This window comes from Manis javanica, chromosome 10 (assembly GCF_040802235.1).
Source record: "Manis javanica isolate MJ-LG chromosome 10, MJ_LKY, whole genome shotgun sequence".
Classification (NCBI taxonomy): Eukaryota; Metazoa; Chordata; class Mammalia; order Pholidota; family Manidae; genus Manis; species Manis javanica.
In genome coordinates, this window is record NC_133165.1 from 100,998,633 (window position 1) to 101,206,853 (window position 208,221).

Below are 208,221 nucleotides of genomic sequence, written 5' to 3' on the forward strand. Positions count from 1 at the left end.
CAAATAAGATTAAATAAACAAAAAGGCATGGGTCAAAGCCTCACTGTCTGTTGAACAATCATGGAACAATGCTCTTTTGTTTTTCTATTTCCATTTACTGCATTGATTCTTTTGACTCAATCTTCTTGAATATTCCCTATTTAATTGTTTAAAAGACCAAACTTTTTGAGGTATAATTTATCCACCATAACATTGACCTACTTTAGGTCAACAATGATCTCAGTAAATTTATAGAGTGATTCAACCATCACTCCAATCCAGAATTAGTATGTAGAATATTTCTATTATTCTGGAGGTTCTCTTGCACCTTTTTGCAGTTAATCTTTACTCCCAGCTTTGGCCCTAAGCAACCACAGATCTGCTTTCTGTTTCTCTAAGTGTGTTTTTTTCGAGACATTTCTAGAGAATGGAATGGCATCATGCAATATCTATGATACTTAGTCTCTTATGTCTGTCTTCTGTCACATAAAATGATGTTTTTGACATTCATCCATGTTGTGGCATGTATCACAGTTCATTCCTTTGCATTGTTGAGTAGTATTCCACTATATGTCTACCACATTTGGTTTACCCATTTACTGGTTGATGGACGTTTGAATGGTTTCCAGTTTGGAGCTATTGTGTATAATGCTGCTGTGAGCAATCACATACATGTCTTCAACTGAACCTGTTTTAATTTCTCTTGGGTAAATATGGAGGAAGGGAATTGCTGAGCTATATGGTAAACTTAGTTAACTTTTTAAGAAACTGCCAAACCACTTTCCAAAGTGGATGTACTATTTTGTCCCCACCAGCAATGCAGGAGTGTTCCAGTTTCTTCTTCTCTGCTCCAGCACTTGGCACTGTCTGTCATTTTAATTATGTTCACTCAGTGTATTTTTGATTTGCATTTCCTTGCATTGCTCTGATGATTACTGATGTAAGAATCTTTTCAGATCCTTATTAACCATTTGTATATTGTCTTTGGTGAAATTTCTACTCAAACCCTTTGCCCATTTTTAAATTGGGTTCCCCCTTTAACCTTTGGCAACCTAATGTCTACCCTTACCCCTATTAAAACTACCCTCTGAAATAATGAAATACTAACAAATTCAATAGTATTTTATTATGTCTTTTTGACCCTCTGCAATATTGGATAGTATCTTCATCTTCAATAGAGTTCCTTCTGAAAATGTTGTCTTCTTTTGCTGTTCAGGACAAGACAGAACACTTTCCTTGAATACTTTTCCTTCTTTTCAAAGATCTATGATAACTCCTTTTTGGTTTCTAGTCCTCCTCCTTCCATCTGTAAGTTGTCCAGTCTACACAGACTACACCTCTGCCTTTTGCTTTTCTCCATCTATATTTTATTCCGTGGCAAATTATACCTTTAAGGAACGGTCTAAAAGAAAATCAGATATTTAATGATGTCTTCAAGGAAATGGTGTTATCAGAATCTGGTGAGAGCTGGAGCTGTGGAAAGCGAGACAGCCCAGCAGGATCACAACGGCGCGCTGGAAATGCACCACTGTGAGAAGGGACGCAGCTAGGCAGTGAGGGCACTGGGAAAGAAATATGCTTCTCCCCTCTGATCTCTTATTTGTACCTCCCGTTGGTTGAAGCCAGAGGCTTGGAGAGGCTCAGTAAAGCCACCTATGAGGTCAGCAAAGGTACAGGAATCTTGAGCAAATGGAAAACAACCAGCATAATGTCCTACCATTCCTTCACATTCAATGTCTACAACAGATCTCATTATCTTAGTGCCCACATCATCTCCTTGTATTAACTCTGTGCCTCTGTCGATGGTACTGTTACTCTCCCAGTCACCCAGGCTGGAACCTCAGACCACTCCAGCCCTCAGCCAGTGGTCTTTTCTGCTCAGAAATTCTCTGTCCCTTATTTGATTTTAACCATCTCATACGGTTGAACCAGATGACTCATTTAGAGATCCCCTATAAATGAGTCAGTCAATGGTCTTATAGTATTCAACACTGCATCATGATTTTATTGAAATTCTCATGTATGTATTTATCTGTAGTACAAGATTATATTTTTAGGATGGTCTGTTCCTCATACCTCCTCAAATCCTCTTTGTGCCCATCAGTTTTCTTTTAGGCTAGAGACTCAGTAAATGTTTGTAAAATGATGCAAAATGAGCCTAAAACTGGCCTAAATCCTTTGTCCGAATTACAAATTTTGACAATAGTCAACACATTTCGCAACTAAGTGGCAGCATCCACAATGATAATGACCCAGCCCCCACGGCACATCGCTGAGGCTTCACTGATCACAGTAACAAGAGTTCAAGAACAGACCTGTTCGTCAAACTATTCTTACTGGTGAAAAATTACCAGTGAATTATTTCCTGTGCAAATAACTTCTAATAAATATGGTTAAGAACCAAAATGTCTGTCTGCTTAGCAGATATTATTTTCATGCATTTAAAAAATGAATTTTAATACTGTTTTTGTTTTTAACCAAAGTTTAGTTTAGTTTTCTCATTATGAAAATATTATATTCTTAGTACAGAACAGGTCAAAGGAAACAAAACCTATGACTCATCCTGCTGTTGTCTTTTTCACCATAAATATTTTCCCCTGCTTTCTTCTTTAGCAAATTGACTTTAAATTTTATTGTTCCAAAAATAATTCACACTCGTAAAAATAAAAACAATGTAAGTGCGTAAAGTGACAACTTGAAGACTTCCTTCCCTCCAAGGCCCTTCGGCCATTCCCAAGGGGTAACCATTGTTAACAACGTGATGCGTATTCTTGTGGACAATTTTCTTTTCAGATTAGTTTTTTTTTTTTAAGTTTAAGCATGTTTTATTAAAAGTATAATGCAAATAATATTCTCTCAGCCCCCCCATCCCACCCCCTCTAAATGAAACTGCAGAGAAATAATCACTGTTACCGGTTGAATATGGATTCTGTTTCTCAACACTTAGTCATTTGGAAGTGTGTGAGGACATTTTTGGTTGTTACAGTGACTGGGGTGCTCTGCGGTCCTTCAGGGCACCGTGGTCAGCTGTTGATGACTCTGGAGTGGCCGGAAGGGACCCACGTGAGGGAACATTGTTCCTCCTGAAACGCCACTAGCACCCCCCTGAGAAGCCCTGTGAGCTCTCCCCCATGTGGACCGTAAACGCGCACACACACAACACACAACACACAGACCCCCATGCGGACCGTAAACGCACACACACACAACACACAGAGCCGTTTTTCCATTCCAACAGAAAAGTTGCAAGAATTATACAGTAAAACACAATCTGCAAATCTACCACCTAGAATCTATTATTAACATCCAGCCTTATTTGCTTTTTCACATGTCTATTCCAATACGTGCCAGTATCTATGTACCAGTCATCAATCCATCTCTTTTTTTTTATTTCAAAGTTAGTGGTAAAGATCAGTACATATTCTCCCTACATGCTTCACTCCTAAATTGCCTTTTAAAAATCATCTTACACATACTGATTTACAGCTTGCTCTATAAGTACATCATTGTTCATTCAACAAGTCAGTACTTTTTATGGAGGGTGTACTATGTGCGAGGCCCTGGAGTTGTATTGATGAGAAAACAAATTCAGTTCCTGAATCAGGGGGCTTCTTGCTCTCATAGAGCTTTTGAAACTCCTTCCATAGCAGTAGTAATAATAATAATTAGTAGTAGTATAACAATATTATCACAATAATTATAACATTGCAACAAAAAAAATTATCATTATTATAACAGTATTTGTTGTGTGACTACTATATACTTGACGTGGCCCTAAGTATTTTAAATACCTTAACTAATTTAACCCTATAAAGTAAGAACAATTGTCATCTTTATTTTGCAGATGACACTGAGCCACAGAGAAATTAAGAAACTTGCCCAAGATCACACAGCTCATAAGTGACACAGCTAGGAGGCCACATGTAGAATTAGCAATTCATTGGTCCCCTGTGAATGTACAACGTGTCCTGGTGCTGGTGGACACAGGAGCTGAGTGTTCTCTGATTCATGGCAACCCTGAGCATTTTCCCGGGACCCCTGCTGTGATAGATGGCTATGGGGGTTAGGTAATTAAGAGTGAAGAAAGCCCAAATCCCATTGGGGATAGGGTGTTTACCTCCTCAAAGGAGTATACCGTGTACATTTCTCCCATCCCTGAATATATTTTAGGGGGTAGATATCCTGCAGGGCCTGTGGTTACAGGCCACTGCAGGTGAGTTCAGACTGAGGGTACGTATGGTAAAGGCAGTTCTGAGGGGACATGCTAAGCACCCACCTGCAGCTCTACCTGTACCTCAGTGAGTGACAAATACTAAACAGTATAAATTGCCTGGGGGGCACAAGGACATTGGAGAAACTCTACAGGAGTTGGAGAAGGTGAGCATCATAAAGTCCACTTATAATCCTTTTAATTCTCCAGTGTGGCCAGTGAAAAAGCCAGACGGCTCCTGGCATATGACCGTGGACTACAGGGAATTGAGTAATGTCACACCCCCTTTGCATGCTGCTGTCCCCTCTACAGCACCCCTTATGGACACACTAAGTCATGAACTAGGGACATATAATGTTGTGAACCTTGCTAGTTCTTTCTTCTCCAGTGACATAGCACAGGAAAATCAGAAACAGTTTGCCTTCATGTGGGAAGGCCAGCAGTGGACATTCACTGTCCTTCCACAGGGATGCCTACACAGTCCCACCATCTGTTGCAGACTTGTAGTCCAGGACTTGGCCACATGGAAGAAACCACAGTGTGGCTGTATCACTATATTGATCACATTATGCTCACATCTGATTCTCTTTGAGATTAAGAAGGGGCAGTTCCTAGACTGCTGCAATATCTACTGTGATATTGGATGGGCTGTGAAAAGCACCAACGTTCAGGGACCTGGTTTGTCTGTAAAATTCTTGGGGTTGTATGGTCGGGTTAAACTAAAGTTATTTCTGAAGCAGTCATAGACAAGGTCCAGGCTTTCCCTACCCCTACCACTGTGGCAGTATTACTAGGTTTTTTGGTCTTTTGGGCTACTGGAGTGTGTTTACACCACACTCGGCACAAATTCTGAAGCCCTTGTACTGGTTGGTATAAAAGGGCATCAGGTGTGACTGGGATGAGACACGTGGAGCTGCTTTTACTGCTGCTAAGTGAGCAGTCAAGGCCATACAGGCCTTGAGTGCAATGGACTTATGAAGGCCCTGTGAGCTAGTTCTTCATTGTTCATGTAATCGAAGATGGTTATGGATGGGGTCTTTGGCAGTGGTTTGAACAGACAGGCCCACATCTGGGTCCTTGAGACCTTCACGGGGCTCTTTGAACCTCTCCTTTCAGTCGTAGCCCATACTTCCTTCTGTGCTCTTATTGTTTCAACCTCCCCCAGATCTGCTAAAATGCGAGTAACCTCACTTATGGGCTTGCCCTATGTGGGGGACAAGAACAGTCACTATGGACACCCAAAGAGAGATGGGGGAGCTGTATGGAGCACCAGATTTCTCATTCCTACCATGAACAACTCCTCATTGGGGCCCTAGAGGTCCATATTATAGATGATATTTTTCATGCCCAGCTCCTGTAACACCTGCTGGAGCACTGCATACATTTTCCAGCTAGTGGGTAAGTATAATAAATCACCCTGATTAGGCCAAACTGCCCTGATGGCTGCTGCCAGCCAATTCAGAAGTGCCTGATTCCCTGAGATGTGATGGATATTTTGCAACTGCTAACGGAGAGAAGGGTGAGTCATCAGGGAAGCCAGTCCACTCATTTCAGAACCTGACATAACAATGTTTTCCACCCCCATATCCCAGAGACGCAAAAGCCATGTCGGCAGAGGTTCCAATGGCTTCTGCTGATACTGGACGCTCATGTCCACCAGCTCATCCTGGGTATACGGGTGGAGCATGGAGTGCTCCACAACCTGGGGAGGGGGCAGCTCCCCCTGAAGAACCCGCGGTTGTTGGATTTTTATTTTCTTAATTACAACCTGGCAGGCCTTTAATACAAGAGAGGCTGGTGCCTCTGGTGGTGGCCTTGGCAAGAGATCGATCCTCGGCTCTACCCCCTCACCCTCTCCTGACACCTCCTCTATCATCTCTGGAGCTGAAGGCACTGCTCTTTCCTCCCCTCCCCCATGGCCTTCTGAAATCCTCCTGGATTCTCCGGCTGCCTCCTCCCTTGCTGCTAATTTATCTTCCAGGAGCGGGACCTATCTTCTCAATAACTCTCTCTTTCTTAAGGGCATCCCATAGGTCATCACCCAGCAACTCCGGGCGATCCTGAAGTGTGTCTCTCTTCTGCTGAAATCTCTCTCTCTCCTTGATAACACTTTCTGCTATCTCAAGGAAGAGAGATCAGGCAGATACGGCCATTCAGGGCCTCTAAGCGTCTTCTACCTGATGGACGGCTAATTCTGCAGCTTTGGGTGTCTCTACTCTTCCTCAATTCTGGGGAAGGCCCCACCACTCTAGGAGGTGCCTTACCCTAGACCAACTCCCCACTAGGGGCTCCCCAATTGGAAGTCCCACATATAGGGGGTGCCTGAGTGAAGCCGCACCCTCTACCACTGCAGCCACTAGGGCCTCCCCACGATCCCTAGAGGGAGCCCACCCAAGGGTTGCACCCACGTACACAGATTTCAGATTCAGAGGTCCTGCTGACTACCACCAGATATAACTCTGGGGGGAAAATCCTGGAGCAAAATACCTTTGAAACTGAAATCAGTCAAAGGGAGAAATAAAGTGGGAGATACCCATTTATTTCTTATAAGCAGTTGCCCCATGTCTCTTTCTACCTGGCTGCAGAAGAAGAGAGAACTCCACTCAACCTCTGCAGCCCAGATAAACCCGTGCTCACTCATGTAATTACCTACTGATATGGAGATGGACTACTTCTTTCCACCCCTTGGAAACACCTATCGATATGCAGATGCACTAAAGCCAGGTGAGCGATTCTGGAAATATTGCAATTTTACCCACACCTAATCTCTTACTCTACATTACAGTGTACAATCTCCTTCCCCCTTAGTTTTCAAGACGTTTGGGTTCCATGGGAGAAGTCATGTGCCCTCTTGGCAGGAAGAGGGAGCCCTTATATCCATAAATGGATCTTTCTGTAGGCTTTGTGGACCTCGGGGGCTACTGCTAAATGTAGTATTGATATCCTGGGTATGCCTGCTGTTGGGGACCCTGGGAACATTTGCTACTGGAATGTGCAGTGTTAAGACTACTGGCCTGTACTCTTAGCTGGTCTGGGTCCCAGTGACCCGCAAATGCTGACTTCGTCCCACCTTTGGCCCCTTGGCCCCGTCTTAGACACTCAAGCATTGCCTCCCTCAGACATGTGGCAGAGGCTGCCAGGTCACTTCCTGTCCCCACACCCCCTCCCTCATGGTGACCCCTTGACAACCTTTGTTTACCATACTATTTCTGGTCCCCTTCCCATAACTTGCTCCTTCCTCTCCTCCCCTGGCCCAGAAACTCAAAACCCCCTTTCTGTGTTTAGCCTACAGTGTAAAAGCCCAAATTCTAGGTACCACTTTGGTTCCTCATTAGACAGTGCTCCCGTGGGTATGTGCAATGCACGCATTAATAAATGTATTTGTTTTTCTCTTGTTTGACTGTCTTTTGGAATCTAATTTATGAGGCCCCGGTCCAAGAACCAAAAACAGGTAGTGTAAGATAAATTCTAACTGAAATAAGCAGGCGACGAGAGCAACAAAGGGCCAGGCAGTTTATTTGAGCCCAATCCCAGGCGAGGTTCACCAGTCTGCGTATAAATACAGGCTGGAGAAATCGCAAGCAACTAGACAGGCGGGGAGTTTTTAAAGAAGGTAGGGGGAGGCAGAGCTTAGCTGTACAGCGGCACGAGGATTGGCTAGCCTAAGGCACATTTTTCAGGTTGGAAGCGGGCAGCAGCAGGGGACTTTGGCACATTAGCAGTGTCCGATGTGCTCGCCGCTCCCTCCGGTGCCTCCAACCTTACAGGTGGAGGAAAAAGATTTTTTTTCTACTTTACATTCCTTAATTTAAAGCTAATTCTTTTTGCTCCCTTTCTCTGTGGGAATAAACCTCTCCAAGCCTTAAAGGTAAGAGTATTTGTAACAGAAGGAAACATTACAGAGAGAAAACTTTGCAGAGAAGATTTTACTGCAGTATTCTACCAGTTACATCATCCTTTAACTAGAAAATGTTAGTGTTCTCCTGAGGTAGAGCGGGGACATGAGACAAGCATCATGATTAGTTTTTTCTGACTATGATGAAAAATGCGAAGATATGAATAGTATGGTAAGAATAGGAGGGATTCCGTCTTAAGGCTAAGATTCCATTTTAAAATGCAGGGAGTTACCTAACATACTTGTCAGTCCAGGGAAAGGAAATCTCGGGCAAAATACTTCTAAAAACCAAAATCAGTCAAAGGGAGAAATAAAGTTTAAAACCCATTTATTTCTCACGCACTGCAGTCTCAGGCCAGACCGTCTTTCTTCTCTGCTCCAGCAGCCACAACACCGCCTTCCCCCTCATCTCTCAGGTACAGATAAGCCCTCTGTTGCCCAGGTAATCACCCATTGATATGGAAATGAACTTCTCCACCCCTGAGGAAAGATGCAAATGCAATAAAGCCATATTTCTCTCCACCTCTGAATGCCTATTGATATGCAGATACACTAAAGCCAGGTGAGATATTCTGGACTTTACAATTTTACCCACAATAACTAGAAAATTTTAGTGTACTCCTGAGGTAGAGCAGAGAAATGAGACAAGCATCATGATTAATTTTCTCTATGATGAAAAGTGTGAAGATATGAATAGTATAGTAAGAATAGGAGGGATTCCGTCTTAGGCTAAGATTCCATTTTAAAATGCAGGGAGTTGCCTAACATACTTTATGGGAATTAGCCAAAAACTTGACATTATCTTAAGTCAGAGAGAGCAGTCCTAAAGTGTGTTTCTGTTAGGGGGTGGTTGTTTATTTTCCTTGGTTCTTGTCCCCGCTGCAACAAAGAATTGAAGGGCAGAGACACAGTAGTGAAGCAGAGTAAAAGTTTTATGTAAAAAAGTTACTTAAAGAAAAAGAGAGGTGCCCTGTGAAGGGCCCCCACCAGTAAGATGGCAAACTTCCGGCTTCTTTTCGGGAGGGGGGGGGTCCTCAGTTCCCGCCGGCGCCACCTGAAGCCCAATCATCTCTCTCCCCCTCCCAATCCCAGCACCTAGCCAACAGCCACCAGCCCTGTAGAAGTGACACCTCAATCAATTCATGCCCCTTCCTATATAACCCAGCACCTTTCCCTAATAAAGCGGAATTCTCCGGTGAATTGCTGCTATGTGTCGCTCCTTTCCTTTCATTGGTGCCGAAACCTGGGAGACGGGACACCCCAACTGGGCCCCATCTTCCCCCCAACACCAGCAGCAGCTTGCCCTCCTCTTTTTCCGGCACTGGCTCATCACACTTACCAGTCCTCTCTGGCCTTTAGGTAAGTTTTCCCCCCCGGGGTGGGCCACTCTCCCCCGAGCTATCGCAGTGCCATTGACCATGATCCTCTGGCAAGGCCCTGACACTCGGGGATGAGGAGGGAACTCTCCCCCCCTTAGGCCTTCACAGCTGCGGCGGACCCTCAGGCCCCTCCTCCGACAGCCATAAATCTCTGCCTCAGGCCTTCACAGCTGTGGCAGACCCTCAGGCCCCCCTCCAACAGCCAAAAACGAGGTGACTCCTTTGAGGATGTGAACGCTCCCTTTTCGCCCCCCTCCTCCTTCTGTTCCATCCGCCGAAATCTGTTCTGTCTGCCGAAAATTCCTAGCGCTAGGTACCTCGTGACTCCAGCACTCTGCCTTCTTAGGGAAGTCTGGGTGACGACCCACACTTCCTAAGAAATTCCGACTCGTATCTTATACGAGTTTCCACAGACCACCAAGGATCATGGGGGACGCCCTTGTCTCCTTGCGGTCTGCTTCCAGTCGGAGGATCTCCGTTCATCTTCCCCTGTTTGTCTCCTTCTCTGTCCTTTAGCCATGGGAGCCTCCTCATCCCTCCCTGAAAGTTCACCTCTTGAATGCCTGCTTAAGCATCTGGCTACCCTCTCCCTGACGCCTGATATAAAACTAAAACTTCTCCGTAAATATTGCTCCCAAGATTGGCCGACATACTCCCTAGACAATAACAACCAATGGCCCGCAGGGGGAACTCTTGATCCTAACATCACTCGCGATCTCTTTAACTACTGCCAGTGCCTGAAAAAATGGAAGGAGATTCCCTATATCGAAGCTTTCCACCTCATCGTCCCCCCGCCCCACCCAAGTTCTCCTAGCCTGCAAGCCATCTCCCTCCCCTCCCCATACTCCCAGTCCCTCTTCGATTACCTTTGACCCGGCCGATGAGCCTCCGCCATACAGGCTTCCCCCTTCAGCCCCTCCACCTCCTACAACCCCTCCACCCTCCACCGCCATGGCTGCCTCTTTCCCCGTGGAAGCCTCCTGTCCTCTCCCTTCCCCCTCTTCTCCTACAACAGCCCCTCCCCCTTCCTCTACCGCCGCCACCGCCCGCCCCTGCCTCCACCCCCGCAGAAGCCTCCCGTCCTCTCCCTTCCCCCTCCTCCCCTCCCTCCACCACCATCTCCTCCCCCACCTCCCCCCCCTCCTCCTCCGTCCCCCTCACCTCCCCCCCTCCCGCAGATCGAGCCTGAGCCTTTCAGCCCCCTCTAACTAAGTTCCAGGAGCCTCCTCCGTCTTTGCCCCCTCAGACTCGGTGCCAAGGGCCTCCCAAAATTATCGCGACTTTGCCCGCATCACCTGTTTCCCCCGCACAGACTGAGCCAGAACCCTTCAGTCTACCTCAGACCTGGTCCCGAGGGCCTCCCAAAATTATTGCCCCCCTCCGGGAGGTAGCAGGATCTGAAGGCATCGTGCACGTTCACATCCCTTTCTCCTTAGGAGATTTAGCCCAACTAGAGAAACGCCTAGGTTCCTTTTCCACTGATCCCACGACATACATCAGGGAGTTTCAATGGACCTTCCAGTCTTACAGCCTCACACATCATGACATTTTCATGCTCCTGGCCAATACTCTCCTCCCTGAAGAGCGTAGACGAGTTTGGGACTTCGCCCAAATGCAGGCTACGGAAACCCACAGGACTGACCCCACCTATCCCCCTGGCCCCATGGCTGTCCCCGAACAAGACCCACACTGGGATTATAACACCGCCATGGGTCTCCGCTCTCGAGGTATTTTTGCCTCCTGCTTAATAGCAGGTCTGAAAAAGGCAGCTCGTAAAGTAGTCAATTTTCAAAAGCTCCAAGACATAATTCAAAAGAGAGACGAAACCCCCTCCGAGTTCTTAGATAGACTCACTCAAGCCCTATTACAGTATACCAGCCTGGACCCAGAAACGCCTGATGGAAGACATGTCCTTATGACATACTTCCTAGCTCAAAGCTACCCCGACATTAAAGCTAAACTCAAAAAGTTAGAACAGGGCCCCGCTACCCCACAGACTGAGATCCTAACAGTAGCCTTTAAAGTCTTCCATAACCAGGAGGAGGAGAAAGAACGCCGTAAACAAAAGGCTGATCAGGCCAATTTCCAAATGTTGGCCCAGCTGATAAAACCACAACCTGGGCGCCCCTCTACAAACAAGCCCCCCCAGGAGCTTGTTTCAAGTGTGGAAAAGAGGGACATTGGTCAAGGGCGTGCCCCTCCCCCAGATATCCTATCACCCCATGCCCAAGATGCCACAAAAAGGGCCATTGGGGGTCTGATTGCCCAACCACCCGAAGGGGAGGCTGGACGAACAACCCCATCCTAAGCCTGCCATAGTGGGGCTGGCAGAAGATTGACGGGGCCCGGGAGCTTCTCGCGCAACCATTTCCACCACCAAACAGGAGCCCAGGGTTACTTTAACAGTAGATGGGCGCCCCATCTCCTTCCTCTTAGATACAGGAGCCACCTTCTCAGTCTTGCGAGAATACAGGGGCCCTACCATGCCAGCCATTACTCCTATAGTCGGGGTAAGAGGTAAACAGATTTTCCCATTAAACCCCCCCCCTTTTTATGCACAATCCAAGACAATCCCATACCTTTCTCCCACTCCTTCCTGGTTATGCCCCAGTGTCCCATCCCTTTACTAGGACGGGACATCCTTTCTCTCCTCCACGTTTCCATAACTATATCCACTCCTACAGCCCCCAGTACTCCCTTTCTGATGGCCCTCATAGCCGACGACCCCCCTCTACCCAATGAAAGCTCCGGTTCCACCCTCATACACCCTGTAAATCCCAAAGTTTGGGACATTACAAGCCCCTCTGTGGCCCTATGTCCCCCTGCCTCTATCAAATTATGTGACCCCTCTCAGTATATCTGTCAGGCCCAATATCCCCTAACCACTTCAGCACTCATAGGCCTCCAACCCATCACTCAAGATCTCTTAAACAAAAATTACCTCAGACCCACTCACTCCCCGTTTAATACCCCCATATTAGCTGTTAAAAAAAAACCAACGAATCTTTCCGCCTCATCCAAGACCTTCGCCTCATCAACATAGCCGTTGTCCCTATCCATCCCTTAGTTCCAAATCCATACAGCCTTTTATCACAGATCCCTGCCTCAGCATCCCACTTCTCAGTCCTAGATCTAAAGGACTCATTTTTCTATCCCTCTAGAGCCCTGCTCCCAAGATTTTTTCATCTTCACCTGGACGGACCCATACACAAGACATTCTGAATAACTCACTTGGACAGTTTTGCCACAAAGTTTCCAAGATAGTCCCCATATTTTTAGACAGGTCCTAGCTCAGGACCTCAAACAGTTTCATCATGATCACTCCAAGTCCACCTTATTACAATACATGGACAATCTTCTACTCTGCAGTCCCTTGTGGGAACAGTCTCAACTTGACACTGCCTCCCTACTTAACCTTCTAGCTTCCAGAGGTTACTGAGTATCCCCCGTCAAAGCTCAAATCTCTTCCCCTCCTGTCACTTACCTCAGATTCCTTCTAACTCAACAAAGAAAGTCCATTACCTTAGACAGAAAACGGCTCCTCGCTGACCTGCCCGTTCCCAAAACCAAGACAGAAATGCTTTCCTTTCTAGGCCTGGCTAGATATTTTAGAGCATAGATCCCTAACTTCTCCCTGTTGGCAAGACCCCTATACGACCTCAGAAAGGGCCCCCCTAAAGAACCATTATCCTCCTCACCCCGACACTCCTTCATTAAGCTCCGTCAAGCCCTTGTGGAAGCTCTAGCTCTCCATCTTCCTGATTTGTCGAAACCCTTCTCATTATACATTCATGAGAAGTCCAGTCACGCTCTAAGAGTCCTAGGCCAATATTATGGCCCATCCTTTGCCCCAGTAGCTTATCTCTCCAAGCAATTAGACCCCACAGTTCGGAGATGGGCCCCCTGCCTAGGAGTATTAGCAGCTAGACAGCTCTTGCAGAAAGAAGCTCATAAACTGACATTCAGGGTGCCCCTTCCCATTCTGTCCCCACATCACCTAAAAGATCTCTTAACCTACAAAAGTTTACAGACTCTCCCCGCCTCCAGACTCCTGACCTTACTGTCCTCTTTCCTCCAAAATCCCATTCACCCCCTTTGCCATCCATACCTGAATCATGACTTTTTCCTCCTTTACTGCTCTCTCTCTTTTTTTCCTCATTCCTATTGTCTTCCCCACCACCCCAGCCTCCTTTGTATGGCGATTCAAAGTCAGACAGACTTACACACAGCATCAAACAAAAGTTACTGCCCTCATTGCCACACCAGACTGCCCTCTGAAAGGCTGCTCTGAGCCTTTATACCTCCACTTTCCTCCCTCCACTGAAGTGTTCACTAGCAGCTACCCTTATTCTCCCTACCTCTGCTTCCTCTATGACCAAAAACAAGCCTATTGCAGGCAATGGCCAGACACCTACGGGGGATGTCCCTACTGGTCTTGCGCCATTCACTACATGGGTAACTTCCAGTACCCACAGTATTACTCCTCCAACCGTTTTATGAAATATCCCAACGGCTCATTCTCCTTATCAATCCCAGATCCCTGGGACTCTCGATGGGCTGCCAGAGTCACAGCCTCAGTTTACTATGGGGGGTCCTCAACCCCCCACGGTACCCTTCATATCTCTCAAAAGTATGTTCCCTCTCATTCCCAGACCTCTCAAGTTGCATCAGATAGCAGACATTCTGAAAAAGTCATTATCCAAACTCTTGACGGTGCCTCTTCATCTTCTTATCCCCGCCCCTCTTCCCATTTCTCCTACTCTTCATTACAGCTCATTCAGGACACCACCATCTTTCTCAACCACACCCTTAACACCGCCAATTGTTTCTTGTGCACATCACTACAGCGCCCACTGCTGGCCGCCGTGCCCCTTAATATTTCCAACTACTCATTCCATGCAGAAAGACAACCCCTCTGCCCCCTGGCAGACATACCCCTATGAGAACCAGAATACGCAGATAATCTCACCATCCACCACTGTGTAGGCCCGACTCCACCCCCCTCCAGCGCACTTCACTGCCTCCCAACTCCAGCACACCCTGCATTCTCGTCACCCTAATCCCACAGCTTACACTTTACAGCATGGCAGAATTCCTTGAGCTCCAACCTCCCTTGCCCTCACGCACAAAAAGGGCTGCTTTCCTTCCCATCATGGTCGGTATCTCTTTGATCACCTCAGCCATTGGGGCAGGGTTTTCGGGAGAAGCCTTGGGGTCACTCTCTATGGGCAGTTAGAGATCTCAACGCCAAACTTGAGGGAGCCCTGACATCCACTGCCGATTCCCTAGCCTCTCTCCAAAGACAGGTCACTTCGCTAGCTAAAGTCACCCTTCAAAACCGGCGGGCCTTAGATCTGTTTACAGCCGAGAAGGGCGGCACCTGCGTCTTCCTTCAAGAGGAGTGCTGCTATTACATCAACGAATCCGGCATTGTAGAAACTGAGATTACCAAACTCACCGACCTTGCCTCTAGCCTCCACTCTGCTTCCAATTCCAACCCATTCTCTTCAATACTAACAAATCCCTCCTTACCTGGCTCTGGCTCATTGCAGGCCCCATAATAATCATTCTTCTCGCCTGTCTCTTCTTACCCTGTATAATAAAGTTCATCAAATCCCAAGTCAGAAAAATCTCTAATCAAGCTTTCAACCAGCTTTTACTCAGGAACTACCAGCTTCTGGCCACAGAAGATCCCTCACTCTCACGTGACCTCCTCACCACACGCTGAGATGGACCCCTCTCTCCACTGGAAACTGTTCCTGGAAACAATGGCCGCAGACGCCTGGCTCCTGACACCCATATCCTCTTGGCGCCATTGGAATCAACAGGTCCTCGACCTATGGTTACAGGGAACCTTCATTGATTTCCAACCTGAAGAAGTCCACATCTACTCATCCTTACTGTGGGGAGTCCTATCAACCCTTTCCTCCCAATCCTCAAGCCCTCACTCCCTTCTCCACCCCTGTTCAGCAGGAAGCAGCCAGACAGAAAGCAACGTCCACAACCCCATAGAGGAGAAAGGGGAATGAAGGGCCCCCACCAGTAAGATGGCAAACTTCTGGCTTCTCTTTGGGGTCCTCAGTTCCCGCCGGCGCCACCTGAAGCCCAATCACCTCTCGCCCCCCCTCCCAATCCCAGCACCTAGCCAACAGCCACCAGCCCCGTAGAAGTGACACCTCAATCAATTCATGCCCCTTCCTATATAACCCAGCACCTTTCCCTAATAAAGTGGAATTCTCCGGTGAATTGCTGCTGTGTGTTGCTTCTTTCCTTTTACCCTGAAGGATCAGGAAAAAGTCTTAAGGCAAAAAGGTTAAGCACTTAGAAAGTGTGGGTGACCTCAGAGAGAGGAGCATCCCCGAAAGGTTGGTGGTTCCCCCTTTTAAGGATTTTTCAGGAATGTGACAAAGGGCTAGGGATGTGGACTTATTAAGCGGTCTCAAGATGTTTATCTTTGATGAGACATTGAGCTTCTTATCAGTCCTCCAGGTAGTTCTGCAAAATTAGTTTAACACAAGAAATTTACTGCTCTGATTCCCTTCCAGGATAACAGCTTCCTGGTCTGGGAGTATATCAATCAAAACTGCCTGCCCTGCCTACAAGGGGGGCTGAATTATTGTCTGTTTGCTATTAAAGAATCTTACTTCTTAACTTCTTGGGTTATAAATGCAATTTTAGCTTTAAGATGAAATCTTTCCTGTCTTTATTATGCTGTTTAGAACTGGGCCTTTTAGCAGGCTAAAGTAAATCTTAAAATGGCATGATCTAATTGACACAGTGAAGACATGGGCTGTGCTCAGATACTTTTCTTTATCTGGGGAACATTCAAACATTCCAAGCTAAGTTGCTCCTGGCCTTTTGAGCTTCAACTGATTAACTCATTAACTTTGAGTCTTTTCTGGGTTTTTAGTTTTAACTCATTAACTCTTTGAGTCCCTTGTAGTGGATGTGGGTAAAATTGTAATATTTCCAGAATCTCTCACCTGGCTTTAGTGCATCTGCGTATCAGTAAGTGTTTCCAAGGGATGGGAAGCAGTAGCCATCTCCATATCAGTAGGTAATGACCAGGGCCGGCAAGGGTTTGTCTTGACTGGAGAGGTTGGGTGGAGCTCTCCTCCCTTCTGCTGCAGTCTGGACAAGAGAGAGACAGGACAACTGCTTGTAAGAAATAAACGGATTTCTTAAACTTAATTTCTCCCTTTGACTGATATCAGTTTTAGAGGTATTTTGCCCTGGGAATTTCCCCCGGAGTTACAATGGGCTTTACTGTCCTTAATTCTCTCTCCACTCCCACTTATATCTATTTTCCTGCCTAACATTTCCACTGCTTGAGAGTAACCACTATTTTGGAGAAGAACACGATTAATAAATAGTTTGTGTTTAGTTTATCTTACAGAATGTCCAGAGGACTGACTGTGGGTAATGACCTAATGTCTCTCACTGGAGATAGACATAATGAGACCTCATGTCACGACTATGTTTCCCTGGCCCTTTGCCCCATTCTTGAAATTCTTAAAAGACACAAATCCTAGGCTTTAAGCACACCTTGTCTCTGAGGTTGCCAGTACTCCCCTTTCCTCAAGTATATACTTTGCCTTAAAGATTTCTTGGTGTTCAGCTTATCGTGTTTCATCCCTATGGTCTTCCAAACCTCTTGGGAGGTTAATAAGAGATCCGTTTCCCCAGTGGTGTCTGTTACTTCACTATTTCATTCAATTTTCTCGACTTAAGCACAAGTCTTCACTCTCTCTTCTACCTCAGACAAGTAAGGAAGGCCTACTAAGGTCTCTGATTTGGGCTTGCAAGTTCCCGCGCCTGGATGCCCCATATGGACCTTTAGCCGCACAATGGTGCTCTTCAGTAGCCTGCCTGAAAATCTTCTTTGCCTTTGGAGAAGTTCTCAGAACATAATCTCACTCCATCCAGTGCTCTGCGGCTCCCCCAAATCCTAGGGTGGCAGGGGCTCTGTTTCCATGCTGTGCAGATTCAAGCAGACACTGGACATCAGGTGACCCTGGCTTCGGGAGTCGGAAGGGATCTGCCCTGTGCCAAGCAAGAAATTTTCTTTTCCTCCCACTGTTCTTCCTTGCTCTCTACTGCCTGCGTGGCTGCTGCCATTTGCTACCACTCTTATTTTAAAGAATTCCTTCTTTACCTACACTTGTTGGACCTGTTTGTGAATTCTCTCTTGATCCGAGTCAAGAATCCTCCCGACCCAGACTGAGGTTTCACCTAGTGTGCAGGGCAAGACCTGCCCAGATGCAGCTTCCCGGCAACACTCCCACCTCACCTACACACCTTTTTTAGATTAATTATAAAAAATCAAAAAGTGATACATTTTTATATAACTGAGATATATTGTTTAAATTTTTTATCATAAAACATTAGAGGGCGGAGCCAAGATGGCGGCGGGAGTAGAGCAGTGGAAATCTCCTCCCAAAAACACATAGAGCTATGAAAATATAACAAAGAAAAATCTTCCTAAAATAGAGACCATAGGACACAGGACAACATCCAGACCACATCCACACCTGCAAGAACACAGTGCCTTGCGAAGGGGGTAAGATACAAGCCCCGGCCCGGCGGGACCCGAGCGCCCCTCCCCCCAGCTCCCGGCGGGTGGAAAGAAACCGGAGCGGCTTTTTTTTTTTGGCGAGTGCTTTTTGGAAGCCTTAAAGGGACAGGGACCCCGTTGCTAGGGAGGCAGGGTTGCGGGACTGGTGAGCAGGTGCCTGGGACTGGCACTTGAGGACGGAGGAAATCGCGTGTTTTTCCCCTTTTTTTTTCTCTTTTTGGCGAGTGCTTTTTGGAAGCCTTAAAGGGAAAGGGACCCCGGTGCTAGGGAGGCAGGGCGGTGGGACTGGTGAGCGGGTGCCTGGGACCGGCGCCTGAGGACAAAGAATATCGTGCATTTTTCCCTGCGGGACCAGTGGGCGGGTGCTTTTTGGAAGCCTTGAAGGGACAGGGACCCTGGTGCTAGGGAGGCAGGGCAGCAGGACCAGTGAGCGGGTGCCTGGGACCGGCGCCTGAGGACAAAAAAAAAATCACGTGTTTTTTCCTTATTTTTTTTTTTTTTCTGTTCCCTCTCTCATTGTTGCTGTTGTTGTTTTGGTTTGGAGAGTGCTTTTTGGAAGTCTTAAAGGGGCAGGACAGGTCACTTAGAGCAGAGGCAGGGAATCTGGGGATCTCTGGGCACTCTAACCCCCTGGGCAGCAGAGAGCACAGAGGCCCCTTACAGAGATAAATAGCCTCCCAGCCGCTCCCCCATCAACGGGGCTCCACCATTTTGGAGGAGCAGCCCCAGCCAGGACAAGCCCACAGCAACAGCAGAGATAAACCCCATAGCAACCCGGCAGGAAGCAGAAGCCCTGTCTGCACAGCTGCCCAGCACAAGCCACTAGAGGTCGCTATTCTCCCAGGTGAGGAAGGCCACAAACCAACAAGAAGGGAAGCTCTTCCAGCGGTCACTTGTACCAGCTCTGCACACTATCTCTATCACCATGAAAAGACAAAACTACAGGCAGACAAAGATCACAGAGACAACACCTGAGAAGAAGACAGACCTAACCAGTCCTCCTGAAAAAGAATTCAAAATAAAAATCATGAACATGCTGACAGAGATGCAGAGAAAAATGCAAGAGCAATGGGATGAGATGCAGAGAAAAATGCAAGAGCAGTGGGATGAAGTCCGGAGGGAGATCACAGATGTCAGGAAGGAGATCACAGAAGTGAAACAATCCCTGGAAGGATTTATAAGCAGAATGGATAAGATGCAAGAGGCCATTGAAGGAATAGAAGCCAGAGAACAGGAACGTATAGAAGCTGACATAGAGAGAGATAAAAGAATCTCCAGGAATGAAACAACACTAAGAGAACTATGTGACCAAGCCAAAAGGAATAATATTCGTATTATAGGGATACCAGAAGAAGAAGAAAGAGGAAAAGGGATAGAAAGTGTCTTTGAAGAAATAATTGCTGAAAACTTCCCCAAACTGGGGGAGGAAATAATCGAACAGACCATGGAATTACACAGAACCCCCAACAGAAAGGATCCAAGGAGGACAACACCAAGACACATAATAATTAAAATGGCAAGGATCAAGGACAAGGAAAGAGTTTTAAAGGCAGCTAGAGAGAAAAAGGTCACCTATAAAGGAAAACCCATCAGGCTAACATCAGACTTCTCGACAGAAACCCTACAGGCCAGAAGAGAATGGCATGATATACTTAATGCAATGAAACAGAAGGGCCTTGAACCAAGGATACTGTATCCAGCACGACTATCATTTAAATATGATGGCGGGATTAAACAATTCCCAGACAAGAAAAAGCTGAGGGAATTTGCTTCCCACAAACCACCTCTACAGGGCATCCTACAGGGACTGCTCTAGATGGGAGCACCCCTAAAAAGAGCACAGAACAAAACACACAACATATGAAGAATGGAGGAGGAGGAATAAGAAGGGAGAGAAGAAAAGAATCTCCAGACAGTGTATATAACAGCTCAATAAGCGAGCTAAGTTAGGCAGTAAGATACTAAAGAAGCTAACCTTGAACCTTTGGTAACCACGAATCTAAAGCCTGCAATGGCAATAAGTACATATCTCTCAATAGTCACCCTAAATGTAAATGGACTTAATGCACCAATCAAAAGACACAGAGTAATAGAATGGATAAAAAAGCAAGACCCATCTGTATGCTGCTTACATGAAACTCACCTTAAACCCAAAGATAAGCATAGACTAAAAGTCAAGGGATGGAAAAACATATTTCAGGCAAACAACAGTGAGAAGAAAGCAGGGGTTGCAGGACTAATATCAGACAAAATAGACTTCAAAACAAAGAAAGTAACAAGAGATAAAGAAGGACACTACATAATGATAAAGGGCTCAGTCCAACAAGAGGATATAACCATTCTAAATATATATGCACCCAATACAGGAGCACCAGCATATGTGAAGCAAATACTAACAGAACTAAAGAGGGGAATAGACTGCAATGCATTCATTTTAGGAGACTTCAACACACTACTCACCCTGAAGGATAGATCCACCGGGCAGAAAATAAGTAAAGACACACAGGCACTGAACAACACACTAGAACAGATGGACCTAATAGACATCTATAGAACTCTACATCCAAAAGCAACAGGATATACATTCTTCTCAAGTGCACATGGAACATTCTCCAGAATAGACCACATACTAGATCACAAAAAGAGCCTCAGTAAACTCCAAAATATTGAAATTCTACCAACCAATTTTTCAGACCACAAAGATATAAAAGTAGAAATAAATTCTACAAAGAAAACAAAAAGGCTCACAAACACATGGAGGCTTAACAACATGCTATTAAATAATCAATGGATCAATGAACAAATCAAAATAGAGATCAAGGAATATGTAGAAACAAATGACAACAACAACACTAAGCCCCAACTTCTGTGGGACGCAGCGAAAGCAGTCTTAAGAGGAAAGTATATAGCAATCCAGGCACACTTGAAGAAGGGAGAACAATCTCAAATGAATAGTCTAACATCACAATTATCAAAACTGGGAAAAGAAGAACAAATGAGGCCTAAAGTTAGCAGAAGGAGGGACATAATAAAGATCAGAGAAGAAATAAATAAAATTGAGAAGAATAAAACAATAGCAAAAATCAACAAAACCAAGAGCTGGTTCTTTGAGAAAATAAACAAAATAGATAAGCCTCTAGGCCAACTTATTAAGAGAAAAAGACAATCAACACAAATCAACATAATCAGAAATGAGAATGGAAAAATCACGACAGACTCCACAGAAATACAAAGAATTATTAAAGACTACTATGAAAACCTATATGCCAACAAGCTGGAAAACCTAGAAGAAATGGACAACTTCCTAGAAAAATACAACCTCCCAAGACTGACCAAGGAAGAAACACAAAAGTTAAATAAACCAATTACGAGCAAAGAAATTGAAACGGTAGTCAAAAAACTACCCAAGAACAAAACCCCGGGGCTGGACGGATTTACCTCGGAATTTTATCAGACACACAGAGAAGACATAATACCCATTCTCCTTAAAGTGTTCCACAAAATAGAAGAAGAGGGAATACTCCCAAACTCATTCTATGAAGCCAACATCACCCTAATACCAAAACCAGGCAAAGACCCCACCAAAAAAGAAAATTACAGACCAATATCCCTGATGAATGTAGATGCAAAAATACTCAATAAAATATTAGCAAACAGAATTCAACAGTATATCAAAAGGATCATACACCATGACCAAGTGGGATTCATCCCAGGGATGCAAGGATGGTATAACATTCGAAAATCCATCAACAGCATCCACCACATCAACAAAAAGAAAGACAAAAACCACATGATCATCTCCATAGATGCTGAAAAAGCATTTGACAAAATTCAACATCCATTCATGATAAAAACTCTCATCAAAATGGGAATAGAGGGCACGTACCTCAACATAATAAAGGCCATATATGATAAACCCACAGCCAGCATTATACTGAACAGCGAGAAGCTGAAAGCATTTCCTCTGAGATCGGGAACCAGACAGGGATGCCCACTCTCCCCACTGTTATTTAACATAGTACTGGAGGTCCTAGCCACGGCAATCTGACAAAACAAAGAAATACAAGGAATCCAGATTGGTAAAGAAGAAGTTAAACTGTCACTATTTGCAGATGATATGATACTGTACATAAAAAACCCTAAAGACTCCACTCCAAAACTACTAGAACTGATATCGGAATACAGCAAAGTTGCAGGATACAAAATTAACACACAGAAATCTGTAGCTTTCCTATACACTAACAATGAATCAATAGAAAGAGAAATCAGGAAAACAATTCCATTCACCATTGCATCAAAAAGAATAAAATACCTAGGAATAAACCTAACCAAAGAAGTGAAAGACTTATACTCTGAAAACTACAAGTCACTCTTAAGAGAAATTAAAGGGGACACTAATAAATGGAAACTCATCTCATGCTCATGGCTAGGAAGAATTAATATCGTCAAAATGGCCATCCTGCACAAAGCAATATACAGATTTGATGCTCTCAAATTACCAGCAACATTCTTCAATGAATTGGAACAAATAATTCAAAAATTCATATGGAAACACCAAAGACCCCGAATAGCCAAAGCAATCCTGAAAAAGAAGAATAAAGTAGGGGGGATCTCACTCCCCAACTTCAAGCTCTACTACAAAGCCATAGTAATCAAGACAATTTGGTACTGGCACAAGAACAGAGCCACAGACCAGTGGAACAGATTAGAGACTCCAGACATTAACCCAAATATATATGGTCAATTAATATTTGATAAAGGAGCCATGGACATACAATGGCAAAATGACAGTCTCTTCAACAGATGGTGCTGGCAAAACTGGACAGCTACATGTAGGAGAATGAAACTGGACCATTGTCTAACCACATATACAAAGGTAAACTCAAAATGGATCAAAGACCTAAATGTAAGTCATGAAACCATTAAACTCTTGGAAAAAAACATAGGCAAAAACCTCTTAGACATAAACATGAGTGACCTCTTCTTGAACATATCTCCCCGGGCAAGGAAAACAACAGCAAAAATGAGCAAGTGGGACTACATTAAGCTGAAAAGCTTCTGTACAACGAAGGACACCATCAATAGAACTAAAAGGAACCCTACAGTATGGGAGAATATATTTGAAAATGACACATCCGATAAAGGCTTGACGTCCAGAATATATAAAGAGCTCACACGCCTCAACAAACAAAAAACAAATAACCCAATTAAAAAATGGGCAGAGGAACTGAACAGACAGTTCTCTAAAAAAGAAATATAGATGGCCAAGAGACACATGAAAAGATGCTCCACATCGCTAATTATCAGAGAAATGCAAATTAAAACTACAATGAGGTATCACCTCACACCAGTAAGGATAGCTGCCATCCAAAAGACAAACAACAACAAATGTTGGCAAGGCTGTGGAGAAAGGGGAACCCTCCTACACTGCTGGTGGGAATGTAAACTAGTTCAAGCATTGTGGAAAGCAGTATGGAGATTCATCAAAATGCTCAAAACAGACCTACCATTTGACCCAGGAATTCCACTCCTAGGAATTTACCCTAAGAACGCAGCAGTCAAGTTTGAGAAAGACAGATGCACCCCTATGTTTATCGCAGCACTATTTACAATAGCCAAGAATTGGAAGCAACCTAAATGTCCATCGGTAGATGAATGGATAAAGAAGATGTGGTACATATACACAATGGAATACTACTCAGCCATAAGAAGTGGAAAAATCCAACCATTTGCAGCAGCATGGATGGAGCTGGAGAGTATTATGCTCAGTGAAATAAGCCAAGCGGAGAAAGAGAAATACCAAATGATTTCACTCATCTGAGGAGTATAGGAACAAAGGAAAAACTGAAGGAACAAAACAGCAGCGGAATTACAGAACCCAAAAATGGACTAACAGGTACCAAAGGGAAAGGAACTGGGGAGGATGGGTGGGCAGGGAGGGATAGGGGGGGGGGAAAAAAGGGGGGTATTAAGATTAACATGCATGGGGGGGGAGGGAGAAAGGGGAGGGTGGGCTGCACAACACAGAGAGGACAAGTAGTGACTCTACAACATTTTGCTAAGCTGATGGACAGTAACCGTAATGTGGTTGTTAGGGGGGACCTGATATAGGGGAGAGCATAGTTAACATAGTATTCTTCATGTACGTATAGATTAAAAATTAAAAAAAAAAAAAGAAAGAAAGAAAGAAAGAAAAGGGGGATTACTCCTTGATAAGATAAAACTATTGGTAAATCAAAGATCAACGCATGCTTTAAATATCCTTAATGTTGATCACTTAAAGGGTGTCAGATGATCAGCTATGGAGGTACTCTTTTCTGATAATATTCCTTTCTCTTAATAAAAAAAAAAAAAAAAAAAGCAGTTACTGTGTGCTGACCTCCAATGAGTTCTGCACAGTGGTATAGAGGGCATGTCAAAGTGTGGGCAAAGGGTCTGTTTGTTTCTATGCAGAAGATCAAGGCCTAGCTTGGATACCCAGAAAATGAACTAAGATACGATATGAGGAGGAGCTTCCGGCATCAGCACTCTCTGGAGGACTTGTGCCGGGGGATGATCATCAAAAAGCCTCCACAGGGATCCGGACGATGCTGCGGTTGTGGCTGCATCCAGCCCACCGTCTCCTGGACTTGCCATAGGAATGAGGAGGGAGATGTCTAGGCTGGCATGTGCATACAGTGAGACAACGAATTTGACCGGATCTGTACTGTTGGAACTCAATCAGGAGTTGGGAGGGGTGCAAGGTGTAGCACTCCAAAATCTTATGACTATAGACTATCTACGGTTAAAAGAACAAATGGGATGTAAACAGAGCCCAGAAATGGGCTGCTTTAATTTGTCTGATTTCTCTCAGACTGTTCAAGTACAGTTGGACAATATCCACCTTATCATAGACAAATTTTCACAAATGCCTAGGGTGCCTAAATGGTTTTCTTGGCTTCACTGGAGATGGCTGGTAATTATAGATTTGCTTTGTTTATGTCACCGTATTCCTATTATGTTAATATGTGTGTGCAAATTAGTTAGTAGTTTAAAACCTATACATGCTTAAGGTACTCTACAAGAAGATATGTCAAAGAAATAATCAATCCTCCCATGTTTCCTTCCATATGCTACATCTGTAGCTTTTCTTCTTTCTTCCTAATTACAACCCTTAAATAGAATTCGTGCCTCATATCGAATTTACCAAGTATCATAATTCCTCCAGGTGGTAAAGATACCTTGAGACAAGTGCTGGGCATAGAAGCCACAGGGCATAAATCTGCAAAGAAGTAAAAAGCTAACCTTTTCAAACAATATGGCTTCTCTCTCACTTACCAACTTTACATTTCCCTGTATGGCCCCGGAAGATGACTGGTTAGCCAGAGACGGGTAAGATTCCTCAAGGGAGGAACAACCTAAGACAGGCACAGTCGCAGGGGGGCCATCAGGTGAGAATTTGGGGATCAACAGAGGTGAGGCTCAGAACCTCCCCCCCCCTGCTTTGAGAGAAATCTTCTGCATCCGTGGATGTCTTGCTGCCCTTGTCTAGCCTGGATTAATACTTAGTCCATAGGCACACACCTGATCATCTGATCATCTACATTTGCCCTCTTACAGCACTAAACTATGTTTTCTACCTTTATCTTGCATCTACCTACCACTTCAGCATTTTATTAAAAATAAAAATAATAATAATAATAAAGGGAGAAATGTGGGATCAACATATAAATCAAGTACAAAAATCAAACGAATATTCATATTTGACCTGGTTGTTTATAGGTCATAATGCATGATCAAAACCGAAAGTTTCTGTGATGACTGCCCTTGTACTGTTCACCATGTAAGAATTTATTCACTATGTAAGAATTCGTTCACCATGTAAGAACTTGCTCGTTATGCTTCAGAAGATTGGAGACTGACGAGAATTAGACTTGAGATGGATTAATGATTGTACATTGAGCATTGACCCCCCTATACTGAATTTTATTGTTGTTAACAACCATTTGATCAATTAATATGAGAGATGCCCTCTCAAAAAAAAAAAAAACAAAAAAAACACATTAGACCTCAGTAATAGTGAGGATGATGCTGACAACAATGACAGAGTTAAGCAAAAACATAGATAACTGGACTTGGCAGGAATCAGAACACATACTTCTTCAGATTTTGGCCTGCTGATGAGAACTCAAGAGTCAATTTTAAAAATATTTTTCTTCTTTTAGTTCTTTAACCAAAATAATGTAGGGACAAAGGTCCTGGATAGCACAATGAGACCTAGATTATGATCATGATAGAGACTGCCACCACATGACCATGTGAGTTTGGACACGTGATTGCTTTGGTTTTAGTTTCCTTTTGAATAAATCCAAAGGACTAGAATAGATGGCCTTTGAGGAACTTCTCTATGGATCAATGATTTTTCCTGAAATACTCAGATGGTCCATTACCCATAAATGAGGCATTGAGTTGTTATTCACAGGTCACATGTTAACCCCTTACTGGGAATGGAACACATCACACTGCTTTATGCACCCTCCAGCCCTTTAAGAAGAGGCAAATAATTGCCTGGGTAACAAAAGTTACCCAGAAAGGAAAGAACTTCTGAATCACAGGCCCCACTCTACTGAAATTTTTCTTATAAAGATTGTCAGAGACTACTTTTTTCTTGTGCTTAATTTCACTGCAGCATTTACTCCCTTGCTACTCACCCACTTTAATGGTGTACTACCCCCTGTCCACTGATGCCCCCCAAGTCAGTTTACAACTACTTAGTAGATGTCCACACCTACAGCATCTAACACTATTCATTAAATGGTTGTATTATCTGAAATCAAACACATAATCCTCCATACTTCTTTGGTTTTCTGGCGCAATGAACAATTAATACAGAGCCTCCCTAGTAGGAAACCAACTCCACCTCATCTTCAATTGTCTTCTCTTATTCCACTCATTCAACTGGCCATCAAATCCCTTTTCTCCATCCACAATCCACTTGCCTTAGGTCAGGGCATCAGCATTTCTTAAAAGGACCTGCCTCTCTCTAATTTCCAGAGCTGTGTCTAGTCTATCCACCCAGGGCCTGCTGGAGTTCCCACCTGAGAAGATACATCTGGTAAAGACACCACCCTATTCACGAACTTCCAATTTCTCTTTGAAGGTTGCTTTCAGGTTATATCCAAGTTCACTGATGTAAGACCCTTCACCATGTGATCACCACGATCTGATCTCCCCAGCCTTATCTTCATGCGTTTCAGGCACACTGGACCACTCTTCATCCTCTAAGCAAACTAAGTTCATTTGAATGCTGCAACCTTAATTGCAGGCCCTGAGTGTTCTCTTTATGAGTCCTTAATCACAGAACATAACGTCTGACTAATTATACAACCTCGGTCAGTGTTTGTTGAAGAAATTAACCATGAATCTTGGATGCTGGTTCTTCAATAAGACATTAATTATGAATTAAGTAAGTAAAAGAATTATGAAAGATATGTCTCCTTTAAAAAAATTACTTTTTTTTTTTGGACAAGAAGAGGCAAATACTTGCCTGCTAACGTGACATTCTGTCAATAACATAGCCATTTTCAAATCTTGTCCAGTTCATGTCAGACTGTCAAAAAACAGCTGACAATGCCTTCCCCCCACCACTTTCTGAAATACCTGTATGTAGAAAAATACATTCACGAGCTCATTCTAAACATGACCATCATACCTCAGTTTTCCATAGATAACCACAACACATGAACCATTCCTTGTAAGAACATCCTGTGTAGGACTGTTGAAGTAAATAGAGATTTAAGATTCGCTAAACTGAGAGTCACATCATGTGAGTTCCTATATCTGTTTAGAGGTTAGTTTAGAAAGCATTTGTAAGGGGAAGGGAGAAAAAAACCCGACCTCTTAAAATTTACAAGAAATTCTCACTCTCATTGTCGTAATAGAAGTTTCCAAATTTCTCAAATGATCTGTTCTACGTCATCTCTGGTGGCATAAAAACATTTTCTGGAAAATATTATGAAACTGAAGAAGCTTCTGATGCCACTGCCAAAACCTACAATAATTTGTAGTGATCAGGTTATCCTCACAAACAGGTGCCACCACGAAGGGCTCGGCCTTCTCCCCCTTCAAGTAACAGATTTCTAAACCTTTGCTGTATCTCTCTGATTTCTGTTCTCAGCGATATGGGGCTAAAATATTAATGCCTGTTATGAGATGATAATATGCTGATAGTATGTACAATCATGTAAAGATCAGTTTCTCTTGGTAATAGTGTTGAACTGTATATGTTTTTTTCAATAAATTTTCATTAACTGTTTATTTTGTCCTAGCGCTTGGCACTGGAGACACAAATACAGGAGATTCAGCTCCTGTTTATGAAGAGTTTAGAGTCTAGTGGTCAGGCTGATGAGGTGACATTGTAAAACATATAAAAGAAGTAGCCTAGGGTACCTCGGATGCAGAGGAGTGGCACACAGGCCAGGGAGGTGTTAGGGAAGATTCTGAAGCCGGGCAGTGCTGAGGCGAATACATTCAGCAAGTACTTACTAAGCTGCCTATGTCAGACATGGCTCCGTCCCCCGGAACACAGCAGGGAAACAAGCAGAAGAAGGTTCTGCCCTTATGGAACTTATATTCAAGGAGAAAATACTGGAGGAAATTTGCCAGATGAACAATCTAAAAAGAAAATGAAGAATGTATCTTTTAAGGTTAATTATGTACAAAATGAGTATAGCTTGGGCATCAGGAATATCTGGCTCACTGTGTAATAATCTCTATCCTAGTCAAAACATGGTGAAATTTCCTGCCTTTGTGAACAGGGGAGTGACTGCTCTTCATGCCTGGGAACAGGGCCAGAATCCATTCACAGTTCAGGGATCCCTGCCATAACAAAGACACACACACACAGGGTGGGCCGTTCACTGGGTGACCAACACCCCTAGAGGCATCCCCATTTGACAATGTCCCTTTGACAAAAGCAGGAATAAAGGGAAGAGATATTATCTTGCCCCTAACCCCATATTTTAAGTTTCTTTCTGATCATAAAAAGGAAAGTAAAACTTATACACAATGGTTTCTGAAGAGGTGATGCATATTAGGATGTGTGCCCTTTTATCCCAGAGCAATGGCTACACACATTCATTCACATCAATTTACTTGACTGTTCCAGAAGGCTCTTGGAAGGAGAAGGATGGTGATGTGCCACTTGGGTAGAATGCCCCTTGTGGCTTGGCCATTCATTGAACAATATACTGTTTGGAATTAATTCTCAATGAATTAATTTGCAATAATTTTTATTCACTTTAGTTCTCCTGTATTTGTTTATTGTTCACAACAGTGTTTGTTAACATCTGCCTGACCCTCTCTGTGAATCTAGAAATACTAAGAATTGTCAACCCAGTTCAGATGAGCTGGAAAAGGTGGGATATCAAGTTAAGTAGATGTTCATATTAGTTAAGATAACATAAGCAGATAAATTCAGAAATCTCAAAGGTTTCAGTTTCTCGTTTATAAAAAGACCCAAATGAGTGTTTGTAAATGGCTAAGGGAAGGGTTTAGGTGCAGGGATCTAGGTGGACAGTTTCTACCCATAACATGTGGATTCCAAGATCACCATCAGCATGGCATCCAGCCAGCCGATGGGGGAAGGGAGAAAGTGAAGAAGGCACCCCCACTCTTCCATTGGCAAGATCTAGTCCTATGATCATGCCAGGAGACAATGAAGTCCCTGTGGGAGAAATCCCTTCCCAGCAAGAACTACACAATGGGAAAGGAGCAGGAATCTTTAATTCTAGGTGACCATCAAATCATTTCTGCCACAATGCCTGCTTTCTGTTTCTATAGTATAACTTAGAAAAGTAATATGGTTGTCCTAAGGTGACTAATGATGTGAGATTTCAAATATGAGATCTTAACATTGAGTCTGTGTGAATAAATTACTGCATCTCCTAAAAGTAAACTTATTTCAGAATAATTTTATATTTATAGAAAAGTTGCAAAAATGGCACAGAAATGGGGATACATTGATATATGACCCAGTTTCTCCTAATGTCATCTTACATAACCATGGTCCATCTGTCAAAACTAAGAAATTCATATGGGTAAATTATCATTAACTAAGAGACAGGCTTTATTCAAATTTCACCAGGTTTTCTACTAAGGTCCTTTTCCTATTACAGGATTCGATTCAATCTGGGATACATGTTGCATTTAGTCATCATGTCTCCATTGCTCCCTCTAGTCTGGGGCAATTTCTCAGATTTTCTTTGGTTTTCATGACCTTGACACTTTTGAAGGTACTAATCAGGGATTTAATAGAATGGCCCTCAATTTGGGTTTGTTTTGTTTTTTATGATTAAACTGTAGGCATGGATTTGGAGGAAAATACGACAGAGGTGAAGTACCTTCTTACCATAGTATGATAGCTTATTATATCAATATATGTGATATCAATTTACTGGTGTTGTTAACACTGATCATCTGGTTCAGGTGGTGTCCTGAAGATTTCTCCTTTGTAGAGATACTTTATTTCCCTCTCCATTCTCTATTCTTCAGAAGCAAGTTGCTATGCTCAGTCCACATTCAAGGAGAGGAGAACTACAACTTTTAGAATGGAGAAAGAATTGAGGTTTTTACAGCTGGTGAATAAAAGTATGTACAATAAGTAAAGAAATGGTGAGGGAAATAGAACTGCTGGTGCTATTTTTTTTAGATTGCTTTTGCAAGAAACACAACAATTTAATCCTAGTAAAAGAAATGGACCTGATGCAATGCTCCAGCTCCTGCTTCTAATAATGATGGACAAGGAAATCCAGATACCTGAAAAATCTGGGGACGTGTGAAGACATCTTAAAAGCGTCAAAGATTTAACCAAATTATGAGGAGTTATTCAGCCAAGATCTCCAGAAGTAGTCCAGGGCTATGGGGCAGATTTAAGGGTGGACATACTTAATATTAAGCCCTCAGAAATACCACAAGTCTGGCTTTAAGGTATCTAGGTGGGTAGAAAACCTTAAGCCCTAATAAATGATGCTTAATGAAGAATTCCTGGGGCCAGCAAGAAGTAAACAAAATACTCTCTGGAGAAAGACACTGTCACTCAAGACTTAAAATTATTTCTAGAAATAAAATTAGTCTAAAAATTATTTTTCATATTTTCAAATATTTGATGTAGGGTAACTGAATATGGTCCTTAATGTGAGAACTCTAGGGATACATATAAAAACACACTTTAAGAAGGGAATGAAAAGACTGCAGTTTGAGTTTGTGAAGTTATCCTGACCTGGTAGAAGAAATAAGCAATCATGCTAAGTAAATTTAGCATATGCAAATCCAGATTTATGAAAGGGATACATTATGGGATAATTTACAAGAGGATTCATTACAGTTTTTCAAAGATGGCCCATAAAATAACTGGGTACCTGGGATTTAGACATCACAAAGGGGATGTGATAAAGCAACAAGTACAAAAGTGTTAGGTGTGGCTACATGTAAGAGAAAACTCCCCAAATAATAGTGATGGGAGTTTATTTCTTTTCTCACATAAAAGAAGTCCAGAGCTAGATAACTCAGGGCTGCCTCAGAAGCTCCATGATGTCATCAGGGACCATGGCACCCATCGTTTTTGCTCCACTATTCTCATTTAGGGTTTCTGTCTTCAAGGTCAGTGACTACGTACTCCAAGAAGGCTGCTGGAGTCTAGCCATTCCATCATGTTGCAAGTCAGCTTCTCTTAAGCAGGCTTCTCACGTAACACTTATTACATACCATGGGTCAGAACCAAGTCACGTGGTCACCCCTAGTTGCAAGATAAGGTTGAAAAACCTAATCACTTTGTATAGAACAGAATGTGTCTGTAAATTGTAGATTTATTATTAAGGTGGAAGAAGAAATGGATGCTGCACTAGTGTGGGGGAAAATGGGACTTTCTGACCAGGATTCCCACCTGGCCTAAAGAGTGCCCACTGTATATACACGTCTGTTTGCACATCTGTGGGATGTTTACTAGGGACAGAGTAGCTAGCTGGTCAGTCACAGGATTGCAAGCTCAGGGCAGGGGTGGAGAGGAAACACCCAATTTCTCCTCTCCTTTGTTCCTGGTACATAACTGGCCAGGCATCTGCCAGTCACCAGGGACCTGTCCACAGAGTTGGTCCTGGACTGTGGGAGCAGGGGCGGGCTGCCCGCCAGGAGAATGGAGAGCCAGCCCTGGAGCCCTGGTGCTCCGGAAGAATTAAGCCCTAGAATGGGAGCAGGGAGCTTGGAGGGTGGGAAGAGAGGAGAGACTGAGGCCTTCTGCCTAGAGGATTAAGCATGTGCTGGGGAGCAGAACTTGCACCCGGCCTGGGGAGTGCATTCGAGCCAGCTGCATGTACCAAGGTGCCTGTGACCTCCATGAGAATAAATGTGGGAGCCCCCTTTACCCCCAATTGTTTGCTCTTGCCTTTCTTTGGTCTCACTGATATCATAATGGACTTGCCATGGGTGGGGAACCCCTTCCTCCCGGTGCTACAACTAGGTGACTTTGTGATCTCTATCACAATGAAATAAGGGATTGATAGCTTTCAAAGGAAATGTAAATTAAAATGTCAAGTAGTATTTTATAGCTACTATGTTAGATAACATTAGAAATAAAGTAATGGAGGTGATAAGTAATTAAACCAAAACACTTAGGTTATTGGAAGCAATGAAATTGATATAGTACTTTCAAATAATTTAGGCCTTTTGGCAGAGCAATCCCACTCATGGAAATTTACCTAAAAGAAAAAGAAATATAGAACAAACTGAAATGTTGGTAGAATGTTATTTAAGGTAGAGAAATATCTGGATAAACATGTTTTTGGCTACGGGGGCAGTGAAGTAAATTTTGTTAATTCAATGGACAAATATAGAGAAAAATGGTTAACTTAAAGATTATAGCAACACAGAGTAGATATTTGATACATAAAATAATAAAGCTACAAAATTGTAACTACAATTTGATTTTGAATATTCCTATGAGTCAGAACCAAAAGGAAATTAAAAGATCAAGAAAGTTGACTTGGTGGTAGGGAGGTAAGCATGTTTCTCTGTTGTTCATATTGTGTAATTTTTTCAAATTGCATAAATATATTCATGCATAAATACATACACAAAAATACAAAAATAAAAGATAACTACATATATTTTAAGGAGTTTCCTTATGTGATTCTGGAATTTGAGGAATTAGAAAAGACAGTTCCTTACAATGGTTAGGGTTGCAGGCTTTGGGCCAGATAGACCTGGATTCAAATTCTGCACCTCAGTTCACTGCAGGCTTTTGGGCCAGATAGACCTGGATTCAAATTCTGCACCTCAGTTCATTAGCTGCATAAACTTGAGCCTCAGTTTCTTCATCCATGAAAAGGGATGATACTTGAGCACTTGTGTGAGGATTATTTAGATCAGGAAGTACACTGTTTTTCAATAAATGGCAGCCACCAAGGAAGAGTGACTTCATCCTCAAAAGGATGATAGTCTATCTAGACCCTCTGAGTCAGTGTGACTTCCTTCTACAGAGAGAAAGTCAGGAATCAATTCAAGGGAAGATGCACAACTTGTATTATATATCCTAAAAGTACCCAGGATAGAGGAGGAAAAATATTTTTTTATCTTCTTTTCTAGGTTCTCAGCTGGGTCTCTGTAACAAAAGACAAGACTAACAAGAGATAATAAAACCAAAGTTTATTAACATGTATATCTCATGTATACATGTGAGAAACTCAGGGATGAGTAACTCAAAGGGTGGCTAGAGCTTGGGTTTATACAGTGTTGGAGAGAGAGAATTTTTCTCTACCCTTTAAGGTTCTTCTGGCTGGTCTAAAAATTAAACTGACATGGGACAGATTAACAGGATTAAAAACCAAAGTTTAATTACATACTGGCCCTTTCAGAGAGCTCGCGATGCTGACCCAGGGGTGGGTCCTGAGCTGCCAAAGCCACCTTCCTGCACTCCTGCTTGGGGACCTCCAATCTCATTGTTTCTTCGAGATTCGCTCTGGCTTATCTGCCCTTGGAACCCCCAAATCAAAAGTCCCATCTGGGCAGTACCTGGGCCTGGGCTTAGCAGTTTAACTGCAGCCACCCTCTTTCGGGGTACACACACCACAGGGGCCTGAGAGCCACACAGACATTTAGAGAAAATGCAGATGATAGTGATATTGAAGCAATGCATAAAGGCTCCCCACAAGATGACTTGCCTAAGGATGTTGCTTCACTCCCGTGAATTCATCTTTGATTCCAATGTGAACTCATAAGGCTGAGAACAAGCTGAACAGTGCTAACAGGCCTGAAAACTGTAGCAAGGAAAGTACTTTGCATTTAAAATTGAGATCTTCTTACATCTTCTTATAGCAGAGGCCAAATAACGCAAAAGTGCAAAGGTCCAGTCCAATGATGTTCAGTACAAAATTCCATAGCCCTAGGCTTTGGAAAGTCCCTTTTAATTTGTAACAGGATTTGACTAGTAATGTGAATTTTGCTTACTTTTCTTTAGTTAACTTAATGTTCCTTGAAGCTGGAAGAAAAAAGGTTAACAACATACACACGGGGATCCTGAACTAAGGAGAGGCAGATAGGGGTCTGGGAGTTCAAAGGAAAGGGGAAGCAATTCACAGGAATATATAAGAGTAAATGTTTGGTAAACAGTCCGTAAACAGTCTGGCAGTTTGAGTTTGTGTGTGTGTGTGTGTGTGTGTGTGACGGGGGCACTGTGTGTGTGTGTGTGTGTGTGTGTGTGTGTGTGTGTGTGTGTGTGTGTGTGTGACGGGGGCACTAAAGGAGTAAGATTTGTTTGCACATTCCTCTAGTGCCATCTCTGAGGATCTCCAGTAATGTATATCCTGCCTGTAGACAGAAAGAAGGAGGGTAGAGAGCTTTTTCTGCTTCTTAATTGCCTTCAGGTTGTTCAAAAACAATTCTTACATTAAACCGGCATATTTTGAAGTTACATATTCTGGTTTCCTCGGCTCGGGACTCCTGCATTTCTCACTGCGGTAAACTTTATTATTCCAAGGAGAGAGTATTATTAGACCTACGGTATAGAGAATCCTTCAGAAGGGAAAGCAGCACTGCTTCTTAAGGCTGCTTGACATCATATGTATACAAATACGGTTATCAAGTTATATTCGTATTTTAAATATATACATGCTTATTTTAAACAATAAAATACTATTACCATTAAAGTCAGACAACTTTTGCTATTACGTTTGTGTTAAAAATGATTAGCCAGTTAGGTTGCTGAAGGGAATTATTTAAACAAAGGAAAGGTAAGATTCGTGAATTCTATTGATATTATAATTCCTCTGCCTCAGGGAGTTTTAAAATCTGATAAAGTAGTAGTAGGGTAGGAAAAACGAAAAGGGATCGGGTAGGGAAAGAAGGAAAACCAGCAGTGGTTTTCGAACACAGAAACCTAAGTAGAGAAGTACAGTGGATGACAGTTTTTTATTTTTAAGATGCCTTAATTTTAAGGCTTCTTTTTTATTTAATATGGTCATTTCCCCCTACAGCTACATTGATTTTTTGAAAAATGAGTCTGTCCACGCTCCTACACTCTCCTCACTACAATAAAAACCAACAAAACACAAACCCCAGGATGATTAAGAGAGCTTCTTTGACATGGCCTCTTTGCCCACCTCTCCATTCTCTGCCTTCCGCATATTTTAGTGCTTTTCTAGTTACAGAAAAACATGCAATTTCACCCTCTAAACATTTTCTCCTCCTGTGTCCTTTGCCTGTAATGCTAGTCTCACCTTTCTTTGCCTGGCTAGCAATCATTTACTTCCGAAAATTCTTAATGTCCTCTGTCAGGATTCTTCCCTGGTTCTTCATCTGGGCACAGGTCCCTGCTTCCCAGCAATGTGCGTATCTTTTTTTTTTTTCCATCTTCTCCTGTCTATTTAATATTCCATATAATGGTATTTTATCTTGATGTCAGACCCCATAATATAATTTAATCTTTGCACTCTCTCTCCCAGCTGGGTGTGGCACCCCAAAAAGTGTTTATGTAGTTGAAAGAAATCCACCTTTGGTCCCTAATGACCCAAGGACCTCAGCAGCATACCTGGGGCTCAGCATCCTTTTACTGTACCTCAAAATCACCATGCTTAAAAGCGCGTCCAGAACACAACTCCCTTTTGCAGGTTTTGAAATGTATCAAGTCACCTTTATTCCTCTTAGGTCCTGGCTCCAAGCATGAGCTAACGCTGATCCGTGGAAGGAGAAAGAAATCTAATTTCTAGGAAACACTCCAAGTCCGCTCTGGTGGAAAAGAGGAACTGTGGGTAGCACGAGGGGCCGCCCAGGCTCCGTAAGGCTCAGTCCCGCCCCACCCCCGACACTTGTGGTGTCCAGGTGGACATCAGGCAGGTGGGCGCTACATCCGTGCCGCGCGGCCTGGCGAACGTCACCAAGCACCTGCGCCCGGCCTCCAGCAGCGGCCGCGCTGCGGGACGGCGTGGATGCCACCACCCTCTCCCCCGCGACGCGCGGGCGGCGGGGGGGACGCCCTCGGGGCTGGAGGCCGGGCAGCCCGGAAGCCCCGGGGGAAGGAGGGACGGGAGCGGTCGCTCTGTTTCCCGGAGTTGCGCAAGAGCCGGGCGGCCGGGGGACCGCCTGGGCGGGGTCCGCGCGTACCCCCGCGGAGTCCGAACCAAAAGCGAAAGGAGCCGGGCCGCCGCTGCCCCGCGACGCGTTCTCAGGAGGTCGCCACGCGCCTCCGAGCAGGCGGACCGCCGCTTGGTGACTTCACCGGCTTTGCAACGAGCCCGGGCGGCCTGCGCCCCCCCCCCCCCCACCGGGCCGCCGCCCTCCCGCCCGCTGCGCTTCCCACGCCTCGCCTCCCCGCGGGGCCCGGCCGGCCCGCCGTCGCGGGCCTCCGGTCCCGCCGCCCGCGGCAACGCGCCCGGGCCGCCGCCCCGCGGGCCGGCACGTGCGCGGCTCCCGCCCCCGCAGCCCGAGCGGCCCAGCCCGCCGCGCCCAGCGCCCTCCCGGCGGCGCGATGCTGCGCTTCCTGAGTGGCATGGCCTTCGTCCCCTTCCTGCTGGTGACCTGGTCGTCCGCCGCCTTCATCATCTCCTACGTGGTCGCCGTGCTCTCCGGGCACGTCAACCCCTTCCTCCCCTTCATCAGGTGAGGGCCGGGTGGGCGGCCGGGCGCAAGCACCTCGGGGCGCGCTGTGCCCGCACAGGCAAGGGTCCGGACGGCCGGCGGCGACTGGCGCCACGACCGAGGCAGGACGACCGAGGAGCAGGTGCCCGGGTTGAGTAGGGAGGCCGAGGTACGAGCTGAGCAATTCTGACATACTTACCTGGGCACTGAACAGAGTAGCATCAGGCGGGGTTTCAGTCTTGACAGTAAAACTTCCAGACGTGGTGTGGGACAATCTCCGGAAGACGCTTCTTTGGCGATATTGCAAGGATGGCTCCCGATGGATGCCATTTATTGAGTGTGGGGTAGGCAGATGTAAGTGTGTGCTAAAAAGCAGCTCACATATTTCATTTCTACGTACCAGCGTTCTCATGGAGTGTATATCTGGCTCATTTTTCTTGCAAGGAAACTAAACTTAAGCAGATGTTGACATTATCAATGTGACACTGATGCCACAGCCAGGAAAATCCATCCCATGCTAAAATGCATGCAACATGATGCTACTACCAGGTCTTTGGGAGTCCCGCTTAAGCCCTCCAGGTTGGAGCTGCCCAGAATTCTTCTTGGTACTCTGTCCTTAAGTCAGAGCCCTCACATTGTCAACAACTTGTGACATCTTGTGTTGTCACTTTGATGCTGGGGTTCTTGTTCACGGAGCCGAAGAATGAACTTTGCGAACAGTCAAGGTAGGAGGGCAAAGCAGAGGCTTTTATTTAGAGAGAAAGCGGAAAGACAGAGCTCCTGGCTTAACCCAGGAGGGGACAAGAGAGCCCAGGGGTGGTGCGTTGTCTAGGGGATTTATAGGCAGTTGAGAGACCAAGTGCTAGGGATGTACACCTCCTAAGTGGTCCCATATACCTTTGAAGAAACACTAAGTTTCTTATTAGTCTTCCTGGTTATTTACAAGAATTTTAATGCTCTGATTTCTCCCAGGATAGCAGTTTCCTGGTCTGGAAGCATATCACTCAAGGCTGCTTGCTTTGCCCCCAAGGTGGGCTGAGTTACTGTCTTACTTTTTAACTAATTGGGTTTCAAGATGGAATCCTTCCTGTTTTTTACTGTGCTGTTTTGGGCTTGCAGTAGTTTTGGGCTTCCTTGCTACATTGCTCAAGTTGCAACAAATCATTTGTTTAGGGCTGGAGGAAGAAAAGCAGCACTTGGGTAAAGTTAGAAAAATAAGCTGGGCCCCCTAGCAGGCCAAAGCAAATCTCACAATGGTTGTCTTGCTTTGTTTTTTTCCAGAGGCCCTCACCCTACTCTGTCTAACCCCATGGTCCCTGTCTCAACTATGCCATTTCATTTCTCTTGAGTTTTGGCCTCCACTTTTCATGAGGGTCACTTCGTCCAAGAGACATGTTCTGATGGTCTTCTAATGGTTTCCAGCTCCATGCCACCAGCCCATAGCAGTGGGCGTTCCTTAAACACTAGAGCAATTTGTTCTTATCCAAGTGGCATGACCCCTCTGGATCTGTAGTGGTTGGTGAGGGGATAATGAAGTAGGCGACACCCAAGGTTTGTTAGTGCTTTATGAGTTTTGGAATTGTAGAGATTGTAGGGCCTTTCTATCTCTTTCAGCCATTCTGCCTGGTGAGCAAAGTTCTGTTTTTGGGTGTTTGGGGCGGGGGTGGGTGGTAAGGAAGAGGAAAGGAAGGTGAGGCAAGAGGGGGCTAGAGTTGAAAGGTGCAAGGGTGAAAGCAATGTGGAAAATAGTGTGCAGATGCAAGTCTGCAGTTATGGCGGTTTTGTCAATGCAAGAGGTGTTCAGTGCATCCTGGAGGAGATTTTCCCATCAGTCCTGTGCCCCTGCAGAAACCTGGGCTTGTTGTCCCCTGGCTTATCTCTGTCCTGAGTGCCATTGTCTTGCTTCTCTGAAGCCTTACAGATGCTCTTAAGACGTGTGTAAAAAGGTAGAGCTTCTCTCCCTGCTTTCTGTGGAGAATATAGTTGTGCTTGTCCCAGATCTGAAGGTCAGGGACAGATATTTGATAACTTGTTGGCCAGGTTGCCCAGAGACAAGGTTTCAGTCTTTGTAGAGGTGTCTGATGTGGTTTTGATTAATATCACCCCAAGGTGAACTTGAAATGGAAGACATTCAGACATGGGGTTGACCTAACGGGACAAACCATTCGTGAGATGCTCAAATCACAGGAGTTCCAAGGGAAAAGATTTAAATTTAGTAAGGAAAGGAAGGCTTCAGGAAAAGTAGAATTACAGGGAGAAAGGTTTGAGATTGTCCCCTTGTTGTCAGCAGCTGTCCGCCTGTAAACAGTAAAGGTATTGCTTGCCCACATGGGCTGGGAGCTTTTAGATTGTCTTCTCTCTCCGCCCACCCGAGCAGCTGGAGCTCTGGGTCGCCTCTGCCCCTCCTAGAAAGCTAAGTCACTGAGGCAAAGGCGAGATGTAGACAGGAGCAAGACGTCAGGGTATGCTGGGAATAATGCCAGATTTATCCGTTTGACCCGGAAATGTTTGGCCCTATCTCCTGTAATTCATCTCTTCTTTTCAAAGCGTCCTCTTCTCCCTCCACTTCCCTCCAGCCACACTGATCTCCTTCCTGTATCTTGAACAGTTCTGGCATACTTCCTCCTCTGCCAGGATGCTCTTCCTCCGGCTATCACTAAGCTTCCTCCCTTACCTCCTTTGTGCAAATATTATCTGGGTGAGACCTGCTCGGATGACCCTACTGCTCCTGACCCTCCATAAATGGTCTTATCCACCATAGCATTTATCACTTTCTAACAAACTGTGATTTACTTATTTATTAGGTTATCTGTCTTACATCATTGGAATGTAAGAGCTGTGAAGGCTGTCAGTATTTGTTGAGTTAGTATTTTTTGGGCACTCATGATGGGTATTTTTATTTTTCCCCTTAGGGCAGTGCAGATCCCTTTAGAGGGAAGGCTTAATAAAGTCATTGGTTGGTCAGTAATAAGGGATTAGGATTATATAGGATGAGCCCCCTTTTACAGGATGACACTGTCTGACATTTTCAGAACAACGTTGAGCACTTAAATAAGAGCCACTGCATTTTAATTAAGAGCCAGAACCCTGGGGAACTTCTCCTAAGCCTGACATTCAAACTCAGCTTCCTTATCAGACATTTTCTTGTAACATTGTTATTCTTCAGTATCCTGAATAAATGGTAAATAGCTCTTAGTCATATGGAGAGAGGCTCAACTTAATGAACGGAATAAAAATTCAAGTTAAAACTCACTGATGTGATTTTTTCACCTACTGGGTCGGCAGAAACCCAAAATGTTTGATGACACACCCCTTGGTGAGACTTTGGAGACATGCATATTTCACATGTTGGGAATATGAATTTACTCAATCCCTATGGAGGGACTTTGGCATTAACTATCAAAATGGCAAAAAATGTATATACGAGGTTACTCATAACATAGCTTTTATTAACAAAAGGTTGAAAAAACAATACAAATTCCCATCAGTAAAGGACTGGCTAAGTAAATAGAGTTTATCCCAAGAACACCTCAAAAACAGCTCTCTCTATATAGAATACTCTTTTTAAATTAGTACACGGACGTGGAAAAATATCCAATACATTGTTACATAGAAAAGCAAGATGCAAAACTATGCTACTATTAAGGTAGAGGTGTAGGGGCTTTGCGGGGAACAGTATACATTTGTATTAGCTTGCCTAAAGAAACCAGTACAAGTGGTTTATCTGTCTGATGGAGGAGGTCATGGTCAGCAAAACTTTAGCGGATGGGGGAAAAAGGGTGGGGATAAGATTTTTCCTGCCATACTGCTTGTTACTGTTTCTTGTTATTTTTGAAATAATTGTAGATTTACATGCAGTTATAAAAAATATACAGAAAGATCCCGTGTATCATTTCGCCAGTTCCTTCCAAAGGAAACATTTTCCAAATTGGGGAAACCTTTTTGTATTTTTTAGCCAAATGGATGGGTTTCCTATCAGAAAATTTTTTATCCAAATGGATGGGTTTCCTATCAGAAAATTAAGTTAGAAATGTATGATTCAAAAGTCACTACATTTAACAAGCTGGACTAGCATAGTGCAATGCTTCTGTATTATGAAACCATTAATGCAAGGATATCAAAACCAAGGACAAGTAAAAGTCAATCTCAGAGAACTAGTTTATATTTTTACAAGGCCACACCCACATTTTTGAGCACCACCATCCTGCTTAATTTGTTGTTTCTAATGTTTCCTGTGACTAAATCCCTCAGCCTATCTTGAATCAACTTTATCAACTCCTGCCAGCTGATAAGTCATTCTCTTTTGTTTGTTCTTTGTCTCCTGCTTCCAGAATATTGTGTGGCCCTTTATTTTAAGATTTTGCCAGTTCTTTATTCTGGTTGTTATTTATTAACCTGATCTCACTTTTTGTGCAAATACTATTTTTTTTGGTCTTTGGCTTCTCCCATTATTCCTCTTCATGACCTCTAACCCTGGTGGAAGAAAACTGGGTCACCTAGAATTAAGCCACCAGAAAAAGTGCACCAAAATGGCATATATAGTAAAAAAAAGTAAGAGTTTGGGTTGTCAACTAAAAAAAACAAAACAAAACAAAGAAAACTCTCAAAATTAGGGACATTATTTTATCTTTCATTTAGTTAACAATCACAGCAAACTAGGTGCGAAATCTTGTAATAAGCAAAATTCATTATAATGAATTCTTACAATAAGATGAAATGAAAAGACAAACTTCTTATAATGTACAAGAATCTTAAAATGATTCAGGTGCTGATTTTTAAGGGGGGGGTTATCTTTTTTCCATTAGTTTTTTTTTCTTTTCCTGTTGAAGTATAGTGGATATACCATACAACATAGTGATTTCTCCTCCAATACAGTTTCATAACTGCATGATATAAAGCCCCAGGTTCCACGTTTGTCTGGTTCCAAAACGGAATGCAATGATGCAGGGTAGATGTGGTTTATATACCAGGGAGACACAGAGTGGACTTGTACTCATGTAACGGCCTTGGCCGACATCAACAGGTAGGCAAATGAATGTATATACATTTATGTTTGTGGTGTGTGTGTGTGTGTGTAGCCATAAAAAATTGTTGATGAGTTCCCATTAGCACCAACCTTTTGATGATGAACTGTATAGAATTTCAGGCAGTAGTTGACTCTTGCTTCCCTGCTCAACCATAACAATGGGGTCTGGGATAATAATACCAGATAAGGAAGCCTGTATCTATACAGTCATATACTCAGACATGAAGGTAATGGCTTGTCGGTCTGTACAGTGCAAAGATTATTTATTACCTCAAGTATCTAAACCACAGTGTCATAAAGACAAAAAGGCAGGCACGCCATTTGAAACCTTTAGGGAGGAAAGTATCATCCTTGAAATGATAATTTGCAGTTTAGTATTTTCTTCAAAAAAGCATTATCCAAATTAGCTAGTTCTAAGAAAAGCATAATAGGAAAATTAAAGATGCCAAACTTGCGCAGCTGGAGAATTGATTGAGGTGAGGGCTGCGGCGTTGTAGGTTCTGAGCCACCTGTAAATAGGTGATTTCTCCTCTGTTGCACTATGACTTTCCATTGTCATTTGATTACATAAAATTATTTTTTTCACTGAATTAAGTTAAATTGTGAATATTTTTCTTCTGTTAACCCAACTTTTAAAAAGGCCGAGTACTGCTTAAAAGTTTTGACTGATAAACAGCTGACAACTCTTAAATATAAGGGCTCAATTTCAATTTAAAAAAGTGCTGCATTTAACAGTCCTCTTTACCTGACAGTGATTGCATTTCAGTTCATCAAAAACACTGCCTGTCAAGGGCAACTTACTAATGGCTCCAGGTGAAGTAGCCGATGTGAACCTGACTGTAGACGTACGGTACTATAAGCTCACCTGGTAATATAGCACAGCAGAAAAGAGTTCCTAAGTTGCGTCCATTGAAATCAGACATCTCTGGATGCATGGCTTGGCTTGTCCACTTACCATCTAAGTGACCTTGGGCAAGGTATTTTTCTAAGACTCAGTTTCCTCATCTTTAAGTTGGCTGCAATAAGTACTTATAAAGTTATGAAGACCAAATAAGATGTGCCTGTCCAGTTGTAAATACTAGGGAAATGTTTTTTTCTTTTGTAATAATAGCACCTGTAGTCCAAGCAGCAATGCTCCTAGAGGCTTCCCTCAAAAAACTTCCTGAATCTGACCTCTCTCACCTCCTTTTTCACTACTACCCTGGTCTGAGCCACTGTCCTCTCTTGACAAACTACTGAAATAGCATCCTAAGGTCTCCCTGATCCACACTTGCTCCTCTACAGTCTTTTCACAACATCCTTTAAAAACATCAATCAACTTCATATCACTTTTCCACTCTCAGCCCTCTGTGAATTCCCATCATACTTAGAATAACACTTGGGGTCCTTAATGTGACCCCCCCACCCCCCCGGCCTCTTCATGACCTCCTCCCCGTGATGCGCCCTGAGTCCTTGCTCACTTCCCTCCAGCCACACCCACTTCCTTGCAGCAACTCTAACAAATTGTCATCTTAAGGCCTTTGACTTTGCTGTTCTTTCTGCTTGTAATTTTCCTGGCCCCAATATTCCATTTCCTTCAGATTGATTTTGGAGTACCCTTCCCAGATTACTGCTCAAGTAAGGATTACCATCTCAATTAAGACGGCTTCACCTATTTCTCTCTCTGTCCTCTTACCCAGCTTTCCTTTTCTTCATAACATTCTTCCCTCCTAGACTATTTTTCTTACGCCCCATAAGAATATAAATGCCATGAAGGAGGGGCTTTTTCTGTTTTATTTAGCTTGACATTCGCTATACCTACAAAAGTGCCCATTACATTGAAAGCAGTTGATAACTATGTTGAATCAATGAATCCTTTAGTTTTTTTGTTAGATACGAAGTTTCTTGAAGGTAGTGAATTACCTTTTCATCTTTGAATACCCATCACCTGGTATAGCTCCTGACACTTAGGTACTGAACAATTTTTAAAAAATTGGGTTGTAATAGTGAAAGAAGAGGGACTTGGGTAGAGGGCAAATTGCATGTGGGTCATGTGCAAAAAAGAGCAGATTGTTTACATTTATGAGTAGAAAATTCTTTTCAAGTTTAAAAATAGTGATATAACTAGATGGTGTCTCGCATTGTAAAATAATTGTCACCATGTGAAGCTGCCAAGAAGTTAGCCCTATAATTAAAAGTATCTAATAAAATGTAATGACTTCACTTCTTATTATCATACATATTCCTTTTAAATGATATATTTAAATACAGTGAAGACAGAGGAAGTAATGGTCTCCTTTTCCTGGTGCATTCAGTGAATTTTAGGGCAATGCAGTAGACCTCAGTGTGGGTAAGCAGGTAACTAAATTTGTCAGCATGTCAGCCCCCCCAGTAAACCATGACTCTAGGCTTTGGAGTAACGGAATCACGGGTATCCAATGGTTGAAAGAACAGCATTTGAAAAAGCTTACATTACCATGCATGTCTTCTTGGTATAGTTTTCATTCACAAGGAAGTGTCAAGTGATTTTTGCACTGGCTCAACATCATAAATTAGTTTGGAGGAGGCTAGACAAACAACTTGGAATTTTCCACAGTGAATTTAACTTGCAGAAATGCATATGTAGTAATACCTTAGAAACAACAGTGCACATATAATAGCCTCAATAGCTCCTGAGCCACATGGGAGGCAGTTCCTGTCTGTCTTGCAGTTTCCAGGAAGGGCCTCTTGCCTGGGAGGCAAGTGAGGAGGTGGATGGGCCTGCGGGGAGGGCCAGAACCGTATTGCTTAAGCTTTGTGGTGCAGAATCATGTGATGGGAGCTGGGTGGGGAGATAGCTGGTTTCACCTTTCACTCTTTCTCCAGTTTCCTGTATCAGGCGCCCAAGTACAGCTCTGCCCTCCAAATACTACTACCTCTGCTTCTGTAAAGTGAGATAATTTAGTTTGAGCTTAAAAAATAAAAAGAGGCTGCCCACAGGTTTTCTCGGTACCCCTTTGGTGTTCTGCTCATCTGGATTCCAACATCAGTCAGCTGATGCGATGCAACATTTAGTTACACTCTAACACATTAGCTCAGAGACTGAAAAGCCTAAAAGCTTAAGGTAAGAGAGCCTCGGACAAATCAGGAACTCTAGAGTTCAAGAGATCTCCGAAATAAAAGGGTTTACTGACCCAGTAATTCCGCTTCTAGGAATTTACCCGAAGAAAACAAAATCCCTGATTCAAAAAGATAAATGCACCCCTATGTTTATCACCACACTGTTTGCAGTAGCCAAGATACGGAAGCAACCTAAGTGTCATCAATAGATAAATGGATAAAGAAAAGGTGGTATATAAACACAATGGAGTACTATTCAGCCACAAAAAGAAAAGAAATCCTGCCATTTACAACAACATGGATGGAGCTAGAGGGTATTACGCTCGGTGAAATAAGTCAGGCAAAGAAAGACAAATACTATATGATTTCACTTCTTTGTGGAATATAAAAACAAAGCAAAACAGAAGGAGCAAAACATTAGACTCATAGACATAGAGAAGTGACTAGTGGTTATGGTTACCAAAAGGGAGGGGAGTGGGCAGGCAGGGGCTGGGAGGGGGAAGGGGAATGTTGAACCATTGTGATGTACAAATTGATAGTAAAAAATAATAATTAAAAGGGTTTACTGAGCCATCACGATGCTAGCCAGATAAAGGACTGAGTCCTGGGACCAGAAGTTTCTGCTTCACCAGCAGCAAGGCCAGTTTACAGAAGCAACATGTCCACTAGACTCAAGAAACAGCACATTTATGGAGGGGTCTTAGGAAAGAAAGTTCTTTAAATTCACTTTGGCCATAGAGAAGGTGGGATACAGGAAGAGTCTGGGGATAGGTGGTTAGTCCACAGAGAAGGCTTGTGGATTGACTGTTAATGGTCAAACTAATTTATAATTAAATTATAGCATTTAAGAAGCTATGAGGTCTTGCCTAGTTTACACCTGCCTGGTATCCAAGCCTGATGATCCTTTCCCATTACTGTTATGCTTCCTTCCCATTGTGTGTGGAGCCAGTGGGTGTGCGCTCCTGAACACTGCTTGTGTGCATTTCTCCCAAACTCCATGTGCATCTTGGTAGCTTCAGGTTTGACACATTGGGAGTATTTACACTATGGAAATTGGCCTATGCCACAAATCAGGTTCCCTCCAGAGCTGTAAATATTTACCAGCGCATCAGGGTTCGTTTTCCACCCCCACCCCAATCATTCCAATGGCTTTGTGCCTTGCCTGCTGTTCAAGCACACTGGGGGCAGGTAAGTCAGAAGTCAGACATCTGAAGTGTGTTAGAAACCACATTCAACTGAGTACACTTTAGAGATCTGATTGGTGTTATTCAAGGATTCATGAATTAGGCAGCATCCCATGTAGCAGATGGAAAGAAGCTCTGAGGAGCTGTGCATAATGAAAGATGTTAATACAAAGGAGGGAGTAAGAGCAGAGAGGTTGTACTAGGCAAAACTCATACTGGTTTTTGCAAGGTTACTTTTCCTATAGGGGATGGAAGGGATCCTACCAGAAAGATTACCCAACTAAAGCCAGTCAGGGATTCCTAATTGACTCGTTTAAGATACCATTCTGGGAAAGCTGTAAATAAGTCTAAGTTTGGTGACTCAGGCCTTAGCACAAGTAACTCCATTTTGGGCCTGTTTTGTTTTTAAGAACTAGACTATAGATCCTCAGCTGAATAGCTCTGTGACCTTGAACAAGTTATGTAAGCTTTCTAATGCCCAGTTTCCTTCTTAGTAAGGAGTTGAACTAAGTCCTAGGTCAGGTTGTGAGGATGAAATGAAATGTATGGTGAGCCCCTAACAGTGCCTGAAAATAGTAAATGCCCAGTAAGTATATCTGTGTATTTTTTTATGTAGCAGTATAACTCCTCTGGACCTGATTCCAGTGTGTGTGTGAGGGGGTCTTCCCATGCACAACACCAAGTAATTCCCGAACACCAGCATGGTGTTTGAGAACTCAACTCAGTTCTTAGGCTGTCTGCCCAGAGACAGCACCAGATTCCCCAGGTTAAGGACTCCGTCCTACAAGACTGCCCTACACCCCCACTCTAGATGCCATTTGCAAGCCCCAGGCAGTTCCCTGTGCTCCTGACCAACTGGCTACAGATGGGAGGTTCCAGTGAAACCCCCCTTAGGGTCAGTCACTTTGAAGAGGGGCTCACAGAACTCAGGAAAACACATTTATCATTTTAATAAAGGATACAAGTTAACAGCCAGAGTAAGAGTTACATAGGGCACGTTCCCAAATAAAGGAGCTTCTGTTCTTGTGGAGCTTGGGGCCTGGCTCAGAGGCACGTGGAAGCTTTCTGGTTCCCCAAGAAGCTCTCTCCAACAGCAGCAGGATGCAAGAGAGAGAGAGATGGTCCAGACTACTGGGATTTTGTGAGGGCTTCATTGCATGGTCATGATTGACTAAGTCACTAGCCATTGGCTGATCCAACCAAAGTCTCTCATTAACATGACAAGACACCCATTTCCCCTTTAAGGCTCAGAGGTGTTTTTAGGAATTGTGGATGAAGACCATATATACCTGGAAATACATATTTGGGAATGACCAAATGTTTGTATTTCTTATAACTCATCATATCACAGTCCACCCCTGGTCAGGGATTCCTCACAGCAAAATGATCATGCCTGTCACAGCACTTAATCTGGTATAGCATTCACACAACAGAGAAAACAATAGTACCAATGCAGATAGGCCTGACATTTGGAGAAGCCAGTGTGAGGTGGGGACAGATTTAAAGACAACTCATTTGTCTTTAAAGTCATTACAGACATTCTTATTTTGGTCCAGTTCATCAATATATCTATGAGCAGAGTTTCTCCTAGAGAGATACAACTCCAGTTTGCAGGCCGTCATTCAGCCTCGTCAGGTCCCAAATGCAGAGGTGGTCTTGGCAGACATAGCTTCACCCTTTTGGGTATCTGGTCTGCTTTTGCCAGGAGATACTATTATTCTCTTGCTCTGAGCTTCTCTAGAGGTATTAGTAAATGCTGGATTTCCCTCTGCATAGCCCACTTATTCATCCCTTTACCTTCTATATAATTTCTCCTCCTCTCCATTTGTCATTTAAATTTATCCAGACTTCTCCCCCTGTGGAAGGGACATTAGCTTCAGCTACTGTGCTGGTCCCTATTGCTGGCAGCAGTACCAGTCTAGCAGGTGCCTCCCCTCAGTCCACTCCCTCTCCTGTAAGGTAGGTTACACAGGTTCAGAACTACTGGGCTGTCCCTGCCACTAGGCGGCTCGGCTGCTCTCAACCTGGCCCAATGGGGGGAAGGCCCAGTCCACCCCACCAGGTCCTTAGGAAGTCTGCCATAAAGATTTATGGGTATGGTTTTTGCTTAGTAAGCTTCCCTGCTTTTGGCACCCGCAAATGCAGCCCTGGTCCCGGAACCACGTCATCTGGGAGGAAGAAGGAAAGTTGTGGTGACATGGGGGGGAAATGTATGGTCGCACCAGCATCCAACCCCACCCCTCTTCTCAGATCCCCCAGAAAGGCAGAGGAATCTATCCACTGGGGACCGTCCTTAGCCACCTCAGTGTTAAGTGTGAGCTTACACTCTTGAAGGTGTGTAAGCCAGCCCCTCATGCCTTCGCCCCACCCCATTTTAGGCAGCATATGTTTCAGCTGCCCATTCCAATTTCCTATTAAACCCTTGTTCTGAGGGTGATAAGCAACATGGTACGTCCATCTGATAGGATGTCTCCTGGCCCACTGGTGGACACCATGGGCTGTAAAGTGTGTCTTGGTCTGAAGAGATGTAACTTGGCGGTCCAAATTGGTACAGTATCTTCTGTTCCAATCTTTTAATGGTATTTTGAGCATTTGCATCTACCACTGGATATGCAAAGCCCAGTCTAAAGTGTGTATTTGTGTTAGGAACCATTTATAGCTCCCAGGGGCTACTGGCATTGGTCCATTGTAATCCACTTGCCAGCCTTGGGTGGGGCCGTCCCCCCAGGGACTTTGTCTCCTGTTGACAGACGGAACAGTTCTTGTTGGCATTGTGTGCCTCACAGGGTGCAAGGGGAATATGTCTGGCTTCCGCCCGTCTCTGCACTGCTGCAGCTCCCTCATGTCCCCTCACTTCACAGACCCAGGTGGTCACCTCAAGGGAATGCACCCACAGGTCCACTCAGTGGTTCCAATCACCTTCCCATCCTGGAAGGGGGTTCTTTTGATGGGCATTGACATCTCCTACTTTAACGTGCCCCTTAAATTCCCAGAGTGATTTCCATAGGTCTGTGCCCCACATGGGCATCCCTTTAATAGTCCAGTTCTCCACTGTGCATCTACCTGACCGTACAACCAGGCATTGGCTACAGCCCACAAGCCAGTAAAAATTCAAACGGGCCCTATCATTGTTCAATTTTTCCATTACTGCCAGGAAAACAGCATGCAGTTCAGCCCACTAGCGGATTTGTTCTTACCTTCCTCAACTGAAGTCTTGCCATCTGCTGGTCTTAATGCAGCAGTTTCCAAATAGGACATTGTCCATTCATCTTGGAATTGCCCTCTCCTCTGTAAACTAAGCAGCTCTTTGCTGTTCAGCTGAGAGCTGTTCCTAGAGCACAGCCCACACAGCAATCCGTCCTGACAGCTCATCAGGCTCCCTGGAGAAAACAAGGCTCACGGATACGGTGTGGGCCTCCGTGCATTCCCCTGGGCAGCCTGCTCCTGTCTGAACCATTTCCTTTTATTATGGAACTATTCTGGGCACTGCCTTCCTTATTAATTAAGATAGTTTATCTGACATCACTCAGGACATTATGGGTATCTCAGTTTTAGGATTATTTTATGTCCTTCAGTCATTGAGGCAGTCTCAATTAATGACCAATAACATGCTAATTAACTCTAATGATGTGTACCGGCAGCAGCTTCTGGGAATTTTCTGGCTCATAATCCCAACAGTCACTGCTGGGAGGTGCTCACAGGCTTTTGCTACAAGCTCCAGTCTGCATGGGTCCCGGGGGAGTGGGCGTCATAAGGGCCCAGAGGTGTCAAGAGTGCAACTGCCTTTTGTAATTCAGACATGGCCTGCTCTCGGTCAGGTCCCCACTCAAATATAGCCAGATGGGAGCTAGCAGTATTTCCAGGTTTGGAATGTGCATTCTCCAAAATCCAATAAACCAGCCAAATGCTGGGCTTCTTGTTTACTTCTGGTGACAGCAGTTTATTCTCAGTCACTTTTGGAATATCCCGGGTGGCTCCTGCCACGTCATTTCTAAGAATCTCACTGTTGGAGCAGCCCTGAGACCTTTGCTGGATTTATGTACCAGCCCCGGTTGGCCATGTGTGTCATTATCACGTTTAATATTTTGTTCCTGATAGTATCATAATGTCAATAATAGTGTATTATTACACTGGAGACCTGCATTAAGTCCAAATCCCTCCTGACAAGTTGTGGCAGTAAGCCGGTGAGTTCAGATAACCCTGTGGCACCACAGTAAAAGTAAACTGGGATCCTTCCCATGTGAAGGCAAACGGGTTGGCTCTTTTCAGAGATCAAGATGGAGAAGAAAGCATTTGAAAGGCCCATCACAGAGTACCAGCCCCGGTCAGCCTGCTGTGTTTTCTGTATGGTTGAGACCATGTCGGAAGTGCTGAGGCCATGGGAGGTGCAGCTTCATTTAAGCGTGATAGTCTGTCCGCCCTTTCCACAGGTCACACAGGCCTGTTGTACAGCAAATTCGTGGGCACCAGCACTCCAACTTGCAGCTCGTCACGCATTAAAGTGGTGATCTCTTTCTGTCCCCCACGCATTCTGTGTTGCCTCATGTTAGCCACCTGTGTGGGCTCGGGCCATTCTAGTGGTCCCCGTTTAGCATGTCCAGCTAAAACAGGCCCGAGGGCAGGCTTACATGCCTTCTGTTTTCAGCATAGGTAGGGGAAGCAATCCCCAGTCAGACATCATATCCATCCCAATAATACATTCAGGAAAAGGAGATGCAACCGCCTCACTCAAGATCTGCTCAAATACCCCAATTTTCATCCAAATTTTCACCTTAATCCCTTCAGCCATTGCATCTCCATATCCTCCCAATCTAACCTTAGCCGCTGATGAGACTTCACCGACAGGGTTTGGAATCACAGTGCGTTGGGCTATCTGGTACCAAGGAGTCCCAGGAAAGTTTCTCCTCATCCTCCTGGCCATTTTACCCATACATGTGCAAATAGCCTCAGGTCCCTGGCTGGGGGTGTGGCCAGAAGATGCTGGCCCTTCTGTCAGTCTTTAACTTAACGAACCTGCTTGACCACCCTCCACCCCTACCCCTCCAGGGGATTCCTGGTCAGGTTCCTCATTGTAATCTTGGCCTTCAGACTTTTTAAATTCCTCCAAACTGGGGTAAATAGAGTGGGCTTTTTTGGGCCTCTGTAATGTTGGGAGAGCAATAGGGGCTCCCCTTGGCCCACCCAATCGCCAGTAGGGTTGCATTAATACCTTTGTTTCAACTCTATCAACATCTGCTTTATTCATCCCATTTTTCAATAACCAACTGAAGATTTCCACTCTGTTGGGTCCAGTCCCTTGACTGTCCCCTTTGTCCCTCCCATGTAGGGAAGCTAACAAATCTGATGAAACGGTTGTTTGAGTTTGTAGCAGTTAAGTTACATGGGGGGCCCACGTAACAGGGGTCCCCTTCATCATAGCTTTCACCATATCTATGTGTAACAGCAATATTCAGTGGGTATGTCAGTCATCGTAGAGTCAATCCCACAGGACTAGAATATGAAGCGTATCAGCTGCTTCATCTGGGGTGTTCCAGCTGGTCTTTATAGGGGAGCTGGGTGGTCCTCCTTCTCAGGACAAACAGACCTCACAGTGACTTTTATCCAGACCACCAGGCTGACTGTTCCCTTGGGAATAACCTGGATCAGGAGTCTCTAGATCATGTTACAGCCACCTGTGATGATTGTTCAATAGTGAGCTGTGGGTGTGCATCAGCCCAGACATGCTCTTCTGCTCTGGAGCATTCCAAACCAGAGACGCAGCCCCCCAAACTGGTTACTCTCACAATCCACCTCAGAGTAAAGGTTCTTCAGGAAGCTGGTGATAACGGAGCCATGAAACGAGCCAGTTCCTTCGCTCTGTCTCCCCTGGTTCCAGTCATTTCCTGGTTTTTCACCTCCCCTACAGCACCGATCTTCTTGGTGCCCAGAGGTCTTAGAGGAACTCCCTGTTGCTCGGACATAATTTTTCCCTTTTTCGGTGGCTTTGAGGCTAATGGCCGAAGCTTAGGGTGACCCCCCAGCTTGGTTCAGCATCAAGCCCTGACCCAGCACTTTTTTCATTCTCATTTTGGCTGTTCCACATAACAACAACCAGGGTTAATAGCCTGCTTCTCATTACTTTGCATTTCCTTACATATCCAATGAGTCAACTTAGGAGCTGGGCCCACTGCCATTTCTAAATTCCACCGGTAACTTTTACCTTAGTTGCTGATTGCAGCGCAGCCCCCGTTTCATACCATGGGTGACCCAGCCAGGCATCAAAGGTTCCTCATCCCCTGCCTTTCATTCTTTGTCTTCAAACATCATGTATTTCTGTGAGCCTGGGCTCTTCTATCAAATCCCACTACTCTGACACCGATTTTTTTTTTTTTTAATACACAGCAGTACTGTAACTCCTCTCAGGTTCTTGGACCAGATTCCAGTGTGTGTGTGTGTGTGTGTGTGTGTGATTCCTGTGTGTGTGTGTGTGTGTGTGTGTGTGTGTGTGTGTGTGTGTGTGATTCCAGTGTGTGTGTGTGTGTGTGTGATTCCAGTGTGTGTGTTTGCAGTGTGTGTGTGTGTGTGTGTGTGTGTGATTCCAGTGTGTGTGTGTGTGTGTGTGTGTGATTCCAGTGTGTGTGTGTGTGTGTGTGATTCCAGTGTGTGTGTGTGTGTGATTCCAGTGTGTGTGCGTGTGTGTGAGTGATTCCAGTGTGTGTGTTTCCAGTGTGTGTGTGTGTGTGTGTGTGTGATTACAGTGTGTGTGTTTCCAGTGTGTGTGTGTGTGTGATTCCAGTGTGTGTGTGTGTGTGTGTGTGTGTGTGTGTGTGTGATTCCAGTGTGTGTGTGTGTGTGTGTGTGTGTGTGTGTGTGTGTGTGTGTACCAGCAGAATGTGCGGCAGAGGCCCTTAAGGGCGCCGTCCTACAAGACTGCACAGCCCCAACCTAACCCCTGCCCCCTTCCCCTTCCTCTCCCCACCCTCGTTCGAGACAGATCGCAAGCAAGCCCCAGGCTGTTTGCTGTGCTGACCAACTGGCTACAGATTGGAGGTCCCAGCGACTTCTCCTTAGGTTCGATTAATTTTGCTGGATCAGCTCACAGAACTCAGGAAAAAACATTTGTCAGTTTATAAAGGATACCATAAAGGATACAAGTTAACAGCCAGATGAAGAGGTACATGGGGCAAGATCCTAAATAAAGGAGCTTCTGTGCTCGTGGAGCTTGGGGCCTGGCTCAAGAGGCACGTGGAAGCTTTCTGATTCCCCAAGCAAAGTCGTTCTCTCCACAGAGGGGCGCAATGCAAGAGAGAGAGAATATGCTTTTCTTCTGGGGTTTTTGAGGCAATCATTGCACAGTCATGACTGGCCAAATCACTGGCCATTGACTGATTCAAATTCAGCCCCCAAAAGTCTCTCAATATAACCAGACACCCATTTCCCCTTTATGGCTCTGCAGTGTTTCAGGACCTGTGGATGAAGACCACATTTACCGAGAAATAGATGTCTTCGGTTATCTGAATGGTCAAATACGTATTTCTTGTAACTCATTAAATCATAGTATCTATTAGGGGAAAAAAAAAAGGTGTTTTTTTTTTTTTACCATTCTTATAGTCATTCATTCAGCAAATGCAAATCGTATAAGGCTATTTGTAAAGTGCTTTTCTTTTACCTGGTAGGGTTTTCCCTGTACAGATAAACAAGAATAAAATACCTCCCTGAAATTCTGAGCTTTCAGATGGCTTGATGCCTTCTGGACGGTGTGTTTGGGTCCCTGAGATACGTCCCAGCTTGTTATCAATGAACAGAAAGTCCCTGAGTCCGTCTTCTCACCTCCAGTTAGAGGACCCTGGTACTTCTTCCCCTAAATATCCTCCACGCTCCTCCATTTCTTTTCTCCACAAACAAGTGAACAGTCTTGCTGGCATGTGGCAGCTGACTCTCAGACCTGTGGTAACAAGTACTCACGTATGAGTCACCTGGTAGCTGCTTTGTTTAAACCCCGAGGCCGAGAGTAGACTCGGTCACCTTGTGACAATTAACCTGGCGACAGTGCTGGCCCAGGGTACGGGTGCTCTCTGCCTTCTCCCCAGCCCAGGTGCCTGTCCCCTCCGGCCACCCACTCAGTACCATGCCATGCTCAGGATGGCGTCCTGCGTGGCAGGCAGCCTTCTCTACTCAACATTCCTTTAGGGAGAAAAACGGTTATTTGTGGAAAATATGGTAATGTTCGATTCTAAACCCTTCTGATTCTTACAGGTTCAAGTGGCACTGAGATGGAAATAACTGGGAATAGAGGCATTTGTTGTAAGGGAGAATATTAACTTCTTTACACTCTTCAAATATTAGGTGTCCACAAAACTTACAGGCTCCTACTTTCTGTACACACAGGCTTCTTGTGGAATTCTTCAAACACTTTGAAGTGTATCTTTTCAACAGGATTAGTTAAATTTCAGAGCTGTTTCCAAACATGGAAACACTCAAGACAGTAGAGTTGTTTCATGGTGGGAGCACTTTTGCCATTATTTTTAAAGTGTTGCTGATGCAACAGTTTGAAAAAGTAAAAATGTAAACCTTGCCATTAATGAACAGGAAACAGAACATGTCAAACACTACTTTCCAGCTCATTAGTTAATTGATAGGCTGCACCTGAAAAGTTTTATAGAAACTCTTATTTGTTAAAATAATTTATCAAAATACCCTATTATTTCCAGAAGTGATAGGTATCAATAATGTTGCTCAGTTTTCTATCATTGTATTTTTCAGCAGTGGAAGTGCTTATGCATAAATCAAATTGTTAAAAAAAATTTAAATATGTTTATGTATTTTTAATATCCAAAGAGATTTTTCTGATGTGATTCTCCGTCATTTTTGCCATGAAAGAGTCACACTCAGTGCTTCACTGAGAATGAACACACATCAAGTTTCAGGTTCAGTCATTTGAAAAACAACACCATCCCCATTCACTGTAATTATTTTCTAGCTTTTTTCAATGGAAAAAAACCTAAATGTAATGTCTCATGGTAGAAAAATGAATTTTAGATTTTTTTCAGAGCCAAAATGAAAATACTTTAGAACAAAATGAGGCCAAATCTTTGGAATTCAAAGTGGCTGAACTTCCAAAGGAAACAATATAAAACCTGCCGATTCCATGCCTGCCCCGGAGTCTGGACTAAATTTCTTTAATAATTTGGTCTTTCCTTCTCTTTCTCAGTGACACAGGAACAACTCCTCCAGAGAGTGGTATTTTTGGATTTATGATAAACTTCTCTGCATTTCTTGGTAAGTCCACAGGAACTGTTATAAGTAAATGAAAAATTTACTGTCTCAAGGGAAGTGAACTGTATTGTTTACAGCTTGTGTATATTTTACTGTTTTTTTAAGACTTGTTTTTAGAACAGTTTTAAGGTCACAGCAAAACTGAGCAAGAGGTAGAGGTTTTTGCTATATGCCCTGTGTCCCCCAAGCCCCTCCCCCCATTACCGGCATCCCCCCGCCCCCCAGGGAGGCCAACTTCATTCCCACTCAGAGTCCACAGTTTCATTAGCGCTCACGCTTGGTCAGTACGAGTTTTTAAAAGTATAAACTTTGCAACTAGAATTTTGCTCTACTTTGAGCAACTAAAATGACCAGAAATTCAAGGTTACTTATGGCCTCATTACAGAACTGTTCTTCACTTCATCTGGCAATTTGCCACAGGGTTTTGAAATGGATTTTAAAATGTGATTTGATTTTAAAATTCTGATTTATATCCAATGCATTTGTATAAGCCAAAGACACCCAATATGCAGGGTAATGTTTCTCAGACTGTTATCTGGAAGCAACTTATATGAAAATCATCTCGGGTGCTGGTTAAAATGTGTGTTCTGGGGCCACGTACAGAATCAGAGCCTCTGGGAGTGCAGTCTACATTGTGAACAAGCACTCTAGGGGACTTGGATCACTGAGCTTCCCGACCACTGACAGACGTATCCTTTCACTTGGTAGAGGAAGGGGAAAGGTGAAGCAGGGAGCACTTTGTCTCCAACTCAGGTGTGACGCTTCAAATACATCTGAGATGCACTTGATAGGATACAAACCTCTCAGGAGCCAGTTAATGTCATGACTGAAAAACTCATTCTACTCTGGAGGGGGAGTGATGATCTGGGTGCATAGATCATAAATAAAGGGCCCACTCCTTCCGTGAATCCCTGCAATCCCCTATGAGCAATCAGACATTTGCCAGGGGCCTATCATGTAACCAGCACTTCTGTCCCTCTCTGCTGGTGCAGGGGGGAGGGGACAAGTGCTGGGAACCCTACTTAGTGGCTTGGTGTCTTTGGAATTAATTTGCCACCCTATTTGATAGAGAGAGAGTTTCACCCTATCGTGCATTTGTGGTCTTCTCCCAAGGTTTTGAAGGTGAGTGCGGGGAAGTAGAAATAGGAGTCAGTCTGTTCCAGTGCCTTTTATGCCATTCTTGCCTAGAACCCAGATTTAGAAGACAGAGATTATTTTGTCACTACCAAGTGGAAATAAATATGGCTTTTTGCTTCTAGGCAAGGCAGAATCTGACATGAATATCTTCATTTTAAATAGTTAATGATAAATGGTTAGCTTTTAGCTGGCTTTTTAAAATTCAGCAAACATATTGAAGCCATCACAGCATTTTTTTTTTGTTATCATTAATCAACAATTGCATGAAGAACATTATGTTTACTCGGCTCCCCCCTTCACCAAGTCCACCCCACACACCCCATTATAGTCACCGTCCATCAGCGTTATAAGATGCTGTAGAATCACTACTTGTCTTCACTGTGTCTTACAGCCTCCCCATGCCCACCCCCCTACATTATACATGCTAATCATAATGTCCCCTTTCTTTTTCCCCCACCCTTGTCCCTCCCTTTCCACCCATCCTCCCCAGTCCCTTTCCCTTTGGTAACTGTTAGTCCATTCTTGGGTTCTGTGATTCTGCTGCTGTTTTGTTCCTCCAGTTTTTCTTTGTGCTTATACTCCACATATGAGTGAAATCATTTGATACATGTCTTTCTCCACCTGGCTTATTTCACTGAACATAATACCCTCTAGCTCCATCCATGATGTTGCAAATGGTAGGATTTGTTTTCTTATGGCTGAATAATATTCCATTGTGTATATGTACCACATCTTCTTTATCCATTCATCTACTGATGGACATTTAGGTTGTTTCCATTTCTTGGCTAGTGTAAATAGTGCTGCAATAAACATAGGGGTGCATCTGTCTTTTTCAAACTGGGCTGCTGCATTCTTAGGGTAAATTCCTAGAAGTGGAATTCCTGGGTCAAATGGTATTTTGAGCTTTTTGAGGAACCTCCATACTGTTTTCCACAATGGTTGAACTAATTTACATTCCCACCAGCAGTGTAGGAGGGTTCCCCTTTCTCCACAACCTCACCGACATTTGTTGTTGTTTGTCTTTTGGATGGTGGCGATCCTTACTGGTGTGAGGTGATATCTCATTGTGGTTTTAATTTGAATTTCTCTGATGACAAGCGATGTGAAGCATCTTTTCATGTGCCTGTTGGCCATCTGAATTTCTTCTTTGGAGAACTGTCTGTTCAGATCCTGTGCCCATTTTTTAATTGGGTTATTTCCTTTTTGTTTGTTGAGGTACATGAGCTCTTTATATATTTTGGATGTCAACCCTTTATCAGATCTGTCGTTTATGAATATATTCTCCCATACTGTAGGGTACCTTTTTGTTCTATTGATGGTGTCCTTTGCTGTACAGAAGCTTTTCAGCTAATATAGTCCCACTTGTTCATTTTTGCTTTTGTTTCCCTTGCCTGGGGATATATGTTCATGAAGAAGTTGCTCATGTTTATGTCCAAGAGATTTTTGCCTATTGTGCATTTGTGGTCTCGTTCTATGGTTTTATGACTTACATTCAGGTCTTTGATCCATTTCAAATTTACTTTTGTGTGTGGGGTTAGACAGTGATCCAGTTTCATTCTCTTACATGTAGCTGTCCAGTTTTGCCAGCACTATCTGTTGAAGAGACTTTCATTTCCCCATTGTATGTCCATGGCTCCTTTATCGTATATTAATTGACCATATATGTTTGGGTTAATGTCTGGAGTCTCTTTTCTGTTCCACTGGTCTGTGGCTCTGTTCTTGTGCCAGTACCAAATTGCCTTGATTACTGTAGCTTTGTAGCAGAGGTTGAAGTTGGGGAGCAAGACCCCCCCACTTGATTCTTCCTTCTCAGGATTGCTTTGGCTTTTCAGGGTCTTTGGTGTTTCCATATGAATTTTTGAACTATTTGTTCCAGTTCGTTGAAGAATGTTGTTGGTAATTTGATAGGGATTGCATCAAATCTGTATATTGCTTTGCGCAGGATGGCCATTTTGACGATATTAATTCCTAGCTAAGAGCATGAGATGAGTTTCCATTTGCAAGTGTCTTCTTTAATTTCTCTTAAGAGTGTCTTATAGTTTTCAGCGTATAGGTCTTTCACTTCCTTGGTTAGGTTTATTCCTACACAGCATTTTAATATACAGAAATCTACTTTAACCCGATATCCATCACATGATACCCATCTCATGGATGTATTATAATTTATTTAATTAGTCCCTTGTTTTTAAACATGTAGGCTATGTCTGATTTTGCCATTTACAATACTAAAGTGAGTATCCTTTTAAACATATCTTTGCGTATCTATGAGTTTTTCTATAAGTTTACTGTGGTAAAGGGAATATAGGTCTAAAATTCTGATAGCTAACCATTTAGTCAATGTGCCTATGCTTAGTACTAGGAGCTCTATGGCAGCCAGACAAGGATCCTGCTCTCATGCAAATTACATTTTATTGCCAAATACTCTCCCAACAATAATGGCGTTTGGTTAATGGCCTAGGTCTTTGGAAAGACATATCTTTAGTGACTGTCTCACACTATTCCAAAAACCCATGGTAATTAAAGAACTAAACATGAAAAGCAAAAGTATAAGAGGATTAAATTATAGGAAAATATTTGAAAAGCCTTAGGATGGAAAAGTTTATCTAGCCTACCCAAAACCCAGAAGCTATGTAGGTAAGAACTGACAGATTTGAGTAGATAAAAAATTCAAATTTTGAAGTGATAAAAACATACAAAAAAACAAAGTGAAAGACAAACAACAGACCAGAAGAACATTTTTTATTTATAGCAGACAGGAGACTGATGGACATAATGTGTAAAAATCAACTACAAATTAACAATGAGTAGGCATACTCAAGAGGAAATAAATGATAAATGTGTACTTTTCAAAAGAAGAAATTCAGATGACTTGTGGACATACTGAGAGTGGCTCAATCTCATTGATGGTCAGAAATGCAAATAACTTGTGTCCATCTGTGTGCCCAACAAATATAAAACACAAGATTGCCATTTTTCATTCATTAGATTGGCAATAATTGGAAAGGCAAAGGCATAGAGAATCACCTTCAAACTGCTGTGGGAGTGTAAATGCTATGTATGGTCTTGGAGCAATTTGGAGATACTTTTTGGCATTTTAATTGTGTGTAGCTTTTGACCCAGTAATACTACCTCTAGGAATTCGTCTTTTAGAAACACCAAAAGTGTGCCAAAGACTTCCCTATACAAGGATGTTTGTTGAGTATTGTTTGGAACAGGAAAAACATAGAAACCATGGGAATCAATCATTAGGAAAATGATGAAATAAACGTGGTGTCTCACTCTATACCTTGACGGGGCTCCCAAGAATAATGAGGTGGTCCTGTTTGCACTGACAGCAAGACCTCTGTGGTACATTTTTAAGTGGAAAAAAAAACAAGTCACAGAACAATACATGCACGATAGCATTTCTGTAAAAAGGCTAACAGCCAAGATGGTGTGTGTATGTGCGCATGTGCTTGTGTATCCTTCACGCTGGGGAGAGAGTAAGATGGGGTGAGGATGGATAGGGGTGGAGTGGGGAGATATTGCAATACAATACAAGATTGTCCCTGTGTTTTTCATTCTAAAAAAGTCAAATAATAAAAATTTATCCAAGTGCCTTTCTTTTCCAGGTGCAGCCACGATGTACACAAGATATAAAGTCGTAGAGAAGCAAAACCAGACCAGCTGTGTCAGCACGCCAGTTTTTAACTTGGTGTCCTTAGTTCTTGGCTTGGTGGGATGTATCGGAATGGGCATTGTAGCCAATTTTCAGGTATGACCTGATGTTCTTTGAGTCACTGGGGTCCGCAGAGTCTATGTGTCTGGAGGAGAGAAGTGAGAAGGTAGGAAGCACGCCTGTGCCAGTGCAGCTGTCAAATCTTTGATGAGTCCATCAAAATGGGGAGAGTTTGCTTTTTAGAGACAAATCTTTACTGTTTGCAAGTCAGTTGTGCCTGGAGCTCAGGAGAGGTGGGGTGCGCGTTCACGCAGCTGTGAGAGTGTGAGAGCCGTGAATGGTGCTTGGGGCACTGCGTGGCCCCGTGTGCTCTTGGGGTGGTTTGATGCATTGAGGGAGCTGCAGTCATCACAGCTGAGGGGAGTGTGAGGGTCCAGGGGTTGCCTTTGAGGTCTTGGGGCAACGCGAAGAGCAAAGAAGGTGGCGGGAATCGTCATGGACGGTGCTCAAAAGAGGCCACTTTATTCTTCATAAAGCTGTACTTCTTATACTGCTGCAGTGGTAACTCATGGTTGCAAAAATATTGAAGACGCACATGCATGTGGCCTTCATGGCCAGGTGTCTGGCCTTCAAGGCCCTTAGCTAGCTCCTTACTCATGTGTTTTCAGGTTTCTCAAGGCCAGACATATCTGGGGTGAAGCAGCGGACAACTGTCCTCATAGAACAGTAGGGAAAGTGATGGTGGTGGGGGTCCTTCCCCACAGGGAGCCATCGCAGTGATTTCACTGAGTGAGAATGTCAGTGTGAATGAGCGTGTGTGCTGCTGACCCAGTCTACCGTTTGAACCTCAGACATTCGGCTCAAAGAGAGGCCTCCGATCTCTTCCTTTTGCAGATGAGGACATAGGTACTTGTAGGTGAAATCATTTGCTCAGAGCTACTCAGCTAATTAGCTGCAGACCTAAAACATGGCCCCACTGGAGCAAATTACCTTACATGCCAGTGGTGCGGAGGCTGTTCAATATATTCTTACTGTGTCAAGTGTTAGAAAAAACCCTGGTTGTTTTATTCCATTGGTGGATTCCCATTCATACCAAGGTCTCTTCCATGAAGGCCTGGGGCCTGGTGGCTATGGAGACAGTGTTTAATATTCTAGTAACAATTGTTCTATTTCAAATTCGTACTAATTATCACAGTGCTTGAAAGCCTCCTGGGATTCAAGGATGCCGAGAGATGCGGCGTAGCGGCCAGCAGCGTGTCCTTGGCAGCCACCGTGGCTGCCGTCGGTTGGTCATCGTGCGATAACACTGGCCCTGCTCTCTCCCTTGCTCTTGTTTCCAGGACAGCAGAAAGGCCGTTAGTTACTCCAGGAGGACTTTTGCTTCTGCCCAGGGGCATCCTGCTCCTTTCCCACCAGCAGTGGGTTGATCTTGTGTGGTGCCAGCCTTCACTGCTGGTGGCAGCCGAAGTGCGTGTGGGCGCACTGAAGCAGCAGCATAGGGTGCCGCCCCCGAGCTTGATCTGGGAGGCCAAAAACCCCGGCCCCACCTCTACCATCTGCTTTCCACCCCTTGGCTACTGTTTGCTGTGGCGTGAAGTCAGGCCCTGGTCAGGGTGTCCTCTGTCTGGCCCGCCCCACGTGGGCCTCGCTGAGTCGCCCTGTCTGTGCTGCGGCGCCCTGGGGGATGCCATCTGTCCATCGGGTCATGAGAGGGATCCAGATGAGGAGGAGCTCTGGAAAACGCAGGGCTGTGTTGTGAGGGGTGCAGAGGAAGGCGCCCTTCCTTAGATCACACGGACAACCTACAGGGCAGGGATACTCTCTCAAGTCAGGGCCAATGACTTTTCATTTTTGAACATTACAAAGCCATAGTTATTAATGTTCCCTTGTTAACACTGGGAGCCAGAAAGCTGACAGCCAGATTCAGAGCCTCTCTGGTGCAAGCGAATGGGCTTCGTGGGGGGCAGTTAGGGAGCTGAATTTGCCTCTGGCTCTGTTTTACTTCCCTACCCTGGTTGTCCCTATAGGGCAAAATAAGGCCATTCGTGGTTGTGACATTTGTCACATGGTAGAGACTCTTTATGATATTTCCTTACGTTTTATGATTGCATTTTTTTCAAAACATCTATTGGAAATTTTCTATGTGACAGACATTTATGAAAACATTCAATGCTTTAACTCATAATTCTAAAAAGGACCTTAGGAAATTGGTAGTAGTCTTTTCCTTATTAATTAATGGAGAAATGGAGGCTCAGAGAGGTTCATCCTTGCCCGAGATCACCTGAGTAACGAAAGGCAGAAGTGGCCTCTGAATCGGAGCAGTCTGTCCAAAACCTGTGGGCGGAGTTCACCCCAGTGCAGAATGAGGACATCTCTGTGAGAAAAGAGCATGTTCCCGATGCACAGTCTAGCATCGATGATGAAACAAAAATTAAAACGGGAAGGGGAGACCTGGACTGATCTAGTCATCTTAGAGTAAGGATAGGGGCTGTGCGGGGGGTCAGCAGCGCTGTACTGTCCTGTCGCTGCATTCTCCGAGTAACACAGCATCCTAAGGGGGACCACTGTCAGTTCTTAAACTGTAAAGGGTAGACTTGAGGAAGAAAACTTCGACGGTTGGATAACTGAACTTCTGGTTCTCTTTAGGGCTTCCCCAAAGAGAATTACATCTTTATAAAAACCAGAAATAGAAACCTTAACCTTCCTGAGGGCCAAGTGTTTGCCTTGTCTTTGTTCCCATAAATATATCTTTACAGCTTCCTTGTTTGATGTCCTGTAATTCATTTCAGCCCGCCAGGAGCAGGCCAGGGGGAGCTGTGCCCTTGAGGAGAAGCTGAGCTGTGCGGGTGGGAGAGCGTTGCCTGGTGGTTTTCTGAGGAGAACCCGCACTGCGGATAGCAATCCCCTGACCTGGAGGGCGGGGGCCTGCTTCCCAGTGGGAATTCACCAGCCTCTGAGTTTTTCCTTGGTAACTTTTTGGAAAAGGCAAGTTTTTCCAAGGTTCAGTTCTCTCAATATTCTAGTTTTATCTATTTTTACCACCTTTTAGTTAACAAGAGAGTTTCAAAAAAGATCCACAGGTGGTGCTAGGTTTTCATGTTCTCCTCCATCGAAAATTCATGTTGGATTCAAGAATCATCTCTCTTCTAAAAGACACCTTTGATGAGAGAGAATGTAGTCCACAGCGGAAAAGGCACTTTACACATACAGCTCCCGCGGCCTCAAGGGCGAGGTGGTCTGATAACGTCAGGGTTAACGTAGGGTCCGGTGAGGTTTGCGGAGTAAGATCCACAACACTATTTTGAACTGGCCAGGGTTGAAGAAACAGACTGCCTGAGAGTGTGAGTGAGAGGAAACAAAGTATGCAATTCAGGAGGCTGACTGACTTAGCATGAGAAGAATGTGGAGCGTGGAAGGCATCAGGATCCTCGGAAGATTATTTTTAAAAATGACTTATTAGCAGTAGATGCCTTGCCTTTTGCTTATTTTCCTTTGCTCAAATGTGCCTAACATTCAAGGGGTGAAAAAGGCTTATTTTTCTTAATTCTATTCTTATTTTGGTTCAATATTTTCCTCCACTTTTATTACAGTATGACTGACATATAACATTGTATTAGCCCAAGGTGTACAGCATAGTGATTTGATACATGTATATACTGTGAAATATTACAGTGAGTTAGTTAATACCCATCACGTCACATAGTTACACATTTTTTTGTGTGTGATGAGATGTTTAAGATTTAGCAACTTCCAAATATACAATACAGTATTGTTAACTATAGTCCTCATGCTGTACATTACATCCTCAGACCTTAAAACTGGAAGTTTTTACCTTTCGACCATCTTCCCCCATTTCCTGCACCCCCATGCCCCACCTCTGGTAACCACCAGTCTGTGAGTTTAGTTTTTTATTTAAAACCCCACATAAAAGTCAGATCATCCAGTGTTTGTCCTTCTCTGCCTCACTTACTCACTTAGCATAATGCCCTCAAGATCCACTCGTGCTAATGTAAATAGAGGAAAAATGTCCTCCTTTCTCTGTTCGCACATGGCGGTGCAGGAATGTTTTTGAGATAGTGACTTCATTTCCTTTGGATTACTATCATTTTTAATCATGGTAAAATACCTATAACATAAATTGACCATTTAACCACTTTTAAGTGTACAAATTTAGTGGTTATTTTCCTTTATTTTTCAAGTTCTTAAATGTGTACGTGTATTTTAAAATGCACAGAGTGTATTTTATTTTTCCTATGTAATGTCCCTTAAGTCTGTACACCCATGTTAGGTATCCCAGGAATAATAGAATCTGTACCTAATAAATGAGTAATTGATATAGCAGGTTGCAGAACATTAAGTTAATGCAGCCATATTGAATATAACACCAAAATCAAGGAGTGGATTTTTTCCTGTATTCTTAGGTTTGATACCAGGAAACAAAATTTCCTTAGAAAATAGGTAGTTTTTTTTTTTTTAATCTCCTTTTCCCATGTGGAGAAAAAAGATTCAATATCAGTTTATTCTTAAACAGTCTGAATGGAGAGCATTGGTTCTGGGGAAGCCTCGGTGGCCCAGGTCAAAGAAAAGTCCTGGAGAAAAGGGTGTGGGTAGTGAGTCGAGGGTTGCAGGGATCTGGGGCCCAAACCAGGCTGCCTGGGACACTTTCTTTTGCAGAGCTTGCATTTTCAAGTTCAAGGGCAGGCTTAGTCGCTCACTCTAAACATCACTGTAATACTGGAAGGTAGGTACCCACTGCACATTTGAAAGGAGCCTAGAGTGAGCAACTTGATCAGTCATGGAGCATGTTTGATCGGTCATGAGCATGTTTGGGCCTTTCTGCCCAGACTGGGTGAAGGGGCTGCCTTCTGGTTGAAATAGCTGGTTAGAGGACGGTGGGGGCTTGGAGCTCGATTTGAACCTGGTTTAGTATCACAAGGGCAGTGTTCTAATTTAGATTTGTGTGTTCATTTGGGGTGGCTTAGGAGGTACAATTAGAGGTTACTGGGGAGAAGGGAAGCTAAAAACCCTAAGCCATCCTTGGCACCTTAACGGGACAAATCGTGTACCTTGAAATGTAATATGTCATGTAATTTTCACTGTAAACCTGCAAGGCAGAAATTGTTATACCTGTTTTGCAGGTACAGAAATTGAGGTTTTAAACTAAGGTCATAGAGCCCAGGGGTGGAGTTGAGATTATCTTTAACCTAAGTTTGCCAGACTCCAAAGCCCGTCATATTCAACTCCCCTCCTCTAAGGTAGATGTCACACTGTCTGGGCCCACATGCTCAAGTTTGTTGTGGAGCAACCAAGTTCTTGGCATTTACTTCAGCCTCTGTATGGCTTTTCTCTGCAAGCAGTGCGTTTTCCAGGGAGTGGTGGGTGCATCTGTGACCACCGGTGGCTTTATGTAGCCCAGAGTGGGCGCGCGCTCAGGGATGGCTGAGGAGTAGCGGACCGTTTGTGACTTTCCCTCCAGGAGCTGGCTGTCCCGGTGGTCCACGATGGCGGCGCCCTACTGGCTTTCATCTGCGGTGTTGTGTACACGCTGCTGCAATCCATCATCTCTTACAAATCGTGTCCCCAGTGGAACTCTCTGTCCATGTGCCACGTACGGATGGCCATCTCTGCTGTGTCCTGTGCGGCCGTCATCCCCAGTATCCTTTCTGCGTCTGTTGGTGTCCTTGTAGACTTGACACTCCCCACCTTCCCCCAAAAAGCATGAAAAACGCAAGGGTTGGCAGCCATGTTTCCACATGCTTCAGCAGAACAACTGGGAGAAGTGCGTAAAGCATTAAGAAAATAATCTCAACATTGGTGAGATCAAAAGAATCTTTGGGGAAGAGAATGGTGTGACAAGAAGATGGAAAAATGTGGGAACACTTCAGTCTCTGTTTACTTTCCTTCCAACAGGGCTGGTTTCATGAGCCATGTGAAAATATTTATTTTTCTTTGTAGTGTTTGGTTAAAGACACCAAATATTGATATTGTACTTAAATTGATAGCCCTGTGGAGTTGCAAGAGGCCAGACTGTCCCCTCTCCTCACACATAGGTGATTAGATGGTTTGATATACTCGTTCGTATTAAGAGGTTTTAAAAAGCTATCATTATTTCTAAGTCAGTTAAAATACAATTAGCCTTTTCTTTTTATGATGGATTTCATTTTCAAAATTTCACTTCATTTTCTAATTCAACAGTGTGAAAGGAAAACATGAATATACCATGCTTGCTTATTCTGATTTGAAAGAGGAAACGAAAGCTTGTTCTTTCTTTGTCTCTCTCTCTCTCAAGAGGTATTTCACAAAGAAAACGAAAAGCTGTCATCTTTAAGGGGTGGAAAATTCCCCATCTTTCGAAATACCATCTGCAGTCGTATCAGAGAAAGCTGCAGTCATTAAAAAATGGTCATTATTGTCAGATGGTAGGAAAACGAGCTATTTTATTAGTGGCAATTTTCTTGTTCTGAGTTGTGGTATACAGTGGGCAGGTTTAAGTGCAAATACATTGTGTGCTTCTAAATATTAAGCTTTGCATTTCTCTTGTAGAAGCTACACAAAATGTTAAGTCTTAAGTATGGTTTTGGATTTGGTTTGGTTTGGTTTCCTCTTAGGGAAGGAAATTTTTAATTACAAACTGTCCAAGCCTAGAGGAACCGAATCCTGGTACTGAGAAATTTAGTAACAGAATATATGCCCTGGTTCCTAAGATAGTTTCTTCTCAATTTCCTGTGCTATTTATGGATTCTCTTCATGCTTTCTCTTCAATTATATGGCCTTAAAATTTTTAGCTTGTGTTACAAAATTTATAGAAGTATCTTTAGCGTTAAAGGCAATGTCTTTTGATACAGGAGATCTTTGTTTGTTCCCAACTTTGGAGATAGGTCTTTAGATATTAAAATCAGAGGAAGTTTTAGCAGAATAAGCAATTCAGGCCTTCGAGTTTCACATGCTAATAGTTCCCATTTCTGGGAGGTTCTTAGGAGTCATGCCCAGGGGTAGCATCCCCAGACCGAAACAGATCACGTCCTTGTATTAAATTAACTGCAATAAATTCATTCATGGGAAAAAGGTCTTCTGTCTTAAATGCTAGCATGGTATTGATATTTCCTTATAAAGACTTCAAAGCATCTTTAAAATGCCATTGTTTCTCCTCACTGTGAAAAGGCCTTATGTGACTTCTCGAAGAAACCGTAACACAGAGACAGGCAGGCCTCAGAAGAACCGTGCTTCAGACCGTTCCTCTGGCACCTGGCTCCGGAAGCTTTCAAAAACCTTCACAAAATCACTGACAGCATAAAGTCCAGGTTCCTTTACTTGACACATATGGTCTGAGACTGCCTATTTTTTTCTTTTACCTTGTTTTTTCATTTTCTTCCTGGACACGGCTGTTCCCTGTTCTCTGCTTTTGCCCTCGCTCTTCTCCCTGGCTGGATCACCACCCCCATCCTTGTCTTTCTAGAGCTGAGCTGTCCATTGAGGTGTGGCCATTGCCACGTGAGGCTGTTGGGGTTTGAAACATAGCTAGTCTGCATGGAGACAGATTTCAAAGACTTCATAATAATAATTTAAAAAATGTAAAATATTTCCTTAATAATCTTTTATATTATTATATGTTGAAATGATAGCATTTTTGACATATTGGGTTAAATAAGTGTATTGTTAAAATTAACTTCATTTGCTTCTTTGTAGTTTTTAACAACTATGGCCACTGTAGTAGAAAATTATACATTTATACATGTGCCTGGCATTAATCTGTGTGGGATGCGGCTGCTCTAAGAGCTCCTCAAACCTCATAGTTGAGATTAAGCTTGACTCCAGGAAGCCTTCCCTGACACCTCAAACCCCATTCTGCTCTGAATTAATAATTTTCCCTCTGAGTCATCACCGTGCCCTGACATGGTCCATTCCCTGGGCTGTGTCCCGACAAGGCTGTGATGTTTCTCAGAACTGCGACCAAGCCTGCTTGCCAGAGCTTTCTCTACCATCCTCCCCACTGAGCATGGTCCCTAGTGCCCAGGAGATGGGACTAAAGAACAAACAAATGGAAGAATTAAGAGGCTTTTACTATTAGAAACAGAAGAATGGTCAGAAGTATGACCAGAGAATCTTCTATGCTATCTCCTTTTATTGTGAGAAACCAAGGAGTGTTAAGCAATGCAAAGTACGGGGCAATGGGGATAAGACTCTGAATTCAGAGGCATTCTTAACTTGGCATTGACTCAACACGTTGAGTTCCTAATTCTTTGCAAAAGCATTTTAAAAGCATCTCATTTCTCCCTAGCTTTCTCTTTGTCATCTTCACCTTTGTGCAGACAGTTTTGTCCACAGAGGGCAGTAGCCTCTGTCCCTGCACTGTTACAGTGGCCTCTCGGGGCTTGTTATTCATCCCCAAGGGCAGGTGTGGGATGTATCTTTGATTCTTAAACTCTTTGGGCCCAGAAGGAAGAGCTTTGCTTATACCCAATTACTCAATGAAAATAGTCTTATATTTTAAAGATAGTAGTTTGAATCTCTGTAGTGTGTTTTTGTATATGAACCTTGATATTTTGTGATGCTCTGGTACGTTGAAATGTTAATTTTTTTCCCTCTAAAGCCTTGCTTTGAAAATAGCATTTTAACGAAAAAATATCTGTCTCGGACTGCCATGTCACCCATTTCGACCAAATTTAAATAGCAGGGTTGAGCAAAATGTACCCACAGATTAAAATTTTCCTATACATTAACTGAAAAAGTATAGCTGAAGAATGACTGTATTTCCATGTTGTCATGGAACTGCTGTCATTATCAAATGAAGGGTTGGAAATTATAGGAAGCTAATACAACTCGTTTGACTGTAGAAATGTTGGTATGAACATTTCAACACTGTGTAGTGTTTATATCATTAGAAAAATATCCTGATCATGACATTACAGGACCTGTTTTCTTAAGTTTCCTTAACAATATCCTCTTTTTTAGTGATTGCCTGTGCTTCACTAATTCCTATAACCAAGCTGGAGTGGAATCCAAAAGAAAAGGTAAAATTTGAATTCTTTTTTAATATGATTGTCGAACCTGGTTCCTGAAATTATTTTCAAGAATGCCTCATTCTTCTCTTAAACACTTCTACCATCTGTGCTTAAAAAAGGGGCCAGAGATTGAAGGGCAGGGGAATGATGTGACTGAAGGTGTATGGAGGTCAGAGGAAACACAGGATGTGAGAGAGGAGGGGACGAAGCCAGCCAGTGCACAGGGGAAGTTTGTTTCAGGATGGAGTGAGAAGTCAGGGTGGCCAGGGATATGTTTTCAGGGAGTAGTTTGTGCAAGGCCTTTAGAGGTGGGCAGAGAGACTCATACTTGGCGGAGGTGACCAGAAGGAGTCTTCGAAGGCTTTTGAACAGGGAAGTAAATTAAAAGAATATTATGGATGAATAGTGGAAGCAACACCTGAGGTGGACTGAAGAGAGAGTCCAGGGTTAGGATGGCAGGGAGAAGGCAGTTCTGCTAGTTTACATTTCAAATCAAGATTAGCCTAGGTTGGAAGGAATAGGGTGAGATTTTAATGGGCACGGCAAGTGACTAATGTGAAAATAAAAGGACCTGATGAATTGCAGCTGACTTCGAGTTTTCATCTTGGGTGAACCAAAGACTGAACAGAGCCAAGGTCCATGACAGGAATAAATGGTTGCGTGGGGGAAAGTGGCGAGTGTTAGAATCGTTGCATCTGAGGCTTTAGGAGAACCTCAAGGAGAAATGCCCAGTCTGGTGGGTGGGATTGAGAGCCATCAGACCACAGGTTAGAGTGACTGGGGATTTCCAGACCAAACCTCAGAACACCTGGAACTGAATGTCAGGAACGGAGATGGACTTAAACAGTGGTAGTCCATCTGGACGCCATGTGGGAGAATGGTGGCCCAGGAGAGAAGAGAACAGCAGGAGATTTTTGTTTTTGTTTTTGTTTTCAAAGGTTCAGGTGCAGTTACAGATGTTTTTTAAAAAGCAGTGTCAATTAGATGTTGGAGTTAGAAGCTAACTGTAGGAGGTAAAAGAAACGGTGAGGGGCTGGTTCATTCATTCAGCTCTCAGTCCAATGTGTGGAGGTGAGAACAGGAGAAATAAGATTGTGGCTTAGGTATAGCGGGCTCAGAGAAATGATTTCCCAGGACAGAGGATTCTGGCATGTGATGGAAGTCTGGAGGAGACGGGGAAGGCTGACGATCGTGAGGAAGAGAAGGATCCGGACAGAAGTTTAAAAAAAAGAAAAAAAGTGCTTCCTGAAAGTGAGACTTCCTCGCAGAGCCGCTGCAGGTGTACTTTGCTCTTCAACCACTGGGGGGAGACCTTCCACCACGAATCACAAATCAGCGGCTGAGAGGCATTCATCGAAGCACATCCAGGCAGTTAAAAATCTTTCATTTTCTATCTTAAAAAGGGGGAAAGTACCTGGTTTCCTATCTTCTCCACAAATTACCGTGCCACTCTTGTATTGCCTTCTGTTCCCAATATCAATGAATGCAAAGAAAAGCCTTTACTTAGTCCACTGGGTAGAATACTCATTCAGGTACTGCCGGCGAAGTCCTGTGGGTGCTTCAGAGCTTTCCCAGATCATCCCTGTGCAGTGACTTCCTTGGGAGAGAGGGTGAGAATTATAATGTCATTGCCTCATTTTAGGTAGCAAGCAGATGAGGGCTCTGTGCTCACACAGATGAATCTGGATTCCTGGTTCAGTGCATTCATTAATCTCATGCTGAAGAAATTCCTCCCCCCAAATTCTGCTTGTTTTTGTAAGCTGTCTTCACTGCGCAGGGATGATACGGGATGGGTGGAGCCCCTGATGCGGTCACCAAAAGGGGGCGGCCTCTGTTCTCGACCCCATCCTGTAAGCTGGCCAGGTTGCTCCCCGTGTGACCTGGATGAGAACACGGAGTGGAGTGGTATCTGTGATGGGCCTCAATTAAATCTGTGTGGATGAAAACCGGATCAAAGGAAACAGCTGTCACTGTACAATAAACAGATCTGCATTTGTTTATTCACACTGGGAACTATAGCAGAGCAGAAAGTGAAGTAGGAGAAAAAACCAGGTCACTATTTGAAAGCAGAGATGAACAGATGACAGTCCACAGACCTGATGTGGAATGGGGGCAAAAGTCAGACACAGACATGCCTTTTTTCCCTTGGACAGTATTTAAAAATGCTAGGATAGTTTCCAGCGTTTAAAAATCAGATGGTCATATTTTCCCATTTGGTGAAAATAGAATTGAGCTGATGACAAGTGGGCTCCCCATCTTCCCCTCTCGTTTTGCAACCTTCAGGTTCATTTGTTTTTAATATTCTGGCCTCCGCAGGTGCTGATTTCCAAACCCCTGATTAAAGTCATTCTCCTTTGACTCCCATTCTCATTCCTGCCTGCGAGGTGATCGTGTAGATGTCTCATTACCATTTCTTTGTAGCTATGTTTACCTTCCAATATTAAGCAGGACTGTTTTGAACTGACATCTTCTGTAGTAACAGAAACTTTACAGCCAGTGATGACAGTCCGCTAGTTTCCTCTAGACACCTGCGTTCATTCTTCAGCGTAACTGCATGAATGCTGAATAGATGCTGTTTAAGCTGTCTTTCAACTTTGCGATTCCCAGCAGTTGGGCAAGCAAGTCATGGACTGTACAGAAAGTTCTTTCTTCTCTAGAGTCAAATTTGCTTCCCAGCATCCTTATTCTACCTTCCAAGGCTGTATAGGCTAAGTCTTCAAGCCAGAGTATGTGAGGGCCTGCAAGAACCTTGGGGATAATTGCATCCATGTTCTCATCGGGCAGGTGCCTGGCTTACTGTATTGCCTCAAGGGGTTGATTTATGCTCACTGGACAGTTTTTTCCCCTGATCTGACCTGCTGTTATTATTTCAGTATATACACTAAAGTGTATCTATGTAGGCTAAATCCTGTTTCTTCATTATTGCTCTTAGGATTATGTATTTCATGTAGTGAGTGCAATCTGTGAATGGACAGTGGCCTTTGGTTTTATTTTCTACTTCCTAACATTCATCCAAGATTTTCAGGTGGGTATATATCAACTTAGGTGCAATAAATAGCTGACAATTAGGATTAGTAGAAATCCATAGGACATTTCTTGCATTAAAAAAGTAAGAGCACTGTTTCTTTTTACCTTTATGTGTTTGAAAAAATAAGTTAACTATTGTGCAACTTAGTTTATTCCCGAACACAGACATCTTTAGGAGCTTTCCCAGACAGTGACATGTTCGTGTGTCCTCTGCCATTTGATGCTTATAGTCATATATCCTGGTTATTTTCTTTCTAAAGCGGTCTCATTTACTGGTTATTGCCCAAATAATAGGAAATACATCTTCTTAGAAGATAAAAGTGTGTGTTGAAAAAACATTCCCAAGGCAGACAGAAGGTGGGCCCTCATCAGATGTGGCAACAGGGAAAATCTTACATTTTGAAACAAGTGAATTATTAGCTAAAAGGGTATATAGAAATCCAGGAACCGCTACAGGACCCAGATCAAGCTTTACACAAACCAGAGCAAGGTCATCTCTGAGGGGGTGGAAAGCTATTGAGAGTTTCATAGCTGGCATTGGAATTATCTACCTGCTTTTATATCTTTTTTCTTTTTTTAAATAGAGTGTCACCCTAAGGATATCCACAGAAATCAATGATGATATTTGAAGAAAGAAGAATTATATCTCACTCAGTGATAAGTTACAATTTTTAGAAGTGGTGCAGAAGACAGACAGGGTTTTACTGCTGCCCTGAGTGGAATGCACCTGCGGCATATCCAGGACTTGAATTTCGTTAAGAATTCCCAGTAGTTGTACTATTTCCAAAGGTATGGTTTCCTAGCGAATGCAAAGCACTTATGACTTTGTAGCAATATTTTTATAATTTTTTAAATAGATACTTTTTTATATTAACAAATTCATTTCAGAAAAGATAAGGTATTACAGAGGATGGAGAGCTCTTATTTTTGTACAGATTCTGTTGTTTTTTCTTGGTATGTGAGTGAGTTATGGAAATACACTAAAGGAGGAATTCACAAAACAAAATATCAGGGAATATTCATTTTTAAAATTCATTTTTAGCCAATGAACTAATTTTATATCATGAGAGCATTTATAGAATACAGTTTATAATGATCATAAAGATTTAGTTAATACATTAACACTAAGATACTGTGGTTTTTAGATGAACTAAGCAAAATGCTTCTATTGAAAAGCCTTAAAATCACTATGCACATTAACTCAAAGTGAACACAGAAGACCTCAGGTTTTAAAATCTGCCTCTCCATGGGCCTGCCTGCTCACAGAGCTGCAGCTTTTACTCTTGCTGCCAATTGGAAGTCCACGGTGGGTGTAATTCCAGGTGGGATGGGTGGATTCAGCAAGGCAGATTAGAAATCAAAAGCCTTATAATAACAGAATAAATGGAGGTGAGCAACTAACAGGAAAACCTCAATGGATTCCGGGTTATCATCTTTGCTAGATGTGCAAGGAGGGAAAGTATCTCAGGGAACATTTGTGGAAGGTCGGGTTATAAGGAGACCTTCAGTTAATACTAAACTTCTACAAAATTCCAACCTGTGAAAAGCATTAAAAATACCATTTATAAAACCACCCTTTGTTGCTGATATAACTTGATATATATAGTCTGACTCAGATGTGAGCTTCAGCTCACATCTCAGATTTATTTTATGCCCATAAGCATGCTGAAGAGAACACAGGGCCAAGAGAGCTGATGGGAGAGGGCACAGGGAACCGTTTTTTTCCTCCTTTTCTTGCCTGTGGCTGGATATTTGCACACTGTATGAAAAGGGAATCAGGACCTTTGTTATGACCCCACAGACACCCCCTTTTGAAAAGCAAGTCATTCCAGAGGAAAAAGTGGGCCTTGAAATGTTAAGGTGTAGGTTAGAAGAGTAAGACAAGGAAGTCTCCTTCACAGGTCCTCTGGACCCCAAACCTGCTTCTGGCCATGTGGGTCTAGACCTTGAGGGGATGTACCAAGGCCAGAGGAGCCTTGCGGGGAATCTGGGACTGGTGAGCATGTGCTGGCTCTGCAATAACTGTTTGTTGAGTGAGTGAGAAGCAGCTTTGGTCAGCCACTTATGCAGGCACAGACTGTGCTTGCCTTCTGTGTTCAGCAATTAGAAGCCTGTAACCACTTCTGGATCTGTTGTGCCTTGTCTGAACGCTGTGGATCCCCATTGTAACACTAAAAGACTGATGAAAGCTGTGTCAAGCATTCCTTGCTCTGCAGAGGGGCTGGGGTGCCGCATACCTGTACTGTGGAACCCATAATAGAATGAATCCGTGGTTGGGTCCCACTTTGAACAGACTTCTGTTATCAACACTTCACCTGATGCCCTGTCCTTCATTCCCACATCTCTCTGCAAGATTTGATTGGGAGCTCCTTGAGGTCAGAGTATGTGCCTTAATCTGTATCACTGTAACTCCAATATTTATCAGGGTGCCTTCTGGTACACAGTGGGTGCTTAATAAGTATTTATTGAGTGCATGAATGGGTGAGCAAAGGAAGGAATGACTAGGGATATTTGTAGTGCTGTATAAAGAGAGTTATTCTGGTTTAGTAGTTAAGTAATAAACAAATAGTGTGTATCACCCGGTAATGTTGACTGCTTTGCTTTTGTGTACTGTAAACATTTCAGTTGTTTGAGCCTCACCATCCTATGACAACTCTCTTCAACCTGGACAGTTACCAGAAATTGTTAACATGGGGCTAGACAAAATGGTACACCTGGCCTGGCAAACTGAGAGGGCCAGAAATCACTCCAGACAATCACATTCTGCTGAGTCCATGAAACCTCTAAAGCTGGTCTTAACCACATTTTGTAATTATTTCTAATTTCCATGAACTTGCATTTCCTTGGACCTCATGGCTGAAAGAGTAAAATAAAATGAAATATTTCTTTATTTTAGCAATTTGTGTGTCTGTTAAATTATAATATGTCAACTGGGTACTACTATGAAGTGTATTTATTGGGGAAATAATTCTAGCTTCACTTGGACTCTATAAAGGTGTAGTAGTTTGAGCCTTGTTTTCTTGACCGTAGAGCTTTGCACATGGGCACAGTGGCTCATCTTTGTAGAGATTCTTGAACATTAGTATCAGAAGCTTGCATCAGTCAAGACTCGTAGGTTTGAAGGCACCCAGAAATACAATTCAAATTTGCTGAATTGGAGGGGAAAGGGGCGTCTGTTGACTCAAATAAGAGAGAAGTCCAGGGCCATAGCTGGTTTGGGGAATGGCTGGATCCAGAATTACTACCAGGACTCCATCTATGCTCTCTTTCAGCTCTGCTTTTCTCCCTGTTGGTATGTTTCTGAGGCAGGCTTTTCCCTGGTGGGGGTGAGATGGCTTCTACAGGACCCAGGCCTACAAATTATCCAGTGAAAAGGCAGGAATTCTCAGTAGTTCAACAAAAGTCTGCAAGTTGAAACCCACCGCCTCTGACTGGCTGGTTTGGATCACATGGCCGGTCTGTGGCCCAGGGACGTGTGGCGCTCCAATTAATCAGACTCTGTCACATGTCCACCTCTGGAGCAGGGGAGGGTCAACATGGCCCAAACTACAGGGCTGATGGTGGGTGAAAGCTGTTTCCCAGAAGAAAGGGATGGGCACTGGATCTTGGACAGACACAAAGCAGCAGATTCCCCTCTGGAATTAAAGTTCCTCACACCTCTGAAGCCAGGAAAGCCAGCCTACCTTGTTTCAGAGTAAACCAAATTATACTTGCTGACAGTCTTTTCAGGTTAGAAAAAAGGAAATGTAAGCCCTTTAGGTACTAAACATGCCTCCAGGGAACTTCAAAGTTATGTTTATACCTTCTCAAGCTTGTATTCCTATCACCTCTGTGAGGCTGGCTCAGCCGTTAACTGTCATGCGTTTCAGATGAGGAAACTAAGGCAAAGAGAGGTTCAGTGACCTGCAAGAAGTTCACTACCAGATGGCAACACATGCCGTCTGCGATTCTAGTTTGTCTGACTTCTAATCAAGTGGGGGCGGGGGGGGGGTGTTTTTTTTTTTTTTTAAAAAAAACACTGACAAAGAATTCCACAGAAATTGCATTTCATAAATCAAATTAAGCGCATCAGTGCTGTGCTGTGTTTGGGTTTCCTAACATCCCTTACATGTGGCATTGTCCCATGTTCCCATTTTTTATTCAGTTGGAGACATCCTGGTCTGGTGTTGGGGCCTGGAATGAGCCAGGAGGAGTGGGAGGGAGATAAGTGGTATCCCATTGTCTCCCACTCCCTGATTCTGGCAGGCCAGTAAGCCCGGCTGTCTCCCCACACACATACTCTTGGTCTGGCTCTGAATGCCCCGCATTCTCAAGGCCAGAATGTCATGCGTCTGTGTCCTGTCTCTTGCACAAGAGAGCGACCACAGCCTCAAGCCCTGAAGGAGCAACTTTCGACTCTCCTTAATCACCCCCAGGAGACTCATCTTCTAAAACGAAGGGCAGCAGGATGCCAGACTCATATGGGGTGTGTGTGACTGTGACATCCAGAATTGATGCTTGAAAATGCTGAAGGACATACCAACCAAGTTTGCTTCGTGGTGGGAGCCAGGCTGCCACGAGATGCCTCGTAAGCCTGTGGCTTCGGCAGTCCCTCCACAATGCGCAGTGCTCTGTGCCCTACCATCCCCAAAGCCAGCCCACCTCAACTCCAGTTACGTGAGTGGCTAGAATCTCTTTTAAACTTCAGTAAACTTGAGTTGGATTTCTGATGCTTATCCCCATAAGAGCCCTGATACAAAGACCCGAGTTCTAGCACACAAATACGGTAAACTACTGTTACCTGGACTTACCGTGGTAGGGTGGGAAGATAATGTCTAGATAGGTGGGGACTCATCTCCCTCTCACAGCCCTTGCTCTCTGAACCATTCATTCTTATTTTAAACATTTCGAATCAGTTGCATATTCAGGTGATCAAAAAATCAAAACAGCATGAAAAAGTATTCCATGAAAAGCCTTTGTTTTGTACCTTTCTCTACCCACATTTACTCAATTCACCCCTCTTCTTGCTGATGTACACTTTTTATGTAAATTCAGGCAGAAACCCACTGATTTTCAAATGTTACCCTTTTGACTTCTGCCCTAAATGTAGCACACTGTACAAACAGTTCTGAGCCTGCCTTTTTTGACAAAGCAGTGTGTTTGCACATGTTTCCTCATTGACACATGGAGAGCTTCCTCACTGTTTTTAGTTTGTTCTCTTTACACCTGTATGGTATTCCACTGTCTGGCTGTGTCATTACTTATCCGTAACAAGCCCCCTCTTTGATGAACAATTGTGTGGCTTCCAAACTTTTGCAATTACAAGTGAATGCCCTTATACATACATCATCTCACACATGTGAGGACCTCTGTGGGAGAGAGTCCCATGGTGGGGAGGCTGGGACAAATGGGAACTGCATCTGTAATTTGACAAATAGTTGTCTTGCCTTTAGAACTTTTTCACTTGAGCATTTTTTGTTGGCAAATCTTTCCCACTGGTCACCCTTCTGAACTGAGGGTGCTGATTCTCACGTTCACTTTATCTTGGTGACTCATTCATTCATCAGCTGGCACCAATGTGGATTCACAAATGTGTGGGACAGAGGCCCACTAACCGTGTCACTATCCCACAGACACTCTCCCGCGTTCTGCCTTTGATGTGAACACCTAGGGCAGGGAGGGGACGCTGTCTGCTCCCCTCTCTGTGGGCAGCGGAGCCTCTTCTGCCTCATCCCCTCCGGCTCCTCCTCGCCTTTTCATGGTCAAGAGCGTCTTTGTCTCACCGGGTTTGTCATTGTGATCTTGCCTCTTCTAATCTCATCTCTTTTGTATCCACTTTCTCTAGTTGGTATCTCCTTGTAGGGCTGCGGCTTACACTTCCTTATCTTCTGAGAACATGCTGCTTTTATAGACATGAGTCATCAACCGCAGTGTTCCCTTTCCCCCTTCTGGAAAACTGAGGCATTACAGAGCAGCAGGCGAATCCAGACCTTTTGGCCCTCCCTGACCTCGTAGCTTGGTGGTCAGTATGAAATGACCCAGTGAAGGGGGACACAGCAACACAGAGGCCACAAAGAGAGAGAATGGAAAGTCCAGCTTTGAGAGACTTTAAAAAACTTACTTAGAAATAATAGGCTTTAATTTTGTTTAAATGTACCTTTTATGCCACTTAAGATAATTAATAAACTTAACTTTTTAGGGTAGTTTCGGTTCGCAGCAAAATTGAGGGGAAAGTACAGCATTCCTCAGCTTGCCCCCGTGCACATCCTCCCCCATACCCACACCCGCTACCAGAATGGTACTTGTATTAATAAACGGTTGATAAACCTAAGTCACCAAAGTTCATCATGTACATTAGGGTTCACTCCTGGTGGATACACTATGGGTTTGATGAATGTTAATGTATAATGGCTTGTATCCACCATCATAGTATCATACAGAAAAGTTTCACTGTCCTAAAAATCCTTTTGTCATTTTGAAAAGGAAAATTGTTTTAGAACTACCTAAGGAAAGGCAGCACAATTTTGTTCAGTACCAGGTATTAATGAACTTTTGCTCAAACACCACCGGTATTTCTTTGCCTGCTTGCATTATTACTAAGGTTCTGTTAACATTGATTGAGCATCTAACCAAATCAAAGACACTGAAAAGGGCATTTTCTCATAATTAGCCTCATTCAAGTAAATTAAGGTGCAGTGAGATTGTCACCAGGTACCCAGTGATGGGGCCAAGACCAAACCCAGGGCTGGGACTCCTACCAGCAACCTTTTGCACCAGAACAATGTGATCATCAACCATTACCATGTGAAAATGAATCTGTCGGCTTTTCTAGGGCCTTATAAGGTCCTGAGGAGTGAAATGCCTAAACTGGCAAGTTTAGACAAATGGGTGAAATGTCTCTGTGTTACTGCTTCAAAAATGGGGAGGGGGCAGGTGGTGGGAATCAGAGGTAGAAACACAATAGAGAGGGAGGGCTTGCATGGCACACCTGCTCTTCGGTGGGAGTTTGCAATTAGCCCTCCACCCATGCACGACCCCAGAGGAGGAACACAGAAATGGCCAAGGGGTTCATCGGGCAGTGAGCCTCGGGGTGGTGGGAGGAGGGGGCTTTCTATATGATTAATGTTCTGGCCACTGTGAGGTGTGCTTTCTTAGGACTGTCACCTTAGTATCTTTTGCTTCTAGTTGCTGTTGTAAGATGGATTTCATGTTGTCTTCTGTTTGGAAAGGAACTTCTGCTCTCTACTTCCCAAGGGAGAAGACATGGTGGAGCCCAGAGTAAAGACCGTTTAGGCTGTCCCAGGCTGGGTAAAAGAAGTCCTCAGTGGTCCCACTTGTCAGATGCATGGTATGGTGTTGGCATCAGACCTCAAGTGCCCAGTAAGATTTCTCTGAGCTTCCAGCAGCAGGAAGCAGTGAAGGCCTCAGGACTTAGGGTCCCTGGTTCCAGCTCTCTTGCTTATCAGGCTAATATTAGCACAAATGACAGGAATGGCCAGAAGACAGCTTTAACCTTCTCGAACAAACTTTTTGCTCAGAGTTGGCCCAGAGTAGCCAGTTCCAGGTACCACGCAAGACTTCTGATTTAAGGCGAAGAGTGATGTATTTAGAGTTGGCCAGTGATTTGACAGCTGCTAACATAACCTTTAACACGTGTATTAAAATGAATCCTGAGCTTAGTTCAGTCTGTCATTTCCTCTTAATACTTGAAAAGCCACAGTTTTGTTTGAAAGCTCCCTTAAAAAGCTCCAGCAGGTGAATTTATTCTCCAAGGGCTTGACCGCACTTGGAACCCTTAAGTAAGAGCCACCTTGAAACTGAAACCAGTAAAATCCCAGGTCTCTCTGGCCAAGAGAAGAAGCAAGGGTATGTTCTGAGGTTTATTAAGTAATTACCTAGTTGTTGACATGTAGGGGGAGGAAAAGATTTGACGCGTTGGCAAGTATGAATAGAGTTTAGTCAGGATATTGAGTCGTGTGGCTTGTAGAAGAGGCAGGACATTTTGGTGTTCCTTGACCTTTGTCTCAGGTCAAACCAGGGAATGTGTTCTTCTGACTCAATTAACTAGGCTTTGGGGTTGTATGTTATTATACTGACTGTCCAAACAACTATCTATTGTGATGCGGTTAATCCTGAAGGTAACTCCAAAGTCATTCGGTGTAGGGAATAGGTGCAACAGCGACTTAAAAGGAAGCAAATGGGAGTGAGTAACAAAATCAGAATTAACTGGCCATGTTGACTTCCCATCTGCAGTTGCTCTGAATGAAAGATTAGAACATTTTTCTAATAAACTGCTCTGAGACTAACTTCACCCAGAGCTTCAGGGAGGAAGGATGTTCTCAATTTGGAGATAGTTAGATCTGTATTCCCAAAACTTCAGCCATTTGTGTGTCTCCTCTGAAATTTTTGTTACGCTGTTAATTGCAATGTATTTAATACTAATAACTTGCTATTTAGCTTAACTATTTTTATTTTAAAGAGAAACTTCTCTTCCCACTGCTTCTCCTCCTAGCGGACCTAGCTTGCTGAATGATGTTTGTTACCATCCATCAGGTCACCCAGAGCAGAAACTTGAGTCACATCCCAGATTGCTCACTCCACTCCCCACCCCTACCTCATGCACAGGGTGAGCAGATAATTATCAGCCAAACCATGGTATTTGGCAGAATGAAAGGGACACTATGAATAATGGCACCCAGAGTAAACTGGGTCTGTCTGAGGCAAATGGGGATGCATGGTCAATTCATCTACGGTCTTGAATCCTCTACTTCCTCTCCATTCCCACCATCATCGTCTTAGTACCAGCCTTCACAATTATTTGCTTGGACTCCTCCAGTAGCTCACTATTGTTCCCTTGATTTCAGTCTTGATCCTTTCTAACACATCTTACACACTGCACATAAACATTTGATTTATCACCTTCTTACTTCAAATCTTACAGTGGCTCCCTGTCACTTCATAAGGATAAATTTCAAGTTCCTTAGTATGGTTTACGAAGCTCTTCACAGATCTGGTTCATTTTTAAACCTTCCAGCCTGTGAGCTCCTTTATTTATTCATTCAACTTTTATTGAGAGTTTCTGTGGGTTGATGCAATATTAGACTCTGGAATATAACAACAAAAAGATGGGTTTCTGCCCTTAAGGTGTTTACAGTGGAGTGGAAAAACAGCCAAGGAAACACCACAGCAAAATATGTTGTGGTGAAATCCTGCACTCTTTGATCTTGCAGCTCAAAGTGTGGTCTGGGGACCAGCAACAATGGGCGTCACCTGGAACCTTGGTAGGAATGCAGAATCTTGGGGCTCTGCCCCAGACTCACTAAGTCCAAATGTGCATTTTAACAAGATGCCTAGGTGATCAGAGTGCCCAATAGTCTGCAAATCCTGGGCTAAGGGACTAAGCTGGTTCTGACACTTGGCTCAGATCCCCAGGGACGGTCATGCCTTGCGGGAAGATGCAGAGGAGGAGACAGTTTTCTAAACGAAGGCAAAGTGGGAAAAGCTACACCCAGTGGGAGGGGTTCACCTGTGCTGGGGCTCAACAGGCAAGAAAGAACGTGCTGTTTGGTGGGAATTACAAGGTGTTCAGCATTTTGGGAGCATGGGCTGCAGGTGGGGGCCTCACTTAATTCAGAGATACCCTCATTCAGGGAAGAAAAATGTATCAATTTCAGCACTTCCATTTCTTCTTTGAGCCTATCGGATTTGGAATGAATACTTGGATTCATAGAGGCGGCAGTATAGAGGTTACCAGGGGCTGTAGGGAGAGGAGAGTGGAGAGTTATTTAATGGGTACAGAGTTTCTGTCAGGAACGAAGAAAAGATTCTGGAAGTGGATAGTGGTGGTGCTTGCATGACACTGCAAATATACTTAATGCTGCTGAATTTGTACACTTAATAATGGTGAAAGTGGCCATATTTGTGGCACTTTAGAGTCTGAATTTCAAGTTCCAGTTTTGCCATCTCCTTGCTGTGACATCCCGAGCAAGTCTGGTAACCTCTTGGAACCTTAGTGTCTTCATCTGTAAAATGTGAATAATGAGGGTACTGCCTTACGGTATGTGACTTGTCACGAGGATTCATTAGAGCAGTGGCTGTGAAGCCCCTGGGGTTTGCTGGGCTCTCTCAGGCCCATTAAAGCTTGAAAAGTATGCTCTTAGCACAATGCCCAGCACAGCCAGAGCTTGCACTGCAGCTATCATTACCCCTTCCACCTCTTTGACTGAAGCACTGATTTTCAACTCAGGCTGTACGTTAGAATCACCTGGAGAACTCTGTCTGTAAAGCACCATTGCCTGGAGCAATGAAATCCATTTCGAAAATGGAGTAGAAGCAGCGGTGCTCCGGGTGGTGTCCCAGGGTGCAGCCAAGGCTGAGAAACCGTACTGTGGCAGAGGTCCACAACCTTTAATGTATCAGAATCACCAGAGAGCTTGTTAAAACAGTTCCTGTGCCTCAGCCCCCGAGTTTCAAGTTTAGTAGATACAGATCAGCCCTCTCCTTCATCCCATCCTCTGTCTGATGTCTTTCCTTTTGTTTGCTGTCTGGTTGTTCTACCCATTTCCTAACCTCTTCCAGACCCACTGCCCTACAAACATTTGCCAACAGCTTTTTTCATGCCAGTGGTCTCAAAATTCTCCAACCTGTTCTGGTGTAGACACAATTCACCATGTCTCAAAATTCCCTTTCTTTGAATTCAGAGCCACTATTCTTGGTGTTTTCCATTTCTCTTTCCTTCTCCCTTCACACCTGGAAATAAGGACTCCCATGACCGTATTCTTGGGTCCCTAGATTTATCCCTTAAAAAGAGCACAGCTTTAGAAGTGAGACAAACATGAGTTTATATGTTGTAACTGGGCAATTCACTCAAACTCTGGGTCTCATTTTCCTCACTGATGAATCATGGGCGATGATAATAGTGCCTCCCCCTCCATAAATAATATACCTGACACTTAGCACCCAACTATTAGCAGTATAGTATTCCACATTTAAGAAGCTGGCAAAATCTTGACCTTGGAGAGAACTCCAGGAGTGCTGGGTCTAAAGCTGCAATGCAGAGGGCAAGGCCAGGAGTACCAAAAACGGTATGGAGGGATAAAGCCAGGATTTACCGAGAGACAAGAAAACGGTCCCAACCAAAGATTTTCCAGAGAGCCTGGGCAGACAGGGAGGTGACAGATGGGATCTGACAAAGAAACGGACCAAGAGAGTTCCTGTGACTACAGTAAAATGAGAGACTGGGCTGGTCCAGGTACGGGGAGGGTGTTACTAACGTGCTCAGATGGGCTATGGAATGGCCCCAAAGGGAACCTACAGGAGGATTTCAACCCCATCAGTATGCAATTTATTCCTTTTGGCAAGAAACAAAGTGATAAAGAACCTGTTACAGTTTGCACCATTTATTATTGTCATGTGCAAAACATGACCACGAGGTGTTACACAGAGCTTTTGCTATGAGATGAGGTCTCTGAGTGCTGTTTCCCGTCGATGATGTTATTCAGGACAATGGCTCACATGTTGAAATCTGAAACTCCTTGGGTGAAGAATCCCTCTGCAGGCTGTACCAGATGTTGCTTGTGTAGCTCCTTGAGCCCAGAAAGATGAGTTAATCCTTGAATTATTCTGAACTTGCATCAAACTCAGAGGACTTCATCCAACGGGCCGTGACAATTAAAAACAAGACTATCAGAAGAGCTGTGGGTGGTAGTCCTGTCTCTGAGAAAGGAACATGGCCCCCTGCCGCTGGCCGCATTCCCAATGGCCTCTGGACGCCGACAGCCGTGAACAGAGGGCCTCAGTGTGATGCTGTGAAAATCCTGCACTTAGAGCACATGTAGTCAAACAAAAACTTCCTCACCTACTAAAGACACTATAGACGTATCACCCTCTCCAAGATGCTTCCCCTGAATTTTCCAGGCCTCACTGACCCTGCTTACCATAGTCTACTCTCATATCCACAGCACCCAGCTTGCCACTGGATGACTCCAAACGCACAGCCTTCTTTCTCCAGTTACACGGTAACTTCCTAGCGGTTCTGTACCAAGGGCATTTTGTATTTCTCAGTATCTCTGAGTGCCTAGAACTCTCAGGAGGCCTCATGGTCATCTTTTCATCCCCTAAATCTAGCACATTGCCTGGCTCACAGCAGACAGTAAATGCATAGGTGCTTGTGAATGAATGGAATTACTGGCAGGTAGCTGGGTTGAGTTGGTGTGAAAAAATAAACATGGAAGGATGTAACAGTCACCTCTAGTTTTGTTTGCTCAGCAGCTCACCCTCTTTCAGAAATTTTCTCTCTCTGCTCCCCACCTTTGTGGTTCCCACAGGAGCTGCCGTGCTGTTTCATTACTCTCTGGAGTTTCCCTGACTTGTACTGCTTCAAAGAATCCCTCCCTGGGATTTTTCAACTTGGAACTAGAGAGAATGTTAAGGTCTCTTGCCAGGAGCCAAGCTTTATAGATGTACTGGTAAATTTGGGGGCTATCGGCTCCCATGTTTTTCACCGCAAAGAAGAAGCTGACCCCTAGCTAGAATGAAGAGTGAAACTAATGAAGAGAGTGAATGGAGGCAGAGACAAGAAGAATAAATGAGAACCCTAATGGTCTTTGAGTTTCTGGTTTCAGATGTTCCCATGTCCAGGGCACATTCCTGTCTGGGTGTCACAAACATCACAGACTATTATCCCTTATTAATAACTTCTTCTGCTTAAATGAGTTTGAGTTAGGTTTCTGCCACTTGGAACCACACAAGTTCTAACTAATACACAAGTGCCTACTTTGTGGTAGAGTCTCCATAAAAATGAATGGATGAATAAAATCTCAATTATGCCAAGTTATAAAGTTTTGCAAACAGGAACTTTTCACAACTTCCCATCCTTATTTGTGGTTTTAATAAATATCTCTTTGATATTCATCCCAGAGCTAGCACAGTTCTGAATATAGAGGAGGCACATGGCATAAATGGAAGCTGCAGTTTCTGGCTGGGTGATCCATTTTTCGTCTTCAATGACTTTTTATCTGGCGCGCATTTGTTGAGAATCTCAGATGCTTGGGGCTGCAGTGGAAGACATTAGTAAGGACTTTCTAAAGTGCACGTAAGAGTGATAGGCTCTGAACAGCAGCCATGGACTGAACATGAGAGGATGGTCTTCATGAGCAAGGCCAAAAGGAAAGAGACTTAAATAGCTCCATGGTAGACAAGGTGGTAGATAGAGGCTTACTGGTGCTCATATATTCTGAACTTTAAATCCAGGCACATGGCCCAGTGCACATGAAGGAACTTATTGGAACAAGGAACAGTTTATTTGATGTTGGGTGACCAGCTTAGTATCTCTGGTTACCATATTTGTAGAAGCTAATACTTAGCATCAAATCTTTCTCCAGAAATGACTCTTTTACCTAATCTGTCACACCTGGCATTTTGTTATTTCTAAGAATGGCAAGTACTTGGAATATAACCTCATAGTCACACTCCCCATTCCCACACACACAAAAAAATCACTAATCGATATTGGTGCTCTTTCCCTCCCACGCTGGCAAGAACCTCAGAATTCTTAACATAACGCTTGAGGCAGCTACCAAAGGCTCCCTGGGGTTGGTTGGCAAGGGATGTGAAACCCAGCTGCTATCTCAGATCCGTTCCCTTATGTTGTTATTTGAAGTTTCTGAGCATGCTCGTCTTCTTTCTACAACTGAGCTATTAAGTCCTTGAAGGCAGAGCTAATCCCCCAGCCTACGGTTTCCCTTCTGTGGGTTCAGTTACCCACAGTCAACTGCAGTCTGGAAGCAGAGGATTCCCCTTCTGACATAGGGTCAGAAGGTCAGTGGTAGCCTAACACCGCATCACAATGCCTTTATCATTCACCTCACTTCATCTCATCATGTAGGCATTTTATCTTCTCACACATCACAGGAAGGATGAGTACAATACAATATCTTGAGAGACCATATTCATGCAAATTTTATTACAGTGTATTATAATTGCTCTGTTCAGTTATTAGTCATTGTTAATCTCTTACAGTGCCTAATTGATAAATTTAACATTACCATATGTATGTATAGGAAAAAATACAGAGCATGTGTAGTTTGGTGCTCTGTGCAGTTCCAGGCATCCACGGGGGGTGTGGGAACATATTCCCCCATGGGTAATGGGGGACTATGGTAACAATAATAACAATACTCATAACAGTACTATCAATAAGAATAACTAATAAATGTAGTAGCAAATACTTATTGAATACCTCTGTGTGCCGGCACTGTAGTATCCATTTCACTTGTGTTTTCTAATTTAATCCTCAACATGATCCTGTGGAGAAGGTATTAGTATTATTCCCATGTTATAGATGGGGAGTCTAACTCTTATTTAGGTATTAATATGATTTGTTAAAAAATAAAAATTGTAAATAAAGATTTAGTGTGTGCATCATGATGATACTCATATATGGTGAAAGGATTACTACATTCATACTAATTAACAAATCTCCTTGCATAGTTGCCATTTTCTTGTGAGTGGTGAGAGCACTTGAAATCTACTCTCTTAGCAAATTTCCAGTGTTAACTACAGTCACTATGCTGTATGTCAGATCTCCATCCTACATAACTGCAGCTTTGCGCCCTGTGACCGGCATCTCCCCATTTTCTCCATCTCCCGCCCCCCACCCACTCCGGGAACCACCATTCTACTCTTTGCTTCTATGCATTCAGCTTTGTAAGGTTCCATGGATGGGTGAGATGCAGTTTTTTCTGGGTCTGGCTTATTCAGTAAGCAGCATGTCTTCCAGGTTCATCCAGGTTGTTGCAAACTCTCCTTTACAGAGGCTGAATACTATTCCATTGTGTATATTTACCACAATTTCCTCATTCATGCATCTGTTGATGGATATTTAGGTTGTTTCCATATTTTGAGTCTTAAAAGATGTTAAGTAACTTGTCCAAATCCACACAGCCAGAACGTGGCAGAACTACTATCTTGCCCTTCTTTGTATCGTTTAGTTAGCATGGGCTGTGTGCATAATAAGTGTTTGTTGGATATAGGCTTTGTATAAAATAATGAAGTTCCTCACAAGAGACTGCAAGTTTATTGAAAATGCCAGAAACAAATTCTCTGTAAAGAGTTGGAGTGTACTTGAAAGGGTCTACTTCACTTTCCCAATATCCTTGGCTGAAGGCAATGCCACTTCCCATGCCACACACAAACACACTTCATAGAAATGGAACCCTGGAGGTCCGCTAGGAGGGGGCACTCTGGTGAAGCAGCAGCTCTGGGAGCCCGGGAGCCTCCCTCACAGATCCTCAAGGCGGCTCCATTACCACCCAGTTACCAGCTCCTCCCTGAGACTCAGTTTCTAAATTTATAGAACGATTCATCTGGATGTGACTGGCACAACCCAAGTGTGTTCCCTGGAATACTGGCCCTACAAGAAATTCATATAAAAAGTGGTTCTACTGTCAACTGCTATGGGGAAAATCCATTTCCCCTTGGGAGACACACACTCCATATTAAAGGCTTTGAGAAGGCCAGCAGGAAAGAACCTGGTTATTTAACGTTTAATTTAATGTTGACTTAACCCAGCATTTCATAACCCTCTGCAGTTTCACATAATAACTGCTAATATCTCTCAGGGCTAATTCCCATGCTTAGGTAAAAAAGAAAAAAATGGCTAAATATTTTCTAAAGATCCTTCCTAATATTCTGTAAGTCTCTGAACTAACAATGTAACTTGACTATACACTTCCCCTCAGTGAGCTAACAGTGGAATCACAGTTTTGAATTGTTTAGGTCTCTTTGTTGGAAAAGTTTAGAGGTGTTAAGATGACTTGCCCACGTTTAGCGTGTCATGCTGCCCTGTGAGTTTCCAGAAATGGACAACAGAGGGCACTAGAGGACTGTGGTAATGGCCACCTTTCCAAAAAAAAAAAATCAGCAAGAAAGGGCAAACCCAAGATGTAGCCAGCAGAGCAATTCCTCTTCTAGCCGAATGGAAAGCTACTGCAAGAGCCGACTCCTCTCCCTCTGTTGGTCTTTCCCTCTCCTTTAGAGAAAAAATTGGGATTGAATTGGGATAGATAGCATTGTACACTGTACCTTTACTTTTATAGATAGAAAATCATATAAAGCAACTCTTTTCAATTGCTTTTCATTGGTCATGTTCACACTGCGGCAGGTACACTTGGCAGTGGGAGAACTTATTGGACTAAACATAGAGCCTATGAGTTGAAAAACAATTCTTTCTTTCGCTAATTTTGTCAGTTTAAAGTAAAAAAGTTGTACAGGACAAGAATGACCTTTATCAGATATAAGTTCTTTTTAATTTATTTTCTCTAAACTTTGGGTGTAAGACTTGCACAATAAGACTTTCTAATGACGTGGCAGGCTTGAGAGGCTGGCGGCGAAGGACTGTGCCTCACCCTTTCCCACTTCCCACCTCCGTTCCCGTGAGGCAGAAGTGGGCAGGCAGTCCTCCCTGTCCAGTCAGACACGAGAGACTGGAAGGACTGGTTCTGAGATGATGCTGCCATTTTCCCCAACACCCTCCCTCATTGTTCACTTCCCCTTTCCACCAAGCTGCACCTACATAGGGACCCCCAGTCAGGATGGAAACTTACAGAGACTTAAAGAGTGTCTTCTTCAAGAGAAAGTGTGAACAAGATTCAGAGGACACAGAAATCATTTTCCACTGATAGAAACTGTCTACATTCTGCCTCAGAGGAACTTTGAGCTTGAAGAGTCTTCAGCGTTCACCAGTTCTCGTCCTTTCATCATGCCTGTGAGGGTGCTGGAGTCCCCAGGCCATGCAGGGAAGGGTACCAGCATGGCCCATGCCTGATTTTTCTCACAGCTTTGCCCTTCCCAGGGCCTCATGCTGGACCCCAGGCAGCAAGGCACACAAGCAACAGCCACACTGATTCTGGACACTGTGTGGAGTATCTTGTTTTTGACAATCCCAATCTTGTTCCCCCATGAAGCAGTGGAGAAAACGACACGTGAGAAAGCCACTGGGCCAGCTAACAGACCAAAGTGGCTGCTGATTGCTGACCCATGTCTCGCACTCACCTCGTTTGGCCCTTCTGAGCGTGAGCTTGAAATATCACTCAGAATCAGGCCCCATTACCTCAAGAAGTAATGCTGGGAAGAGCTCAGAAGCTAGAGATTAAGCACTTTAAGCTCTTTGGAAAGTTTCTAGTGCCTTAGAATTCCAGGAAGTGCTGAATCATAGAGTCACAGAAGAGGAAAAGATTCATGAGAAAACAATGAATATTTATTGGACACCTCCCATATTATTGGATGTATTTTTTTTTCAAACTTACAGTGAGTCTCAGAGGTAGGTATACGGTGATCTTTTTATAGTGAGGGGAAAAAGAGGATCCGAGTACTTAAGTAAATGGGCTCAACTCACTGAACCAGCAAGCTGGGATTTGAACTCAGTTCCCTGCTTAGAACTGTTAAACCATTACCTTTTGTTCTCACCTCCTATTTTCTACCAGGATGATGCTCAATCTATACCCTCTATGCACAAGATTTTTTTCCTATACGTTCTTTAAATTTGCACAGGTACCAATATTCTACAACCACATTTGTGTCTGCCTTTCACATTTCTTAGAGTGAGCAAGCACTCTTCCTAGCATCTAAGTTAAATTCCTCCAAATGCAACAAGTGCCCCTGGCCCTGCCCTTAGGGAACATGGAAAATAGCTACAAGGTTTCAGGTAAGCAGCAGCTGCCCAGTCCTGGTTCCACACTCCTTCAGTCAAAAGAATTGCCAATCCAAACACATGCACGGAGCCTCACCCCTGCCCCTGAAATACACTCAGAATCAGGCCCCGTGACCTAGATTGCCATCAAAGATGTGTTGAGGCTTTTCTTCCACTCACATTCTTGAGCTGAGCCCTGATCAAGCTCCTTGTATATTCTAGGGCTCATATTTTATGTGATCAGATACAGGGCCTATTTGCACCTAAACTTTCAGGGACCAGAAAATAAAACTTCTTACATGGGGAATTGGGACACCCTTTTTGATTACTTATAAATAGAAAAATCTAGCCTGGGAGTCCTTTTGCAAAATTTATATGTCTAGGGCATGATAGAAAAATAGACATGATAGAAAAATATACAACCATTCACATTTAAGAGCAAGTGAAGGTTTGCAGAAAATGAACAGAATGTGAAGGTAAGAGACGTGGGTGTGAATCCTATCACATCCCCTTATAGCTGTGATATTTGGTACATTACTTAACCTCTCTACGCTTCCATTTTCTTCTCTGCAGAATGCAAGTAATCATATATATTCATGGGGTAGTTGAAAAGATTCCTTAAAAGTGCTCCATAAAAAACTTAAAGATATTATTAGCACCATTGCTATTGCTGTAACACCAGAAAAGTCTACCTTTGATCTGAGAAGAATAACTTTCAGTCTTGCTCCTTTTGGGCACAACTTTACTCTGGATGTTTAGTCTGTGCCAGGCTTTACATGTTTTAAGCTTTACATGTATCAGTTCATTCCTATCAGCAATCCTAGAAGGTAGATGCTGTCTTTAGCATCCTCATTTTATAACTGGGGCAAAAAAGTAAAGTAAATGTCCTGTCACTATGAGCTAATAAGTGATTGAACCTAGTAGTCTAATTTCAGAACCCATGCTCCTGAGCACTATTATCAGTTAGCACTCATTTTAGATATGAGTAGCAGAAACCCAAAACAACAGTGGCTTAAACCAGATAGAAGTTTCCTTCTTATGTAAAAGTCCAGACGTTGATAGTTCAAGTCTAGTCTAGAGGCTCGGCTCCACAAAGTGCGCAGGGATCCTTCTCTATTCCAGTACTGCTAAATGTAGTCTCATTTCCAACATTCAAAAGAGATTTGCATTCCAAGCAGCCGGATGGAGGAAATGACAGGATAGAAAAGGATAAAACACGTGCCATTTGTTTATTGTGGACTGCTCCTGGGCCATATGACATTTCTGCTTACATCCCGTTGATCATTGTAGCAAGGAGGCTGGGCAATGTAGTCATTATTCCTGATGGCTTCATGACCCATAAAAAATGGGAGGATTTAATTATTGAAAGAAGGGGCTAGGTGGATATATGGAAGAGGAGTGGGAGATGAAGCTGGAGAGATGGGCAGGGGCTGGGTGATGAGAACCTCCAAGACCCTACTTCCTTTATAAAATAACGACCTAAGACCTTAATACTCTTTGTGTTCATCTCTCATATCGTCAGGTACCAAGGGAAGGAAGGGCTTTCTCCTGAAAACCACCAGTATGCCATTGACTGGCCTTCTGAAGCTTCATCATAGGCACTCTAGGAATATGATGAAAGTGTCCACCTTTCTGGTAGACTTGAGGCTAGTTCCAGTCTGAGACTCATAGCTCATTAGGTTAAAATGGGGATTGGTGGCTTCTGAGTCATGTCTTCAGGGAGTCCAGAAAGAGGAGTAGAGTGGGAGGACACCAAGACAGACCCTGGGCTCTGAGTGGCCTTTGGCTGCCTTCTCTAAACCTCCAGAGAGGGCCTGGATGCCACACAGTGAAAAGCAACTTCATGATTTCCAAAATCATATTTGCTATTTCTCTTGGAACACACAATAAGCTATTTGCTATTTGCTGCCTTTTTACTCAGCTATTTGCTATTTGCTATTTCTCTTGGAACACACAGTAAAAGACGGTGGTTGGGGTTGCTCTGCTGCCTATTTTGCCAATGAGGAAAAGAAAGAATCCCCATGTTATATTCAGTTGAAATGAGAGGAGGTCTTAGAATTTGTCTTTATACAGGAGTGCCAGGTGATTCTTATAATTCAAGTAACTTTGAGAAACACTATGCTCAGGGTACTGAGTGATAGGGGATGGTCACATCTAGGGTGGCAGATGAATCAGGAGGCCATAAACTCCATGATGACTTTGATGTCTTTCATTATCACCGCTATATTTCTATCTGGCCCATTGTAGGTACTCAATAAATACCTAATGAAATAATGAATGAAGAAAAGGTTCGGTATCCTACTTCCTCTAGTACAATTGAATAATCCTAGAGTGACCTCACATTTTTGCATGGAACCCACAAGGTAGGAGATACGTAGTATTTAAAAAATCCATTGTAGAGAGAGAAACAGGTTAGTGACTTACCCAAGATTACAGACAGTAAGCACTAGAAACAGCATTCAAACTCGGGCTCTTAAATATCATACTTTCTTGTTTCTCTAGTAGAGAAAAACTATGTATTCCATGTCAGTATATTTACCATAGCTTGAATCATTCCCCATGAAAAAGTCTATTCCATAGATATTTAATATAAGTTAAACTAATACACAGATGTCAGCCCTGTCACTTGACACCAATGTTATAGAAAAGTTCCACTCTGCTTCACAGACTATTTGCTCATATTGAAGTGCCAAATTAGATTGGTGGAGAGGAACATATATTGACATTGAATGTTTACTTTACTCGTGAGCATACATCTGTTTTTGTTAATGGGGATGAGGGCAATCAGAGTGAGACCTCAGAAGCAGACGTTTTTGATGTGGAATTCTCTCCCAGTCTGAAGTTTCATCATCCCTCAGGCTTGAGAACAGGCTGTCAATTTAGACAGTGGCCTGTTGAATCCAGACGCTTCTGGACCCTTCTGTTCTTTCAAAAGAGGCATTATTTCTTCAGGACCTTCAGCTGAATTTGAATCTTAAGGAGATGTGGTGGACCTACATCAAAAGGACCCTAAGTAGACCTGGAAGAGTAAAACAGCTCTGTGGGGGCCCCATATAAAAACTCTTTTCCAGCAACAGATTCAAAGTACAAGAGCTGGCCCCTTTCCCGATCTGCTTTCTCAGCGCCCCCTGCTCCTCCACTCACTATTGTGCCCACTGTCCCGGCTCTAGCATGTGTGGGAGAGGAAAGATGCCCACACTGGGAATGGTTTCCATTCTCTTTCTTTCCTGACATTCCTTTATAGAAGACATAGCACTCAGACTGTACAGGCAAACGTTGCCTCACAACAGGTTTGGCTAAGCACCCTTTTTGTGTTTCCTTGAAAGTTCTTCATTTGCCTTAGATGCAGGCAAGCTGGGTCTGGTGCTGACTGACCACTATAACACGGGCAAGCTGGCGAATGGGTAGTCATTCAGTTTCATGAAGACTGCCTTTTTACTCAGCAACTTTTCCAGGAAGAAGAGTTAGAGACAGGACTATATGGTCCTTGGAGAAACTGACTGTTGACCCCAAGTGATGAGCACAGTTGTTGATTCGTTGACTGACTGAAGTGATATCTCTTCACAGTTGATGGAAGTGAAGATTTTTCAAAGAGCAGGGTATGAAAAAATAGTGGAGGTGGGAGTTGTGAATACAGACGGTCTTGGTAGTAAGTCTGTCTATGAAGTGGTGGTGTTCATAGTCTGACTCTATTTCTTTTCTAACCAATAAACTGTTGTGGGTTGTTTTTCTCAGCCAAGAAATACAGAGGAAATATGATGATTTATGGTTGCATACATCCATATATGATTTCTTAGATATTTGACATTTATATCATGCTTTTAACATTGACTTCCTGTGGTGCTAATAGTATGTAATATTGGGCAAGCATCACGTGGTTAAAGATCTGAGCAGGATGAGACCTGCATCCACTCCAATGCGTCTGAGGTAGATGGACCTGAATAAGGCATGTGTAAGTGTAAGAACTGGACATCACCTTCAAGGCTGTGGAAACTCAGATGGCCTTACCCCTTGAAGAAGTCTCCCTTACACCTAGCTTGGATGGATGAGGCACCAGCACAGAGCCTCCCAAACCTTACAATAACCATTCAGAGCTCTAGGTTCCTCATTATTTAAGAGTGGGAAAGGAAATGGGGAAAGATACCTGGTGTTGAACTTCCTGCCAATTTTGTCTGGTGGGGTATTCAGGTTGGATTTAGTGTTGTAGAAGAATTGTTAACCATTAACAATATTGAAAGAAAAAGTCAACCTCAATGTGTAACGAAATTAAAATTTAAAGGAGATTTTTTTCCCTCATTAGATTAGCAAAGATACTTTTAAAAGCTCACACTCAGTGATGGTGAGTGAAGGTACAGTGAAGTGGGTAGGCTTACATACTTTCATTAGACATAAACTAGTACAGTCCTTTGGCTCATAATTTGGTAATTGTTAAGAGGCTTAAATTTTGATCCAGTAATTCTTCCACCAATCTATTATAATGAAATAATAAAAAACTTGAATAAAAATTTATACACAAAGATGTTCATGGTCATGTTGTTTATAGTTGTAATAAATGTGATATAACACATTAGGTAACGGTGTGATTCTAACAATAAGAAAATGGTTAAATAAGTGATGGCACATCCATTAGATTTAATGTTGAAGTAGACATTGAGACTTTAAAAAAATATCACCAGTCTTTCCCTGATGAAATTAGATTAGACACATGTATAAGTCAACTCTTGCTGCATAACAAACCACAACACAATTTAGTGGCTTAAAAACTCACAGATTCTGTGGACTGGCTGGATGATTCTTCTGATCTTGGCTGGCTGGAGCTGAGTGGTTGAGAAGGGCCTCACATTCATCTGGGAAGGCAGGAAGAGCTGGGACAGCAGGGTCTCCCTCTCCATGTGGTCTGTCTCCCTCTAGGTCAATCTTGGGTTATTCTAAAAGCATTAAGAGAGAGGAAGCTCCAGTGCACAGCATGTTTTAAGCCTCTGTGTACATTCCATTTGCTAATGTGTCATTAGCCAAAGCAAGTCACAGGGCCAAGCTCAGAGTCAAGGGCTGGAGAAATAGACAGCCTTTTTATTGGATGATCTGCAAAATATTGGGGCCATTTAAAAAGAAATTATACTACAGGACTGGATTTGACTACTAAAATGTGAAAACTTTGGAGGCAGAAGCTTTAGGAGCCAATGAATGCTTCTTATAGTCTCCTTTCCTTCTTGTGCAATAGCCAGGTACATTTTTGAGATGGTAGTTGTGTCTACCTGCTCTGGGAGATTATGATGAGCAGAGCCTCCATGCCAACCTGTACTGGATGTGTGGCTTGAATAAGAAATAAATATTTTTGGCTTAAAGCCGTGCAAGAAAGTTGAGAATTTTTGTTATTGCTACAAAACCTAGCCTATCTGTAATAGCAAAGTTGTGTAGGAATTAAGGTGATATTTTAGAAGATTATTTATGTGGGAAAGGGTTTATTAAATAATTCTATGTAAGCCAGTAGCCTTTAAAGCTGGTATATACTTGTATATGTTAATAATCCTAAATTTGTCAGAAGAAGTAAACACACATATACTCTGGAAGGAAATATGTCAGAATGTTAATAGTGGGATTACAGGTCATTTTCATTTTCTTCCTTCCTTTCTATATTTCCCAAATTATCTGTAGTAAGTGTGTATTATCATGACAGGTTATACATATTTTTTTTTTCAATCACAGCCCATCCCCTACTGGTCCATTGTTAGGTGATTTACTGTGCCTCCTATGGAAGGATTTTATAACCTCACTTCATTGGATTTGGGCTTGGCCTTGTGACATGCTTTGGCCAATGAAATTCAAGTAAATATGGCATTTGCCGTATTGGAGCCGAATTGAAGCCTCATCTTGAATTCTGGCCAATTCTCCTCCTCTTTCCCAGGCATGACCCACATCAGGGCTACTCTTTCAGCCTGGGTCCTGAAATGAGAAGACAGAGCAGAGCCTGGGATATGAGATATTAGAAAACATATTGGTGTCTGCTCTGGTTCCTGGCACAGAGCTCCTGAAACCTTTGTAATTCCCTAAGTGATTGGAGCACTAGGAGCATCTTTTGTTCTAATATTTGATCTCTGACCTGGTTCCTGATACAGAGTTCTTGAATCCCTTGGAATTTCCTGAGTGATAGCAGTGTCTTTGTTCTAATTGACTCTTGGTTGAGGGGCTGGTCACCAGAGAGACCAAGCCATGATTAGAAGCTTGGGATTTTCAGACATTCTCCAAAGAGGGGAGAGGGGCTAGAAATGGAGTTAATGGTTGATCATGACTATGTGATGAAACATCCATAGAAATCTCAAAAGTATGGGGTTTGGGAAAGTTGGCGAACATATGGAGGTGGTAGGACAGTGGCAAGCCCAGAGAGGGTGTGGAAGTTCTTTGCCCCTTCTGCATACTGTGCCCTATGCATCTCTTCTGTCCGGATGTTCATCTGTATCCTTTGTCGTGTCCTTTCCTAATAGGCTGGTAAACAGTAAGGAAGCATTTCCTGAGTTCTGTGAGTTGCTCTATCACATTAACTATAGCGGACAAGAGGGTGGTGGGAACCTTTGATTTGCAGCTAATTGGTCAGAAGCCCAGGTAACCACCTGGACTTGCGATTAGCATCTGAAGTGGTGGTGGTTCGAGGGGCGTGGGGTAGTCTGTGGGACCAAGCCCTTAACCTGTGGGATCTGATGCTGTCTCCAGGTAGATAGTAACAGAACTGAGTTGAATTCAGGTTGCAGAGAATTGTGTGGGAAAACCCTCCTCAGATCTGGTGTCAGAAGTAGTGAGAATGGCAGTTGTGTGAGAGTAAAGGGGAGACACAGAAGGAAAGGTGAGTTTTTCTTAACAGGTCTTGGGGAAAACCACAGCCCACCTCAGCTTCCAAGTAGCATGATGAAGAAATAAACCATTGTTGTCAGTCCCTGAGCTGTGAGGGGTTTTGTTAACACAGCAAACCTCCCTAAGAAAATTCCTCTTTTACTTTAAAAAAACACACCTGAAAGTATGGCCACCAGTGACTTGTAAGTCCCCAAATTCTAAGTCCTGCCCGTGAAGGACACCACTTTCTTCTTTATCCCACACCTCTCTTTTCCTCCCTTTTTTCCCGTTACAAGGTGGATCCTACAAAATGAGGTTTTCCTGAAGCAGATGAGTTCACAGGTCTAAAGTCTGTCCTGGTCCTCTTCTAAAGGCCATGTCGCCATTTTCTGGGGATGTACCAAGGCTGTCACATCCTTGGACCTGAGGACAGGTAAAAACAGAGCTCATCTCTTTTTCAGTAAGAGAATCTTTAGCATTTAGAATATATTCAAGGAAAATCTGGCTTAGTTTTCTATAAATTGCCTGCTCTTCCTTATGAGCCCCATCCTGCTGAGGGACAAGGAAACTCCCATTGAGGTATCTTGGTATCACCTTCCTGCCTTCTCCAGAATGCCTGTGAGTGCGTGGGTTTGCTTATCATGTCCGCGTGGCAGGTGGGTGGGAACTCAGACCCCAGGCTGCTCTTTGGATTTTCATGTCTGAAGAAATGATTTCCCTGTGCATCTGGTCACTCCTCACTACCAGCATCTTCTGCAGGTGGTTAGAATACTCCAGCTCTGCTGTTTCTCAGATCAGTCAGGGCCTGGTGACCTCCTGTAACCAGCCTCCTCTTCGGTCTGTGGGGTTGTCTAGTTCTTTGAAGTACAGTAGGGATTCCCATTAGATTCCCAGCTCAGGAGGTCTGCTTTGCAGCCCCCACTTTGGTAACCCTCTGCCGAGCTTGCCAACAGCACCATCAACTACCTTTGGTGTCCTTCACCAGGTCCTTGGGTGGCTTCTGGATAATCTCCATGCCACATGGGAGATGAGGATGGCTGGGCTTAGGCATGCCCCAGGTGGCAGCCCAGATTGGTAGAGGGGGCGCTTGGTTTCATTCAGCTGTGGCCCTTGTGCAGAAGAGGAAGGGTGTGAACTAGACTTCCTGCTCTTGGCTTTCAGTGAAGGTCACAGAAGGAAGTGGGCCATAGCCAAGGATTGGAAGTGAAGGCTCTGTGGGTTCCTCAAACCAGAACAAGATTCTCTTCTGCTTCTCCCAGAACCAGGCTTGGGCCATGTTTGGGAGCATATTTCCCATCTGTTTTTCATTTTCCAAGCATAGAATGTGGGAGGCCAGGATCAAACAACATTCCCTTCTCATTCCCCAGATGCCTCTGAAATCCCTTTCTTGATTTTTTTGTTCCAATCCATGCTGAATTATTTGAATGGCTCCCAGCACACATCACTCTAATTCATACTTCTGAGCCTTTGCCCGTGCCGTTTTCTCTGCCCAGACTGCCCTTCCGACACCCATCTCTAGAATAACTTCTATTCATCCCCTAAGACACTGCCCGGCATTCTTCCTCCAAGATGCTTCCTTCCCTCGTGGCAGTTTGCATGATGAACTTTATCAAAGAGATCTTTTGTGTCTGCCTTAATCATGAGAATATAAGGTATCGAGGGGCAGGGGTCCTATCTGAGTTATCTTTGTTTTCCTGATGCCTGGACACAGAAAAAGAAGTCAATAAACATTGGTTTAAAAAAATTAAACCTAGGGTAGAGTGCACTGCTATCTCTCTGTATTTCTTGCAACTGCATGTGAATCCACAATTATTTCAAAATAAAAACATTTAATTAAAAAAAAACTTAATGAACAGAGCCATTTATTTTCTAAGGCTCCCTGATTACTCCCTGGGGACAGTCTTCTAGGGAGAAGACCAGAGTCCAAGACAAGTCTTCAAGCAGTTGACATTTCCAAATGGGAGATGCCCTGTACCCAACATGCCCTCAGAACCGTCAAGTCCTGCAAGGCTTTGAGGGAAACTGAGGTACCTGCTAGCACATACAAATTATACCAATTATAAAAAGGGGCCCTTTGAGGCAGATGAATTAGGGAAAAGTGGCATCTCTAGGCTTTGTGGTGCATGGTGTTGGTGTAGTGTGTGTGGAATGTAAGTGTGGCACCCCTTCTTCTCGGGACTGTACCTGCACAGACAGGCTAAGCGGGGAGTGTAGGACAGACTTCAGCAGCCTCTCTCTGCCTCAGCCCTACACTCATCTGTGAGCCCTTACCTGAACACAGCAGCTCAGGCTGAGTGTTTTCCCAGGTTTGCCATCTCACTTCAAAGGGCCAACGACCGTGTTTCCATCCACTTGGCATGTCTGCTCATGTTGAAGTGTTACCTGTGGGTGTAGCAAAAATTTAGTATTTTCTGTTAATGTCTTAAATGAGTCAATGTAAGTAAAGAGTTAGTCTATGGTTCGTTCTCCACAAAAATTAGGTCTCCTTTAGTATATACCCCCACTCTTTGGGTTTGTTCCATGTGGAATTTGTCAGATACTGTCATCTGGGTGGGGTGTGTTGGGGGGTTGGCTTCTTTTTCCCTGGGGGAGTGAAAGTGAGGGTCCAAGAGTCAGTTTGGACCCCCTTTATGAGTGACCCCAGAGGACTCTGCTGATCAGGCAGAAGTATGCACCTTGGTTATGATTATAATCTGCTGCCTGGGGTTGGGGTGCACTGAGAGCCCATCAGTCCCTTCTTGCCTTCAGTGTCTACACGTGTATTTACATCTTTTACAGTAGCCTTTGATTCCTTTTTTACAGCTGTGAACTCCTCAGGTATATAGACCTTGAGTTTTTCATACCTGCATGCTGACCAATTTCCAGGGGCATGATGCTGTCATGCCAAGGTGGCACAGACACACACCATACCAGCGACAATGAAAATGCAGCAGAAAATAAAGTATAGTTTATGGAGAAGTGTCTATGTGGAGAGGCATCAGAATGGGTACCCTGGGCTGCCGTCACCCAGCACAGATGTGTGTTTGGTCAACCAGAGCTGGATGTACCCTGGAAACAGCTCCAGGGTCTATTCTATGGATTTATAGGAAGAGCATGGCAGAGACCATCTGGTAGACTATGTAATATTGGGCATTTCCTGGTTGAGGAAGCAGTCTTTTTGAAGACAGAACCTTGAGAGATCAGCCTTTGGCATCAGCCTGTTTTTCCCTCGAATGAATATAGAGCTGCTCAGCCAGCCTCTTGCTAAACTATCAGGAAGGAGGCTGGGATTTGTCTTTCCTGTGACATCAAGTAGGTAATTGGCACTCAGTGTTGACTGACTAGAACTATTATTGTTAGGAGGAAATTCATGTTTATTTCATTTAAATTTGCTCTCCTCCCACATGCTAGTTTTGGTAAGGCCCCTCAGGGGTAGATGAGCTGGGCAGGATTTGGGGGGGGATTTGCTGTGCCCATTTCATAGGGAAGGGATGGGGCAGATTAGATCCAGTGGGTTGTTTTAGCACCTAGGTCCCTAGAAAGGAAACCAAACAAATTAACTCTCCTGCCAGGTAGAAGATGAAGCCTCTGGAGAGTCAGAAGAGCAGAGGAACCAGGTGCACACAGCTTCCTGAGTGCTTTTTTGGAGATAAACGTTTGAAATCAGCGTCATCCCTAGGGAAAACCAATCTAGATCCATCATAAAGATGGGTTCTTGTGATCTCTGAAGGCCCCAGTATGCCACAGGATGGCAGGTTTCTGCAGCCACTACGACTAGTGGCAGGTCTCAGGGGTGATGGGGGGGGGTTTTTGCATCTTTTGGGGTTGGAGACGTCAGCGCTCCGATCGTGTGAGGGATCCTTGCCAGTGGGGCTGACAACTACACTCCCCGGCGAGGAAGGAGCTGCATTTCCTTCCCTGAGCAATAGGAGGCACTGCAGATTAGAAGGCAGAGGATACGGTTCCAAGCCTTGGGCAAACCTTTTTCCTCTCCCTCAAATGAAAGAGCCGCCCAGGGTGTGGTGATCTGCCACCTCCTGGTGACGATCGGGGCACCTGGATGTGCCACGCCCAGGATGAGGAAACAGTCTTGTCTGCTTAGCCGCTGCTGAGGGTCAGGGTGCGTCTTCTCTGCGGCTGCTCTTACTACTACTCTGCCTAAAACCAGCAAAACCAAAATTCACCAGGCACTTGCTAAAAGCTGAACTATGGTTTTTTCACTTAACCCTCAAAATAATCCTGTGAGGTAAGTACATTGCAATTTAAGGATCTGACGCTTAGCGAGGCCGCATAAAGTGTTCAGGATAACACAGCTTTGCGTGCTATACTCCGTGTCAGAAAATAGTTCAGTAGGACTCTCGAGTCCACAAGCCTCACCATTACTCATTTTGCATGTGCTTCAAATGTCTCAGCAGCAAGTAATCTATGCAGCCAAGATATCTTCCTTCAGAAAGCTCCCTGTGGCCCGAATTGTGTTTATCCTGTTTACCACTGTGGTCCCAATGCCTAGGTCAGTGCTTGACCCACAGCTGGTACTAGATATGTATTTGTGGAATGAAAACAGGGCTGTGTATATAGGCGAAGTTTTTACTGAGCCTCTTTCCTGAAGTGAGCTACGAATCATATTCCTATACCAGGTCGAGGGAAGGAAGCCATGGACCATGAGTCTATTTATGCATTTAGTACTTTAAATTCAAAACAAGCATTGTTTTATGATCAAAATGAATTATCCTGACATTCTATCACATCTTATCAGACTCTTCTTTATTCAAAATGTTGTTGGTACTATTACTTAATAAACTGGAGCAAGCAATAAATTCCACTGGTCTACAGAGACTGTGGTTGGGTTCCCAGTACCAAAATGATTTTGATTATTGAGTTGGCATATACCCCTTAACATTCCTAAATCAGTGGTTGGCAGCAGCAAGACGCTGAGAGAAAAGAAAAAAAAAAAACAGCGCGCGCACACACACAGCAGCTTCAAAGCCTCTTACACATTAATGGATTCCTTATGGATTACATGGCTGTAATTGTGAAAGAGGACAAGAAACTAGAAACAATCTTATTTCTTTCAACAGAAAATCTTTAAAAAATAGTCCTTTGAATAGTCAATTTTTCTGAAGACAGCAGGGAGAAAAAAACTAAGATAATGGAACTCTTAAAAATGTGTGTTGGTAACGTAATAGGAAACCAGAGAAAATGTAGGTAAGATAACCACATAAAGCCAATCACAGAGTGAGTTCGTCTGTACTCTAACAGCAGGCGTAGATAGAGAAAACAACCAGCAAGCAGAGTAGTAGGAGGGAGAATGCCAACTCGGTGAGAGGGCCTGGGGAACAGTGGGGGTTGTGGGGGGAAGAACATTCTAGAATTCCAAACAACAGACTATTCATATCCTATTCCTAAAATCCGTATAATGAAACCTGTTTATATTATCTTCAAATTAATTGTTCAGTGTTCAAATTTCAGTGTCCTGGCCAATGAACAACCAACAATTTTCTTGTTCATAACATTTTCTTTTCTTGGACCCTTGAAAAAATAACGAATGAGTTTCTCCATTTATAAAGCTGCTGTGAAATGTCTTCTTACGTCATGGAGGGTGGGAGGTCATCTTAGGACTCTGGATGGTAATGGGGGTCTCTCGGGCTGGGGACCAGGAGGTTTTGTGATTATAAGGCAACTTCTGATCCCATTCGCTGATGGTTGACTGACACTTTGGAACAAGATTTTGCAAGAGATTGGGGAAAGGAAAAGGAGGGGCATGAGAAGGAGGCACTGAGAAGATTGAGAAGGCAGGAATGAGCTGAGCACTCCCAGATCTGATGGCGAGTTTATTATTGGACACAGATCTGGGGTGAGCTTTCAGCCAGGATCTCAGAGGCCCACTTGAGGGGCCTAGTATAGGCTTTCTGGTCAGTGTTGTGCTGATCTTGCCAAGCAAACCGCTCTGTGAGAAAAGATAACTTAACTTCTCATTTACAAATTAAACAGCAATGTATACAGGCATGATGGCACAGCCCTTCCTAGAGTGTCAAAGGTGATACATTAGGAAAAAAACAGAAGGCATACAGCTTTCCACGTCTGGAAATTGTTTCTCAGAGAAGTGACATAAGCTAAAAATAACTAGCTTCCTGAAGGCTTTATCCAGATTCCTTGGTGCTGCGTTTGAAATAACTTATTACGAGAAGTGAAGGATTTTGGGGGATGTTCTTATGTTTCCCTTGGTATTCTTATCAGAGGCAGAATATCAGTTGGGTTGAATAGAATCTGGCTGAAAATGTAATTTCTCATTGAAAACAGAAATTACACTTTGAAAGTTCTCAGATCTCCTCTGTCCAAAATATGTGAGAGGGTGACAGAAAAAGAATGGGATTTGCAGTCAGACAGGCCACTTTGAAGCCTACTTGTACTATGTCCTGTCTGTGGGATAAATTACTTAACTTCTCTGAATGTCCACTAAATGATGAGGCTAAAAACAGATGCCTAACAAAGTTCTGTGAAGAGCAAGTGAGATTATATATGTGAAAACACAGCAGGGCCTTGGCACTAAGTAGGTCCTCAATAAATAGTAGTTCCATTTATTTTCTATATCTCCTTTGTCCCCTACCTCCACCACCTTCTGCATTCTGATTCTTGAAGTCTTTTAACCAGTGACAGAGCTATGTGATGCTGTTTGGGGCTGCAGTTACCTGGAGGCTCGACTGGGCTAGGACATCCAAATGGCTTAGTCATATGGCTGGCAACTGGTGCTGGATGGCAGCTGGGATCATGGCTGGGACTGTCCACCAGAACACATCCATGCTCTTCCATTGCCTCTCCTGGGATGGCAGCTGGATGCCAAAAAGGGGCATTCCAAGAGGAAAGGAAGAGAAGCTTCAAGTTCACCAAGGCCCACGTTCAGAAATCTCAGAACATCACTTCTGCCAAGATCTATTGGTCAGAGCAGTTATAGGCCCAGCAGGACTTAAGGGGAAATAAGTTTCACCTTTCAGGAGAGGAGTGGTAGGGAGGGAAGTTGACAGCCAAGACTGGAGACTATCTACCACAAATAATTCAAGCCACAGAGTGTCAGAATCAGGATTCCAACACATCTGTCCGATTTCATAATCCACCTGCTCAACCCCTAGGTCATATACCTACACATGACAATATATAATTAAATGCCAGTGTCTATGGAAAACACAGTAAAATATATTTTCAGAGGAGAGATCAGTTTAGGTTTTATAGTATAGACATAAAATTAAGAAATTTAAAGACACTAAAAAAGCACCTTTTTTAATGCCTTTCCTCCCCATGTAATGGAGGACTAATGTTATTTCTTGAAATGTCACAAAGTTAAAGTTAAAACAAACTTTCTCTAGATTTTTTCCATTTCAAAACTGGATACATTCACTGAAGCTGAGGTTTTTCTCTTTGTGTGGCGGGGAGGGGGCAGTGTTAAGGCAGGGGTGGGGTGGGGTAAGCCCCTGACTTCCAATGCTCTAAGTACACACTCAGCCTGCCTATTGGTGACTCCTCATGTCTGTGTAGGAGAGGTCGTAGAGGCCTAGGGTTAGCGGGGAACCTCCAGGGAGAGGCAGAGTGTGGCCTGGCACTGACTCTGGCTAGGATTTAAATAAGAAGAAGAGAAGGAGAAAGAGGAGGAAGGGAAAATCTGAACAAGACATGGAGCTGGGAATGAGCAGCGAGCAGTAACTGGGCAGATGGGGAAGAAGAACCGGCTGAAATAAAAGGGTCTGCTTTTGGAAATGGGAGGACTGATTAGTAATTGACTTGATTGGTGCTAGATTGGTTCCCCATCTCCAGAGGTACAGCACTGAAGTACCAGATTACAAAGAACGAAGATCCCCATGAAACCCAGGCCCAGCTGTGCAAACTCCACTTAGCTTTGGCCTCGCTGACAGCAGATGCCTGGCAAGCCTTGCTGGGGGCCGGGTAGGAAGGATACTCCTTGAGGATCTCCCCAGGGGCTGATCCAGGAACCTCCAGGCTTATACCACGTCTTACTAGTTTCATTTGGGAAGAGACTGATGAGCATGAAGCAAGCCCAGGCATCATAACTCTTGCAGCACTCTCCGGAGACGCTATGAACCTGAATCTCTCTTATGTTACCTGTTGACCAGCACTTCCTGGTGAAGGCAAGGGCTTGGGGACTTTTTTTTAAAGCCATTCTGAGCTAACAGCATTTTCAGATTATTTTTCTACTAAGGTGGCTTCTATCATTTTTATTTGCAAAACCTTTTTCTCTTTCTTCACATTTGAAAGAAACCCAGTATGACTGTTCTAACTTTTTTTCATGTAAACTACAAATATTTAGACTCCCTGTCAAGGGAATGAAATAAAAGCAGATGTTTTCCCTTATGCTGGTCCCAAGTAATACCACATTAGAAAACAGAGGGTATTTTCAAGTGTTGCTAAAAAATATTTCAAGAAATTAAACATTTGTTGGATGCAAACAAGAACAGAATATGGCATTTTTAACATTAATATAGAATTCAGAGCTAAGGAGGCTGAGGCCCGGAGGGACCTGTGTAAGATCATAGAGTGAGAATGCAGCAAAGGCAGAATCTGAACTCGGTACCCGAGAGTCCCAGCCCATTTTGCTCTGCATACTCTGTGTGGTAGATGGACTGCAAAGATGGCCACAACTCTTTATGTCTCCCTGGATCAAGTCCTTTGCAATATGACTTAGTAGCTGCTCTCATCTTGAGGTAGACTCTGTTTCCCCACCTTTTGAATCTAGGCTGCCTTGTGACTTGCCTTGGCCTATAGAATATGGCCAAAGTGATCATATGCTGCTTCTGAGCCTTGCTCCCCAGAGACCTGTGTGTCACTGCCTGCTCCACTGGAACCTCACCGCCATAGAGACAAGCCTAGATGAGCCTGCTGAAGAAGGAAAAGTCACATGCAGAAGATCCTAGTTACCCCAGCTGAAGTTAGACTAGCCAGCAACCTAGTCAACCACCACATATGACAGAGCCTAGCCTGATCAATGGCTGGTCATGAATGAGCTTAGCTGAGACCGGGAATACTGCCCAGCTGACTCATGAGCAGTAATATATACTTATTGTTTCAAGTGAAATCCAGTCAAGTTTTTTTAAAGGGCTAGATAGTGACTATTATAGATTCATTAAGTATTAGCTTTATCATAACTCCCCTTTGCTTACTGTAATGCAGAAAACAGATATATGATGAAATAGGTAATACACAAATGAACAGATATGGCTATGCCCAAATAAAACAAATATGTATTTACATATTAACAAAGACAAGCATCTGGCTCACAGGCTACAGTTTGCTAGCCCCTGATTATAAGTCATTGAGTTTGGGGGTGACACAACAAGAGCTAGCTGATACACTATATGATTCTGAATTGATATCCCAAATAAAGAAAAGCACAAAACTGACTGCCAACCAACTTACTTGCAAAGATAAAGGGGAGGAGCAGAAGAAAATGTCCTCATTTTCTTGAAGTTCCCACCTCAACTCCCTTTAAAGTTTGTCACAACATTTTATCACTTGCAGACTGGATACTGCTCTCATATAGCTCTTATTTCAATCCTTATGAATGGGATTTCATGAGGACAGCCAAACTACTGGGGGAAAAAAGGAACCTATTCTGGTTGCAGACTCAGTTTTCAAGCTTCTGAATTTGGATTCCAATTTCAACTGAAACAGTTCAGAGACGCCTGGTGAGCTTTTAAAGCCAAATTCAGTAGCCTGTGTTTACTTCTCCTCATTCTCACTGTCTCCATAGCATTTGGCGCTTCTGACCACACCCTCCTTGAAATTCTCCCCCTCTTTGGCACCCATAATGCCTCCATCTCATTTCTTTGATCTCTGGTCTATCAAAAGTGTTGTTCTTCCTTTAACAAAAGCCCTGAACACTTTTTCTGTTCTGTTCTATATCAGTGGCTATATACTTAGCCAGGGATATGTATCAGAATTCCCTGTGGAGCTTATTTAAAACTTGGCAGCATACTACTCGTAATTTGAAAAACACCCTCAGGTGACTCTGATGGGCACTCTTGTAGCAAATAATACTTTCCAAAGATAGCCCCCCGATATTTCCCATCCCATACGCCCTTCTGTAACATGACTATGCCATTTTCCCATCAAGAGAGGGAATCTATTTCTTCACCTCTTGAGTGTGGTTAGGACCTATAACCAATAAAATGTAACAGAAGTGACATTGTGTCACTTCTGGGCATGGCCTTTACTAGCCTTGTTGCTTTAACTCCTGCCTTTTGTGAAAAGTATGATCAGATATTTTGAAACCAGCCTGATATGAGAAACCCACGCCATATGGAGCACCCCAAAGGGTAAGATGCCCTGTGTAGAGCACTAAGACTCCCTGGCTGGGCGGGTGAAGAACCATCTTGAAAATGGATCCTCCAGGACCAGCCACTGCAGCTAATGCCACCTAGAAAAAAACTACCTACCCTAGTCCTTCCCAAAGTCCTGGCCCACAAAATCATGAGCCAAAGAAATGGTTGTATTGAGTCACTAAGTTCTGGGGTAGTTTGTGACTCAATAATAGGTAAACCAGATCTATACTCCCTCACCCCAATACACACACAACTCTATTAAGAACCATCCTCTATACTGTCTGCCTGGCCTCTATGGCTTCAGCCACTATCCAGAAGCTGACAGTTCAAAAATAATTTCAACTCTTTCTTGAGTTCTGGACTTGGTACCTATATAGATGTCCTGCTGGCACCTCAAACATAATACATACTAAACCGAACATATCATATCTCTTTTTAAAACTGCTGTTCTCTTTTGAAACTAATAGCCTCCACTGTCTTCCAAGTCACCTTGGAGTAATTTTTCACACCTCTCTCGCCAGGGACGGCCAGTAAGTCTGAGAGTCCTTTTGGTCCTTTTTTCTATGCATTCTGCCATTGTCCTAGTTAGGTCTTTATCTTCTCTCAGCTGCAATATGGTTATGGCCTCCCAATAGGGCTCCTTGCTTATCATTTCTTCAGTTCATCATCTACATGATGGCCAGAATGATATTCCTAAATTATGAGGCCGCTCACGTTATTTCTGCCCTTGAAAAACAGCAATAGTTCCTGAACATTTACCAAAAGACTTCACACTTCTCAGTGTGGTAATCAACACCTTTTATTACTGAGTGACAAAGTAACTTCACTTTTCATCCATTACCTTCCTTTCTCAGCATAACTCCCAGCTACCTGGTCTATTAGCTGCCTTTTTAGGACTCTGGGTTTCTGTGTAGGCTGTTTCTTTAGTCCGTGATGCCTTTGCTCTCCTTAATACATACAGAAATCCTTTGTCTATCTCAATACCCAAATCAATGTCCATGTTCTGAATACATTTGCTGGTTGCTCTTTTGCCCAAGTCTGCCTCATACAGCTATGCATGTTGTGTACTGTACAACTCTGAGGAGAGCCACTCACAACAATTACAATGTGATTGCATTTCCTAGAGTTGCACAGTATACAACTTAAAACAAAGTTATAATCAATTATTTCATTCTCTGTGCTCTTAAACATGGTACTTTATTTTGTTCACTTAAAAAACACTTCTATAATAGCTACTTTATGCCAGGCACTGAACAAAGACTATAAAAACAAAGATGTGTTATCAGGTCTTGGTCTTCCAGGACTTAAAGTTAGGGGAGATAGACATATACTCAGATGCTATAAAAGACTTTCACCTCTATTTTACCCTTACTTTATTCCCCATTTTAGGGTTGGTTGAAAGCTCCATTTTAGTGAAAAATTCTTAGGGGCACAAAATGCCTTATTTATTATAGCCCACAATTAACACTTGGTTTTGTACCATATAGTGTCTCAGATAATGGTTATTAGTTGTGTCAGATGCATCTATTGTAATAAGACAAACCATTTGTTGGCCTTTTCTGATTACGGGAGCATTAGCATTGCTAGATGAGAAATACAGGCTCATCTATACAGAGGCTGCTGTGTTCACTCTACCCCATTTCTTTTCCTTACTGGGCACTCAGCTAGACTACTTTTCCTAGCCTTCCTTGCAGTTAGGCATGGCCAGGTGGCTGAATTCTGGCCAATGGAATGTGGGCAGGAAGTGATATGTTTCTAGGCCTGGCCTGTAAGAACTTTCTGTTTAATCTTCCACATTCTTTTTCTTTTCATTCTGAAGCTTAATGGAGACGACCTGAAGATCTAGAGGAGGTGGTACTGCGAGAAGGAAGGAGCTTGGGCCTCTGAGAAACCATTTGCAGGATCATTGGCTGACCGAGAATACCTGCATTGCACAATAGCATGAATTAGGAATAAACTTGTATTGTGTAGAGCTTCTGAATGTTTGGGACTGCTTGTTACAGTTGTCAGTTTTACTTGCCTAATACAAGTACTAACTTTATTGCAGCCTTCCTAGATTTATCATGGCCCCATCGACTCTTCAAAAGAGTACCCAATAAAGAAGACTCCAAAACTGCATTTATTACCTCTCATTTCCATGAGCTTTCTCATCTCCATGATCAGAAATAATGGCCTTATTCAACCTCTCACTTTTGTTGTCTTCAAAATATATGTGAATGGTAGCACCCCAGAACTGACCAACTTCTAAAAATATACTGTCCTGAGCATATGTACTGAGAGAATAATATAAGCCCAGAGAAAACTCTTCAGTGTAAAATAGGAAAGTGTCTAGTGATCCCCGCTCTGGGCAGGACAGGCTGCTGTTTGCAGAGGCTGTGTCATAGAAGGGGAACACTGACATTCAGGCATGCTGAATGCTGGCAAAGAAATAGAAGGGATTATGCTTCGACGTCTTTGATACCTAAAAGCCAGCTTGGCACTTGTCACAACTCCTTGATTTGTATTCAAGTGACTTTACCACCTCCAGTTTTGATCCGAAAACTCTAGGAGAGAAATGAGTCCACAAAATTGAAAAAGGCTCAGTGTGCCCCTTATATTTCTTCCATTTACTCAGCATACATTTACTGAACACCTGTTACTTTCACAGCTTGGTGTGTGTGTGCACTGTAGGGGGAAAGTTCAAATAAACATAATAAACAGATGTGCTTCCAGGGAACTTTTTAGACTGTTGGGATTTGATAAGGGAAGCAGCTGTTGAAAGACAGTATAGAGTAGAAAGGGCTTTGACTTTGCTGAGGACAGACCCAGGATCAAATTCTGACTCCATCACTTTCTGAGGTTTAAACTGGTGCACCTGTGTAAGCACCTAAATTCAGCTTCCCCATGTGTAATTCTTGAGGACTGTTGGAACAATTAGAGAATGCCCTAGCATGATGCCTGGCAAATAGTGGATGAAAATTCTTCTTATATAGGGAGACACTACTGACCAGTGGATGTATAAGAAATCGCAAATAATTGGCACAAACAAGAAAAATTGGATGAGTGTGGAGGAGGGATATCACATGGGATTGAAATGAATAAAATAAGTCATTAATTTTTCTTAATCAAGGCTTCCTTTTAGGACATTTCTCATTTATATTCTAATGTGGAAGGCAGATTCAAATGTACAACTCGCATGCAGGTGTCATCAAAAAAGGTATAAAGGGAGAGAGACATTCATTGTTGCAGAAGAAAAGTTCAAAAGGCATTGCTGACTCATACATAGACGTTTGTGTGTATTTTTGTGTGTCTGTGTCTGTGTGTGTAAGAGGCATGCTATATACATGAGGGATAAGCCACAATATTGTTCATATGCTCAGGAACAAAGATTCATAATTTCTAAAATTATAGAAATCCAGAGTTAGAAAAGGACCTTTCAATCCAAACTATTCATCTTACAATTGAGGTAAAAAGGTGAAATGACTTTTTTTTTTTAAGACTTTAGATACAATAAGTTTTATTCATCTGGGTGTACTTGATGCTCACAGGGCACCCTATAACAAATTTAAAAAATACAGTATGAAAAAAACTGAACAGCCAAAGAGATCAATTCCATTAGAGGGCCCACAGGAAAACCAACAAAAGCTCACAGGAAAACCCACCCACTGTCCCCTTAAGAACATTAATTTCTTCGGCTTAAGTGTGGCTTTAAGAAAAGGCCCAAAGAAAGTGCAACGGTCTTAGATAGTTATAACTTCATATAGCGTCTTTCACATTAAGTGTATCACAAAATGCTTATAAAATAATCCAAACATCTGTGAGCCTCTATTTGGTCTCAAGTAGCCTTCAGTATTTCCCTCGCTTCTCTGTAGTCAAATTATTTGCATTAGTAGTCACATAAGGTGTAGTAGTCTCCTTTGCTCCACAGTGTCCCCACAAAGCGTATTTTCCAAAAACAGCAAAGGCCTAAGCAAATTAAAGTTACGCCAAGTACTTGAAGTGAAAATATAACTAAATTTTCCCAAGTTTAAAAACAAATTCTGTCTTTGTAATCTAATTGTATTCTTCAATTTTCATGACTAGTAATTACTGAAGGTCAGTGATCAACTACAGAGAACAAAATTTAACGTTGTAGGGGGAAATTGTACAATCAGGACTTGAATCTTTATCTCCTGGGTTTTGGCCCTATGTTCTTACCACTAAATCCTTTCTAGTCAAGGCCTAAGAAGTTCTTCTGTAATGTCACTGAACAGAGCTTCCTGGGGGTCTTAGTTCCAAGGAGTGAAGACTTCCCACTACTGTGCACAGAGGTCAGGATTGAACATAAGCTCTATTGAGGGGGTCCGCACAATAATTAAAAATACCTTAAATAGCTCTCATTGAGTACTTGATATATGCCAGACATTGTGCTGAGTGCTTTACATGTGTAATTCATTTATTCACTTAAATCTCTATTCGTACCTACTTGTATGTCAGGCATCTATACTACGTGTTAGGATACAACAGTGAACACAGACATGGCTCTTGGCGCATTGGAACCTCTAGCCTTCCCCATAACAGAAATTCCATAAAGTCTGTTTATTGCAACCATTTTATAGGTAATGGAAAGGGCCCAGAGAATAACAATGATGGCTACCATATATTGACCACCTACCCTGCACCATGCATTTTTCTAAGCACTGTCTGCTCAACAACCCTATGAAATAGGAAATGGAGACACAGGAAGCTAAAGTCACACAGGCAGTAAAGCAGTAGAACATGGATTGGAAACAAGGCTGTCTGGGACCAAAGTTCAGGATTTTAACCACTACATTATACTGACCAGTTAGATACATGCTCTTATTTTTTTTTTACTGAAAGATGATATATATGATGTCAAAACCCTGCTATTGCGAGCTAGGATCCAAAAAGCGTAAGTCATTTTGTTTACAAATTCTTTGTTCTCATCATGTGTATATAGATAAGAATATTTATCTGAGTGCTCATATGTCAGAGTACTGCATCTGTACACATTATGTCCAGGTAAAACGCCAGCATAATGCTGGACCTTAGTGGGTCCTCAGTATGGTAGGCAAATGGTAAACAGTGCTTCCTGTATATGTAGGAATACATAAGTAAGGCTAGAAAGAACCTAGAAAGTATTAAGTAGGGATTGCCAGTAGCAGTATCTCTGGATCTACATTTGGGCAAAAATATGTTTGTATTTTTGCAAGGCTGCATTTGCTTTATTTAAATACAGAGATAGCAAGTACCTACAAAAACCTTCATATACCTGTTAGAGAGCAACTTCTGCAGAATTCTATGAATTATATGTCAGCCATAAAATTTGTTGTATAATATAATTTACCCGTCCACTTAAGCCATTCTGTTGCAAGGCATGGACACACAGATTTGAACAATTTTCAGTTTCACGTAAATTCTCTTGAAGAAGAATAAACCAGGGAAATTGCATAATTTCTCCATTCTTTTCCACCATATGGGTTTCTTTGAGGTTTAATAATATTACAAAGTAACTTTGAGATGAAATACAAAACAGTGAACAACAATGTAGAAACGTTTTGAAGAAGCAAGTATTATATTCCAGTACTGCCAGGCTTTCAACATAAGATAGAAAACAGAGCGAGAACTCTCATTTGTTCTATCAAGAAAGCATAAATATTGGCTCTGTATAAAGCCAACCTCTTGCAGCTGTACACCAGCTCTCAACTATTAAAAAGATTCTTAAATTCCCAGGGAAACAAAAATCAGTTTTAGCCATATAAATCTGTATATTAATCTATTGTGCTTTATTCCAAATGTTTTCTCATCAAGGAGTTTGGAACAAAAATTTTTTTTGAAAGAGAAAGTCTCCAGTTCACCCATTACACCATTATACATACTTGAATGACTTCCAGTAACTTTGCTTAGAAAACTCAATGTCTGTATAACATGCCAATGACAGCTCAGCAGTAATGTCAATACATTTCATTTTTTGGCAAGACAATCACTCATGGCAATAGACTGGAATTCTAACAGCCATTTTCATATATTACACGTTTGTCACAGCATACTGGTTGGTTACTCTTGTCCTCTTAGCGAGATACTAATTTCTGAGCTTTTATTAAAAACCTATTTTATCTGGGAAGTTTACAATGAGCTAAGTGGTTACTGTTTTAATCCCAAATCAATATGTGTAGTCAGGTCTTGAAAGAATTCCAGTCACTATAGCCCTTGTTCATATTTTAGATGGATAATAATGCTGTTGGGTCGTTTCCCTTAGGCTCATTTTATATATTCTATTTGTGGAATTATGATTAGTGGTATGGTACCTATTCACACAGCTCAAACAAAGAAATGGATGTGATATTAATTTTCTGGGTTTTGTAAGAATCTGCACTGGCAAGGTGAAATATACATTTGCTAAAATTTGGAGAACTAGAATGGAGATGTACTTCTCAAACTTTAGTGTGCATTAGAATCTCCAGGAGAGCTGGTTAAAACAGATTCTGAGGTCTCACAACCAGTGATTCTGATTCAGTAGGTCTGGGTGGGATTTAGGACTTTTATTTCCAGCAAGCTCACAGGTAATTCTGATGTTATCAGTTCAAGGACCATCTTTGCAGAGCAGTGTAATAAAATGGAATGGCCATTAATGAAGGCTAAAATTTTGTCTTAGCCATTTACTTGCTGATTTGGGTGATTAACTTAGCCTATGTTTAAGCCTTAATTTCCTCATCTGCTCAATGGGTGTTTTGTAAGGCTAAATCTGTATGGCACTTGACATAGTACTGGACAGACACCTGATACATGCACAGTAAATGTTAGCCATAGTTATTAGAGATGTAGTAGTCTCCTTTTCTGTGATCCATCTGATTGAACGTACAGGGCTTCTGCTTCACATCCTAGTGTATTTGGCAAATGATATCTAAGTACAGGTTAGGAGTTATGTGATGGGTGGGTTAGCAACTACTCAGGACTTGAATCACTCAGGTGGGCCCTAAAGCACTTAAATATTTTGACCCTTGGCCTTTTAATGAAACATGCTGAAACTCTGATTCTTTGTCATTTGGATTCTTTTTCATTTAAATTGCTTTAGCGTCCACAACTCCACAGTTACGTTTCCTTATGAATGATCTTTTTAAGAACAACATGTTTATTTTCAAAATCAAACTCAAGTCTTTGGAGACTAATATCCTTTCTCTCCATATTTTGCTATTAAGAGGTCTGGTGTTCTGCGAAGACAATATATTAATAAACTGAAGCTTGAGATTTTCATTGTCTGTGAACATTGAAATTGGCTCTCAATTACACAAAGCAGCCAATTCAATAGGATACATGTATTGGATTTACAACAAACATGTCTGTGAAAAAAATTACTTTAAAATCTCTGATTTTCTGGTTTGTTTTTAATATGTTAAAAAGGCATGATCCACCAGTCACAAGAATTTCAGCCAAGTCAGGCTATTAATTTTGAAAAATACACTACTTTACTTAAGTCAACTGTTAATAAATTGATTTGTCTTACATTCAATCATCGATTCAGTTATTTGTCTAACACTGTCCTGTTTCTGTGGTAGATGATGGTCTACACTCTGGGGAGAACATTTATCCCACCCTCCCAGAGTTTACAGCCTAGTTAGAAAGGTAAAAGCAAAGTTATTAGAAACTCAATTTAACAGGCTGATAAATTTCTGGTCTTTACCAATTAATAAGCTGGTAAGTAGAAAGAAAGCCCATTGTTTGTGTTCTTAGTGAGTCACTCATGAATCTGTTGACCCTTGCCCAAAGCTTCAGATACATCCAGAGCACTAGAGGATATCTTTTAGAAGTAGGATCTGCCAGAGCTTCTAACCAAAGAAATTTGCATTTCCTATAATTTGTAGAACTCAGAGAAATCGAATCAAGTCAGCTGTATAGCTTTCAACTAGCTGTTAACATAAACTCTCTAGTAAAATGACATGACCTGTAAGAACAGAAATAGGTTAGCATAAGAGTAGCCATCTTAAGGGCCAAGAAGCCATTTTCTGAGTGTGTGTGACTTAAAAAGAAAAACAGGAACTGGGTAAGGCTTTGAAAAACAAGTTAATCAATCATGAGCACCGGAATCAGGCAGTGGTGACCCCTGGTCAGCTAGCCTTGGTCAGTAAATCCTACATACCAAGCTTATCATGCGGAATCGCCCTGACAATTGAGGAGTGGTTTTATCTTGCTCCTGCCTAACCCCAGGATGTATGTCTTGCAAGAATAATGTATAGCTGTGGGAAATTACTATGAGTTAAGTGCTTTGAAAATGCTATATAAACCCTTGGCTTTGAGTGCTTGGGGTCCTTGTTGAAACCCGCTGTGTTGGGCTGACACTTGGACTCCAGCTAGCTGGAATAATAATAAACCTCTTGCTTGTTGCATCGATCTGCCGTGGCCTTCGTCTCCTCACTGGAGGGAAGCGCAGACCGGAATAAGGCCATTGGGTCTTACAGACCAAAGAGAGAGTACCAATCTGTACATCGAACTTGATTTTGGGAGCTTTTCAAAAGATGCAGGGATTTACATTCATATGACTGGTTACAGACTGAATATGTATGTTCCTCCCCCTCCCATCAAGCTCTCTACGTTCCCCTAATTAATATGTCTTATTAAAGCTTAAGCCCCAATGTGATGGTATTGGGAGATGGGGCCTTTGGCAGGTAATGGGTTTAGATGAAGTCATAAGGTGTGGGTAAAATTGTGACATTTCCAGAATATCTCGCCCTGCTTTGGTGCATCTGCATATCAACAGGTGTTTAGAGGTGTAAACAAGTAGGCTTTTAGTGCCGTTGCATCTTTCCTCAGGGGTGGAGAAGTTCATCTCCATATCAATGGGTAATTACCTGGGCAACAGAGGGCTTATCTGTACCTGAGAGGTGAGGGGGAGGGCCGGTGTGGTTGCTGCTGGAGCAGAGAAGATGGCCTGGGACTGCAGTTTGTGAGCAATAAACAGGTTTTAAACTTTATTTCTCCCTTTGACTGATTTTAGTTTTTAGGGGTATTTTGCCCTGGGAATTCCTCTCCCCAGACTTACAATTGGCGAAAGTTGGCAGAGTTCCTGTGAAGCCGAAATCTGTCATAATGGGTGTGACCTTTGGGAGGGCAGCCCCTAGAAATGATGGGGAGAAGTGGCGCTCGTGCTGAGGGACATGTGTCTACATTCGTGTGGTCGTGGAGGCGCCACCACCGCTGCTGGCCATGCCAACCCCAGCCTGTGGCCTGAGCCTAAGGCTACGGCTTCTGCCACAGCTGCTGCTTTTGCTGGTGGCTGGAGCCTGGCCACAACCATAGAAAGGAGCAGAGGTTCGGGTCACCTTGAAGCAACTGGCTGCTGTGTACCACGCCTTGCTGGCTACAGAGACCATCGCTGGAACAGCTCCAACCAAGGTTATAACCTCCTATCCCATTGTGGGGTGGGTGCGAGACTGGACGCAAAGGCACATAGTGGCATGGCACAGACACCTACCATATCATGTGACTGGCCATTTGCCTTTGGCATTCCCAGGGAATGATGAAGCAGACACATTGGCCTAGATGCGCTGGCTAGAAAGAAAGCCTGCCTCTGATGTGGTCCAATGGCTACATCAGTGTTTGTTGCACGTGGGGCAAAAGACAATGTGAGCCTGTCGGTGGGGCTTGCCTTTCACCTTTGAAGAAGTCAGCTGAGCCCGGAAGGAGTGCCCTGCATGTTGTGCAGGTCAGCAAACCACCAAGAGGGGCCTAGAGCATCTCTCTGCAGCCTATGGTCGGTCGCCGGTTACTGAGAGCGATCGAGGGTACCCACTTTATTGGACATGTGTTGCAAGGATGGGTGCAGCAATTATGAGTAAAATGGACGTGGCCCTGGACATTTCAACACATGAATCGGCGATGGCTGGCTCTTCTGGCACCTTGGGGAAAAGGCCTGGAAGCTGGCCTTCTGTGTATTTCTGTAATAACAGCAAATTGGCCCCCCACAATCATGGTTATTTGCTTCTACAGTCTTTGTGTCCTGGATGCATCCCCTGGCTGCAGCTGCCATGTGATGGCTGGAATGGACGAGCATTAGGCTTAATCTCCATGGGACTTTGAACCTAGCTGAATCCTCTGGCTTGAGAATTATGATTGTGTTGCTTTTGTCAAGGAAATAATGTTTAAAGAGAGGTTTGACTTTGTCTAATGTTTGGTAAAAGTTTTGTGAGCAATCTAGCGTGATTGTTAGGAATGAGTAAACAAGTATAGAAATGTATTTTGTGCTTAGTGAGAGATTGTGCTGTAAAGTACCTTTACTTATTTGTCATAGGCTGAATCCTGTGGCTTGAGGTTTATCAAGATTTTATTGCTGTTGCTATTGCATATTACTAGATTGGTTGGAAGAGGGAGATCGAGTAAATTGTAAGGCGAGATTTCTGGAGGGGTGGATTGTGAGTAAAATTGTAACATTTCCAGAATATCCCGCCTGGCTTTGGTGCATCTGCATATCAACAGGTGTTCAGAGGTGTAAACAAGTAGGCTTTAGTGCTGTTGCATCTTTCCTCAGGGGTGGAGAAGTTCATCTCCATATCAATGGGTAATTACCTGGGCAACAGAGGTCTTACCTGTACCTGAGAGGTGAGGGGGAGGGCCGGTGTGGTTGCTGCTTGAGCAGAGAAGATGGCCCGGGACTGCAGTTTGTGAGCAATAAACGGGTTTTAAACTTTATTTCTCCCTTTGACTGATTTTAGTTTTTAGGGGTATTTTGCCCTGGGAATTCCTCTCTCTGAACTTACATAAGGGATGGAGATGGGATCAGTGTTCTTGTAAGAAAAGAGACCAGAGGGCTTGCTCTCTTCTTGGATGTGAGGACACAGCAAGAAGGTGGCCGTCTGCGAGCCAGGAAGCAGGCTTTCATCCAAAACCAAATCCACAGCACCTTGGATCTTGGATTTTCCAGCCCCCAGAACTATGAGAATAACTCTTTTCTTTAAGCCACTTCGTCTGTGCTGTTTTGTTATATAGCAGCCTGAGCAGATTAAGACATGAATTTGGGGATTTGTACAAAACTATGGAAATGCTTCAAACTTATCTCTTATTATTCCCAAGCAGGTCCTCAGCCCCAGTCTGCCAGGTCCACTCTTGCCTCCTCACAATTTGCTTTTTCTTGCCACTGGTATGCACTCCTCTCTATGCTGTTCTTTTTACCCAAAATGCCCTCCCCAAATCTTCTACTTCTGGATCAGAGGCTTGTCTCTAAGAAGTCTTTTGTGATTAGCCTTGGTCCTTTCCTAAATGATTTTTCATTGCAAAGTTTGTTTCACCATACATTTATTTGCATCTCACTCTACTGTGTCCTTATGATTGTTCAAGATTATGTCTTATCTCCTCAACTAGACCTTGAGCATCTCCAAGACAAGCCTAGATCTAGACTTTTCAAATCTTTTGTGTCCTCCATTGGCCCTATTAGAGTTCTGGGCAAATAAAGTGGGAATAAAACTTAGTGAATGAAAATGGAACTAGATGCTGACAGCCAATGAATGTTCCTAGGCAAACCAAGTAATAAAAGGAAGTACAATAAAACTCTGGCTCCAGAGCCTGTGGATGGGGGTGGGAAAGAGTGGTTCTGGATAAGTGAGTTTAATAGATGGCTGAAGATTTATTCTTTTAAACACCAAGGGCTTTAATTATCTTGGAAGGAACATTTCCAATATATTAATCTTCCCTGCCTTCTAAAAAAGTGCTTTATAAGCATAATCCAGCTTGATGACTTGTCATTAAAAGTAGTATTGTGCTATAACACTGAGAAGCCCTCGGGCCTTTTGGAAGTATGCAGAACTGTTTGTCCCTATTCTAAATGGCTGCAGATTGCTGTTTTTTTTTTCTTATTGTTGTTTTGTTTTTTAGCTTTTCTGGGTCCTCCCTTGCTGCTGGACTGTCAGTCTCACAGATATCTGTGTGACTGGCTATGACATTTCTCCTCCCTGCTCCTAATTTGCGATTTCTCATCTGAAATGAGTTTGGAAATCAAATGTCCAAGCTCACTGTGGTTGTTGTCATGATCCTTATTGTTAGAGAGGTGTCTAAATGGGGAGCAAAGGGCTCTGTGTGAAGGCTGGCTGGGGTCTCAATAGGTAACAAGAGACAAATACATATCTGTTGTGAACTCCTCATTCAGCTGCTCTGGGCCCTTTTTAATTTACTTCTTACTTATCTAGACTGAAAACAAATCTTTCTTGTAATACGTTTTTCAGATAAATTAGGAATTTAATCATGTATTCAACAAGTAATCATGGAGTGTTTACAAAGTATAAGACATGTTAGGGGCTTAGCTGACCCTCTAAAACGGATACTCTGGCATGATCACTGTTTTCTGTATTGTACTAGAACACAGTAGGTAATTGATAAATATTTGTTGAATCAATGGAATGAACTTTATAATCTGAGCAGAGATAATGACACACACACACACACACACACAAACAAGCTTGCAATGTAGACTATAGTAAGAGTCATAACATATAAATAAATTGTGTACAAGGACCAAAAGATTATTTCCTGCTGGAAAATCCAGAAGAACTTCATGGAAGAGGTAGTAGTTTTGATTGGGTTTTGGAGGATGGGGTCATATTTCAATCAATAAGGGAAGAAAGAAGAGATAAGAATACCACAAACAAAGTCCCGATGCTAAAATGGGCCAAGTGTGTTTGGATGATGATTAGCACATTTTGGCTGGAGTACATGTAGGGGAGCAGGAGAAGGTTACATTATAACATTACATTAGGGTCAGAACATGGGTGGACCTTGAATATCAAGCTACAGAATTTGGACTTTGTTTATTAGGTGATGGAGAGAAACTGAGGGTTTCTGAGCTGGGAGCTGACATGCTTAGAGTTGGGATTTAGAAATCTTGACAATGTTGGAATTTAGGAGTTGAAGAGAAATAAAGTAGAGCTGATTCCATGGATACAGGTGGGAGGCAACCTGGGCCTGAACTAGGATGTTGGCAGTGGGAATAGCAAAAAGGGGATGATTGTCAGACATGCTGCACAAGTAGAATAAGAGGACTCGACAACTTGTCAGGAGTGACAAAGAAGAACATGTGGGGTGTAACTCCAAGTGATGTCCTTTCTAGAACTGATTCCAAAAGAACAGGTTTAAAGGGATGGTAAAGAGTTTAATGTGGAACATACTGAGGTACAAGAGTGAATTGCTGATAGCTCTGCTGTAAAATGCATCAATAGGAAAATCCCCGAAAAACTAAAGGGATAACAAATACTTGCAGAATGAGTGCTTATGTGGACTCAGTCTGTGAAAACGAGCTACAAAGTCCATATCTTGTTTTTAGTTCCTTCTTGATCCGACTATATTAAAAACCATTCATTAACATTTTCAAATAGCTTTTAAGTGCCCCTTAAAAAACACTTCTTGTTTTTTCTGAGAGCTTATTGTTAATGAGACAGGGGCATTCATGTTCTGTGAAGTTTGAGCATTACTGCAGTTGCTTATGGATTGGTAGTAGCTCCTCTCTGAAACAAGACAGCTAGCAAGAAAACAAACTGAAAAAACTTCCCCCAAACATAAGATGGGTCTCACCTTCTACTATCAGAAACAAAGGTGCTTTCAGATTAGCAGGCATATCCCCCATGGAATAAGTAGGGAAGCTAGGACTTTAAGTTGAATTTGTTAGAATGGATGAGTAAGATGTTGACATGTAAACAAGAGGGAAAATATATTCAGGCAAAGGAAACTGTATATAAACCTGGGATGAAAGAATGATATGGAATGGTCAGGAGAGGACAAAAAGCCCTTTGACTAGAGCACATATGGAGAAAGTATGGAGGAGATTAGAGATAAGAGTACTGATGCAATTAGGTAACAGAGGGAGATGAAGTTTGAGAGATGGGTTAGGGCAAGGAAGGAAGGGACTCATTTGCAATGCTAAAGAGTTTGTACTTTGTTAGTAGTGGGGGCCATCTAGAGGTCCAATGGGGAAACAGAACAATCTGATATATTTAAGCAAACTCTCTGGTGAATTTATGGAGGATGATTTGAGAACTGGGGGATAGAGGCACAGATGATGATGCTACTGAAGTGCTGTTAAAAGCAGATGAGGATTCTAGCAACTGAGGTTATTAACAAGCCAGTGCTTAGCCTATATAAAAGGGACTGCAGGTTAGTCTGCTCAGGTTGATAATGGCCTTGGCCTGTCAGAATCAGATGAGCCTCCTCCTGGACTTAAATTAACTTTCACAGAAGGTTGCTAGCCAGAGGCTATGAAGTGTAAAGGGCTCTAGAAGAATAATACTGTAGTCAGAAGTCAAGATTCATCTTTGGCTGTTAATACAGATGACACAGGGAGCAAAATACCACCAGTGTAACTTTACTCTTACAGCATGCAGAACACCCCGTGGCATAAGCATTCTGGACAGGAACATTTTAAGCCATTTGGGGGGCCAATGTAGCTTCTAAAAAGTCCAAGGGAAAGAAATGCAGATATCTATTGAAGAAATTCTATTTCTTTTTTAAAATACAGTGAATATGTACTACTCTATAAGGTTGGACTGTCCAACACAGCAGCCATTAAGCATGTGTGGCTATCAAGGATTTGAAATGTGACCAGTCTCAATTCAAGTTTCCTATGAGTATAAAATACACAACAGGGATTGGATTAAAGATGGTAGCATGAGACGTGAGACAGAGGCCTCCTCCTAAAACCACATATAATATGAAAGTATAATTAATACAACTAATCCTGAAAGAGCAACAGAGAAGAAGGCTGCACCAGACTGCATACACCTGGAGAAAAGAACAGATGTCACGGAACAGATGTCACAGAAAAGGGTAACGTACCAAAGCCGTGACCCGGTGGGACCCAAGCCCTGCCCCCCACCTCAGCTCACTGGTGGAAGAGAAATGGAGCAGAGAGGGAGTGGAGGCCTGGGACTGCTGAACACCTAACCCTGGAGATCTGCTCTCGGAGCAAGAACCTAACATTGCATGGTGCTCTGGCGATTAATGGGGCTGGAAAGCTAAAAAAGGCAGAATGTTTGGAGAGACTGAGATTCCAGCTGCTTGTGGAAAGTAGGGATCCATATCTGGCTGCTCTGAGGCAAAAGAAAGGTGGGCAGTATGAGAGACTTCCTAACAGCAAGAGGGCTGCTAAAGGGGCAAGGATTACATGGAGCTTACTGCTCAGGAGAAAGGACAGGTAGACAAAATTGTCTGGCTCACTGCCCAGCAGGTTGAGAACTTTCAGAAGCTATAGGCACTCCATCCCCCTGACTGCATACACAGCTCCAAGGCCACCCACAGTGATATGCAGCCTGCTGTGCCTTCCTCCCAGCCAGACTGCACCTGGCTCACAAACCGGCAGCCCCTGCCCTGCCATTAGGCCTGCCAGAGAGAAGCCCTGACTATGGCAACAACAAATGCAAAGCACAAAGGTTTATACCTTTGTGTTTGGCCCACTGGTTCTGGCAGTGGAGACAGGTATAATAGCCGGGAAGCAGGAAACAGCTCTTTCCTCCCCCAAGGCACCAGCACTAATCCCTTACAACCCCCAATATTATTACAGGGACAAGCAGCAGCACCAGAGAGCAGAGCTTCTGGGCACTAGAAGGCGCCACATACAAATGTGAAATGTCAAAGGAACATGGTTCAAACAAAAGTCCCTCAAACACCTGAAAAAGGATCAAGTGAAACTGACCTTGTCAATCTTCCTGAAAGAGATTTCAAAATAAAAATCATAAACATGTGCATGGAGGTACAGAAAAATATTCAAGAACTCAGGAAAGAATTCTGGTTGGAAATCCAATCATTATGGAATATAATGGAAGGTTTTAAAAGCAGATTAGATATAGTGGAGGAGACAATAAATGAAATAGAAATTAGAGAAGAGGAATATGAAGAAGCTGAAGCACAGAGAGAAAAAAGGATCTCTAGGAATGAAAGAATATTGAGAGAACTATGAAACCAATCCAAACTGAACAATATTCATATTTTAAGGGTACCAGGAAAAGAAGAGAGAGAAAAAGGGATAGAAAGTGTCTTTGAGGAGGTTATTGTTGAAAACTTCCCCAATATGGGGAAGGAGATGATTTCTCAGGCCATGGAGGTGCACAGACCTCCCAACACAAGGGACCCAAGGAAGACAACACCAAGACATATAATAATTAAAATGGCAAAGATCCAGGATAAGGACAGACTATTAAGAGCAGACAGAGAAAGAAAAAAGATAACAAAGGAAAACCCATAAGGCTATCATCAGACTTCTCAGCAGAAACTTTAGAGGCCAGAAGGGAGAATATTTAATGCAATGATGCAGAAGGGCCTCGAACAAAGAATACTTTATCCAGCAAGATTATCATTTAAATTTGAAGGAGGGATTAAACAATTTCCAGATAAGCAAAAGCCGGGAGAATTTATCTCCCACAAACCATCTCTACAGTGTATTTTGCAGGGACTGCTATAGATGGAAGTGTTCCTAAGGCTAAATAGCTGTCACCAGAGGTAATGAAACCACAGTAAAGAAAGTAGAACAGTTAATTACTAAGCAAATGCAAAATTAAATCAACTACCACAAAGTCAGTCAAGGGATAGACACAGAGTACAGAATATGATACCTAATATATAAAGAATGAAGGAGGAAGAAAAAGGAAGAGAGAAAAAAAGAGAGAACCTTTAGATTGTGTTTGTAATAGCATACTAAGTGAGTTAAGTTAGACTCTTAGATAGTAAGGAAGTTAACCTTGAACCTTTGATAACCATGAATCTAAAGCCTGCAATGACAATAAGTACATACCGATTGATAATCACCCTAAATGTAAATGGTCTGAATGCACCAATCAAAAGACATAGAGTCACTGAATGGATTAAAAAACAAGATCCATCTATATGCTGCCTACAAGAGACTGACTTCAAACCCAAAGACATACACAGACTAAAAGTGAAGCAATGGGAAAATATATTTCATGCAACTAATAGGGAGAAAAAAGCAGGAGTTCCAGTCCTTGTGTCAGACAAAACAGACTTCAAAACAAAGAACATCACATGAGACAAAGAAGGATATTACATAATGATAAAGGGGTCAATCCAACAAGAGGATATAACCATTATAAATACCTATGCACCCAACACAGGAGCACATAATTATGTGTAACAAATACTAACAGAATTAAAAGGGGAAATAGAATGCAATGCATTCATTCTAGGAGACTTCAACACTCCACTGACTCCAAAGGACAGATCAACCAGACAGAAAGTAACTAAGAAGACAGAGGCATTTAACAACACATTAGAACAGATGGACCTAACAGACATCTACAGAACTCTACACCCAAAAGTGGCAGGATGCACATTCTTCTCCAGTGCACATGGAACATTTTCAAGAATAGCTCATATACTAGGCCACAAAAAGAGACTCAGTAAATTCAAAAAGATTGAAATTGTTCCAACCAGCTTCTCAGATCACAAAGGTATGAAACTAGAAATAACTTACTCAAAGAAAGCGAAAAATCCCACTAACACATGGAGGCTTCACAACATGCTCCTAAATAACCAATGGATCAATGACTAAATAAAAACAGAGATCAAGCAATATATGGAGATAAATGACAACAATAATTCAACACTGCAAAATCTGTGGGATGCAGCGAACACCATGCTAAGAGGGAAGTATATTGCAACACAGGCCTACCTCAGGAAAGAAGAACAATCCCATATGAGCAGTCTAAACTCACAATTAATGAAACTAGAAAAGGAAGAACAAATGAGGCCCAAAGTCAGTAGAAGGAGGGACATAATAAATATTAGAGCAGAAATAAATAAAATTGAGAAGAATAAAACAATAGAAAATCAATGAAAGCAGGATATGGTTCTTTGAGAAAATAAACAAAATAGATAAACTCCTAGCCAGATTTATCTAGAAAAAATGAGAGTCTACATACATAAACATAATCAGAAACGAGAAAGGAAAAATCACTACGGACACCACAGAAATACAAAGAATTATGAGAGAATACTATGAAAAACTATATGCTAACAAACTGGATAACCTAGAAGAAATGGACAACTTTCTAGAAAAATGCAACCTTCCAAGTCTGACCCAGGAAGAAACAGAAAATCTGAACAGACCATTATCAGCAATGAAATTGAATTGATAAACAAAAAACTATCTAAGAACAAAATTCCTGGACCAAATGGCTTCATCGCTGAATTTTCTCAAACATTTAGTGAAGACCTAATACCCACCCTCCTTAAAGTTTTCCAAAATGTACAAGAAGAGGGAATACTTCCAAACTAATTATACGAGGCCAGCATCACTTTAATACCAAAAACAGGCAAAGACACCACAAAAAAAGAAAATTACAGACCAATATCCCTTATGAATATACATGGAAAAATAATCAACAAAACATTAGCAAACCAAATTCAAAAATACATCAGAAGATCATTAATCATGATCAAGTAGGATTTATTCTGGGGATGCAAGAATGGTACAATATTAGAAAATCCATCAACACCATCCACCACATCAACAATAAGGACAAAAACTACATGATCATCTCCATAGATGCTGAAAAAGTATTTGACAAAATTTCACACCCATTCACAATAAGAACTCTTAACAAAGTGGGTATAGAGGGCAAGTATTTCAGCATAATAAAGGCCATATATGACAAACCCACAGCAAACATCGTACTTAACAGTGAGAAGCTGAAAGTCTTTCTTTTAAGATTGGGAACAAGACAAGGATGCCCACTGTCTCCACTTTTATCCAGCATAGTACTGGAGGTCCTCGCCATGGCAATCAGACAACACAAGGAAATAAAAGGCATCCAGATTGGTAAAGAAGTTAAACCATCCCTGTTTGCAGATGACATGATATTATACATAAAAAACTCTAGAGAATCCATTCCAAAACTACTAGATATAATATCTGAATTCAGCAAATTTGCAGGATACAAAATTAATACACAAAAATCTGTTGCATTGCTATACATTAACGATGAACTAGCAGAAAGAGAAACCAGGAAAAAAATTCCATTCACAATTGCATCCAAAAGAAAAAAATATCTAGGAATAAACCTAACCAAGGAAGTGAAAGACTTATACTCTGAAAACTACAAGACACACATGAGAGAAATTAATGAAGATACCAATAAATGGAAACACATCCTGTGCTCACGGATAGGAATAATTAATATTGTCAAAATGGCCACCCTGCCTAAAGCAATCTACACATTTAATGCAATCCCTATCAAAATACCAACAGCATTCTTCAATGAGCTAGAGAAAATAGTTCTAAAATTCACATGGAACCACAAAAGACCACGAATACCCAAAGCAATCCTGAGAAGAAAGAATAAAGCTGAGGGGATTATGCTCCCTAACTTCAAGCTCTACTACAAAGCCATAGTAATCAATTTGGTACTGGCACAAGAGCAGAACAACAGACCAGTGGAACAGACTAGAGAGCCCTGATATAAACCCAACCATATATGATCAATTAATATATGATAAAGGAGCCATGGACATACAACGGGGAAATGACAGCCTCTTCAACAGCTGTTGTTGGTAAAACTGCACAGCTACATGCAAGAGAATGAAGCTGGCTTATTGTTTAACCCCATACACAAAATAAACTCGAAATGGATCAAGGACCTGAATGTAAGTCATAAAACCATAAAACTCTTAGAAGACAACATAGGCAAAAATCTCCTGAATATAAACATGAGCAACTTTTTCTTGAACACATCTCCTCAAGCAAGGGAAACAAAAGCAAAAATGAACCCATGGGATTACATCAAACTATAAAGCTTCTGTATAGGAAAGGACACTATCAACAGAACAAAAAGGCATCCTACAGTATAGGAGAATATATTTGTAAATGACATATTCAACAAAATATGTAAAGAACTCACACTCTTCAACAACCAAAAAGCAAATAACCTGATTAAAAAGTGGACAGAGGATATGAATAGACACTTCTCCAAAGAAGAAATTCAGATGGCCAACAGACACATGAAAAGATGCTCCACATCACTAATTATCAGGGTAATGCAAATAAAAACCACAATGAGACATCACCTTACACCAGTTAGGATGTCTCAATATCAAAAAGACTAAGCACAACAAATGCTTAAGAGGATGCAGAGAAAGGGGAACCTCCTACACTGCTGGTGGGAATGTAAGCTAGTTCAACCATTGTGGAAAGCAATATGGAGGTTCCTCAAAAAACTAAAAATAGAAATCGTATTTGACCCAGGAATTCCACTGTTAGGAATCTACCCGATGTAATTTCTCAGATTCAAAAAGACATATGCACCCCTGTGTTTATTGCAGCACTATTTACGATGGTCAAGATATGGAAGCAACCTAAGTGTCCATCAGTAGATGAATGGATAAGAAGATGTGGTACATATACACAATGGAATACTATTCTGTCATAAGAAAGAAACAAATACTACCATTTGCAACAACATGGATGGAGTTGGAAGATATTATGCTCAGTGAAATAAGCCAGGTGGAGAAAGACAAGTACCAGATGATTTCCCTCATTTGTTAAGCTAAATCAGTGAAGCAAAACTAAAGGACCACAACAGCAGCAGATGCACAGACTCCAAGAAGGGACTAGCAGTTACCAAAGGGGAGGAGTATGGGAGGGTGGGTGGGGATGGAGGGAGAAGGGGATCAGGGGGTGTTATGTTTGACACATATGGTGTGGGGGAGATCATGGGGAAGATAGTGTAGCACAGAGAAGATAAGCAGTGACTCTGTGTCATCTTAGTACACTGATGGACAGTGACTGCAATGGGGTATGTAGTAATCACATTGTTTTTACACGTGAAACCTTTATAAGAGTGTATATCAATAATACCTTAATAAAAAAGTAAAAAAAATAATATGAAAAAAACAATAAAAATACACAACAGATTTCAAAGACTTAGTATGAGAAAAATGATGTAAAAAATCTCAATATTTTTTGTATTGGCTAAATGTTGAGTTGATAGTATTTCAGATTTATTGGATTAAATAAAATATATTACTAAAATGAATACTTTTTAAATTATGGCTACTATAAACTTTAAAATCGTTTTTGTAGCTTGTATTATCATTCTGGGTGACAGAACTATTATAGAAAGTTCAGTGTTATTTTCTGTTGCAAAATAAAATAGTTCTCTCTCTTCTGATTTTTCTGAACTTTTTCCTTGTAGGGAAGTTGTCAACATGTGCAGGAGGAAGAAATTTAAAATGTAATAAACAGGTTACTGCATTCTTGTCTATTCTCCAGAACTGTTTATCTGCCTCTCAATGTTTCTACAGAGATTAGTGTGACTGCAGGCTTGTTTTAATAGCTATGATGTCTATACAGTTTGCATACTTTAAAAATTATTTAAACAAAAAATCTAAAAGGATTCATTATTGGGGTCATTAAAAGACAAGAAAGATGGGGAGGGGAAAAGGACTCATATTAATAACTTTCATATCAGGGCAAGTTGTTCTATGACATGTTTAAATAGACATGACCTTTCTAAAGAAGAGGTTGTTGCAAAATACTCCTCTCCTGCAAAGAGCTTGGAGTGAACATCTCTATTAGAACATCAAATAACAGTTGCAAAAACCAGAGTGCTTAATCATGTTGCTTTCACATTGGTGAGCAGCAAACCTCTGTTCAGAAAGGGCATTCCCGGAGCCAGCTGCAGTGCTTCTAATTTTTTTTTCTTGTGGGCTAGTGGAAATTATAACCTTGGTCATAATACTGACCTTTAGCTTAACATGCCCTAATTTCACATAACCTTCTGCTTTGTACAAGAACCCTTGGTGATTCTATAAATCCGGTGTATTTAGCATTTCACAGAATGTGAAATAGTGTCAAGGATTCAGCACCAAGTATAACATTATATAATTAATGTAAACTTAAGCAAGGATCTGTGACATCATGTATTTGACTATGCTTTGCAAGGCATTTTGCATTCAGGAGGCAAATAAGTTCCTTAAAAATAAAAGTGGCCTCTTTAAAAAAAGCAGAGTATCACTAACTGTCTTTCGAGTGTAAGTGAGCAAGAAAAGAGAAATTTTCCAAAGTTGAATGATGACTATGAAATCCAAAGGGGAGAATTACAACCTGAGGCATGCTTGCCACATGGAGGGTCTGCTGAGAGTCAAAGCAGTTGGGAGCAGCTTAAGTATGTATATAAACAGTCTGATAGTACTTGGTAGACGATGAACCTTTTGGAAAGAACAGGCAGTCCGTAAATACCTGTCACCAGCGTTCTATAGCAGAGCAAGATGGAACTGAAAGATTCTCATGTCAAGCATTTATTATCAGTGTAACAAAAATGACTTCATTTGTGCAATTAGTGAACAAGCTGTTCCCACTCATCTAATAGCTCCAGGAGGAGAAACTTATTTTGACTTTGATTTGTCCTGTTTTTCCTGTGTACTGAGTGTTGCAACCTTATGTCGACTAAAATCTCCTGGCCTAATAATTACGGCCAACATTGAAAAACTCTTCCCTCAAATTATTAGTACAAATAAAATGAGGGAAAAACAAATTAAACTCAGTCCCTTCATCCTCCTGTTATATCCCCTCCTGCACCTCAGAAGTTACATGGTCAAATTGCTTCAGCACTTCTTCATCTTTAAAATCAAACTAAACTTTTGTTTAGTAAATTTACTTTATGGAATTTTGTTTTACTACTGCTATCATTGCTTTACTGGCCTGTCTGGGCAGTGTATTCCATAAAGTTTAAATGATTAGATCCTTTTACTTAAAGCAAAGAATTTCTTTCTCAGTTTCAGCTGTCTAAAGGGAGAAGGTTGAAGAGAGGCATGTGCTTCTAGAAATGTATGGCTATTATGAGGCCAGTGTACATGAGAAATACATTGTGACTTGAATATCTCATCTAGAAGAAAACTTTCAAATATTAATATACTATGTCCCAGAAAAGTCAGAAAATGGATTTTGTGTCTTTGACTCAATGTTGAATCTAAATAAGCAGATCTGGGAGGAAGAAAAGATGTTGGCATGAGAAGTGACGCAGAAACCTCCTCCCAAAACCACATATAATATGAAAATATAGCAAATACAACTAAGCCTGAAAGAGCAACCAGGAAGAAGGCTGTGACAGACTGCCTACATCTGGGGAAAAGAGAAGACCTCATGGAAAAGGGTAAAGTAGCAAAGCTGAATCTGGTGAGACCCAAGCCCTTCCCCAACTGCACCTGACAGGCAGGAAGAAGAGAAACAAAGTGGGGAGGAAGTAGAAGCTCAGGACTGCTGAACACCCACACCTGGAGATCTGCTCTGGGAGCATGAACCCATAGTACATGGTGCTCTGGAGATTAGTGGGGTTGGAAAGCAAAGACGGGGAATACTCGGAGAGACTGACATTCCAGTCATTTGTGGAGAATAGGTACCCACAACTGGTCACTTCAGAACAAAAGAAAGATGAATACTTTGAAAGATTTCCCAATAGCAAGAGGGGCACTAAGGGGGCAAGGATTACACAGAACCTGCTGCTCGGAATAAAGGACAGGTGGACAAAATCATCCCAGCACTCTCAGCCCAGTGGGTTGGGAACTTTCAGGAGCTTCAAGTGATCCATCTCTCTGGCTGGTGATGCACGTTGAGGCCCCTGACCACGATACACAGCCTGCTGCTCCTTCCTTCCAGCAGGCACTGGTTCACAAGCCTGCTGCCCCTACCATTTTGCCAGGCACTGTAGCTGGAAGCAGAAAGAGCTCACCAATCCAGGCAGGCACAGGTGCCACTCACCTTTGACCCCTGCCTTTGCTCCAGGTGCTGGGCAGCTCTAGAGAGTAGAGAACTTCTGGGCACTAGAGAGCACCACTTAAAAAAGTTATTATTCCATAGTAATCAGAAATATGAAACAGCAAAAAGAATTTGGTACAAATTGGAATCCCTCAAAAACCAAAAAAGAGGGTTAAGTAGGAACTGAACTCACCTATCGTCTTAATAAATATTTCAAAATAAAAATCATAAACATTCTCATGGAGCTACAGAAAAATATTCAAGACCTCAGGGAGGACTTCAAGGAAGAGACAGAAACTTTGAAAAATAAACTATCTGAAATGAAACATACAATGGAGGAATTTAAAAAGTAGATTAGATGAGGTAGAGGAGACAGTAAATGAAATAGAAATAAGAGAACAGGAATAAAAAGAAGCTGAGGCACAGAGAGAAAAGGAATGAAACAATAATAAGAGAACTATGCAACCAATCCAAATGGAACAATATTCACATTATAGGGATACCAGAAGATGAAGAGAGACACAAAGGGATAGAAAATATCTTTGAGGAAATAATTGCTCTAAACTTCCCTAATCTGGGGAAAGAAATAGTGTCTCAGGTCATAGAAACACACAGATCTCTCAACACAAGGGACCCAAGGAAGACAACAAAACATATAATAATGAAAATGGCAAAGATCAAGGACAAGGAGAGAGTGTTAAAAGCATCCAGAGAAAGGAAAAAGATCACACACAAAGGAAAACCCATCAGGTTATCAGACTTCTCAGCAGAAACCTTACAGGCCAGAAGGGAGTGGCATGATGTATTCAATGCAATGAAACAGAAGGGCCTTGAACCAGGAATACCCTACCCAGAAAGATAACCATTTAAATTTGAAGCAGGGATTAAACAACTTCCAGAGAAGAAATATTGAGGGAATTTACCTTTCATAAACCATCTCTATAGTGTATTTTGGGGGTACTGCTCTAGAAGGAAGTGCTCCTAAGGCTAATTAGCTGTCACCAGAGAGAATAAAAGCACAGTAAAGGATGGAAACCAATTAATTACTAAGCAAATGCAAAATTAAATCAACTATCCTCAAAGTTAGTCATCGGACACACAAAGAGTACAGAATATGACACCTAATATATAAAGATTGGAGGAGGTAAAAAAAGAAGGGAGAAAAAAAGAACCTTTAGATTGAGTTTGAAATAGCATAGTAAGTGAGTTAAGTTAGACTGTTAGATAGTAAAGAAGCTACCCTTGAACTTTTGGTAACCATGAATCTAAAGCCTGCAATGGCAAAAAGTACATCTCTATCAAAAATCACCCTAAATGTAAATGGACTCAATGCACCAATCAAAAAACACAGTTACAGAATGGATAAAAACCAAGATACATCTATATGCTGCCTACAAGAAACTCACTTCAAGCCAAAGACATACACAACTAAAAGCAAAGGGATAGAAAAAGATATTTAATGGAAATAAAAGGGAGAAAAAAGCTGGAGTTGCAGTACTTGTATCAGACAAAATAGACTTCAAAACAAAGAAACTAACAAGAGAAAAAGAAGGAGGATATTACATAAAGAGAGAAGAACAAAGCTGGGGGTATTATAAAGATAGAAGGATCAGTCCAACAAGAGGATATAGCCATTATAAGTATCTATGCACCTAACATAGAAGCACCTACATATATGAAACAAATACCAACAGAATTACAGGGGGAAACAGAATGCAATGCATTCACTTTAGGAGACTTCAACACACCACTCACTCCAAACAATAGATCAACCAGACAGAAAATAAATAAGGAGGCAGAGGCACTGAACAACAGACTGGAGCAGATGAACCTAACAAACATTTACAGAATGTGTCACTCCAAACAATAGATCAACCAGACAGAAAATAAGTAAGGAGGCAGAGGCACTGAACAACAGAGTGGAGCAGATGAACCTAACAAACATTTACAGAATGTGCCACCCAAAAGCAGCAGGATGCACATTCTTCTCAAGTGCACAGGGAACATATCCCAAAATAGATCACTTAGTGGGCCACAAAAAGAGCCTCATAAAATTCAGGATTGAAATTGTACCAACCAGCTTCTCATTCCACACATGTATGAAACTGGAAATAAATTATGCAAACAAAAAAGCCCACAAACACATGGAGGCTTAACATACTCCTAAATAATCAGTGGATCAATGACCAAATAAAAACATGGTTCAAGCAATATATGGAGACAAATGAAAATAACTCAACATTGCAAAATCTATGGGATGCAGCAAAGGCCATTTTAAAAGGGAAGTATATTGCAATATAAGCTTACCTCAAGAAAGAAAAACAGTCCCAAATTAACAGTCTAAACTCACAATTAATGAAACTAGAAAAAGAACAAACGAGGTCCAAAGTCAGTAGAAGGAGGGACATAATAAAGATGAGAGCAGAAATAAAGAAAATTGAGAAGAGTAAAACAATAGAAAGAATCAATGAAACCAGGAGCTGGTTCTTTGAGAAAATAAACAAATTCAACATCCATTCATGATAAAAAATTTAAAACAAAATGGTTATAGAGGGCAAGTACCTCAACATAATAAAGGCCATATATGACAAACCCACAGCCAACATCACACTTAACAGTGAATAGCTGAAAGCTTTTCCTCTAAGATCAGGAACAAGACAAGGATTCCCACTCTGACTCTCATCACTTTTCTTCAGCATAGTACTGGAGGTCCTGGTCCAATTTTAGAACCAGAATAAATAGTTCTAAAATTCATATAGAACCACAAAAGACCCTGAATAGCCAAAGCAATCCTGAGAGAGAAGAACAAAGCTGGGGGTATTATGCTCCTTGACGTTAAACTCTACTACAAAACTACACTAATCAAGACAATTTGGTACTGATACAAGAACAGACAGAGAGACGAACGGAACAAAATAAAGAGTCCTGGCATAAACACAAGCATATTTGGTCAATTAATTATGATAAAGAAGCCATGGATTAATTATACAGCAAAGGCCACCATCAGCAGAACAAAAAGGAATCCTACACTATTTGAGAATATATTTTTAAATGACATATCCGATCAGGGATTAACACCCAAAATATATAGAGAGTTCACGCACTTCAACATCCAAAGAGCAAATAACCTGATTCAAAAATGGGCAGAGGATATGAACAGACACTTCTCCAAAGAAGAAATTAAGATGGCCAACAGGTACATGAAAAGATGCTCCACACTGCTAATTATCAGGTAAATGAAAATTAAAACCACCATGAGATATCACCAGCAGTTAGGATGGCCAACATAAAAAAGACTAGGAACAATAAGTGCTGGCGAGGATGCAGAGAAAGGGGATCCCTCCTACACTGTTGGTGGGAGTGTAAATTAGTTCACCCATTGTGGAAAGCAATATGGAGGTTCCTCAAAAAACTAAAAATAGAAATACCATGTGACCCAGAAATTCCACTCCTAGGAATATACCTGAAGAAAAGAAGATCCCAGATTAAAAAAAACATATGCATCCCTATGTTTACTGCTGTACAATTTATAATACCCAAGATATGGAAACAAACCTAGGTATGCATCAGTAGATGAATGGATAAAGAAGAGGTGGTATATATACACAATGGAATACAATTTAGCAATAAGAAAAAAAAACAAGTCTTACATTTGCAAGAATATATATGCAGCTAGGGAGTATTTTGCTCAGTGAAATAAGCCAGGTGGAGAAAGACAAGTACCAAATTATTTCACTCTTCGTGGAGTATAACAACAAAGCAAAACTGAAGGAACAAAACTGCAGCAGACTCACAGACTCCAGGAGGAGACTGGTGGTTACCAAAGAGAAGGGGTAGGGAAGGGTGGGTGTGGATAGAGGGTGAATGGGATTGAGGGCCATTATGATTGGCAAACATGATATTGGGGTGTCATGGGGAAGACAGAATAGCATGAACAAGACAAGTGGTGACTCTATGGCAGCTTGCTGTGCTGATGATGGACAGTGACTGTAATGGGGTGTGTGTGGGAGGACTTGATAATATGGGTGTGTGTAGTAACTACAATGTTGATCATATGAAACCTTCATAAGATTATGTTATCAATGATACCTTAATAAAAAAATAGCAGATCCATTGTTCTCTGCCACCAACACCTGAAAAGAATCATCCAAAAACCTTTTCAAACATTTTTTCCAGGCCTGTGTCCTGCTACTGTAGTGGTAAGTGATTATTTTACTTGAATAATAATCAGTGCATGAATTTGAGAAAACTACCAAGACTAGAGATGAAACCCCTGGAAGGGAGCTGGTGGGGCAATCCATAGAACATACACAGAGCTGGGAATAATTTATATTTTAATTAGCAAGAGTAAAAGACACTCTGATACATAAAGAACTGAGTAGAGCCTTCAGAAGGGTATTGTCTCAACAGCATCAAATTAGCCCTAGACTAAAAGCTGTTCTGTATCCACCAAAGCTTAAGAACAAGCTTTAAAAACATAAGAGTGCTAATGGTCAGAGGAACTGAACAGACACTTCTCCAAAAGAGAAATTCAGATGGCCAACAGGCACATGAAAAGATGCTCCACATCACTAATCAGCAGAGAAATGCAAATTGAAACCACAATGAGATATCACCTCACAACAGTAAGGATCACAACCATCCAAAAGACAAACAACAACAAATGTTGGTGAGGATGTGGAGAAAGGAGAACTCTCCTACACGGCTGGTGGGAATGTAAATTAGTTCAACCATTGTGGAAAGCAGTATGGCGATTCCTCAAAAAACTCAAAATAGAAATACCATTTGACCCCAGGAATTCCACGCCTAGGAATTTACTCTAAGAACACAGTAGCCCAGTTTGAAAAAGACAGATGCACCCCTATGTTTATCGTAGCACTATTTATAATAGCCAAGAAATGGAAGCAACCTAAGTGTCCATCAGTAGATGAATGGATAAAGAAGTTGTGGTACATATACACAATGGAATATTATTCAGCCATAAGAAGAAAACAAATCTTACCATTTGCAGCAACATGGATGGAGCTAGAGGGTATTATGCTCAGTGAAATAAGCCAGGCGGAGAAAGACAAGTATCAAATGATTTCACTCATCTGTGGAGTATAAGAACAAAGGAAAACTGAAGGAGCAAAACAGCAGCAGAATCACAGAACCCAAGAATGGACTAACAGTTACCAAAGAGAAAGGGACTGGGGAGGATGGGTGGGAAGGGAGGGATAAGGGGAGGGGGGAAAGAAAGGGGGCATTATGATTAACATGCATAATGTGAGGGGGGGCCACGAGTAAGGCTGTACAGCATGGAGAGGATGGGTAGTGATTCTACAACATCTTACTAAGCTGATGGACAATGACTGCAATGGGGTATGTGGGGGGAACTTGGTGATGGGGGGAGTCTACTAAACATAATGTTCCTCATGTAATTGTAGATTAATGATACGAAAAAAAACAAACAAGCATAAGAGTGCTTCCAAGTAACTTAAGTGCATTCTACTGCAAAGCCCAAAAATAGTTCAAGCGTTACAAACATATGCAATAACTCCCAAAATGTTAAACTTACAAGGTCTCACATTAAATTAAAAATTACTAGGCTTGCAAAGAAGCAGAAACATGATAATTCAAAATGGGAAAATTGATAGAAATAATCAATAGAAACAAACCAAAATGACTTGCATGATGGAATAACATTAAAACGGTTTCTATAAATATATCCCGTAAGTTCAAGAAGTTAAAGGAAAGCATGATTATGACAAGGAAAGAAATGAAACAATGAAAAAGAACCAAATCAAACTTCTACAGTTGAAAAGGAAACTAGATGGGGCCGGGATTAGCAGGTTAGACATAGCAAGAAGAAAAGTTCAGTTAAATGTAAGACTACAATAGAAACTACTCAAAATGAAACACAAAAAGACTGTGAAAAAAAATAGACCATCAGTGAAATATAGGACAACATCCAATAGCCTAACATATGTGTATTTGGAGTTGCAGAAGGTGAGAAGAGGGAAGCATACAGTTTAAAAAATAAAGAAACAATGGCTGGAATTTTCCACATTTGATATATTTGAAGTATGGCTTGATAAAGATCCAAGGGATCTTCTTTTTTCTTTACAAAGCATTACCTTTGTAGTTCCTTCACAAATACTGCCCTCCTTCTGCTTCTCCACCTTCTCCACACATTTTTTTAATGCCACATGATTTTTTTAAATTAAGGTATCATTGATAGACAATCTTATGAAGGTTTCACATGAGCAACATTGTGGTTACTACATTCACCCCTACTATCAAGTCCCCATTACAGTCACTGTATGTCAGCATAGTAGGATGCTATAGTCACTACTTGTCTTCTCTGTGCTATACTGCCTTCCCATGCCCCCCCTACATTGTGTGCTAATCATAATGCCCCTTAATCCCCTACTCCTTTTCTGCCTACCCTCCTCAACCCCTTTCCCTTTGGTAACCGCTAGTCCCTTGGGGTCTTGAGTCTGCTGCTGTTTTGTTCCTTCAGTTTTTGCTTTGCTGTTATACTCCACAAATGAGGAGAAATCATTGGTACTTGTATTTCTATGCCTGGCTTATTTCACTGAGTGTAATACCCTCCAGCTCCATCCATGTTGTTGCAAATGGTAGGATTTTTCTTCTTATTATTGCTGAGTAATATTCCATTGTATATATGTACTACATCTTCTTTATCCATTCATCTAATGATGAACATTTAAGTTGCTTCCATGTCTTGGCTGTTGTAAACTGTAAATAGCGCTGCAATAAACATAGGGGTGCATATGTCTTTTTGAAACTGGCTCCTGCATTCTTAGGGTAAATTCCCAGGAGTGGAATTCCTGGGTCAAATGGTATTTCTTATTTTTAGTTTTTTGAGTATCATCCATATTGCTTTCCACAATGGTTGAACTAATTTACATTCCCACCAGCAGTGTAGGAGGGTTCCCCTTTCTCCACAACCTCACCAACATTTGTTGTTGCTTGTCTTTTGGATGTTGGCTAACCTAATTGGTGTGAGGTGGTATCTCATTGTGGTTTTAATTTTCATTTCTCTTATGATTAGTGCTGTGGAGCATCTTTTCATGTGCCTGTTGGCCATCTGAATTTCTTGTTGGAGAAAGGTTTGTTCAGATCCCCTCCCTGTTTTTTAATCAGGTTATTTGCTTTCTGGGTGTTGAGGTGAGCTCTTTATACATTTTGGATGTTAACCCCTATAGGATATGTCATTTACAAATATATTCTCCAATACTGTAGGATGCCTTTTTGTTCTGTTGGTGGTGTCCTTTGCTGTACAGAAGCCTTTTTTTTGCTATTATTAATGTACAATAACATGAACAATATTATGGCTACTAGACTCCCCATATTATCAAATCCCCACCACATACCCCATTAGGGTCACTGTCTATCAGCGTAGTAAGATGCTATAGAATCACTACTTGTCTTCTCTGTGCTAAACTGCCTTCCCCACATCCACCACCATTACATTATATATGCTAATAGTAATACCCCTTTTTCCTCCTTATTCTTCCTTTCCCACCCAACTTCCCCAGTTCCTTTCCCTTTGGTAACTGTTAGTCGATTCTTGGATTCTGTGCATCTGCTGCTGTTTTGTCCTTCAGTTTTTTCTTTGTTCTTATACTCCACAGATGAGTGAAATCATTTGATACTTGTCTTTCTCTGCCTGGCTTATATCACTGAGCATAATTCCCTTGTGTATATGTACCACCTCTACTTTATCCATTCATCTACTGATGGACACTTAGGTTCCTTCCATTTCTTGGCTATTGTAAATAGTGCTGCAATAAACATAGGGGTGCATCTGTCTTTTTCAAACTGGGCTGCTGCATTCTTAGGGTAAATTCCTAGGAGTGGAATTCCTGGGTCAAATGGTATTTCTATTTTGAGTTTTTTGAGGAATCGCCATACTGCTTTCCACAATGGGTGAACTAATTTACATTCCCACAAGCAAGTGTAGGAGGGTTCCCATTTCTCCACATCCTCACCAACACCTGTTGTTGTTTGTCTTTTGGATGGTGGCGATCCTTACTGGTGGGAGGTGATATCTCATTGTGGTTTCAGTTTGCATTTCTCTGCTGATGTGGAGCATCTTTTCATGTGCCTGTTGGCCATCTGAATTTCTTCTTTGGAGAAGTGTCTGTTCAGATCCTCTGCCCAAATTTAAATGGATTATTTGTTTTTTGTTTGTTGAGGTGAGTGAGCTCTTTGTATAATTTAGATGTCATCTCCTTATCGGATATGTCATTTATCAATACATTCTCCCATACTGTAGGATGTCTGTTAGGTCCATCTGTTCTAATGTGTTGTTCAGTGCCTCTGTCTCCTTACTTATTTTCTCTCTGGTTGATCTTTCCTTTGAATTGAGAGGAGTGCTGAAGTGTGCCAGAATGAATGCATTACATTCTATTTCCCCCTGTAATTCTGTTAGTATTTGTTTCACATATGTAGATGCTCCTGTGTTGGATATGTATAATGGTTATATCCTCTTGTTGGATTGACCCTTTATCATTATGTAATGTTCTTCTTTTACTCTTGTGACTTTCTTTGTTTTGAAGTCTGTTTTGTCTGATACAAGTACTGCAACTACTGCTTTTTTTCTCCCTATTAGTTGCATGAAATATCTTTTTCCATTGCTTCACTTTTACTCTGTGTATGTCTTTGGGTTTGAAGTCTGTCTCTTGAAGGCAGCATATAGATGGGCCTTGTTTTTTTTATCCATTCAGTGACTCTATGTCTTTTGCTTGGTGCATTCAGACCATTTGCATTTAGGGTGATTATCAATCGGTATGTACTTATTGCCATTGCAGGCTTTAGATTCATGGTTACCAAAGGTTCAAGGTTAACTTCCTTACTATCTAAGAGTCTAACTTAACTCACTTAGTATGCTATTACAAACACAATCTAAAGGTTCTCTCTTTTTTTTTTCTCTTCCTTTTTCTTCCTCCTTCATTCTTTATATATTAGGTATCATATTCTGTACTCTGTGTCTGTCCCTTGACTGACTTTGTGGTAGTTGATTTAATTTTGCATTTGCTTAGTAATTAACTGTTTTACTTTCTTTACTGTGGTTTTGTTACCTCTGGTGACAGCTATTTAGCCTTAGGAACACTTCCATCTATAGCAGTCCCTGCAAAATACACTGTAGAGATGGTTTGTGGGAGATAGATTCTCTCAGCTTTTGCTTATCTGGAAATTGTTTAATCCCTCCTTCAAATTTAAATGATAATCTTGCCAGATAAAGTATTCTTTGTTCGAGGCCCTTCTGCATCATTGCATTAAATATTCTCCCTTCTGGCTTCTAAGAGTTCTGCTGTGAAGTCTGATGATAGCCTTATGGGTTTTCCTTTGTATGTGATCTCTTTTCTCTTTCAGGCTGCTCTAAATAGTCTGTCCTTATCCTGGATCTTTGCCATTTTGATTATTATATGTCTTGGTGTTGTCCTCCTTGGGTCCCTTGTTTTGGGAGATCTGTGCCCCTCCATGTCCTGAGAGACTATCTCCTTCCCCCGATTGTGGATGTTTTCAGCAATTACCTCCTTGAAGGCAGTTTCTATCGCATTTTCTCTCTCTTCTTTTTCTGGTACCCCTATAACGCAAATATTGTTCCGTTTGGTCACACAGTTCTCTCAATATTCTTTCATTCTTAGAGATCCTTTTTTCTCTCAGCTTCTTTGTATTCCTCTTCCCTAATTTCTATTTCATTTATTGTCTCCTCCACTACATCTAATCTGCTTCTAAAACTTTTCATTGTACGTTTCATTTCTGATACTGTATTCTGTAATTATTAGATCTCTGACTGGAATTCACTACTGAGTTCTTGAATATTTTTCTGTACCTCCATGAGCATGTTAAGGATTTTTATTTTGAAATGCCTTTCAGGAAGATTCATGAGGTCAGTTTCATTAGAATCTTTCTCAGGTATTGAATTCATAATTTTACTTTGAACCAGGTTCCTTTGGCGTTTCATATTTGTATATGGTGTCCTCTTGTGCCCAGAAGCTCTACTCTCTGGAGCTGCTCAGTTACTGAAGCAATGTCAGGGGTTGCAGAGGAGCTGTACTGGTGCCTCGGGGGAGGAAACGGCTGTTTCCTGTTTCCCATCTGTTATGCTTGTCTCCACTGCCAGAATCAGTGGGCCAAGTACACAGGTATAAGCCTCTATGCTTTGCATTTGTAGTTGCTGTAGACAGGGCTTCCCTCTGGCTGGACTAATGCCAGGGTTGGGTTTACCTGTTTGTAAGCCAGGTGGGGCTGGCTGGAAGGTACAGTAGGCTGCATATCACAGCGGGTGTCCTTGGAGCTGTGTAGCCAGCCAAGGGAATAGAGTGCCTGAAGATTGTGAAAGTTACCAACCTGTTGGGAAGAGTGCACCTGAACAATTTTGTCTACCTGTCCTTTCTCTTGAGCAGTAAACTCTGTACAATCCTTGCCCCTTTAGCAGCCCTCTTGCTGTTAGGAATTCTTTCAGACTGCCTGCCATTCTTTTGTCCCAGAGCAGCCAGATATGGATCTCTGCTTTCCTCAAGTGGCTTTAATCTCATTCTCCCCAGGTATTCTGCCTGTCTTAGCTTTCCAACCCCTAATCATAAGAGTACCATGAAATGTAGGTTTGTGCTCCCAGAGCAGATCTCCAGAGTTAGGTATTCAGCAGTCCCAGGCCTCCACTCCCTCCCTAAGAAAAATTTTTTTAGCCCTTCTAAGGAGTGTATAGCAGTATTTTGTTGTGATTTTATTTTGCATTTTCCTAATGGCTCATGATGTGCATCTTTTCATGAGCTTATTTGTCATCTGTATTCCTTTTTTGGGTGAAATATCTGATCAGATCTTTTATTCATCTTAAATTGGATGTTTTATTATTGAGCTTTTTAAGACATCTTAATATGTATTTTAGAAAGTCCTTTATCAGATTCATAATTTGCAAACATTTCTCCTTCTATGGTGTGTCTTTTCGTTCTCTTACCAATGTCTTTCAAAGAAATTTTAATTTTAGTGTTCCTATTTATTAGTTTGGTTTTTATGGATCATGCTTTTGGTGTTACATTTAAGAGACCTTTCCCTAACCTTAAGTCACAGAGGTTTTCTGTTTTTTATTTTTCTAGAAATTTTATAGTCTTAGGTGTTACATTTAGGTTTATGATGCATTTTAAGTTAGTTTTGTCTAAGATTCAGGGTATGGATTAAATTTTATTTGTTAAATATATGGATATCCAATTGTCCCATCACCATTTATTGAGGTGCTACCCTTTCTTTATTCAATCTGTGTTGTTCCAATTCTAGACTTTCCCTTCTGTTCCACTGATATACTTGTCTCTCTTTACACCAACACTTTTTGATTAGTGTAACTTTTAACTCTTGAAATCAAGTTGTTGCAGTCCTCCAGTTTTGTTCTTTTCTAAAGTTGTTTGGCTATTCTAGGATTTTTGCTTATGAATTCCCTATGAATTCCATTAAAATTTCCTATGGATTCCATAAAATTTCTCTACGAATTCCATAAAGTAAGTCGCTCATTTTCTATTCTAAAAGAGCCTTCTGGTATTTTTATTGGATTGCATTTAATCTATAGGTCAACTTGGTAAGATGACATTTTAACAAGACTGTCTTGCAATCTATGAATACAGTAAATCACTCCATTTATTTAGGTCTTCCTTATCTCAGCAGTGCTTTATACTTTTCAGTCTATTTCACATCTTTTTGTTAGATTTATCTCTGAGGATTTCATAGATTTTTCATAGATGTTACTGTAAACTCAATTTTGGTACTGAAGTGTAGCTGACATAGAATATTATTAGTTTTAGGTGTACATGATTCAACATTTATATACATTGCAGTGCCAACCATGATAAATGCAGCTATGATCTGTCATCATATGAAATTACATATTAACTATTTTTGCTATGCTTTATATTGTATCCTCATGTCCTATAAGTTTGTACCTTTTAATCCCCTTCTATCTTGCCCACCCCTCTCCCCTCAGCAAATACCAGATTGTTCTCTGTATTTGAGTCTGTCTTTGTTCATTTTTGTTTTAGATTCCACAGATGAGTGAATCTCAAATATACCGTAATTGTCTTTCTCTGATTTATTTCACTTAGCATAACAACCTCAAGGTCTGTCCATGTTGTCACAATGAAAGATTTCCTTTTTATGGCTCAGTAATATTATATAATATATGGGTGCATATATCTTTTTGAATTAGTGTTTGTATTAGTGCTTCCAGTTTGGGTAATTATGAATAAAGCTGCTATAGACATTCATGTGTAAGCTTTTGTGTGGACATAAGCTTTCAACTCAATTGTGTAAATACCCAAGATCACTGATGCTGTACAGTAAAGCTTTGTTTAGCTTTGCAAGAAACTGTTTTTTAGTGGTTATAATATTTTGCATTCCCATCAGCGTAAGAATTACTGTTGCTCTTCATACTTCCCAGCATTTAGTATTAACAGTATTTTGGATTTGTCATTCTAATAGGTATGTGGTATAAGCTCATAATTGTTTAATTAGCAATTACTTGGTGATATATGATGAGCAAATCTGTCACATTTCATTGGATATTGTATATCTTCTATAATACTGGACTCAATTTGCTAAGAAATTTTTAAGAATATTTACCACTCTTTTCATGAGGGATGTTGGTCTATAGTTTATTGTAATGACTGCCCAATTTTTGTTTCAGATTAATGTTGGTCTCACAGAATTTGGGAAGTTGTTTCCCCTTTTGAATTTTCTGGAAGAGTTTGTGTAAAATGGCATTCTTTCTTTCTTTAATGTTTCATAGGATTCACCAATGAAGCCATGTGGGTGTTCAGTTTTCTTTATGTTTTTGATCACATTCAATTTCATTTGTAGTTATAAGGCTGTTTGAATTATCTATTTTTTCTGCAGGATTTTTTTGATAGTTTGTTCCTTCCATGAAATTCTGTCATGAATTTTATCCTCGGGGATTTTTTATTTTGCTATCTAGGCACTCTGTGTTAATGTTATGCTGTTTGTTTAAAGTCTATACTGCCAGCCTCTCAGAATTTTCTAAAGTTTGATTTGGAAAAAGAGAGTGTGAATATTGCCAAGTATAAACCAGGATGGTTAAGATGTCCCTAAAAGAGTGTAGAAGTAGCTTTACTTGTTTGTCATAGGGTCATATATTTTAATATAAACAAAACTGAGATATTGATGTTAGATTTATCAAAAATCTTTCACAACTCTACTTTGTGGATTATAATGTGTAATTTTAATAAGATTTCTGAAATTTTAAGTATTTTGCTTTTGTATAAATAAAAGTATTAATACTTTAGATTTACTGATAGATTAAGCATTTTCATTTATATTAAATAAACCTTTTCTTTCTTATGTTAGGGGAATCATTTAGCTCCTCTGAGCTTCAATTTATTCACTGACAAAAATAGGCAATTAGACTAGATATTTGCTAAGATTTCTTCCAGACTCAAAAATGTTATTATGCCAAAACTTAGAACTTACTGAGGAACAATGTTTGCAATGTTAAATGTGAAACAAAGTGTTTAATTCTGAAGTGTTTTAATCTAATTATATCAACTTGAACATAAGTATACATAGATGCCTATGTGCATAGATACATAGTAATTTGTCGATATTATAAAATGAGTTTTTTCCACATTTATTTACTTGTAAATTGCCCATCTAAATTAATATTGTTTTGGAAAGAGAGGAAATTAAATTATAAATAAAATCTTTACATTTTATGTCCTAAAGGAAGATAAATGTCTCTTATTGAAACTATCCGTCCAAAATGGAAGTCACAGTGACACTTGCTTTACTGCTGCTCCTTTTGTTTATTAATCTTACCAAGAAGAAATAGAGAAGCGAATGTTTTTGAAAAGATACCTTGGCACCACTGCAGCACTGTTAAAGCACAGGATTAAATTGTAGGAATTTAAGTTCTTCACGAATCCTGGAAATCAAGTTTGTTTTTGTGAAGAACTTGATCAGAAACAAACAGTTTTACTGAACATTATATTGTCTGGGCACTCTTCAAGAGCACATGGTCACAATTTATTCTCTAACAGGAGCCATGCTCTGGTTCAGATACAAAAGTTTCACAGAAAAACTCTGCAGGGTATGTGTAAAAGCTAACATTTAAAAATTGTATTATAATTGCAACAGACTATAAAGATACAGATTTAGTCATTGTTTATCCTTTGCACATTCTTGGAAGAATTTTAGAACTAAAATTTTTAATGAAAAAGTTCTGGAAATCTTAAGTGTGTCTTACTATCCAATTGTCCAAGCAGAAAACCATACATCTTAAATAAAGATAAATCCAGGTCAACTTGGTGTTTTGGAGGAAGCACCACCACCTGTGGCTGATGCTTCTGGTAGTGCCTGCAAGATATCCCCCAGGCCCAGCTGGGATTTCAGCCACAGCTGAAGTAGAGGGTTCCACGGAATTTCAGTCTCACTTTTTGGTGAAAGTGACCCATCTCAAATGAATGCCCAGTTTCTCCACATTCTGACAAAATACCATTTCTAAGGCCATGGGAGGAGCCGGGCTATATGCAAGTACATCCGAGAAGTGCAGAGGAGGAATGCCTTCAACTAATGGGTCCAGGGTTAGTAGACAGATGATCCAGCCTCCAGTCTTTCTGCTGGACCATTGTGGGAAGCACCTACAAATTTCTAAGGAGGTACTGGTCCTGGATAAGCACCTATAATGGCAATCTTGATATATGCTCTTGCATCGTATTTTGTTCCCTATCTCATTCTTGTGGCTCTCACTCCTGCTTTCTGGGATTAATTCACAAACAAGCTACTTGCACGCAAGTGTTTGTCTTTAGGTCTACTTTAGGAGGAATTAACATAGGACTTCAGTATGAGTGTGACCCTGGAAAGCAAAATCTTAGGACTGGGTTCTGAAACTGAATCACTTCTCTATTGCTAGGATAAGAAGGATGTTGGTAATTACTAGTATGTATCACTGTTCCTAAAAAGCTCACCTGTGGTGAACTGGAATGAGAAATCCTATGTTACCTGGTAGCTCTGTCATTAGAATGGCTTGGGAACAAAGGATTATGGAATTGGCTACCATTTGTTAACTGCCTTGAAAAAAGAAACTGACAGATCAGCCAACTAGCATGGTAGGTTCATTAACAGCCAAAAGGTCACCCTTGGCAGTATTTAAAGAGACCATTATCTCCTCAGCCAAAGGACAGCTGTGGTGAAAATCAGGCCTGGAATTTAATTGTAAGGTGGCAAAGCTGCAAAGGAGATGAGATGTGCAGCCTCCACAAGTCTCCCTTGCTTAAGTCACAGCTCTGACATCAAGGGGAGGGACTGCGACTTGGATGAGAAAACTTGGGTGGATGTGCTTGAAGAGCTTGGATCCTTGGTTTTCTTTGAACCCTTCACGCCAGCTAAAGCAGCTACTTCTCCCTCATTAGAGGAGAGCAGCCTCCTATTACCTGGAGGCCATGCAAAGTGATCATTGGAAATAGATGCCCTGTAAGATGACTTTTATCACCTCAGAATCTAACTTGTCTCCTAACTATCTTGAAAAGAATAACTAATGTTAAGTTTCAATTGAAAGAGTAACTATTGTCTTTCATCTGGAAATAAATAGCTTATTTACTGACAGAGTTTTAGGAACTGGCTGGTAATTGCTGGCAGGAATTTGGAGAGCATGTGTGGGAATATATCTTGTTATGTTTGAGCAGTGGGGAAGAATATAAGTCTGGACAGAGGAGAGTTTATTGACATGGAAGCACTCTCTTATGACTCAAGATTTGACATCTGGGCAAGGACACATGGAGCTGGTGTTAACAGGCTGTTGGGATGGCTTCTCAAAACTTGGTCATCAAGGCCTACACTAATATGAGTTAGAGATGCTGGAATTGCCTTGTCAAAGCATTAAAGAGGAGGTTACCAGCTCAGAGAGATGGGAATGTTTGAATGGATTCATTTCATGTATTGCGAGAACTAACCTACTGTTTTCCCAGGAAGGGTCTGGAGACCATGCTCTTTATGAAGGCAACAAAGAATGTATTGAGGATGGCACCAATCTCTTTTGAGAAACTCAGTGGTAGCTGTACTTTGTAGGTCAGGATTCACAGTAGGATATAATGCCACAGAATTGGGCTTTCTAGTATTAATGAGATGATAGGATTCTACCATGGCAGGAGGCCGACAGTGGTATTCAACCAGTGGCCAAGTGGCAGCAAGGCTGAAGTGATAACCAAGATTCCTTGGTGGGCAGGGAGCGGTAGCAGTAACTGATATACCATGGTGTACCCTCATGCTCAAAGCAGAAGGTAACAGACTGGAGTGTACATACCTTAACTTGTAAAAGCCAAAAAAAAAAAAAAAAAGCAAGAGCTGGTAAGCAGAAGATTGATGTCAACTGCTATAAAGGAAAAGTACTATCCTTAACTATTATCTCATGTCCATTACTTAAAAAGAAAGCCAAAACACTTTGAAGAATGCCACCTATGCCACCACAAGTACACAAATACATATTTGTCCAATCATTCTGTAAAGGACTAGTAACTGTGCAGCAGAGAAAGGAGAGTCCTCAATCCTTTCAAAGGTTGTTGGACAGAGGGCTGAACTAATTTGATACCAAGTGATCTAAAATATAATCATTGTCCCTCAATTAGAATGAGGGCTAATGGAACCAGAATGGAGTCTTAGCCCCAATCCACCTTACAGCAGTTTCAATTGGTCCAGATGGGTCCCTGTGGTTCTTTCCCTGGTCTCTAAGCACATACTTCAGATATACTTAGCTCTTTCACACTGGTTCCCCACACTACAGAATAAAATCCTTTAAGGCAGGGAGGGTCATGTAGAAAAGCCTAAAATTGCACCTCTCCCTCCCAGCCAAAATAGTAAACAAAAATAATACTGCATTCTGAACAATGCATTCATTCTAGGAGACTTCAACACTCCACTCACTCTGAAGGACAGATCAACCAGACAGAAGATAAGTAAGGAGACAGAGGCACTGAACAACACATTAGAACAGATGGACCTAACAGACATCTATAGAACTCTACACCCAAAAGCAACAGAATACACATTCTTCTCAAGCGCACATGGAACATTTTCAAGAATAGATCATATACTAGGCCACAAAAAGAGCCTCAGTAAAAGACTGAAATTGTACCAACCAGTTTCTCAGACCACAAATGTATGAAACTAGAAATAACTTACACAAAGAAAATGAAAAATCCCACAAACACATGGAGGATTCACAACATGCTCCTAAATAACCAATGGATTAATGACCAAATAAAAGCATAGATCAAGCAATATGTGTAGACAACTGACAACAATAATTCAACACCACAAAATCTGTGGGACGCAGCCAAGGCTGTGCTAAGAGGAAAGTATATTGCAATACAGGCCTACCTCAAGAAAGAAGAACAATCCCATATCAGCAGTCTAAAGTCATAATTAATGAAACTAGAAAAAGAAGAACAAATGAGGCCTAAAGTTAGTAGAAGGAGGGACATAATAAAGATTAGAGCAGAAATAAGTAAAACTGAGAATAAAACAATAGAAAGAATCAATGAAAGAAGAGCTGGTTCTTGGAGAAAATAAAACAAAATAGTAAACCCCTACCCAGACTTATCAAGACAAAAAGAGAGTCTACTCACATAAACAGAATCAGAAAGGAGAAAGGAAAAACCACTATGGACAACACAGAAATACAAAGAATTATTAGAGAATACAATGAAAGATTATATGCTAACAAACTGGATAACCTAGAAGAAATGGACAACTTTCTAGAAAAATACAACCCTCCAAGATGGACCAAAGAAGAAACAGGAACAGACCAATTACCAGCAATGAAATGGAACCGGTAATCAAAAACCTTTCTAAGAACAAAACTCCTGGACCAGATGGCTTCACCACTGAATTTTATCAAACATTTAGTGAAGACCTAATACCCATTCTCCTTAAAGTTTTCCAAAAAAACAGAAGAGCAGGATATACTTCCAAACTCATTCTAGGAGGCCAACATCACTGTAATACCAAAACCAGGCAAAGCACCACAAAAAAAGAAAAGTACAGACCAATATCCCTGATGAACATAGATGCAAAAATACTCAACAAAATATTAGCAAACTGAATTCAAAAGTACATCAAAAAGATCACCACCATGATCAAGTAGGATTTATGCCAGGCATGCAAGGATGGTACAACATTCGAAAATCTATCAACATCATCCACCATATCAACAAAAAGGACAAAAACCACATAATCATCTCCATAGATGCTGAAAAAGCATGTGACAAAATTCAACATCCATTCATGATAAAAACTCTAAACAAAATGGGTATAGAGGGCAAGTACCTCAACATAATAAAGGCCATATATGACAAACCGACAGCCAACATTATACTTAACAGCGAGAGGCTGAAAGCTTTTCCTTTAAGATCAGGAACAAGACAAGGATGCCCACTCTCCCCACCTCTATTCAACATAGTACTGGAGGTCCTAGCCACGGCAATCAGACAACACAAAGAAATAAAAGGCCTCCAGATTGGCAAGGAAGAAGTTAAACTGTCCCTGTTTGCAGATGACATGATATTGTACATAAAAAACCCTAACCCTAAAGAATCCACTCCAAAACTACTAGATCTAATATCTGAATTCAGCAAAGTTGCAGGATACAAAATTAATACACAGAAATCTGTGGCATTCCCATACACTAACAATGAACTAGCAGAGAGAGAAATCATGAAAACAATTCCATTCACAATTGCATCAAAAAGAACAAAATACCTAGGAATAAACCTAACCAAGAAAGTGAAAGACCTATACTTTGAAAACTACAAGACACTCATGAGATAAATTAAAGAAGACACCAATAAATGGAAACACATTCCATGCTCACGGATAGGAAGAATTAATATTGTCAAAATAGCCATCCTGCTTAAAGCAATCTGTAGATTCAATGCAATTCCTATCAAAATTCCTATAGCATTCTTCAACGAACTAGAGAAAATCATCCTAAAATTCATACGGAACCACAAAAGGCCTCGAATAGCCAAAGCAATCCTGAGAAGGAGAATAAAGCAGGGGGAATTAGGCTCCCCAACTTCAAGCTCTACTACAAAGCCATAGTAATCAAGACAATTTGGTACTGGCACATGAACAGACCCACAGACCAATGGAACAAACTAGAGAGCCCTGATATAAACCCAACCATATATGGTCAATTAATATATGATAAAGGAGCCGTGGACATACAGTGGGGAAATGACACCCTCATGAACAGCTGTTGTTGGCAAAACTGGACAGCTACATGCAAGAGAATGAAACTGGATTATTGTTTAACCCCATACACAAAACTCGAAATGGATTTAAGACTTGAATGTAAGTCATGAAACCATAAAACTCTTAGAAGACAACATAGGCAAACATCTCCTGAATATAAGCATGAGCAACTTCTTCCTGAACACATCTCCTTGAGCAAGGGAAACCGAAGCAAAAATGAACTCATGGGACTACATCAAACTAAAAAGTTTTTGTACGGCAAAGGAAATCATCAACAAAACAAAAGGCATCCTACAGTATGGGAGAATATATTTGTAAATGACATATCCGACAAGGGGTTAAATATATAAAGAACTTACATGCCTCAACACCCAAAAAGCAAATAACCCGATTAACAAATGGGCAGAAGATATGAAGAGACAATTCTCCAAAGAAGAAATTCAGACGGCCAACAGACACATGAAAAGATGCTCCACATCACTAATCATCAGGGAAATGCAAATTAAAACCACAGTGAGATATCACCTCACACCAATAAGGATGGCCAGCATTGAAAAGACTAAGAACAACAAATGCTGGCAAGGATGCGGAGAAAGGTGAACCCTCCTACACTGCTGTTGGGAATGTAACCCATCCAACCATTGTGGAAAGCAATATGGAGGTTCCTCAAAAAACTAAAAATAGAAATACCATTTGACCCCAGAATCCCACTCCTTGGAATTTACCCAAAGAATACAACTTCTCAGATTCAGAAAGACATATGCACCCCTATGTTTATTGCAGCGCTTTTTCCTATAGCCAAGATATGGAAGCAACCTAAGTGTCTATCAGTAGATGAATGGATAAAGAAGATGTGGTACATATATACAATGGAATACTATTCAGCCATAAGAAAGAAACAAATCCTACCATTTGCAACAATATGGATAGAGCTGGAGGACATTATGCTCAGTGAAATAAGCCAGGCAGAGAAAGACAAATGCCAAATGATTTCCTTCATTTGTGGAGTATAACAATGAAGCAAAACTGAAGGAACAAAATGGCAGCAGACTCAGAGACTCCAAGAATAAACTAGTGGTTACTAAAGGGGAGGGGTGTGGGAGGGCAGGTCGGGAGGGAGGGAGAAGGGGACTGAGGGGTATTATGTTTGGTTCACACAGTGTGGGGGATCATGGGGAGAACAGCGTAGCACAGAGAAGGCACATAGTGTATCTTTTAGATCTTACTACACTGATGAACAATGACTGCATTGGGGTATGGGTGGGGACTTCATAATATAGGTAAATGTAGTAACCACATTGTTTTTTCATGTGAAACCTTTATAAGAGTGTATATCAATCATACCTTAATAAAAAATTTTAAAAAAAGATTGCATTCTGAGTGGAATTGCACAGATTAGCACCACCTCAAGACTTAAAGGATGCAGAAGTGACACCCTCTGCATTCACCTGTACAGTCCCTGATAAAACCACAGCACCATGGCAGTAGACAAAGGACTACTGCACCCTTAGCCATGTTGCCATGCCCATCATGGTTTCCATGCCAGATATGGCCCCTTTCCTGGAACATATCAATGAGCCTCTGGCATGGTACATGGCTTTTGATTTGGTAAACTTTTTTTCACTCATTAAACACATCAAAAATGTTTATATCTACTTGGTAAGTATAGGAACGCATGATAACCCATGATGGAAGGGCTATGTAACTCTTCCTCCCTCTCTCACAGTACAGCCTGCAGGGATCTTGTTCATCCTGATATTCCACAGAACAGTACGCTGGTCCTCTCTATATAAACCAGCCTACTCAGATTTAGTGGAAAGGAGTGTTGGTCCCCGACACACACGAGCAAAAGGGAAAAGGATGGAAGTTACAGACCCCTGCATATTTTATGGGTCCAACGCTCTAAAGGATGCTGGGACATCTCTAAGGTAAAGGACAAGTTATTGAACTTGCACCCACTACCATTAAGAAAGAGGTATGGCATTTTGGGGACTTTGGCTTTTGAAAGCCAAATACTGCTCTCACCCATTTATGGGGAGACTCGAAAGGTTCACAGTTTCAAGTGGGGCCCAGAGCAAGAGAGGGTGTGATACAAGCCTCTCGCCGGCTCAAATTACATGACTTATTATCCACTGATGGTACTGATACCAGAAATACAACATTGTGTAGCATCTCTGGTAAGCAGGGCAAGGTCACACCTTTTCATTAGTTGAAAGGCAACACTTGGCATGCCTCTGTGCTTAACAGAAACTGAAGTGATTAACTGGAGCTGCCCATATCACGAGCTGGGTGTAACTGGATTCACCAAATCATTAGGTCAGATAGTCAAGTAGCAATCACTTGATGAAAATGATACATTTGGGATCAGCCTGAGCAAGTCCAGGGGCACATAAAAGTTACATGGACAAATAGCCTAGATTCCCATATCATTTACCTCTTGCACTGATGCATCAGCTTCAACCTGTTCCTATGATCTCATGGGGAATTTCCTGTGATCAGCTGTATCAGTTATTTGTTGCTACAATCATACTACATAATAGCTCCAAAAATATTTATGAGAATCAACAATGAGCATTTATTGCATGCATCTAGGGTGAGATGGGAATTGGCTAGGCAGATTTTCTGACCTTGCTCACATTTTGGGCTTGGCTGCTGGGTGACTAAAACAACTTAGCTCTGCCCCACACATCTCTCATTCTCCATTAGATTATCTTGGTCATGTTCTTATGTCAGTGTTAGAGGCACAAGAGAAGGCCAGACCAATCACTCAAGTATTTTTTAAGCCTCTGCTTGGGTCACATTTGCTAACATTCTGTTGGCCCAAAGCAAACCACATGGCTAAGTTCAGAGTCAAAAGGTGAGGCAGAATGTTCACCCAGAGTGGGAAGGCAATGAAAAATTACATGGCAAATGGCATAGTGACAGGGAGAGTGAAGACTGAAGCTATTTTTGTACTATTAACAAATTAATAATAGCAGATAACAGAGAAGGAAGAAGCGGGCCTTCCTCATGGATGGAACAGCTTGATATGTTGACATGAGCCAAAAAGTGACTGGTTTTTACTAATTATAGCTTCTGTCAGAGGGGGCCTAAGTACTAGTGATGAGGGAAAAACCTTCCTTATGGAAAAGTTTCAAACAGTACACCTGGTTATCACATTGATAGGGAATGACATGGACTGAGTTTAGAATAAACACAGTCTTTTGATTATGGCAAAGTGTGCAGATTTCTGTATCATGCAATCTCAAAAAGAGACCATTCACCTGAGGCAAAGATTAAGTGTACAGGATAATTCCTTCAGTGGACTTCAGCCAGGCTTGTCCTTGATGACTGCAGGCTTACACAACAAACCTGTGGATGAAGTAATCATGGCAGAGATGGAGGCTATGCATGGGCACAACCGCTTAGGCCTTCTCTCACTATGGCTCATCTAGTCACTACCACTGTCGAATACGTGATCTGTCAGCAGCAGAGACCAATGATTTGGAACCATTCCCTCAGGAGATCAACGAGCCACTTAGTAGCAAGTTGTTTGCATTAATTTCCTTCCATCCCAGAGGGAGAAGCAAACTCTTTCCTACTGTAATTAATTTGTACTCTTATATGGGCTTGTCTTCCCTTCCAGCAATCCCCTTCCCAAAATTACTGTCTAATAGTCCTCAAAATGCCTATTACCAACATGGTATCCTGCATTATCCTGCCTCAGATCAAAGGACTGTTTGGTAGCAAATGAAGAGCATCATGAAGTAGTGGATCCATGGTCTTACCACATACAGCATTACCCAGGGCAGCCAATCTAACAGAATAATGAAATGGCCCGTTACACTTAGGCGTCTGAGCTCAGGAATAACATCCTGCAGGGTGGGGAGGCTGTTCTCTAGGATGTGATGCATGCACTGCACAAATGCCATGTCCCCATCTGCTAGAATTCAGATAGAAAGAGACTAGAAAGAGGATCGGCTTTTTTGACCACCGTTTCCCAGTGACCTACTTGCAGAATTGTGCTTCCCATTCCCAGCACCTTAGGCTTTGCTGGATTGGAGGTCTTGTTTCCTAGACAGGTTAGGGGAAGAAGCTGGCACACTTCCACCAGGGAGCACTGTAAGGATTCCACAAAACTGAAGCTACTGCTGCCAATTCATCCTGTAGGGCTGCTCATGTCTGTGGGACAACAGGCAAAAAAAAGGAGTTAATATGTTGGTTAACATGAGGAACTAGGCTTGTGTCTGGAACTCAGGTGATTTACTGGATCATGTCTCAATGTTTCCATGCCTGGTATGAGCACTGAACATTTGTGAAAATCATAGCCCAAAAAGGGCAAAGTATACCCAGGCCCCTTGATCTCTAAAGGGATGAGGTTCTGGGTCATTCCACCAAGCAGCTAAACTGGACCAGCCCAAGTTCTGGCAGAGAGCAAGGAAAATCTCAAATGGGTGGTGAAGAAGGAGATGATGAATTTGTTGGCCTTGGGTTCAGTTGTAGAACAGGAACTGCAGCTTGTCTAATTTTCCTGTGTAGTCTTTTATAGACAATGGCTGATCTTCACCTTGAAGACTTGGTGGGAGTGGACTTAACATGGGGCTCAAGTAGTTCTGAACCGGCAAGGGGTGGGTGGCAGCAGACACCACTTTTGCCTCACATAACATCCCCATATCAACTTCTGATATCACCCACAGCTAAACTAGACAATTCTGAGCTAGTTCAATTCTGACAATTCAGACTTGTCCTTTCTTGCTAATGAAATCTTACCTAGAGTATATATAGGTCATGCATGTTTATGCTTTTCCAAGTCCTTTTTTCAACATTGGGGGAGCCTGCTTTCCCACACTAGAGTACAGCCCAACAGTGCAAGGGTAGTTAATGATCCCAGAGGTAACTCTCAACTAATGGAGGACAGAAACTGGTTAATAATTATTCCATCGGCATTAGGTAGACAATTTTAGGAGGCATTTTGGAAGCTTCACAGGTCTTGGAGTACTCAAGGCCAAAACAGCAACCTTGATAAGACACCTTTGTATGGGTTTCCTCCCTCTTGCTCTCCCTGTTCTCTCACTTCTACTTCGTGGGATCACCTCACAAATGAGAAACCTACACCCAAGGCCTTTTCCCAGGGGCTGCTTTCAGGTTGCCTAAACTAAGAGGAACACCATTAATCAAATGCATTTATGTAGCTTTCCATCTAAGTATCTTAGAGATTTCCCTAGATTGTGTGCAAAAATTATTCATGAAGAATTATTTGCAAGGTGAGGTGAGGACAGCATTTGAAACCTGGGCAAATTAGTTTTTTTTCCCTGTTTAGGCAATAAAAGAATGGACGACAATGATGCCTGCTTACCTGAACCATATTGAAATTACTTTCAATTTCTATCTGATAGTAAATATAATAAGAATATCTGACATTGACAGTATATGAACTAATGACCAAAGGTGAAAAGCTCTATATGCTATATAAATACTACCAATATGTTCAAAATCCATAATATATATAAGCTTCAAGTTGTTATAGAAAACTTAAATCCAGTATTACTTTCTGTCAGAATTTTCTTTAGCAAATGCACATAATACTTTTCATGCTAAAACATTCACAAAAATTGAGTAATTCACACAGCCAAATTCACTTTTTTGCATTGAGACTATTTTTGGTCACTGTAAGTTCACACTGACTTCATTTTAAATGGTCACTGCATCCATGGAATTCCATCTCAATATATGTAGTATTAATTGTACTTTACTTTGGCTTTGCTATTCTCTCTTTCAGTTAAGGGTCCTTTTTTTGAGTAACAAGACATACTGCCAGGTTATAAACATTTTATTTTTTTAACACAGGAAGCCTAGGGGTAGATATATGGCTATTTGATGTTTTTATAACTAAGTGTCCAAGCTCAGGTTCTCTTTCGTATAGAATGTAAATGTACACCTACACACACATATGTAATTGTTATCAAAATTAAACTCAGTCACTGAAAGAAGATTCACTATCTGAACTTTCTTCTGTGTTTTTTTCACCTTCGCCATCAGGCACTGGAGCATCTGGTCTCCTGAAAGAAAAGAAGGAAGAAATTTTTAAAGGCTTTTTTCAGTTGAAAAAAAAGTACTCACTAACTGTAAATTAGGTTCACCCTAGAATATTGCTGCTAATAAATCTGCCAAGTTTGTGTCCTTAACTGGGAGAGTCCTGCTCTCCATCACACCATGCTTCTCTTTGGCTTCTCCTGCACCATGGGGATTAAGTGCTATCCCTATACAGGCCACAGCATGGTTTTTCTTGCCAATCCTTACAGAGTGTGCTACTTCAGCACTTTCTGCTTCTCATTACCAAGGAGACCCAACTATAGACAGAGATGTGATCTGGAGAGGCTGGCAGGACCAGTGCTAAATCCTTGCAGCCTCCAAGCACACAGGAGGTACAGGGGAAGGGAAGCTAGAAATGGAAAGAAAAGGAAACCTTCAGGAAAGCTTCAGGCAGAAATTTTAAAATGGAAGAGAGTTCAAAAATTGCTATTAAGAATCACAGGCAATATGGAAATTTCCCAGAGGAGCAGAGTGCCTGGTCAAAGAAGGTCCTTAATGTTTGTTGAGTGTTTTCACTTAGAGGTTTTATCTTCCGAGAATGAATATAAAAAGTAGGACTGGGTAAAAATGTCTCAGAGATTCCCTAGGCACAATAAGGAGCTGTGAGAATGGTTAAAGTCCAACTTTGCAAGGATGTGCAACAATAAATCAAATGAAATTTTGATGGTGTCATTAAAACAGCTAGATGGCTCGATAGTGTTTGTCAGTAAATCATTTAATCAATATGGTAGCACTATCACTCAGCCTCTAATCACTCTTTCCAAGAAAGTAAATTAAGCAAGTAAGGTAATCTTTTGGGGGAAATAAAAGGGAAAGGAAGACTAATATAATTACTCTGTTTTAATAATTAAAAACTACCAGGCATTTCTTCCTCAGGCTCTTTGATTCTTATTAAATATTTAGGACACCAACAAATAAAACTCTTCTTTGCCACAAATACAATTACTATTACTAAAGTAAGAAAATGTGTGGTCTACTATTTACTTTTGGTTATTAAAAATTATGGCTGAGTTTTGGCTTACAGTTTTACTACCATATCTGTCATGCTACAAAACAAGAGAAATGCTCCCTTGCAATGGGTCAAACACATAAACCCATTTGCTCTGTTGTACAATTTTAGATTATGCCTATGAGGAAGTCACATGTACTCAATACGGTAAAACTATAAAGCTGGGTACAGCATTTCTAGGCTTCGACTGATACTCCATCTGCCTGATTACTAACACGGGACCACAGCCTTCATTGATCTCCACAGAAGCAAGAACTCTAGAAGTAGAGGGCATGGATATTGGGCACATTTCCCCCAGTAAATTTCTCTTTGCTACATAGGTGATTTCTTACTGTCTTCATTTTGTTTTGAAGGAAAAAATTACCTGAGGGAAGTACTTAATATTACAACAAAATTATACTAGTACTTATGGCAACTCAAGCAAATAAAACAATGAACATAGCTCCCCTGACATAAATGCTATTTAAGAAAAGGTTAACAGCTACTTAGGCCTAGAAGGGAGTCAAATTATAAAATTAATTTATGGGTGTAACCATTTTTTAGTATATGTGATGCTGCACAGTGTAGTGATTAAGAATACAGATTCTGGAGCCAGGCTGCTAGATTTAAATCCCAGCCTTTCTACTTACTTGTTTGGCAATTTGGGAAAAGTTATTTAATCATTCTGTACCCAACTAACTGATTGGATTATTGTGATGATTAAAATGAATTACTCAATGTAAAGTGTATTGAATAATATCTGGCATATAATAAGTGCATTAAATAAATGTTATCAATTATTATATTATTATTATTATTATTATTATTCTCATCATCAACCTATTATTTGCCAGGAACTGTTAGGTGCTAGAGATACTGAGATGAGTAACAAGTAGTTCCTGCCCTGAAGAAGCGGATACTTCAGTGGGGAAGACAGAAATGCAAACAATTTATTGTTACACAGTGTGATACACACCAATGTAGTTGTACTAACAATACTTGTGTGAAAAGAAGTCACTTTACCAAGTTGGCTAGAGAAGACCTCAGAGAAGTGGAGACTTATGAAGGGTTTTGGGATATGAGTAGGAGTTTGCCAGAAACAGAAAAGGTAGGAATAAGTGGGGATGAGAATGTTCTGAGAGAAGAAAAAAAAAGGGAATGGTGCAGTATGCGGCATTTGGGAACTATAAGTAATTTGGGAGCTAGAGTGAAAGGTAATTGGGGTACAATAGTACACGAGATCAATCATTTGGCAGCAGTAAGTGGAGGATGGGAAGAAGTTATATGAAATGTAAACTTTCAATGAAATTGCCCAACTAAGCTAAACAATCTTAAGCATTTATTTTTAAATTGAGATATAATTCACATACCATAAAATTTGCCATTTTAGAGTACAAATCAGTATTTTATAGTATATATTACTACTATCTAATTCCAGAACATTTTCATTACTCCAAAAAGAAACTACGCTATTAGCAGACACTCTCCATTTCCTTTTTTTACCCTCACCTTCCAGCAAACACTAATCTACTTTTCTGTGTTTACAGATATTCCTATTCAGGACATTTCACAGACATGGGACCATAGGATATTTGACCTTTCTGTTTGGCTTCTTTCACTTAGCATGTTTTCAAGGTACATCCATGTTGCAGCATTTATCAGTACCTTTAATACAGAATACTATTCCATTGTATGGACATACTGCAGTTTGCTTGTTCATTTATCAGCTGATTAATATTTAGGTTGTTTCTAATTTTTGACTATTATGAATAATGCCGGTATGAACACCTATGTACAGATTTTTGTGTAAATGTATGTTTTCAATTTTCTTGAGTACATACTAGCAGTGGAATTCGTGGGTCAATGATGACTCCATGTTTAACTTCTGAGGAACTACCAAACTGTTTTACCCAGTGGATGCACCATTTACATTTCCACCAGCAATTTATGAGAGTTCTGATTTCTCCAAATCCTTGCCAACAGTTGTAATTATTCATTTTTTTTGTAGTGGTAAAATTGACATAAAACGTACAACCTTAAGCATTTTTAAGTGTACCTAACCATTTTAAGTTCAGTGATGTTAAGTACATTCATAGTGTTATATGATCATCACCACTAACCCTCTCTAGAACTCTTTTCATCTTGCAAAACAGTAACTCTGTACCCATTAAACAGTAACTCCTTATTCCCCTCTCCCCCTCCAGACCCTGGAAACCACTATTCTTTCTGTCTCTGAATCTGACTACTCTTCAGTAGCTCACATAAGCAGATTCACATAATATTTGTCTCTTTGTGATCAGCTTATCTCATTATAATGTCTTCAAGGTTCATCTATGTTAATAGCATGTATCAGAATTTCCTTCCTTTCTGTTTATCCATTCACCTGTGGATGAGCATCTGGTTTATTTCCACCTTTGGGCTATTGTGAATAGTACTGCTATGAACATGGGTATACAAATAAATGTTTGAGTTCCTTCTTTCACTTCTTTCAGGTTTGTACCTAGAAGTGGAACTGCTGCCTCATATGGTACTTCTATGCTTAATTTTTTGAAGAGCTGTCATACTGTTTTTCATAGCAGCTACATCATTTTGGATTCCTACCAACATATACAATTTCTTCATATCCTTGCTAATACTTTTATTATTTGTCTTCATTAATTTTAAAATAAATTTTATCATACTTTGAATTGGAATTGCTATGAAAAGAAAAGAGAGGTACATACTAGTTCTCTCTGGACATAAAAAAGAGAAAAACTTCAAGAAATCATGAGAGTCAAATGAGATAATATGTATGAAAGCACTTTATAAGTTATAAAGCTTTACACAAATGTTAATAGTAATAATAAAACTCACAACAATACCATCATTTCCAGACTGGGTATTCATATTCTTAGGGGGAAGAGAAATTTGGCTTTTTATATTATGATCAGAATTGCTCTTGCTTGATCCTATATACACGAACCTTTCGTTTTAAGTTGTTTTTCATGGAAAGAGGTTTTAAAGACATGTTTGAAAAGGTTGCTACTATAAACTACTAGCCTAAAGTATAGCTTCTCAAAATTAGAAGGAAACATACTTCACTAATAAAATTTTGAAATGAGGACTTTATAATCGTCTCCTAAGTAAATCACTAGAAAAAAGGGTATCAGCAAGATGCAGAAAAATAAAGTCAGAAGTATGCTCATGATGTATCTTAAACTAAAAAAAAAATCTCAAAGTTTAGTGGTTACAAAAAAAACCCCACAAGCTTGGTAGCTACATTTTAATAAGCCTATTTTTATAATTTGTATCACCAAGATTATCAGTAAAAGTCTATTTTAATAGGAGCAAATTTTTAGAAGTTGAACTTTAAACCCATTACTAAGTCTGATTATCTTTAAAAACACGTATTTTTAAAGAAGTTACTAGGTTGGCTTTAACTAAAATTGAGCCAAATTTTAGAAAGGAAAAGGAGAAAGAATACACATGTACAAATCAGTACTTTTCTAGCATGCCCAATGTTGTGCAGGTATGTTACTTTTGACACCCACCTTTCTTCCCTTTACATTAATCAAACACGGATGTCAACCACAACCCCTGCTGCTCTCACCCTTTCCCTATACAGGCACCCTTCCCTATACAGGCACACCTTGGAGATATTGTGGGTTCAGTTCCAGACTACTGCAATAAAGCTCATATTGCAATAAACTGAGTCAAATGAACTTTCTGGTTCGCCAGGGCATATAAAAGTTATATTTACACTAGTCTATTAAGTGTGCAATAGCATTATGTCTAGTAAAAAGTGCATATCTTAATTCAAAAACACTTTATTGCTAAAAAGGCTAACTAGTAATCTGAGCTTTCAGTGAAACATAGTCACTGATCATATATCATCATAACATATACTAATAATGAAGAAGTTTAATACATTGTGAGGGTTACCAAAATGTGACACAGAGATCAATGTGAACAAATGCTGTTAGAAAAACGGTACTGACAGAATTGCTCAATGCAGAGTTGCCATAACCCTTCAATTTGTAAAAAATGCACTATCTTTGAAGTAAAACATAGTGAAGCACAATAAAACAAGTTATTCTGTACCCTTCCTTGTTTTAGTCACATAATCCAGGTCTGGCCAATCATAAGAATCTCTTCCCCAGGAAAGAGAGACTAATTCAAAGGGGGCACATAACCCAAGCAGGGTCAATCAAAATGACTCCGTAGATACGAGCTATGTATTTTGGAGAATGGGTTCTCTTTCGACTCAACTGGCTCAACTAGCACTATTAAAGCCTCCAAGTGCTAATTCTTTGGCTTTTAGGAGGAAGTTCACCAATAGTACAAGAAAAATAGATTATTATATTAAGGAGAAAGGTGGAATGAGGTGCCAGGAAAGAAAGAACATCAGCATGCCAGCCAGCACTGAGGGCACTAAGCCCCTTGATCCCAGCCTACTTAGATTTCTCAGCTATGTGAGTCAATAACTTCTCTTTTTGCTTAAGGTTGTTTAGTTTCTGTGATCCTGAACATGAAAAGAGTCCTAAAATATCAATATCCTTGGTTTAATTTGTTTTCATTAAATTGATATTTATATTTGTGTTTAAAACCTTAGATACTTTGAGGACACAAAACCATATAAACATTTTTTGGAAAAAAACATTTATTTATGTAGATAAATATAGTTTAAAAATGCTTCTCATTTTCTTTAAACTTAAAATAGTTGACTTTAAAGCACATTAAGTGCCAAAAACATTGTTAGTAAAAATACTGCTGAGTAGGAAGTTGTGGGAAAGAACGCAGCAGTTATCTCTAAGTCACTTCTCAGTACGAACTGTAGTACACATAAAGTTACAATGTCACATGACACTCTTGTCCATTAGTGGTTTCCTGTCAGAGTGCTATGAAATGGCAATATGTGGTCTTAAGGAAAAAGCAAAACACTAAATTCCTGAGCTGAGATTGCATTAACTATACAAAGACCTCTGGAGTAGTTTAAAAAAAATGACAATTTTGACTTTGATATTATAGTAGCTACTGAATAGCTAATAGCAATTTCAGTATTATATTTAATCAAACTACACGTCCTTTGGCCCTTCTCTTATGAATGAATGCCCATCAACACAAGCATATCTTGTCCTTTGTTGCAGTAGGTAGATTCCTGTGGTTAGGGAAATGGTTGACTGTCTAATATCGTAATAAAAAAGAAAGCCAGCTGTCCTAGGTGACAGGCTTCTGCTGTTTATCTTGGGGTCCTTTACTTCCCAGAAGCTCCCCTATCTCTTGCTTGCTAGACATGGGCAGATCACAACTACTTTTTAACACCACCTCTTTGATATTTTTATTCTCTCTCTCACTTGTCATCAAGGTCTCCAATAGTGGACAAACCACAATTTTTTTCACATTGTTTCTTCCCTGTCCTTTACTTTCTAGCCAGTTTGCCAACTAGTAGTTGAGGACTGACAATTACACTGAATGGGATGCCAGCTCAACAAGAACTCAAAAATGGAACCAGTAAAGAAAATCTATTTTTGGAATTGTCTAATTGGGGAATTGAGGTCTTTTCTATTCTCAACAAGCCAAAGCCCAACCTTTAAGCCATTAAGTTGTTGTGTAGCAGAAGGTAGACAAAGATCACTGGCAGATAAGGAATTCCCTTTAATGGCAGGAAAATCTGCTGGATGCACCTTGAATATAATTAACAAAGTTTTCTTGCTTTCTAGTATTCTTTTGGTTGGCACTAATAAATCCCCTCTTGTCTCAACAACAAGTTAGCTTAGGTGGTTACTGTTATTTCTAGTAACCATAATCATCATCGTTCCAGTATGGGAGGAGGGTATAAAGCTTTTTGAATAGCTATCTCCAGGACAAATGCCAACTGAGCTGGTTCTGTTCAATGACTGCACAGTAACTTGAACTCAATGAAATGCTTTGTTTACAGCCAAATTAATATGCTACACCCACTTACATCAATGGATAGATCATCTAAACAGAAAATTAATAAGGGAACATCAGCCTTAAACAATACATTAGACCAGATAGACTTAATAGATTTAAAGAACATTCCACCCAAAAGCAACAGAACACATATTCTTCTCAAGTGCACAGGAAACATTCTTCAGAAGAGATTCATGTTAGGCCACAAAATGAGTCTGAATAAATTAAAAAAAAATTGAAATCACATCAGCACTTTCTCCAACCAAATGGTATGAAACTGAAAATCAAAGAAGAAACCTGGAAAGAACACAAAGATGTGATTAAACAATATGCTACTGAACAACCAGTGGGTCATCAAAGAAATCAAAGAAGAAATAAAGAAACAAATATCCAGAGACAAATGAAAACAGAAATATGAATACCAAATCTTTGGCATGCAGCAAAAGCAGTTTTAAGAGGGAAGATCATAGCAATACAGGCCTACTATAGGAAACAAGAAAAATCTCAAACAACCTAACTCTATATATAAAGGAAACAGAAAAAGAAGAGCAAAAGAAGCCCAAAGTCAGCAGAGGAAGTAAACAATAAACATCAGAGAGGAAATAACAAAACAGAAACAAAGAACAGAAAAGATCAATGAAACTAAGAGGTGGTTCTTTGAAAAGATATATAAAACTGACAAGTCTTTAGACAGACTGAGAAAAAAAAATTGAGAGGGTGCTCTAACTAAATCAGAAATGAAAGAGAAGTTACAACTGATACCACAGAAATACATATGATTATAAGACACCACTAAACAACAATTATTTGCTAACAGATCGGACAGCCTAGAAAGAATAAATTCCTAGAAACACATAATCTTCCAAGACTGAAAATGAAGAAATAGAAAATCTGAATAGACTAATTACTAGTAAGGAGGTTGAAATTGTAGTTGAAAAACTTGCAACAAATGGTAAGTTCAATACTAGACATTTTCACTGGTGAAGTCTATCAAACATTCCAAGAGAATTTTTTTTTTTTTTAAAACAAATAAATATCTTTATTTATTGAGACAGTGTGAATTCAGTTTTGTTAATTGCAACTTAGAGCATAGCAGCTGATGCTAAAAAAAAAAAAGGAAAAACTAAAAGAAAAAACACTCTTCCTTTATTTTTTCTAGAAGACTTTCTAGAATATTTTCTAGACTAGACTAGATTTCCTCAGAATACATTCATATTGGGAAATGCAGATTTTGATATTTGATGGTGGTTAACCAGTGTCCTAGAGAGCATAAAATATGCATCCCATTGACAAAGATCTTTCCTATTTTTAGCAGTATTTTTTATATCTCCTGATATGTAGTCTAAGTACAAAGGAATCTTCCTAAATATTAATTTTGAAAAATGGCATGTGGTTTACATTTTTTTTTTTTTTTTTTTGAGAGGGCATCTCTCATATTTATTGATCAAATGGTTGTTAACAACAATAAAATTCTGTATGGGGGGGTCAATGCTCAATGCACAATCATTAATCCATCTCAAGCACATGGTGAACAGTACAAGGGCAGTCATCACAGAAACTTTCGGTTTTGATCATGCAATATGACCTATAAACAATCAGGTCAAATATGAATATTCGTTTGATTTTTGTTCCAAGAGAATTTAATACCTGTCCTCAAACTCTTTTAAAAGAGGAAAGAACACTTCCAAACTCATTTTATGAGGTCAGCATTTCCCTGATGCCAAAACCAGACAAGGACACACATACACACAAAAGAAAATTACAGGCCAATATACCTGGTGAACATAGATGCAAAATCCTCAATAAAATATTAGCAAATTGAATTCAGCAATACATTAAAAGGATCACACACCATGATCAAGTGGTATTTATTCCAGGGATGCAAGGACTGTTCAACAACTACAAATCAATGTGATAGTTATTAATCACCATATTAATAAAGTGAAGGATAAAAATCCCATGATCATCTCAATAGATGCAGAAAAAGGATTTGACAAAATTCAACATCCATTTATAAAAACTCTCAACAAAGTGAGTATGAAGGGAACATAGCTAAATATAATAAAGGCCATATATGCATACCCATAGCTAATATTCTCAGTGGTGAAAAGCTAAAAGCTTTTCTTCTCAGATTATTAACAAGACAAGGGATGCTCCTCTCAAATGTAACCTGGTATAGTCGCTATAGAAAACAGTATGAAGGTCTCTCAAAAAATTAAAAATAGAAATATTATATGATTTATAATTCCACTTCTGTGTATTTACCCAAACAAAACAAATATGCTGTGTATTTACATTAAAAAAGTTTTACTTACATAATACATTAAGTGTGGAATAGCATTATGTCTAAAAAAAGTAAATATCTTGACTAAAAAACACTTTACTGCTAAAAACACTAGTCATACCTGAGCTTTCAATAAGTGGTAATCACTGATCACAGATCACCATAACAAATACAATAAAAATGAAGAAGTTTGAAATATTGTCAGAATTACCAAAATGTGACACAGAGATACAAAGTGAGCAAATGCTCTTAGAAAAATGGCACTGAAAGAATTACTCAATGCAGGGTTGTCACAAACCTTCAATTTGTAAAAATCCCACATTTCTCCCTTGTTATTATTATTATTATTTTTAATAAAATGCTGAAGTGGTAGGTAGATGCAAGACAAAGGTAGAAAACATAGTTTAGTGCTGTAAGAGAGCAAATTTAGATGATCAGGTGTGTGCCTGTAGACTAAGTGTTAATCCAAGCTAGACAAGGGCAATAAAACATCCACGGATGCAGAAGATTTCTCTCAAAACAGGGGGGGTGAGGTTCTAAGCCTCACCTCTGTTGATCCCCAATTTCTCACCTGATGGCCCCCCTGCGACTGTGCCTGTCTTAGGTTGTTCCTCCCTTGAGGAATCTTACCCATCTCTGGCTAACCAGTCATCTTCCGGGGCTATACAGGGAAATGTAAAGTTGGTAAGTGAGAGATAGGCAATATTGTTTGAAAAGGTTAGCTTTTTACTTCTTTGCAGATTTATGCCCTGTGGCTTTTATGCCCAGTATTTGTCTTGAGGTATCTTCACCACCTGGAAGAATTATGATACTTGGTAAATTCGATATGAGGCACGAATTCTATTTAAGGGTTGTAATTAGGAAGGAAGAAGAAAAGTTATAGGAGTAGCAGACGAAAGATAACATGGGAAGATTGATTATTTCTTTGACATATCTTCTTGTAGAGTAACTTAAGCATGTATAGGTTTTAAACTAATTAAATTGCGCACACATATTAACATAATAGGAATACAGTTACATAACCAAAGCAGACCTACAATTACCAGTCATCTCCAGTGAAACCAAGAAAACCAGTTAGGCACCCTAGGCATTTGTGAAAACTTATCTATGATATGATGGATATTGTCCAACTGAACTTGAACAGTCTGAGAGAAATCAGACAAATTAAAACAACCCATTCCTGGAGACTGAAAAAACTAAGTTTTATAAGCTAAACAGGACTAATTTTTGGTAATATAAGCACAACTGTTTTTTTTTTTAGAATCAAATACTATTTATTTGGTAATTATCAGGCATTTTCTTCAGCTGCATATACTTCCTAAAATTAAATGATATTCATTTTTCTAGGAAAACAGGCTTTCTTCTCCCTTATCATGTAAACTATTTTAGTTTAAAATTACATACAATTAGTTTCCAAATTTTTATATGTACAAGTGAATCAAATGACAATGTACTTTCTGACCAGTATTTATTTCTATATTAGTAAAACTCTTTGCTCAGTGTAGAGAGATCTAGCTTATTTCTTAGAACAGCTACATGAGTCTTACTACCTCAGGCTAATAAAAAAAAGCATATCTTTATACTTTAAAAGAAAAAAGAAACCAAAACAGTATTTACTGAAAGTTCTTGGCTGAGATTTAACATGTACCTAAGATTCTAGATAAAAGTACACTGTTCTGTTGGATGGCACATTTTCTTCTCCATCTGATCTAGGGCTTTTCTCCCAAAGTGAGGCTCCTTAACTTTTATGTAAACACGATTCCCAAAGTGCCAGAATTTTTCTTTAACAAGGTGGCTGATTTCACTTATCACATCTAAGTAAATGTAGTTGGAGCTGGTTTTTTTATAGTAGTGATGATAGGTTATAGTGAGTCACTCGGACTACAACCCTTGTGACTAATGGCATGTACTATGAGGTAATGGGTCAGAATTTAGGCTCCAGGCTGTGGTTGAAGAGCTACTTTTTTGTAAGACAATGTTAACCATTACTGGAATTCTACCCTGCAACTTGGCACCACCATGCAATTCAAGGTTTCTCAACATTTACAGACAATGGCATGCCCTCAAACTTGCAGAGTGAGAGACATTAAGGAAGAATTGCAGTTGCTGGGGGGTTCTCCCCTTGGTCATTATCCATGGACTTTTTCAGGTGCTGATACATAAATGGAGTTTTGAAGAATATGAAATTAGGCCAGTAAGGTGGGAGAAGGGAGTTCCTTGGAGAGGGAAAAAAACTTCCAAAGATATCAAAAGGGAATAGGAAAAGGAATCAGTCAGAGGACTGTAAGCAGTTTGCTGTGGCTGCAGGGGGTGGGATGTATCAAGGGTGGCAAAAAAGAGAATCTGAGTTTTGATGAAAAAAAAAGCACTTACATGCAATTCTAAGATATTAGACTGTATATTGAAGGCAGTGGAGAATCACAGAAAGATCTGAAGTAAGAATGTATTTGAACAGATTCACTAAAGCTTTAGTGACAGATTGAAAGAGAATAAGAAAACAAATCAGGAGCTAGTATAATAATGCAGGTGAGAAATGAAGAGGGCTTGAACTCAACAGCAATGACGTGGAGACATGCAGCCAGATGTGAGAGATATTAAAAATGAGAAATCACAGTGACTGACATTAGTAAGGGGTAGGGAAGACGGCAGAGTCAAGGATGATTTTCAAATTGCTGGTGTGGGTACCTAGTTGAAGCAAAGGATTATGAAGCAGGTTTAGGCTGGACAGAGGATGAAATGAAGCCAGTAGCGGGTACAGAGATGGGATATCTACATATGCTGATGAGGACTGTTAGTTTTTCATTTATTACTGTAAAGGAGTGCAGAGAGCATTAAGAGTCAGGAAAAAGAACTAATAAAACTTAGCTAAACCTTAACAGCAGACCAGTCCGGAATAGTAAGAGATTCAATGTCTAAACTTAGAGAGAGACCAGATCAAAGGAAGAGAGAGCGAGAGGCCAGCCAAGGGCTATTTGAATCCTGGTTTACTAAATCCCCATGGTTTACAACCCTGATATCCACCCTGGCAGGGCCCTAGCTTATTTTTATACTGCTTCTCACTTTAGGTCCCTGTATCTTAAACCGGCTAATAGCCTTTGTTAGGGAAAGAGTGAGTGCTGTTCAGGTGCTAATGCTGAGACCGCAGTATCATTCACTCACACAGCAGGAAGAAACAAACATTCCATGATTGGAATGGTCAAAGGAAAGTGGGGAAATGTAGAATCTAAGCATTAGTAAGATTAGTAAATTAGCATAAGCATAGCCATCTTAGAAACCTAGAAACCATTTTCTGAGAGTGTGACTCAGAGGAAAAAAAAAAAAAAAAACCCTGGGCCTGGGTAAGGCCTTGAAAAACAAGTTAATCATGAGCACCGGGTGGTGGGCAGCTGTGACCCTTGGTCAGCTAACCTTGGTCAGTTAATCTTACATACCAAGCTTATCGTGCAGAACCTCCCTAACCATTGAGGAGTAGTCTTACCCTGCCCTTGCTTAACCCCAGGATATATGTCTTGCAAGAATAATGTATAGTTATAGAAAATTGCTATGAGTTAAGTGCTTTGAAATTGCTATATAAACCCTTGGCTCTGAGTGCTCGGGGTCCTTGTTGAGACCCGCTGCATCGGGCTGACTTGGACCCCAGCTAGCTGGCTGAATAAAGACTTTGCTTGAATTTACATCTCTATGCCTGTGTAGTTTGTTCTCTGGGGAAGCCTTGGAAGCCTGGACCCTAACAATTACATTTAACTGAGAGAGAAAAATCCTAATTTTAAAGGTCATTTTAGCTCTCTGTTATTATAGAAGGTCTACTGTGTATTTCCAGAAGCAAAAAAGAGGTCATGGTCAAGGTTAATTATATTTATAATATATATCCCAATGAGTACTGAAATAGATTAGACCGATATGTTCAATTTACATTAAAATATATGTTGTAATCCATCTATTTGTAAAGTTTGTGTCAAAAACAATTTCTAAAACAAATGGCCAATATCCTGGAGAAGCTTTAGTCCAAATTACCAATCTATGTCATTGTACTTGAGCTATTTGCTACTTGGATACATACTAAATATAGATTTATGTTGGAAATCTATTATTTCAGACTTAAAAAAAATCTTAAATTTCACATCTTGGAAGATAAAATATGAGAAAAAGATTGTTTTATGGTGTTTTACCTCCAATATGCAAACACTTCTTGAAGGACTGAGAGCCAAGAAAAAGTCCAAAGTATACTGCTTGCATAGTGTGAATGCCTAGATAACACAGCTAAATACACTGGAGTGATGAAAATCCCAAATGAGAAAGACTCTTTACAAATATCCAAATAATTATAAAACTGATTAGCTCTAAATAATCCATTAAGATGTATCTTATCCAGGATAAGCTATGTAAACAGGTTTGCTTGGACGGAGTAACTTATAATCAGATTTCTGAGCCACAGTTTTTTAACATTTTCAAAAAATATTTTATAAAACTCACATAAACAGGTATCTAATTTCATAATAACCATTAATGTGGACTTTGAGTGGCTTCACCTTATTTTTTTCTCCATCTGACTCAATTTAGATCATGCTATATTTCCTAAACAAGGTCTTGAACAAAAATCTGATAATTAAAAAAAAAAGAAAAAGAAAAAGGTAGCATGGGAAGAAACCACTGCTTCTTGTGGACACTACTGCCATGCAACAAAACTGTCATCAAATTCCATCTCTTTTGGATATATAGATTCATCACTGATCTATTGAAACTGTTCTTAAAATGTATAAAGTCTGGTTTTTCTAAATCCTAAAATAGCATAGGATAGGTTTTTCATTTTTGTAACACAGCAGAGACACTATTTTGAAGGTGGTTTTCTCAACTTTAAAACATTGTACCAAAGAAAAAATAAAGACCTTGATATACTTTGATAAATTTGATAAATTCAACAGCTTGGCAGTAATATTATCAAATCAGGAGAATTACTTACTCAAGAAGATCTGGGTTTAATCCTTCCGATATCATTTTGTTTCTTATTGCCATCACTGGAACACCCTAAGCAAAAGACAGAAGACAACTGATTGTTAAAAATGTCTCCTTCGTAAAAACCAAACCAAAAAGTAGGCCAACAAAACAGAATCAAAAGCCCAGAAATAAACCCAAGCATACATGGTCAACTAATATTTGACAAGAGAGCCAAGAATACTCAGTGGAGAAAAGACAGTCTCTTCAATAAATGGTGCTGAAAATTGGACAGTCACATGAAAGAGAATGAAACTAGACCTCTCTCTTACACTGCTCACCAAAACTAAGTTAAAATGGATTCAAGACTTCAACTTAAGACCTGAACCATGAAACTCACAGAAGAAAACAGGAAAAAAATTCCTTGATGTGGGTCTTGATAATGACTTTATGGAAATCACACCTAAAGTACAAGCAACAAAATAAAAAACAAGGGGGACAACAACAAACTATAAAGCTTCTGTACAGCAAAAGAAATCATCAATAAAGTGAAAAGATGACCTATGGAGTAGGAAAACAACATTTGCATACCATATATTTGATAAAACGTTATATCAACAATATGCAAAGAATTCATACAACTCAATAGCAAAAAATAAATAACCCCATTAAAAAATGGGCAATGGACCTGAGTAGACACTTTTTCCAAAGAAGATACATGAATGGCCAATAGGTACATGAAAAGATGGTAGTCATCAGGGAAATGCAAATTAAAACCACAATGAGGTATCAACTCATGTTTATTAGAATGGCCATCATCAAAAAGACAAGAGAAACAAATGCTAGCATGGATGTGGAGAAAAGGGAACCCTTAAGCACTGTTTGTAGGATTGCAAATTGGTACAGCCATTACAGAAAACAGTATAAAGGTTCCTCAAAAAACTAAAAATAGAACTACCTTATAACCAGCAATTCCACTTTGGGGAATATATCCAAAGGAAACAAATACACTAACTTGAAAAATATCTGCACCCCCATGTTCATAGCAGCATTATTTTCAATACCCAAAACACAGAAACAACCCAAGTATCCATCGATGGATAAATGGATAAAGAAGTTGTAGAATATATATAAAAAAGAATATTATTCAGCCATAAAAATGAGGAAATCCTCCCATTTATGTGAACATGGATGGACCTTGAAGGCATTATACTAAGTGCAATGAGTTAGACAAAGACACATACTGTATGATGTCACTTATATGTAGGATCTAAAACAAACAAATCACCAAACCCATAGAAAAAGAGATCAGATTGGTGGTTCCCAGAGAAGACAGTAGAGAATTAGAGGAAGCTTGTCAAAGGGTACAAACTTCCAGTTATAATGTAAGTGAGTACTGCAGGTATAATGTACAGTATGATGAGCATAGTGAACACTGCTGTTATGATATACAGGAAAGTCATTAAGAGTGTAGATTACTAGAGTTCTCATTACAAGGAGAATTTTTTTTTCCTTATTATTGGTGGGTGAGAGGAGGAAAAAAAAGTATGAGATGGTATGTATTAACTAAATCTTTGTAGTAATCCTTTCAAATATATGTAAATCAAATCATCATGCTGTGTACCTTAAAGTTACACAATGGTATGCCAATTATTTATCAATAAAATGAAAAAAAATTAAAAAGAAACAGAAGCTAGGAAAAACCTCCTTTATATATCACCACATACCACCTAAAACAAGACCTTTTAGATAGCTCATTATCATTATTTAAAATAGCTCTTATTTTGCTTTTATATTTTTATGTGCATAGTACTTGAATAATCTAATAAGGTATAATTTTAACTGACTTAATGGAGTAAATGCTATCCAATACACATAAGCCCACATTAAATCCCTGAAGCTTATCCATTACTAATTCTGCTATATAGAAGCCAGATATCATATTCTCAACTCTCCTTTTATCACCAAAGAAAGAAAAGTTTGATAACTCAAATGATTAAAGCCTTGGCTGGGATGGTACAATTGGATACTAAACAAAAAGAATACATGTCTTTTCAAATAAAGATTTCATAGCTTTCTACTCTCAAGTATAGCTATGTTAATGGTTATTTTTGTAAGCAAATGGTCCAATTTTACTTGGATACATTATGCACAAAGGTCAAACAGAATTCAAGAACTCTCCTGTGACTATATTATACCTCTTCTCTATACCAATACAAACACTAAGTAATGATAATCATAAAAGTGTGTAAGTCCTGCTACATGACCTTATTTATAGTCCCAAGTTGTATGTCCAGCCATAGGAAAAGCATGCTAGAAAAATAAACCTTCCAAAACAAAAACAAAACAAAACAAAAAAAGTGTGTAAGTCAAAAAAACATTGGGAACATGTGAATTTCAAAGTTCAGGATAAGAACATCAAAACAGTTAAGAAAAGGGTATGTCAGAATTAAATACAAATTTACTTGAAAAGGGGACTGATTTGATGGATAAATATTTTTTGAAAGCTCACTTATTATTGGTGGGTGATTCTAAGGCAAGAAGTGATCAAGTCTCTGTCAACTACTCCTTTTCATACCATCTCAAAAGGTGAGGAAACATGGTTGTCATGTGTTAAATGTGAGGACCTTGGTTACATCATCTTCAAATAAGTGGGTGACTGTGCTTAAAAGGTTGTACACATAGTTGGGACGCTCTCCCTCATATCTCTTCATTCCAGGTGGCAGAAGGGATAAGCTAGACAGGAGCCACGTGGAAAACAGCACAATCATCTCTCTTTTACTGTTGCATACTCTTCCCTTCAGCCCTCCGACGTCACTAGCCAGTTGTGACATTCAATTTTGAACCTAAGATACAGAAGAAGCCCTGTAGGAGCACTGATGTCCCAATTCAATTACTTAAGAGCCCCACCCTGAGGTTTCCAGGCACCAAACCAGTAAGGGTTCCCATTTTCTTTTGCAGTCATCCCTTAGGGTCTTCTGGTTTCAGATAGGAGTAAATTTACTGAGTTAGTGGTAGAATTCTGATCTCATGATTCGATACCTTAGTGTTTAACATCACTATGGTAGCATGGTGCCTTATGCTGAGAAAAGATAATCTGCCCGTCCTCAGGGAGTGCAGTCTAATAGACATGCTAGACAGATGATCACAGTATAATCATGAAATTGGTAACCCAGGCCTAAATAACGGGCAATGTTAGACCCAAGGAAAGGTGGGCTGAGTTCAGGACCAGCAAAGCATTCACAGGGATGAGTCCTGAAGATGAGATAGGAGTTTATTTAAAATGAAAAACACAAAGACTTGGAATGTACAAAATCTTTACATAATCTACCATACATAAATTGTCACAAACTTTTTTTTAAGAACAAATATTTACTTGTCCAGCTACTTCCCTCCCCAAAGTGCTGATTTTATTTTACATTTCACCCAATAAAGTATACATTTAAGTCCAGGTATGCATATGAAAAATATGAGTGTCAAATGGATTATAAATTACATAATGAAGAATCTTCAAAATTAATGACCATAAGTCTATAACAGAAATGTTACATATCTTGACAAATTAAGTACAGGTAATTATTAAGTATAATTCCCATTTTAAAATTCAGAAAATATAGTACAATTTTAACTTTTATTTATTTTTTAGAAATTTCCAGAAAAAAAGTCACACAGAGTCATAAAATGCCTTCAACAACCACAATTTCTTATTGTGGCCATGGAGGAGGAGAAGTCCAGCTTCTCTACAGCTTGCTAAATTAGAGACTGGGAAAGCAAAGGCTTTCTTTCAAATCTACAGACTACCAGGAAGTAACCTGCCATTTACAGATACATTTGTAAATTCATTTTCACAATTTTAATATTTTATATGGTAACTTAGTAAAATATCAATTCTTAAGACTCATATCGCAATGGACACTAAATACATCCTAAATATTAGATGGATTAGAATAGCACCATTTATAGAATGATTCCAGGGACAATCTTTAAGGTATTGTTAAAAGTGAAATATGGGGGGTTTGGAAGACAAAGAAGGTAGAAGATAAATACTTCAGGCCTTTTGTTAGCTTATGAAATTTAAGGATAAATGAAAGGGGAAAAAAAGCAGTTACTTGCGTAAGTAGGAGCTTCCAATGTGAACAGACTCTTCCATTTGGAATAAAGTGAGCATGAGATTAAAAGTTGCACCACTTTAAAAATATATTACTTGAAACTAAGACTTGACAGAGAGAGGTGTTTAAAAAAGAGGTACTTAGTAATTATTTCTTAACACAAGTTATTTACTTTTAATACAGGAGAAAGCTGACTGCTTAAAAATGACAAAAGTTGGGAATTTTACTTGATAATTTAATGCCTCTCAACTGTTTAGTATAATAAGGAAAGTTAGGAGTTTAAACCATTTCACTAAAAAAAAACACTTAAGAAAAATTGGGGAAAGGAGCAGAATTAACATCATACTTCTTTAAAAAGAACTCTCAGTTTCTATTAACTATGGTTTTATAGTATAAGGTCTACAAACTCAGTTACGTTATTTATTTATTATACGTTAGCATAATCCCAGGATATCATTAGAAAGGTTATACAAATAAGTTACAAAGTCGAGAAAACAGAAGGGAGGAAAAATGAGGTAGAAAAGAGAGTTTCCTGAAATCCAGCAAAGGAAGTGTGTATTGGGCAGAGCCAGTCAGTAGGAAGAGGGATAGGGACAAGGAAGTTGGTGGAATTAGATAAACTCCCTATTTGAACACTAGTTTCATGGGACTGGTTATAAGACAATAATAACAGAAGCCTGAATCTAAAGTTCCACATTTTACCTTTGGTTTCTTGAAGCTGGTTACAGCATAAGAATATTACCAAAATTTGGTATGTCTTAGTCATTTTTGTCATCTATGGATACAGATAAAGGAAAATAAATACAATATTTTCCATATTAGAGACTTTACTATAATCACATATTAATACAAATCTCATAAAGCTTGATACAAAAATAATTTGGTCTCTGTTCCAAGGGATGCATTCCAAGGGGATTTGCTGCTGCTATTTGTTTTCCAGTGATGTTGCTTAGAAAATCTGTTGTTTTGCCATATTCTTCCTTAGAGGTTAAGGAACAGTCTGGTTTGTTAAACATCAAAAAGAAGTGTGCAATTTCTGATCTCCAAGAGACAAAGCTACTGGTGGTCTAAGGAGGACACAAGAGACCTCAAAACTGAAGTCTACTGAACTGTGGGATTATTCTTGGCAAGTGATAATGGCAGTTTGTCCAACATAAGTAATGAAGAAGAGAGAAGGCAGCCATAAGTCTGATGTTCCAAAAAATCACGTCTGTATTTGCGTCACTGGAGAAAGTGTGTAAAGAAGCCACACTAATCAAATTATGATGACAACACTAATAGTTAAGTACTAGTTTCTTATATCACAAAAGTGTTTGAAGGTTTTAGTACTGCCAATATTATTTACACTTATTTGTTATTGTATTAATGAAATTCAAGATACTAAATTCCTTTACAAGCCATGTTGAAATTTTCCTAAAGTTGTAGATTAGATGGTAGAAAAACCCTCTTACTCAATCTAAAATCTTTCCTTTTTAAAAATAACAAAGATAACTTATGCTCCTTATATATTAGAATTTTCTCACAGTTCATGAGCTTGAATTACAATTCAGTTATGAGTGAAGATGGAAAATTTTTTTTTCTCTATGTAGGTCAACAATAAAGAAAAGATCTATTGAGTTGATAGGTGGATTAGTTTTTTATTTGCAGTGAAAGGAAATGAGTAGGAGTTGAAAGGTATTATGTGTTGGAAAAAGGCAGTCAGACCACATTAGGCTCTGTTTACTTAAATTTTAACATAGAGAAATGGACTCAACCATTTTTTTGCCTTCTGATTTTCAATGGTGCTATCTTTAAAATATCTATATTGCATTTTATGAAATGTATTAGTAGGGTGCTATATTTAGAATAAAATTTTCAGACGAAATAGTCTATATAATAGATAACAGATATGTACTGAATAAATCAACACAAAAGCAAACACATGCTCAATGAAATCTTCCTGGAAGCTTTTTGTGAAGGGATACAAAACAAATTTAAATAAATTTCTTAATCACAGTAAAATGGATATGGTTATCTATCTAAAAAATCGAAGGTTTATTTCTCATGACTAGTACAGACTTAGAAAGTGCTAGATTCTGATATTAACTCCAAGACTGCTGTCACCAATCGTAGTTAATTTGAACCTACATATGTAGGAAAAAAAGGGGCTAACAAATCTTGACTATACCATACACATGGTTTCTATGGAGCTACTGGAAACTACTCCTTTTTCAATGATTATCTTAAGAGATCAGTTTCACAGTAAGAAATTATTTCCCACTGACTACCCGTCAGACATCTTTAAAGATTAAGGAACAAATCACATGATAAAATGGACAAAATGATACTGATCATGACGAGGGCCCCAAGAAGTTATTAGGCAGTTACTATTATTTTATGCATAAAGTAAATATATGTTAGCAGTTCCATCTGTATCTTTTAGGAATGGAAGTAAAGTTAACCTAAATGTCTATCAAGAAAAACCTTCAAAGAAATTATTTCAAAAAGTGAGGGTTCTATTGTTATAAGACAATTCAAAATACAGGTGCATCAATTTCCCCATTTGATTGATTTTTACCTTGGATATTCTTGTACCATGATAAATATTAGGTGTAATGGCCAAAAAAACATGCATGGTATTTTCTTTGCATTTGTAGCTACTCAAGCATTCACTGATATAAGAGTAACTTGGTGCTGTAGAAGACCCATTTTCCTCCCTTCATTATAATACAAAAGTAGTATCTAAAATTTAAAGACTTGCTTTGCTAGGTTAATTAATGGCTAGAACTCCATTATGAATACTTTGCTACATTATAGCTTTGCTATACCTCATTTTCACTCAAATGATACTTGTTTTTTGAAATATGTATTAGTGAGAATTTTAACAATTTAATTATACTTCTACTTTCTAGAAATAAAAACTTCAAAAGAATTTCCATGGCAAATCATTTTGGAATTCACTACTTAAACTAAAAGTGTAATTAGTTCAAACGGTATCCTGTTCAGTTTTTGAAAACTTATTACTATATGTACCTATTCAAAAGGATTTAAAGAAGTATCTCCAAATATATCAATAAAAGCTATAAAGAATAGAATTTTTAGTAATTAATTATACAGATGATTCTACTGATTGAAACCACTGAACATTCATTTTCAAACTAATTTTCCAATAGCCATAATGTGTCTGAAATGGTGTGTTATGAGTCTCTCATTCAGTGCCCTTAGGGATCCAAGATACCCTTTAAAGAGAGATGACCAGTATTAGGCAGTCCCTGTGGCTACAGGACCACAAGGAAAGGCCCTGAATTTGATATTAGTATTAATCAGTACATGGGCTAACCAACTAACTGAATGAAAGTCATTTGTGAACTTGGGTAAGGAAAAGGACAAGAAAAGGAAAGTTGGGATGCTGTCTCATATTATGAAAAATTTTGGTAAAATGTATTTATAGCTGGAGTTATTTTTTGAAATTGCAGTATTAAGATAAATAGAAGAGAAGTAGAGATCTTCAGGTAGATAATTTTCATTCATTTTTTCCAATAAAATTCAATCACATTATTTTCTTTTAAAAGTTAGAGTATTAGCATTTTTTCAAATTGTAAGATAATCTTTACAAAAAGTTAACTTAACAAATTAAGTATTTTTTTGCATCTCATATGGCCATGATCCACTCAAGAAAAATTATCTTCTGCACCAGAATTGTCCACCCCAATACGAATGTTTATACTATTTGAGAATATGTCAGAATATGATGCTAAAATGCCTTCCTCATGTTGATCTCTAAAACCTCTAAGACACTTCTCTTCTACCTGAAGTGAATGAGCCCACATCCTTATCAGGGTTCATTTACTCCTCTGGTTTTTATAATTTTTCCTCCCATGAATTAACCATAATCTCTGATAAACTTATAAGAATCATAATATTTCAAAAAAGTAAATCTAAGTAAGTAAATCTAAGTAACCTAAGTACTTAATTTATGTCACTATTATTTCCTCCTGACCAATTTGGAAAACTGTTACACAAGGTCTCTTTATTTTTGGCAAAGGTGCTCAGTAGGAAAGAAGATGGAAGGGCACTGAGAAATAAAAGTTGGGTCACTAAAAATTATAATTGGATGGGAGCAAAAGAATTATACCACACATTTCAGCAAGTGTAAAAACTGTCACTGTGAGTATCTATCTTCAAAAGCTTCCTTATGAACTTTAATAGTACAACACTGTTGTTTTTGTCACAATTCCTAAAGAATTAAGAATTGTTTAAATAAGTTGGAATGAAAGATATGAAGTCAAAAGCTAAAAATATTTTTCTGCTAAATGCCCTTGTCTTTGCTGGTTCCCATTTTATATATTACTTAAAGGAAATTCCTATGCAATGTAAAACTACCATAGCTTATCCTCTAAAAGTTCCTTCACTTGTGTTTGCTTGCTTGCTTATTATACTCCCTTTTCTTTTGTGGGAAGAGGTGTACACGTGTGGATTTAAGGCAGATGAAGTAAATTTTATTGGCACTTAGCAAAACAAACTGAAATAAAGCAATGTTTTCACTTGAAAGGACTGTTTCAGATAAGCTATCCTACATATTATCTATATTGCTTTAATTATGATACCAATGATACAAATACATCATACAGAGAACAAACTCCTAAAGAAACATATTCTTTTCACATGCACTTTTATATCTAAGACAAACTGTATTGATAAATTTAGCATCCTAAATTTACTACCTAATCTTTAAGAAAGACTATTTTCATTCTCAATTCTTATATTTCACTTACTCCTCTTTTTAGTTTTTTTTTAATTCAAATTGACTTTTATTATCTGTTATATTAAAAAACAAAGAATTTAAGTATATGCAGCCGAATATACTACAACTCTAAGGGAGACTGGCATCTGTGTACACAGCTTGCTGGTATGTGACTTTTCTTTAAATAGGATTGAGAATTTTAAACCTTCCTGAAGTTCACAGTTCAAAATATATTTTTCCAGTAAGCATCATAAATAAAAATAGTTATGACTAAACAACCAGTTCTTGGAAACAATTTAAATCAACACATTCACGGCAATTCAATGCCACATAAGGATAGCTATAATAAAAAATATGTGACATCAGAATCAAAATGCTCTGAGCTGTATGTATGAGAATGTATGAGAAACAGGGAAGAATCAAGGCAGGTGCATATAACATAAGGGATACTGACAACCATCTAATTTAGTAGTACCTGCCTACTATGTACATCCTTCTTCAATGTTCCCAGGAAAACAAGAAATCATGAAAACAAATATATCAGGAAAAGGAAGAAATTTTAAACCTGAACTTAGCAACACTGTTCCTTACTGCTCTCTAACAAACATATATAAGAAAAATAAAATAGCAAAGAACAAACAAAGGGCAAAGGGCAAGTAAAAGCAGTACTTCTCAACATTAAATATATACACAAGTATGACTGGTTCTAAGCTCCCTAACACTGGGAAGGGTTCAAAAGACAGCCGAAATACTGAAAAAATCATAATTGGTAAAACTGCCATAATAATATAATTCTTCACACATGGTTTTCTTACAGGTTAGTTCACTGACTTCAGCAAGAATAATTGATTTTGGTAGGTTTTTCTGCCCCAAATACAAAAAAACATTCAGGCCATGGCCAAGCATAGGTATGTTTTTTTGCCTTAGGGGACATCTTTGTTCAGTCCTTCCTGCATGATATAAGACAGAATATAGAAGAAAGAGGATAAATGTGGTCACTTGAGTTCCATTAACCACAACTCAAAGTTCCTACTCATATAGTCTACCATTCTGCTAATCTTTTTGCTTCTTTCTTATAGTTGTAATCAAATGGACTGGGCTGACCATTTTAGTTGACAGGAAGGATAAAATGTTTTCCCTTTTTAATTTTCAAAGTTGGTTAAATTATGCAATTAATTAAGTGGACTAATGTTCACTTGTATCTTTATCCACATTCTTATGTCTAGAAAATTAACCACTATACATGCAACTTTTATTTTCAATGAATTGTGTGGTAAAATTGTGTGATGCTAAAATTCCAGGGAACGTTGTCGTCTCCTCCAAACGGTAATGCACTAAAAATATACTACTTTGATACTGACTGGTAAACTTTAGGTTTTATAAAAGAAACAAAACACATACTAATACTTTATATATATGTATATATATATATATATATATATATATATATATATATATAGAAATATTAAGTAGCTTTATTTACTTATTTTTTGGGGGAAATAGAGCTTTATTATTTAGGTCTTTTTTTATTATTATTAGGTATCATTGATACACACTTTTATGAAGGTTTTCACATGAAGAAACAATGTGGTTACGACATTCCCCTATATTATCGAGTCCCCCCTCATACCCCATTGCAGTCACTGTCCATCAGTGCAGCAAGATGCCACAGATCCACTATGTGCCTTGTCTGTGCTACAGTTCTCCCCGTGATCCCCCACACCATGTGTACTAAACACAATACCCCTCAGTCCCCTTCTCCCTCCCTCTCCACCTGTCCTCCCACACAACATACTAATATTATAATGACTACAGTTTAAACAAAATAGTAATAGAGAAATAGTATATAGTTATTAAACTAAATCTGTACCAGTATTTTCTACAGCTTTGGCTTATATATGAACCAGCAGCTCCTCCTTTTCACTACATTGTTAACTGGGGATGAGGAACTTATACTGGCACTCTCTACACTATGGAAAGTCAAACTGGGGTTTAATCATGCTTATAAAAACTATACCTTTTCTAAAGACCACTCTACATGCTTGATTAGTTTCCCCAGGCCCAAGGTATATACCTTCTTGATGAACATCTTTAATAATCAGTTGGAGATTCTTTGTCCTTAGGTAATGGAAGTCACATTTCCCCAGGCCAACATCCACTGCTGGCAATACATGCATCAGAACCACCAAAACCAAGGAGATTATTCAATTCACATTTTGAGTCAGCCAAAGAAAACAGACCTTTAAAAAAGTCTCAGTGTCTGAAGAGACTGTTTTGGCAAATACGGTTTAAAAAAATACAAGTCATTAGCTTCTTAATGTGGAAGTCGGACTTTCCCAATGTACAATTTATTACTGGCAAAGGATTCACCAAGCTCTGCCAGTAAAAAGGGGAGAATTGTTGGAAAAGTGATTTTTGTACACAATTCCAGTTAAGTTATAAAAGCAATATGTAATTTAGCAAAGGCTTGTGCTGCACTATTATGACAACAAACATTAAATCAGAATCAATTATCTGCCACATTTGGAACACAACGGTATTACTCATTGAGAAATCTTGTGTAAAACTTACTTAAAAAGGAAAAAAAAATCAGAAAATGACAGCAGGTGTTCCAGGAACTTTCATTAATAATGAGACACAAATTTGGGGATTGGTTAATAGATCATAAATCTAAACACAACTTCAGATCTCATTTTATGTACGAGAGAACTGAGGCTTGAGAGGTAACATGACCTGAGCATGGTCACACAGGATTATACGATAAAGCTAAGAAACTATACCAACCTGCATCCCACAAGTACAGAGTGAAGATCTGAGTGTATTCCTAGGCATACAAGCTGACTTACAGATGAACAACTACTTTCTGGGACTGCAATCATTCTTACATCTCACAGAGGGTAGAAGAAAAAGAAGGTATGGAGGCCAAAAAGCATGAAACTGCATGTTTCTCTGTGAACTGGTACCTGTGACACTCTGTTGGCTTCTGTTAAAGGAGTTAATGCTAATTAAGTAGTGTCAATTACCTAGCCTCTAAGATTCACAGGTATGTGACAAGTGAGGCAAGGCAAATATAAAAGCAGTACATTCCCAGAGATAAGTAGGACCCAGGAAAAGGAAGTTTCCATGGCAGCTCAGGAAGAAAGCCAAAAATGACTGTAGTTCATCCTGCCAGGAAGATGAAAAAAAATTTTATATCTGTATTTGTAATCTGCAGGACTTTTTGTCTTCCTACCTGAAGTGAGTGATCACTACATGGGTATCAGCAGTGAAGCTGAAAGGGATTGAGAAACGATTACTCTCTGTTTTATAGAAAATGAAATGGTTCTAAACAATAATTTGGGAAAGAGGCAAAAAAAAAAGATTACAAGAAGGCTGTCCTCAGTCACACTCAAGGAACTGAATCACCTCAGCAGAAAGAACAAATGATTAGAAAACTAACACAAAAAAACTAGTAAGGCAATTGACTATTCTGGAGTACAGACATATAAGGCTACATAGATTCTTCCCAGATCAATGACAGAAACTGAAGGATTTAATGACTCTTCTCCACATTTTCCAAAGTAGGATGGTATTATGATGTGTTCTCCTTGTGAAAGTGACAGTTTTGTAAAGACATGGATCTATGAAGCACAACTAATTATGCAGATGCTGCTTAAGAACAGTATTTTATGTGATGACTTATGACACTAGAATGACTGTATTCTTGGAAAAGTGTTAACGTAGTTCAGAAGAACCGAAAGATTATGCTTAGCAAGCCCCATAGGTATGATTAAGGGACTATAACTGAAGTCAAAGAATAAAAAAGTCCTCAGTTATAACTACAAAACTGTAACAACAACATGACAGGGGGAAAAAAACAGAGTGGAAGAACTAGTAGTAATCATAAGAGAAGAAATATAAACAAATAGAAATCAAATTCAACAGTCTAAAAAAAGTGGGCATGTATGTGTCTGTGTATATGTATTTGTATAGAGCAAATCTGAAATTTCAAAATAAATAAATCTCAGATATTGGTAACACTTAGTAGAAAGGAATTCATAAACAGAAACTGGCATTTGAAAGGCATTCTTAGAGATATTACAGTATTAGAGTGGAAGGTGGAAGACACCTATAAATTAATACATTACACACATACATGAAAATTTCTGAGCATGGGACAGAGGAACACCTAAATGAGGCTAAAAGAAGGCAATCGTTATATATCAGATGGAGCATACCTTTTGGTCACCTGACCAGATGGAAGGTTTAGACCAGGCTTTCCTAAATCATGTTGCAAAGCAGCACAAGGATAAAATAAACAGCTATGATGGAGGACATTACCTATTCATATGCACTGGCAGCTTAATTTTGCTCAAATCCGAAAATCTGAAAATCTTGCTGAAAATTTCATCCTCAAACAGAAGGTAGCAATGAAGGGTAATGATTTAACTATTTCATATTTAAAGTTAAACAAAAGATAGAACTGAATGCAGAAAGTGATAGGCGCTCTGGTTGTGACCATGACAAAGATAAGACAATCCTGGGCACTGTTAAACATGTAGTTGTAGGTGGATATTTTGACAGTCACTCATGATATGCTTAGCAAACAGGAGAAATGGTGGGTTTAAAGATGGCTTAATAACCATAATCCAAAGAATAATGACTCCAAAGATAGACTCATGCCAACCTTGAGGGAGACCTCTACTTACTAGGGCTATCTTGGTTTGGTCCTATGAAACATTTTAAAATCAATAACTTGAAGAAATAGGTGCATATCTACACATTTTCAGGTGACACAAACTGGGAAGGAAAGTTAATATGCAGGATAAAATAGTACACTCAACCAATACTGGTTGAGCACCTTTGTAAGCAAGGTGTTAAAGTGAATATAAAGGTGAATCAAGATACAGTTCTTCCTCTCAGGGTTCCCTTTCCAACAGGGGAGATAAACATATGCATAAATTTTCATAAAACAAGATATGGAGTGGCAAGTTCCATAAAAAATACAGACAAAGTGGTTGGACAGATCAATGACTTGTAGCTATATGTGTTGGTTGGGTCAGAATCTGGGATGATTTAGTGTTCAGAGGAACACATCAGATGAGAAGAATTTGGACATGTAGTAATCAAGAGAAGAGGCGGACTCAAGGTGGAAAGGAATGGAGCTTATATCAAGAAGAGTCAGTGGTATTGTCTGAAGAACGACATGCAGGACAGGGAGCAGCAGGAAACAAAAGTTGGGTAGTAAGATTCTGGGATACAAGTCAGCACAATAAACTATAAATGGTAAAATTAAATTTAACTTGGATAAGCTTGCTGTATTAGGATGGCAGTGTAAAGATGTTGCTCCCCTTTTCCTTTTTGAATATTACCCCCAAACAAGGCAAAAAGAAATAGAATACAAAATCCAATTTTAATGACTAAGAGGCATATATGAACCATAATACCTGGAAATTAAAAGCAGAGAAAAGAATGACTGCTGACTTAGCATAGCATAGGAAAGCCAAATTCAAGTGCTTGAGGAGTGGAATACCACAAAGCAGCAGCACTTCCAGAGCCTTGGAAATGTTTAGGAATTAAAAACACCCCGTGCAAAGGCAGAAGTGAGGCAAACGACTGAAATCAGGAAAACAGGGCAAAAAACAGGCAAAGTCTGAGGCAGAAGAAACTGAACCTCTGCTTCCACTAAATGATACCAAGCAACGAGGATGGGCTGAAGTAATGCCAAGTGCTACAACTAGAACTAGATAGTTTTAGATAGAATGAGATAGTTAAAAAAAATAAAACTAACAATTTATTATTTACTTATATGTTTAAAAATGATTTTAATGATGTTACAGTGTAAAGTATTTTTAAACAGTTCTTCATGAGAAGAAACTTGCATTTTGACAACTTTTTAGTCTGAAAACAACAAGCTGGTATAAAAAAAAATAAATCTGTCACCAAAACCTATCAAAAGATAAAATGACCTGGAGAAAAATACAAGCATTTTCATTCATAGGAAACTAATATGTGCCAGGTATTATTCTAGGAACTGGGAATAGGGCAGCACAGAAAAAATTCCTTACCCTCCGGGAGTTTACATTCTAATAGCAGTAGAGACACATAGTATGTAATATATGTTAGTATTTACATATTATTGGATGGTTAGATGAAGAAAAATACAGCAGGGTAGTGGTGAAAAGAATGAAGTCAGAGAGAAGGTAACATCTAAGTTAAGATTTGAAGGAAGTGAGTGACCAAACTATGATGATATCTGGGAAAAAGTGTTTCAGGCAAACAGAATAGCTGATGCAAAGGCCTGAGACAGGAGACTGTCCATGTATTTATTCAAGGAACATTAAGGAGGCCAATAAGACTGGATCAAAGTGAGTGAAGATATGAGATCAGAAAGGGATTAGGGGAGCTAAATTGTACAGCATCTCATGGACCTGGGAAGGAGTTTGGCTGTTATTCCTAGTGAGATAGTAAGTCATATGATCAGAATAATGAACATTTAAAGAATCACTTACACACATACATGATATATATGATTCTGGAAAGCAAAAGAATTTGTTTAAATAATTAAAAACAAAAGTAAAAACATCAAGTAGTGTCTGGAACCTTCACTAGCTAAATAAACCTAGTACCTCAAAATAAGTGTTTAATAAATATTTGTAGAATTATGTATTTAACATTTAATATTACTTATTTAATAATTATGTGGAATTATTATTTAAGAAGTTTTTATACTGACATGGAAAATGAGACTTTTTGAAGTTCGTACACAACCAGAGGCAATGTATTAAGAATATAACATTTATCCTGAAATACAGTCCTTTATCAAAGAGTTCAAGGCATTCTTAAAGATATTATCACATAGCTTCTCCTAATTCATATTTTATATATATTAGCCAAGAGGATGCCAAAGAAAGTGTTCCAGAGTCACTCTGAAACTTTTTCTTTTTTGTGTGAAAGGGTCAAATACAGTTTTTAACAGTCCACATTTTAAGCACAGTTTAAACCTTCTTGTATTCTAGCTTAAAAAATTTATCATGACTCACAAACTAGCTCTATTCTATTCTTATTAACTAAAGAACTTTATGTATTTTCATTCCAAATTCTACTTTATTTTTCTAAAGCCTAGAACCTAGGTTTTGACTGTCAATGAAGAGTTCTGAAAGTGGCAAATCTACTTCTGATAGCTAGGAAAAGTGAATGTGCTTTCTTCTCCGTATTGTCACCACTGTAGCTTCTAAATGAGCCAATCTACTCTTTCTGGTTGTCTGGTAATACTTGTTTTAAAATCATTTTGGTGATCAATAATGCCATGGACTGCAAAAAGAACTGTCCTTCTTTAACATTAGTACTTACTATGCCTGATAAGAGAATTTGACCAAGACAATAACTTTTTAATTGGGCATGATGATGGACAGTACTGCAAAAGGACTTTCTACAAGAATGAAAAGCAGTTAAATTCTGTTCTAGACAATTGCAAATAGTTCTGATATCATACCATGTAATGATTTCTTAGAAAAAATATGAATTCTGAAATCATATAATATTAAAAGCATTATCTTACACAGCCAGTAAGAGATTTATACTCTTTTCTTTGAACCAAACCATTACACAGATGAAATTCAGAATAAAAATACAAAAAAAAAAACCCCATTATTTGGGAATTAAAACCATATGATTGCCCAAATGATTCCTTTCATTCCTCTGATACACCCAAGATTTACAATGATAACTTTACAGAAAGCAAAAAACCCATATACATCTACATTAAACTATGTTAATTTGAGGTGTGAGAAATATTTTAATTATATTTGACTTCTTGCTTTTTATCAGGGCCATTAATTAGACACAGGAAAGAAGTAAGAGAGTAGAAAACTTGGTCACTCGGTTTAGTTCTCTCAGAGTGAAAAAATAACAAAGAAACCTCCTGGGTTAAGAATTTCAAATGGGGCTGCTAGACAGAGAAGACAGACCAAATCGGCTTACCACTTGAACCATTTTGAGATATCTGGCATATCTTGGATCCTTGGCTACAGTTAAGATATTTTCTGGTGTTACTTCACTTTCCTGTGGTCCAGAGTCTTGTAAACTGTTCTGCTGTAGAGAGCATTGCGTGTAAATCTTTAGACAATTCACAAACAGGGTCCATCATGTTATTTAAAGGGAGTTTCTTTTTATAATTCTAAAGCAATCAATATCAGAAAAATCATTATCTTTAAATTTAAATACCAGTAATTTAACTATGAGATGTATGTTTCCAAATATTTACAGATACTTAAATATGATTTCAGAGGAAGCTACACTTAATATCAACACTGTATTGTTCCTTAAAAATGCATAATATATTCATGGTATTTAAAAAATTAGAATTGTGCTTTATTTGTCCCCAGAGTGCTGATATAAATTATAGATGGACATATTATCTAAATAAAATTTTTATTTAAATTATCTAATCTGTCAATCGTTCAACTCTAGAGGACAGTAAATTGAATTTCTCAGTCTCTACCAGCTACACAATTCGATTCCTCTTTGGAAATAAATCTTATTCTACATGGGTATGGTTATTGTAATAGCTTAGAAAGCAATGCCTGGAGAAATCTGTGAAAGAGGAGCCCATTTTTCAAACAAAATTATCTGGTTTTGTATTATTTTAGATACTAAGGGTACTATATATGGTAACATTCTCCACAGAGTGCTTATGACTAAATACTACTTACAATGAAGAATACTGGGCAATGGTCCAATGGTCTTTTTAGATAAAAATGTTATTATCACATAGGCAGTTCTCATTCTGCATGGTACCTACTGAATGAAACTTGTCATACTGGAACCCTGTCCTCACTTAAGTGCAAAGCTAGTACTATCTGTATATACAGGTCTTGATTTTCCTGTTAATTTCAACATTAGGATAAGTTTATTTTTGTGAATTCTCACTCATTATCTGTATATTAGAATCAAGAGGAAGTACTTAAGAGAATGAAATAAATTTTACGTCTACATATCTATGCTGAAATGTAGAGAAATCAAGAAATTTCTTTTTTTTATTTTGGTATCATTAATGAAGAAATTTCTTTAAATATTCATAGCTTTTAGAATACAAATTATATATTAAGGTTTTACCTCAGGAAATTAAAAAAGAAATTAAACCAAAAACTCCTGAAGCAAATAAAACATCCAAAAATCCTTCAAGATTCTCCTGTTATGTGACAGTTGTGTGTAAAAGTGAATATATATATACATATATATATATATTCATCTGTAAAATACATAAATACAAAAAGTCCAAAACATCTAATTAAATAAAAAATTCAAACAAGACCCAAGTATGTTTTTTAAAAAATTATGGACAATAAACTCATACAACAGCACAATGGAGCAAATGATAAATTACATTCAGGACCAATGGATTTCAAAACTCAGTTATTAATGTTTGCATAATAACTAAGACCACAACAAAATTTAATTATGTCAGGTCTTACACCTCTGCTGTTTGACCCAATAAAGCCTCTATCATATCTCTCAACTGTCTTTCATATTATTCTCAAATTAATCTCAATCTGCACAATTTGGTATTCTATTTTAATTAATGATAAGATCTGAACCATGAAATTAAATCTGTAGAAAAAACCATGTGCAAACCTTGGGTCTTTGACTCATACATAGACTGAAATGAATGGATGATATTTTTAAAAAGTGTATGACTATCCTTTAACTGATAAGTGAGTTGCCTGTAATGCCAGTGGAAACTCTGTGTTAAGCAATACTTAAGTCCATTTCAAAATATTTCACATAAAATACACCAACTAACAAAATTGAAGAAGAAATAAGTTGATTTGAATATTAAGTACATGCTGAACAGTTATTTTACTAAGCTAATCAATACACAACTTTACCACAATTTTTTACACTAAGCCAAAAGAACTTCATAAATCCTCCAAATGAATCAATATACAATTTTAAATAAAAGTACCAGTATATATCAGATGATTCTGAATTTTAGAAAATTCAGCTGTGATTAACTATAATCAATTTTTTGAAACCTTAAATAGGCAGGACCAACACAAATGCAAAATTTTAAAATACATATTATAGATGGCATTCATAATAATACCTGGAAGAATTAGTGTACAAAATTAAACAGATATCACTTGAAAAATGTATAAAGAGACATATGACAGCTAGTATCCACCAAAGAATAAATACTAAGAATAGTGGAATATTTCTTAGTATTTTTTACATATGCCTTGATTTAGAAAAACGGTGTTCCATATTTCATTGAAAGAACCTTGTAAACTCAACTCCTCTAAGACATCTGGATTTCCTCTTATATATTACATATATTCCAGTGGCCATCATAATGGGGTTGCTATATTAATTAAATAGATGTTAAATTTTCTAGTATCCAATAGTTAAATAGTCATCTACTTCATTTCCCAAATATATGGCTCCTCCCATAGGGCCTCATATAACATATGCTCAATATAATTAGAGAATTCAGCACAGGTGCTGGAGACAGCATAGTGTAGCAGATAAGAGCTAGGACTCTGACACCGGCTTGCCTGGGTTAAATTCCAGCTCTTAACACTTCCTGTTTGACCTTCAACAAGTTACTTAACCTCTGTGTACATCACTGACACATCTTTAAAGTGGGATTGATAATACTATACTGACTTCATAGGACTTGTTGAGAATTAAATGAGTTAATTTAGGAAAAGCACTTAGAAGCATGTCTAACACACAGTAAGCACCCTTTATATGTTAGTCATTACCATCATGGTCAACCCCATCATTAAAAAATACCCTGTTAAAAGTACCTCCAGGTACAAATGCTGAATTCCATATAGACAGGTAGTCTACTTGCTCAGTATTATTTGGTAGACCACCATGTTAGTGATTATTTTATTTTGAATTTCAATACCTCATTGATATAACCAGAGATTGTCGGTTCTCAAACAATGAAGAATTTTTGTTTCTTGAAAAAAAGTAATATAAAATTTAAAATTATATAAAGCATAAATGAACATTAAGACATAAGAACCAAGTGTAAAGTGTGGCTCTTACTAGGATGCTGATTTGAACAGATCAACTTCAGGGTATACACTTTTTGAAAACTGGTATTTCTCAAATCAGTATCCCTCAAATTCTAAAAGCCTACAAATTATCTAGGGATTTTATTAAAATATAGGTTCTGATTCAGCACGTCTGGGGTGAAGCCTAAGATTCTGTGTTTCTAACAAGCTCCCCAATGATGTCCCTGCTGCTGGTTCATGAAGCATACTTTGAATAACAAAGAGTTGGATGATACCACGGAATTACTTTTAATTAAACTGTGTATGGTAAAAGTATAGTGGTTATATAAGAAAATGTCAGAACTTTCCAAAGATGCTCACGGAATTATACAGGGGTAAAATGATATGACATCTGGGATTCACTTCAGCAAGAGACAAAAAAGACTTTTGGGTATTTGTTGTATTATTTTTGTGTATGTTTGAAATTTTTATTAAAAAACCATTTACATAGTACATTTCTTATAGGAGCTTAAAAAAAAATTTCTGTAGTGAACTTGCAGAAAATCAATTATATTCAGGATATTCCCTAGTCCTATACAGATTAATTTCCTTTTTCCTAGGCAAAGAAAATACTGACGTCAGGAAGTTCTTTAAAACAACAAAATAAAACAACTAGCTTTTTTTCAAACTTCATTTTCTATCCTCAAGTTTTAAAATATTACCATTAAAAGCTTTAGATTTTTATTTAATGTCTCCCTTCAAACCTGCTGTTAAATTTATTTGGTTCAACAAAGATCTGCTCATGTTTCTTGGAACTTAAATACCTGTGATTGCTCTGAAGTGGTTTCAGAGTGTGATTCACTTCTGATGCCAGTGATGCTTATAGGAGATACTTCAAATGTGACATCATCTAGGCCTGGAATAGATGACAGCTGAAAGAAACAAAATTAATGTTGGCATATGAGAATAATATAGCTTAAACACTGTAAGTTTCTAGGGTGTGTGTGTGTGTATTTAAAGCTCTCTCGGTTTTAAACCTAGTGAATTAAGCTTATAAAAATCTCATCTTTGGTCTTTGAAATTCTTCTTGCATAAACTTTTTAAAAGTGAAAAGCATTCACAAATAGAGTATTTTTGAAGAATTTCTCACAAATCTAACTTAGCTTATAACCATTCTTTTCTCAGGAATTATTTTTAAAATATAAGGGATCCTAGTGTAAGGAATGAGAGCACTGGCTTTGGAGTCAGGCCACCTAGGTTTATGTCACAAGCTATGGGACCTTGCATAATCTTCCTCGGTCTCAATTTTCTCCCTTGTAAAGTGGGGATAAGAAAATTTATCTCAGAAGGTTATTGTAAAAAGATTTTTATGAAACATACTTTGTACAAAAAAAAAGTGCTTTGTAGCATATTTTAAGTTGGAATTATCTGGGAAACAAATCTCTTATCCTACTTAATGTCTGACACAGTTCATTTTTTTTCTTTAGACATTTATCACTGAATGTTACTATGTTATTTTTCACACACAACGATTGGCATGTTGTCTGAGGTTAAACATTTCATGTTGGATTTGCAAGATTCATGCAAACCCTCTTTTCTGATTTTAACCTGATACCAATGATAAACATTTGTCAGATGTTTGGCCAACTTTGAGGATTAACTCTATTGCCATGAAAATAACTAAGGTTAACTTGACCATAAGGTAACTTAATCTGTGACCTTGGACTCTTACTCAAGAATTCCCCAAACATTAAAATAAAACACATATTCATAATAAACAATAATGAAAAAAACCAATGGTAGTTAGATATGAAACAGTGATATTCATTGAGAACTGATGACTGATGACAGTACTTAGCACAGTGGCTGTGGCCCAAATAATTTCAAGTGGGTATGGCTGCTAGGAGAATATCTTGAATATATTCAAGGCCAGGTATCTTAAATTTTCTAAGCAATTTTGTAAGAGAAATATAATGGCTGAAGTCCACAAGAAGATGCAGAAAGTAAAGACTAGACGTTCTGAGCCTTATGATAAAGATATTAGTCATTGTACTTCCTCATAAATATTCAATAAGTACTTTTTCAGATCAAAGATTTTTGATAAAATAACAAAGTTACAAAAAGTACACTAGCATTTCTACAGCATGGAGAATATAGTCAATGATTCTGTAACATCTTTTTACGTTGACAGATAGTAACTGCACTAGAGGGGGTGAGGATTTAATAATATGGGTAACTATGGAAACCCTGTGTTGTGTATCTGAAACCAACGTAAGATTGTATATCAACTTCAATAAAAAAAGAAAAAAAATATATATATACACACACTAGTGTTTCCATTATTTTATAAATAGGAAATATCACAAAGATCTGCATATTTTCATATCAAAATACCTTCCTATTTTTTCTAAGAAGCTTTTGTAATTTCTGACATCAAAATTGGTATTCTTCATTACTATTTAATGTATTCCTACATACCATTAATTACCTAATAATCTAAATACTATTTAATGTATTTACAAATGGAAAATAGCTGATATTCCCTCCGAATTTTGCTCTGGAGATATTTAAAGTTTTATATAATTTTTAGTGTATTATCAAATGATTACTATTAAAATAAAAGTGAATCTTCCATCAAATGAAATAAACAGTTTAATTTGTTAACTTATTACACTGAGTTTGACTACTACAATGAAAGAAATCTCAGTCCATGTAAACATTTAAACAGACTCAATTAATGGTTCATAATGTATATAATTTTGTGCAATTATAATGAAATTAAAATAACAAAAAACTATAGCACTGCATGGACACGTAAGCTAAATTGAATTCATTGCCAAGTGCAATTAAAGTTAAGTATGACTGAGAAAGTTGGTACATGTAGAGCAAAGTTTACACTATAAATTATTCAGAAATACAAACCTTTGCATCTAAAATATTGAGAGTTGTTTCAATTTGTTGGATACGAAGAGAAAGGTCTGCCAATTTCTGGAAAAGAAAGATTAGAAACAAAAGAACAAAGTCTGATTAAAAAACTGTTAACAAGGATAACAGCAGATTTGAAAATAATAAAAACTATGGCTTAAATATTTGTCATTTTCTCATATACTACTCCCTTATTTACATGACTAGGAATGTGAACTAGCATTCTATTATCTTCATTAGCATGCTTTATGGTTATTTCATAAAATTGTATTCACAGGTAAGTTACAATTTTCAGCCTTATCAAATTCATTATCAGAGCCATAGTCAATCACTGAAACTAGAATGTAAACTCTTCCCAGGACAGTGTTTTGTTCACCGCTATACCTCTGTGCTCAGAATCATACTTGACACTTAACTGGAGCCTAGCCTAATAATTATTTGCTGATGAATGAGGGAGTTCTTCATAAAACGTAATAAAAAAAAATTAGCCCAAGGCAGCATGAAACAGGGTCTGCTTTCATAAATTACTTAAACACATACATATACACACTCAGTTCCAAGTCCAAACTTTTCAAGTTTGAAAAGTGAAAGGGGATGAAATAGGAAAAGGAGCAGCTCATGTTGAGAAAAATGAAAACAGAAAAATTAAAATGAGTACTAAAATATCAAGAGGAATCAATCTACTATAAAAATCCAAGATAAACTAGAACCAAGAGCTCACCATGTTCTAGTTATTCTGTACAGTTAAATTATCCATATATCCACACACACACACACACACACAAATAAAAGTAACACCATAAAATGTGACCCATAAAAACATCTATTTAGAATTCCCTGATCCTCAGCTCTTATATTCAGTGACACAGTCCAGGAGCCCAGGACAGCGTACTGCGTGGCAGATGCGCAGCATTCTGACTACTTTCTGGGGTGTTAGCAAGATCCTGATGAACTCAAAACCAGAATTGTGACACCCCAAGAAATGGTCATGCTGCCCACATTTATAGGGGGAGCAAACTAAAGCAAAAGCAACCACAGACAAGATAGTGCTTCTTCACAAGACACTTATTTTTAAGATAAGTATCTTGAATCTTGATATCTACTAAGATATAACTTAGAAATAAAACATTAAAATCTAGTTTTAGTGGCACTTAAAGCTAAGTTTAATCTTGATATCTAGGATTTGTTCTCATATGGCTTTTATGTAAACAGGTTTATAAGTGATGAATTCCTCTCCAAATTATGTGTGTTTTTCTGAAAATGATGGAAATTAAATTTTGGGAAATTTAATTAGTCTTTTAATTCACTATGAAGTTCACTAATTGCAGAAATCCTACAGCAAATTGTAAAGGGAATGGTAATTTCTAACTTACTTAGAAATGCATACATTGGTTTGATTAAAGTGAACACAGAAGAAATTGAATGAGAAATATGAATTAAAAATTTGTTTTAATATAATTACATATGTACTTTTAAGCAACCATCATCATCACTTAAGCATTTACCTTACTCTGCTATACTATATATATGACATATTCACATCTCACACCAATTCTATGAAGTAGGAATTACTATTACAACAATTTTAAAGATGACAAAACTGAGTCTTCATACAAGCCAACTAAGTTAAACCCAAGCACTCCAACTCCAGATACTATTTTTCAAAGAATTTTACATTGTTAAGACGTGATGCCATAGACTCTGGGAGATGATGATCTGTCAATGTAGACTGTAATGAACTGATTGTAAGAAAGGCACCCGAACTGGTGTGGGATGATGGTGGGGGAGGCGGTGTCCCAAGGAGGGGAGACAGGGTGCATGTGGGAACTCTCAGTTTTCAGCTCCATTTCGCTGTGGAACTAAAAATGATCTAAAAATAAAGTTTATTAGTTAAATGAAGAAACAAACATGATGGAATATTCTCCCGTTTTGCATAGATAGAATTTTTGTTATTCAAAGCTAATAAATGATCAATCTGCTTCTCACTAATACTAAGGTGCTACTGTGTTAAATACTGGGAATCAAATTTTTCTGATTAAATTTCCTAAAGGAGATGCGGTTTATCTGAAATTATTAAAAAATTGGTATTAAATTTTTTTTCAGGGTTTAGATCATAAAATAAATTGTCCTTAAATGGGTATTCAAATATTTACAGGGTAGCTTAAGGATTAAAATACAGGTATTAGTAAATAAGGGAACATGGATGAACATGTTTATGTGGAAAACTATTTTTTGATAGTGAAGATTAAAATGGCATGAGGAAAAGAAGTTGTATTTTCAGCGCAGTAATTCTCAATTTTGTTTGGATGCAGATTCATCTGGTCTTTCAATCTTTTTAGCACCCATTTTACCTACTCTCATCTACTATTACTAAAACCTCACCAAAACTTAATCATCTGTTTTTTTAAATGAGATTATATGGACGATGTATTCATTTAAGATATGAAAGACACTGACCTAAATATCAATATATTTTGATTTATAATAATGTATCTGAATATCCTTGATATTTGATCTAAGAACATCCAAAATTGTGAAGTATAAAGAAATCTGAAATAACTATAATTTAATAAAAAAGATCCATGATTTCTACTGGTAAGAGTCATAGGTCCTAAAACTACTATAATTTTTGTTGACTAAATATGAATAATATGTGAAATTTAAGGTAGAGGTAAATAAAAATAAGAAGTTTTTTTTCCCACCCAAGTTCATATAATCCAAGTGTAGAATCAGTACGTAAGTGATTTCCTCAAAGTCAGATAAACAAAAGGCTTTTCCTCCTGGCTAGGGAAGATCTTTTTTATGGATAAATCATATCATTATTTCATTATCCACAAAGGTATTATCCATCTTTTCTGGAGCTGGTTTTTTGAGAGTTTAAAATATTAACTATGTTATCTGGATTATATAACTTGATGCTTTAATAAAGGGCATATTACTGTAACACAAATTTGAGTTTTTTAAAGCATAGTTTCTTTTGTAATCCTATGCATTCTATGTTAGGCATTTAAAAACATAAATTTTGTTTCACTAGACTGCCAAAGAGTCAATGGCACAAGAACCTGTATGTATCAAAGATAATTTAGGATAATAAATATTTTTGAATTTGTCCCCATGTAATTATTGCCATAACACACGAGTACATATTTTTTAGAAAGCCATTGTCACTTGACAAAATATACCTGGCTTCATTTATGGGCTGCTGAAGTTCATTTCTAAGATTTTATGCTGTCTACATTTTCCTTCCACAACCTCAGACAACTATAAAGCAGATTACTCAACCTTGGCACTATTAGACATTTTGGGCTGGCTAATTGTTGTTAGGGTCTGTCCTGTGCACTACAGAATGTTTAGCAGAATCTCTGACCTCTACTCGCTAAATGCTGCTAGTACCCTTCAGTTGTGAGAAATAAAACATCTCTAGGCATTTCCAAATGTTCCCTGGTTCAAAATCATTGCTCTAACGTGTAGATGACTATGGAGAGAAGTAACATAACCAATAACAGTAACTGTCACTATCTCTGAAAGTTTTAACAGAGAGGAAATGGAAAGGTAACAGTCTTTCTCATCCATTTAACCATCTTCTTTTTTTTTTTTTTTTGGTATCATTAATCTACAATTACATGAGGAACATTATGTTTACTAGACTCCCCCCATCACCATGTCCCCCCCACATACCCCATTACAGTCACTGAACCATCTTCTTATCTTTATAAGGATTTAAAACAACCTGAAATACCTTAGTTTGAGACAACAGAGGAATTCACAAGGTATGTGAAGTTTGCCACATATTTCTAAGGTTATGCATTTTATTTATTAAAGTGCAAAAGAAAACAAAAGGAAGAAATATGGAGTTAATAGTTAACATGGAAAAAAAATGACATACTGTGATTTTTCTAGTTCTCTAAAAGAGACATTTAACACAATGCATCTCTTGGTATATCACACTGGGTTGAAAATGTCCTACAAGCCAGGAAGGGAAGCAATCACCAGTTTTATTAAGTTTCATCTGACACTTAAGCCCAGCAGTTGTAAAACTGTAAAAGCAGTTGTAAAAGTTGTAGCAGTAAACAGGATTTTAAGCAAAACATTACTTGCTTGAAGGTTAAGTCTGATGTTGGGCTTACAATTGGATGTAGAAGATAAGCACTGTAAAATTTTTTATTTTTGAGAATTACATGAGAATTCTCAGCACATTTGCCTATTCTTAAAGACTTTAGAAAAAAGAAACCTTTTAGAATATTTTAAAAATGATTAAAAGTCTCCTATTCTAGGCATGTTACAAGTCTGAGTCAAAAACAGCACAGCTGACGGCCCTGTTTATTGAGTGCTTTTGACTTTAAATTCACTGTAAGGTTAAATTTCTGCTCTGTTTCATCTGCAAAATGCACGGAGCTTATGTTGCCTCTCCCCCCGCATCTGGTCAGCCCGTTTTAAATGTGCAGTCCCAATGGACCTCCGTAAGATTTTGCTGATTAGGGACAGAAGAGAAATGGTTACCGGGGACTTGTGAAGGAAGACGAGATGACCCTAAGTAATTGTAACTTGGTTTGATTCAACTAACCTCTCTCTTATCTTGGTGCCCTTGTCATTAGAAGGTTTACAAAGTAGCCTGGAATCTAGAAAATTTTTTAAAAATTCAGTTATTCATTTTCATCTTTATTAGAGAATTCTAAAACCAGTATTAGTGATGAAGAAAGAGACTGAGCAATTGTTTTCAACTTTAATTCTGGTTTGAGTTTAGCTGTGACTGAAGTTGTTACAGTTTGGATTTAGTTCAAACCAGATTATATGGAAAACAAAGAACAAAAGAGAAAACGAGGTTTTCTTTTTCTCTCAGTTCACTTCCAGTTCAAAAAATAAGAGCTGAGGTTTATTTTTTGTTAAGGGAAATATAGCTGTTTTGATTCTGGTTAAGGCTTGAACTAAACAAGTACTATAAAGGTCTAATAGTTGCTATTAACACATTACAACCCATTGTCTCAACTTGGGAAAAGTGGCACTGCATATTTGATTAAATATATTGGAATTTAACATATCAAAAAAATACATTATATCCAGTAGATATGGCACAGAAAAGAAGAGGATAAACATCTAAAAAATAAATGTTGAAATAGCTATAAAGAAGACACTGCCATCTCTCATTTGAAAATGATGTAAACACGCCTCTTATTCAGATCAGAAGGTTCAATATAACAGAAGAGTGAGATATTTTTGTTTTTTCCAGTTAATAGATCAAAATAGGAATCTCAGTTCTGTTATTTTCTAGCTGTGTGAGTGTGGGCAAGGTAGAGCAGCTACTGAAGCTATCAAATACATGTTGAATAACTGAATTAATGACTAAGCAGATGATTTAAACTTCTCTACATCTCAGTTTCTGTATTTCTAAAAAAGAGATAATTGCACCTCTCAAAGGGCTGGGCTGTGATGATTAAATACATGCGAAGCACTTAGTAAAATGCCTAGCACAGAATAAGCACACAATACTCATTAGTTACTGTCAGCACACCAGGGAAACAGTCTAGAATTGACATTAATACCCAAACTGCTAAAATAAGGATTGTAAAAATGAGTTATGGTCAAGCCTACATTATCATCCATTAAAGAAAAAAGGGCAGCAAACTACGTTCAAATTTCATGAATTTTTGCTCAACATTTTTCTCTGGAGTTCAAGGAGAAAACCAGGGATACAATCAATACAGTTGGGGGCAAGTTGAGACAGGAACAGAAGGGGAGAAAAGAGTGAATCATGAGGCCTTCATAATAAGCAACCAGTAAACCAAGAGAGGATAATATCAAATTTGATCTGGTTTCCACTAAACAGCACTCACTCCCCAGGCAGTGAGAGCTATAAGGAACTACAAAGGGGAGGAGGGTTATCCTTGTTGCAGGGCAGCTCAATCAAGTTGCTTTCATAGGTGTGTTTGCTGGTGGTGATGAGGAGTTTGGGGATGGAATATTTGCTCCTCTCTGTTTATAATCCTGGAATAGTCCCTCTGCAGATATTTCCTCACCCTACCTTGGTATAAGAAGTGAAGATCTAAGTCCTTTGCTTTTTAGTCACTCAATTCCATACCCATTTAAGGAGGCAGCAGTTCAGGATAAAACTCATGGAAGCAAGCACCTAGTCCTGGGGCCTGTTAGATAAAAGATACTCAATTGAGCCCCTTACTCTATCAGTTATCATATTTCACTTTCTTTCATCTTAGAGAGAAGGCAGAAGAAAATTTGAAAACTAGACAAAAACAACAGCTATAGTCTTATACATGAGAAAAGTTTTCCTGTCTCCATGTGATTTTTATTGATAACACATCTAATATAAACTACTTGCTAAGACTATACTTTATATATAAAACAGAATGAACTGAGTATTGTTTAATTGACTCACTTGTGAATCATCTCATCTTAACCCCCTTTTTCCTTTCTTGAGCCCAATTTCAATCCATGGTTCCTGTTTTCCTACCCATTCTCTATTTTTGCTTTTTTTTTAAAAAAAGACAGGGGTCCCAAGATCTGGTGCCTAATCCTTAATTGGGTAATTAATCCTCACTTTATAAAGTCATTTGCAGAAACTGTTCTTATTTCCATAGTGATATTTGATGACAAAATTATGTTTCTAGGCTACCTCCCCAACCATCTTTAGCTCAAGCAATGTAAAACAATTTTAATATAAACTTAAATGTAAACCTTTGGGGTAAGAGAAGCAATTTCAAAATAAAAATGTTTTCAACTGTGAAATCTTATAATTTGTTTTCTTTAGTCACAATAAACTTTACTGAACTATTGCACAAAGGCCTCCAGAAAACTAATTCAGCAGAAGTGGGGTGCAAGATTGATGGTAATAGAATCAAACAGGATTTAAAGCATGTTAACAAAATAATGCAGTGACAAGAGGCCATGGTAAATGAATACATCAGGACTGTAATTGTGTATTACTCATTAGACACCTTCAAAAGTGCAAGGTGACTTCTAGGCTACTCATTAAACTAATACCACAGGACCTACCTCCTCACAAACTGTAGAAAAGCGGTTGAGGAACTGTACAGTGTGCACCACAAATTGGTTTAGAAATGCCACGGTTCTTTTCTGTTGAATAGCTGGCACCTGTTTTGTAAAAAACATACATAATTCGTACGGGAGTTAAGTAAACTGTGCAATCCTTCTCACTAATAATTAATAACCGGCGTTTTGCTGTGTGTAATGAGTTACTCCAAACACTGAAGAGTCAACTTGTTTTCCGAAATTGTGAGGGATGGGGTGTCTTAGGACGACAGAGGCTGCTAACTTTGGTAAACAGGCTCTGGATTCACAAATGTGAACTTCAGACGGTAAAGGCAACACACACAAGCACACCAAAAACTTGGGGGCCGAATAAACGTAGCGTTAGAGGTCGCACCAGCCCATGTCTCCAGCGGGTCACCCTTGGGGGCAGGCTCGTGACAATAGGAAAAACGAACGCTGGGTGAGGCACACGACCCTCTTAGCTCAGGAGGGCCTCCTTTTTTAAAGTGAACTGTGGGACTCTCCTTTCCGAGGCCCGCGGTCAGGGCTGGGCCTGGAGAGATGGGGGTCTCCTTGAGAATTGAGCGCCCCTTCCCCATCCTCCTCCCAGGTCGCCAAACTAGACCGCCAAACTTCAACTCCAAACTTTCACAAACCTTGGTCAGGTCTATGCCTGACCCCATGAGAGGAAGTCCATCCTCATCCATGTCAGCGGGCGGGGGCCTAGGGATCACCCTACGACAAACCCCTCCCAGCTGCGACCCGCCCAACCCGGTAGTAGCATCCAAACACCTCCCCTAGTCCCCGCCTCCTGGTCCGTCCCGCCGGAAGGAAACGCCTCTGCCCTCTAATCACTCTGCAGCTCCCATAGAGTCCGCCCCTTTGCACGGCATTCTGGGACTCGTAGTTCTAAGCCGCCTTTTGGCGTCAGCCGCGCGAGCATAGGGTATCACAAGGCTGAGGATTAGCAGTTAAGTCTTAAAGAGAGTATAAGTAAAAAGAAAATTTGCGGCCGTTTGAAGTTATCCCTGCTTAGATCTGTCTGTTACATAAGGAGATAAGTCATTCTTCAATAAGATATGTATGTTTTTTTATTATATATATATATAGCCTACCCACTGCCAGATACTCTTGTTTCTGCATTAGAGAGTCTTATGCCCTGAAGGAGATAAGACTTGTTTCCTAAGGACTATAAAACATGAAATAAAGTGTCAAATGCAACAGGTAAGGCAGAAATTGATGGCAAAAGACATCCACTTAGAGATATCATTAAAAAGGTTCAGCAGATACCTGGAAGGAACTTTGTATCTGGGATGGGAAGATCTTGGTTCAGACTTTGACACCAGTTTACTAGCTGTGTGACCTAGGACAAGTCACCAAACCAAAACAACCCTTCCTATGTACCAAGCAAGATGCCCAGTGCTGAAAATATGAAGACGAGAATTATCTGTGCCTTCAAGAAGGTTAGAGTCTAGGGCAGACACATGGAGTTAACAAGTGCTGCATAGAGTTAGACATGCAAACAATACCGAGAAAGTTGTGTGTGTGTGTGAACACATAGCTGTGCACACACACCCACAGAGGTGCCAATATATCATTGATAAAAGGTGCTTCTATATCATATGAGAAAGCTAGATAAAGAAGGCAGCTTTTTAACAGGTACTTGAGTGGTTATACAGGCAGTCGATTTGGGTGTATGGCATGCAGCATCCCCTTGCTTTATCTTAGCAGGTATCATACGTTTCTGTCTGCCTGAATGCCTACTAGACTATTGAGTTAGAGCTGAGATTCTGCCTTGTTCATTTTTAAAGTCCTAGCCCACTGTCAGACCTATAGTAAACCCTCAGTAAGTATCTGTTGAATGACATTTGGGCCTAATGACCCTTATGCTTCCACATCTTAGTTGATCTTGCACGAACCTTTGATTTAGGTGGGACTCATAATTCTGGGTAGACTCAGTCAGTCACCTTGAGCAAAGTCTGTAACTGGTCAGTTTAGTGTTTCTTTCCAGAGCCAGGAGAGGTTCCCAGCCTGGAGGAAAAATAAAAAACCAGACAATCACTTCTTGGTTATGTTATCTGTAAGTAGTGGGTATGCACATATATATTAAAGTTCTTATAATAAGTAGATGAACTTGTTCTCAGTTGACCAACTGACAAAAATTTTTTTTCAAAGTGGTTTGATTTCTTTAAAAAAAAAAAAGACAAGTATAATGTTAGATGTGAATTCTGGTTATCAGAAAGAAGAATGGCCGTTTCTCTCTGCCTCCTAGATCTTTAATGATTACTGTTCTTCAGTCATCTATACCTTTGACAGAAGTGCTATTCACACTCAACTGGATTTCCAGGACTATTAAAAATAATCTATAGCTGGGAGTCTTGGCCAGTGGCCAGAAATCCTCCAAACTATGTACCCCTTCCTCCAGGGTTTCTCTCTTTGGATATGAATTACTAGACTTCATTTGCTGTTGTGAATTTTGGAAGCACAACTAGTAGATTGTAATGAGTTCTGAGCTCAAAGGGAAGAGACTATATATGTCACTTGCATATGTCCACCCATACAAAATCTTAAGACTTTAAAAATAATTCTTTGTTTCCATAGCAGATTACTAGAAAATCACTTCTTTAATTTTATCAGGAGTAAGTTCTTAAGGGAAATGAGAATTGGGGTCCTATTTTTCTTCTGTTTCTTTCTGCTGTGCTTTAGGATGAACCATTACAGGAGTATGGCATTGGTTCATAACATGGAAAAATAGAATTAAAGTCCTTTATCTCTGCCTCCAAACCCCTCAAGAGTCATAGAAATCATCTATTGGGATTTGGTTAAGTGAAGGAATTTTAGCCTACTTATTTCAATTATGTTTGAGGGCAGACTATTTCAGACTACTTTTAATTGTTCTGGCTTTTTGAACTTCACTCAGAAAGTTCGGTTGTAGGCTTATATCCTCTAGGCAGGGACTGGCTGCCTCTCTAGAAAGCAGACCACCTCAAGAGATCTAAAGATATTCCAGCTAGGGGATCCCCAGTAAAACATCACATAGCCCGAGGATGACCCTGCTCTCTTTGAGGGGGTTGGGGAAAGGTCTTATTGTTGCATTTGCATCCGTAGGTTTTAATTTACAGGGGTAACTGAGTGATGACACAGACAGGCTAATGCTGTTGAAAGAATTTACTTTGATTTTCCAAGAGGAGAAGGCATGCCATGCCACACAGGGCCATAGGGGAGACACCAATGGTTAGGTGTCTTTGTTTAGGAAGCAGGAGCCAGGGGAAAACCTAGACCAGCACCTTTACTGGGATTTCTGGGGAAAAGACAAGTTAGGGAAGGGGAAACAGTTGAGGATTAGCTAGTTTGAATGATTCTGTCAGGTTTTGGGACACAGAAAGTGTCCCTAGTTTTCTGTACTTGGTCTAGGTAAATTTGGGGCAGGGCAAATATTGGCTTGGGGTATGAGTTAGATAAGCAGATGGTTGGGGGTAATGGGATCAGGATTGGTTGGTTTACGTATAAAAAATGTTTCCAAATTAATTGTTTTACTGTTTTTAGGAATTAGCTAGTCCTGGGAAAGGCAGTCTGTCCCAGGGTCTATAAGGCCACAAATACCAGAGCGTCATGAATACAGAAAATACAAAAATATAGTTAATAGGCCATGATGAATGGATGCTAAAGACAAATACTGAATCTTAAGAAAACACAGTAACGCTCACCTTTCAGTATGTGGATTTTAGGTAATTCTTTCAGCAAGGCACCTCACCCCTGTCTAGAGCTTCATCCAATTTCTCAAGAAGTTATCAGAAAGGAAGGAGTAGCTGCCTGGCTATGAAAGTCAAGGGGAGGACATTGTGGGAGAGGGTGGTCTAATCATTCCCCATCCAAACATTTAATCAAATCTCCTGTTCTAATAAACCCCAATGTATTGTGCCCCCGTTCAGAGGAACTGATGCCCCAAGAAATCCAAACGTCTTAATTTCCCTTAGAAAATAATGCCACTTCTCTTCTTTTAATCCTTGTAACACACTTTACTTTCATCACTCCTTTGACACTTAATACATACCTACCTTTATCTTTCTGTGATCATGTGGTGTTGTCAATCTCTTTGTAATTTCTTTGGGGTTAGAGGCCAGTTTCCATTTCTTTATATTCCCTTACACCTACTATAGAGCCATGAACATCATAGTCAATATCTGCTCATTTTAAGAACTTATTACAAAAGGGAAATATGGAAATATAAATACCGTGGAAAACTTAGTTAAGAAAAAAGCATAGGAGGAAAAAATGTCACTGTCTTGCCAATGGGTTTCAGCCCCGGGCAAGTTCTCTATGGATTAAATGAGACTGAGGAATGACAATGGAACGTTCTGGGGTGAAAGAGTTTATACCTAACTTTATTCCCACGGTGGCAAGTCAGTTACTAGAATCCCGTCCACCCAGAGCAAGTGGACGCTTCTACATGCAGCAAGCCGGTCTCTGCCTCTGGGTCTATCTGCCCCAGCTGTCTCAGTCTCTGAGTACCACCATGTTGCCCTGAGCCTGGGCGGAGCTCTTTATGTGTCAGTAGCAACGTATTGTCCACACATGTGTTGTGAGCTAGCTAACCAGGACCAGGTGAGAATCCTGGCCATTAAGAACCTTCACTTTATCCACAGTCACCCACAGTCATTCTTCTTAAAAGTAACCATTACCACTTTTATAGAGCTCTTTATCCTGAATTCACTAAATCAGATTTTTTCCCCCATTGGTAGGGGTATAAATGAAGTGGGCCTCAGTCATGAGTCATTGCTTAGCTTTGTACACCTAAAGCAGTCTGTCTTCTTCAAATAATAACCGTCTCCATTTATTAAAAAAAAAAAGGCAGCAAATGATGCCACTATCAGCTGCTTCTAATTAGCCTCTCCTGGCTGTTTCAGTAAATGACTCAGCACCTGGACTTCTTAAAGTGGTCAGGTTATTTTGAATCATAACCGCATAAAATCACTTAACACTACTCTGGGAGTTCAATATCAACATTTCTTCCTGTAGCCTTGCTTCTGGAGTCCAAAATGATGTTAGAACCTTTGCTATTACCCTTTGAAAAATAACTGAGCCAGAAGTTATGAGCCAGTCAGTCTAGGAAAGTAGTTGACAATATTTTTCAGTATGAGAGGCCCTTTTGTAATAGCAAGAAATTTTTGAGGAATCCTAGATGATTGTGGTTGGATATTTAATGTTCACTGAATGTGCACACATTGTTGAGGATTTAAAATAGGAGTATTAAATGGAAATGGGTGAATTATATTAGGAAATTCATCTTAAAATCCCAATTTTTCATCAAACGATAGTATTTCATTTCTTTTATTTTCCAGGCTAGTTCTATTAGTTTTCCTGTAATACATCCTGGTTTAGAGTCTTACCTCTTGTGTATCATATAGGCAGGAATGGTTAAAAGTATTCTGGCCTTCATCTGAACACCAGAGCCAAACCGGGAGTCACATAATAGGTATCAAGATGACAGGCACACCTTGGTTCATCTGGGAACTTTTTAACCCTCTGAAGATTTCCAAATGAGATCTCTAAAAAAAAAAAATCACTCTTCTCTGAATTGGAGGCAGTGTTCATTGGCAGGTCATTCTTCCTACTACTTGTTAATGGTGTTTTGAGGGTGGAAGAGGCAGATGGCACAACATCTGAAGTTAACATGTGCTACAATGTAGGGAAGTTGGGGTTCCTATGGCCAGAATCCTCACTGAACTTAAACCACTTGATGTAACTGGCCTGTTACTAGGCTACTACTTCCACAATAAGCTATTATGGCGCTATGTAGAGAGCTTGGCCCAGGGCTCTTGGTGGAGGTAGGGATGCTAGTGCTTGACCTCCCGCTGGGATAAACCCTTTCACCCCCAAAGAAACGTTCTACTGTCATTTCTTTGGTGACACTGAATCCATAGTGAACTTGCCGGGGGCTGAAACCCATTGGCAACACATAGAATTATGAGGCAAGTTTGATTCTGGGGATATCTGTATTACCTCAGAACCCTGGGAAGTCATTGCTTCAAAGGAAAAAGAGGATGTTGACAGTGGTCATATGAATATAATACTGAGAAATCCTTGTAGTAATTCCATATTCTCCCAGTTATTTGCCACCAATGGATTGGGGAGCAATGACCCAGGGTTTTGTGGATTATATACACATGTGAACGCATTTTAGTTATTGTGGCAGTGTCTTGTCTGAGGGCTTCAGCCCCAGGCAAGTTCACTCTTGATTTGGTGAGACTGAAAAATGACAATGGAATGTTCTTGGAGAGAAAGTGTATATACCAACTTTATTCCCAGTGGCAGGTAAAGTGCTAGAATCCCAGCCGCCTCAGGGCAAGTCTGCATGCATCAAGCAGGTCTCTGACTCTGGGCACCTCCACCCCAACAGCTATCTCAAGTCTCTGTCTCAGGCAGGGTCACTACTCCAGCTTCGCTCTCCTGCAGCCTTGCAGCCCAGCGTACTGGGCGGAGCTGTTTGTATAGTCAGTAATAATGTATTGCCCACGTGTGCAGTGAGCAAGTGGACCAGGGACAGGTGAGAATCCTGGCCATAGGAACTTTCATTTTCTCTGCACGCAGGTAGGTGGAATGATAGGAAAAGAAATAGGTCAAAACCAGACAGAATCCCAAATTGCTCCATGGGCTTGAGTTTAATGTATTTGTGGGGTTGTTACAGGATGGCATGAGACCTCTGAAGCAGCTTCACGTATACCCAGGTCCTGTACCTGCTCAAAACAGTGCTAGAGAAATCTTAACTAGAGCTCTATAGCTTTCAAGTGAGGGACTGCCTTGCCAATGGGTTTCAGCCCCACACAAGTTCACTATGGATTCACTGTGACCAAAGAAATGACAGTAGAATGTTCTTGAGGTGAAAGGCTTATAGTCAACTTTATTTCCATGGTGGCAGGTCAATCACTAGAACCCTGTCCACTCAGAGTGAGTCTGCATGCAGCAAGCCCGTCTCTGCCTCTGGACCTCTCTACCCGTGCAGCCATCTGTCTTTGTCCTCGGTGGTGCCACCACTGTCTTGTCTCTGCTCTCGGGCAGCCTTGCAGCCATGCCACCGTGATGCCCAGAGCATGGGCCAAGCTCTTTTTATAGAATCAATAACTACATATTGCCCACATGTGTGTAGTGAGCTAGCCAACCAGGGCCAGGTGAGAATCCCGGCCACACAAACCTTCACTTAATCCACACTCCACCCTTCCAGGATTCTTGCCTCTCAATACTCTGCAATGGTCCCTGTGCAAGGAAGCTGGTACACTGTAAAAGAACTATGGGTGGGCCTTTCAATACCCACCTTCTCCAGCCTCTCCAGCAGAAAGTCTTGCAGACACACAGGCTGATCTTGTTGCTTTATCTCTGCCTTCTGCTTTGTCCTCAGTGGCTGGAACTGCTGCTCCAGTCTGTTGTTGCCACAGCCATCCAATTTCTTTGTCTGCTTTTGCCTTTTCAAACCAACCCACATCTGGGTCCTTGTGACCTTCACAGGGCCCTTCAAATTCTTCCTACGAGAGGCAGATCGTATTTTCTTTTGTACTTGAGCCCGAGGATAGAAGCAGGGCTGCACCTCTCTCCTGGAAGAACTCCCAGTTGCCAGTCCTTCGGGCCTCCACTAGCTTTCAACCAGGTGGGGTTCACCTGGAGGGGCTGATGTCTCCAGCACAGGCAGGGTCTCCACCCCCACCTGTTCACCAAACCTCCGATCCTCTATTTTTGGGGCTGATGCCTCCCCTACATCCTTCACCTGCCCCATGACACCTGGCTGCCTAAACTCATGCTGAGGCTTCTCGCGCCGCCCCATCTCAGGCTACCATGACATTATTTACCATTTCCACAGCACTTTGTAGTGACGCCATTTCAGTCACCAACAAAGTTTCTTTCTCTTGGGGTGTAGCCCAGTCCTCCACCCCTTCCCAGTACATGTCCACTGGGGGACACTCGAATGTCTCCCTATCCATAGGTGCAGTCCGCTGAAACACTCCTCCCATGAG

The 208,221-nt window shown here is 40.4% G+C and overlaps 2 protein-coding genes and 1 long non-coding RNA gene across 11 annotated transcripts; 1 reads left to right on the forward strand and 2 right to left on the reverse strand.

Moving 5' to 3' along the window:
* Window positions 1–36,213: 36,213 nt before the first annotated feature.
* Window positions 36,214–109,424, forward strand: DRAM1 (DNA damage regulated autophagy modulator 1). 5 transcript variants are annotated; one of them, XM_017681281.3, is made up of 7 exons: window positions 36,227–37,163; window positions 55,621–55,688; window positions 60,434–60,576; window positions 65,957–66,134; window positions 69,433–69,491; window positions 72,415–72,507; window positions 73,094–75,404. In XM_017681281.3, exons 1-7 carry the CDS (start codon window positions 37,033–37,035, stop codon window positions 73,136–73,138), a joined length of 717 nt encoding a protein of 238 aa, XP_017536770.1. In that variant the 5' UTR covers window positions 36,227–37,032; the 3' UTR covers window positions 73,139–75,404. The 5 variants fall into 5 exon arrangements, with proteins under 5 accessions (XP_036863019.1, XP_073069821.1, XP_073069820.1 ...); XM_017681291.3 differs by lacking the exon at window positions 36,227–37,163 and adding an exon at window positions 37,367–37,867; XM_037007124.2 differs by lacking the exons at window positions 72,415–72,507; window positions 73,094–75,404 and adding an exon at window positions 70,617–72,408 and having other exon boundaries at window positions 36,214–37,163.
* On the reverse strand, window positions 91,881–154,263 carry LOC108410303 (uncharacterized). Of its 3 annotated transcripts, XR_012121539.1 has the most exons (4): window positions 153,546–154,263; window positions 136,025–136,115; window positions 99,274–99,384; window positions 91,881–95,105 (listed from the first exon to the last, which is right to left on the reverse strand). It is a non-coding gene; the product is annotated as an uncharacterized lncRNA (long non-coding RNA). The 3 variants fall into 3 exon arrangements; XR_001856470.3 differs by lacking the exon at window positions 136,025–136,115; XR_012121540.1 differs by lacking the exons at window positions 136,025–136,115; window positions 153,546–154,263 and adding an exon at window positions 103,671–103,842.
* A 1,812-nt stretch (window positions 154,264–156,075) lies between these two features.
* On the reverse strand, window positions 156,076–201,027 carry WASHC3 (WASH complex subunit 3). Of its 3 annotated transcripts, none has more exons than XM_017681309.3 (7): window positions 200,872–201,027; window positions 200,219–200,317; window positions 193,211–193,276; window positions 191,113–191,220; window positions 187,266–187,373; window positions 170,500–170,564; window positions 156,076–156,320 (listed from the first exon to the last, which is right to left on the reverse strand). In XM_017681309.3, exons 1-7 carry the CDS (start codon window positions 200,920–200,922, stop codon window positions 156,236–156,238), a joined length of 582 nt encoding a protein of 193 aa, XP_017536798.1. In that variant the 5' UTR covers window positions 200,923–201,027; the 3' UTR covers window positions 156,076–156,235. The 3 variants fall into 3 exon arrangements, with proteins under 3 accessions (XP_017536798.1, XP_017536794.1, XP_017536804.1); XM_017681305.3 differs by having other exon boundaries at window positions 187,266–187,376; XM_017681315.3 differs by lacking the exon at window positions 187,266–187,373.
* Window positions 201,028–208,221: the final 7,194 nt, after the last annotated feature.

Coding starts and splice junctions, on each gene's coding strand:
- DRAM1 (XM_017681281.3), top strand. CDS start 37,033: ATGCTGCGCTTCCTGAGTGGCATGGCCTTCGTCCCCTTCCTGCTGGTG. Junction 55,689..60,433: donor AAACTTCTCTGCATTTCTTG/GTAAGTCCACAG, acceptor TTTCTTTTCCAG/GTGCAGCCACGATGTACACA. Junction 69,492..72,414: donor AGTGGAATCCAAAAGAAAAG/GTAAAATTTGAA, acceptor TATTGCTCTTAG/GATTATGTATTTCATGTAGT.
- WASHC3 (XM_017681305.3), bottom strand. CDS start 200,922: ATGGATGAGGATGGACTTCCTCTCATGGGGTCAGGCATAGACCTGACC. Junction 191,221..193,210: donor TCAATATTTTAGATGCAAAG/GTTTGTATTTCT, acceptor TGTTTCTTTCAG/CTGTCATCTATTCCAGGCCT. Junction 156,321..170,499: donor TTAAACCCAGATCTTCTTGA/GTAAGTAATTCT, acceptor CTTTTCTTTCAG/GAGACCAGATGCTCCAGTGC.